The sequence below is a fragment of the Xiphophorus maculatus genome, chromosome 10, assembly GCF_002775205.1.
Source record: "Xiphophorus maculatus strain JP 163 A chromosome 10, X_maculatus-5.0-male, whole genome shotgun sequence".
Taxonomy (NCBI): domain Eukaryota; kingdom Metazoa; phylum Chordata; class Actinopteri; order Cyprinodontiformes; family Poeciliidae; genus Xiphophorus; species Xiphophorus maculatus.
This window is the reverse complement of record NC_036452.1, coordinates 22,294,291-22,536,697: the sequence shown is the minus strand read 5'-3', so window position 1 is coordinate 22,536,697 and position 242,407 is coordinate 22,294,291. Positions and strand designations below refer to the sequence as shown.

Below are 242,407 nucleotides of genomic sequence, written 5' to 3'. Positions count from 1 at the left end.
CCACATTTGTGAGAATTTACTGACCTCAAGTTGCTTTTCGAAATCTACATTTAAGATGAATTCAGTAATCAGTCAAATATTTGGAACCACTGTTCCAGAGTCTATGTCTCTCTTTTCTCAGTACATGCTATATCTTGGTTTGGGGAAAGTAACAACAATCATGGAATTGAAGGCAGTACAACCGATAAGAATTGGTCATTGGACCAGTTTCTTCTAATTTTTTCTGGATCGACCCTACAAAGTTAAAATTTTTGACCCAAAGATGAATCAAGCATTTGCATTGCAATATCTTTCCCCACATAATCCTGCAAATTGACCATAAAAAAACAACAACAAAACTTATTTTTAGCTTCACAGACATTTCCACTAAATCTTCCTGTAATACAGAAAGAGAAAAAAGTTCTTATTGGAGTATTTTAAAGAAAGAAATACAAAAGCATAAATGTACGCAAGAAAACAATATAACTTTTAATCAATTAAAAGACACTCTCGTTCTTTACTTCCAACCCATTTCTTTATATTAATATTTTCGTTACATTTCACCGACACGATTCTGCCAGGTGAGCAAATTCACTTGACGACTGGCTGAGGAGGAATTTGAGTCAATGAGGGAAAAAGTCATGACTCCATTTGAACACAAGGTGTCACTCTTCACCAAGCTACTGGTCGCATGTTCCGCCTCGAGAAAGTATTCTCACAGCTTGAAACCTTTGTGAGGTTTATGATGGCGCTTGAACGTACTGTACAGTAAAATGTTTAAAGCTTAGGTTCTTTTTTAAATTCACTTTGTTTTTTGTAGTTTGTTTTTTTCTCCATTGTTTTTAAAGGACAAAGGGGGGATTGTGTGACTAGCAAAGACCCTCATGCTAGCTGGTAGAGCTCCGTGTGTGGGGGACAGTACGTCTCTGGGATAGTAAGCATAAAATAATCCACTTTGGATAAAATTTAAAAAAAGCTTTTTTAATATATATATTATTCTTTACTTTTTAAATATTTTATTTGAAAATCTACCATAGGTGCTATCTTCAAACGGTAGCATGAAAAATTGTTACGTGTTTTCTTTTTCTTAGTAAGACCTCAATGTTTCAGTTTCCTCACCTTTCTTAAATTGAATCATTTTTCAACCTTACCTGGGCTGGCTCAGTGCAGTCATTATTGAACATGCTGGCAGTAACAACAACAACAAAAAGTTTTGCTCACTCTGAGGCTTCATCTTTTTATTTTTTCCTCTCCATAAAGTGCAAAGCGCTGTCACAACTTTTGCAAGAAAAATAAAGATGTAGAACAGCAGACTTCTGCAAAATCATTTTATATGATCACCTTTACATGACTGGCTGTTGTTTGTTTTTTTCATATATATATATATATATATATATATATATATATATATATATATATATATATATATATAGATAGATAGATATGTATGATATGTACTGTATATATACCGGTGTAATGAATCACAAATATTTTTCATTGTCAGATTTATCCTTTGTGAGTTTATGTAAGCTCAAACGGCCCAGAGTGTTTTAATACTATTCGACAATCATACGGTGACATTATGGCAGGCTTACTTTGACCTTTCCTTCTGCTGTTGGAATTAGAATGATACATTGGTGGTGAAACAGGAGCTCAGTTTGTCCATTAGAAAAGATTCACACAATCATGATAATGGTAACAGTGGCCTGCAGGAGGGTCAAAGATTCTCTCCTCCATCATGACTCATGAAAAAACAGAGTGAGTATCTGGAGGCAGAGCATGCAGAGCACTCACTCACTCTGCTTTGTTGGTACAGGTTGGTTGCTTTGACATGTAATATGCAGTCCTAACATTTAAAAGAAATGATGGCAGCAAAGTGATAATTAACATAATTTAATAGATTCTAAGAACTTCAACTGTAAGTAAAAATGGTGCGAATTGTGCTGCTCCGGTTCCTGGGGCGGAAGTGTATGGCAATTAAAACAAATCAGTTCCCATTGGGTGCAACTTATTGATTTGACCCATAAAATACAAATAAATTCTACTGTTTTATGAATCGGCTACAAGCATTTACTTTTTGAAAGTAATTTAATTGAGCTGTAGTTATTTTTGCATTAAAAATGGACACAATTTTCAGACAAACTAGTATAAGTACCCCACATTTTTATGCTGCAGATTTGAATTCCCTATTGAAGTTTGTGGCTGCAGCATCATAATGTTTAGCAGAATAAAGCTACTTATATATACATATATATTAAAAAAAATGAATAAAAAATGGTAATATAGTGATTTCATTTTCCCCTACCTTTCTAAGTAACTTAAAACTAGACAGAAATAAAATCAGATTATCGTATTTAAAATATTTTAAACTTTTCCACACCTGGTTGGCAGAGAGACTGCCCAAAAATAATTAGAGTTATAGTAGTGTTAAAAAAAAAGTGATTCTGCAGGAATGCACCAGATTTCTACTTTTATACAATAGGTTTGAATTCAGCATTGAAGTTTGCTGTTGTAGCATATTTAAGCGACATACTGTAAGCAACTTTGTAAAAAAAAACAAAGTTTTTTTAATGGTTATTTACAGACTTGTTTTCCTTTTTCTTTTCTTTTTTAATAGATTAGAACAAGACAAAAACTAAATCAGATTTCTATCTTTAAAATATTTGTAAACTTTTCCACACCTGGAAGATAAGATTAAGTCATTTCAAACTCTGACGATGTTGATGAAACTATTTCCTGCTGAGCCAAAAGGCAGAAAACTTTCTTCCAGGGTAAATGTTGTTACAGTAAGGACAACTAAAAATGCATTTTACAACACAAACAGAAACTGTCAGTGGATTTGAGTTCACTGGTGGATTTTAGGAAGCTAACAAAAAAATGCAAAATAAAATAATAAAAACCTGTGGGCTTTTCAGTGGGGACTTAGGCTCATGTTCTCGCCGTAAAAGGAAAACCAGAAGAGCGTGACGTTTGGTAATCTCACACATTCCCTGTTCACTATTGTTCTGCGTTCATCCACTACAAAGCTGTGTAATAACTGAGTTCTGGCATCCCCAAACTCAGAATTCACTGTAGATTGGCTGAAATCCTTGGAATGGGTCACCTTGGCAGACAATGCCCCTCCTGCGCCCTGGAGAGTTTTAGGGACGTTTTCCTTTGTCCTCAGCCTGCATGCAGCCACATGATGGAGCCATTTGAACAGCAGGTCCAGAGACGCTGCAGCATGACGTCAGTAGGTACCACCTCAGGCATCTGGGCTGTGGAGTCTACAGGAGTGAACAGAGTCGTGGTCAAATTAAATGGCCCTGGTTTAAATGTGGAACCAACGCGTCCTACATAGACAGAAACATCCTCACGCAGCGCAGGGGGTTGTGGGGGGAGATGAAGAATAAGGTTGGATAAATGTTTCATGGCAGCTACAGAACCTTGTGAGTGTCGCCAAGAGAAAATCAGGTTTGTAACGGAATCCTCGAGGGAGACGGATTGTAAAGTAATCTTCTAAATGACAAGAGGTCAGGCAAGGAAAGAGTGGGAAGCTGAGCCTGCAACTACATCTGGCTTAGCTGAATCAAAGTGAGGACGGACGCATCTCTGATACCGAACAGGGAGGAATGTTTCCGTCGCCACGTCAAAACTGATAAGACGCAGAGAAGATTTAACAGTACAAAGAAAACGCTGACATCAATGTTTTATCCTCCAGTGGTCACAAAGCGTTCAGTGCTGCAGCCTTTAATAGTTTAAAGTAGAAAATAATTTTTACTCCTTGAACAAAATGTTGGGTTTGGTCCCAGCTTGTTGTGTTATCGTTCATCCCAGTCGCACAACAACCTGACCAGACTTCACTGGACCTTTATTCACAGAATTAAAGACTTGCTGAGATTATAACTGATCCTTCAGTCATTAGCGACTGTAGCCCTGTTGCCCTGACATCCCACATCATGAAGGTCCTGGAAAGACTCATGTTGGCCCACCTGACTAAGCAGACAAGCTCATGTCAGGACCCCCTCCAGTTTGCTTATCACCATGGAGTTTGTTAAGGAACCAAGTAAAATAACCTTCGGGAGGTTTTAAAATAGCCTGGGGTAGGCTTTACGATTGGTGTGTGGTACACTTTAATATGATGCATTTTGTGGACCGGCGCCTTATTTTGATTCTTTCCCCCTCTGTCTCTTACGTTTGTCTGAAACCGTGTTTGTGTTCTCTGTATTTCTCTGTGTGTGCTTGCTGCCGTGGAAGTGCGCTGTTTGATCTGCAGAGCTCTGTGTGTGTCTGTGTGTGTGTGCGTGTGTGTGTCTGTGCGGAACGCTGTGTTTGAAAAGCGCTGTTTGTGTGAATTTGAGTTGCTTTTGCTGCGTTTTATTGTAAAGTTATTATGGACACTGACTTGCAAAACGTGCTATACACTACTTTTATCGCAGAGGATTCCGGGAAGATTAAAGAGGAAAGAGCCAAACGATTTGTCCAAAGTTAATGTTAAAATATCCTCTTTTTTAACAAGTTGAAGAGACCATCATGCACGTGCTTCAACAAACCCATTGTCATCTGGACAAAGAAGGCAGCGCTGTGAGCATCATGATCTTTGATTTCTTTATTTAACACAATTCAGTCTGATCTGCTCTGTGAGAAACTCCAGCAGACAGAGGTGGAGGCCTCAACAAACGCCTGGATCTATGACCACCTCACTAACAGACCACAGTTTGTGAGACTGAAGGACTGTGTGTCCAACCAGCTTGTCAGTAACACAGGAGCACCACAGGGCTCTGTACTCTCACTATTCCTTTTCACTGTCTACACTTCAGACTTCCAGCACAAGTCCGACTTCTGTCCTCTACAGAAATACTAAGATGACTCAGCAGTTGAATCAGAGATGGACAAGAGGCTGAGTTACAGTAAGTGAGTAACATTGAAAATATAGCAAAAGGTGTGCTAGGTGGGGCTAAGCTAACTGAGGCGTTGACCGGCTAATTAAAACAATTGTCAAACTCCCAGTGTTCCTCCAAGAAATTAAACGGCAAGAAGAAATAATAATCTGTATGATAAGCAGCACACTAACTAGCTTTATGACTCTATGATCGTGCTACTGTGATCAGACCATTCACAATATTTTCAAAGAGCCGTTACAAAAAACTACAACCTGATTCTTCAAATGGTGTCAAACGTTTGTGGGTTAGTCATCATTAGTGCAGCATAAGTTTTCATTTGTGAGTTGGAATATAAACGATCAAAGGTCAGCTGGTCCTCCTAACATTACCAATGTGCTCAAAAAAGTTATGTCTGTTGTTTTCGCTGGTTTGGACTGCAAGAGCTTTTCGTGTCACCAAAACCTTGGTAGCACAGAGGTTATCCAAAGTTCACGACTCATTGCCCACATTTCCCATGATCACAAACAAAATGTAAAACCAGTTTGAAACTCAAATCAGATCTTAGAGACGCAAAGTTCTTTCCACACTCTTGTAACATATGTAAAACCTAAGTTACAGTAAATTTACAAACAGTTTGTGAAGTCTCACCCAGTAAGCAGACTGCCTCAGAGCTTCTGAATGACCCATTTCTCCTGCGGTGTCACAAACTAAAAACTGGATCATTGAGGGGTGGGAGTAAATATAGCTGTTTAGAAATCCACCTGAGTGCCGTGTCATTATGGAAATGATGAATAGGCTTCAGTCTGGATCCATCTTGCAGCTCCTTTTAGCCCTTCACTCTGTGTGCATTATTTAGGGGTTTCAGAGACCCCCGAGGGAAATATGGTGGAGGGAACATTGAGGCAGCAGCATGGAGGGGAAAAAAAGGAAAGGGAAGGGGCAAAGAATAATGCAAGAGCTTCTTATGTTGTAATTAAGGAGCTGCAATGAGGTAATTAGATGCTTGTAATTGGGGGATCTCCTCGTCTTACCAGGTCAACCTTGTGCTCTAACACAGATGGGAGCGTCAGGTGTCCCGATGACCGTCATTAAAAAAAACACAAAGGTATTCAACATGGAAAGATGTCAATTTATTATTAGGAAACAATGAGTCTGTTTCCCTTCTCTTTATAGCTACACACTACTCTATGTTGGTCTGTCACATAAAATTATACTAGAATACATTAAAGAGAAAAAATTTAGAAAAAAGTTCAAACAGTCTGAAGCTTTTTTCAAGGCTATGGAGCAGCCTGCAGGCTTCCATCTTAAAGAGCTATCATTAACGAGAAATGATCACTTCACAAAAGCCGTCTGACAGTTTCTTGATATTCCAGCTTCAAGCGTTATCTTTAGAGCAACACAATAACAACAGAAAGTAGGATGAGACGGTCTATCATGACTAAGCGTCTAATTGCTCTTTTGTCCTGTCGAAAGACTTTTTGTCTCATCTCCGGCTCTCTACCTCGCTCCCGTCCCACTCGCTTTTTGTCTTCTCTCTGGGCCTTTTGTTTGGACTATACGTTTCACATTGTCTGAGCTCTCGGAGACGCCGCTGTGCGATCAGAGGAGGAGGACCGAGGCGAGCGTGGGCTGAGCCGAGCAGCGTGGCAGCAAGTCTCGCCGAACGTGTGCAGACGGATCGGAGTCACGTGGCTAAGCTCCGTCTACTGGGATGCTGCTTGGGATTACTGTGTGAAGGGTGAAGGCAAGTGCGCAAAAAAAAGAACAAAAAGAAGTTGACCTGAGGTCAGCAGGATGAGAATCCGATGAGAATGTCGGGGGTTTTTTTGAGTTCACTCCAGAAAAAGAGGCTGATGGTTTGCGACACTAGCCGTGTTTCCATTACAAATGTCTGCAAAACTTTGTCGATATGCTACTATTGTCGAAAACCCCCCCACAATTTTGCATTTGAGGTGTTTCCATTACATAAGAAACGCAATTAAAATCGCATGTCAATAAGCTTGTTCACATGATAAGTCATCAAAAAAACAACATGCTGCGCCGTCATCCTCCAACTACTTCCTGTTTTCTTTGTGGTTTGCACCAGTGGCAACATCCGGTTGATGATCGTGTGACATCATTTCTGTTGCAGTTTTGCGAAATGAACCGATTTCAATTTGGCTTAGGAAAACCACCTCAGTCCTAACGCCAAAACCTTTTTATCAAAAACCCTGACTTTTTTTTTCTTTCCAATGTTGTGAAGCATTCCCATGAAGCTCGTTTATTTTCAAAATGTGAAACTGCGCAGTGTATCCTCGACGGAAATGCATCTGGGAAGCGCAAACAGAAAGCGTCCAGAGTCTTGTCCTCAAGCGCAGGCTGCTTCTGTCCAGAGGCGTTTAACAATGACCCTCACTGCTGAGGTCCAACTCAAGGTTCCTGAGTAACTTGAAGAAGTCATCAAATATTTATCTGCCCTCCTTTTCTTGATCATGGTATGTAAACAAGCATATTATCTGTTTGATTGACACTCGATCTCCTAGCCTGGCACATCAGTGAAAGCCTAGACAGGACTACAGCGTCATAGAAGGAAAGACGGTCACAGACGAGGATTATTTGTCAAATTAATTTCAGTGAGATTCGATCAGACTGAAGGCCGGTTTACATTCTGCACAGTGAGCAAACAGTTTGATATAATTGTCTGAGTTTTAGTTTTTTTTTAGTTTTTTTTTAACAGAGTACCCTGATCAGTTGATTATTCTGTAAATAATCCACAACAATGAAACTTAAAAAAATAAATAAACATATTAAAAGACTTTGAATAATTAGACATTTTAAATTATGTTGTTAAGAAAAGATGATAAGAACGTGATAAGAATAAGTGAACAGAAATGTTCCTGGCGTGGCTATGGCCCCCTCTGGCTACCCCTTGGGGGCGCCACTGCAGAATGCACCTTGTTTTCAGTCATTTTTAGCCAGATTTTTCTTAATGGATAAGTAATTTCTTGGCTTTAACACATATATGTAAATAGATCTCATTGTGGCTTCCTTTCTTCCAACTTTGTTCACTCTTTCATGAAGGCCAGATTCGTGGAGCGATATTTGTCCTGTCAACAAATTCTCTGACTTTTATCTGTGGATCTCCACAGCTCCTACAGTTACAGCAAGGAATTTAATTATAATTCAAGATATACACATAACACTTTAATGAGATCAATTTAAAGTGATCAAACACAATAATGATTTTTTTTTCATTTGAGACAGACACCTGAAGGTGGATGGAAAACTCATTAAAGGAGCAAATGAATAATGAAAGAGGGTGTGTTGGCGTTGGACTAGCTTGGTTTACATCTTCACTTGATGGAGCACTGTTGTAGCTCCCCTGGGTGGAGGGGGCATGGAGGTGGGGTGGGAGGCTGAGGAGGCAGGATACACAACAGGTGAGATGGAAACACAATGCATGAGGGCAGGCGGACGGGGCAGCGCGCCAGGTTGTCTCAGCGCTGTGCAGTGAAAGTGAGGAGACAGCCCTGCTGAAAGGAGCGGCCAACGCCAGCCTCATCAGGCAAAAACGGAAAAAAAGTGAAGCGGCCAAACCGGACCCTGCAGGGAATGCAGCCATGTCAGCAAACACAACCTTCCTCATTGTATGGGGAGGGAAAAAAACCCGCCTGGGTGGGAATTGTTCCGTTGAGGCCTTGATAAGGTGCTTAATCATCCATTAGTAGAGCAGATTTTGAATTAGTAACTTGAAGCAGAACTGTAGGCATGTGAGTCTAACTGCAGGAATCAATTTAATTCATAATAAATATATGGTCACCTTCCTAAAATAATGGATAAGTCCTTTTTTTGTCAAAAGATTTCTCTTTTGACAAAAATCACTTTTGGCAAAAAAAAAAAAAATCACTTAGGTCAATATTTTAGGAAGTTGATGATATGTTCGCTAGATAATGAATTAATAAATAAAGCATGAATGAACAAAGTGTTTTAAATTTCTAAGTGAGAACGTATGGAAAAAGCTTCTTCACATCCTCATATAAACAGGTAGAGTGTGGATCTGCTGCGCTCTGTGGTGAAAGTGACAAATGATGCTGACTGCATGCAGGTGTCTCCACCTGACTGTGTTCAAGTGCACCGGTGTGGCATTGTAGGCATGGCAACCGGTGCCCATGCTAAAGTTCAAAATGAACAGGAGGAATTCTGGCATGTTTGTCGCAGGCAGGAAAACATGGAAAGCTGGACAAGCAGAACTCAAATCAGCACACACCTTTCTAAATGGCCGCTATGTTCAGAAGTCCTGGACTTAACGCGCAGCACCTCCTGCTGTAAAGTGTCAGCCGGAGTATGGAAGTGAAAATGAATAATCACAGGTCTTAAGGTGTGAGCTTCTGCTCCTTTTTTACGTCTAAAAAAGAGACGCAGCACCATGTGCTCCTGTAATTTTAGCCTATATCTCAACTGTTGGTGCTCAGTTGTTGAAGACAGATTCAAGGCAGAGGGATAGTTATTATTATTATTATTATTAGTATGTTAATTAGGTCAAAACAAAAATGATGCAGCAGAATAGACAGAACAACAGAATTTATTATTATTAAACCAACCATTCTGTCCTTTACTATACATTTTACCAAACAAGTTGTTCTGAATAGTGCACACTTGTTGGGGATTTAGTGTTCTGTTGCAACAGAATGGGGAGCAGTGGTCTAGTTTTCTAGTTGTATTACTTTTTTTTAACTAAATATCTCAGGATGAAGTCTCACTCTGATGAAGAAGTGACTCACACTTCATCAGTGCTAGGGCTGGGCGATTATTGTATTGATTATCATTTATCGTGAAAAACGTCCCATAAGCATTTCTGATTTAATGTTATGATAAATATCAGTTATGAATGGTAAGTTCAGAAAAACAATTCTGACAGTATTATTGGAAATGTTGTTTTTGCTATGTTCTCTACTGTTCCACGTTTGCAAAAACATATATGTCCATATCAAATTATTATTATAATTATAATTATAATTACTGTGTGTAGTTTAGTGACATACATGACCTACTTTAAAGTAAGTAGCGTCCTATTTCAAATGGGAATCTTTTTTTAAGTACAATGTTGCACCTACCTAAAAAATAAGTAGTAGGCTAAATAGTTTTTTTTTAAATCATGATCTTTATTGTTGTCACAACAATACCTCAAAATATCGTGATAAAATTCTAAGTCCACATTGCCCACCTCTAATCAGTGCAGACAGCATAGCATGACATTAGGTAATGTTACCTTTGGGTTTTTGGGAATTTTTCAACATGTTCAAAAAGTCTGTCACAACCTGGTTCAGCACACTATATTGTTAAATCCACATTCAACTGAGTGTGATTTTCTCCATGGCAACATGTTTTTCTTTGGCACTAAAATGACAACCAGCTATGCAGCAGTGTTATGGTGATAATCTTTTGACCGAGAAACTTTGATAACAGTGGCTATAAGCTTTGTGAACACAACATAGAAAACTCTAATAGCAAAAAAAAATATTTTTTAATCTGCCTATAATACTTAATGTGATGGACCGAGTAAAAAACAGAAGGAGTCACAGGATATATTAGAAATATATATATATATATATATATATATATATGTGTGTGTGTGTGTGTGTGTGTGTGTGTGTGTGTGTGTGTGTGTGTGTGTGTGTGTGTGTGGGTGTGTGTGTGTGTGTGTGTGTGTGTTATTTTAACCCAAAGATTATAAATGACAAAAGAAACTGAGCTCATAAAAGAGATCAAAGAAACAAAATTGAACTCAGGCAAAAATGTAAACAAACTGGCTGCACAAACAAACATAACTGACCTAACAAAGAAATGACACACAGAGGTTTATATACTGGATTTAGTGAGCAATTAAGACCAATTAAGACACATTAGGGGTAACTAAACAGAATACAGTTACAACACAAAAACAAATAACAGTACAGCTAAGCTTGGCCGAAGACCCAAAAATGAAAATCTAAAATATTAAACTTTAAATACTAATATTTACTTAGATACAAAATGTATCTAAACAAAGAAACTACAATTTCCCCCTGCCAGCAGGAACTATTGGTGGAGTCCAATCAGCATTTAAGCCTGCTGGGCCCTGGGCCCCATCTTTTGTCTGGCAGCTCCAAGGCAGGTAAGTACCAGCAGGAAAACATACAAAGAATTAGTCCTAAGCAAACAAAATTAACTTTAAGTTGATATCAACTAATAAATCAACTAATAAATGTTGTTATTGAAACTAAAGTGTTGTGTTTTGTGCATAAAAAGAGTTACCGACATAGGAGTGTGGCCATAGATTTGGTCATCACACTTAACACATGAGCAAAATCTCTAAACATGCCATAAAAAAATCCTTCAAGTCATTGTCTTACTTTTAAATATTAGCACATAAGCTTTAAATTCACTTATTCATCTAACATTAGCTATGCTGCAATGCTAATGTCAGCTTGTACGCAAACAGGAACAATAAGCAGAGATTCCCTTTCAGCTGTGGCGTTTTTCTATCCTCTCTGCTATTGTTAACGTTCTTATTATCTATAAAAATGCTCCACGTTCGTTCTGCCACTGTGCTCTGATTGTGTCTGTTCAAAGAAAAGCAGACGGTCATGTTGTTCGTCATCCATGGTTTAGCTCATTTAAACTGAAAGGAGGGTAATGAGTGCAAACTCAAAGAATTGCCGCAGAGATGAGTCTGGCTGGTGTTTGTTGTGATGTTGCACATGTTCCACCAGAGCATCTAACCTGGTCAGAAACGAAGTACTCGGAGTGGTGCATGATTCACTTTGAGAGGGATTACAGGAGAGCAGACAAAGAGAGCGTGGTCGAACAAAACACTCGGCATGAGTAGGAAGACTAACAATTTGCAGCTAAGCATTTAAACTGAAATCTGATTCATCTTTACTGCACATGTGTTGCTATGTGTAGGTTAATGTCCTCAAAAGTTGGTGGATGTGGTTTTAAATGTCAGTAGACAATGTTAATATAAACTGCACAGTGTTCAGTGCCTTATTGTGAACAGCCTTTTTTTTACTAAGCAAAGCTAAGGATCATGTTAGAGGCTCCAAATTAAAGAGAAATACATTTATGTGAAAGTTATTTCAGTTGTTTGGATATATTGAATATTTGAGCTATTGAGTTCTCAGAAGCAATGTGTGATCTCATGCTACTGTAGGAAGATGATTGAGGTGGACAGATACTACAGACTGAACGTGCAAGTGAAGGCATTCTGTTGTACTGATGATTAAGATGTATAACCCCATTAACTAAAAAAAAAAAAATGACATGGAAAAGTAATGGACCTTGTCTTGACGCAGCAGAACACTGTGAATTCCACCCCATTGTTCTCCATATGCAAACATTATGGTGAACCAGAGCGCATCAAAAACAGAATAAGATGTTCCACAAAGTTGCCTCCATTTCCTCACCTTTAGGTGGCTTTCAAAATGCCCGTTTACTTGCCAAGATTTAACACTTTTGACTCTTCGACCTACAGCCAAACAGAAAACTGGGGTTTTGGGCCCGAATACTGAGACATTTTTTGAAGAAATGACAAGAATAAGCCGTCTTATGATTCAATTCTCAAGCAGCCGTGAACATGCCAACACTTATTTGGAGATGATGCTAAAAAAAGATATCTAATTTCTGCCAGAAGCATAATGTTAAAGTGTCACTAATGTTTGTCTACTATAGCTATAAGCTGGGACTTTTTGTTAAGTAGTAATTCAGAAGTTAAACTTCTATAATAGGTGGAGTGATCTACACAGGTCAGAACAGGGTATTTCCTAGAAAATCGCATTGTGACTTCACCATGCTGAGTGAATTTTTGCTAAAAGTTTCTCAGCTGGATGTCTGCCTGTATGGGCGGGTCGGTGCTGATCGTTCCTGTCACTTCCCATCAGGCTTCAGTCTGCCTCGCAGCTCCTTCAAAACACATGACCTCTTCAAGGTCACTTCCACGGCCGAATGGCAGGAAGATTTTGTTCACGACCAAAAAGTCTTTTTCACTCATTACAGCAGCAGATACCAATTTCTACATCACTACATACACAATAATCGCAGAAAAACCTTTTTTTTTCTCCTTTTGGGTGAAATTTATGAACGTAAAACGTTCGCATTACAACACTATTATATCATTAAAAGCCAACAACAGCGGTTGGTATGCCACAACAAGAAATGTCATTAGCTGCGATTCCATTGGCCGTACAATTGTGTAATTTGGCATTTTGAGAATAAATTTGCTCAATAAAGCCATGCCAATTTAAAAAGAAAACAACTTCTTTTTTTATTTTAAAAAACATTTTGGCATTAGGATGAGGTGTATTGAAATTGGTTTATTTCACAAAGCTGCAATGGATTTTTTTTATTTTTTAAATGCTCCATCAACATTCAAAATGCAACATTACACTATAAACCCGACCTCTGTTTCATGTTTTCACATGGCATTTAGATTTTAAAAAATGTGCACAAAATTGTATAACATGGTCTTATTCTAATTTGATTAAATTAGCTGCTGAAATAATATAGCATGTTTATTACAGCAATATTCTACCATTTATTGTTATCTTGATTTATCTTGAGGCCAAGATGTTGAAAAATACTTGCACTTTAGTTTAAACCAACCAAATTTGTTTTTTTTCTAAAAAAAACAAACAAAAAAACAACAACAACAACAACAAAAAAGATTAAATTGTACCACTGATGTTTTCTCTGGTCTCTCAACAACTTTAAACTGCAGGCATACTATGATGGAAGATTGTAGAAGTTTTGGAACCATAACTGTATTACGTGTCAGTAAATTTATTCTGGCAATAACTTTATAAAAATGTTTAATTTCACATAAGATATACATTCTCCTCTTCCTGTAAGGTCCACTTCTATCTCCTGCTGTCCTGATTCTGCTTCCATCAAACCTCACATGTTCGCTGAAGAAGTGAAAAGCTGATAAGAAACAGTGTCAAAGAACTCGGGGAAAGTTTTCCAGTGTTTAACTAGCACTTCTTTAGCCATGCTCAGGGTTTTCTTCTTTGAACTTTTGGGTGTCATTAGTTTCGATATTAGAACTTGTGCAGCATAGGTGTTAAACACTTTTTGACTAGAATCCAAAACAAAATAGAAACTGTTAAAAAAAAAAAAGTGTCAGTTTTAAAATAATCAGTAGTGTAACCAGGGTGTCACAGCAGTTCAATAGCAGCTGAAAAAAAACAAAAAACCAAAACAACAATACAATGACCCTGCAAAATACTGAAAGCCCTGCTGTGCTTGGGGAATCTCACTTCTGTGACAGTGCTGCGGTTACTTTGCTGGACAGATGCCTGCTCAGCAGTGCTGAGGTCTATGAGAGCACAGAGCACTTTATCATTCCTCAGGGAGAGACGAGAACAAACACAAAGTGACACCATTTTTTTTTTTTTTTTTTAAATCGCAGCAAAGTGGGAGGGAGAATGACATCTGATTTCTGGGTGAAATTGGTCAAGTGCCTTTCCTCCAAACTTTTTTGGTTTCCTTATCGAGAACCAAATGATCTGGAAAAAACTGTTTCCAAATCATTTGTCCAATGGGGAAAACACAAAAAACTAAATTATATCAAGGTGAAAACTACAAATTAGTGGCAAAATGTTTTAAAACAAATCTCTAAAAATGTTCAAAGCGAGTATTTCAAGCATTCCACGCGGCAGTATGCTTTCACACAGGGTTTAGTTGCACTTTAAGACTCTCCCTAACATAATGTTGGTGTTTCACCAGGCTGTCTAATACAACACATGTGGCAATAGGGAAAAACACCGCTGCTTGTGTCAGTCGGTATCTCGGCTCAGGTGACCTCAATGCAAATGCAAACTTCCATAAGCGAGCAAATGGGCCAAAAATAAAACCGGTCCTCCAGAATGAGAGCGTTGAACATCAGCACCGGGGAACTTCCTGTCCTCTGCTGCTGTTGGCCTGCGCAGCTCCAACGCAGCACACTGAGTAACTCTGAGCCACTGGGACGATTCTGACATGCAGATTATCTTTGGGGCCCAAAATAAAAACTCGGTGAAGAAGACAAACTCATCTGCGGAGGCTGCAGGTTTGGACTAAGAGCTGCCTGTGGGTGGGGATTATTTTCAGAGATGTTGCAGCTGCATCCAAAATGTTGGACACTGACCAGGTCGGAAAAAAAGATGACAGGGTCTGAGTAGTTCTGACTAAATCTGAAATTGCAGTAAGTCCTCCACTAACCCTGTTCGCTCTTCGTTCCATCTTACCTGAATCGCCCTCGAGTGTTTTGTTTTTATTTTTATTTTTTCAAAGAGCTTAATTCTTTAATAGAGACGAGATGAAGTTACAGGTGAGATGACACCTCAGGAGGTGTTCTCTGTCTCTGATCTCCCCGCTGTGTGTATTATCAGGGTTAATAGCAGTGTAACAGAGACCAGTGCTGAGTTCCCAATTTGCACCTCTTCTTTCATGATGCTGCAGGTTCAGTCCCGGGGCCGACACACGCAGGGGGCTGACGGCTGAAACAGGAGCACAGCAGGAGGAAGCTCTGGCTGTTAACAGATCAACATGAGATGCTCTGAAGGAGCAAAACATGAAAAAAACATATTCTGTATTAACTATTCTTTATTCAAAGTCATTTAAGATTTAAAAATGTCATTAGTCCAGATCCCAGTGGTGATGCAGCATCATGCCATTCAGAGGCCATGGCATATATTTAGCTTTCAGAAATGTTTTTTTTTTCTTCTCACTAAAAAGAAACTTCTTTAGAAATGTAATTAGCTACATGTTACAAAGGTTGTTGTTGGAATCAAATATTTTAACCTCTTAACTGGCGGTATCCCATCCATGGGACAAATCTAGTTTGTTTGAATAGTTTGCCTTTTTTGCCGCCAGTTAAGGGGTTAAAAGAGGAAAGAAAATGCTGCTCTTCATGCAGCCATACAGTCATAGTTAACACACTAGGATATGCAGGCATGTTCGTCAGATTTTCAAAATAACAACCCTTATGTAGGTCAAGCATACTTTTCATTAAGCTCACATTTCTGTATTAAAAATGTCACTTTTTTTGTCGTTTAACTCCATCCATCTTCAGTCCACCTAGACCAGCATCCGCCATCCAGCTGTGTTCCCTCAGCATGATGCTGCCACCACCATGGGTGCAGGTGTGACGTGTCTGCAGCTAGTTTCGTTCCAACTAACCTCTTCCACGTGAAGCACCGCTTGCACTTTTTCTGCAAGTACTGTAAATTGTACAAATTTGATTTGAAAATGTTTAAAATGCAGCGTCTCGTTTAAAAAGCACGCAGTCCAAAGAGATAGCATCAAGAAACGAAAGCAAGGAAAAAATAAAATACGTACGAAACACACCGTGAGAAGCGAAAAAGGCAAAATGGAAAATCTATAAGAAAACTGTAATTTCAAAAATGTGTGATATAAGAAAATACGAATATATCTTTTGAGTGTTTTATATTTTTTATATATTTGTTGAAATTGTCACTCTGTCATGGCAGTATGAGACAGATGATCTGTAAAAAAAAAAATCAAGCTCCTCTGCCTTCATGCTAACTAGAAACAACCAATCAGAGCCAGGAGGCGGGTTTTAGCACTGTCAATCATCCCTCCGTATGGTGCTGCTCATTCCCCTCTCTCCCTTTCTCCCACAGCCCGCCAATTACTGCTAACTAGCTAGCATAGCCACCGATGATGGAGGATAAATGGTTGTTTCTCCACCATTAGCACATTTAGCAGCGAGTACATGAGTTTGATTGATAAAACTCCTCCTGGCTCTGATTGGTGGTTTTTGATTGATGCATTTCTTCAACCAGGTATAGTTTAAAAACAAAAGTTGAAAAAAAAAAACAAACATAAAAGTTACTGCACCTTCAAGATTTATTTGTCAGGATCTAAAATGGCAACAGTCACATTGGCTCACAGCTAAAATGTGATGCTGTTCTAAACCAAGAGCTTCACGTTTTACTAAATATTGGCACTGAAACCTGATCTGCATGCTAGAAGAACTGAAGTAGCAGTCGATACTGAGGTCCCTCAGTGTGTTTTTTTTTTTTGACAGACTGGTTTAAACTTAGCCAAACACGACGTGATTCCCACAAATCATTTAAGGGCTGATTTCAACCGTTTCACACAGCCTCAGTCTGTTTCTCACTTCTAACCCACACGCCCACGGTGAGAGCTGTTAGAGGGACAGTGGCGTAAAAAAAGAACCGTTCCACCCAGTTAGCTTACACTGGGTCAGCGACACCAAGTTACACACAGGTAGACACGGTTAGAATGCCACGGTGCCTCTGGGCACACGGACTGCTTAAAACCTACACTAAAGCCTTAGCATCACTGATCATTAAAAACTTGGCTTCCTTTAAAAGTAAAACATTTTTTATATTTACACCATAGAGTAAAAGAAATGTTCCAACTAAGTTTGATTTCACAAACAGTTTGTTTAGTAGAATTAACATTTCAGTTCAGCCAACAAACTGCATCGTTTATGATTGTCTAATTGTAAGTTAAGCTAAAACCTGAAAAAAAGACTGAAAAAAAATTTCTGATTATATTTTGACAAACACAGTAAGATGATTGCTCAGTAAGAAATAACTCATCACTGAATCTAGTTACAGCTCAGGTTTGGTCAGCTTTTTATATTTTGGATAAGACTGAAGCAAATTCAGCTCTGGCTCAATAAAACTAAAAGTTCACACAAGTCATTTAATCTCCATGGCAACCATTTAGCTGTGCAAAACACCTGGTTGGACCTAGCCCCAACTTCAGAGTAGCAGTTTCCTAGCTTCCTCGTCACGGAACAACCGTTCCCTGCGACTCCCCCACTCAGCTCCTTCAGACTAGCCAGGAGCAATTAGCAAACACCTGGAACTGAGCTTCTACTGAGCTCATTACAGGAATTACGTCTCAGTGTAACGCTGGTAAAAACCTTGTTAAAGGATTGATAGAGGAGCCATGTTGTGATGGCTTCCTGAAGGCGGAGTTTCAGAAAGAGCAGGAGTTCTTAAAGACACAGACGCTCAATTTCAAGGTGTTACATTACAAAGTCAAAATTCTTCTAAGTCATATTTGGTATATAGCATTTTCTATAGCAACTGATGGTAACAGTTACTTGATAATGCTATAAAATAGCGACTGGAAAACACATAATACTGCCCCTTTAAGTTCTATGGCCATCTGCAAAGAGAGTAATTTCTGAATTCAAAGCAAACACATGGGGCCCATTGGTACAATAATACTGAAGGGGTTTCAAGCTTGCAAATCTACATATAAACAAATGATTGACACAGGATTAAAGGCGTTGCTAAGTTATTGGCCGGAATAAAAGCCAACAGTGAATTTTACTCATTATTGAGGACAAGGTCAGCGATTACTAAAGTAATCTAATCTGCACTTCCTACAAAGAGAGACTGAGGTCAGATTTTGGAAATCAAAAGCACGAGCAGCACCTGGAGTCCACACAATGCATCTGCTTCTCTGTCAGGTTTATACAAACAATTGACAGAAAGTACAATCTAACATCCCCCCTTTAACCCACTATGCATACAGCAACAATCGACCCAAAAGGTTGCTGAACACCGTCCCTTGTCCTGGTCATCCCTTTAAACCCGATCTCTGCCGAGGGAACAAAGGCAGAAATGTTTGGCCCCTGGGTCTGACGAGCGGAGCCATTGAGAGCCTTTTGCTGGGATGGGATGAGGCGAATTAAAGCCTCAGCAGAGAATCCAGCTGACACGTAGAGAGTGCTGTGGCTCTGCTGCCAGCGGCTGCTGCGCATCATCCGTCTTAAAAAAAAAACTGAATCCGTTGTACTTTAATCAAGGGATAGTTGAAAGCAGATTGAGACAGATGCATTTAAAAGGCAGAGGAGCTAGAATCTGTTGACAGATTATCTGTCATATACCGTCACGAAATAATTACAATTTGAACAAATATCTACAAAGCATACATTTTTATAAAAGTTCGATGCTGCAGCTTTAAAAGAATTGTTTTTCAAGTCACAATCATTTTAAAAACACAAAAAGCTTTTTTTTTTTTGTCATTAATGAAGCACAAGCTTCTTGCATGTCCTGATTTTTATTTCTTTTTCCGTCTCTCATATAGACCAGCACCTCTCAGTTCAGTCTTATGAATGGCCTGTCTGCTTCCTCCAAAAGTCCCCGAGCTGAAGGGACAAGCGACATTTCGCCATACGCTTACAAAAAACCCTCCCTCCACCATATGCAACACTGATTAATTAATTTCTCCATGGCTGAAGGCCTGATTGTTTGCTTCTTATATGCCAGAAACCAACACTCAGGGAAAACTCGTCATGGCTTTTCCTTCAGCTGGTGGTATTTCTGACTTCCAAAAGCTCTCTGCCGTTTAGCATAAATGTACCATTTTCAGTCTATTCTCATGTCAGGACAGAGTGTAGAGGTGTGAAAGTGTGCTTTAGTGTGTGAAAGAGCATATGGAGAGTAAAGATAGTTCTTGATGGGTGTGTGTGCGTGTGTGTGTGTATGTGTGTGTGTGTGTGTGCGTGTGTGTGTGTGTGTGTGTGTGTGTGTGTGTGTGTGTGTGTGTGTGTGTGTGTGTGTGTGTGTGTGTGTGTGTGTGTGTGTGTGTGTGTGCACGCACAGCTATTTGTAGCAGGTCTGGTTCCCTGGGAACCCATCCTCCATCTGTCGGTTTCACACAGCCCAGTCCCGCCAAGCCCTAATTTTACCCTAAATTTACCAGCAGCTGACCCCTTTTTTTATTTCTTGGTGGCATCACTGATACCTTCTCCTTGCTCTCTCACTCACTCTCTCTCTGCTTTCTCCTCTTTCTGACCAACACACACACACACGTGCACAAACATGTTTGCATGGCTATCTTTGTGGGGACTTTCCATTGACTTCAATTCATTTCTACAGCCTAAACCTTACCGTTACCCTTGTCCTAACCCTACCTATTACATACCTAACCCTGACCCTAACCAAAACTCAATTCACACCTTAGTCCTAAATCTAACCCTTGACCCCAAAACAGTGTTTCCCCTTGTGGGGACAAGGCTTCGGCCCCCATGAGGAACAGTAGGTCCCCACAACGTAGTATGCTCCAGGAAAATGGTCCTCACAAGGTATTACATACAAACGCACACACACACTCTCCTGTGTGGATCATGCGATCATAAAAGAAGCTAGGAACAAGGAGACAAGTTGCAGCGCAGATGTGAGCCCGCCCACACGTCCCGGTGTGAACATGAGCACATGGATCGCTTCACAGTTTAAACACACAGCAGCTTTTATTACCTTTTTTTTCTGTTTCTTAATTCAGGAAGAGTTCTGGGTGAGGACGTCATGTTCATTCTACTTCGTGTCCTTGTGGAGCGTGACGCCACGTGTTCTTGTTTTCTGCCCTTTTCCTCACTTCCACTGAAGTCACATGTTCACACTTCAGTGATTGGCCACATTATTAGAAACCAAGTCAAAGACATAGAGACTGTTCCATGGCTGCTGCTCCGCCACCAAGGTTAGAAGAACAGGAGGATGAGGGAACACACATGGAAGTCACAATGTATTCAGAAGCAGCGTTTCTGTTACAAAGGTTTGTGAAACTTTGCTAATATTCTGCTAATGTCAGAAAAAAAAGACACAAATTTGCAATTGAAGTATTTCCAATGAGAAACTCAATTAATCACATGGGAATAAGTTTGTCCACATGATAAGTCATTACAGACATGTAGCACCATGACCCTCTAACTACTTCCTGTCTTCTTCTTCTTTGTGGTTTTTGCCAGTGACAACGTAAATTGATCATGTGACTGAAGGGGTGCGAAAAAAGTGTTTCCATTGCAGTTTTGTGAAATACACCAATTTCGATACAACCACAAAAAAAAAAAAACATCCTAATGCCAAAACTTTCTGCTGAGTGTTTTTCAAAATTGGCTTGTTTGCATTAAAGGAATTTATTTTCAAAATGTCAACTTGCACACAAAGATGGTTGATGCAATCACAGCTACTGACTCTTAAAGGGATCGTTTAAGAGTCACTTATAAGTAGATAACTACTTATACTTTAAAATTATAAGTAGTTATCTTGCTTGGGGTCAATAATTTTCTTGAAGTTTTCATAATTTTTTTTTTTTTTTAGTTGTGTGTGTCCTAAGAACATTATTCCAAAAGTTCAGGTCTCTCAGGAAAATTTTAGCCAGACTTTAATGTTTTTCTCAGAGCAAATGATTTGCTCTTTAGACACTTCCTGTCAAAGTTAAACTTGAGCAGTTTCCTCATGTTATCATCTGATTTATTGCACTTCGAACAAGAAAATTACTCTATAATTTACAGTCAAGTACTGGCTGATGGTTTGTCAACCACTTGCTGTAAAAATTACAGCAAAATTCAATTACAGTTTTAATGGAATTTATTAGTTTTACTGCAAATCTGTAACAATTTTACTGTAAATGCAACCATGGTTTTAATGTAATTTTGATTCTTTTCTAATAATTATACTGACAACATGCCCATGGATTGCTTTGAATGTCCTCCACTTTTTATGCTATGTTCCATATAGTGGAATGGTTGAATTGAAATTGTTTTTAGACTTTTATAAAAATCCCGTACCAGAGGCCTCAGAAAACTTGTACCTCACTCTGATATTCAGTCTCACCTCAGGATGCAGACTCTTTGATTATTGCCACTTCAAGTGGCAATAATTATGGGATATTTTGATATTTTCTTTTACAAGCGACTTTTCAGAAAGATATAGTAGCTTGTTTTAAGTCAGTAATTCCTTAATACTGATGAAAAGCTACTATTTCCCCTGGCAGATTATTTCAATTATTACATGTCATAACAGCAAGCACAGATATCTTGCTGAAAAGTTACTTCTAAGTTCTTATTTCCATTGTACTAAGATGTTTGCACAAGAAACTAGACTAAAAATACTTGGTAAGACTTTGTATTTTTGTAATGTACCTACATAAACTACCTGGCTTTTAGCTCACACACACAAAAACAGCCTGGGTAAATAACTTTTTTTTTTTTTTTTAAAGTTCAAGGAAAGTTAAATTTGTTGAAAGATTGTTCAGGAACCCAAAGTGTAAATGTGCATGCCGTTTGTTGTTCACCTGGCTCGGTGCCTCAGCGTTTAGCCGCGTCTCTTCACTGGACGGAGACAATGCTGGAGCTGTTCCTGTCACTCGCATCATTAACTCTCACTGCTCTCTTTTTGTCAGTCAGAACACCTGGAGTCGGGTTCTTATGGAGGTTTCTACCATTAAAAAGGACAGGTTAGCTTGTCGCTCAGCAGCGTCAAGCTAACTCAATCTCAAGGTAACGTGTCACAGTAGCTTGTTTTTTTTCTTCCCCCTAATTTTGTCACTTAGCTGTTTGGCATCGTCCACACAGAGCAGGCTTGATGTTTCCACGCCTAACTTGTTCCTATTGACTGGTTTCATGTTACAAATAGCTGTAATATAAATCCAGCTCACATGAACACACCTTAAGATCAGAGTTCAGGTGAGAACAGAGAAATGAATCCCACTGACTAAGCACATCCATGAAGACTTGATCATCAATTAGGAATATTTGCCATTTGAAATACGATGTAAATGTGTTAGAGAAAGTTTTTAAACGAAATGACTGATGAGTTAATATTCCTGATTAGTTCACCAATGATTCAGTTAGTATTCTGACAGAAGGTGAAGGTCGCCAGAGGAGGACACTGGACACTGAGCCGATTAATGTTTCACCCCCTGGATGTCGGTGCAGGAGCTGCAGAGAGGTGACCAAACGCATCCATGGACAGTCGGCCGACAACCCCTGGATTCTGTTACCAAGTGAAACAACTGTGGAAACGTAGAGGTTCAAGAATGAGGGACGGCGCATTTATAGTACCTCAGAAAATTGCTCTTTCTTTCAGATGTTTATTAAATTGACTGGGCTGACTTGTTCAGTTGTCTGAGAACAGTGCAGTATGCTACATCCTTTTCAGCATTCTGTGCCACAATGGCCCAGTGCAAATCTAAGCTAAAACCTGGACATAATCCGTAGCTAAACCTGAACCGGACGTTCAGAGGCGCTGCCCGGTCCAGTCTGACTTGGATTGAGCCGCTAAAAGTCTGTACCTTGATCTGCACCGCTAATCATCCAGAAGCTTTAAGCTAACCTTAAAACAGTTTGAAATCTGCGTATCCCACCTTACAATTAGGAGGTAAAAGTCTTTCAGTCAAAGTATTCATCATGTGAAAATCTATAAGGAGATGTTAAAATATACAATACGTACTTATGACCAGCAGCAAAGATGGAGCTGGTTGGTTGGATGAATATGATCAATGTGCTGACATTCATCATATGTTACATTTACCATCTAACAGTTAGTGGTATTTTAAGATGCCATAAATGATTCAATTATGAATCATTTATGGTAAGGTAATTTTGTTTACATAGTAGATTTTCAGCAACAAGGTAACTCAAAGTGCTTTATATAAATTGGAAGGAAATACAAACAAAACAACAAACCAAAAGAAAGACAAGAAGGTAAAAGTATAAAACTTGGTTCCCCATGTTCAATAACAACAAGTAGTCCATCATTTATAAACTAGTAGGGTTTTCTCTGGATTCTTGTTCTGATAAAACTAAATGTTGGTTCTCCTTGTCTGATTCTTGTTTTGTGTTGTTAAATAGATGGTTTATGAAAGTTTATGAATCAAATTCCAATTTAAACAATTATTAAACCACTTAGTATTCCTGAAAACAGTTTCATTTCAAACATTCATCGTGAGACAGATTGTGACTCAGCAGCTAATTCCACATCCAGACGATATGCCAGTTTATTTCCACCTACATCTGAGCTCCAGAGTTATTCTTAAATCTGTACAGAATTAGCTCTCTTAAGAACACATGGTTGTGAAAACATATTTGCCCCCTTTTGAAAAGTTTATATATATATATATATATATATATATATATATATATATATATATATATATATATATATATATATATACACTAACTGATTAACAGGGTTTATGGCCCAAAAGTCGTGTAAATTAGCAGTTAGTCCACTGACTTTGAGAAACGTTCAAGGACTGATAATAAGAGTGGAATATTTCCCCAAGAATAACTGACTTAAAATAGATTCACAAACCCAGTTTAAAGTTGTCAAAAAACTTTATCAGACCAAGAAATCCTGAAGGAGTTGGCAGGACGTTAGTTCTTTAATCCTGGGAATGTTCTCCAGGTGACAGAAGACCGACTTTGTAACTGTGTTTATGTGCCTCTGAGGGTTCAGCCCATCACTAAACCCAGACTTCAGGCCTGATCGCTGCTTTCCAGGTGTAATAACTGAAGCTGCATGCCGAGTCCAGATTGTTCAAGTCTGGGTCCAAAAATAATGACTTCAATTTTATTTTTATTCAGCTGAAGAACGTTATGATGCATCCATATATTTATGTAAGAGTGAAAATAAACTCAGTAAAGAGATCCAGAAGTCAAAATATGCAATTTATCAAATATATCTCCACTAAGCATAAATTGTTGCTTTGTGATTATACTCTGGGTGAGTTATTTTTATTTGTTTTATTTTTTATTTTTGGTGCAAGATGCTATTACTACTCGCTGGTTTCTTGCCACAGTAAACAACAACCAGCTGGACCTGAAAACACGAAGGCCTTTTCACAACTGCTTCAGTCAGTGGGAGTACAAGAATATCACATTTCTAATCCCTGCCGAACAGAAATGAAGTCGGATCAAACGGGCGTGTAACTGGGGCCACGGCTCTTCAGGTCCTCTGACCAATCTGAGGTATTGTTGTCAGACAAATAGTTGCTGAGACGAAAGGTCAAGGGTCAAAGGAGAAGTATTTATCAGAATCATGAAGAAGAGCTTGTGATTTCTTCTGTTTCTTTTTTTTTTAGCACACCGCCCTACGCCACATTCAAAACGCCTTCGTAAAACATTTCAGGGTACTGTATCAGATCATTTTAGGAATAGTGCAGAGAATCCCACTGATGACATCAATATTTTTCTACTACACAACGTTTTCTTCCTGAGACATCTGACCGGCGAACGGCCTGAACGTTCTCACATGCTCAGGAGTGACAGGTTCTGATTTGATCAGAGTTTTCTGGAAAAAATGAGCAAGACAACAAACTGACTGGGACCAATAAACTACAGGTGTGAAAATGCCTTAACACCACAATATAAATCAATCAGTCAATCAATCAGTCAAGTTTGTTTGTGTAGCACATCGTGGAAGTTCAAAGTTCTTTACATTGTGAAAACATTAAAAAAAAACATTATAAACACATCACAGTTTTACTAACTAACCTACATTACATTTTTGCAAAGTGCCATCGTCAAAATAAACCGTATCCATCACACATTGGTCAATGTTCCATTTATATTATGGTTCAAAAGCAACTAAAAACAGGTGGAGTTTTGAGCCTCGCTTTAAAGGAACTCGGTGTTTCACCTGTTTTGCAGTTTTCTGGAAGTCTTTCTCCAGAGTTGATACTTACCGACACCTGATTTCGTGTGCGAAACCTCAAACACTGACAAAGTGGAACTAATCTGTTCGGAGGCAAATACTTCCTCTCCCACCCCCCACCAACACTATGTCATTTTTTAGCACCGCTAGCTACGGACAGTGGATGTTCTCCTTTGTGTGGCAAAACCCTTTCCTTGATAGCTCTTGATTATGATGGAGAGAGATTGAGCTGTCAGCAGCAATAAGTCAACAGAGCTCCCATGCAGCGTCTCCCCGAGGCAAGTGCCATTGTAAAAGATGAAACGCCACCGTCACCATCACCAGAGAGATTATGAAAAGTTTATTCTTAGGACCCTCCTGATTAATGCAAATTACACCTTGCTGCTGAAGCAAGCGGCAGGAGTACAGTCCCGAGAACAAACGCAGGCCGCCGTTTCACCATGATGACTGCTGACATTCTCCATCATCGCTCATATTCGGATTCTTTAACCGAGCTGCACCCGTCGTCTGGCTTTTGCGGTCAGATTAACATGAAATGATACAAAATTGAAACTCAACAAGTGGCAAAACTAAAAGTATCCCGACTGGTGAGAGAACAATTCTAGGCAGTGGTAATCAGAGCGTACAAGCGCAGGATTTGATTTTTTTTCCCTCTCCCTCTCCCCCCCTTGTTCTAACATCTCCGCCAGCTCTTACTGGTTCTGAAAATAGTGAAAATGTGTTATAACTGTAGCCATGGAAGCAGCAGCGAGTCCCACTTAGCGGCGTCCCTGGGAGGCAAAGCCCTCCTCATTTAGACGCAGACATGCAAAGGATATCTGAGCAGCCACCTGTGATTATGCCGCCGTTACATAACAAGGGTTTACAGTCTGAATGCAACGTGTGAACCTTGTGATCCACCGTTCTCCCAGAGCTGAAGTCTCCCTTCATGCGGGGCCCGGCGTGGTACCTGTTGCCGACGCAGACCGAGAGGCGCCTGAAAAAGGAGCTCCATTTAGTCGACGTCCCTCAGCCGAACACAATGGCCCGGTGATGATCGCACACAAGCGACTGCAAATCACCTCTCACAACTCTGAAATCAGAGCCTGGATGGTGGGGAGAGAAAAGAAAGAAAGAAAAAAAAACCCAGAAAAGGAGCAGAGAAAGAGAAAAAAAGACACAGGGTTTCTGCACTGATGAATCATTAGTGATAAAGCTGGGGCCGAGCCAGTGAGGCTGGATTTAGAAACTTCTCACTCTTTCAGCCCCCTCCTTTACTAATTGTCATTTCTATTTTTTATTTTTTTGGACTTGACTGATGACTGGACCACTGGAACGATGTGAGAGAAGAGAAGTGGACCGCTGAGGATAATGTCACACTCGGTCTGTCAAGGGAAGCAGGCAGGAACTCAGCCTCTCAGAGCCGCAGCCCGTCCGTCCAGCAGCAGAACCAGCGGAGACGCCGGCAGATGCTGCTGGGTCAGTGTCACACCAAGGCGGGCCTTCAGTGAGAAGCAAGACAACACCAGGTGGTTTGTTCTCCTTCAGGATTAAGTGTGCGAAAGCATGGCCACTGTAGGCAGAAAGACAAAGGAGTACTTTTCCGCAAAACAATTTTGAGACCAATCTCAAAAATGTTCTAGAAACAAAGTAGAACATTTCCAAGCTTGAAAAGTCAAAAAAAAAAAAAAAAAAATTGCAAGCAAAAAAAATCCTCAAAATTTGAAATGTATCTCAGAAATTTTTGAGAAAAAATAGAGGCTATTTCTGAGTTTCCAAAGTCAAAAAGTTCTGAATTTTGGAGCTCAGAAATTTCTCAAGTGTTTTCTAGAAAATGTATCAGAGTTTATCTCAGTGTTTTCAGTGTGGACAAAGACTACACCTCTTGCTTAGGAGGAGTTGTCTGTTTTCCTTCAGGTAAAGGTGTGCACAATTATAATGACATATTAGGGCCGTTGTAGACAGAAAAAAACAGAAGGAGTCAATTTTCACCAAAAAACTCCACACATTTCTGGGATTGTTCTCAGAAATTTTCTAGAAGAAAAAACATGAGAATGTCTGAGCTAAAAATGTTAAAATCTGAAGAAGAAGGAAAAAAAACTGGCCTCGACTTCTGGAAATGTTAGTTTAAAGTTCAAAAATGTTCAAAATGTTGACATTCTGAACTTTCCAAGTCTTTTTTTCCCCCCAGAACATTTCTGACCATCTCAAAAAAAATGTCCTCACAAATTTTTGACTTCAGGAGCTCCAACTTTTCCTTGTTTCTTCTTCTTTTTTTTTTTTTTTACCAAAAAAATCCAGCGATTAATCTCAAAATGTCTGAGTTTTTTGACAAGAATGTACTCCTTTTCTTCCATCTACAATGGCACTAAAATGGCGTCATAAAAGCGAGCTAATGCGCGATTGGCAGCGCGTTAATAACTCTAATTCATCAAAACACGGGGGGTCCCAGCATGGAGGAAACTATCAGATACACATGAACACACAGACACATCACCAGGTCAAACTTGGTAGATTAGATGTTGTTGACAAATCTGCAATAAGACGCAGCGGCAGCCATTAGCCATTAGCCATTAGCCATTAGCGTAACGAGCTAACACAGGTCAAACAGACAGGTGAAGACTCAACCCGGTCACGCTGTGCAGCTGTACATCTCACCTTCCACCACAAAGACAAGGTCATTTTTTTCACACTGATGTGACAGACTTCATTAACTTTGCAGCAGGGTTAATGGCAGGATAAGTGGATGTAGGACAAACGGTAAAACTCAGGTTTAGTCACACAACTGGAGAGATACAAATTTTTCGATTGAGTTTTTTACTTTTTTTCGTTTGAGACCGACACCCAGGCATAAAAATCACCTTATAAATAACCTTACGTACAACGCTGCACCATTGAAATTATTTTCATATGACATGAAAAGTAAATTTCACATTGTTTCACATTGAAGCATACTGTATACACAGTCATTATAATCAGAAAAGTCTGGCTCACTGTTGTATTTATAGCCTCTGATTCAGTTTAATACATTTGGCTGCTATTGTAGCTGCAAGTCTGTTGGCAGAATTTCTCCACCAACTGGATACTGACATTTTTTCTCAAGGATTTTCAAGCCTTTTCTTCTCAGTAGACTTTAACTGGACCATTCTAATATGAAAACCACTCCACCATACGGTAACTCTGGCTGTGTATTTAAGGCTCATTGTCTTATTGCAGCTCATGTCAGGTTGTCCTTTAGGTTCGTCTTCTCTTTAGCTTCATTTATCTTCTGACAGGCTTTACCGTCCATGCTGAAGAAAATCATTTTCAAAACCGTGATGCGGCCACCGCCCATAAACACCTTGATGGCTGCAGAAGTTGCTGCATGCCTCTAGAGCGTTGGTTATCTAGAGTGTAAAATGGAAGTAGGACTGAATTCACCAACCTTTGGCAAAAAGTGTCATAACAGCCTGTCAGCACAAATATGTTCTCTGAACATTGTCTTGTGTGGAAACATCCTTACAGAATATTTTCAGCATTTCAGTTTAGTTCAGTTCATTAAATCCATGGTAAACAATACATGTTTTAAGTGAATATATAGTTATTTGTTTAAAAAAAAAAAAAGTTAACAGTACACACAACTCAGTGGTGTTTCTATCTTGTGGAATTTCCCTGTTTTGTTTTTCTTTTTACAGTTAAAACTTTAACTTCTATTGGTAGTAAAATAACATTATTTTACTGTTTATATGCAGTCCATGTCAGTTTATTTAAAGACACATGAAGTGACAAAACTCAAATCAATGCGTTACTGTCACCACTTGTTTTGGGGAAGGCAGCCATGTCAGATTTTAAGGTTGTTGTCAGAAACAAACTTTCAACATCCTAACTTAGAATTTTATTTTCATTGGGAATCTAGCTGGAGGCGGAGGGGTTCCTACTGCTGACTTCCACATACCAAGGTCATGCAGCACTGACTCCTAGCCCGAACAATTCACAAGAGTAGAAAAGTGACGGAACAGTTGAGCACAAAATCCGGCAAAACCTAAACTGCTAAACAACTTTTTTTGTGTGTGTAAATTATTGAGATGAAAATGCCACTAAATTTCTCATCTGACATTTTGGAAGCACTATTAGGTTCCTCACCATGACTTTGTCTGGTGAAGTAGGGAAAAATGAATGCCTAATGTAAAGGGGAGTGCTTTAAGCTTGACACTCAATTTTTGTAATTAGGAGTCTTATTTTTACGTAACAAAGAAAGTAGTCCTTGAACTACCCTGCTGTGTTGATAGAGTCGGTTTCTAAAGACTGTTTGACCGACGCTGCTTGGTAACAAAAGCACAGAAGAAGAAGCCAGCACCAGCTTTTACATGATTTGTCTAGCACCATTTTAAATGAAAACTTGATGGAAAAAAAACCCAATGGTAACAGAGTGACAGGCAGTGCATGTCAATATACGTAATGGCAGTGAGAATACCCTTAGTGGCTAGCAGCCAGCTGCTAACGATGCTAATGATGATTTGTTTTGTAGCTTCCTATCAACACAAAACAAACAAACAAACAAAAAGGAGTAATTTGGTTTGCCCTATATCAAAATTTAATAAGCTTACACTTATTGTGGGTAATTATGCGCTGAAAAAATTACATAAAGCCAATTTGTTCTGTGTGAAAACACAAAGTTAGCATAGTGAAGCTTATTTTTTTATTTGCATTAGACGATTCTAATATGAGACGAGCACAAAACCTTCAATAAACAGACATATTTCATATGGATCACAGTTTCTTTGAGGCACAGAAATCTTTTCCTCACCTCAACAGGAATGGCTTGTTAAAACTACTGCTTTTATGGACAATTATGGACACCGTAGTGTCCAACAACAAGTCCACGAGTAAAATCCAGTCCCGGTGTTTAGTCCAGATGTCCTTTAATTAGTAAATATAAAAAAATTTTGAAAGCCCTGTACAGTTGCACTAATAATTATTCTAACAACTGATCAATCAAGTGACTTCTGGAGACAACTGTTGCACTTGACTTTTTAGCGGTACAAGAGCATAGATGCACCTGTGCAGGGCTCTGCAGACATGCACTAGACGAGATGTGCTGTGACTCAGCCGCCCTTTTTTGTGTGCAACATCAACATGAAGCTCCTATTCTTCACGAGGATGCTTCACCTACTGTTCACGAAACACGGATGGAGCTCTGAAGGTCTGCTGGTGTTTTCTGAATGATGAGTTTGTGCATCAAGTTGCTGTCAACTGGTAGTGCCATGATGTGGGAGGGAGGGTGAGACACTGAGAGGAGGATAGAGGGAGGGGGAGGGAGAGAAAGAGGAGGGCGGCTGTGATGCCACACGAAGCAGGAAGAGAGAGAGAGCGGAGAGAGAGAACAGCCGTCCAGATAGATCAGATTGCTAAAGAGTGATAGAGAGAGCAGTTGGGGGACATTTACTGGTTTTTAGGATTTAAAAAAAAGGACAGAGTGAAGGATTAAAAGTAAGAAGGACCTGGTGAAACGACTGCCTCAAGGATGGAGATGCAAGAACCAGAATTGTCTTTTGGATAGCTCTGTTTAAAAAGCTTTGCACCCCACTTTGCAGGTCCAGGCAGAGAGCGAGTGGCAGCAGCGGGGGTCCCGAGGTTCAAGGGTGGCAGCTGCATTTCATCTGCACTGGAAAAGGATGATGAGACCCAAAGGTGCAGAGGATGACGGAGCGGCCCTCTTCTGTTTTTGAGTAGAAGGAGGAGGACAAGCTGCGGCTGCAGACGCGCAGAATGCCTCAGTTTGGTTAATGGGAGCACTGGGAGAGGACGCAGCGCCCCGCGGTTCTGGAGCCCCAGTCTCAGACAGGTGGGGATAGAGGTAAGACGAGGAAGTTTACCGCAAACTTTCAGTCCGTCTGTCACATCGACATCTGTCACTGTTTGGAGCAGTGGAGGTGCGTCCCAGTGGAACACGTCCTCAATCATTTCACTGTAAATACTAAAATCTCACAGGACATTTAAAAAAAGAGCTGTTCCCAAACGGGCCGGAAGTATCAGTTGAAATCAAGACAGCAAACTAAACCAGATGGAGTTATTTCAGCCATTTAGTTTGTCGGGGGGATGAAAACTTAAAAAAAAAAAAAACCTGATGGAAATGAAAATGGCAAAAATTAAACAACTTCAGAAATCAGATCAATTTGCAACCTAAACAATTGAATAGGTCTCATTTCTGCATTTTAATATAACGTTTTATTTATTTATTATTTTTATGCAAATACATACTCTGAGTTCCTCTCTCTTCTATTTGAACAATTGTCAAAATGTCCAAGATGCATTTTTTTAACTATAAAAAGACGAAGAAACCAATGATTTAGACACAATAATGTAATGTTTTTTAGGTTTGAAATATTCATACAATTTTAATTAATCACAAAATTATCAATATTCTAAAACAGAAACCCTATAAAATCAATTCCATTTTCACATTTATGAAAATAAAATAACTGGCAGTTTAAGAATTTAAAAACAAATTAGCTGCAACAGAAACAACCTAAAACAAGATGGCTGCTCTAATAAACAAACAGGCTACATGAAGTCTACTTATATCATCATTATCATGGCTATAATTAATAACAGTAGCAGCCGTAGTATTAACGTAGCTGATGAAATGTCCAAGTTTAGAATCTTGATATCAAATTTGGTAAATTACAATGCAAATTTCCAATTAGGTCTTGGAGAAATATGATAAAACCTTATATATTTTTTAAAAAATGGCTCAAGTTTGAGAAACAGTCATGAATCCTGTCAGTGTGAACAAACTATAAAGTCTGAATCAGCAGTTTTACATTTTGCCTCAGTGAGGAAGCAGTTAAGCACAAGAATCTGAGAACAGAAAGCTGACGTGTTACTGGGTGAACATGTTGCTTCAGGTGCTGCTCTCGCTTAAAACAATCACTGACGTGCAGGTTCCAAAAAAAAAAAAAACCCCACAAAAAGACGGGATGGAGGTTATGTAATGCAGATCTGCAGGTCATGTCTTCTTAAGACTATTTCGATTTCATTCACCTACTCACCAGGACGAAATGCGAGCATGAATATGTCATTTTCCAAAAGGAGAAAAAGCTTCAAATCGTTAGATTTTTTTTGTTTGTTTGTTTGTTCTTTTGCTTTTTAAGACTCGTCGTGGCTGTGGTGTGTTAGGTAACGGGCTGGAGCTGGTGTGTGTGCTCTAACTAACCAGTGTTGTTTAAAATTAGAAAATTACAGAGCGAAGGTGTGATGTGGGTGAGTCGGGCTTTGTGAAGTCGTACAAATAATAAAACAAGCTGCACCACCACAGCGCAGCACGGCCCAGGGAGGAAGCTGTGATGAGGGAACCGTCAGGTCGAGTCGTTTATTAGAACAGTGAAGCGGGGGGTGGGGGGGTCGGTTCTGTGGAGTTTCGTCGGTTTGCTGTAAGTTAGCATTTTTTTTTTTTTTTTGGGAAGAGCAGCCTGAATAATGCACAGGAAGTGGCCTAGATTCAGGAGCCTGCAGGGTCAGTCACCATCCAAAATCTGTTGGATTTCATCATGTTTGTGAGCAGCAGTTATAGAACTGGCAACCCTGATTATTTCATTAAATCTAACGCATTCAGACGGCATCTCTGCAGTCTGAAGATGCTACGTTACCTATTATGAGGAAGTGCTTTTAGGTCACTTGAGACCGGCTGAGTTCCACATGGTAAGCTATAGGAAAGTAAAGTGACACCTGAGCCTCTGAGCTTCCTTCACAATGGTCTCTGGGGGGGATAAAGGGGGAGATTGAGGCGGATCCTCAGCAGCTCAGTTTCCTGTGCGTCTTACTTGAGATGGACCCCCCTCTCCCAGCGGACTTCGTTGTTCTCTCCATTCCATCCCACTTATTTTTTATTGCATCGAGTTATTTATCAGCGTTCTGTTGGTCTCTTCTTTTAAATTCCATGAAAAAAAGAAAAGTATCGGAAAAAAGTTCTGGAAGAAATTCAAGATCGCTCTCTCTGGCACGTCTATGGACTGCCGAGATTAGATTACACAGATGGACTCGACCCACAGCCATCAGGCAACTTCTGGAGGCAACTTGTTGCACTCAGAGGAAAGGCAGCTGAATGCATTTGCACACCGCACTTTTCAGTTGTTTTAAAAAAACATTGACTCGTATCATTTTCTTTCTCTTTCACAGTTGTACACCACTTTGTGTTGGTCTTTCACATTAACGTCCAAAGAAATATATTTATGTTTGCGGTTGTAATGTGACAAAATATGGATGCAAAAGTTCAAGGGGTGTGAATACTTTTGGAATTTGAGTTGTTCCACTGATTGGTCCAGATGGGTGAAAAAAAGTGTTTATTTTATTTACAGTAAATTTGTTAAAATTAAGAACTCCCTGTTTGTTTTATCTATAGCAGAATCAGCATGCACTTTTTTCATTTTTATTTCTTTACATTATTATTACATTAGCAATGTTATCTCTTAGCCACTAGTCAAAATGGGAAAGACAACAGCTTGTAGCATTGATGCAAGCCGGGTCCTTGTTGATCTACACCAGTCAGGAAATGGTCACAAGAAAAAAATCTACTTGTCTCCTCATATTTGCAGTCAGAGCAAGAATTAAAACGTTTAGAACATCCAGACCTGTGAGAAAGTTAAGGAAGCAGCAGAGATTATTTAGCCACCACCTGCAGTGCGGAAGTTAATCTAAAGAAAGCAAGGACTTTGGTTTCACAGGAAAACAGCTAATCTTTGGGCTTTGTGGACGTTTTTACCTGGAGTGGCACTGATTGTTGAGGCACAATGTGGCCTACAAGGTAGAGTTTAGGATTTTCAGGCTCTTATCCACTGACTCCAAGGGCTCAGGAGGAATTTCTACTTTCATTCAATGAACCAGTTGGACACCCGACACTGTGTGGCTGCGGTAGGCTGTGGAGGCTCTGCACCGTACGGGGCTGCTCAGGTCAGGCCTGCTTTGGTGCGACGCGCCACGACAATGCTGGAGTTCTTGATTAGTTTCAGTTACATAACAGAGTCAGTGAAGTTGTCTGTCTGTAAAATACAAACCTCCCCAGCTGTTGCATTTGTATAAGAAGAAAAAAAAAAAAAAAGGTCCGACGTGTGTTTCAGGGTGTAATGAATTGAGCAAAACGAACCCTATTTTTAGCACCGACAGCTGTTGCTGTGATGAGCTGTGTCGTCAAAAGTACTAAAATAGCTCCGTTGGCTACAGTACGTTTTCCTGCGGAGGTCGTGTGTTTGACCCCGAGGGACGGAACGTGGAGATCCGGCCGCAGATCAGCAGAGCTTCCATGTGAGGGAGCGCACACGTAAAGCACCGGGGCTGTGGTGTGCGTGGCAGACGGCAAGGCACTCGGGATTTGGGAGCGCACATGAGTGAACTGTCGGGTCTTTGGGGTCCAAATCAGACAGGCAGACCCACAGAGCGGACGATGCAAAACAATGAGAGCTGTCTGACTTCAGTCCACCTCCCAGGAGGTAAACATCTTGACCCCAGGGCTCAGCACTCAGCGCTTTGGTAAGGTTATCTCGTGCCTGACAGAGGCAATGATATAAGAGATGTCCCAAAATCATCCCCGTTGCTCATTTTTTGTCCAGACTCTTTGGGACATCTAGTGCCTTTCAAAAGTATTCAATCCCTTAAACGGACAGTACTATGTAAAGTAAACTTTTTTGAGCTTTACATCATGTTACAATGTGATTCTCTCCTCAAACCATACCTGGAATTGATTCTTTGATTCTTTCATGCATGTATGAGAAATCCTTTAATCTCCCACGGCAACCATTCAGCTGTGCAAAATGCCTGGGTGGACCTAGGCAAGGACGCAGTTTCCAAGTTTCTACAATCACCAGCGACCCCCGCGACCCCCGTGACCCCCACTCAGTTCCTTCAGACTAGCCACAAGCAATTACCAGCCATCATATCTCATCATAGGAGCTGTTTCACAGTTTTCTGCTGGTAAAACATTGTTAAAGGGTTAATAGAGGAGCCATGTTGTGATGATTTTCTGAAGGAGAGTTTCAGAAAGAGCAGGAGCTTCTTAAAGAAACAGAGGCCAATTTCAAGGTGTTAAATTACAAAGTCAATCTTCTGTAATGTCATGTTTGATATACACATTTCACGCACACACACACACACACACACACATAGACAGACAGACAGAAAGAAAAATGTTTATACAAATGAAGGTAACATTTTTACTTTATACTATGTGGCTGGAAAACACACTGCCCCTTTAAAAATTTTTATAATTTTGGTCACGTTAAAACCACAATGTTTCATGTGCAACCGAACATTGCACATTTGTTCACATTTGTAGGGTGAAATGACCAGAATACCTAATTTTCAAAATTTTACATATAGAAATGTGAACAATTTGGAGTACATTTTTTGGCCTTCAAGCAAAAATGCATGTGTATATTAGTTTGTAGTCCTCCCCAAATAATAACGTTTGTGGTTGGAACATGACAGAATGTGAAAAAGTTCAAGGCCGAACATGTTTACGAAGCACTGAACATTGTTAGATCAGGTTCTAACTCTGTCACTGGCTTCTTCCTGGTTGGGATTTCTGCAATGGGTTTAATTACAGATGGTAAAGGCCAGGATTCTGGTGAGAAATCTGCTTTACTCTTGTAGGAAGCACCAAGGGAAGGGGAGCCTATTTCAGTGCATCCTCACTGCATGATTAATAACACTGCAAATTTTACAGAATGAGGTCAAATAAATAGAGTCCTTCGGTCTGCATCTCTGCAGCATCTGGAATTGCGTGACCAATGAATCAGTGGCCGACACACAAATCCCACAGGAGTTCCAGTACACACAACCCCCCGCCCCCAGTTCTCCCATAGTATAAATATTGTAAACGGAGGACAATGGTAAACTTAGGCCACAGGCGAACAAACAGGGGAGCACACCTTGTCTGTTAGATGTGTGATGACTGCACAGCATGTTGCTGGAAGACCAGAAATACAGCCAGGACATGCCGTCCTTATTTCTGATAAGCATACATTACGTACGACGCGCCTCTTCAATTAGCAAAACAATTTACAATCGTACAGTCGAACTGTCATCACGGCATTTTGCATTGAATTATTGTGGCTTCAATGGATCATTTCGACTTTCTGATATGAGGTTCTGTGATGTTATTGTCAGCCATAGTTCCCTCACCTATTGGAGCCAAATGTTATAGTACAGTGAGTTTATGAAACAGTGAAACTGTTAGCATGTTGCCATGTGTGGCAACATGCTAACAGCTAGCTTGTCTAGCCAATCGTTTCAGCTGACTTTGGCAATTCAAAACCTCTCAAAGGGAAAACGTTTATGGATATTAATTATCTGCACTTCCACAAGAAACTATAGTTTAGCTTCCTGCTGTCCAGCTATTGGCTGTTAAAATCTCTTGAATTTATCTGCAGTGGTCAACTATTTTGTTGTTTGAAGCTAATGGCTTGAAGCTAATGGCTAGTCTGAGAAAGAACAAACTTAAATTGACCATCTGCTCTACCGCCTTGACATCCAATCCAATCCTAAAAAACATAATGCTAACACTATTTTATGAACCTTTGAACTGCTGTCCCATTTGCTCTGGTTGGTTATTTATGAAGAAATAGCACATAAAATAGAGGTTGCAGGCTGTGTGCCACTGGTGATTTTCAGGTGTAAAGCAAAAATATTGCTTTATATAATCTGACAGTTCAGCAAATCCTCTTTTATTTTATTTTCTCACTGCCTTACCTGTCCTTTAGGGAGAGGTGGCAAAAGTATTCACATTATTTACTTCGGTAAAAGAACTGAAGTAAAAGGTGAGTTTACCATTCTTTCCTTACGTGAAAGTAAAATAAAGTACAAGTTTTAAATTATAGTAGAAAAGTTAAATGTAAAATAAATATAAATTCACCTTCAAACATACAAAATAATCCTTTATAAATCTACAAAAGAAAAAGTTGTCATCATTTGCTCATAATCTCCCTTAGAAACATGTTTACCTAAAAGTGTTTTGTTTTTTTTCTTCTGATTTGACAAAAAAACCCAAAACTTCTTAAAAGAATTGTTTTTTTTGGTCCGCAGAAAACACAGCTACGGATGGGCAATGCCTTGTAATCTGAATCTGTTTTGTCATTGTTTATAATGTTCACTGTCTTCATCCATGTTGCAGTTAATATTTTTCTCTGTTTGACAAAACGTGCTCCTACTGGATCACTTCTCTTTGCCCAATTCGTTTCCCTCTTTTCTTACAACTTTGTCATCATCGATAAACGTCGAAGCAACAAGCCAGTTTTGAGAATGTAGTCAGCAGAGAGGACAGTTATTTGTGTTCAACTGAAGGGAGTAAAGCATCATCAGAAAAATAAATAGAGCTGCTGAAGTACAGTAACAAAGTTTTAGCTCACTACTGGATGGAAATACTTTGGGAAGATCAGTTGTGGTGCACCGTCACCTCTATTTCCAGTATACATAATCTTTAGCTTCTACATAAATTAACAATTTTATCAAGTTTTCAAGGTTTATGAAACAGTTTCCTCATAAACCGTTTTAAATCTTTGAGACTGAAGTTGTCTTTAAACGGTAGAAGCCCGCTTTGTTCTTAGTTTGTCGTAGTTTCAGCCTCCACCTTCCGACTAATCTGGATCCAAGAGATGCTAACCAATTATAAGCCTCACACAGAACATGATTTATAAAATCCCAAACTATCCCTTTGATTAGCTGTCACTTCCAACTTTCTTAATAATTCTAAAGAAAAACACAGGAAAGGTAATTTGACATAAGTGGCGACCGTGTGAGGCCAGCCCTGCTCTTGTTCAGCTCACATCAAAAGGCAGGAAGACTCTTCTGGGAGCATTAATTGGATTTAATGTCATGATGATTAAAGAGGGCAGGAGGAAAAGAGGATAGTAACCACAGTAACTGGATGAGCTCTAACACTGAACACCCTGAACTGGGAATTACAGACAAACACTTCCTACTAGATGTGTAATTTTTCTCCTTAGGGCTTCATTCCTGTTTCCTTCTGGATTAACCAGCCAAAAAGAAATCTATAAAATAGTTATGATTCAATCCATACATACATGTATTTGGTAAATAGGGCACAAATAAAATATTCCATGGACTTTATATCCAACAAAAAAAATTAAGAAACAGGCACAGTTGCCAATGCCCTGCAGAAAACTCTTATTCGCAAATAAGTGGTTCTGTAATTTAAAAAGATAAAAACTTGTACTGTTTATTATTTGCCAACAGGTGTGCTGTTTTACATGACCTGACCATCATGTTACTCACACTACTCTCTCCTGACGCTCTCTACAGGAACTGGATTTATCCACTGAGCTCCCACTCTGCCCCCCAAATGACTCACTAAAATGCAGCTTAGCCAGTGATCAAGCTGCGAGGGGCCTTGATCACACACTTGGACTCCAGGCCTGCCCGTCTGACAAAAGCCCTGCAGCTGGAGACGACGTCAAGGAGCATGAGTGTGGGAAGAATCAACCGCTACAGCATTGTTTCGTCAGAGGAAGAGGGCCTCCGCCTCACTACCATGCATGGCATGAACGGCTTTGGGAATGGCAAGATCCACACACGCCGCAAGTGCCGCAACCGCTTTGTGAAAAAGAATGGCCAGTGCAACGTGCAGTTTGCCAACATGGACGACAAGTCACAGCGCTACATGGCCGACATCTTCACCACGTGTGTCGACATCCGCTGGCGATGGATGCTGATAGTCTTCACTCTTGTGTTTGTCATATCTTGGCTGGCCTTTGGGTTGGCCTTTTGGGTCATTGCTTTGCTGCACGGGGATTTGGACAACCCAGCTGGAGACGACAACTTCACTCCCTGCGTACTGCAGGTCAACGGATTTGTGGCCGCGTTTCTGTTCTCCATTGAAACACAGTCGACCATAGGGTATGGCTACCGCTGCGTGACCGAGGAATGCCCAGTGGCCGTCTTCATGGTCGTCTTCCAGTCGATAGTTGGCTGCATCATTGACTGCTTCATGATAGGCGCCATCATGGCTAAAATGGCGAGGCCTAAGAAGAGAGCGCAAACGCTCTTGTTTAGCCACAACGCGGTCATTGCCATGCGGGATGGAAAGCTGTCTCTTATGTGGAGAGTGGGAAACCTTCGCAAGAGTCACATTGTAGAAGCCCATGTCAGAGCACAGCTAATCAAACCTCGGATAACCGATGAAGGGGAATATATTCCGCTAGACCAGATAGACATTAATGTAGGGTTTGACAAAGGTTTGGACAGGATCTTCTTGGTTTCACCCATCACTATTCTCCATGAGATAGACGAGGAGAGCCCTCTGTTTGGAATCAGCAAGCAGGACCTGGAGACGGCAGACTTTGAGATCGTCGTCATCCTAGAGGGAATGGTCGAAGCGACCGCCATGACCACGCAGGCTCGCAGCTCCTACCTGGCCTCTGAGATTCTTTGGGGCCACAGGTTCGAACCTGTCCTGTTTGAGGAAAAGAACCTGTACAAGGTGGATTATTCACACTTTCACAAAACGTACGAGGTGCCGTCCACCCCTCGCTGCAGTGCCAAGGACATGGTGGAGAACAAGTTCCTCATGCCCAGCTCCAACACCTTCTGCTATGAAAACGAGCTGGCCTTCCTTAACCGCGACGAGGAGGAGGACGACGACTTAGGCGGCGGGAGCAGAGCACTGGCAAATCAGAGTCCGGACAGGAACAGCCGACATGAGTTTGAACGTTTACAGGCCACCAGGTCGTTGGATCAAAGATCATATCGTAGAGAGTCAGAAATTTGACGTTAACTCATTGACCAAGCAACAGATTCCTTTAACTTTATCCATGGAGTAAAAATGCAGAACAATGCAAAGTGCCATAGGTAGAGCTAAGAATTGTAAGAGAATTGAAAACAAATACAAAACCCTTGAACAGGGTTTTTTTTTGAAAATGCAAGTGTGTAGATGGCGATGGTTAGTAATGTCTACAATTAAGGAAAAGATAGACCCTCCTTCCTTCACCAAAACTTGAATGTTTTTTCATGCGGTCATTTTGAGTTAAGAACGCTATTTTTTTGGCATGACCTTATGATACATCTTAGGTGTAAATATATTTCCTAAATAAGCCGTTTTGTGTGCAGTACCAGATTCAAAAGCACCTTTAAAAGTAGAACGTGTTCTTGGCCACCTGTAGTAATGTTCTGGATCTTCTCTTCAGCTCGTCTAGCAATGCTGTAATTTGCTGGACAAGCATAAAGGAAGACATTAAGAATTCAGTCACAAAAGCAGAACATCATTTCGCAGCTTTGTTTTAAAAAACTCTCATTTCTACCGGAGAGCAGGAAACATTAAATGTGCTTTTAGTTTGACGAAGAATGTAACGATCAACTGAAATGAAACAGAAACAAACACTTTATGACTTACTACAACACTTGCGATGAATTCATACGTGTCATTCATGTCATGGTTTTAACATAAAAACCACAAAAGCAAAAAGTGGTGAAAAGCAACATTCACATGCTTTAAGGACATGCTGGAGCAATCCAGGCTTATCCTGATGAAGGTCACCCATGAAAAGCTGTTTATTGTAATCTGACAAAAAACAACAACCTAAAGGAACTACAACCATACTTGTGTATAGCATGTAAGCAACCAGGTCTTTTTTTTTTTGACTGGTATCCATAAACTCATATATATTCCATATGAAACTTAAGCAATAGTTTGCATTTTTGTTAAAATGTGGTTGTGTGGAGCAGTTACAAGGCATCAGTATCTTAGCAGGAATCTCAGTGTAGTAACTTCAGTCAGAGATCTCTCTGCCAAATCAACCAGTTAAAACAACTCAAATTCTAAATCCAAATGCTATATAAAGTATTTTGAGAGATTATAATTTTATCATGAGATTTTTTTTTATATCCAGAAAAGACCATGTGCTGATAAAAAAAAAACATCCTTCATCTAATCACTATCATTTAGCTCAGGCAAATATCCTTTAATCTCCTCAATATAAAGAACCATTTTAAAACTGAAGAAAAAGTTGACATAAATTTGATCAGGGAAATGTTTATTTAAAATGTCTGAGCAATATTTATGTCATTGTAACACCAAATTTAAAAACAAAACTCGGGCTGCCTTTAAAATGCGCACGGTTTTAACAAGTCGTAACACAGAAGACGATTGGTTGAGAAAATAGACAAAGCAGAATCAATTGTAATGCATCTTGTGAATTTGTCTTGATGTAAAAAATACCAACTGTAGCATTCCCTCAAAACACAAGGAATATTTTAAGCTTATGTTGTTCTGGATGCTGGATAACGGCTCTGAAACTGGCCCTGCACTGAGAAGCTGTTAGCTTGTATCTTCTGTGCGAACATCTCCAGTAATTTTTAGGTAAAACATTTACTGCTCGTAATCAATCCACACAACCTGTTTTCTGTTTAAAATGAATCTATGCATATTACCCAAATCAGGGGATAAACATCTAATCTGTATGTTAAACAATTGTGTGATGACATTGCTTTAACCAATATCCACTGTAGGAAATGAAAAATGGTGTGAAATCGGTTTCCATCGGTAGATGTTCCATCATGAAGAAAAAGGGAAATTCAAAGGTGAAGATAAGCTGGAAATGGAAAATGTCTGTTAAGAATGATTCAGTTTGCATCGGTTGTGATTAACAAAACACATTAACGTACAGTTAATGTGTTTTTGATTCTTTCAAAGGTGGGAAACACCGTGGCTGTTACAAGAATGAGAGATGTAAACGTTAGTTAGAAAATAGGAATGTGAACATAAAGGCAGCAAATGACCGACTTCATCTGATTGGTTAAAATCCCACTGTAGACAGACATTTAGCTGAGAAAAAAAGAGCCGAGTCAGCTTAGAGAGGCATAAATAACAGCAATAAACACTGAAGCACATCATTTTTCAGCCGATTTAATTAAATGTGTTACGATTTCCTCTTAGTGGAGCTTATAAATCCAAAGAAGTTTTTGAAGGGTGTAATGGAAATGGTCTTTTTTTGTTGTTTTTTCATTTCAACTATACCTGTATCACTATTAGTTTTTGTATATATTTGATACCAAAGTAACAAAGTGTTGCTTATAATTAAGTTAAAAACTGATGGTTCCCACAGCAACCATCCAAAGAAATTTAGGCTGACAGTTGTTGACAGAAATCATTGAAAAAAGAAAAAAAAAATCAAGTTTAAAGCAACATTGTCTCCCCCTGCCACGGACAATAGGAAATGTAATAGATCCCATACTGGATGCTTCATCAGAATTCATCACTAAGAATAATAATAACAATATCTCGCCTGAACCGATTTTTGTTGATGTTCACACTCATCTACAGAAGAGAGAAAATGGAATGTGGTGAAATATGACAACAGAAGGAGAACCATATAATGGTTGTTACGTTGGTCACAATGACTAATATTTTCTTAATAGTCATTTAAATGGTATGTCTGATGATAATATTTCTTAGTAATTTGCTAGATAATAGAAAAATGTGCAGTTGGGCAAAAATAAGTATTGAATTCATTTTGCAGGAAAAGAATCGACATATTGACTTGAGATTCAGACCAGATGTTGGTAACAACCTATACGATCCATAACTAGGAAATTATGAAAACAAATAAGTCCACATACTGTATGAAGTAATAATGTGGCATAAAGTGAGATGACAACAGCTATGAATGAATGAAAGCAGCGCAAAAAGGGACAGAAAGTTAAGAATTTTAAAATAGCCGGCCGAGAAGAAGGTTTCTCAACATGTCCTGGTGAGTAAGAGAAAACAGTTGCATTTCTAAACTTCCAATAGTTCCATTGGTGTCAACATCTAGAAATGGAAAGAGCACATTTTCATCACAAAGTGGTCATGGCCGAGCACCTTCCACGATTTTTGGCAGAGGAAGGAAAAGAATTATGAAAACAGCTGTCAAAGAGCCACGGACCAATCACTGAGAGCTTCAGATCAACTTCCATTAGCAGATTCCATATTGTTTCACGAAAACAATAAGTGCACTCAACCGCCACTGCCTCCATCAATGTCTGCAGCGCAAGACTCCACTGCTGAAGAAGAAGCATCAAATGTGGAGAAATGTGCAGAGATGTTCTTGATAAAAACCCAAAGATGAATTCAGCAAGGCGATGGTACCAAACACTCAGCCGAGGGGGATCTCGGTGCCTGTCAATAAAGCTGCTAGAACGCCCCAGTAGTCAATCAACCGATCTGTGGAAATCTATGGAAAAATTTGAAAATCTAAAGACGGTTTATGTTAACAAAGGGTCAAAACTCAAATTTGAGCAAAGCACATAACTCAGATCATAGTTATTAACAGCTTTTCTATTGAGTTTTTAATGAATTTCCTGTACTGTGTTAAATGCTTGCTCCCTGTGTCGTTTCACTTTGTAACACATCATTTATTGACTTTTTAAAAGTTAGATTTCTGTGGATATTCTGGTTGTTGCCAACATCTGCCAGGAAAGTCAAAGAAGGAGCTAAAAATGTTCACCACTTATTTTCCCTGCTGTTCATAGATATTTTTGTTGTTGTTTGATAAGCATTTTTTTTCCCAACCTTTACTATTTGTTATGCTCATTACCTTCTGGGAAGGTTGTGTATACTAAAGTATAATATTTCTGCACCTGATTACTAAATTGTAAAGGTAATAAACGTGAAGAGTCTACAACTTCTTCACTAGATCAATTTGTTTTTGATTTGTTTTCAAAAAGTTGTTTCAGCTTTAATATTGTTCCCACCAGCCCTTAAAGAGGAAGCAAACATGAAGGTTTTAATGAAATGTAAAGGTTTAACAAAACAATGTTACGATGAACATTGTCAGGCGGATTAAGCCTGCTTATTTTTATATAAGGTTCTTTTTTGATAGAAAAAGCAGCAATAAATATTTATCTGTTTTTACCAGAGTATTACAAATGAAATCACACCTGTAAGCTAAGAATCAGTATTCTTGTCTGAACCGTTTTTATTTTTCAACTCTCTATTTTCATGATTAAACCGTTTTATTTTCTTTTTTTCTTTTAAATGGATGAATGAGAGAAAGAAAGAAGAAAAAAAAACAAGGAAAAAAAACAAACTTTGACCTCTGTAGAAGTCTTCCTCTGTCCAGCAAAATGTCTACTGGACGTTTGATTTTCATTGAAAGAAATTCAAATTATTCAATTAAAAAAAAAAAAACAATTTCTGTGAAACAAAAAGACTACTGTTTTGTTTTGGTTTTTTAAATCTTGCAGTTAGAAACTCAGTGGCTCCCTGGTGGTGCGCCGTTCATTCGAGACGGCTCATCAGTTAATCACAGCAGCACATGAACAACTATTGGGCAGAGGGGCCTTTTGGCCCTTCTGGGGGGGGAAAAAATGTCAGAAGGGTTGCAGCTGATTTATGTATGAACACATGAGTGATCATGAACGCAACAGGAAGTCTTAAAGTTTCGGAAAACCTTCAAGTTGAAGACCTCGCCGAGGGATTGATGTGTTTTCAGTTCGCTCCACCGCATCACAGTTTGTCCTCGGTCGATTTTGGTGCATTTCTCGAAGCAATTCGTACAAACAGCAAAACACGGTGGAATACCTGCCTACAAAACACAGTTTCTTTCCCAAAATCAAATCTCAACTCCATGTTTCACTGTGTTAAATGATTAGTCGTGTCAATACAGCAGCGCACTTCGGAGGAAGTTTCTGTTATTAACTATGGAGGAAGTTTTTGAAGAGTGTTGTAAAGTGGAATTGTGAGCGTTCAATGGAAAGAGGCGGAGCAATATTAACGTTTGTGGTTTTACTGTAATCTGTCGTCATTTTCATTTAAAAAGGAAAAGACAAGAAAAAAACCAAACCGGAGCAGAAATGGGAACATGAGGCGATCTTAAGAAAAACTAGACATGCAGCGCTTCAGGATTTACGTTACTTTATCATTTCCATCTCAATGTGGAGGAAACGTCCTCAGTGGATGTCAAGTGTTTTATAACTTCATGGCTTCCAACACTTAATGACGCTTCAGGATTTCACTCTTTCATTTACATCGGCGAAGTGGTGAAAACCAACCAAACACACACAAAAATTCTAAACACACATTTTAGAGACATTTAGTTTAAATTGAATAATCTATCTTAATTGTCAATTCCATCAGTAACTTTAGACATGCATGTCTTTCACAATTTTAATCAAACAGATTTTTTCTTTTAATTCAAGGATTGTATCCTTGAGTCCTTCGTTTGTTTGAATCAAATCCTACATGAAGTCAAGCATCGTTCCAGATTAGATTAGATTTAAACTCTTTTTTTTTTCTCTCTCTCATTTTACCTAGATTAAATATTTCAGATATACATTTAAAAGAGTCAAACTTTAAAAACCAGCAGTGCAAACTGTTCCATAAATAAACGCTACATTTTTTTTACTCAAATATAAAACCAAAGCCAGACGACATTTTCAGCTACGTCCAGTGAAAGGTTTACCGGTGGTCCATAATAAATCTCAGTCCTTTTCCTGTGAGTTTGATCAGTTTGCCTTTGAAATGCTGCTTTGTGTCTGCCTTCCTCACCACAGCAATGTAAGGAGGACTTCCTGTAGGCGGAGTTTCAGAAAGAGCAGGAGGTTCTTAAAGAGACAGAGGCCCAATTTCAAGACGTTAAATTACAAAGTAACATTTTTCATGACTTGAAAAATAAAATATGCATTTTTTTAAACTACTGAGGTTAACATAGTTACTTGATTGTGCAATAAAATTAATTATTAAATTATGCAATGGTGCATTGTGCACATTACACATCACTTTCCATCACAATTCTATATCATTCCTGTGGTAGCATAGAGCATACAATCTCAGCAAAATACACTGCATTGCTTTTTCTTCAAAAACAAAAAAAAGTACAGAGATGATGGTAATTTTGCAGGTCAGTGTATAAAAATAACAGCATTGAGGAATTAGGGATGAACAGTGGTCAATGCATAAAAACATAGTAGATTTCTTAAACACACGGGTAGAATGCAGATTCAAACCCGACTCTCTAAATGAGCCGTCTGCAGATAGCTGTAACATCAAAGCGGAGAGCCGTACTGTGTGACTGGACGTCGGAACGCCGCGGCTGATTCAGTTTGGACGGGACGGGTGCAGCTAACCACAGCGGAAAGACTGTGACTTTAATTAGACTAATTCCTTCCAGCGAGTTAAATCCCTGCGCCTTCTTTGTTAAGTTATGTAATCAAGGGTGCTGTTCATAACTTAATATAGTAAGTTACAGAATCTGAAGCGTAAAACTGGTGTCTGTTGAAGCCTAAACGTGAGCTTCTCTCAGTCTGTCCCCTTGGGCCGAATAAACAGTGAAGGTTGTTACTGATGCACCAGACCCACGTCACACTCAAGGGTTCTGCAAGTAGAACCAATTAATTACCATATGGAGACCGTTGCCATGTAACCCGCTGGCCAAAGGAGACAAATAGATAGATAGAAAGAGAGAGATAGAGAGAGAGAGAGAGAGAGAGAGAGAGAGAGAGAGAGAGAGAGAGAGAGAGAGAGAGAGAGAGAGAGAGAGAGAGAGAGAGAGAGAGAGAGAGAGAGAGAGAGAGAGAGAGAGAGAGAGATAGAGAGATAGATAGATAGATAGATAGATAGATAGATAGATAGATAGATAGATAGATAGATAGATAGATAGATAGATAGATAGATAGATAGATAGATAGATAGATAGATAGATAGATAGATAGATAGATAGATAGATAGATAGATAGATAGATAGATAGATAGATAGATAGATAGATAGATAGATAGATAGATAGATAGATAGATAACTCCATTACACAACACCAGGGGCAAAAACCTCGGATCTCTTGGGAACGTCGCTTCTGTGATTCCCAGGGAATACTTGGTCACGCCAGCTGGGCTCTGCACTCATGCATTAGCTCACATGATTTAAAACAAAAAAAAAACTCTACACCTTTTAAATCAACAAAAGCGATAGTATGACATACCCTGCCCAGGCAATTGGTTGTCTAGAGTTAAAGGTGAAACAACCTCCCTGTGGATTGAATTGCTGCTGACGGTAAAACGAAGGGAAGCTGTCCAGAGAGGGTCCACATTAGTGTTTCTCAACGGGGGCGGTAACGCCCCCCCCAGGGTTACAAAGCATCAACAATAGTGATAGTAATATTAACAATAAAATAATATTCAGCACAAAGAAGCCTTACTACTGTAATTACTATCACTGTAATTAACATCAGCCTGTTTAGCAGCAATGCACTTACTGTAGCTCATGTGATGTAAATAATGGGAAGGAGTCAAGAATCTCAAACTGTATTTTCAAAGTAGAATTACATAATTCATGTTCAGTTTATGCATTTCAGATTTTGAACAAGAGATGATCAAACACTCATTAAAAAAAAGCTGTGAAAAAGCCTTCTGGTGCCACTAAGAAGCTCTGAAATAGACAGTAGCTAAAAGCTAGCTGCTAACAGCTAGCTGCCAAAGGTTTCTTCTTTGGCCTTGTAAGTGAGTGGTGCCATGTGACCCAACAAGAAATCTTTAACAGGTCATTTCTTCAGTGCAATGGGTCAACTAAAAAATGATTTCCTTTCCTTATCAAATTAAACACATACAACAATAACACACCTATGTTAATATTTCAAAAGATGAAAAATTAATTAGGTTATTTTATAATTTGTATTCTGATTAAGCTGGATTTTTGGCATGAGTCATAAACTTAAAGTTTAAATGACGTCAAAAAGTCGATGTTTTCCCCATTCCAAAGTGGGATAGTACATTAAATGTCTCAGAAATGTTTTGTTCCCCTAATGGAAGAAACAAAAACACAACAGCCTTGTCCTGCAGCCTACGCTTGTTGTCTGGTGCTCAGAGCCCACTTGTTAGCTGTGAACAGAGCCTAAGTGCACATGACTGGAGATTTAAAAAAATAAAAAATTTAAAAATAAATCACACCGACATTTCTTTCAGAGAGCACAGATGGATGCTAAAGGTTCACAGCTTCATTTCATCATTCTCAGACTCCTCCCCTCTCCAACCTCAGCCTATTTTTAGATTCTTTTTTTTTTTTGTAGATGTTTCCCAAAACAAAACGATATGTTCATGTTTTCAGTGAAGAACATTCACATGATTCAGTCTAGGATAAAAGGCAGTGTGTACAGCTTATTTAATTTACCATAGGTATTTTTTCATTTTCCTTGTTTTTTACTCCACCACTTGGGGTCGCACATTTGAAACCTTCAACATGTAAAACAGAATTTGCGTACAGAATTTTCTCTCCTGCGTGTTTGTGCACGTTATTCGATTAAAAACTGTTTGTCAGATAAGCTTGAAATATAAGAAATAGATAAATATCCAAGATAATTAGCTGCAACATTAATTCCCTAATCAATTCTGCCGGTTGGAGCTTTAAAAAAAAAAGTGCTCTAAGTTAAATGTGCTGACATATTGCGCGCCTCGTCTGCTACGAGCTGCAGCAGGTTCCTTCTGGTGTCTTCTGATTCACGGCAACATGAATAGGCTCCCTGAGAGGACTTGATGGGGCCACTTTCATTTCCTGCCTCTTCACTCTGGGTAATCATCTCTGTGTGCCTGAAGGCCCTTCAGTGTGTCTTTGAGAAAGAAGCAAAGCAGCAGAAGAAGAAAACAGAATTGCTCAACTGCAACAGATAGGCTATAAATAAATTGAAATATGAAACATTGATTATGTCTGCTTCTGTTATTTTAAGGTTATGCTATTCTGTCTCTCTTGACACTTGATCGTGTATCAACCAATAATGTTCTCAAACAAACCTCTGAGGCCTTCACAGAACGGCCGCATTAAAATGACATTATCACTACGCAACTTCTGAATCCATTTGCATTTTCTTTAGGGGTGTCCGAGGAAATAGGACTGAAAAGGATTTCTTCTTTTCTTTTTTTTTAAACTTTGAAAACCATGAATAATTTTTCTCTACTTAAAGTGGCAGAAAAAAAACTTGCTGCATTCTTGTTGGTTGTGCAGGAGGCGCCACTTCTGCTTTTCATGGATGTACGGTTGTATAATTACTGCAATACTTATAACAACTTTTTTTTTTCCCTCCAGGGGGTCTTTTGTGGGCTCTAGTGTCCCTTATATGACAGTAGGCTGACAGGAAACAGGGAAGAAGAGGGGGGAAGACATGCGGCAAATGTCGTCGGGTCCGGGACGGACGCGTTGAGGACTCAAGGCCTCCAAATACGGGTCGCGCTAACCCCTACGCCACCACGGCACGCCCAACAACTTTTTTATATCATTGAGAAAACTACATAGTTTCCACAATACCAAATTGAATTATTGACACAATGGTATTAAAATCTGAATAAAAATACATATGTTCAGCGTTTATTAATCTAATACTCCTTTGAAGTCGTTTGATCTTTTCTGAGATACCCAACTCATCAAAAACAAATATCTTGGTTGAATGAAAACAATTCCAAATATAAAAGGTATAAATAAATGTGGGCTTAGCTGTGATTATACTAGTCATCAGAATACTTAAATGGCTTAAAGGATAGTATTATTAATTATAAAAATAATTCATATTACTTTACAATTTACTGAACTGTAATAGAGTTTTTATTTTTCTTCAACTTGGTGAACTTTGCTAAATTCATCTATAAACGTCATACAACTTTTCCACTTAGGATAACTTTTTAAGTCTTTTGTCATTACTTTCCATATACCTGATTCTGTCTTTGGATCATTTTTGTACCAAATGTCAAGGTTCTCAGGTCTTTTCTCCTTGGGGTCTGGTTTTGTATTTGATGAGCTCACAGCAACATCCTGAGGCTCTGATGATGACGGCTCTTTTTCACAGGTTCCGAATGACCCTACTGCAGAGCAATACTGGCACCTGCTGGCCAAAACCCTATGTTTTGGCCAGCAGGTGTTTTTTTGTCCCACGTTTGGCACAAAAAAGACGAAGGACATTTCGTAGGACAGGGACGATTTGCTACATGCCAGACATTTTTTTAAAATTATTATTTTATCTATATTTTGACTTTAAAATGAACTTCCTTGAAGCAGAATTACAGTTTAAACTGTCTGACTTACATAGCACTTTAATTTAACTTAAACTCAGTTTTTACATTAGCGCCTCAGACACGTGAAAATGGCCACAAACGAGAAGGACCTCGCTGCAGCAAACAGAAAGGGGCGGGGACAGACCACTGTCAGTCTCATACCTTATATGGAAATGTGACTATTTCATTCCGGAAATGAAGGGGGCGCTAGTGACACTATTTCCTGTACCGACCGTGTTATAATAATTATACTAATAATAACGTATTTTATTTGCCAACGCCTTTTAAAACACCCAAGAAGACTTTCAACATTAAAAATACAAATTAAATAGTAAAGAAATGGCTACAAAACGTGATATGTCACGTTGTATGTCTGTCACGTGGTAAGTCACTTTTTTATTTTCAAATCTGTATTAAATCTTTATTTAAAATTATATTAGTAACAAACAATCTAGAATAAGCAACAATAAGGAAACATTATGGAGATGTATTTATCTATCCTTACACCCAATCTATCTCAAACAAAAGTAATAAAACATGAATCAAATCAATATTTTGGAGACAAATGTACATTACATTAAGAGCACATTTATCCATCCATTAATTATCATGAATTATCCCTATAGTTGGGTCATGAGGGCTGCTGACCCTGGACAGATCGCCTATTCATATTATTAGTTGAAAATGGTCTCAAAACAACATCATCATCAAATGTTAACTGTTAGGTTTATTGTTTAGGAAAACTGGCTTTATGGCTTTTCTTTTTGTTTCATAACTCGGCATGGTGACTTAAAGGTTTGTAGCTTCTGTCTTGGTTCTTTGTTGACCACTGTGTAGCGGTCAACAAAGAACCAGACTTAATCACTTTATGATTAAGTTTGGTTGTTTTTTGTTTTGTTTTTTTTTCGGGGGGGGGGCGGGGGGGGGTTCATATTTCTCAGTCGTTGCAAAAATATTTCAGCCAAACTCTTATTGTAATAGATTATTTTGCCAGTAATGTCCGTCTCATGTCTTCATGCCGGGCAGCTGGACGGTGTTGCTGGTGAAAGCCGTCCTGACTGGCGCCGTCTCTCTCTGCTCACTCCTCCTGTTTGTCACTCTGGTTCACAGCAACTGAAGAAGCAGCAGGCCGTAAAAAAAAAACCTTCCACAGTCTCGGCTCAAACTGGAGGAAAGGTTTTCATAAGTCAGAGCTGTGAAGCTTCAAAGGCGATCGGTGTTGGCTACTTGGAGTTGACCGACTTGATCCACCAACTGGTTCAGCTTCCAGTTCTTCCAGTTTGTTTCATTGGTTATGGGTCCATGAGGAAAAAGAGGGTTCTCTGGGTAACATTTCTATCTATTTCACTGAATTAGTTGAAGGTAAGGGTCGAAGGTCAACATCAGGAAACTTTTTCAGTGTGACTGGCTTGTGTTTGTTTTTAAGATGTGAATTTTGTATTTATGTAACTACAAATGAATTCACACTAAAAAACCATTTCTTTTAAACCTGTTCTCCAGTTTGTGCTTTGATCAGTTATGAAGTTCTATTAAAAATGTGGGCGTTCCTTTAATATATAACGTTTCCAAAAATGATTATGGTTAAAATAAAAAGACTCCAGAAATAACAGATTGAAAGAAGAACATTTTATTCAACTCAAGAGTTACAGCACTGATGAATTTTGTGTTATGGAGCATTAATAATGAAAACAATAACAAACAGAAAACAAATCTGCCTTCTAACTATTTATTCTGACGTTTTGTTTTGGCTCTTGAATAATCAGAATCTCGTCTCCAGCCAGGCACCAGAAACCTCGCTGTCCGCTTCTCGAGTCATTGATGTTGTAATTGACAGGAGAGTCCAGCTAAGGAAACAGAAGAACAAATTTGAGAAACGCAGAGTTCCAACGCACGTCATTAAATGCTGAAACTTTTCTGAGATGTCTCAGCAGCTTCAGTTTCTGCTCACCTACCTGTTACATCCAGAGTAATGGTGCCAGGTGAGGTCCATCTCCCCAGCGGTCGGTCTGCCTCAAACCTGTCACAACGGGGGGGAATTTAATGAGAATTGTTTACTGCACTGTATGTATAAAAGTGTTTTAGTGTTGCTCACTGTAAATAAACTTTTTGCACGTTAAAATTAGTTTATTTTTTTGCTTATATGATCTAACAGAAAGGAAAATCAAGGTTTCAATTCTTGAATAATTAAGAAAATAATCTCAACTATAGAATGGCTGAAAAGTTAAGGTTGTAAAAAATGTATTTAGTACCAACAGATGGTGTGTAAACCTGGGGCCACTGGATCGTCTGCCTTTTTTGGCAGGCAGAGTATTTTCGTTTTAGTCCTCAGTCCTCTCTGTCTTCTCTCGCCTGATTGGTCCAGTGATGCTGGCGAATCATCACATGATCAGACACACATTCCTTAATCTCTGTCTAAATCACGGATTATTGCAAGAGACTTTCTCATCAAAGTCATCATCATGTCCTCACCTTTCCCACAAGCTGTTACAACCAGTAGATCAGCAGGTGGAGCAGGTCTTCTTCTGCTTTAATTGTTGGTCAACTCCAGTCATGTGACATGAGTTCACAGAGAAATGAAATAAAGAGAGAAGATAAAGTTAAGGAGGAAAATATGCATGGACAGCAGACAGCAACAGTTTCTAACTGTCAGCTCAGCTCTCTGCAGCTATATTTGAAATGATTAGTCATGTTGCGTAGATAGAAATGTTCTTACTTTTTTTGTCAACTGGGTTCTTTTATCTTCCTCCACCTGACTGGTGGTGTTGAAGGTGGAGGATTACAGGCGGCGCTGGTCTTCTGCTTTAATTGTTGGTCAACTCATGTCATGTGACATGAGTTGATGTAGAAATGAAATCCAGAGAAAAGACAACAGGGTTAACAAATAGAATATAGGTTCACAGAAGGAAGAACAATTTTGAAATTTGAGCTCAATTTCATCCACATTTAAAATAAAAATAAGTTTTCTTACTTTTTTTGTCAACTGGGTTCTCTTATCTTCCTCCACCTGACTGGTGGTGCTGAAGGTGGAGGATTACAGGCGGAGGAGATCCAACCTGGGATGATCAGAGAGTCAGAAATCTGAGAAGTCTGAACTTGGGTCGGGTATTTTTTAAATGTCTATTCTTCTTTTGTGATCCTTCTGTGTTGTAACACATGAACATGCTATTGGCCATATAAACTATTTGTTTCATGAGATTAATAGTTTATCTACATAAAACTTTACTCCACATGCTCTCCATTTCCTTTCCTCTGATCCTGTTCTCTAGTGTCTCTCTGAATAAAAGCTCTTAATTAAATCCTTCAATCATAAATTCTGTCTATGTTCTCCTTTGTCTTCTAATTTCTTACTGTCCTGATGCTTTAATTTGGTTTCTGATACAACATATTGTCAGGCAAGCATTCCTTACTTAATGTAAATTTTAACTCTATGTGGTTGAGCACTTTGTAAATTACTAATAACTTCTATTTCTATTTTTATTTAGTAAAGCTGATGGTCCCCACCACCAGCAGGAGGCAAGCAGTGTCATGTGAATGTGGAAAAACTTACAAGCAGTGTGAAAAACAAGGGGTCCAGAAGGACAGGAACCACATGGACGACGACGAAAGGATCCAGCGATGAGCAGCTAAAACCTGAAAGATTAAAACCTTGGAGAGTGGATTAGTGGAGGAACAGAATAGAATAATTTACTATATCGGAGAGCACCGCTTGGGGAAGAACCGCTATTTCACCCTGAAACATGGGGAAGATGAGAGGAAGACACAAAGACGAAGAAAACTCCGGTGCAAGGCGCTACCTAAGGCTTCCTGAGTCCTGCCAGAATCCTCAACATCTAAAATGCTACATCTAGCAGCGGGATAAAGAAAAGCCCCGGTGCAAGGCGCTACCTAAGGCTTCCACAGGCTTGCTAGAAACCCATTGGCTTTAATAAAACAAAAAAAAAAAAAAACAGAGAAATGATGATATGTCCTAATGTGACTTCCCACATAGGTCCTCAGTTTTTACGGATCCCAATCTAATCAGAGTCACTTGAAACGTAGCGAGGTCTAAACCACACATGTCTGGAACTCACTCTTGCTGTAGTTCCACCAGATGTTGACGGTGTCGGTTCCTCTTCTATGTCCTTTTCAGTCTCCATCCGGAAACGGAAGTCAGGGGATGACAAAGTTGGATTTTCACGGTGTGTTGATGGTGAAGGACTGAAAACGCGGGGTGACAAAACGGGATCTTCACAGTGCGCCGATGGTGAGGGACTGACGTCAGGGGATGAGAGAAAAGGATCCTCATGCATCGTCCCTCGTAAGGGACTGAGGACAGGGGATGACAAAACAGGACGTTTACGTGGCATTCTATACGAGGGACTGAGGACGGGGGATGACAGACCAGGATCCCCACACGACGTCCTTGGTGAGGGACTGTGGATAGGGGATAACAACACAGGAAGTTTACGCGCCATGCTATACGAGGGACTGAGGACGGGGGAGGACAGACCAGGATCCCCACACGATGTCCTTGGTGAGGGACTGAGGACAGGGGATAACAGAATAGGATCTTCATGGTATGTCTTTCGGTATGGAATGAACAGAGGGGTTGACGGAATGGGCTCGTCCTCCCATTCTTTACCATATCTCCATGCCATCCTTCTGCCGATACTTTGAAGGACCTCGCCCCAAATGGGATCTTCACTGTGCCGTCTTGGCTGGGAGCTCCTCTTCAGCAACAGTGTCTCTAGTCCTCTTGGCTGGGGGCTCCTCTTCAGCAACACTGTCCCTGGTCCTCTTGGAGGGGAGCACATCTTCAGTTTGATTCTCCCTGGTCTTCTTGGCAGAGGGCTCCTGTCTATCATCATCACTATTCCTGGTCCTCTTGGCTGGGAGTTTCACTTCAGTAACACTGTCCCTGGTCTTCTTGGCAGGGAGCTCCTTTTCAGCAAGAGTGTCCTTACTCCTCTTGGCTGGGGGCTCCTCTTTAGCAACAGTGTCCCTGGTCCTCTTTCCTGGGGGCTGCTCTTCAGCATCACTGTCCTTTGTCCTCTTTCCGTTTATGCCAGTCACAGATGTCGCATGAGTCACGTCCTCTTTCGAACCTACCTGATCGCTAGGCTTTAATGGTGTGTCATCCTCCTTCGCAGCATCCACCTTCTTTGGAATTCTAATGGCGCGGCAAAAAGTCACTAAATTTCTCCAACCTGCCAGAGGTTGTGGCGAGGCACTGATAGGAATGGAGTCCTCTGGACGCAAAATGGGTTCTTCTGGTTTGTCAAGTCCAAATGTGAATTTAAAGCTGGAAGGAAGCACTGTACCAGAACTAAGCTTTAATGGTGGGTTGTCCTCCTTCGCAGCATCCACCTTCTGTGTAATGCTCCTGGCGTGGCCAGAAGTCAAAGAAGCCCCGTCCTCTTCCAAACCTACCTGATGGTGTTGCGAGGTACCAATAGGTCTGGAGTTCTCTGGACGCAAAATGGGCTCTTCCTCTTTGTCAAGTCCAGACGTGAATTCAAGTGAAGTACAAGGAGCCGTGTCTTCTTCAGGCTTCTCAGCTACCCCAATGTCTTTTATGTATTTGAAATTTGGGGGAAGAATCTCAAGAATCTCAGAGCGCAGCGACGCAGCAGTGCCACGGTCCACAGCGGAGCTCAGCTGATCAAGCTTCGAATTGAGATGTTTCAATGACTGTTCAAGCACTCCTATGCCCCACAGGAATTTAATGTTTGGTGCAAGGACCTGGACAACCCGAAGTCTGGAATTAAAATCATCCTGGTCTTCATTATTAGCCTCGTCTTCACTGGAGCTGGTAGTAGAGCTACCGCTGGAGCTAGTAGTAGAGCTACCACTGGAGCTAGTAGTAGAGCTACCACTGGAGCTAGTAGTAGAGCTACCACTGGAGCTAGTAGTAGAGCTACCACTGGAGCTGATAGTACAGACATTACCTACCTCATCTTCACTGGAGCTGGTAGTAGAGCTACCACTGGAGCTGGTAGCACAGTCCACAGACTGCGGAGGTGAACTACACCTCAACCCCTCTCCGTAGTCTTCAGAAACCATGTCGGTTTCATTTGACCACACCTTACCGTGTTCCTTACCATTGTCTGGAAGTCCCTCCAACTTTGGGGATCCATCTGCTGGAAGCGCCATGGTCTGAGCTGCAAAGGAAAAAACAAAGCAAAAAAAGCTATAATTCAGGATCTAGACCTTCACAAAAGTCCAAAGCAATGTTTTGAGGGAACTAAAATCCCAACAATACAATAACCCAGGTTTGTGAATGTGTTTGTTTTTCTTGAATATATTTAATTAACAATATTATTGCTATGCCATTGTATTTGATTATACAATAAAGACGGGAATTAAGAATCTAAATAAACAGGCCGACATAAGTGGCCTTTCCTCCGTTTCCAGGGGCTCCCTCCTACAAAAATAAAACTGTTTATTTGGTTTAGAAATCCATATCCAGTGTTAAAATGGCTATTATATTTTGTCTGGAGATAAGCCAGACAAAATAATTCAAATAATAATCTGCATCCCTTATGTGTGCATGATGCCTCAAAGTCTTATTATCACATGTTAATATTACTCCAAACGGCTCAGTTATGGTTGAAGGTAGTGTTATGAAATTCATTACATCAGTCTGAAGATCATGGCTGCACACAACCCAGCAAGAAACTCAGATGAATGTTCACACAATAATTTTTCTCCAAATGCTTCTTTCAATATTACCATCTCCATGGAGACAAAATACATCAACAATGGATTCTCTAAAAGTAATTCTCTCAAACTAAAATAAAATGTTTTCCAATCACCACACCACTATTAATATTGCTGACTCTTTCTGAAAACGTAATCAGCGTGAAAATATATTTCAGCTGCCAAATATGCAAAGAACCAACACAGCATTTCGTAAACCACTAATTATTCAAAACTCCTCTTTCTTAGAAAAATAAAATGAAACAATAATAAGTTTAAATCTAAACTACTTAGAAATAATCCAGGAGAAATACATATCTAAAAACTTTTCTAATATTCAAGTATTAAGATTTTATTTCAAGCAACGTATCCAAGGAGACCAAATGTGTTTTTGAGGCATTTTCTGAAACCTGGACCAGACACTGAGTCTTATTCCAAAGATCTGAATAAATCAAAAACAATCTTCTAAAACCAGAAGTAACTATTTAAACCAGATAAGCAGTGTTAAACCCCCACATTCTCACCAAAAAATGTTAACTAACGAATTAATCACAACCAGAGTAACTGAAACCGAGATCAATGTTTTTCTAATGAATTTTAACATTCAAGTAACTTCTGAAAATGATACGTCACTAAAATGCAATGGAGCAAAACACTGTTTTTCTGGTCTTGAGTAATTACAATAAACTAAATAATTGAGTTACTTTGTGAAATCAACAGGTACACATTGATTGTTCTTTAAAGATTTTTTCTAAGAATAAAGTTGTGTGTTATTTATTCAATGTATCCATGGAGACTACAAACATTTTTCAAAAAGCTGGTTCCAAAACTTTTTTCAAACCAAAACAACTCCAGTCAGCATTACTGACATTTTCCAGAATTTCAAATAACTAGCATATAAATCACAAAACAAATTCAATTAACTCACAAATAAGTTGCACCCCAAAAATGCAAATGATATTTTCCTAGACAGAGTTGTAATTTCCAAAAACTGAACACCAAAGTCATCAAAGCTGACTTTAACCAACTCAAATAATGTTTTTTTATTCTTTTAAAATCAGTTCACCCATGTAATAAAACTAAACGCATATGTTAAAGTCTATCATTAGATGGGAGGCACATGTTTGAAAAGTGTTTCTTAATTTTTTATTGAAGTCATTTTAAATAATATCACCAAGGTATCCATGGAAACTAAATGTTTTTCTGGGCTTTTTTTTTTTAAATGAACAAAGAACCATCCAGTTTACCAAAAATTGGACACCAAAGTCATCAAAGCTGATTTTTTTTTTTTTTTTTTTACAAAGAAATCATTATTTTCTTTGTTAAAATCAGCTTTAATTGATGATAACTACTGTATGTCTATACACGATTCATTGCCTACTAATGTTCTATCATTAACAAACACAAACACACACTTATAATGCTTATTACTGGGGCAACAGTGGTAGGAGTTTGCCCTGCAATGGTCCGCCTCTGTCGTTGTGTCCTTGAGCAAGACACTTTTCCCACCTTTAGCTGGAGTTTATTGCTGGCACGATATAACATCTGTGGCTACAATCCATTAGCTTAATATCATCAGTGTGTGAACGTGTGCATGAATGGAAATTTTATGTAAAGCGTCTTCGAGTGTCCTAATAAACCGCTAGTCTGATGTGATTACCATGGAAACCAAGTATGTTTGTCAGGGCATTTTTCAAAAACACAAAAAACAAAAGTAAAGGCCAAGAATTGGACAGAAATCTTATTGTTTGTTTTTCTTCAAACCAGCATAACAATTTTTCTCAAACACTAGTGTTCATATCCCAGACATTTATCCACAAATGTCAATAAGCTAACACATAAGTCACAAAACAATTTAAATTAACTCACAAATTTGTTTCACCCCACAAATGCAAAAGACCTATTAAAGCTATATGCTTTAAAGAAGTCATCAAAATTTCAAAGAATTGGACACCAAAGTCATCAAACCTGATACTCTTAGATTAAATATCATCATTTTTGTTTTTTCAAATCAATTCATGTTTCCTGGCTATGCTAAAAATAATAACAATAATAAAAAACAGATCAACATGTCCCTTTCTTGAAAAAATAATGAAATTAAACAATTACAGTATAGACTATTATAAAGGTAAATACTATTTTTTTGAATGTGTTTTAAAAATAATGTTAAATATTTAACGTATTTCACTTAGTGTATCCATGGAAACTGAGTGTTTGTCGTGGCATTTTTCAAAAAAATAACGGTCAAAACTTAATGTTAAATATTTAACGTATTTCACTTAGCGTATCCATGGAAACTGAGTGTTTGTCGTGGCATTTTTCAAAAAATAACGGTCAAAACTTAATGTTAAATATTTAACGTATTTCACTTAGCGTATCCATGGAAACTGAGTGTCATGGCATTTTTCAAAAAATAACGGTCAAAACCCATGCTAATTTTCCAGAAATTTTACGTTAATTTAACTAATTTGACTATAATTAAGTAAAATACATATATTTATTAAATCACTACACCACAGTTTAACATTCCTGACATTTCCAGCGAAATTCAGTTAAGAAAAAGCCTCATTAGTTAAGAACGATCTATGCTAGCAAAGAATGCTACTTGTCTTTTTTTTTCTACAGCAGTCAGTATTTCTTTAAAACACACACACACAAAATAAACTAAACAAGTCACTAATGTCTTAGTAATAACTTGCTTTCGTTTATTAAAAAATAAAAGAACGATTTTAACCTTCCAGCTGGTCACCCTGTTGGTGCTTCTCCTGGCCAGGAACCGTCTTTCGCAGGTTTCTTATCCACGGGCTTCTTCAGCAAGTGCGTATTTCAGCAAGCGCTTCTTTAACAAGTTTTGCACAGCAGACTTTTCAACAAGCTCAAACCTTCCGAGGCTGTAAAGGCTCCTTCAGGCGTCTCTCTCAAAAGTCCCGTCGCAAAGGGGAAAGAACTCAGAAGGTCAGCGTCATTTATAGGCTTGAGGACGCTAACGTCGTTTCCATGACTTTTATTGACGAATGCACGCACTGGTGCGTCAGAGAAATCGGACTACAAATAATGCAGGTGTCGCGTTGTCTTGTTCATCACTCCGTATACTGCCACCTACTGGCCAACCAGTCTAAGTTCACAATGACATTTTTGAAACTTACACGACTGATGTGACATTATATTTCTGTTTTCATTATTAACTGTCAGTTTCGGACCTTCAAATGGTGAAAACTTCTCTCTGTCGTAAAGCATGGTTTGGAAGAAAAATTCAAATTCAAAATTCAATTCAAAAATACTTTATTGATCCAAAACAGGGGTCACCAACACGGTGCCCGCGGGAACCCGGTTGCCCCAGGGGACAAAAAGGAGACATTTGGAAACTGCTACTTGGATGATTGTACAGCTTAAATACCTCTGAATATAGATTTGATTTAGATTTTTTTTTTTTTACTTATCTTTTAAGTCATTTTGTTCATAGTTTTAAGTCGTTGGCTATTTTGGAAGCAATGTTCTTGAAAGCGATGGATGACCCGGATATCCTTTTGAAGCGGACGCCGTTCAGGGAGAGACGGGGGAGCTTGCAGACCTCCATCTCCCACTGGACCAGGTTCTCGGCCCGCCCGTCGCCATGGACGCAGAGGAGCAGGAAACTCTCTTGCTGTTCGTAGTCGCAGTTGTTGGCGTCGAGCACCTTGCGGATCTCCCTCATGATGTCGCAGGGCTCCATGGAGCTGGTGGTTCTCATATTCCAAGTGAATCTGAGGGAGCGGGGCTTACCGTCTTTAATTTCCCCTTTCTGATCCCCAGGTACATGGCGACTGTGGGGAGAAAGACACGGAGGAGAGCTTGGCTTAGAGTAAATTAAAATCCTGCTGGGATTGTTTGCAACAAATCTTTCACAGAAGTAACTTTTTGTTTCTTTTAGGGGCGGAGGTGAATGAAACTATAAAGTCTAATAAAGCTGAAGTTTTTCTTACTGTGACCTGAGCCACTCTGAGCTCAGTTTATCTTTATGTCACATTTAGGTGGCAGCACAAAGCTGTGGAGCCTTTAACTAGACAAAATGTAGTCAACAGTCATTACAGCTTTTTTTATTTTTTGCTTGTGAAACCAACTTGTCTTTTATTCCAGTTTAACGGTAAAGTTAAATCTTGTTTTAATAATAATAAAAAACAGTTTTAAATAATCTATTACCATATTTACTCTCTCGTTACTTTTACTACATTTTGTCTGTGACTTCCAAACTGAGAAAGGGGAAGTAAAAGAAAGTAAAACAGACTAAAGCCATCTCTGAAAAACCCAGAATATCACTGCAACATTAAGATTTGATTCACTGTACATAAATAAATTTTAAAAAAGTTCTTTAACTGTCGATAAGATGTTTGAAACATAAACTAGTGATGGGTCCGGTAACACCGATGCGTCGGCGCATGTGTCAAGCTCATAGACCAAAATCAGCGTCGGTGCGCGTATTGTTTTCAGCAAGTCACGTGACCGATACAGGAACTGTTTCCAAATGACACTGGTGCGCCAAACTGTTTATATATGGAAGCCAATCTGTCAACGGGATGCATTTGCCAAAATAATTCTTGATCTTTTACGGTACAGCGTCAACTATGGAGCCTCAAGGCAAACGAAAGGTTTGGTAGTATGGGGCCATTTTAATCTTATGTCAGAAAATAAGGTATTGGTTCTCACTTCGTAGTTGTTTCATCCGGTTCTTTTCAGTTTCTACTTGATCTATCTGAATCCAAATTCAGCTGAAACCGACTCTTAGTTTACTTTCATATTATGTTCTGCAGGTTAAGTTTTGCATGTTTCTCCTTTGATATTATACATTTCATAATTTTATTCTTAAATTACCCTCCATAAATAAAAATCTTTAGGCAGAAAAAAGGGAAATAAAGACAATCCCGCTATAAATAAATACAAAAAAGACATTTCCAGCAAAACACATCCATAAAGATCTGCGTACAAAATATAAAAGAAAAAATGTAAGTTATGTGAACAATATACAGTGTCACTAAAATCTGTTTTATTTAAATAAATTGACCTCCTCAATGCTGAGGCATAGGGCATCAGAATGAAGTCACAGATACACCTGGATAAACTCAGGTATACAGCCAGTCTACAAATTACTCAGCTGCTTTTTATCAATTATTTCATATAAATGTATTGTTTACTTCATTTTTTCTACAGCAGGAGAAATTGTGTCAAAAAAACGGAACAGATTAAATTTCAAAATTTTAGAAAAACTTTTTTTTTTTAACCAAAAATTTGTGGGGAAAAAACAACAACAAAAAAACCCCAGTCCACAAGCATCCTCATTCCAAACACGATCGCTTTCATTTTCATCACTTGGTTCATGTTCACATTACTTATTGACTGTATCGAAGAATATCAAATATATTTTGATTTTAACTGAAGATATGACATTGTACAATATATAATATACGATGAAATTAAATGACTTAAATCTTATTGTACAGTCATGGCCAAATGTTTTGAGAATGATTCAAATGTTAATATTTACAAAGTCTACTGCTTCAGTTTTTATGACGGCAATTTGCATATACTCCAGAATGTTATAAAGAGTGATCAGCGTGACAGCAATTAATTGCAAAGTCAATATTTGCCTAGAAAATGAACTTTATCCCCCAAAACACATTTCAACTTCATTGCAGCCCTGCCTTAAAAGGACCAGCTAACATCGTTTCAGTGATTGCTCCATTAACACAGGTGTGGGTGGTGATGAGGACAGGGCTGGAGATCAATCTGTCATGATTAAGTAAGAATGACACCACTGGACACTTTAAAAAGAGGCTGGTGCTTGGCATCATTGTTTCTCTTCTGTGAACCATGGTTACCCCAAAAGAAACACGTGCAGTCATCATTGCACTGCACAAAAATGGCCTAACAGGAAAGAGAATCACAGCTAGAAAGATTGCACCTCAGTCAACAATCTATTGCATCATCAAGAACTTCAAGGAGAGTGGTTCCATTGTTGCCAAAAAGGCTCCAGGGCGCCCAAGAAAGACCAGCAAGCGCCAGGACCGTCTCTTAAAAGTGTTTCAGCTGCGGGATCGGGCTACGAGCAGTGCAGAGCTTGCTCAGGAATGGCAGCAGGCAGGTGTGAGTGCATCTGCACGCACTGTGAGGTAGAGACTCTTGGAGCAAGGCCTGGTCTCAAGGAGGGCAGCAAAGAAGCCACTTCTCTCCAGGAAAAACATCAGGGACAGACTGATATTCTGCAAAAGGTACAGGGAGTGGACTGCTGAGGACTGGGGTAAAGTCATTTTCTCTGATGAATCCCCTTTCCGATTGTTTGGGACATCTGGAAAACAGCTTGTTCGGAGAAGACAAGGTGAGCGCTACCACCAGTCTTGTCTCATGCCAACTGTAAAGCATCCTGAAACCATTCATGTGTGGGGTTGCTTCTCAGCCAAGGGAGTCGGCTCTCTCACAGTCTTACCTAAAAACACAGCCATGAATAAAGAATGGTACCAGAATGTCCTCCGAGAGCAACTTCTCCCAACCGTCCAAAAGCAGTTTGGTGATGAACAATGGCTTTTCCAGCATGATGGAGCACCTTGCCATAAAGCAAAGGTGATATCTAACTGGCTCAGGGAACAAAACATAGAGATTTTGGGTCCATGGCCTGGAAACTCCCCTGATCTTAATCCCATTGAAAACTTGTGGTCAATCATCAAGAGACGGGTGGACAAACGAAAACCTAGGAATTCTGACAAAATGCAAGCATTGATTGTGCAAGAATGGACTGCTATCAGTCAGGATTTGGTCCAGAAATTGATTGAGAGCATGCCGGGGAGAATTGCAGAGGTCCTGAAGAAGAGGGGTCAACACTGCAAATATTGACTTGCTGCATTAACTCATTCTAACTGTCATTAAAAGCTTTTGTTACTCATAATATGATTGCAATTGTATTTCTGTATGTGATGACAACATCTGACATACACACATGAAAACCAGAGGGCAGCAGATCATGTGAAAATATAATATTTGTGTCATTCTCAATACTTTTGGGCATGACTGTATAGACTAGGTCATCAAATCAGTCTGTGAACTGCGTTGCCTGTAGGGATTTTTAATGTCCAGCAGGTGTCAGTATTCAGTGACACAGTATTGACACGGTATCAATACAGTTTTGCTTTGGGTCAAAACGATACATGACGCCTCATTTACCCATCACTAAGATAAACATCTTCATACCTGACAATTGGAGATTAAAAACTTATTTCTGATAGGAAATGACAACAGCATCTCAAAAGATAATGTAAGAATTTCAAAGTAACTAAACTATTTATAACATTCCTCAATAATCAATAAAAAAAATATTGACTGACTTTAAAGCAGTCAAACTTTTTAAAATTTATTTTTATTTCTGATTAGCTCTTTCCATGTTTCCTCATGTAGCAGAAGCTCCACGTCTTCTTACTAATTTATAAGATCAAAGGGATTCCTACAAAACATGTATTTTACATAACAGTATAAAATCTTTTTGTAACTTCAGTATTCTAATGTATATTAGTTTTATTTGAAATAAATCTATTTTGTTTGTATTTTGTGTCATTTTGATTTGAAACCCCAGTAATTATTGGCTTAACATTTAAATCTATTTATTTAGTAAATAACACAAAGAAATTCTGGTCGTTTCTTCTTCTCTGGCTTTACAAACCAGAGAAGAAACAAGCAAAAAAAAAAAAAAAACATTTCTACTTTTCATATCCATTTTTCTTTTAAATTACCAAAATGTGACATTTTAAAATGGTTTTTACTAAAAAGCTCTCATAGATAGCTTTCATAGATCATGTAAAGGAATATTTTTGGAGAATCTCAACAGAAACCGGAGACATTTCAGCAGAATTAAAGCAGACTTTGAATCTTCAGCTAGCATGCAGCGTTAGCAGAGCGGCACGTCACACAGCCATGCAACCGCAGCAACAAAGCTGCAACAACACACTGCTGCAACTCCTACACACTCAGGGCAAAGCAGCGCGGGCCTGACGCTACATGGGAAGCGGTGTGTGTGTGTGTGTGTGTGTGTGTGTGCATGGTTGTTTGTCCTGTCTGTCTCTGTGTTGCCCTGCGACAGACTGGCGACCTGTCCAGGGTGACCCCGTCTCTCACCCAGAACGTTAGCTGGAGATAGACACCAGCACCTCCCAACCCCATTAGGGAGAAGGGTGTAAGAAAATGGGTGGATGGTTCTAATAATCCAGTCCATAACAGCAGAATGTGTTGCTCCTGCCTAAAATAAAAGCAAGTTTCCAAGCGGATAAAAGACGATACAGCATCCTGACTGCCTCTCTGCACAGGAGCAAAGGTGTAAAAGTCAGAAAAAGGCTTGAAATGGAAACAGAGTTTTAGATTTTGTGTCTTTTATGCAAAGGAAAAAAAACTGACAATTTCGTCTGACTTTTAAAATTTCCAACAAATCCCAGAGAATCGTGATAAACAGCTTTGAGAAGAAGCACACATTACAAAGAGATTATTAAAGCATTAGCTGAGTGCACTGCAGAGGTTTGAATTGAGTTAGATGATACCACTTTTTTGTTAGAGCAGTTATTTTCATTTAATTTAATTTTTTTCTTGATTTTTTTTTTAACATTTTTGTGATAACGGTCTTCATTCAACAGTAGATGAACATGAAGAAGACGTGCATCCTGGGAATCAAATAGGGGAACCACTGTGCTGAGGACCGCTGCCTCTATCTGCTCCATCACTCAGCCATGTGGGCCCCTTTATGTCTGTTTTTGCACATTAGTGTATAATTGTATTAGTTCCTCTTACTTGCCTCTAAATTGATAGACGCAATTTGCTAGAGGAACAAACTTGCACTAGTCCACATCTTCAACTGAAAGGAAAAACAATCCAACAATTTTTCCACAGTGACAATAATAGCTGTGTGTGTGTGTGTGTGTGTGTGTGTGTGTGTGTGTGTGTGTGTGTGTGTGTGTGTGTGTGTGTGTGTGTGTGTGTGTGTGTGTGTGTTGGGGGGCAGCAGGTACAAGCTCACCTTGAGCCCTCAAGTCTCCCGTTTCTCTCAAACTCGGTTGAGACTCTGAGGCGCCGTGAGAAAATTCACACGGGGAGTCAGAGGAGAAGAAAACAACAAAACAGATTGTGGATTGTGCACAACGCAAATCATTTCTCATCAATTTCAGTGAATGGAAGAGAAAAGAAAAGAGAAATAAAGTGTGTGACGGAATACGTTAGCGACGGTGTGAGCCACCACCAACACCAACACGTCACTGAGCAGTGAGCTCAGTGACGTCACTGAGCAGATGAAGCGGCCGGGTTTGCAGTCAGCGTTTGCTGCCTCAAGTTAACGTTAGCTTCCAAGTCTCAGTTTCTTACAATGTAATGTTATTTAATTGCATTTCACAAATTACTTCAGGAGCATAACGAGGTGCAAAGCGTTTGCTAGCATGAGCTATTTTCACAAAACCCTTCAAAGGTGAACGTTGAACGTGTTTGGAGATTTGAGGACATGAGCTAATTCAAGCGACACCGGTTTCCTTGACCGGTGGTTCCGTTTGGCAAGCAAAATAGCCGCTACAAACTCAACCCCTACCTTCTCCGAAGCTTGACTTTTTTGGTTCAAACTAGCTTCAACCAGTCTGCATTTATACGTCAAATAAATGCTGCTTTTAATCGAAGTGACAGCTACTGCGTTCATGGGCAACGCACGTGGTGTTGTTTTCACCGGAAGTGACGTGAAAAGGCCCGGATGATGATCACCCGGAAAGACCCCGGATGTAGTCAGTCGAGAACGGCGATGACGTCAAAATGCTAAGAGATATATTAATAGTAGCGCCATTCTATAGCGGGCTGCACAGTGGCTCAGTCCGTAAGGCTGTTGCCTTGCAGTCGGAAGGTTGTGGGTTCGCTTCCCAGCCTTTCTGCATGGAGTTTGCATGTTCTCCCTGTGCATGCGTGGGTTTCCTCCGGGTACTCCGGTTTCCTCCCACATTCCAAAAACATGACAACAAGGTAAGAGTTCATTGGTCACTCCAAATTCTCCCTAGGTGTGAGTGTGTTCCCCTTAGATAGAAATGGATGAATGGAAAATAAATTTTTTTTAATGATTTATGTTAATCGCCATATAGAGACGTAATAAATTCAGATGCTTTGACTCGCCAGTAAGCGCTTTGCTCTCCTCCCACAGAGCCTCCTTCCCAGTTTTTTGCCAGGTGACTGTTGAGGAGTTTGTCCATGGACAAACAGCAAATAGGAGCTTTGTTGGGGGGTTTTCTACGGCAAAATTAATAACAACGAATCAAAAGTTATTCAGTTCTTTTTGCTTGATTTGAAAAATATGCACAATTTGATGAATCGTTTTTTCCCATTGTGAAACCAACTTTTTTTTTAGCTAAGGCTAGGCTAACAGACATTAAGGGTGTGAGAAGCTTCTTACCACAAGAAGAATCGATCAGCGATTAGTGCGTCGTTAAGCGCATCATTCAAGAGCGCATTAGTACGCGGCTGGCGTGCAGCGCCAGCAAACAGCGAGGTGTGAACCGGAAGGAAAACATGATGTCTACCAGGTGAGGGCAGGTACACCCAAGTACACCTCGCTGCAGCAAGGACGTAGCAATACAACAAATGGCAAAGGGTAAATCTCCAGGCCTAGATGGGTTAACCACTGAATTTTATACTTTATTTTGGAAAGATTTACGAAAACTATTATTTGAGGCCCTGCTGGAATGCATTTCAAACAATAGTCTCTCTCCCACCATGAAACGAGGTCTGATTACTCTGATCCCCAAAGCCAACAAAGATCCTTTATCACTAAACAATTGGAGACCCATCACTCTTTTATGTACAGATTATAAAATTTTAGCTCTTGTTTATGCCAATCGCTTAAACAGTGGATTAGGAACGATTATTAATGTATGCCAATCAGCGTTTTTAAAGGGAAGAAATTATTTAAAACTGTTTTTTATTATTATTAAAACAAGATTTAACTTTACCGTTAAACTGGAATAAAAGACAGCGTCCGCTTCAAAAGGATATCCGGGTCATCCATCGCTTTCAAGAACATTGCTTCCAAAATAGCCAACGACTTAAAACTATGAACAAAATGACTTAAAAGATAAGTAAAAAAAAAAAATCTAAATCAAATCTATATTCAGAGGTATTTAAGCTGTACAATCATCCAAGTAGCAGTTTCCAAATGTCTCCTTTTTGTCCCCTGGGGCAACCGGGTTCCCGCGGGCACCGTGTTGGTGACCCCTGTTTTGGATCAATAAAGTATTTTTGAATTGAATTTTGAATTTGAATTTTTCTTCCAAACCATGCTTTACGACAGAGAGAAGTTTTCACCATTTGAAGGTCCGAAACTGACAGTTAATAATGAAAACAGAAATATAATGTCACATCAGTCGTGTAAGTTTCAAAAATGTCATTGTGAACTTAGACTGGTTGGCCAGTAGGTGGCAGTATACGGAGTGATGAACAAGACAACGCGACACCTGCATTATTTGTAGTCCGATTTCTCTGACGCACCAGTGCGTGCGTTCGTCAATGAAAGTCATGGAAACGACGTTAGCGTCCTCAAGCCTATAAATGACGCTGACCTTCTGAGTTCTTTCCCCTTTGCGACGGGACTTTTGAGAGAGACGCCTGAAGGAGCCTTTACAGCCTCGGAAGGTTTGAGCTTGTTGAAAAGTCTGCTGTGCAAAACTTGTTAAAGAAGCGCTTGCTGAAATACGCACTTGCTGAAGAAGCCCGTGGATAAGAAACCTGCGAAAGACGGTTCCTGGCCAGGAGAAGCACCAACAGGGTGACCAGCTGGAAGGTTAAAATCGTTCTTTTATTTTTTAATAAACGAAAGCAAGTTATTACTAAGACATTAGTGACTTGTTTAGTTTATTTTTTGTGTGTGTGTTTTAAAGAAATACTGACTGCTGTAGAAAAAAAAAGACAAGTAGCATTCTTTGCTAGCATAGATCGTTCTTAACTAATGAGGCTTTTTCTTAACTGAATTTCGCTGGAAATGTCAGGAATGTTAAACTGTGGTGTAGTGATTTAATAAATATATGTATTTTACTTAATTATAGTCAAATTAGTTAAATTAACGTAAAATTTCTGGAAAATTAGCATGGGTTTTGACCGTTATTTTTTGAAAAATGCCATGACACTCAGTTTCCATGGATACGCTAAGTGAAATACGTTAAATATTTAACATTAAGTTTTGACCGTTATTTTTTGAAAAATGCCACGACAAACACTCAGTTTTCATGGATACGCTAAGTGAAATACGTTAAATATTTAACATTAAGTTTTGACCGTTATTTTTTTGAAAAATGCCACGACAAACACTCAGTTTCCATGGATACACTAAGTGAAATACGTTAAATATTTAACATTATTTTTAAAACACATTCAAAAAAATAGTATTTATCTTTATAATAGTCTATACTGTAATTGTTTAATTTCATTATTTTTTCAAGAAAGGGACATGTTGATCTGTTTTTTATTATTGTTATTATTTTTAGCATAGCCAGGAAACATGAATTGATTTGAAAAAACAAAAATGATGATATTTAATCTAAGAGTATCAGGTTTGATGACTTTGGTGTCCAATTCTTTGAAATTTTGATGACTTCTTTAAAGCATATAGCTTTAATAGGTCTTTTGCATTTGTGGGGTGAAACAAATTTGTGAGTTAATTTAAATTGTTTTGTGACTTATGTGTTAGCTTATTGACATTTGTGGATAAATGTCTGGGATATGAACACTAGTGTTTGAGAAAAATTGTTATGCTGGTTTGAAGAAAAACAAACAATAAGATTTCTGTCCAATTCTTGGCCTTTACTTTTGTTTTTTGTGTTTTTGAAAAATGCCCTGACAAACATACTTGGTTTCCATGGTAATCACATCAGACTAGCGGTTTATTAGGACACTCGAAGACGCTTTACATAAAATTTCCATTCATGCACACGTTCACACACTGATGATATTAAGCTAATGGATTGTAGCCACAGATGTTATATCGTGCCAGCAATAAACTCCAGCTAAAGGTGGGAGAAGTGTCTTGCTCAAGGACACAACGACAGAGGCGGACCATTGCAGGGCAAACTCCTACCACTGTTGCCCCAGTAATAAGCATTATAAGTGTGTGTTTGTGTTTGTTAATGATAGAACATTAGTAGGCAATGAATCGTGTATAGACATACAGTAGTTATCATCAATTAAAGCTGATTTTAACAAAGAAAATAATGATTTCTTTGTAAAAAAAAAAAAAAAAAAATCAGCTTTGATGACTTTGGTGTCCAATTTTTGGTAAACTGGATGGTTCTTTGTTCATTTAAAAAAAAAAAGCCCAGAAAAACATTTAGTTTCCATGGATACCTTGGTGATATTATTTAAAATGACTTCAATAAAAAATTAAGAAACACTTTTCAAACATGTGCCTCCCATCTAATGATAGACTTTAATATATGCGTTTAGTTTTATTACATGGGTGAACTGATTTTAAAAGAATAAAAAAACATTATTTGAGTTGGTTAAAGTCAGCTTTGATGACTTTGGTGTTCAGTTTTTGGAAATTACAACTCTGTCTAGGAAAATATCATTTGCATTTTTGGGGTGCAACTTATTTGTGAGTTAATTGAATTTGTTTTGTGATTTATATGCTAGTTATTTGAAATTCTGGAAAATGTCAGTAATGCTGACTGGAGTTGTTTTGGTTTGAAAAAAGTTTTGGAACCAGCTTTTTGAAAAATGTTTGTAGTCTCCATGGATACATTGAATAAATAACACACAACTTTATTCTTAGAAAAACTCTTTAAAGAACAATCAATGTGTACCTGTTGATTTCACAAAGTAACTCAATTATTTAGTTTATTGTAATTACTCAAGACCAGAAAAACAGTGTTTTGCTCCATTGCATTTTAGTGACGTATCATTTTCAGAAGTTACTTGAATGTTAAAATTCATTAGAAAAACATTGATCTCGGTTTCAGTTACTCTGGTTGTGATTAATTCGTTAGTTAACATTTTTTGGTGAGAATGTGGGGGTTTAACACTGCTTATCTGGTTTAAATAGTTACTTCTGGTTTTAGAAGATTGTTTTTGATTTATTCAGATCTTTGGAATAAGACTCAGTGTCTGGTCCAGGTTTCAGAAAATGCCTCAAAAACACATTTGGTCTCCTTGGATACGTTGCTTGAAATAAAATCTTAATACTTGAATATTAGAAAAGTTTTTAGATATGTATTTCTCCTGGATTATTTCTAAGTAGTTTAGATTTAAACTTATTATTGTTTCATTTTATTTTTCTAAGAAAGAGGAGTTTTGAATAATTAGTGGTTTACGAAATGCTGTGTTGGTTCTTTGCATATTTGGCAGCTGAAATATATTTTCACGCTGATTACGTTTTCAGAAAGAGTCAGCAATATTAATAGTGGTGTGGTGATTGGAAAACATTTTATTTTAGTTTGAGAGAATTACTTTTAGAGAATCCATTGTTGATGTATTTTGTCTCCATGGAGATGGTAATATTGAAAGAAGCATTTGGAGAAAAATTATTGTGTGAACATTCATCTGAGTTTCTTGCTGGGTTGTGTGCAGCCATGATCTTCAGACTGATGTAATGAATTTCATAACACTACCTTCAACCATAACTGAGCCGTTTGGAGTAATATTAACATGTGATAATAAGACTTTGAGGCATCATGCACACATAAGGGATGCAGATTATTATTTGAATTATTTTGTCTGGCTTATCTCCAGACAAAATATAATAGCCATTTTAACACTGGATATGGATTTCTAAACCAAATAAACAGTTTTATTTTTGTAGGAGGGAGCCCCTGGAAACGGAGGAAAGGCCACTTATGTCGGCCTGTTTATTTAGATTCTTAATTCCCGTCTTTATTGTATAATCAAATACAATGGCATAGCAATAATATTGTTAATTAAATATATTCAAGAAAAACAAACACATTCACAAACCTGGGTTATTGTATTGTTGGGATTTTAGTTCCCTCAAAACATTGCTTTGGACTTTTGTGAAGGTCTAGATCCTGAATTATAGCTTTTTTTGCTTTGTTTTTTCCTTTGCAGCTCAGACCATGGCGCTTCCAGCAGATGGATCCCCAAAGTTGGAGGGACTTCCAGACAATGGTAAGGAACACGGTAAGGTGTGGTCAAATGAAACCGACATGGTTTCTGAAGACTACGGAGAGGGGTTGAGGTGTAGTTCACCTCCGCAGTCTGTGGACTGTGCTACCAGCTCCAGTGGTAGCTCTACTACCAGCTCCAGTGAAGATGAGGTAGGTAATGCCTGTACTATCAGCTCCAGTGGTAGCTCTACTACTAGCTCCAGTGGTAGCTCTACTACTAGCTCCAGTGGTAGCTCTACTACTAGCTCCAGCGGTAGCTCTACTACCAGCTCCAGTGAAGACGAGGCTAATAATGAAGACCAGGATGATTTTAATTCCAGACTTCGGGTTGTCCAGGTCCTTGCACCAAACATTAAATTCCTGTGGGGCATAGGAGTGCTTGAACAGTCATTGAAACATCTCAATTCGAAGCTTGATCAGCTGAGCTCCGCTGTGGACCGTGGCAGTGCTGCGTCGCTGCGCTCTGAGATTCTTGAGATTCTTCCCCCAAATTTCAAATACATAAAAGACATTGGGGTAGCTGAGAAGCCTGAAGAAGACACGGCTCCTTGTACTTCACTTGAATTCACGTCTGGACTTGACAAAGAGGAAGAGCCCATTTTGCGTCCAGAGAACTCCAGACCTATTGGTACCTCGCAACACCATCAGGTAGGTTTGGAAGAGGACGGGGCTTCTTTGACTTCTGGCCACGCCAGGAGCATTACACAGAAGGTGGATGCTGCGAAGGAGGACAACCCACCATTAAAGCTTAGTTCTGGTACAGTGCTTCCTTCCAGCTTTAAATTCACATTTGGACTTGACAAACCAGAAGAACCCATTTTGCGTCCAGAGGACTCCATTCCTATCAGTGCCTCGCCACAACCTCTGGCAGGTTGGAGAAATTTAGTGACTTTTTGCCGCGCCATTAGAATTCCAAAGAAGGTGGATGCTGCGAAGGAGGATGACACACCATTAAAGCCTAGCGATCAGGTAGGTTCGAAAGAGGACGTGACTCATGCGACATCTGTGACTGGCATAAACGGAAAGAGGACAAAGGACAGTGATGCTGAAGAGCAGCCCCCAGGAAAGAGGACCAGGGACACTGTTGCTAAAGAGGAGCCCCCAGCCAAGAGGAGTAAGGACACTCTTGCTGAAAAGGAGCTCCCTGCCAAGAAGACCAGGGACAGTGTTACTGAAGTGAAACTCCCAGCCAAGAGGACCAGGAATAGTGATGATGATAGACAGGAGCCCTCTGCCAAGAAGACCAGGGAGAATCAAACTGAAGATGTGCTCCCCTCCAAGAGGACCAGGGACAGTGTTGCTGAAGAGGAGCCCCCAGCCAAGAGGACTAGAGACACTGTTGCTGAAGAGGAGCTCCCAGCCAAGACGGCACAGTGAAGATCCCATTTGGGGCGAGGTCCTTCAAAGTATCGGCAGAAGGATGGCATGGAGATATGGTAAAGAATGGGAGGACGAGCCCATTCCGTCAACCCCTCTGTTCATTCCATACCGAAAGACATACCATGAAGATCCTATTCTGTTATCCCCTGTCCTCAGTCCCTCACCAAGGACATCGTGTGGGGATCCTGGTCTGTCCTCCCCCGTCCTCAGTCCCTCGTATAGCATGGCGCGTAAACTTCCTGTGTTGTTATCCCCTATCCACAGTCCCTCACCAAGGACGTCGTGTGGGGATCCTGGTCTGTCATCCCCCGTCCTCAGTCCCTCGTATAGAATGCCACGTAAACGTCCTGTTTTGTCATCCCCTGTCCTCAGTCCCTTACGAGGGACGATGCATGAGGATCCTTTTCTCTCATCCCCTGACGTCAGTCCCTCACCATCGGCGCACTGTGAAGATCCCGTTTTGTCACCCCGCGTTTTCAGTCCTTCACCATCAACACACCGTGAAAATCCAACTTTGTCATCCCCTGACTTCCGTTTCCGGATGGAGACTGAAAAGGACATAGAAGAGGAACCGACACCGTCAACATCTGGTGGAACTACAGCAAGAGTGAGTTCCAGACATGTGTGGTTTAGACCTCGCTACGTTTCAAGTGACTCTGATTAGATTGGGATCCGTAAAAACTGAGGACCTATGTGGGAAGTCACATTAGGACATATCATCATTTCTCTGTTTTTTTTTTTTTTGTTTTATTAAAGCCAATGGGTTTCTAGCAAGCCTGTGGAAGCCTTAGGTAGCGCCTTGCACCGGGGCTTTTCTTTATCCCGCTGCTAGATGTAGCATTTTAGATGTTGAGGATTCTGGCAGGACTCAGGAAGCCTTAGGTAGCGCCTTGCACCGGAGTTTTCTTCGTCTTTGTGTCTTCCTCTCATCTTCCCCATGTTTCAGGGTGAAATAGCGGTTCTTCCCCAAGCGGTGCTCTCCGATATAGTAAATTATTCTATTCTGTTCCTCCACTAATCCACTCTCCAAGGTTTTAATCTTTCAGGTTTTAGCTGCTCATCGCTGGATCCTTTCGTCGTCGTCCATGTGGTTCCTGTCCTTCTGGACCCCTTGTTTTTCACACTGCTTGTAAGTTTTTCCACATTCACATGACACTGCTTGCCTCCTGCTGGTGGTGGGGACCATCAGCTTTACTAAATAAAAATAGAAATAGAAGTTATTAGTAATTTACAAAGTGCTCAACCACATAGAGTTAAAATTTACATTAAGTAAGGAATGCTTGCCTGACAATATGTTGTATCAGAAACCAAATTAAAGCATCAGGACAGTAAGAAATTAGAAGACAAAGGAGAACATAGACAGAATTTATGATTGAAGGATTTAATTAAGAGCTTTTATTCAGAGAGACACTAGAGAACAGGATCAGAGGAAAGGAAATGGAGAGCATGTGGAGTAAAGTTTTATGTAGATAAACTATTAATCTCATGAAACAAATAGTTTATATGGCCAATAGCATGTTCATGTGTTACAACACAGAAGGATCACAAAAGAAGAATAGACATTTAAAAAATACCCGACCCAAGTTCAGACTTCTCAGATTTCTGACTCTCTGATCATCCCAGGTTGGATCTCCTCCGCCTGTAATCCTCCACCTTCAGCACCACCAGTCAGGTGGAGGAAGATAAGAGAACCCAGTTGACAAAAAAAGTAAGAAAACTTATTTTTATTTTAAATGTGGATGAAATTGAGCTCAAATTTCAAAATTGTTCTTCCTTCTGTGAACCTATATTCTATTTGTTAACCCTGTTGTCTTTTCTCTGGATTTCATTTCTACATCAACTCATGTCACATGACATGAGTTGACCAACAATTAAAGCAGAAGACCAGCGCCGCCTGTAATCCTCCACCTTCAACACCACCAGTCAGGTGGAGGAAGATAAAAGAACCCAGTTGACAAAAAAAGTAAGAACATTTCTATCTACGCAACATGACTAATCATTTCAAATATAGCTGCAGAGAGCTGAGCTGACAGTTAGAAACTGTTGCTGTCTGCTGTCCATGCATATTTTCCTCCTTAACTTTATCTTCTCTCTTTATTTCATTTCTCTGTGAACTCATGTCACATGACTGGAGTTGACCAACAATTAAAGCAGAAGAAGACCTGCTCCACCTGCTGATCTACTGGTTGTAACAGCTTGTGGGAAAGGTGAGGACATGATGATGACTTTGATGAGAAAGTCTCTTGCAATAATCCGTGATTTAGACAGAGATTAAGGAATGTGTGTCTGATCATGTGATGATTCGCCAGCATCACTGGACCAATCAGGCGAGAGAAGACAGAGAGGACTGAGGACTAAAACGAAAATACTCTGCCTGCCAAAAAAGGCAGACGATCCAGTGGCCCCAGGTTTACACACCATCTGTTGGTACTAAATACATTTTTTACAACCTTAACTTTTCAGCCATTCTATAGTTGAGATTATTTTCTTAATTATTCAAGAATTGAAACCTTGATTTTCCTTTCTGTTAGATCATATAAGCAAAAAAATAAACTAATTTTAACGTGCAAAAAGTTTATTTACAGTGAGCAACACTAAAACACTTTTATACATACAGTGCAGTAAACAATTCTCATTAAATTCCCCCCCGTTGTGACAGGTTTGAGGCAGACCGACCGCTGGGGAGATGGACCTCACCTGGCACCATTACTCTGGATGTAACAGGTAGGTGAGCAGAAACTGAAGCTGCTGAGACATCTCAGAAAAGTTTCAGCATTTAATGACGTGCGTTGGAACTCTGCGTTTCTCAAATTTGTTCTTCTGTTTCCTTAGCTGGACTCTCCTGTCAATTACAACATCAATGACTCGAGAAGCGGACAGCGAGGTTTCTGGTGCCTGGCTGGAGACGAGATTCTGATTATTCAAGAGCCAAAACAAAACGTCAGAATAAATAGTTAGAAGGCAGATTTGTTTTCTGTTTGTTATTGTTTTCATTATTAATGCTCCATAACACAAAATTCATCAGTGCTGTAACTCTTGAGTTGAATAAAATGTTCTTCTTTCAATCTGTTATTTCTGGAGTCTTTTTATTTTAACCATAATCATTTTTGGAAACGTTATATATTAAAGGAACGCCCACATTTTTAATAGAACTTCATAACTGATCAAAGCACAAACTGGAGAACAGGTTTAAAAGAAATGGTTTTTTAGTGTGAATTCATTTGTAGTTACATAAATACAAAATTCACATCTTAAAAACAAACACAAGCCAGTCACACTGAAAAAGTTTCCTGATGTTGACCTTCGACCCTTACCTTCAACTAATTCAGTGAAATAGATAGAAATGTTACCCAGAGAACCCTCTTTTTCCTCATGGACCCATAACCAATGAAACAAACTGGAAGAACTGGAAGCTGAACCAGTTGGTGGATCAAGTCGGTCAACTCCAAGTAGCCAACACCGATCGCCTTTGAAGCTTCACAGCTCTGACTTATGAAAACCTTTCCTCCAGTTTGAGCCGAGACTGTGGAAGGTTTTTTTTTTACGGCCTGCTGCTTCTTCAGTTGCTGTGAACCAGAGTGACAAACAGGAGGAGTGAGCAGAGAGAGACGGCGCCAGTCAGGACGGCTTTCACCAGCAACACCGTCCAGCTGCCCGGCATGAAGACATGAGACGGACATTACTGGCAAAATAATCTATTACAATAAGAGTTTGGCTGAAATATTTTTGCAACGACTGAGAAATATGAACCCCCCCCCCCGCCCCCCCCCCCGAAAAAAAAACAAAACAAAAAACAACCAAACTTAATCATAAAGTGATTAAGTCTGGTTCTTTGTTGACCGCTACACAGTGGTCAACAAAGAACCAAGACAGAAGCTACAAACCTTTAAGTCACCATGCCGAGTTATGAAACAAAAAGAAAAGCCATAAAGCCAGTTTTCCTCAACAATAAACCTAACAGTTAACATTTGATGATGATGTTGTTTTGAGACCATTTTCAACTAATAATATGAATAGGCGATCTGTCCAGGGTCAGCAGCCCTCATGACCCAACTATAGGGATAATTGATGATAATTAATGGATGGATAAATGTGCTCTTAATGTAATGTACATTTGTCTCCAAAATATTGATTTGATTCATGTTTTATTACTTTTGTTTGAGATAGATTGGGTGTAAGGATAGATAAATACATCTCCATAATGTTTCCTTATTGTTGCTTATTCTAGATTGTTTGTTACTAATATAATTTTAAATAAAGATTTAATACAGATTTGAAAATAAAAAAGTGACTTACCACGTGACAGACATACAACGTGACATATCACGTTTTGTAGCCATTTCTTTACTATTTAATTTGTATTTTTAATGTTGAAAGTCTTCTTGGGTGTTTTAAAAGGCGTTGGCAAATAAAATACGTTATTATTAGTATAATTATTATAACACGGTCGGTACAGGAAATAGTGTCACTAGCGCCCCCTTCATTTCCGGAATGAAATAGTCACATTTCCATATAAGGTATGAGACTGACAGTGGTCTGTCCCCGCCCCTTTCTGTTTGCTGCAGCGAGGTGTACTTGGCATAATGACCAATTTTATTTCAAAAATCTGACATTTTCTAATATATATATATATATATATATATATATATATATATATATATATATATATATATATATATATATATATATATATATATATATATATATATATATATATATATATACTGCATCTAGACTATCACATTAAGTTTACTACAATTCCCAGTAAATGTGCAGATAGTGTGGGTAATGTAACATGAGACACAGGACTAGCAGAGGCGTCATTTAGCACAGTGTTAGCTTATGGTAAATGACACATCATGTTCCTGCCGAACAACAATACAAAACGAGACGTCACTATGTACTTACATCTCCATCATCTGCAGATTTGTGAAGAACAGTCCAAGTCTTTTGGTAAATCCTACCTGGTTTTCCGGTAGTTGTCAGAGCAGAGGACACCTGACCTCCCTAGACTAGAGTGATTTGCAAAACAAAAACTTTCTCTGGCAACATCGCAGAGACATTGCCATCAAAACTAAAATGAAGCTACGCATCTCTGTTGCCAGCGACTGGGAGGAAATGCATGAGCTCCATGCTCTGTACTGCAGCACATCGCGAAACATTTTCATATTCCAGGAGCCATTGTGCAGCGGGAAGTGGGTGGAGCTCCACTTGGGTTGCCAGGTGAGGGGTTGGGCACGTCTGGGGTTGGTAGGCAACAAAATTGTGACGCAACAATTTAGAGGTTTTTGAAACGGGCCTTTTTGCGGACACCAGCAGAACATCTACTTATTCTGAAAAAACAGCTTTTTTTGTTGTTGTTGCTCTTGGGACTGTCTCTCGAAGCAGGAGATACAAATATGGTCGTACAGATACATGTAAAAAGTGAATTTTGCAAGTTGTGCATGCAAAATTATTTGTACAACGACGTCCTCTAGTGGACGGTAAAGGAACAGGATGGACAACTCGGTATGAAACAAACCTGTTTTCCCTGTAAGGCGCCTTGAGATCATGTTTGTTGTGAAGCGACAATATAAGGATAAAACTACAGAATATGTGCTTGAGTGTCTTGACGCTGACAGAGTACCTGGAAATATTGCTCAAACACACTTCTGTGTATGCAGCTGTAAGCTTTATTTAACGTTTAAACAAGAAACGACAAATATCACAGTGATCTGACAAAAAAAAAAATTAAAACAAATAAAAGTGCTCCAACAACACAATCAGACTTGTTTCTCTCCACAGTACAGACATCCAACAGATAAAGAGTGCCACTGTAATACTAGATCACTCTAAAAGTGAGAACTCCAGGAAGGATGAGAGATGAGACAACAGCTCCCTCTACAGGCGTCGCCTGGGTTACTGCATGATGAAACTGAATTAGCACATTCTCAACTAAACATACAACTCGTAAAGAACTTGGCGAAAGTCACCATCTTGGACATCATTCAGTTATTAAAAGTTAGGCAAAGATAAAGTAGAAATTAGAAAATCGTGTTGAGTTTTTTTCTCTTTTTTTTAAGATAACATGACAGTCGGAAGGAGATTTTAGCAGGGAAGGATCATCAGAGTGAGATGTGCAGCGTTTAAACAGCTTAAAATTACACAAAGACATAGAAATACAGTGTTTAATTGCTAAACCAATTTTTTTCATAGTTACAAATGAAAATAAATAAGTACATAAATAAGTTAAAAAAAAAATTGTACATCTGGAAGCTTTACCTGTGTTTTTATTGTCTGTTTCACAGTCTCCATATGACATAAGAAACTTCCACACAAAAAAAAAAAAACAGACAAGAAAAAAGTCTGGTGTTTATTATTTTAAGGTACAAACTAAAAATGTGTCTATTTTTTATTGTAACAATTAGAAAACGTAAGATGTACGTAATGCTGTAACAATGTCAGGAAATCAAGATTTTTAACATTTTTTTTATTAAAACCAGAACAGCTGTTTTCTTTCAGCAACAATGTGTCAGAATTAGTTCAGCAATTTGTGAAATATGCTTATTTGCTGACTTGGCAAGAACTAAACAAAAATAGCTGCTTTTACATTTTATATACGCTACATAAAGCAGCTAATTAACTTAGCAACACTACGCTGTTTGCTTTGTCAATTAAATATCAAACGCTATGCTCAGTTTGAGATTCCAAATGATATCTAAAAATACTATGTTTATATGTGGTAGATGATCAAAAATGACTTCTTTTCCTATTTGCTGTAGAACATGTGTAAATGGCTGGCTGCAGTTAGCTTAGCTTAGCATTATCTTCTAACAATAAAAGATTCAATGGTCAGTTTCTGGTTCAAAATGATACTGAGTTCTATGTGTTAATGTGTCTGATGTTCACAATACGCAACGGTTTGCTGTTGTGCGTAAAATATTCTGACTTCTGCTGCTAAACTCAGCTTAGCTGTTTTCTTCTACCAAGTTGAAAAAAATGACAATAAGACCTTTTTCTGCTTTATGATGACATTTTGTTTGTTTTTATTGAATGTGCCTAATGTTCAGAAAAGGCAAATATTTTCCATTTGAACTTTATATTGAATTTTATTTCCAGCTAGCTAGCTTAGCTTAATGTATTATTTTATTGATTAAAGATGAGACATTAAGCTAAGTTTCTGGTATTATTAATTCAAAATAATATTTTTAGAGTTTTAAATGTTATGTTAAACTAAGCTAACTAGCCATGGGCAACTTAAACTAGACATGGTTAGCTTAAACTAGACATAGGCAGCTTAGTAACTCACAGGTGTCAAACTCCAGGCCTGGAGGGCCGCTGTCCTGCAACTTTTACATGTGCCTCTGCTGCACCACCTGAATAGAATAATTAGGTCATGTTAAGGAAAAATGATTATTTTTAGTGCTTAATACCGTTAATCTTACGACATGTGTAAAAGTTATATTCAATACTCTTATTTGGAACAGGTTTTGTCTGAGATGCGGGATGGGGCCGAATGAGCAGGCATTCAGACAAGCAGGGGCCTCCCGCTGTCACACAGAGCCATAAAATTAGCATTCCGATGGGGCAGAAGTACGGGAGTTTGGGGGAAGAGACTTCAGAGGTATCTGCGAAATCTCATCTCAGGACCTTTCGGCGCCAGGGATCCGCCCGTACCAGACAGGGATTAGCACTAAGTGGTCCGCCCTTTTGCTTAGACAAAAACCAGACGGCCCTCCAATCTTTGCCGTAAATCAGGGAGGTTCTTAAGTTTCTCTGAGTCCCTACGGGAGTTTCTAATTGGTCGAAGAACGGAACGCCTTAATTGAATATATTAAATTGAAGAAACACCCACTCAGTATAAAATTTCGTGTCAGCGCTAAAAATCCAGAGAGCGGCCACTATTTTTTGCCTTTTTGTTTGTCTTTGTTTTGTGTTTGTCTGTCTTCCCCTTGTCTGTCTTTATTTTTATGAGAAAAATGCATATCTCTGTTCCTCTGCAGTTTTGTTGTTGATTGCTTTGTATGAGATTAAACTCTGTGATCTGTGACGTCAACACGCTTTGTTGTTTTCACTTTAGCAGCACGCCGCCACTCGCTGAGGATCCCGGGAAAATTAAAGAGGATAGAGCCAAACGTTTTGTCCAAAATTAACATTAAATTATCCTCTTTTTTAACAGTCATTAGCAAGGCTCTGCAGAACTGATCTACACAAGAAGGAGGTAATTAAGCCATTTTATTCCAGTGTTTTGTACCTGTGGCACATCTAAAAACTGCAGGACAGCGGCCCTGGAGGACTGGAGTTTGACACCCCTATAGCTGCTACAAAGCGACCTAGCAGCTAAGATAACTTCCTCCAACAAAACCGTATGTTTCTTCAAAATCTCAAACTATTTCTTTTCAGTTCACTTTCAGGTTGTGAGCAATGGTTTGCAATGTGCTGACTTGAAACTTTGTATTTCTTCCTTACATTCCCTAAATAGCTGCATCACTGCTCAATCCTTCACTTCATCTCCTACCCTTACCCAGGACCTGTTACCGTCGCCATGTTCCTCCCTCTAACCTAAACCCTCTGGCCTTGTTTTCCAGTGGCAGGCTAACATTATACCATCTCTACCACAGAAAACATGTGACCGTCATAGGACCTGGCTACAATGAAACTGGACCTACACCCTTATCTACTAACAGAAAGTGCTACAATACTGAACTAAACTGTCAAGCTCGACCCAGCTGCTGAGGCCAAAACGTCTTTAGAACAAACAGGATGTCTGTGAAACCAAACTGCTTGTGTGAGTACACTCAATTGGTGGTTTACCGGCATAAAGAACAACCTTGAAAAGGTTTTGACTTATGAATATGTTCTTGTAATGTTAGAAGAAAAAAAAAAAAGCATCCGTGAAAACAACTAGTTTTTTCTCCCTACAACATGCAGTCTGTAAACAGAAAAAACAGAAGGGTAAATATATTGTGTGTGTTTAATTTATTTTTTTAGATTTGGCAGCACAGTGTGCGCCAGTTTCCAGCATGAAAGTAAAAGAAAATAGCTCTAGCAAGCTGGTCCCTTGAATTTGTAAGTCACATGGTTCCCACTGGCAGTCAATGAGCCAAAACCGTTTCCCGTTTGATCTGAGCTCGTTTTGGCCTCTTTCACACGTCCCAAATAAACCGAGACATCACATCCTCAAAACCAACTAACACACGTCCTATCGAGGTGAAATGAGTAACATTTGCGGTGTTACTTTCCGAACTCGAGGCTTTGACGTAAAAGACGTAAATCCTACAGACGACCCCATAAACCTTCACTAGAAAAACATTCAGATACATTCAATGCTTAACTTCAAGCCTAACGGCGCACTTTGCCCTCCGTACCAAAACATCTGTGGCCCCGCTTGTACCTCTCCGAAAGCTCAGATTGCCCTATCTGCCACACCACAAAAACATAAAGCCTAAAATTAAAAAAACCCTAATCCTCCGTTACGTTCTCGCCGTGACGCCCGAAGCGCTCGTCTAGGAGCTGATGATCTGACCCGACCAGGTCTCGTGCTTGGTGCCCGGGTTCAGGTGGGTGATGACCACTTCCACAGCCTGGACTTTCTGGTTCTTGGGCGGGATCGGACACACCTTGTATGTGACCTCGTCTCCTTCCATAGGCACGTACTCCCCGTCAATGCTGTCCAGAGGGGAGAAATTACGATAAAATAAGACCTGCATAAAAGTCAAAGGCACAGCTTGAATAGACCTTTTCACCTGAGAATGGATCTGAAGCTGTGCGATTACAAATTAGAGAACATCCCCAAGCTCACTTTGAGAGACCTGTTACTCTTAAATTATATATAATGTTGCTTACTCTCATCTCCCACCAAGTTGATCAGGTCTGTTCATTTTAAAAGCAAAAATATTTACAATACTTAGTTTTGAGTAGAGCTGAAACGATTCCTCGAGTGATTCGAGTACCTCGATTATTAAAATTCCTCGAGGAAAATGTATCTGCCTCGAAGCCTCGTTAAATTATGTTTTATTATTTAGCGCGCCGTGTTCCGGCCGGGTCATTATTTTTGGTGGGCAGCGCAGTCACTTCCGCCTATGAGTTGTTGCTAAGTGCTAGCAACATGACGCTGAATTGCCTGGCGTTTTCAGAGGTTTTGGGAAGAAATAAGCATTCTTAAATTGTGTGGGGCGATGTTTGGCGTACGACAGTTTTTCAGCTCTCGGGACCGCGTCCTCAGTGTTTTGGAGCGAACGGTAGGAAGAGCGCTGCGGGTGTACGAGAGAGAGAAAAAGAGAGGGGAGAGAGAGAGATCTGATTACGCGATTAATCGTAAAAATATTCTATAGAGTACTCGATTACTAAAATTTTTTTTTACAACAGCCCTAGTTTTGAGCACAATGGTAATGGAAAGCAGCTACTGGAATCGCAGAAAAAGTACAGCGCACAATATTTCCCCAAAGTCCGTTGAAAACCATGAAAGTAAATAGGTGACAAAGATAGATTCACTCTCTGAATTTTACATTTTCTTGTAAAATTTAAGAAAATGAATTTCCAGGATTATGAAGCAACTGGAATGTTACCGCAAGGAAAATGACAATCTAGCGCTGAGAAACGAGGACACGACATAGTTTGCCCCAAAGCGACGGCCACTAGCTCTAGAGGAGTCAGCAGAGATTGCTTAAAATGAAGGACGGTGTGCTTGGTGAGGAAGACTCACTCAGAAATGTGAACGAAGATGTCCTCTCCTCCATGCGTAGGACGGATGAATCCATGACCCTGAGATCTGGAAAAGTTTTTACACACGCCCTTAAATACAGGACCTGATCTGGCTCGTACTGTCCTGCAGAGAGAGAAAGACGCAGACATGGACAGGCTGATTTAATACGATGGTCGTTTGAAGCTCTTTCTTAAGAGAACCAAGAGAAAAACACAAAAGACAAACTCGTGCACTGTGTTTTTACTCACGCTGAGTATGTGCGTGTGCGTTTTGTTGGCAGTGGGCTGGGTAGCTCTCCAGGCTGAGGTGGTTTCCTCTCCCTCTCCCAAACACGGCTGCCTTCCCTCAGGAAAGGAAAAGAAAGCTGCAGGGGAGTGCGGGGGGACGTCAAAGGCAGCTGGGGGTCTGTCGGCAATGACGGGTCGGTGCCCGACATCTTGGCTTGGCTTAGGGTTTCCGTGGCACACAAAGAAGAAAAGGGTGGAGGGTTACACCTCCCGCATGGCACGAGGGTTTCTGACGGGGAGAGGAAGCCCAGAGAGGAGCTTTTCCAGGTGGACGGATGAAGCTACGACACCCTGGAGCAGAGAAGACAAAAATAAATGGTGGAACGTTTGTTGAAAAGTCAGGCAGCGTGAAAAAGGGTTCAATGAGACCGAGGTCAGGAATGCAGGACATTCCTTCCTCTCTGCTCCAAATTCTGGACATAGTCTGACAAACCCTGCTCTGTGGAACAGAGAGTTTGGTCACTTTACGTTGAGATGCCACCCACAACATCATGCTGCCTCCACCAAAGGTCTGGCGATGACAAAACCAGTGACATCACAAACCAACATTAACAAGAAACCCTGTTGAGGCCCCTCATGTACATTTGTTTTGTCTGTAGGACCTAAAGGGTTGTGAAGGATGACAGATTTTTCTGAGTTGTTTTAGAATTGTATGGTCTGCCTGTAGTTTCATAAACAGCACCAAAGGAAGTGAATGAAGGCGTTCTGTCCGTGTTGGACAAATATTGAATTAACATTTAGAGCCATCTTGTTTGGATCGGTTCTTCTCCCTTTACGGCGGAGGATGGTTGATTACAGCGCAGGTCATTTCCAATAAGCTTCATAGCGTTGAACTGGAATGGTACACGCGTACGTCAAGGGCAAATGTTAGCAATTGGGTGACATTTAGAACCTCAAGGAAGCCTACAGAAAGCAATCATTTTTCCATAGCGGAGGGTCCAGACCGTCTGAACAAAGCGAAGCGTAGAGCAAGGTATGTACAATGTATTTTTTGATCAATTAGTACCTGGACAGGAAGAAAGACATGAAATAAGATTATTATTTTTTTGCTTCATATTCTGATTTAGCTCTCAGTTATCAATCCACATTGGTGAATGGAAATGAAATCAGTTATGAGGACTTTGAGCTTTGCTCGCTCTTTTAAACACACTAGTATCATGTCTGAAGTTCTCAGCCCACCATTTGAGACCAGAAGAGACACACTGCTGCTGTTATGAAATGAGTCATCATCGTTTGGCATGAATCAGACATGTGGATAATAGCACATGAAAAAGTTTTATCATTAGGCACTGTCATGAATCAAGTAAAAGTAGTACAACTTCCAGCAAAAAGAAATTCAAAAAAGGTCATCCTTTTTGCAGCTTATCTTTTTTTGTCTTTTTCAGTTTTTATTTTCCCCAATCTGTCATCATAAAGCGTACATCACCACTAAAGGGTTTTAAAGTTGTGTTTCCAGTAGAGGAGTGACTGCACATTTTGGCATCAATCCAATAACAAGTAAATACAGGGCCAATACTGATACCGATACTTTTTTGTAGTCAAAGTTTGACATATCATCAAACTTCTGACCTTTTGTAGTTTTTCCTTTTGATTACTTGGTGCCACATTAACGTGACAAACAGTAACAATAGAAAAAAAGTTTATGTGCATTGTTCTTCTGCAAAAAATTCATTCGAGAGCAAATCAAACCAAAGTCATCTTTGATGTAGAGTTGAGTGAAACAAAAAGCATTGATCTTACCACGCTAGTATCAATCCGATACCGACTTGGTATCGATATTATTGATCTTTTGGATTGATGCCTCTGGCTGGTTTGTGGAAATAAAGCCAAGTCTGTCATAGCTTGTGGCAGCTAAAAAGACCCCGATATGAAATATAACGTGAAAACAATCCCCTTCAGGATCCTCTGATCAGACATTATTAGATAAAAAGCATTACTTCCACAACACTAACATTAATTGCGGTTTATTCAAAGATGAGCTGCTCATTGGATCGTTTCATAACAGCCGTTCCTGAGCACAAATGAGCTCAGTCACCCACTTGACACAAACCAAATTATCCCGTCACAACAGGGAGAATTGATCTGTATCGTTAGTCGGCTCATTATTATGACAATCTGTGCACACACTGATAACTGCAGGGCATCGTCGAACAAAGGTTCAGCGCTCACACCGAAACCTTGTTTGTAATGAAAACACAGCTGCGGGTGGAAGAGTCTCCGGCTTCATCAGAGGCCGTATACAGGCAGGCTGAAAGCCTGAGAAAGACTCATGAGGTAAGTGTGTGTGTGTGTGTGTGTGTGTGTGTGTGTGTGTGTGTGTGTGTGTGTGTGTGTGTGTGTGTGTGTGTGTGTGTGTGTGTGTGTGTGTGTGTGTGTGTGTGTGTGTGTGTGTGTGTGTGTGTGAGAGAGTGATTCCCGAAGGCTCCAAGCAGCACACTTTGTGCCTCTTCCCATCAGTCTATATATAGTTCAGTGTGGTTGGATTGGGGCCATTACTGAGGTGGACTAGAATGTCCAGGCAGGAGACCTGAAGTCTTACTCACGCATTCCTTAGATTAGAAATGAAGTGTTTCAGCTTCAAATCTGAGGTAGATTACGAGACATCTGAGCAAAATAACTGATGTTGTGTTTCATGAAAGACGCGTGTTTGAGCAGAGGTTTTGCAGATTTCTTCTGCCTCGTTTTCCCTTTTTAAATTTAAGTATTTTTGGCTCATCGAACACAATTCGGTATCTATAATGGCTTCTTGGGAGGGTCGTTGTAGGAGTAACAACCCTGAAGTTTGGAAATTAATCTCATACATTTTGTAGAAAAAAAAAACTTGGAAATTACTCAGCTCCAAACGTCAAATTTCTTTCAATTTTTGAAATTTAGGACATTTTGAAAAAGCAAAAGAAAAAAAAAGTGGACCTTTGAAACTCAGAAATTTAACTTTTTCTAGAAAAATATTGAGGTTTGTCTAAAATTTCCTACTCTTTTCAAGCAAATTTTTGACATTGTAAACCTTTTAGATTGAATGTTTCAAGCAGAAATGTACTCCTCCTTTTCTTTCTTCTATCTGCAATGGTCCTAATATACCAGAGGAAGAAAAACAATTTTAAAGTGATCATTTTTATTTCATCTTTAAGGGAAAAAAAGTCAGCTGAAGTATAAAACTAACTAAGCATATTTGCATTACCACAACCTGCCTTGTTTAACAGATAAAAACTAATTAGCTGTACACACACATGCATGTACACACGGTTCATTTTGTCCTTTTTTTTTGTTTCCCCTAAACTTGATATTTATGCTCATTATCTATAACCTGTGTTTGAAACTAAAGTCAGACTTCTTTCATTGCCACAAAAATTTGGTCAATAAAGCGAGAAAAACGTAGTTATTCCAAAATATGTCAATAACAATATATACAGTAATAGACACGTGATCAATAATAATATAGTCATCAATTTCACTGAACGCTGATTCAGAACTGCACAGCATTGTGGGGGATGTAGGCAGAGGAAAGACTTTAGCCGCTCAACCTCTAGCGGCCAGCCAAGCAAGGTGGGCGGCATCCAAATTCTTTTATCATTTTCTACATATTTATTTTAAAATAATAATAGTTAGCAGAGACTTTGTCAAGTTGGCGGTAGGGATGGATCCGATTTCTTTCTGCTCCTCTTGCTCCCATGCTCAGCCACTTATGTGTGCGTCTGTGCATTAGTGTCAAAATGCCAAGAAATAAATGTCATCAACAATCCTACAGCCATGAAAAAAAAAATTATAAACCATTTAAGCTGTAGCAAGGTAATGGCTTTGTGAGCGTTAACTTGAAATAAAAAAAAAATGACAGTGTTGATTTCAGCAATTCCAGTTGTTTTCTACGAAAAACTGTCAGAGCCCATTTAAAGCTCAATCTGCTCTGATTGGTTTAGAATGTGAGAACATGATCTTATCTTGTACTTTGTACAAGATTTGTGCACAATTAATACATTTCTAAACTAATAGCCAAAGCCTTTGTGAAGTTTTAATATCCATAAAGGTTTTAGGTCCGCCCTGTCACAATTTGGTTCCCTGGTTTTCCAGGAAAGAAGGCGAGATTTCTATGGCTGGATGTTTTGTACTGACCATCTGCCCATTTGTACCAACCAAAAATTATTTTAGAAACTCAAAACCGGGGGTCTCTAGAGTAATTTTGAGTTATGGTTCATGTCTGAAACAGCTCTTTAGTTTTAACTTTAAGAGCCCTTTAATTGACAGACTGCTGCGTCCTAAACGGACAAAGACGCGTCTTCACAGATCCTTCCTCCCAGCTGCTGCTAGACTTTATAACCATCACTGCTCCAAACAAAATCAAACACAATAATTGTTTACATTCTTGCTGTTGTTTGCAGTATTTCCATTTCTTGTAAATAGTCTGTTGTTTTTTTATGCACAAATATACAAGCACATTTTGTAAATTTCTTTAAGATCACGCTCCTCAGTTGAACAATTATTTTAATCTCTAGCATTCTGGTTGTTTTTTTATATATAACATGGTGTTATCTTATTGTGCTGTAAATTTCCCCTTACTGTTCATTTTTGTTCTGTTTTTAATATATATGTTTTAACCTTTGTGTGAATTTGTATGCTTCTATTTGTCTTTCACTTTGCTGCCGAGGCACCTGGACTTTTCGCACTGAGAGACAGTAAAGAAAATTTCTATGTTTTGTTTTGGGGGGGGGGGTTTCCCTGCTCCAGTCCGTGTAAATTAAAGATGGCTGACGTTTGCAGGTGGTGCAGATGCAGTGATGGAGAACACGTACTGGAGTCACAGAGGAAAGGACGGATCTGAGGACTGCTGGAGGAAATCGGGCAATAAATAATTCACAAACTTGACTGGCTGAGTTAGCCCACTTGTAAGACTGCCAGCAGGCCAGGAGTTGGACTTGAACGAGTCTGCAGTGAATGTTTCACACTTCTCGCTAAAACACGTCATTAAAAGGGGTTTCATTTGCAGATTTCAGTACTGAAGGGGGAATAAAGAGGGCCAAACGCACCACCCAAGTGGAACCAGGACACAGTGGCCATCTGCATCAGTATGAGGGACACGTCAACTCCTCTAAACACACACACACACACTCACTCACTGTCTTTAAACTTTAAATTGGCCGTTTTAAGGGACAAGTGGCCCGTTTTTGTGGTCTAATCTGACGGAGACTGAGATTAGCAGGACTAAATGATTTAATAGGCAACACCAACCCTTCAGGCGGACTGTTTCCAGAACATTCTCTCACTGTGGAAGCGGGAGACAAGAAGGGAAGAGGATGCCTGTGGACAAAAACCTCATTTCTGCCGTAAAAGGACGTTCTCTCACGTGGAACAAATATCACTATTTGTATTGTCATGTCGGAATTTTAACCAGCTGCCATCATGTTCAGACAAGTGACCGGTTGAAAGGATAAAGAACAAACAAAACATGGGGAGGGAGGGAGACAGATGGACGATTACTCACCGTTAAAAACGTCGCGCGGACGTCAAAAAGGTTTCTTCTTCTTCTTCTTAAATAAGGCAGTTATGTAACTAGATCCGGCGAAAAGGTGCGGGAACATGAGCTGAATGAGTGCGGGGATTTTGGTATGGATGCCTCTGACACACACACACTCACACACACACGCACACACACACACGGAGAGAAAGGCAGCGAATGAAAGAGGAGGCAGCAGAGACGGGGCGCGGGGAGGGGAGGGAGAGCTCCAAACAACAGCCGGCTTCACGATACCACAGTCAATTCTTTGTTGTCAGAATGGATGGAAACAATCAGCGGGGCTTTAAGGACAACACTGTTTACGACATGACTGCTTCATGTGATCATATGTGTCTTAATATTTAACTTAAAAAAAAAAAAAAGAGTCACAGCTGTTTGGTACGACGGCGTAGGTATTATGGCCACTGTAGATAGAGGGAAAAATGGAAGAGTACATTTCCGCCAAAGAACTCCGATATTTTTAGATTAGTCTCAGAAATAAAAAAAAATAAAAATAAACCAAAGTCATTTCTGGACTTAAAAATACCAAAATTTACTAGGCAACACCTCAGAAATTTTGTCTAAAATAAATTCGGAAAAAAAAAAAAAACCTTGCAGATTGACGTTTTTAATAACCTGTTTGAAACAAATAAATAAATGGCAATAAAAATTCAAAAAAATCGACATTTTAAATTTTTGGAGTTTGAAAAAGTCGAAAATGTTCCGAGTTTTGAATCACTTCTTTCCACGGCGTTATTTATTTATTTTTTTTACAGAGATGTCAATCTCATTTTCATCTCGGGCCATCAAGATCATAAATGTCATCAAAGAGCCGGTTGTGGCAAAACGTATTGATAAGACAACAAACTGTTAAAAATGATGTTAAACAGCTGCAGGTGCATTTGATGAGTACTTTTTAAAGTTAAGTAATATTTAACATTTCACACTGGTGTAATTTGAAAGTATCCAGATGATAAGCACACAGTCTTTATCTTGAGGTTCTATGTAAGCACACTTCTAGAGAAAACGGGCCACATTACAGGACGCCAACAGTAGTTTTGGCCTTTTTTTTAGTTCATCATCTGAAAATTAAAAGAGAATCACTATTTAGATGCAGAGACCAGAACTGACCCGAGTCCAAATTGCTCAAAGAAATTATACATGCACACTGGGAAATATTGATTTATGATCCTGAATCCAGATTACCAAGATAATCGTGGAGAATCATTTGAATTTACTGGTTCCTGGTTAGACCTTCCTCTTGATACATTTCTACAATTTCAATATGGAGAAGTTCTTGAGACCGTGCGACTGCATGCTGTGTACACGTTTGAGTTTGCTGTGTAAGAAAAAAACAGTCAGCAGGAGCAATGCACTTTCTGTACTTTGCTGTGCTGGAGAAAAACTAAACTTCTTACATTTTTTTTTCAGATTATATAGATTTTTAACACTGTTCAACAAACAGCCACAATACCAGCTGAAGAAATGATATCAGTGAGTTTTTATTTTACAATCTGCTGAAATTTCTGTAATACAGAAAAAGATCATCTGGGAGCCAAACAAACACAGAACTGCACACAGAGTCGGGCACTTTACATGGAGTGGTTACAAGGAAGAGCTTTCGTCTGAATGGCAGAATAAATCAAAAAATGTGATTTTTTTTTTCTGATTTGACCGACTGACCCCCAACATTCCCCAAATTTAGGTTTTGCTGGGAATTATCCTTATATATAAACAAAAGCTCAGAACAAGAACAGTTTTATGAGTTTCTTAAAATTCTCATTGCTCAAAAAAATCTGTTAAATTATTTCAGCGGGGCTAAAAAAAAAAAAACATATCTATATATATATATATATATATGAAAGCTGCACATAAAGAGACCACCGAAAAATACAAGCTGCAAGGTTACCCTGTGAGTGAACTGACGACGGCCTGGAGCTGCTGCAGAAAAATTATTATAAATACATAACAGCAGAAGAGAAAACATCATGCGCTTGACCTCATTAGAAGTGATCATGAGAGCAGTGGAAGCATCGGGGAAGAGTTACAACAGTTTGACAGCGTATTAAAGCAAATGAAGTGTTGCTGTGCTGTGTTGAAAATCAACTCTAACACATAAATATAAAAACGATCCCTACTGGTCTAACTCTGTTAGATATACAGCAATCTGACGCTCAGTACGTCTCACGAGTCATCTTTATGTTCCTTTCGTATACATACAACAGGTCTGCCTGCTGCAGCTACGATGCTCTGCAGTACCGCCTTTGGGCCACCAGAGGGCAGAAAAACGAGCATTAAGTGTAAGAGTTTATTTTAGGTCCGTGTGATGTAACCCAGGTTTGTACCGAACCCGTAGCAGGACATTCAAGGACAAAAGAAAAACGAAACTTTCTCGAGCGCACCGGATACTATCTCATGCGCACCAATTAATGTCTCATTATCGCCAGATAATATGTGGCGCACGTGACATGGCGTGGCGCGCGTACCGCATACTATCTCGTGAGAAGCAGATAATATTTGGTGTGCTCGAGATGGTATGCAGCGTCTCGAGCGCAGGAGATGCCATCTGTTGCGCACGAGAAAGTATCTGGTCTCGGACGAGAAAGTTTATTTTTTTCCTTTAACGTTCTGCTACGTTTCCGTAGGTGTGCTAACCGAGTCCAGAAATAGAAGAAACCATTGCAAAGATGAGCCCAAAAGCAGCAGAGTGACTGTGTTCAGCAGACCGAGCAGCTACTCAACATTGTGCTAACTTGTTTGCACAACTGCAATAGCGACCAGGGGTCAACGTTTACTATGTCCCGGGTCAGGTCACAGCTTATTGTGTCAAGAGTGTGTGAGGGTCTATAACCGGTACTCTCTGCTCGATGAACACACAGTAGCCTCGCATCATTTCAAAAATATGCTTAATGTTGATGAATGAGGATTAAAAGATAAAAATTACAGGACCAAGTTCAACTGTTCCATCAAAAATCATTAGCTTGACATTTAAAAGTATTCCTGCTTGGTTGGGTAATTGTACTTCAGTGAAAGCTGCAAGCTAATCCTGATGATGAAACAATTATTTGACATTCTGTTTCCTCCCTTAAGCTGTACCACCCTGTTTCCCTCCCTCCACGGCTCAGTGCTGCAGCTCCTTCATCCTGTTCAGGGCCGAGCCTGCCTGGAACCACTCGATCTGGGTCTCGTTGAAGCTGTGGTTGAGCTCCAGCGTCTCCTGGCTGCCGTCGCTGTGCGTCACGACCGCTGTCAGGGGCTGAGAACGATGAGACGCGAGAAAAGACCCTCAGAGGAGATGTTTCTTTAAAATCTATTTCTGAACAGCTAAAGTATATCGGATGTTAGATCTTACCTTTCCTGGTGCAAAGGATTTCAGTCCCTTGATGGAGATCTTGTCGTCGGGGCGGATTTTGTCGTAGTCGGATGGGTTGCTAAAGGTGAGGGGAAGCAGGCCCTGCTTCTTCAGGTTTGTTTCTGAGAGATGGAGAATAAACTGTTCAGTTCAGATGAAAATCAACCAGACTAAATGACACAATTTTAATGTTCTTCACTTTATTCAATGCTGCCATTCTCCATTTATGTCATTTGTAATTACTGCTGCCACCAACTTCCTGTTTTCTTTTTTCATAGAATCTACACTTAACCATTTGCTTTTTTGCACTTGCTACATGCTTGCTAACAAGAACAGATAGCCGTGACTTGATGGAGTTGACTGATTTTTATAAAGACAACATTTTACCAATTGGCAAATACATCATCCAACTGTATTTGTGTTACATTATATGTCATGTATTATATGATTATATTTTATGTAGGATTCTATATTTCATAGAAACTAAACTCCTTTGTGTTGTTAAAGGACACTTGTTAAAAAATTGGGCTATTTAAATAAACCTGACCCAGCTGGCTTCATGTTCATATAGCTATTTGCAGCATGAACTGTGTGGCTCACCGTGGATTCTGGCAAAGCTCTTGACAATAATGGCTCTTCCACCCAGATGCCTGGGCTCCAGAGCTGCATGTTCTCTGCTGGAGCCCTCGCCGTAGTTATCATCTCCAACCACGACCCACGACACGCCGTTGGCCTGCAGAGGAGAAGCAATAAAAACAGTTTCACTGAGTTTCAATTCAAGATTTTACAGCTTATTATGAAAGACAAATGCTTTTGAAACCAGCATAGAAATTCTATAGAAATGAACTGTAATTTTTTAAATAACATTTTAAAGATGATTACATAAAGGGGTGAATCGTTTTGCAATTTCCTGGCCGATCACCAGACTTTAAAGAGCCTGACCTGCTGATTCCCATTTTGGCCAATGCAATTTTCTTTGTTTAAAAAGTTGCTAAATGTAGCTACAAATTTGCTAATGGGCTCGACACGTGGAGTGACGAACGACTCAAGGTGAACCCAACACATGGGACGCGATAGCGATAACAGCAATAGTGATAGCAGTGTTAGCAACGGCAACAAAAGTTGAACGTTTTTCAACTTTTCTAGTGTCGCTACGTGTGCACGCCTACATGTTCTGGCTTGGTTCTATACGATATGAATGGTGAGGGAGTGATGTTGCCTCCTGTGTGTCAAAAACCTTAAGTTGGAAAAAGTCGGGTAATTTGCTGTAAACTGGTGGGAGTCTACCAGTCTGCCCTTTCTCATGCCAAAGTAACAGGAGGCAGCAGATTTTTTTTCAAGCCTTTGCAGAGGTAGATAAGATCAGGTTCACATGTAAGTAATTATCGGTTTATCACAAATCATCAAAAATTAAGGAGATGGATGTGTATTAATCAGCTGGCTGATGAATCAGTGAAAACCTATTGAACAGTCACATCTTGAACTCTCACCTTGTAGTGTCGGGCCACATCAGGGACTCCTCCGTACTCTCCCGTCAGGTGGTTCTTGATCTTGTTGATGCCGTCGTTCTCGCTGTTGACGGCACCGATCAGCATGTTGTTGGAGATGTTATCCAGGTGGCCGCGGAACTTCAGCCAGGGTCCTGCAGCGCTGATGTGGTCTGTGGTGCATTTCCCCTTTACCTACAGAGAGACGGGTGAGAGTTACCCTCCGACGCCAGCAGCCGTGAGAGCGTTCCCATCTAGACTGGCGTGCGCCCACCTTGATGAGGACCACCATGTTTTCCAGATCACTTCCGCTCCACTTGTCAAAAGGCTCCAGCAGCTGCAGCCGGTTACTCTGAGGACTGACGTCCACCGTGAGGCTGGTGCCGTCGCTGGGAGGGTGCTGATAGGTATCCTGCCCTGGGTCGAAGTCCCTGGCCGGTAATTCGTCTCCGGTGGGGGGCACCAGCTTGAACTTCTCTCCCGTGGGGGTTGTGAGGTAATCTGTCTCTGGGTTGAAGTCCAGCGTCCCAGCGATGGCGAGGGCAGTGACGATCTGAGGGAGGTAGGCAGGAGGAAGGATGGTAGGTACGGAATGGGAACCTGTGTGTGCTGGGAGGTGTGGACCGGTCTGGGTTTACCTCAGGAGAGGTGACAAACGCATGAGTTGCAGGGTTGGCGTCGTTCCTGGCGGTGAAGTTCCTGTTGAAGGACGTAACGATGGTGTTCTTCTCTCCCTTCTTCACATCCCGCCTGCACATAAACAAATATACAGAATATCAATACAAACTTTGATCAAGCTGATTTATTACAACAGGAAGTGACAACAGAACCAGACCCGTACGATTTTATATAATAAACTTGGGGTCAACGACCTCAACAATTTTAATAGCCAGGTTTGCCTTCAGTCCAGCTGAACAGCATTTGTTTAGCAACATGACTCACTGAGACAAATAGCTCATTTTTAATAATACCTACTATGGAAAATTTGTTCAGATTTTTTATTTTTAGTTTCAGGTCTCATTAATTTTGTTTTGGGGTTTAACACATTTCCTTCAATGAGATGTTCAATTATTGTAACCTCTAGGACCTTGGTACAAAAACACACCCTTACTAATAAAAACTTCACTAAACAGGGCAGTGTTATGTATTTTCAGCTACATATTATCATTTTATATGTGGCTGAAGGTAACTGGGTTACCTTCAGTTGTATTAGATCATGGTAATAAGCTAATAAAAAGTCAGTCTGACCTAAATATGCAACTCTTTAGTAAAAAAAAAGAATAGTCCTAACACTATTAACATTATTTTTTGGGAAGATGCTCTGCATATATTGTATAAAAACACCTATGAAAAACTTCTGAAGCTAACATTCTTAGCATAATTACCTTTACATTTTAAAATATTGATAAATTCTTCAGCAGATTGGGCCAAACTTGTGAAGGGCCACACCAGAGGGCCTAAAGAGCTGTATGTGGCTCTGGAGCCGCAGACCCCTGTGATAGACCAACCCAAAGTAGCACAGAGTTGGACGGTACACGTCTAAAAGACCCAACAGCTTTTTCTTTTTCAATAATCAGTGTTAAAAATCTTTTTTTCTCATAAGCATGAAAAAAACCATCACCTGATGTCAACTTAAAACTAATTACCTGTCCCACTGTCCAATGCAGGGTCCACATGCATTGGCAAGAACTACACCTCCAACATCGCTGAGGATCTTTGACTAAAAGATAACAAAACACAAAACAACAACAACAAAGAATAGTGATAATTTTACCACTTCAGAATGAGAAGTTATGTGCAGTCTGTTTGAGCCAGCATTTACATATCCGTCTCTTTCGATGGTGGCCCGGATCTGCTCGGAGCCAGGGGTGACGGTGAACTGAGCTTTGCACTTCAGGCCTTTGTCCAGGGCCTGTTTGGCCAGGGAGGCGGCCCGGCCCATGTCCTCGTAGCTGGAGTTGGTGCAGCTGCCGATCAGACCTTTAAAGCGAAGCAGGGAAGAAATCCTCAACAAAAGTCAAGCCTGGATACAAGAAGAGCAGCACATCTCCGTCTGTCCTCACCGACTTTGACCTCCAGCGGCCAGCCGTTCTTCTTGGCCACGGCGCCGACCTCGGAGACGGGGTGCGCCAGGTCAGGGGTGAACGGTCCGTTGATGTGAGGCCTGAGCTGGAAAGAAACAGCAAGAAAACACACAAGTTAGGAAGAAAAACATCTAATGTGTGATGAATTGTTAGGACATTCTAACAGGTATAATGACAAAAGGAAATGACTGCAGGTGAGAAAGCATCATTTTATTATTAAACTGAACACATGAGATACCAGGCCTTCAGTCTATAACTATGTTTCATTATGCAGCAGAACTGCTTGTTTTCAAAGTGGAAAATGGATGAAGTTTAAAACCAGAAGTTTGTGTTTAATGTGGTCATTATTTAGCTAAATATCTGATGAATTCCTGTCGCAGTAAGCAATGAATGAATTAATTGGATAAAAACAAAAATTAAACAAAACTCAATAGTTTCCATTTACCTGATTTATTGTTTTCCTCTTTCTCTCTTTCTACCAAAAACTGGAGGATAAAAGCCTTTTTTTGAAGGACAGTTTTGTTCACAGAGACTTTATAATTCTTTTTATTTGTTGTTTCTTTTGTTTTATTCATTTTGAATATGTAAAATGTCTTCCAGTTCCAGTGTTAGATATTTATTAGAGTTCAATTTTTAAAACCCAGCTCAATTTAAGAATCAGGTTGGCAGCAAAAACTATTTAGTTTTTCCACATATATACGGTAAATAAATAAATTCAGACAGTAAGACGTTAAGACCAACCTCGTCCAAATTGAGTTCGATGATCTGGTCGTACTCGCAGCCTTCATCTGGTACCAACAAGTCCTTGTACTGATCAGCCACAGCAGCGATCTCTGAGCAAAAACACACACATTTGATCGTCGCTCTGCAGATTCAGTGACGGATCACACTCTCTCTCTTTTATTACAGTTATATCATAAAGACACAAACTGGAAGCCCACCTCCTCGGCCGGTTTTCTCCAGGTAGGTCCTCATGCGGTGGTTGTATGGAAACACGGAGGTTGTTGCTCCAATTTCTGCTCCCATGTTGCAAATGGTGGCCATTCCTAAACAAGACCAGCAGAAGATTCTGCAGTTGTGCTTTCTGAGTCATAATGTTCATAGGTTTAGACGATTTCTTCATTGTGCTGACCAGTGCAGGAAATGGAGTCGACTCCCGGTCCGTGGTACTCCACGATGGCGCCGGTGCCTCCCTTGACTGTCAGGATGCCCGCCACCTTCAGGATGACGTCTTTGGGAGACGTCCAGCCGGACAGGGTGCCGGTCAGCCGCACGCCGATCACCTGGAAGGGTGAAAACAGGGGAATGCATTAAAATAAGAAGAGACGGAAATCACAACAACTACCTGTAAGGAATCCATCCATCCATTTTCTAACACCCTTATGCCCCAAAGGTCGGGAGGGGTGCTGGTGTCTATCTCCAGCTGTCAACGGGCGAGAGGCGGGGTCACCCAGGTCGCCAGTCCATCGCCGGGGAACACAGAGACAGGCAGGACAAACAACCATGCACACACTAAGGAGAATTTAGAGAAACCAATTAACCTAACAGTCATGTTTTTGGACTGTGGGAGGAAGCCGGAGTACCCGGAGAGAATCCACTATGCACAGGGAGAACATGCAGAAAGACCCTGAGCGGGGAATCGAACCCAGGACCTTCTTGCTGCAAGGCTAGCTGTAAGGAATGAGAAAGAAGAAAAAAAAAAAGGAATCGGCCCAACCTTGGGACATTTGAGTTCCCAGGGGATTCCAGCCATGACGTCTACAGCGTCGGCTCCGCCCACTCCAATGCAGATGGCGCCAAGCCCGCCACCGTTTGGCGTGTGGGAATCTGTGCCGATAAGCATCACTCCTGGGTAGGCGTAGTTCTCCAGGATGATCTGTGGAGATGCAGATCGTCTTGTTGGGGGAAATTAACACTGCAACTAATGCTTATTTTAGCAATCGATTATTCTATAAATTATTCTGACAATTAATCAATTAGTTGGATGAAAAAAATTTGAAATACATTGAGAGATGCAAATAAATTGATTTTTTTTTTTTTAAATAAGAAAATTAGCTTTCTATTGCCTGAAATGCAATAACCCAGCATTCCTTAAGTGAACACTGGATCATTTGAAGCAAAGGCTGCATCTGCAGATAAAACAATCCTTCTAACATCAACATGTCAGAGGCTCAGCTCTGGCTGCTGGACCCAACATCAATAGTGTAAGGCTGATCTGGTGATTATTTTTTGGATTAACCGATTAATAACTGAAGAATAAAAGGTGCTTAATATTAAGATTTTTTTAACAGAATTTTAACCAGGTGAAACTAAAACTATCCAACAAATTTACATGGAAAGGGTTTTTTTTTAAATCTGAAATGCAAATTATAGAGAACTGTGTTGTTTCTTCACTGAATGTTTTTTTTTTAGACTGTATCACCAAGTATCATTAATTGATGACTAAATTAATGGACAAATATTTCAATAATCGATTCTTCACAACTAATTTCAGTCCCTACGGAAATATAGAGTTACATCTTTAGTAGATTGAACCACCGTCATACTTAGAGCAGATTGGTCTCAAAGTTCCTGTTTCACTGTACCTGATGGATGATTCCGGAGCCAGGTTTCCAAAAGCCCACTCCATATTTTGCTCCAGCACTGGACAGGAAGTTGTAGACTTCGTGGTTCACTTCCTATGGGAACAAACAGACCTGTGGCTCAATTGTGGGTTACAAATTACAAGCAAGGCTGGATTGACAAAGATGGGGGCCCCTTGGCTGGAAACCATTTTGGTGCCTCGTCCACTAAAAAGTTCTTTGACAAACATAAATTACAGTATGTTAATATGTAGTCCTATACATAAACACAGTACAAACTAATAATGGTAGGTTTAATGCATCTCTTGGCCAGCAGCTACATGTTGTTTTATCACAATATTTTGTGTAACTATTTTGAGAATAAAAAATATTTGCTACTTCTTTTTTTAGGTAACTTTATGGCTCTCACTGGATGGCACAGAAATCACAAACCACAAACTCAAATACTGCTCTTGAAATACATTGTAATACGTTTCTCTAGGACAACAGTCACATAAAGAAGTATGATTTGCATCAATAAGCTGCATGTAGTAACTGCATTTATTCATATTTTCAAATTAACTGAGAATCCCAACAATATGGACCATTTGGGGCCTTCTAAACATCATTAATTGGAATTTATTGTGACAACAATAAATTAAACTTCTTATCACAATATTAATAATACAATAAATGCCCATCCCTAACTTGAACACCGTTTATGAAAATAAAAATCCCAAAATATCATTACAGCTCACCTGATATGGGTCTATAACTCTTATATGAACTACAGTGTTTGTAAAATATACATTTATTACAATAAACAAATACATAATTAAAAGATAAAAATTAGTGGACATCCCCCACCCAAAAAAAAAGTTTTTTGCCCTGGGCTACTTCCTCTGTAAACCCTTTCTAAAATCTGGGCCAGTTCACAAGACCTGGCAAAAGATATTACGGTGGTAGACCAACACAAATAATCCACAGCAGAACAAGCAGAACTTCCTGTTTCGATCGTCACGGTTTCACGTCCTCCACTAGATGCTTCCTCACCTTTGCCCTGGCCAAATCCTTGACTCCGCCGGTCTGGGCCTCGATCAGGTGATCGCAGTGGATGGTGGAGGGCACGGCCACCCTCGGCAGGCCGCTGCTGATGAACTGCAGCATGGCCATCTGGGCCGTGGCGTCCTGCATGGCCACGCGGTCGGGACGCAGCCGCAGGTAGGTGCGACCGCGGTCGATCTCCTGGTGGTGGGGGTCGTCCAGGTGGCCGTACACGATCTTCTCTGACAGAGTGAGAGGACGGTTGAGCCTGCAGACAGAGAACACTTTGAGGAATATACATCAACACAGATGAGGCAGAGCTGGAGGAAACCCAGAGCAATAGGCACTGACCTTTTTCGGACAATTTCAACGTTGCTATGGAGCTTGTCATAGTTGATAAAGGAAGTGGGCTCAAAGCGGCTCATGGCCACTTTGGCCTTGGCTCTGTAAGCAGCCGATACATGCAGGCGCCGTGCACCATGACCCAGGACCAGCTGGAGACACACACACACACACATCGCAAACATCAAAAGATGAGTCCAAACACACAGCTGGAAATCTATTGAGGTCGCCACTAACAAACGATTTGTTATTATGGATCTCAACTTTAGCTGATAATACTGATATTAAGTATCGCCTGTTACTGATCCAATACAGAAAAACAGTGCAGAATTGACTAAAAAATATGGATATATTTTTTAAACATGGACATAAATGTACTCAATTACAAATTTATTTGATCACTTCAATACACCAACAGCTTGGTCAAACATGTAAAAACCGCACAACTTTTATTTGTTTAGTCAGTGCAACTACGAGTCAACAGCCAATGACAAAAAAAAATGAAGAAACTGAAACTGACTATAAACAGCAGGTTTTGGTCAAACATGTAAAAAATTAATAAACTGCATAACATGTTTATAACATGACATTTCTGTCTAACAATAGTAATTATTTTTATTAGTCATAAGTTATATTGTATTTTGGAGTTTTCATTTAACATCGAGTGGGGTCGTAATAATACACTCGTTTGCAGAGATCCAACTGTTTGTTGTTTTGTACGTCAAATTTAAGGATGTATTTCCTGATTGCTTGTGTTCTTTGATTTATGGGCTTTTGGTTACCTGAGCAGAATATTCTGTAGAAAATTAACTGCTTTGCAGCACAGAAATCTGGAGCCTTTTAAAGGCAAAATAAACAGAAGACAGTCCGCTAACTTCAAATAAAGCAAAAAGATTTGAGTAACCATTTTTGAAAACCACAGCTTGTGTGTTTAAAGGACCCACTGAGCGGTCTAACCTTGCTGTTAACCTTGCTAGTCGCGACCAAACCCGAGCGTTAGAACCAAAGCAACCGTAGCCGTTTGAAGGCTTTGGGTCTCTACTATACCATCTGATAATAATAGTGAATGACAGTGATTTGCGGAGTCGGTTAGTTTTGAAGCAGCTGTCGTCAGCTAGATAACGTTCAGAGAGGCTCGGGACACGATGACCTGAGCAGCTTCTTCGCTCCCAGCCACATTTCTCTGACCTCCAGCGGGCTCGCTAACGCCTGCGACCAGGTTTGTCCGCTCGGAGACAACAGCTGACCCCGCTCTGCTGTCGGCTGAGGGGATTTAAGCTGAGTTTCGAGTCTTACCTGGAGCCGGGCCACAGTTAGACAGTAGGTTGCCATTTTGTTCACTGACAAAGATGTGAGGGTCGAGTGTGACGTCACGCGATTGTAAAGTCTTTTCTTCTTCTTTTGTGGTTGGGAGGAGTTGGCGCTTTCAATGTGCCGCCAACTTGTGGAGAAAGTCAGTTACTACAAATTAGTAGTAGTGGACTTCATGAAGCAAAATCATTAACTGTACCTGGTGGTGGGGAGTGTAGACAAATTTTGTATTCTAGTACGAGTAGCACTTCTACAACATATTTTTACTCAAGTAAAAGTAAAAAGAAGTAGCTTTCCAAGAAATTACTCAAGTATTTGGTAAAATAAAATAATATGATATGATTTAATATTTTAAAATGATTTCATCACACATAAAACATAAGGTTATGTGAAAATTCTGACATTTTAAAGACAAATATAAATAAACACTACAAGAAATAAATTCAAATTCAGGCAGAAAAACACTTTTTCATATCAATTTTTTCAAAATCAAAATTTACATGTAGGTAGTGTGTATATTATAACTGGGTAACATACTTCCAAGGACAATATGTAGTGTTTGCTGTATTTTACAAATGGTTAAAAAAAAAAAAAGGTAAAACAGGCTCAGCAGATAGAAAATAACATAAGAACTACAAAGCTGGTGAGCTTGCTCTCTTTTCATTGAAGTTATTTGTATTGGATAGAGTATGCAAACATTTTACTCAACTAAGACTTATAATATTACTTGAGTAATATTATTAAAGTAAAAGATAAAAAGCAATAAAAAGCAAAAGGCACAGTGCAGTAAATCTACTCCTAGAAGTATTTTCCCCCAAAAAAGTTATTCAAGTAAATGTAAGTGAGTAAATGTACCTAGTTCCTACCGTCATTTGATTGTAACTGACACTACCATTGGTCAAACTTGTTTTTCATCAATAATAATATTATTCATACCCTGTTTCAACAAAATATTATTTCTGTACATTCAGCTGCTTTCAATTGGGAAAACTTTTATTTGGTAAAATTCCATGTTCACGGGTCTAAATTTTTATCATCTTAACCTTTTTGTCTAGTTTTGCTTTTTTTTTTTAAATCAAATTATATTATATACTATTTCTAAAAGTACAAACAAAAAATCTGGAAATACATAGGAATGCTGTAGGTCAACGAATATATTTCATTTATCATTGTGTCCACTTTTTATTTAATGTATTTATTGCAGAAGCCCGGTATTTTTTGTGGATATTTCTCTTACTTAACATTCATTCACGTGACTATTTCACTTCTTGTGTCATTTCATTATTTGGACAAATAATGATGTACTGATTTAATTCCTAGCAATGATTTCCAAAGTTGTATTTCCTCATTGGAGCCGCTAGGTGGCGGTAATGTGGTAACAGAAACGCAGGACTCGGGTGAAAGGTTGAAGTTGAAACACACTCGGTGGACGTTAGCCTAAAATGGCCAAGCATCATCCAGATTTGATTTTTTGTCGAAAACAAGCCGGTGTCGGTAGGTCTGACTTAGTTCGTTTATAAATAACATACCAAGCAGCTCTACATCACCAGAGGCCTATCTCTATTACACTCTTACACTAGATAGCATTAGCCGCTAAGCTAACTGTTTTAGCATGGATTTCAATGAAGATGTTAGCCGTGATGTTAGCCTTTACGTTTCTTCGTGCACGTTTTCTCCCCTGACACACTTATCAGTTATTTTTATTATGGTTTGTTTAACGAGCAGAAAATAATGCAATTATGAAATGTGAGTTTTAATAAATGTTATAGTTTGACTGACTAGCCTCTTTGTTTCAATCCCGCAGCTATCGGGAGACTTTGCGAGAAATGTAAGTGTTGTCATCTACACTTAGCTAACACACCAACAACCCTGTTTCAGGAATTGTAACGAATATCTACTGTAGCTGGTTTCACTGCAGTACTACTTTGATTTCTTGGTTAAATGTACAAATTAAATATGGAGTCGCCTGTAAGCTACTGTTCAGCAGAATCATTTTGTTGGAGGGGAAACATAACAGATTCAGGCGGAGTGTGTTGAGTTAGTTATACTTACCTAATAAAACAAGCCCAAAAAAACTCATTCACTGTTCAACATTGTAGCTTTGTAAACTATATATCTTTTAAAAAATCAAATAACGTAGTTATAGAATGACACGTGTATTAAAAAAAACTAATTGTGTGTGTTCCCCAACTACAATTTAAAAGCCGACAGAAATTTGTCCTGCCAGCACAGGTGGTTGAAACACATGGAGACATTTTGTTTGTTATTAGAGCAGAATTACGACAAATCAATTAAAATTTCATATTGGAATATGTTTGATGTAATAGAAAATGTTCATCTTTTAATTACCATGCTTTTTGCATTCTCAATTGCATAGTATTTATTTGGTGACTTTTACTCAAAAGCAGTCTTGCCACTACCACTGTAGAAATATCTTCCTTAAAATGACCATGAATCTTAAATTTGTACCTTACGTTTTACTTTTGGGCATAACTGGAGTGAGTATTTTGAGGAAAACCTGGCATTCTGACATGAGAAACGTCTAGGAACAACATGAAGTGTAAACTACAGTTAAAAGTTCCCCTTTCTGTCCCTTCCCTGTCCCTCGGTTCTTCACCTGGCTCTCTCTTTTCCTGTTTTTTCCAGGTGATGGGAAGTGTGTGATCTGTGATTCCTACGTGAGGCCGTGCACGCTTGTGCGTATTTGTGACGAGTGTAACTACGGCTCCTACCAGGGCCGCTGCGTGATCTGCGGAGGCCCTGGCGTGTCTGACGCTTACTACTGCAAAGAGTGCACCATCCAGGAGAAAGACGTGAGTCTCCTCTGCTGTGATTTCTGTCTGCTGTGTGGTTCTCCAAACTCTTCCTAAACTTTTTTTTTTTTTTGATTCTGTGTGCAGCGAGATGGCTGTCCTAAGATTGTGAACTTGGGCAGCTCTAAAACAGATCTGTTTTATGAAAGGAAGAAGTACGGCTTCAAGAAGAGGTGAAGAAACCAAAGTCTGGGCTTTTAGTTTTGCAGTTTTTCTAAAGAAACATTGTTTTTCCTAAATAAAGCTTTTCTGTTCTGTTTCTGTGCATTTTATTTATTTTTGCTTGTGTGTTGGTGCCTGTAGAAGTCCCTTCCCAAACTTAGTCTAAAATTCAACAGACTGATTTTCAGACTGCTGAAGTTCAATATGCTACATGTTCAAAATCTTGTCAGAAACATTAGTTATTTCAAAGCCACATAATTAATATATACAGAATATAGCAGAGACTAGGACCCAGGATATATCGGCATTAACATCGGTGGCAGCTGATGTTTATTTCCTTCTTGTGTTCCTGAAGGGGGAGGGGCTTGGTCATGTGACCGTGATGGTGATGCAGCAGAGTATTGTGGAGTGTTTAACTGAAGCAGAGAAGCAATGTCTGTTTTTTCAGTGTTGTTGGGAAAGATGTACATCTCTAAACATTGGTTATCAGCAGAAGTAAAATTGGATACATATCGAATCAAATTGTCACACTGGTGCATCCCTAGTAAAGACAAATATTAATAGTAGTGGCTTTAAATTACGTTGGAGTGATTATTAAAGGTTAAACTGATTATACAAAGATCTTGTATAGATAATTTATTGGCAACCCTGCTAAAGATATGGTTAAAAGAAATTTAAATCACTCTGTTACTATAGTAACATTACTTCATGCTGGAAAAGCAGCACTAAGCTAAAATTAATCTTAGTTTTGCCTTCCTTGTGTTACAATTCCAGTTTCAAACATTTCAGGTCAGATGAATTCATGATATGAATAATATGAGCAAAACTGTAACACTGGAACACAAACCATGTTCTGGAGTGGAACCATTTGACGTGGACCCCCTCGCCCTTCATAAATGTAAAAGTTGGTTATTCATTCATACATTAACAAATTAAAAAAAAAAAAAAAAGTAATTTAACTGAACCTACACACTGCTTTTGCATACTAAAAATGAATGCCTAAAATGGGAGTTGAAAGTTGTAATTAAATATTTTTTTATATCTCAAAAGATTTGATTTTAAAATAAAATCATTTTCATGACATGGTTAAAAAAAAATCTCCACAAACTTTTTACATATTTTCATAAAGGGGTGCCCCAACCTGTAGGGGGCAGTGTACACTTTACTTTAGCGCAAAACCATTTCGAGGATTATTTTTTTCATCCGATGTTCGTTAGTTGGAATGAAAGAAAAAGGGGAAAAAAGTCCAAACTTGTGTCAACAAGACTTTAATTTTTCATACAATATATACAAGACAGAGTCACTCAAAATGTCATATGTTTAAAAAACAGAAAAGAAAAGGGGGGAAAAAAGAGTAACCAGTAAGTTAAGAATTTGACCTGTTTTAAAGAAAAGGCAGACTCGGCCAAGGCAATTAATAAAAAGCCAAACACTTTTTTTTTTTTACCCACAAAAAACCTGATTTGGAAAATATAAATCATTGTGTGACTGAAAATAATGAAGCTTTTAGTTGAATAAATCTAGAATATTCCTCCAGTAATGACTTGTCCGTCATAAATGTACAAATGCTGTAACATTTTTTTTAAGTGATTCTATTCCTCACATTTCAAACCCCTCTTCAAATTAAAAGGACATAGTATTGAACTTATCTGATCAAAACGGTAAAGAATGGAAGCACAAGAGCTAAATGAGAAAAGCTCCTTTCCCTTTTATTGTCAGAGCTGGAAAGTTAGAAAACCTGAGGGTAGGTCAGAACTGGGACTGTAAACTGGGAGACTGCAAGCTGCATTGAAATTTAGACGAAGGAGACGCTTTAGATTTAGAGATTCCTTATCTGCGGAAAAGAGGCCCCATCACAGTATGTATCAGAAAACACCAGTGATGCAGAACAGATGCTTTTCGCTTACGGGCTGCAGTAAAAATACGTTTGGAAATAGCTAGCTTGATAGATGAACTTATGTTGCCATGTGTTAGAGGTTATTTGCTCTAACTTGCATGAAACAACTGTAAATATGAACATTAAAATATCTGCAATATGATACATATATATATATATATTTGTTTTCCCTAAAAGGGCTTCATATTTTTTCTCAGCCCTCCCGCAGTCCTAAGAGGCATTGAATGGACCTCACGTGAGCTTTCTACTGTCCCCACATGCACTTTTATCTGATTTTCTTTTGTTTGTTCGTTTTCCTCGTGGTTTTGGGAACTGACAGAACACCCCCCTTCATTCCCCGCTGTCTGACCGTGACATCTGCTGCACTCTTCCTAAGCTAAGTCGAGCGGAAACTGCGGGAGCGTTAAACCTGCCAGCTACGCTTACAGAGTCAACACAACATCTGAAGCTGACTAAAATGGATGAGTTGAAGCAGCAGACATCCAGTAGGGATGAAAGCAGGAGTCCAGTCTGGTGAGAAAGTGCTAGACAGACAGACGACAGACATCAAAGCAGGGTGTTAGAAAGCAGCTCGCCTCTGGAGTGGTAATGAAAACATAAAAAGAAGTGAGCACAGCTAGCTTTTCTTTTTGCCGTGCCACTGAAATCCCCTGAAGAAGCTTAAGTCACTGGAAGAGTCACAGTCAGACGTTCTAGTGGGCAAAGGCAGGCCCAGCTCTTCAACGCAATTTGGTATGAGAGCAGTATGAAAAATAAAACTGCAAACCAAATTACCTGAACTAATCTAAAACCACGGCATGGACTGCCTAAACATCACCGGACAGGACTTAAAAACTTGGGATTTCTCCTAAAACAACTCATGGATGTGATCTCTTTCAGGCTACAAAGAGCCTGAAAGCCTTTAAGGTGCACAAAACAGAAAGTGCACCAAACGAACAAGGCGTGCTGAAGAAGCACTTGCATTCACCTCATTCAGAAAGGTAGTAATACAAAGAATTAAAAAAAACACAAAAACAACAACAGATGATATCTTGATATTTTACATCTCCATGGTAATGTCACATCCCGCCTTCACAAGCTCTTCCACTCCGCCTTGACGTCATCAGGGCGGTTCTTGCGTACCCTCGCCAACGGCTTGATTTATTTATCCATCAGAGAAAATAAATGAATAAATCAACTGATGTCTACTCGTCATCTGGTGGTGCACTTGAAAGAGAAGAGAACAGGGATGAATGCAGGTGCCACAACTGATGCAGAAAGAATAATTTTCTTTGTCCATCAATAGTAAATCTAACAGGAGAATTGGCGTTTAGTTTACCGCCTCACTCAGAGAACGTCGGTGTGTCTCATCAACAGGTTGGTCAGCTCTCCTTTGACCAGATTATGAGACCAACATAAGAAAGCTTATTTCACACATGCACCACTGAGCTGTCACTTCATTTTACTGTCTAATTTCAAGACGGATGACATAGCCCAATTAGCAGTTTTCACTCACTGTACAATAATTTAAAAAACATCTTGTTTTTTGGGGTGCACCGAATGATAGTTTTCTGACCAATTACCAACTTTGGTTGAAACCAATTTTTTTCCCCTTTCTATAACCAGCATGTGGTTATAGAACATTCCAATCTTATTTTATTGAAAAATATGAAACAAGCAAAACGATACAAATTTGCTTTGCCAGAAATTCAGTAAGGCTCTCAAATTAAAAAGTTGAGAGTACTGCTGTTCAAACTACTAAGTTGACAGAAAAAAAAACTCAGTTCCTTTAATTTTTTTTTTTTTCCACATTTCTACGTTCTCTTTCACAGCAAAGCAAAAGGAGACAGCAACTGATTTTCATTTAACATCTGTAGATAAAATCGGTTTGGCATGCAAGAAGTCGATCGATCGGTGCACCCCGACTCATTTTGATATTTCAACTAAAAGCACTTCAAGCACACCAAGAAGACATTCAGGCTATCTGCGAGGCTAGCCTGCAGTCGGCTGCTTACTGACTGTAGCTCTAAAACAGGACAGTTCACCAGGTGAGGCTGGGTTTGTACCAATTAACTACAAATCAGAAATTCATCCAGGTCACCCTCTCCACTGTCACAGACATCCTTCATGCTTAACCCAATAAAAATCATGAAGAAAAAGGGTTTTTTTGTTTTTTTTTAGCAGAACAGATGATTTGGTATCTGCTACTGACAACCGGGACTCTGCGGTACTGAGATGGGACACTGCACCATCAACTGTGAATGTGTCCCACTGACGCGTTCAAACATGTCTCCTCCTGATCCCTTACATTGCTCCGTATTTGGATTCGTAGCGACCCACGACGTTCTTGTATCGGCTGCAGTCCTTCCGCAGCTCGGCCACCTCCTGCCGCAGCGCCGCGTTCTCGCGCTCCAGGAACGCCGCTCGGACCGTGATCTGGTTCTCCTTCAGTCTGCGGGCGTCTCGCGAACGTTTGGCGGCCATGTTGTTCTTCTTCCTCCTCTGCCAGTACTTCTCGTCCTGGGAGTAAGAGATAGCAGAGAGCGGATTTAGACCCGAGTCCAGGGGCGTTATCGGAACACATCCGTTTGAATCTGATTCTGCCTTTAAGCAAGATGGCAGACAGCCAGTCTCCTTTGTGTTTACAAGCAAAGCTGTGTTCTGGGACGAGCCTGGAGACTGAGAGCGGAAATGTCAATTTCAGGAAACCGCTGAGTCACTGTGAGTTGCAAGAAGCACTGATGCTGCAGTCTATTCATTCAAAACCACTTCAGCAATAACAACTCTAACTTTCTCTTAATGAATCATTGGAACACAAAGGCCAAAATTTAATCCAGTGAACTGTTGAAATTTGTTGGATAAAATAATATTCCTCCTTCACATCTCAGAAAATCAAAACCACACTCATCTTTTTTTCCCTTTCACATCTTTTTCTAAGAGGTAGTTTTAGTACTGAAAACCATGTGTTTGGTGTAGTTTCTAATTATCCACCGTAAAAGACATTAAGCTAAGAAATTTACACAAAAATCAATTTTTCAAATATGTTTCATAATAAAAGTTGTTCAAATCAGAGTTCAGTTTGTAGTTTTTCATTATAATAAGGAAAGCATGACTACAATAAGTGACAGCTATTTAATCCAATCCTCAGTGACACACCCGGTTAAATGGTTGACAACATTGAAGATTCAAATTTTGGCCAATACCAGTTTTTCTTTTTGTCTGAAAAGTTGCAAAATATAGCAATAAAGTTCCCATCTACAGTGGGGTGACTGTTTTTAATAGAACTAATTATTACACCGTCTGCTTTCTAAGAAGGCTAAAGAAATAAATACCGAGTTCTGTTTTTACAAATATTCAAGAGAAATCTGAATCCACTACAATCTGCTGTGTTCCAGTCAAACCCACCAGACACTTCTTGTCCTTTACATACACAATACAGAAAACAATTTGTAAAAATCACAAGGACTGACATGCATATTCATGTCTTCCTCTCGGCTACATCTTACCTTCTGTTCTTCAGGGACAAACACCTTCTTGGCCTTTTTGATCATGGGCTGCGGCTTGAGTTCCTCCTCACTGAACTTGTGTTTGCGCGGGTCGAACAGTTCACCTCCGGGAACGCTCGACAGGACCAGGTCTGTGGGGTCCGGCTCGTAGTTGACGTTCACTTCGATTTCTTCTGGGTCGATGGGCTCCGGAGTCGCCCTGTCCTGCGAGGTGGTCACCTCTAAGCAGCCGAGCAAAATGAAAACAGATATCAGACAGCTGCAGGGATAAAATACAAATAACCTAAACTGACCCAGATTTTTTTTTCTTATATATATATATATATTTATTTTAATCCTTCTATGTTCCTGTTCCTATTGTGTGCTATACTGGCGTCCATGTATACAGTCTGTAGATAATACTGCAGTAAACTCTACCCTCTCCACTATGCAGCCAAAACTATTTTCACTCCTGGTTTGTTTCAATGCAGTGTCACACTCAGGTCACAGCATATCATGTTTCTTAGCCATCTATAACCACCAGACCACCTAAATATTAAAGATTTTCATTTTAACATATCTGATGTGTACATAAAAAAAAACAGAACCCCCCCCCCCCCCTAAAAAAAAAATGAAAAAGCTAAGTTATTACCAAGTTAAAATACAAAATGGGAGGAAACATCCGAAATTAACCCGTAAATGGTGAAGTACTTGGCATAGACTGATGATGTGCATAAGATTTTTTAAATATTATTTCTGAATTCTACAATTATATTATTATAACAGCAATTTTTATTTAAATAGACAATATTAAAAAGATGCATTAAGGGGGGGGGAAAGTTGGTTAATATCAGGATATTAAATAGAAATTATTAGTTTCAGCAAGTAGAAAAGTACAAAAATATTTCTGCTGTATTTACATAGAAACATTGCGTTTTTACAAGTGAGACCACTTCTCTGTTTGGTGATCAAATACTGAGATATCATCAAAACTGATCTGAAAATAATCAAATTGTGAATTTGCCCAATGCATTTTATTTCCAGAATTTCTGAATCGTAATTTGAACAACAACCAAACTGGGTAACACTGCCTCGATTTACCGAAAAATGCGATTCCCTGCTTTCTGCGCAGGTTTCCCCACTCACCTGTGCTGACGTCGCAGGTAATGTCCGAATCACTCTTTGTGATGATCACCACTTCCTCCTCGCACCTGTCCAGCTCCGTAATGGGCAGCAGGGTCACAGGCTTGCTCTTTACTTTCTCAGTTGCAGCCACGCTCACTTCTGGTTCTCCCTTTAAAGTGGCGCTGTCGGGCGACGTCGGGATGCCGTTCTCCATGAGGAATTCCTCCAGGTCCATGTACTCCAGGTGGAAGCTCTCGCCGTCGTAGGGAATGGTTTTATCCCAGATAGCAGGGGTCAGCGCGGCCGAAGGCCCCATGTCGCTTCCCCCTCCGGCCAGGTCGGCACAGCCTTCCAGATCCAACTTCTCTTTATCCGTGTCTGAAAGAGGCAACAGCCGGTTACGATTGCACTTCTTTATGAAAAAAGGTGTCTTAAAAAAAGAAAGAAAACAAAGGAAGTTTCTTCCAACATGAAAACAATTCCTGAGCGGATCAAAAACGTGTGAAAGACGGGGAAAGTGAACAGCGGGGTTGTGGCTTGACATGCAAGAGGAGGCGACAAGTATGCTGAGTCACAGACAGAAGCACAGCCCACTTTAAATATACATTTAGACCTGCAACAGGAGTTAACATGTCTCTCCTTCAGTGAAACAAACGGGCCACTTCACGTTTTGTCTCAAAGGCAAAACGAGAAGTTTGATCACCTATAGATAGAAAATCACTCAGGTTAACCATTTGACTGCCAACTCAAATTTGTGGTGCGAATAATAAAAATGTGTTTTTTTTGTAAGTCGAAAAATATAAAAATAACAACAGTTGTTTTTCATTAAGTGGAGTGGGAGGAGCTGTGCGAAGCGCCCACGGCCGACCCTTTGATGCTTGAACCAATCAGTAGAGGAATGTTAAAACCTGACATTTTTAAACCAGTTCATCCCTGATCAATTCAACACAATCCACCAGATTTTGACATCCGATTCAGCAACAAGGCCAATCCAGGCAACTGAAATCAATAAGTATAGTCACTCATGCTCACTTTAAAAGCAATAAATAAATAAATAAATAAACAAGTGTTATTGAGTGTAGCATATTAGTACAATAGCATACTAGGGCTATTGTAGATAGAAAAAAAACCCTTTTTGCTTTGAAGCCATTAAAAACAACTTATCAAGTTAGGCCTGTCACAATAAATCAATTAGTTGCGTGATAAATTAGAACGAGCTCAATCATTTTCATTTGCCTGATTTATCATTTTCTCTCTTTGTGCCAAAAACTGAATAATGAAAGTCTTCAGTCTGGTGCTTTGGTCTCAATCAGCCCTTTTTTTTTGAAGGACAATTTTGTTTACAGGCACTTCATAATTTATTTTATCTGTTGTTCTACCTGTCTTCCATTTTCCAGTGTCAAAAATGTGTTAGAAATGAAAGTTTATTGATTGTTGAGAACGTGTTCTTGCAATATTATGCCATTACCATTATATTAGTTGAAAATGGTCTCAAAATAACAATATTTTTAACTTCTGGGACAATTTATCGCTCAGCAAAATTTGTTATTGGCCTATATTAAATAGCCAACAAAAAATTTGTTCACATAAGGACATCCAAAGTGCTAGTGGCGCCCCCTAGGTCATGGCACCCTGGGTAGTGACCTACTCTAAAAAATAATATCTGAGTGCAGTGAGTGGCAAACTATTTGAAAATAGGACGGAGAACAGAGTCCAAAGCTTTACTGGGACTTTTACACTTTAGCTTACAGCACCATCGAGCATCCGGATAGCATCGTCACCCTAACCCACGCAACCCCCTCCTGCCTGAACCCAGTACAGGACGTCCTAGTTCTTCATCCCCATGCATAAACCAGCAGCTATGGTTTTATGCATACCTGTGTTATTGTAGAAAACCTACAATAACACCATGTTTTTGCTAGCCTACAATGTTTTGCCTGAACACCGTGTGCTCTCTGTCCTCAATCGCTCTGCAGGTGGCATTTAACAAGATCTCGCGGGAAGCTACACTTGCACCAAATACAGTAGATACAAATCTAGAACCTAAATTAAATATTTAATGCAAGACGCTAAATAAAACGTCAGCGTCACCGAAGCTATGTTCAAAACACGGGGCGTGTCTAGAAACATCTAGACCGAGCAGAGGCCACCGTGTAAAGAGGCCACCGTGTAAAGAAGCCACCGTGTAAAGAAGCCACGCTTACATAGACTCTGCTATTGTGCTCATGTCTGTCTAAGTCACTCGTGTTGAAAACCCCGTTGTAGTAAACGGCGTTTCTCGCGCTTTCCCCTCCGTTTTTAAAGGCTTGAGAAGTCCGTTTTTACAGGTCCACTATCTCTGCTCCGCCAATGTTGTCCTCTTACCGTCGTCCCCGTCCAGAATATTCGGTGGGGGCATTTCCATTATTTTCTTCAGAACCACCGGGAACGAGCTGGGAGGCTCTCCGGCTGTTTCCAGCTTTACGTGAATCGGCTCCACCGACATGTTTCCCCTCTTCTCTTGTTGTCGTTGTTCACGGCGAAAGAAGCAGACTGCGCTGTTTTCCACTGCGATGTTATTTATTCCTCCGTGACATAAGACGGTTTATTACCTCGAAAACACACTGAAAAGTTGCCCGACCCTCAAAGCATCGCAATAAGTTCGCTTCTCTAAACCCACTTCCTCTGAAACAAAAATGGCATTCAGGTTTTGGAGTGCGGGGGAAACCACGCCTCCTTATTAACACGTCTGCTCTGCATCGCTTTGATTGGCTCACTGGACCGCAACTCATTAATATTAATTGACTTGCATGTGTTAGGCGGAGCTCTGGGGTAGGAGCCGCACTTTTATTGGTTAACCGAGTTACATATGTTTCACGGAGTTGTGAAAAAACCCTTAAAAAAAGACCTGTCACACGGATAAACGTATTCAGTTTTGGTTAAAACACCATACATTATACCTATTGAACCAGCTGTTGCAACTTATTTCTGTCAAACAAGCACCAAACTTATACGTTTTAGTGTAACTTTTGCTTAGGGGTGGCTTGTATGATACGTCAGTTGCTTATTTCACCTCAAATTAACCCAATTCCCAAACTGGCAGCAAAAGTGTAAACTAGAACCACGGAGGAGATGTAAACAAACTCACGACGACGCCGCTCACGTGGGGACACACGTGCTACTTGCCGCGCTTACATATCTGCAAGTATCTGCTGGCTCCTTCCAGCCCCGCGGCTCTGCATCAAGCAAGGGTTTGCAAAAAAAGGGCGGCCGCGGTGGAGAACTCGTAATTATGCCTGTCTGACACCTTCAGGTGTCAATTTCTCCTGCAGCCTAGCCGAGCAGACACACCGAGGGCAAGGAATCTGTACGTCTTGTCCAGAAGACATAGCAAGACAGAATTAGCATGACCATGTTAGTCATGGGTAACAAAAAGGGGGGATTGTGATCATAATGTACATTCAAACACTTGTACCCATGTGTTTGCATATCTTGCCAAGGAAACCACTGCAAACTGGAGACGATCTAGTACCAGCAATCTGCATATCCTGTCAAGTTTTTTTGTTTTTTTCCCTTTTTGCCACCAAAATATTTCATATCGAATCGTTTTCGAACAATGATCTCATTTATCAGGTGGGGGAAAAAAGCTTTCCGGACCAAACAGAACCTGTCTGACAACACGAAGTACGCAAAAATATCTAAAAACCTCCCCCCAAAAAAACAACACACTCTGCTCCGAAATTAAAAAATGAAGGGAAGATTAGATCCATCGGTATGAAAAAGAGCTTTAGGCTTTGAGGATTAAAGCAAATATCAGATTCACCACAGTTGCCCGGCCTACGAAACTCACTCTACATGTATTGACGACTCACGCAGGTTGACGAAAAACCAAGAAAGCTTTTCAGATCTCTCTTGCCTCAGATTTTAAAAAGGCCACTCTCACCCCAGACACCAAACTCTTAATGGCAGTTGTTGCTGCCTGAGGTGAAACAACCAGTTTTTTTGGCTTAGGGTGCATTTACCTTTTCACACGGCACCAAATTGTTCACTAGACTTTTCCCTTAAATAAAATGATGGTTTTAAAAAATATACATTTTGTGTCTTTGTCCAAATTAAAAAAAACAACAGAAAAAAACAGAAGAAATCTGCAAACGCAGATACTTTTCCACAACACTGCAGCAGACAGGAGTTATTTGGTATGCGTATGTACAGTATGTACGGTTCGTATATATTTGGCCAGCATTGCGAGTTACTACAACAAGCACACAACCCTAGAGCTATAAAAGATTTTTATGGCGGTAGTAGAAGGGGCCCCAACTATTCTTTATGTAAAAAGGAAACACGTGTGACTTCTTTTAGGTACTGTTTGTGCTGACAAACTGTTGAAGTCATGAGTTGCTCAAGGTTATTTATGCACTATATGTCTTTTTTTTGTTAGCTGCTCTAAAAAAAACAAGTGATTGAGACATGCTTCGTGTTCTGATGCTTATCTAAAGGCAATTCCTGTGGTGCCATTCTTGATCATGAGACTTTGAATTTTGAGGCGACTTCTTCATCGCAATTCAGAACATTCCTTCTCACTTCCTGGTCATTTTTGTCTTTCTCGCTAGAATTTCCCAATTTAGTTTCACTACTGTGGTCAGCTTAAGGCATCCTACGACACAACAACAGCTTCAAAAGTGGAATTTAGCATTGATTTGTTACGGCTAATCTCCTGATACAAAGGCATCATGGGATACAGTGAAAGAAAGAACCGAGCTGGTGGCCAAGATGGGACATAAAATTAAGCCTAGAGAGAAGGTATTTTGCCTTTTTTTTTTTTACCTCTCCTACATTTCCTCTTGCTTATTTTTTGTACTTGAAAACCAAATTAACAAACTCATACAGGATAAATTATTTGGCCTTTCCTGCTTCATAACCCAGGTTTCTGAAGCAGGAAAGGCCGACCATTTTGGGAAATCTGCTAAAAGAAATTGTGACCGAGTGTGCTTCTTCTCCCACACTGTTAATCGTCACAGAATCAGTTCGACTAATTGTTGACTGGAAAAATGTCTTCAGCCTTTGATTATGGCAAATAAGACCTAATTAGACGAATGGAATCAAGGAACAGCTGCAAACAGAAAACACCAACATCTATCTGAGACAACATTATTGTGTTACGTCCTGTTGTAGAATGGCAGACAGTGGCCACCTTTTTTTTGGGGGGGGGGGGGGGGGGGGGGGTTCTGTTGAGTCTTAAGTTGTTCAAACTTTGGTTTAACATGATCAAAATGGGGGTGGGTTTAAAGATCGCAGTATTTTTTGAAGTTAGCTAAAACTAGTTATCTAACCAACTAGCAACTACATTACCACCTATACTTTATTGTGCATATGTGTTATTTGTGTGTCTGTGTGTGTCTGACACCCTGGATGAGAAAACTAAGAGAGAGAGAGAGTGTTGAATGACATGCAAAACCTGTTGATCAATGTGTTCAAGGTTCTTTCTTTTATTATCTCAATAAAAAAAAAATCATAGCTATATAAACAAATCCATAAATAAATGAGCTGGAAAAGAATAGAGTGCCTTCTCCGTGTCGGGGAGAATGTTAAGAGGAACCAGTTGAGGTGCCTCGGGCATCTGGTCAGGATGCCTCCTGGACGCCTCCCTGGCGAGGTGTTCCAGGCACGTCCCACCGGGAGGAGGCCCTGAGGAAGACCCAGGACACGCTGGAGGGACTATGTTTCCCAGGTGGCCTGGAAACGCCTTAAGATTCCCCCGGGGGAGTTGGAACAAGTGGCTGGGGAGAACAAACTGTGGGCCTCCTTACTTAGGCTGCTGACCCCACAACCCAACCCCGGATAAGGGAGGGAGGGATAAATGCACACACACACATACACTCACATGTGTGATACACATAGCATCATAGAATACAAACAGTAATGTCAGCTAGCTTGATTGGCTAGCTAGCTTCAGGAAACGTGCTCTTTCGCACCCCCTCCCCATGCCCACACACACACACACACACACACACACACACACACACACACACACACACACACACACACACACACACACACACACATAATGGATGTTGACATTGTCCATTATTGACGTTTCATCATTGCTGTTGTAAAATTGCTGTTGTCGTCATTTTGTTTCTAAAAAATGTTTTCTACAAATTGTCACAAATGTTCTGCAAATTGTTCTAAAAACATTTTAAAAAGTGAAAAATGAAAAAGATTTCAAACATGAAATAATTCTTGTGCGAAATAAAACACAGTAGAAAGTATTATACAAAACATTATTTTGAATCAAAATGACAAAAGCAGCATAAAAACACACTGATTGTAACCCGGGTCAAACAAAGACCCAGTCACGGAAGACTGTATAATCAGTCACTCACGCATCAGAGGGCTAAGTAACTCTAAAAAAAAAATCATATTTATCACAGCAAATCATTTTTGGCCACCAAACTGACAGCATTAAATGGATTCAACTGTAACTTACTAATGATTAAATGAATCCCAATGCACTGAAACACTCTCCTCCACGGGAATTACACAATCGCAAAGTGGTGACCATGTCCGATTTCCATGTAAAAGCCACTCGATCTCCGTATTAAAAAGATGTACCACACCTTGGATTGTTCATGTGAACCAAATGTGCCCCCCTCCCTCCCCTCTGTGCTGAAACTTCAAACCTTCGGACTCCTTTCAGGAGCCAGGAGTTCAGATTCCTGCAGCCCGGCTGACACGAAATTACACAACAAACACATGGTGACTCAAAAATGTTTGCAATTTCTCACTATGACCTCAGATGTGATCCGAATTCCAAGCAGAAACAAACCGAGCAACGTTTCACCCGAGCTAAATCATTGCTCAAATGTGCAACTTGACTTACCATTATCGTCAAAGTTCGGGAGAGTGAAGGGGTGCTCAAGGAGAGCCCGGAATATCTCGGGGATTTCTGTACTCATGTTTTTTTCCCTCTCCTTTAAACTGGAATTAAATAATAATAATAATAATAATAAATAAAACGTTTCAGGGTGACAACTTAAGCTTGTAGGGTATTAAAATGAAAGCGAGGAGACAGCTCGGAGTCCCGCAGCCACACGGACTAACCCGCAGTCTGTTGGGATTGTAACTTTAACGGGTCCCTCGCTGTGAACTCTGGATAACAAGTTACTTAACGAAGTCCCGCCTCCGTGTGCCACCGTGAGCCAATCAGCAACGCGCGTTACCTGGGAAATAAGCGGAGCGAACACCGACTGGCTCGCGGTGTTGTTCATCGCGACTTTAACAGCCAATCACGAGACGCAGTTACATTACTTAAGAGTAAAAAAAAAAAACGTGTTAACTCCAATTGCTGCACAGTGTGATATAAATCTTTTGACCTATAAATTAGGTCAGAAGGAGACGTAATATACCACCCAGGTATCCACAGAATTTCTCAACGAGTTTTAAAACAATCTTATAATTCTACTAGTGAATTCAGCTAAGTGTGATGGGACACTATAAATGTAGGCCAACGTTACCTGAGCTGTAACTTTAAACAAATACGTGGCTTTGGTGCAAATTGAGGCAAATATAAATGATAAGACTAACATTTTGTTGATCAGAGTATCCACTTGGATTCTGCTGATTAAAACAGTCATAAAAGTTCTGGGGTTCGCTATGTTTTTTGATCGAAAACACACTGCAGGCAAAAATTATACCTGTATCTTGCAGAGCAGGTTCAGTGGACTCAGGCCTACACGTGCAGAAATGCTTGGTAGGATGTTCTTCAGACACGTGCGAAAAAGCTCAACATTTTTCTCATAGCTACTGCATTTGGTGTCAGAGCAGATGTCACCCTAAACAAGACAAACTAAGTCACATTACAAATGTATGCAGTGGAAGTATATGACTCTTAATGTTTTAAATAATCTGATAAGTGTGGCTTTCTTTTCAGCCATCTTTACAGCAATATCCCTGAATACAATCCAATGTAACCAATTGTTTTACAGTAGCCCCCAAAGAGGGTAAATGAATTGCCAAAAGCCACGACAAAATAAACACCGCCATGGAATGCTAGCAAGTTTATCAGAAATTCCATGCTAGCATAAAACGGAATAAAGATATAACGGAACTTATGCTAAAATATAAAACAGAATTTATGCTCAGAAGTTATGCTAGCAAGTTTGGAATATATAACCTAATTATGTTAAAACGGACTTTATTCAAAATTAGGAATTAATGCTAAAGTCCTACCTATGCTAGTAAGTTTATGGTATTGAGGCTTTTACATTTTATTAGCCCTTGTGGGCCACCATAGGTTTTCTAAAGTCAACCAAATAGCAAATAGTGTACATGTAAGTAAAGTACTCTCAGCACAAATCCAGGTGTTCTGTGAATGCCTCTGAGGTTTGTCAGACAACGTTAGTGAACAAACATCGTGAATTAGAGAACACACCAGACGAGTCAGGATAAAATTGTGGGACAGCAGGGTTGGGTTATAAAACAATATCCAAGGATTTACATGTCTCAGGAAGCACTACTGTAATTTAAACATGGCACAACGAGCTAGACAAGATGCAGCCAAGAGCTCCCCCAGGTATCTCTGGATGAGCTGCAGAGAACCACTGCTCAGGAAGACTGTCAACAGCAACCTCAGACTCCAAAGATTTCTACAAAATAAGTTCAAAATTATGTATCTCACTTTTCACCGTCACAAAATCTGAATTAGACACAAACATTGCAATTCCAAAGTGACTAAATGAAGTTCCAAAGGTATGAATAGTTTTGCATAAGAAGAAGGAAAAAAAAGCACAGTCATGTTTTTTTTTCTAAAACATTTTATTGAACGCTTTCAAAAGATTTTGGTCCACTTGTGTGATCATGAATTTTCAACAAGGGAGGAGGAAAGGAAGATTTGAGGAAACAGCCGAACACATAAAACTGTAACAAAAAACAAAACGTGAAAACAAAACCAGTACAAAAACAGGCCTTCCTTCCCCTTCCTACATCCCTGTCGTCTTCAGTGAAGTTCCAGAAAACAACGTCAATATGCTGATGACCAGTTGATGGTGAACTTCTTTAGCAGCTGCATTCAACCAAAGGAGGGAAAACAGGCCATGATGAGTCACATGAACGTTTCCAGAGAAGACCGTTTGTTAGCTGAGCACCGTGTCATTTCACTGCAACGCGGCGCCATGAACTTCAGGAGCATCAGAATGAAAGCTCTCTTTGCTAAAACAGACCTTCAAATTATTTAGGGAAAATTTAGCCCAAAGAGTATATATTAATTTAATGATCTAACTTTTATAAAGAATGTTTTTTTTGTTTTTTTTTTTACATATTTGTTAAAACTATCACCATGTTGTGATGGTATATGAGACAGAAAATCTGTGAAAATGTTGATCTCCTCCACCTCCTCTCTGAGCTACTTTTGCAGTCTGAAGAAATGCACCAAAAACAACCAATCAGAGCCCGGGGGAGGGTCTTAGCGCTGTCAATTAACCCTGTGAACTCGCTGTGAAATACTAACTCTGTTCCCGGAAAAATGTGCACCATCATCGGTGGCCATGCTAACTAGTCTTAGCATTCACGGGGAAAAGCTGTACAGCGCACACAAAGGCAAGATTGACAGCGCAAAGACCCGCCTCCTGGCTCTGATTGGTTGTTTCGAGTTTGCACTGGGTGAGGCACGGGAGCTAGATTTTTTTTCACAGATTAACCATCTCACACTATACTGTCACAACATAGTAACTGTTTCAACAAATGCGTAAAAAAATTTTTTTATAAAGGTAAGTAGCAGCATGTCAGTGGTATTTGGAATTACATGGAAATCGAACAACAGTCCTTAAAAAGGTTTTGTCATGATTCACATCCCTTCTAGTCGACACACAGTGAGCAGAACTGACGTCTGTCATGAGTTACATAATCTTTTCTGGGCTCTTGCTAACACTAAAGAGAACGCTCACCTTTAATCCTTTTTTATTATCATTATTATTGTTTATGTTTTAGCTTTTAAAAAGAGGCTTGAAGTCACACATATGTCAAAAAAAAAAAAAAAAAAAAGAATCCTGTAACCGTCACGCTTTATATTTAAACCGCTGGTATTTTCAAAATGACTGACATGTTCCTGCTCACCGCTCTGGTTGGGACTCATGTTGAAACGGATGTGTGTCGAGCTGAAGTTAAAGATAAAGAGCGTTAAGAGTGCGGCTCTGCAGCTTTTTATCTTCGAAAGATAAAACAGATTTTCTGATCACAGCACTTTTCACAGCCACAGAAAAAAAAAAGAAGAAAAAAAAGGATACAGGCCACCGTTTCTTATCTAAAACATCTTATAAAGGATGTCTAAGTATTATCATAGGTTATCAGGTATCATATACTGTATATAGTAAGTAGGATTATACAATAGGGATATGTATGTATCTTATAGGTGTAGTATAACGAATAAGGCGCTATATGGGAGTATACAAGCCTCTTTGCGCTCCTTTTGTCCAGATCTGTCCTTGACTGATCAAACTGTAGAGACAGAGCTGTCTGCAGCGGCGCAGAGGCGTAATTACTGTCAATTATTATATTCGTACATAGATACATATATAAAGAGAAAGGTATACATTGCAATTAACATACATATATCAATAGCATATAGAAGAGAAATAGGAATAGCAATAATTATAGTCATCATATTCATCATAATACTAGGAGTGATAGTAATACGATCCCCTCAAGGAAGCTAATACCTGGGCTGTTCCAGACGGAGGCGGGATTACGGAAAGCAGTCGAGTCACGTTATCTGCAGCTGTGCGAGTCCGTTGTGTGTTTATTTTTTTGTCTGTTTTTGTTTTACATAATCACATTCCACTCTACGGTTTTCATGCATCATCTTCCTTAAACCCGCGAAATAAAGCTCCACAGAGTTTCAGCTGATAATTAGACGTAAACATCTTCAATTATCAAAGCTGCTTTTACCGTACTGATATATTCATAAGGTCGCCTCATCTCTGGCTCTCGATTATCAGTGTAGACCATCTTCACCTTTATTTTCAATTAACTAGCCCCGTCTGGAACAACCCACAGTTAAGGAAAAACATTTTTCTCAAAATAAAACAAAAAAACAAAAACACTGTAGTCATCTATTTCGGCGATACAAGAAGTTTATCTATGTAATCAATACAAGTTTTCCAGGTTACATATTTATTAAGCTTAACTGCTAAGTTATCATTTATTATTAGTAGTATGTATATTATATGTATGTATAATATGCGTGTAGCTGAATAAAGACATACTCTCATCATGTCTACATTAAAAGGCTAGAATAAGATGGCAACACATTTCCTGCCTGTTTTCGTGTGCGTTTTATGTGTGTGTGTGTGTGTGTGTCGCGTGTTTTTAGGCACGGTATGCGGCATGAATCCTCTCCATGTCTCAGGCCCTCTCTGACCAAATGGGGAGAAAATACTTGGGGCTTTTGGGGATCAGACGACAAACATTAGGTTTCCAAACTGAAGGCTGCAGGAGTTTCCAACTGAACACTTGAACCAGGAAGTCATAGAAAACATTTATGCTATCTTTATTTGGAAAAACGGGTCAGCGATCGGATGCTTAATATGCTTAAAACTGGATCAAGTTTTCTGTGTTCCTCCTACAACCAACTTCAGTCAACTTATAGGAACGAAGTTTCTTCTTCTTTACCTTTCGTTGCCAAAAATTCATTTTAATCCCTCTTGCCTATATCTGAGGGGAACTTGAATCTCTGTGCGATCCAACGCAGGGAGCAGCCGATGTGAAACTGAAACGTTCTGGGCGTGTGCGCACATACATCCTACAACATTAACATCCTAAGCGACTCGCTTTCCTTGTTTTTGAAGGCCTGTGCAGGCGTTACATTCAGACTTTTCCACCAATATGGCAGATATTAACAAGGAAGCGCAACTCCCAGTGGGAAAGAAAACAGCTAAAAAAATTTTTTAAAAAAATCTAAATTTAGTTTGATCTCTCCATTTAGATTCCTGTAGAGGAAAGAGAGCAGGATTTGGTCATTTAAGTTTAGACAGGCGTGTCCACATGATATCTCTCTTTGCCAGTGGTTTACAGTTTCAACTCGCATTAGGAAGCACTGGGAGTTTCAGCGTTAAAAACAAAGAAGATTGACGGACTGCGACCAGCGCAGCCGAATGTGAATCGTTTCAGTGCTAAGAAGAAGAAAAGAGTTGCCAGGGGGACACAAACTCTAAATATTAGGGAAGTAGACTGTGTTAGAGGAAAACTAGGCTGTGGAATTCCTGCAGAAAGACAAAAAAACAAAAACAAAAAAAAACCAAACGTTAAAGCCCGACTTTTAGGTCTCGCTTCGGAAGCCTTCTCTTCGTGATAACTGGTGCCTGTGGGTTTGTGTGTTGCGTGTAAATGTCTGAGTGCGTGAATATGTGGTCATGGGGTTCGAACGTGGTGTGCGCCCGCCCGGCCGCCGTCTCACAGGTGGTTCGACTGGCAGGGTGACGGGCGGTTCGGCCGCGCCTGGTCGTGGCCGGCTCGCCTCCGTCTCCGTCTGCGGCTCAGCGATGATCAGATGCGTTTCCAAAACGAGCGACCATCAGAGGTCATCGCCGTCTGACAGATGCTGGCCTCCCTACAAATGATGCAAAAAAAAATAAAAAATTTATAAAAATTAAATAAATCATCTCTTTGATAAACCAAAAATTAAACCAAGAGAAGCTAGCAGGTTTAGCAGCTTGTAATATTAATACTAAAGCTCACTGTATTTATTACTATCCACTACTATGCAATAAAATCTATTTATTCTCTTATATAAAGGAAACAATTTTGTTAATTTCTCTTGACAACAAAATTAGAGTGAAAAGTAGGTAGATAAAACAAAAAATTCAAAGCAATATAAATTAATGCAACAAAGTACATCATGTGAACAGCAGTATGGTATGGTGGTTTTGCTTGATAAAACTTTATTTTATTTTATTTTTTTACTTTGTTCTAAAACCTTAAAAAAGAAATGTAATGTTGGTTCTGTAATTAAAAAAAAAAGATGAAATAAGCTAGAAAATTTCTGAAGAGATGTAAAAGGGACCTGCTAAAGTGTCAGACATTCTGATGCTAAAAATTAGCATCTATGCTAAGGTTAGCTAAAATGTAGTAACTCGCATTTGGGGAATCACTAACATGTTGACTAACATGGACTTACTCCATTCAGTATACAAGGAATATTGTGTAAGCTAAAATTTGCTAAAACGCTAAGGTTAGCTTAAATGCTGTTACTAGTATATGGATTTACATTAACTTACTCCTATTAAGATATTTGCTAGCTAAACATAGCCAATATCTGAAAAAAAAAGCAAAAAGTCTTTTTTAGCTGTAAGGCTAACATTAGCGTGAGGGCTATTCACTAGCATGTAAAGTGTCTAGCATGTTGACACTAGGGGTAGGATGCACAGGAGAGAAATGCATTGCTCTCTAATGAATTGTCATGACAGGCACCAATTAGCATCGGCTGTTATTTTTAAAATCAGAAATAAAATTAAAAAACTGATAGCAGCATTTCTAGTTCTGGGGGGTCTTTACCCACTTACCAGGTTTTCTGTGTAATCCGCTGTTATGGTGACCTGCTTGTCGTCGGGGGGCGGAGTTACAGCGGAGTTCTCCGTCCGTCTGTTCTGATTGGTGAGCTGCAGCCACAGTTCGTACATCTGTTGCATGTCTCTCACTGGAAAAAAAGGAAGACGAAAACGAGCAATAACTTCAAAAACAAAGAAAGGTTTAAGCTCATCTTTATTTTAAAGAACCTGAAGAGCAACCTTCAGGTAAAAAAATGACAACTCTGATAGCAAAGAAACAGATCTGAAGTAAAGGTAAGATCATCGGCTAAAGGGAGACTTTTCGTTCATCCCAGATCAGCTCCAGGACTGAGTTTGTGTATTACAGATTCATATCGATTCGATGCCGTTTTATATCATAAATCTATGGCTTTAATAATGAAAAATGATCAATTTTATCTTAAAAATGTACCACTGCCCTTTGAAATATTCAGTTTTTTTGGCAGAAATTTACTCCTCTGTGGCCATGGTATTTTTGTAAATATTTTTTAATCTTACGGCTTTAATACTCTGTCATTCTTCATAGCTTACCTTTCTTGATCACAGAGTGTAAAGAGGAAGTGGGAACTCACAGTTGTTGTTCTTCATGTACGTCCACACGTCCCTCTCCTCCAGGCTGTGTGCGAAGGAGCAGTTCCCAATATAGTGGCACTTCTTCTGCTTCATCACATGCACACACATCTGCTCCACACAGACAACACGTCACTTAAATCAACAGGACTGCAATTACTTTCTAAAAGCTTTCTTTTTTTTTTTTTTTGTTCAGTTTTACAGATCGCCCGGTTGCCTTCGTGCGAATGCTGTTCTTTTTTTTTCATGGACCGTGGAAGGACTCACGTCGTATTGCTGTGGGTACGAGCGCGAGAAGGGCAGAGGTCGCACAACAACCCACTTCTTCTTCTCGAAGGATTTCACCAGCAGGACTCTGCGTTCCTTCGTCCAGCTGCAGACGAGCGGAAGACGAGGTCAGAAGACAACGCGGGTCAGGAAGCGGACGGGTCTGGACTCCAGATCCTACCTGTGCCGGGCTTTGGCTGTGCAGTACTTGAGGTTCTTGTCGGGCTCGTTGACCTGACCTTCTCGCCAGCACTGGCCACAGACGAACTTCATTTTCAGGTTGAGGGGGCGGCCCCTTCCTGCCCCTCCGACCAGCCCCCCCACTCCAACACCTCCTACTGGACCCACTCCGCCCGCTACCACGCCCTCCCCACCCCCGAGGCCCGCCATGCCCCCTGCTGGTAGGCTGCTGCCCGGATGGGATATGTGGATTGGCTGAAAGAGGCGGAGAGGTTTCATACTTTTACTACAGACAAGAGTCCTTACACATCTTACAGACCTGATCCACTCAACACTTATTAGAATGTTGTCCAAGTTTAACAAGCCTAAACATTCAACCATCCTCAAATTATTTTTTTTCCTCCACACTTAACTGGAGTTGGAACATGTTTAAAAATCATCGCTATCTGAAACTAAACCACACCTTGTGCTGCTTCTGTGAGTTCTGCTCCAGCCTCTGCCAGTGTCGTTTGGACTCCTGCACCATCTCTTCATGGGTAATACCTGAAGACAAACACCACACACAGTGAAAGAAATAAAAACACAACATTATTTAACAGGATGGCATGCTAGAACAAAGAGTTAATACACATTTTTCATGACAAATAAAGAGAGAGGAAGAAAGAAAAAGTTTTAAAAAAAAGACAAGAGAAAAGGGAAAAAAGAAAGGACAAAGAGAAAGAAAAAGGACAAGATGAAAGAGAAAGGAAAAGGAAAAAATAACAGATAGTAAAAAAGAAGAGATAAAGGAAATAGAAAGAAAAAGGAGGAAGAAAGAAAAACAGAAAGGAAAGAAGGCAAAAAAGACAGAGCAAAAAGGAAAAGTAAGAAAGACAATCAGAAGAAACAAAAAAAAGAAAAAAGAGGAAAAGATGAAAAAGAAAAAAGACGAAATGAAAGAAAGGAATAAAAAAACAAAGAAAGAAAACGGAATCAAAGAAAAGAGACAAATGAAAGCGAGGAAGAAAAAGCTGGACGGATGAAGCGAGAGCAAGATAGAAAGAGAGAGAGAGGAAGGTGTGGATAGAGCAAGAAAGAGTGAGATGGATGGATGATGGATGGATGGATGATGGATGGGCTGACGTCTTCCTGTGTGCTGCGTACCAGTGTCCTGCTGCAGAACCCAGCATTTGAGCTCGATGACAGAGTGAGCGAAGGAGCAGCTGTCCTCGCGCTGGCAGCCGTAGCGAACCTCGTGGCGACAGATGTCGAACTGGCAGAGCGGGTGCAGAGGCCGAACCTTACTGTAACGCACGTTGGCTGACCTCACCACATGGACCAGGCACCTGCAGGTCCCATTCACAGTCATTCAGAGCAATACACTCCAAAAAAACTATTTTTAATTGCTTATTTTTTTCCGATTATTTGAAGTTGTTTCAAGGAAAACGTAGATTTATACGAAGCGCAGACGTTCACTCACTTGTTATCGTCAAATGGGTGCCGTGCTGTGAGGTTTGAGCAGACCGCCAAGTTCTCTTTGCTGCGTTTACTGATGATCCGAGGCTTACTGTCGAAACATTCCTGCACAAGAGAAAATAAAACTGATATATTAAGGCAGTGCTCGTCAAAGTGGGGGCCGCCAGGGGGCGCTGTGTTGGAGGGGAGATGAGAAAAAAATATATACAAATATAAAAAAACATTTAATCCCATAATTTTTTCATTATCTTTTTTTAATATTTTTTATATAAAATATAAGATAAAATAAGATGTTATTTCCAATGCCAGTTCAATTCATCAAGCTGTCTTGCTCTTTCTAGCTTAGCAAGCAAGAAATGGAAAAGTTTCTGACAAGAGAAAGAACGAAGGAACCAACTGTGGAGGACGCTACTTCAAAAAAAAACAAAAAAACAACAACAACAAAAACCACAAGAACTGTGGGAATAACATTAAATGTGATGTGATTAATATCAAACGTGAAATATTATCCAGTAATATGTCATAATATTACCAGATAATAAATGTTTCACCACAGAGTTCATGGCCATCCAAAGTCAGGCAGTACGAGGCAGCATTTATGCTAAATAAATATAATTATTATGGAATAATGAAAAAACAAAAACATTCTAAAAGTTGATGTTTCTTTAATTTGTACTTAAGAAAATACAAGATAAATACATATTTAAGAAGTCAATGTTTCATAATTTGTAGCATTGTCTGTGGGTCTCCAAAGGGGGTCCCTGACCAGAAGTCAATGCTCTTTGCGGGGGTCGTGGCATGAAAAAGTTTGGGGACCCCTGTATTAAAAAGTAAAAGTCTGATATAAACAAGAGATATAGATGTCACACTAAGCCCCGCCTCTTCCCACCTTGCCCCGCCCCTCCTCACCTCACAGAGGAACATGAACATGCCCATGTGCAGCTGCAGCAGCCTGGTGACGCTGAGCGCGCGCCTCTCCGTGCTGCCCAGCGGGTCGAACAGCAACTCTCGGCTCAGCGCTCCCTTCCTCTCCTGCGTCCACACGTCGATTTCTTCCTGGCAGTACGCGAACGTGCAGTTCTCTCCGTACTGGCACTCCTGGCGCTCCTGCACCTCTGTCGGACGCGGTAGAAGTTGAAGATTCCCCTCCACGGCCCAAAGCCGTAAAGTTATGTGGAATTTTACAGTCGATTTGAAAGGCAGATTTAGATACCTTTGCAGAGAACAAACGCCCCCAGGAAGTTATTGCGAGCGGGCCTGGGGCGGATCCTCTTCCAGGTGGGGTCGTCTGTGTTTCTGAGGCGACACAGCAGCACGTCCCTCTTGCAGCGGTGAGCTGCCTCCGGCTGGTACTTGTAGTCCATCACTCGAGGACCTGGAAATTATGTAATTATGCTACTTAAATGAAACATTTTGGTCTTTAAAATACCAAAAATTCCACATAACTTTAGATTTTGGTCCAGCTGATGAGGTCATTTTTACATATTAAATGATCGATATTTTGATCCGTTACTCAGCACTTTAGTTACCTTTTTACCAAATACCTTTTTACTCTCGAGTCATTTTTTTTGGACCTATTTTTTTACTTTAGCTTGAGTAAAAATATGTTGTAGTAGTGCTACTCTTACTTGAGTACGACTTTTGGGTCCTCTGCCCACGTCTGGTTATAAACAGAGAGTAAAGTATCCAAACCCGAGTTTAAACCGGTGATATTTAAGGATCCCACCTATTCGGCTGTAGCAGGCATGACAAGCCTGGCGAAACTCGTGAGTGGCAGCCAGAGGATTCCTGGAGAGAAGAGAGAGGTTGGTTCCTCCCGGTCCATTCTGAAGGAGAAACGGGTGACCAAAGAGTTAGACGTACTTATAATCACAACTAAAACCCTAAAGTAAGATTTTAAAAAACGGAGCGTTTTACTCACCGTGTGCCCAGCGCTGTGGTTGCGCATTCCAGGGATGAAGCTGTGACACACTCGTCCCCCTGAAGACGGAAACAAGGACACTGATATCAGACGGTATGTTGCAGCGATGCTGACTCACCTCTGATGACAGCAGCAGGTCGACATAAAACACTGCGACCAATCAAATTCATCCGTGCGTGGGTGCAACTGGGAGCATCACTCGCTTCTCGACGTCTTGTCAAAGTGCGGCAGTCGCCTAAACTTCTGCACATTTTTGTCACATTATTTAATTTTTGTTTATTTATCTCAAACAGGTTTATAAAAAAAACTTAAAAAATAGAGCAAGTAACCAGCAGGACAAGAGATGACGTGCATACAGAATCAAAGACTAAATAATTAGCCTACCACTTCTTTCCTGTTTAAAGAGCAGTCGGAAGAAGTGAACCCGTATTTAATCCTGCTCCTTATCTCATATTAATAAAATGCATCACTCACCGACTCAGTAATGATCAAAGATTTGTAATTCAAAAACATGATGTGGTATTCATACGCCTGTTCAATTTACTGTGCTAAAAATACAAATGCATAACATGTCTTTATTTGGGTAATGTAACAAGTTTAATTGAGGATTGGTACGTCTTTATTTTGATAACTGTATAGCACATTTCAGTAACAAGGAGGTTCAAAATGCCTCATAAAATAACATAATTAGCACGAAAATGAAAAATGAAAGTATTCCGACGCAGAGTTGACCTGAATTCAAAGTCCAAACAAATAGAAGTCGTAAAACAAAATGGCGGCCTTGGGCACACTGACATCTCTCTGAACTATGGAGAACCAAGGGGTCCGTCCATTGGTGTGACAGAAAACCCACACAGAATTTCCTAAAATAAAATCTTGAAAACCCAAGAATTTGATTAATGAATCAAATGGATTTACCACCCAGCCCCATAAAGACCCGTAGGGCTCACCAGGCAGCGTGTACTCAGACAGCGAGTCCAGCCCACCAGCAGCGACTCCTTTCCCTTCGCCATCTGCGGCCCCTGTAGAAAAGCTTCCCAGTGCGTCCTGCGCTTGGGTGGAGCCCTGGTCCCGCACTGGAGGGTACGGCTCCAAGGGGGGCATGTCGCTGATGGGGGAGCTGAAGAAGGCCGGGGGAAGCTGGGGCGATGGAGCCGGGAGGCTGGGCGAGTACGGAGGCCGAAGACCGACGGCCGTGTTGGGAAGGTTGGTGGGGATGGCACCTTGAACCGGACTCTGGGGGGACGGAGACGTACGTAAGCAACAAAACTGATGACCTCATGAGCTAAAAAGAAGGGAGCTGATGATCTCAACATTCGCTTATTGTGGCATTAAAAGGTGTATTATAAGCCTGGCGGGCCACCAGGCTTTACCGCCAGGCTAATGATGCGTTCACATCAAAAGTGTCAGCCGCGTCAAAGGGGCGTCCGACACTTAAAAGTTTGACGCGCGTTGCACTTTGAATGCAGACGCTTGACATTTTGCTCTACACAAGCGCTTCTCAATTCCAGTCCTCAGTCCAGCCTGCTCTGCATGTTTTAGGCGAGCCTCGATTTCAGAACAGCTGATCCAAATCATCCAGTTACCTTTTCTGCCGCCGTCAAGTGCTCCAGGAGCCTGTTAAATCATCCACAGATTCAACCCAGGCGTGTGGCAGAAGGGAAACACCAAAAACACTGCTCTACACCTAGCGTTTTGTGTGTCTGGTTTAGATCCAAAATCTATGTGGAGGCGCGTGGAGGGCGCATCAGATCTAGCCGTTGTTTTCTGTTGGATGTGCTCGACGCTCCAAACGGTTCAAATCTCGCCACACTAGACGCTCGAAATGCGCTGCAAAGGCCCTCGATGCGTCTCCACATAGACTTTGAATGTAAACCTGACGCAGTGTGAACGCACCATAAGCATTGTGTTTTTTTTATTATACCTTTTTATTTTTATACACCAGAACCAGTGATGGCAAAGGTGGATTAAATTGCTTCTCTGTGAAATCCATTGTGCTTCCACAATACCTGAATCAGATCATAACATGGTCAGTGTGTGACCACATAGGGAGTCTGAGGTCAGGTGTCTTTTTTTTATTTTTCATTCATAACCACTTCCTGTCTTTACCGCTCTACACACCAACAACTTCAGCAAATAAAGTGACAAGTCGAGAATAAAGGATTTAAAGATTTTGGACACTTTAAATAGAATGAAACAACTTAAGTGTAAGAATTTATGTTTATTTTAATTGTATTTTTTTCTCAACTCAAAAACATGAATGACTGACTGGGCTTAGCAGGTTTTCTGGGGGGGGGGAATCCTGATAAAATGTCACCAGCACTCGAGGACGGTTTGGTGTTCTTTGCGTCCTCACCTCACTAACTTTTTTTGTCATGCAGTCCAAGATGCTGTCCAGCCCGTCCTTCATGACGCTGCTGCACTCGTCCATGTGCTCCGACACCGGGACGGAGTATGGCATGGGCGGCAGCGTCTGGCTGCTGGGGCTCTCCGACAGCTCCATGCACGAGGTCACCACCGCGGTCGTGGGGTCGTCGCTCACCGGAATGGGCGTGGCCAGAGGGGCGGGGATGCACTGCGCGTTGGACAGGTCCGCTGAGTCCGGAGACAAGGGAAAGCGTTTAACGGGAACGTTGGGAGCAGGACTCGGATCGACTCGGCGCATCATACCTTGTCCCATGTCGCCCAGGGACTCCAGCCCGTTGGAGGACATCTAAAGAGCGGGAAAACGTCGGGTTTAAGTCGCCGCGCGACAGATGTGGGGTTTTGGGAGCGAGTAGCACCTACTTCTCCAGTGGGCGGGGAAGTCTCCCCGAGACTCTCCCCTTCTGTGGCGGCTGACTCGGTCTGGGGGCTGATGTAGGCTTTACGGCCCTTCAAACCCAGCTTGCAGGCCAGATCCTGGGCCAGGTCGATGACCAGCACATCCTGCAGCAGCAGGCAGAAAGATACTGTTTGGAACGAGTGTCGACGTTTTCTACTAGGAGAACATAAAGCTGATATGTTCAAACTTTTTGGTAGGGTGGCCAAAAATAATCAAATTCTTTTTATTTATAATAAAACCTACTTTATGATTTTATTTACCTGTCAAGCAAACTAAAGCACACAATATTCTAAAAAGTAATAAGTAAAGCAGTCAGATTTCTGTGGACCATATCCTGACATTTTCAGGTTTATCATCTTTTCTAGATTTCTTTTGTGTCTTTTTAGCAACAACTGCAGGATTTTACTCACTCTTGCTTTTATTTTGTAAAGCTTATTCAGCTTCTGTACGCCACAAATCTGGAACAAACTTCCAGAAAACGGCAGAGCAGACGGAAAAGAGAATTCCTTTAAGTCAAGGCTAAAAACACGCCTGTTTAGATTTGCTCTGGTACCATAAGAAATGGAACACTGACCAACATATTGATGATTTTGATCAGCAGACGGCATTATCAAACTGGTTTCTCAATTGGTGCCTGTATGTTGTTTTTTATGACTTTTTATTTTTGTGTTTTTATGATGTAAAATACTTTGCACTGCTTTATTGCTGAAACGTGCTACACAAATGAACTTGATTGATTAAATGTTTGCATTTCAGCAAAAGAAACTGGATGCTTTTGGTAAGCCTGCCGCAACAAGAAACTAATCGATTAATTGCACAATAAATTAAAATGAGCTCGATCATTTCTATTCTGACGACTGAGGTTCTTTTTTGAAGGGCAAATTTGTTTACAGAGACGTCATAACTCATTTTCTGTCTGTGTTTTGTTGTGTGTGGTTTCTATTTCCCACTTGTTGTTTTTTGGTTGTCATGTTTTATTTTGGATAGTAAGAATATCTTCCAGTTCCAGTGTTAAGTGTTCTTAAAAAAACCCAAAATTAAGTTTATTGATCTTTGAGAGAACAAACTTGTACTGTCATGCTATAATCAATATATTACTGGAAAGTTGTCTCAAAGTAACAATCATTTATCGCAGTAATTACGGGGACAATTACATTTTTTATCGCGACAGACAGGTCTATTTCTTTGGCCTCTATTACTAATAAATCAAATTAAATTAAAAGGAAAAACCTGGATGAATACTTTGTGTTGCACCTCACATTTTCAGATTTTAATTTAGTCTTTTTTCAGGGAAAATTTCACCCTAACATTGATTTTACATGTGCAACTGCATCAGCTGCCCGAACTGGGAAAAGAATTTAAGACATTCTTGAACTGTGATCAAACTCGGTATGAGGGAACGTCACCCGGGCCGCCCTCCTTTGGACACCCTGCCATAAAGTCTTGAAATAAATCAGCAATGCTTAGGCTGCAGAGAAAAAGGGGCCAATACTCTATCGGTCGATCACTGATCTCCCAAAATTAAGGAAATCCGGGCAGATTTATCGGTGCGCCCTTACCGAATACATTTGCCGGAAACCGTAATAAAATATCGAATACATACATGTGGCGCTGTAAGCAGACATTTGGTTCCACTCTCGTACGCCTCTCTGAGCCGCCCCAACTCCCTGAAGCAGAGCGCCTTTCGGTACAAAGCCCTGCGGCTGCCCTCCGACACACACAGGGCGCTCTCACAGTCCTGAATGCCCCGCTCATACTCCCTCTGAAAAGATAAAAAAGAAAGGAACAGACCATCAAGATTTTCACATTCAGAATAAATTTTTGTAGATAATCCACTCTGCCCGTTCATATTCGACTTCACCATCTGGTAGAAGGCGGCGGCTCGATTGACGTAGAGGCTCTCCAGCAGCTCATGCGGGATGATGACGGCTTCGGCCTGCGCGTAGCGGGCAACGCTGACCCCCTCCCCGTACTGCTGAGCCGCCTGACGCCAGTCGCCGTCTCGAAAGCAGCAGTTCCCCTCGTCGAGCAAGTTGCACACCAACTGCATCAGGAAGGCCTAACGGGAAAGTAGGTAAAGAACAAAAGTGCAATAAATATTAAATAGACCAAGGTGGGCGTGAAAAACAAGGATAAGTCAAGTCTGACCTCGTAACTCTCTGGTTCAGGAAAGGGCAACGACGACCTGGTGGACGGGAAAGTGAAAGCACATTAGGATTTCGATGCATTTAGCGTGCGGTTTGGCTATGGTGTGAAACTTTGGGTCGTTTTATGCCTCCTACTGGATAAAGCTCATTGCCCTCTGGATCTCTTCTCGTCGCCTCTGTCGTTCCGGATCCATCATCTGAGGATAGAAACACGACTGACTCCAAACGGCTGAAAACTCCACAAAATGTGCACAGTCTTTTCAGTTTTGACACAAATGTGATTTGGAAACCTTTATTCTGAGATGATGGAAGGCCTGCAAATAGATAGACTAACTAATCCTAGTACCTGTCTTCAACTAATTATGATGTTAATTAGCTTAGCTGCATTAACCATATGAATCACCATATGTATACTACTAGTTCTTTACAAATATATACAACAACTGAAGGCAGATGATTTTAAATGGCAGCATTTTAGCAACATTTGCTAATGTAAGCCAGCACATTACACACATACACGTTATCTGCTAACTTACATTTTACGCTGACTATAAATAAACAATATGAGTTGAGAAAGTAGCTAATTCAGTTACCATAAGCACCCCCACCTGAGTTTACCTGGCGGGGGTTGTTAGCCAGATAATGCTAATTGCTAATTTTGGCTAACTCAGATTTAGCTTTAATGAAGAAAGCTGTAAAGGCCATTTATCGCGTTCAGCTCCAGCCGCACCGTAACGAGTGTATTATCTAACACAGCTGAAGAGTTATCCCGCGGGATTTAACTAGCGTTCAAGTAAGTTAGTTGGCTAAATTAGCCAAAGCCCTTACAGAGCATAGCATGGCAACTCACCGAGAAGTTACTGCGCTTTTCAGATCAGGGTTAGCTCCCCCGATGCGTTGGAGACAAAGGTTGGGGAATCTGGGCAACCGAATATCAGTCAATAACCAGGCGCATTTTTGTACGGTGAGTATCCGTGTCATTGGAGAGTGGACCTAACACCAGTTTCTCTGCTTCAGCTACAAACTGGACTGGCTTCCTCACGTAGCTAGCGGCTAGCAGCTTCAGCCAGTGGTTAAATCGCAACAAGTTTCCAGATCCGGTTGCTACCAGAAGATGGCAGCAAAACCTCTCAAAGTTTTAAAAATCTGGTTTCTCCAGGTTGTTTAAACTGATTTATGTGGAGGGTCAAGCCAGAGTACAGGAAAACCAAGTTTAAAGGATATATTATTTCAGTTAAACAAAGTTGAAGGAAAAAAAATGATTTTTCGTTTCTTGATTGATACTGGTCGTATTATGAGGCTTTTGAAAATATGCAGCAGAAGTGTGATGAATGTCTTATCCTGAAGATGGTGACAATGCAACAAATCCCAGACCAAGTTCCCTTAAACCTCCAAAGAAGAAGTTGGAGAAAGCACCTGCGACTGAAGAAAACCATGCCGCAGTTTTACAGAAGAGCCAGCAGATGGCGCAAACGTACCTGTTGTTTGAGCTGCTTGACAACGACGCCGACGAAAACGCCGAACTGGGGCGGCGTGACGTCAGAAGGTTTAGCAACTGGCGCGCCGCGCGGAAGCAGCGCGTGTGTTTCTATATTCAACTTAATTGATAAGTCTTTAAAAGGTGAGTTTAATCAGTGGTGTTGTTCACAAGTCTTCTGACGGGAGTTTATATTATTGTTAACGCTGAGACAGAAAAACCGACTTCGGCAAGTCTGTCCAAATGGCTTTTTTTTTTTTTTTTTTTTGAAGCTGCGCACTTACCGGTAGTTAGCACCGGTAAAGCTATTACAGCTAGCTTCTAGACTTACTCTGGGTCCAGTTTCACCATCGACTAACTGATCAATGTTAGCATCACCTGAGGCGGTTTTACGTAGCTGGAACTTCTCTTCACTCCCCCTCCTTCATGTTTGACTTTTCAGCAGGTAGAGAACATGGCCTCAGATGACATCGCTCAGCTGGCTGATGCTCTCTCGAAAACTCACGTTGGTGATGGAGAGTTGAGCTTTAAAGGTCTGGGACTGAAGCTCGACGACTCAGAGTCAGGTCAGAAGACGTAACCTTTTCTTTCTTTTTTTTGTGTGGAACCGTTCGATTTCTGCTTCACCTCCTCTGATCTGACGAGCTGCTGTCTGTGTTTTATTTTTATTTTTTATAACTAACTGTCTGTGTTTTCAGCGGCAGAGCTGCTCCGTAAGATAGAGCAGTACCCGGGTCTGAGAGCCCTGCGCCTGGAGGGCAACACTGTGGGAGTGGAAGCTGCCAAAGCCATTGCTAAAGCTCTTGAAAGCAAAGACCAGCTTCAGGTACGCATCGCGTCATATTTCACTGTCAAAGGAAAGTACACAACAGATTTCACTTGGATTTGTCTGTAGGTTTGCCAAACACCAAGACTCTAATTTTAAAAAGACTGTAAAGAGATTTATTTCTTTAACTGTGACAGTTACCTAACATTTGTAATGTTGAAAGCGCAAAAGGCTTTTACGCCTCACTGTAAAATAGTCATATTTTTAAAAAAAAAAGAAGTTTTTTGTTTGTTTTTTTCTCTGACAAGATTTTAAACACCTCATTTAATCTGGACAACTTCAAGTCATGTTTTAATAGCAACTTCTTTACAAAAGAGTGTTGGTGTCAGTGTGAAATGGTAGTGATGTGTTCACAGATTGGGGGGGAAGGGGAGGGACAATAAATGTTAAGTTTTTTACCAAGCGATCATGGCCTGTCAAACAAAACTCGTCCAGCTGACTTTTTGTTGTCTTCCTGTTCGTAACGTGTTTCACTCATTATCCCAAAGAGGCGCTTTCTTCCTGATTAGACCCAGACTTCTGTTGATTTTGTCAATCATTGTCTCTTTTCAGAGATGCTACTGGAGTGACATGTTCACAGGAAGGCTCCGCTCTGAAATCCCCACCGCTCTGGTGAGAATAGCTTCACCCTTCCTTTACTCCTCCTCTCCTCCATCACTTAAAGCTCCTGCGTTTATTTTATAATCCGAACGTGCGTTTATCAGATGTGTTTGAGCGGTGCACTGATGAGCGCTGGTGCCCGGCTGACTGAGTTGGACCTGAGCGATAACGCCTTCGGGCCTGACGGCGTCAAAGGCATCGAGCAGCTGCTGAAGAGTCCCTCCTGCCACACGCTGAGGGAACTGAGACTCAACAACTGTGGCATGGGAATAGGAGGGGGGAAGGTGAATCCGCGCAAACGACAGCGTCTTTCAACAACCAAACAGAAACTAAAGGTTTTTTTTTCTTATTTTTATACCAACAGATCCTGGCTGAAGCGCTTATTGAGTGCCACAAGAAGTCAACAGCCGTCGGATCCACTCTGAGGCTGAAAGTGTTGGTTGCAGGGAGAAACCGTCTGGAGAACGATGGGGCGAGTGCCCTGGCCAAGGCCTTCCAGGTAGACTAACTGAGCTTTCCATCTGCGTTTCCTTGTTTCCTTATAATAGTCACATTGATGTTTTACATGTTTTTCACATTTACTGCTAACATTTTAAATACATTATTTATAAGCATGTCACAATAAGCAATACATTAGTTAATGGCATAATTAATTAAAATGAACATGATCATTTCCATTTGGACAACAGCCAGTGAAGAAATGCTCCCCTTTAATATCGCAGAAAAGCCGCCATTTTGAGAAATGCTGCAAAGATTTGACACTCAGCACAAAGTAGTTAGGTTGCACTTCCTGCCACTTCTGCCTGTTTTCTCTGTCTGAGCGGAATGATTGTTGTTTTTTTTTAAATACAATTTTGTTTAACAAAATTTCATAGTCCATTTTAATTATTGTTGTTGTATTATTTAGTTAGTTTGGATTTTTAAAATACTTTCCAGTTAAAATGCGATTTTAATTATTGCTGTTTTTGTTTGTTTTATTTTGTATATTTAAATGCTGTCCAGTTTAGGTGTTGAATGTTGTTTTAGAAGTGAAAGTTGTTTTCCCTATGAGTGGATATGCTACAAAAACCAAATAATAAGCCGTTATTATTATCATTATTGTTGTATTTGTTGAAAATGGTCTCAAAATAACAAGATTATCATTTATCACAATTTCTGGGGCAATTTATCATTCAGGAAAATATTTGATTGTGACAGGCCTGGTTGTTTATTACAGGATATACCAAGTAAAAAATCTTACTATGCTAATGAGGCTGCGGGTTTAATTTTGCCAATGCTAATAGCCGTGCTATGGTTTATAATATATATTTTTTAATCTAAGCTGATGGGCAGCCTAGAGGAGATCCACATGCCTCAGAATGGAATTAACTACGCCGGTGTGATGGCGTTGGCTTCAGCCATCCGTCACAACCCCGAGCTCCGAGTCCTCAACTTCAACGACAACACCTTCACCAAGAGGGGAACGCTGGCCATGGCCCAAGTGAGAAAAAAACCCAAAAAAAACTCCCCATCAGAGGAATCCATTTTGTACCCCGTGTGTTTAAGCCACGCCCACCATGCTGACTCTGCAGGCTCTGAGGCACCTCAGGAACATCCAGGTGATCAACTTTGGCGACTGTCTGGTCCGGTCTGAAGGAGCCATCGCTCTCGCTGCAGTGTTGACAGAAGGACTGCCGGTCCTGAAGGTGAGCGAAACGTCTGGCTCCTCTGTGCCAGAACTGTTCATGGCGCTTCATGGCGCTCTTGTGTGTCTTCAGGAACTCAACTTGTCATTTGGCGAGATCACAGCGGGGGCGGCTCTTGTGGTCGCTCAGGCCGTCTTGGACAAACCTCATATGGAGAAAGTCAATCTGAACGGTACGAGTACACACCAGTGGACTGCACTACCTGTGGCTATGCCACATGGTAACATTTTAGATAGAACTTATTTATGTCTTCATATTTATGACTATAAAGCTTTTAAATTTGTATGGAACCGGACAGGTTAATATGAATAAAGGTTAAAATTGCATTTTAACAGGTAACTGTCTGGGTGAGGACGGCTGTGATGTCCTGAGAGAAGTTCTGGACAATGTGGACAAAGGAGACATGCTGGCCTCACTCAGGTAACGCGTCTGTCCAACACTTGGTTGTCATTGGGAATGATGCTACTCTTGCTGCTGTAGCTTTACATCCAAGAGCAAGTGAATAGTAGAATTAAATGTCATAAAGTAAATGTCATGTTCAATCAGATTAATTGCGATGAATCAGTTATTGAAGTAATCTTTAATTTAATTATTGATTTATTGTTAAAAGGAGGATACCGACTCAAAAAGGCCCATTGGTGGAAGAACGTCCTCAAAGTAGTAATTACACCAAAACTGTACAGTGATGTATACATTTAGCATCTAAACCTAAAACAAAAAAAGAACTATGACTGTAAATCTGTACTATGTGGTGTTGCCCAAGTGAAGATTTAGCTCCACTTGGTTCAAATTCTGTAAAAAACATAAATAAATCAAAAAAATTTCCTGTTAAGCATCTTTTGCTTAACTGGAAAGTTAAATGAAAAATCTGAAGAATGTGCCAGTTCTTTTACTCATTGGAATAATTAATAGGATAATCCATTCGTCTATTTTTTTTTTTTTTACTAAATGAGGAATCGCTGTCGTCTTTATTCCTCTACAGTGAGGATGAGGGTGAGCCTGATGATGAGGAAGATGAAGACAGCGATGCCGGCGATAGCGATGGAAGTGATGAATGTTATGAGACCGGCGAGTGTGAGGAAATTGTGAAAGAAAACGGAATGAACGGAGGAGAAAGCCCAGAAAAATCTCAGAGCCAAGTAAGCAAGTCACAAGCATATCCAATATGTCCAATATTAGGATGCCACAGTTTCTTTTTTTTATTAAATCATTTTGGACGTCTTGAGTTACAAGCGTTTATTTTTCCAAACCCTCAGGCAGAAATCCTGTCATTCCTCAGTCACCCCTCAGCAGAAAAGTTGTCTCATATGAAGATGAACCTTCAGCAAGAGGCGAGTTTATTTTCCTTCTCCTCTTTAAAGTCTTCACTCTTTATTTATGCATAAGGTGTTGGTAAAATCAGTTTTTAAATGTCCATCTCTGTTCTCTCTTCTCTAGGTTAATGTGTCTGAACCAAACAAAGCTGCAGAACTCTTTCTGAAGATTGGCTCCCTGCACAGCCAGGACGCTCAGGCTAACGCAGCTGTTTTTGAAGTCATTGGTAAAAACACTTGAAGCTGAAACCTGCATGAAAAGACATCTTTGTTTTTGCCTCCAAACAGAATTTTTCCTGTTTCAGCTCTTTTGGGATCAGCAAAATTCCGTATTTGCTAAATATTATCAGTAACACTTTATTTGATGGGGTGTGCATAAGAATGGTGTGCATAAGAATGGGCTGGGAAATGGGCTGCATAGTGGCGCAGTTGGTAGCACTGTTGCCTTGCAGCAAGAAGGTCCTGGGTTCGATTCCCGGCCCGGGGTCTTTCTGCATGGACTCCGGCTTCCTCCCACAGTTAAAACATGTCATGTTCAATCAGATTAATTGCGATGAATCAGTTATTGAAGTAATCTTTAATTTAATTATTGATTTATTGTTAAAAGGAGGATACCGACTCAAAAAGGCCCATTGGTGGAAGAACGTCATCAGAGCAGTAATTACACCAAAACTGTACTGTCAGGTTAATTGGTCTCTCTAAATTCTCCCTAGGTGTGAGTGTGTGTGATGGATGGATGGTGCATAAGAATGACATGACACTGTCATAAACATGCATTATTTTGTAAATAATGACATTTTAATGCAAAGTCCATTAAAAGTGGACTTTCGAGGCAACTTTTAGAGTAACTTTGCATTAAAAGTGTAATTATTTACCGAATAACACTTCATGACAACAGTCATAAACATTCATAAAGACTCCTTCACGTTCATGACAGATATTATGTCATGTTTATGACAGGGTCATGTCAGTCTTATGCACACCCCGTCAAATAAAGTCTTACCATATTTCCTTAATATTTTGTTTCTATTGCCTTTTTAAAATGTATGATTTGGGTCAAATATTTGTTTACACTAGCTACACCCAACAGTATCATGCTAGTGATAGGTTTCATGCTAACATTAGCCTTATAAGTAAAATAAGCATTTTGGCACATTTTTGATTTAACAGCTATGTTTATCATACTGAATGGAGTAAGTCGACATGCTGGGTTTCAGCCCCACATGCTACTGACTAAGATAACCTTAGCATTTTGGTTAATTTTAACAAATAATAATATTTGCATGCTGAGTTTAGTAAGTTAAAGTTAGTCAACATGCTAGTGATAACCCACATCCCACAACTAGTCTCTACATGCTAGTGGTAGCTCACTTGCTAGCATCAGCGTTCCAGCTAAAATAAGCATTTTAACTCATTTTTGACCAAATTTAGCTACTGAATGGAGTAAATCAATGGAAATCAACATGCTGGCTAAACCCCACTTGCTATTGACACCAATTAAGCTCAGCTTTGCATTGTTGCTATTTTTTAGCATCAGAATGTTGGATTCCAACTGATCGCACACTTTAGACATGTGCGTTTTAAACGCACACAATTTAAAACACTTTTTAAATTTTAAATTTTTTACACTTTAGACAATGTGGAGAAATAGGGTATATCTTTTCATGAAGCATTTAGAAATACCTGGTTTAACTGGAAATAATGGGATTTTAACTGCAGAGTGAAGCTCTTTTCCGATTTTTCTATGTTGCTTGAAACCATCATTACTTTTTTAACAGACGGCGTTTTGAAGAAGGTTCTTTTTGCTTCGGCCCTCCAGTCACACTGCTTCCTCACCACCCTGCTGGTCCTGATGGGAGTCCTGAAGGTGCAGTGCAGCTCAACAACCTTTAGGCTCCTATGTCTCTGAAGGATTGCAAAAAAAACCCAAACAAAAACCCTCATTATACAAAAGCACTGCTATCGCCAATCGGTAGATAGATTATCCAAAGAAAAATGCTAATTATTAAGCCATCAAAATCAAAATTTGTCCGTGTTCTACTTTGTATTTTAAAAATTGTGTTTTTTTTAAATCAAATAGAGATTTTCACACAACAGCAAATCAGGGCCAGGACAATTATATATATATATATATATATATATATATATATATATATATATATATATATATATATATATATATATATATATATATATTTTTTTTTTTTTTTTTTTTGGCTATAATTATAGTATTACAAAAATAGTCTTAATATAACAGAGAATAGAGTAAAATTATAATAAAGTGACAAAGTCCTAACCAAGTAAGAAAGATGCAAAAGTGACATTAAAGTTGTATAATACAGTGACAACTAAGTGGTAATTTTACCAGAATAAAGTTGTAATAATGCATAGGATAATGTTGTATTTTAGGACAATAAAACTGTATTATATATATATATATTTTTTTTTTTTTATGATTTCTCCTTGAAGACTAATTAAAAGTAAAATGAGGAATGTTGATCATCTTGTGACTTTGAGCTTTGGTATCGGTTTTACAAATAAGGAAATTCATAATCTTTTAACACATCAGCATCAGATTATTATCAGCAGCAAACGACTGAGTTTATTTCAAAAGAACCACAGAATCGCATCAGATTTTTATCTCATTAAAATAACTTTTTTCTCAGAATTTAAGAAATTTCTTTTGGTAATATCACTATTGTTATTTTACTAATATTATGACTTTATTCTCCTAATTTAATAAAATAAAATCTTGGTCTATCTCCAATACCACATAATTTTTGTTTTAGGGAGAGGGCAAAGTGAAGAAGGTGCCACTGGTCCCAGGTCAGCTGCTGTGTTTGGAACATGCTGTCCAGCAGGAGTATTTCACTCAGGACCACGCCTCTGTTTTGCACACTCTGCTGTCCAGGTAATCTTCTACCACCACCAGCCTGTTTTGGCTAAACTAAGAAGGCATTCCAGTCTGCTTGCTTTCTGCTCCCTGAGAAATCGTGCAGAAATCGGTGGAGTTCTATTTACAGCCTAATTCTAATCTGACTCATTTGTCTCAATGGATGCGCTCGGTGAAGAAGTGGGACTTTAGTCTCATACTGTGTTTTTGTCTCTGCAGAAACGGTGATGCTCTGAAGTCCTGCAGCAGCGCCAGAGACAGGCTGAGCTCTGCTCTGGAGAAGAAAAGCCACAAGTACCACTGATTAAAGCCAGTACCAACACTGGGACATAAACACACACTGTTCTTTATTACTCTGGATATGTAACCAACAGGGATACTTCCTACTTGAACAAAGGGACAAGTAAAGCCACTATTTATGCCTCCTGATTTGTATATTTTATAAGTTGCAATGTCTTAATCTCTATTTTTCTACTTTTTGATTGTGACATATATATTTTTTATAAATAAAACGTCCAAATTCAAACCACACATAGGCAGATGAAGTAGACGACATGATGTCAAGTAGGAAAGCAAATGCTAGAAAGATGATAAATTAACTGCAAGGTGGCAGACATGTTTTATTGATGTAAAATAAATAAACAAAAAAAAAAACTTAGTGCCACAAAGTGTGAATCAAGGATGTCAAAAAAGCTTTGATTTGTCAAAATCAGGTTACATTGTTTTGCTTAAACGTGCAATGCTCTGCAAAAGTATTCACGTCTCTTCGCAATCAAACCACGGCGTATTTTATGGACCAATATAAAGTGGCGCATAATCGTGACGCCGAAGGAAAAGGGCACATTGTCAAAATATTCTTGGCGCCCTCAGATAAAGAATCTCAAAGGGTATAAATACTTTTGCCAAAAATTTTTGTCAAGATTAGAGGAAGCCTAATTTGTTGGCCAATATTTGTCATTTATTTGGGCGCTGCAACTGGCCAATAATCAATGAAGCAGCTCATTTTTACCATATCTACTTTTGTCGTCGTAATTTTGACGACAAAAACATTCCCACCACCAGATCCATAGAGGCAAAGAATAAGAAAGCTACTTCATGTACAAAGAAAATATCACTTTTCTGACTGTAAATTATAAAGAAAATGCAAACATTATTTCATATCTGCCATATAAAGCAGCATATCGGTCTTTGTAATGTGGTCAATATCCTGCTGCGTCAAGCGTCCAGATGGATCTGTTCATCAAACATATAGGTCATGTGACCAGCATGAATGTGCAATGTTGTCCTTCCAACAAACACCATATCACATATCCTTATCACTTAGTGCTGCGCATATTTGATTATCCTGTCTTACCTCATAGATGTCTCTTCTTGTTGACTAGATGGATCTCTGCTGTGAAAAGGGAAGAGAATATAATGTTATATATAATTTTGTACACCAATCTATAGAAATGGGGGGGAAAAAATACAACTTTTCTGTCAAGATAGTTTTGTTTACCTGGTGTTCATTTATATTGAATACAATAAATATATGGAACATTTGAACAAACTGGAACCTGTGTGTTTGCTGTTATTTTTGTCTGCTACCCAAGTATCATAGAAGCTTGTTTGTTGTTGCACTTGTTTAAATTATGAAGGCGGTGTAGCAACAGTTTGGTGGAAAAGACTTCCCCTCGGAGTGGGAGGTGGCCGGCGGGTCGGATAAGCAGAGTTGGTTTTGGACGAGGCACAGCCGGGTAAAGAGAAGTGGAGTCTTAGCGAGCTGCAGCGAAGTAGAGGTTAGTGTACCGAAAATATGCTTGATGAAAATCATCTGTGGATTTAAAAACTTTCTCTAATTTTTTTTATTGGTAACAATTGACGACGCAAAAGCTGTGCTTCATTAGCCTGTGATGTATGCTTTATTTTCTTCAGTTTGTTTTTGTCCTAGTTTTGCTGGCATGCGTTAAGATGAGCCAGTAAATGGATACATTAACGCATGGGAATGTCTAAAATCAGTGTAAAATAGTTTTCACACCCTGCTAGATGAAAGGACTCTCTTTTTTTTCCCTTTTTTTTGTTTGTTTTTGCAGAGGGAATACATTTTTGGCATGACATCGGCAGGAATAGACACTGCGTCTTTGTACGCAGCTTCCTCTCTGCAGTTTGGACCCCAGTAAGGGTCCGAGCAAACATTCCTCCGTCTCCAGTTTCTGAGTCCCTCCGTGTTTTCCCTTTACTTTAAGGGACAAAGCAATAACATTTTTAACAGTGCTTCATTTAGACAAATAGCCAACTTTTAAACAGGATTTTCTTTTCTAACCAAGTTTTTAGATATTAAAAACTATTCTACATTTATGTCTTTGCTGTTTGGTTTTTTTTTACGGTCCTGCTGGTGTAAGATTGAGGCACAAGCTAATGTTTTAGTTCTCCAAATCTCTGAACATGAAACTGTTAAGCTTTTGGTCTCTGCTCCTGTGGATCAAGGCTGTTGATCCAACATGGGAATGTGGCTTCAGGGCATTCCAGTGGAGACCAGAGCAGGGGCAAGTGGCATAAAGGTAGGAATTATAAAGCATTTCCATATTTAAAAGCTCAGACTAATTAAGGTTTTCACTACTTTTCATCTTCACTAGAGAGGAGGGTTGGGGCCTCTTTTGTAAAAATCTGACGTTTTTTCCTCAGAATCCATATTTCTCAGAATTCTGACTTGATCTCTGCAGATTAAAATCAGACTTTTGAGGACAATGTCTCTCTTTTCTTTTTTTTTTTGTATCAGTGGCTCTAATCCTCTTCTGTACCTCTCAAATTAGAGACTTGCAAAAGTATTTGTACAACTCAAAATTGCTGGCATTGTGTTCCACAAGCAATAAATCCATCCGTTTTCTTACACCTTTGTCCCCAGCGGGGCCGGAAGGGGTGCTGGTGCCTATCTCCAGCTAGACATTTTGGGTGAGAGGCGGGGTTACACCCTGGAGAGGTCGCCAGTCCATCACAGGGCAACACAGACCAAAAACAATCCGTCCGTCATTTATTGGGATTTTATGTCAGACCGACATAAACAAATGCAGAATCATAAAATGGAAGGAACATGCTTTTCAAAAGCAGAGGAGATGACACTCTCCTCGACAGACTTACAGAAGAGCTGCATCATTTTACTGCACCGACACTAAAGGACCCAAGCTTCTTCAAGAAGCACTGGACGTCTGAGGTGTACCCAGTGAAAAGGAATGGTGAGAGAACAGCCCCCTGTGGTACACCTGTGCTGGTTAGAGACTCAATCCTTCCATCTCACAAACTGTGGTCTGTTTGTCAGGGAGTCATTGATCAAGGCGAATGGTGACCCCTCCACCTGTGCCTTCTAGAGTTTATGACAAAACACCTCAGTTTCTCTTAAACTGCTCTGTATTTATCCTATCAGGTTCCCTGCCCCTACTGAAGGAAATCAACCACCACGTTTCACTGTGGGGAAGGTGTTTTAACTATGGTGCTTTGTCAGTTTTCCTCTTCACTGCGTTTTTCAAATAGGGCAAAGATTTCAGTTTTGATGTGATCACAGTTTTCACACATTTTCATGCTTAAAAGTGAGTTGTTCCTGCATATTGAAGTAATCCTCTTATAAATTCTCTTTCTTTACAGATGCCTGTTCTGGACTTGCCGAACCCTTTCTGGGCTCTGTTGCTCAGCTTGTTGCTCCTTTGCATCCCTCCGAGTCACACAGCAAAATGTCCACAGCAGTGCATTTGTGACCAGATCCAACTCAAAGTGGCCTGTGTGAACAAAAACCTGACCCAAGTTCCTTCCACTGTTGATGAGGTTTCTCCTCACACACACAGACACACACACTCATCAGGGTTTCTACACATACAGTTTGTCACTGAGCTGTAAGGCTACAGCTGCGATGTGTTTTGCTCTAGATAACCGTGAAGCTGGATCTCCGAGGCAGTGACATCCAAGAACTTCCCTCAGGAGCTTTTAAACACACTCCCTATCTGACTCACCTTTGGCTGCCGAGGTGTAACATCCGGAGAGTTAAGGAGGGGGCTTTCCGTGGCCTTGGCCGCCTGGTCTTCCTTAACCTGGCCTACAACAACATAGAGATCCTCTACCAGGTGATCAGAAAGTCACAGATACAGCTATAAGCTATGCTGTCCCAATTTCTCCCTTTTGAGTTGCTGCCATTCTTCATGCCATAAATTCACCACCATTCTTCAACAAATGCCATTGATTAGACAAGTCCAATTTAGATCCACTTTCAAAAAAAAAATCCAGTTCACTTCAAATGAAACCAGTTGATCAATAGTCAGATCAGATTCAAAATAATACTTATGTTTTTAGGGCAAAGTGGGTAAAACTATGGTTTATGTCCTTTGAGTCTAGGAATCTTTTGATGGCCTTTCCTCGCTGAAGGAGCTGTTCATCGACCATAACCGTGTGGAAGAGATAAAGCCTGGAGCGTTCTCTCAGCTGGGCTTCCTCAACCTTCTCTCTGTCACCCACAACCAGCTGGTCTACATGCCCCACCTGGCCTTCCAGGTACACAATCACAAAAATTTCCCGAAAGGGAAAACTGCGCACACACCAATCAGAAAATTGACTACAAGCGCATTTGATACAAGCAAATGTTCATCCTTCAAGGGCTTGCAGAACATCAAGTGGCTTCGTCTCAGTCACAATTCTCTGAATTACCTGGACACTGAGGCGTTCGCTGGCTTGTTCACGCTCAACCGACTCAGCCTTGACCACAACGAGCTGCAGTTTTTTCCAACTGAAACCATGACAAGGTAAGGATGCTCGGAGAGATGACCTCTGCTTTCAGTGGGGAGGGAGCTTAGACAATTCTCCAAAGGAGATACCAGACAGCAGATCCACTGCAGTAACATACATGTTTTAATCCTGATGTTTCCCTCTTCTTCTCCACATCTCTTCCTTCCTGTGTCCAGGCTGCCAGAGGTGACTCGTCTGGACCTTAGCTATAACCCCATGACATATCTGGGAGAGAACGCAGTGTCCATGGCAAAGCTGACACACCTCTTCCTGGACCACATGTCCCTGCAGGACCTGGTCAACACGGCTGTATCGAAATCTCCCAACCTTGTACACCTGGACATCAGCCATAACCAGCTGCGTGTCCTTCAGCCCTTTTCTGAAGGCTCACCCAAGCTGGCACGTCTCAGCCTGGCTGGGAACCCCATCAACTGCAACTGCTACTTGCGTCCACTCAGGTGCAGCGAAACTCACTGGCTGGTTTTTAATCGACCACAGGGATGTTTATTTCTTTATTTTTGACCATCTTGCAGAGAGTGGGCAATCTATCGCAAAGTGAAGCTGCTGGGGACGTGTGGAGGACCGGCCCATCTTTCAGGGGAGAGCCTGGAGGCTGTCTACCCTAAAGAGCTGCGCTGCCAGAGCCAGGAAGCCATGCTGAAGGCAGAGTTTGAGGAAGCAACCAGGATCACTCCACCACCCACCCAAGAGCCAGAAAACAAGATCAAATGTCCTGCCAACTGTGTCTGTGAGGTGACTGGGTTACTTAAGGGGATTGGATGGATTAATGAGAGGTTTCAAGTTTTGCTTTGTTTTTTTTTTTTCTTTTTCAAATTTGTCTTGCCCTCTCTTGTGATTCAGTATACCAGAGAGCAAGTACAGGTTATGCAGAAAAAGAATGCACATTCTTATATTTCTAAGGTTTTTATGAAAACTAGATCATCGGGACCTTGAACCAAGTTCAGCAGCAATACCTTAAAACCATTGTCCTGTCTTACTTGGTTGTGGACTTCTTCGAGGTGTCGTCAGTTATTAAGGCCTCGATAAACACCTTCAGTTGTTTATGTTTCAGTCACTTCAGTTGCACTTTGGCTACATTGATGTGATTTAGGTGTAGAACTTAGGGTGTCCCTCATGTTTGGGCAAACCTCTAACTATCAGACAGATGGCTTCACATTTGACTCTACAACAATTTGATTTATGTACAGAGTTCGTGGCAAACTCCATGCTTGTTTGTTTCCCAGATCAGGAGGGCTTCAAAATGAGTCAAAAGCATCATCCCTTCACCACCTTGGTGGACTTCTGGCTTGAGGCATTTACGCTTAGTTTTGCGTAAACTGGTAACCTACCCTACCTGTCATGAGACCAACAGAAAATCAGCTTATGGATAGATTAAACTAGTAGTTGTGTTTGTCTGTGTGGGTCCTTGAGTCTTTACCAATAATACTTCTGAAACTGTTTGCCAGCAGGCAGAGACACACCACTCTTCATGCGAGAACCGCGGCCACACCAAAGTGCCTCGAGGTTTCTCTCCCGAGACACGTCTTCTTGACATGCGAGGCAATAACTTCCACTACATTCCCAGCAACAGTTTCCCTGGTGTGGCCCAGGTGGTATCGCTGCACTTGCAGCGCTGCAAGATTGTGGATGTGGAGGTCGGGGCTTTCAGCGGTATGAAGGGACTGATATACCTCTACCTGTCTGAGAACGACCTCACGTCCCTCAGTCCTGAAGCCTTTAAAGGTGCTTTTTATGAGGAAAAGAATCTATAAGGTTTATTCTTTCAATAATTACAAGCTTGGTTAATCTTCTGAATCCACAGGTCTGCCGCAGCTGACTTACCTCCACCTGGAGAAGAATCGCTTTGCTGATTTTCCCAAAGGAGCCTTTAAATTGGTGCCTAGTCTGCTAGCACTTCACTTGGAGAACAATGCCATCACCAAGTTGGAGGCTGGTATTCTGACTGGAGCTTTGGGTCTCAGAGCTCTTTACCTCACTGGAAACAACATTGGGAACATTTCACCCAGGGCTTTGGATCAGGCCAGTGGTCTAGAAAAGCTCCACCTGGGGGGAAACAAGCTGAAGGAGGTGCCCACCGAGGCACTGAGCAAGGCAAGGAACATCGAGGACCTCAGGCTGTCCAGTAATTTGATCCGCTGGGTGGGCCCGAACGCTTTTAAACCGCTGGAGGGATCTCTGAAGGACCTGTATCTGGATAAGATGGGGCTGGAGAAGGTGAGCTTCTCCCCTAAAGAGCTTAACCAAGTGCACAAAAATGCTTTCTGATGATGTTTTCCAAACCGCAGATGTCTGAGAACTCCCTAGTTGGTGTGGGTCCAGGGTTAAGGAGTCTGTTTCTGGAAGGTAATAAGTTGGAAGAGGTGCCCGATTTCCATCAACTTGCATCCCTGGAAGTCATCAACCTGGCCGACAACCCTCTGATGTGCGACTGCCCTCTACTGCCGCTACGCCTGTAAGCAGCTCTTTTGACTTAAAGATATCCCATTGGCAGACATTTTGGCATTGCTAATGGAGAACTTGGACATTATCTGTTCCTCTCTTTCATCTAGGTGGATTGAGAAGGTTAATCTCAAGGTGAGAGCCACTTGCGCTAATCCCCCTGAGGTGAAGGGCCGAAAGGTCAAAGATGTCTACGTGTTCAAGGCATGTTCGGGTGGAGAAAGTCTTCCACATAAGGCCACTGGCACGGAAAAGCAGCACAAGAGGTTATCCAGGGCCCCTGTCAGTGTTATTTGTCGCCATGGTAGACGAAGGGCCAGGGCATGCGCAAACCAGAAGTTGCGCTAGACTTTTTTGTTGTCGTACATTTGAACTGACTGCGTCAAAAGTATTCTGTCGTATTCTATTTAAATGACATCGACGTGGGTTACTCTGTCGCATCTAATTTTTATGCAGTTTAATTAATATTCAACAAGTTGAACAGACAATCCAGATCCCATCACACATAAAAAGAAACCCCAAAATACACCACCATGGTGGACATCCGATAATGAGGATTAAGTTAATAGTAAAATCACAAGCTATGCTCCACCGTTGCCATCTATAGACGTGTGTATGTCTATGTTCTCTACTGCGCATGCAGGGACACTTTTAGGCGGTTTGCAACAAGCACATTTAATTGAAAATAACTTAGCAGGTGTTGATGCTGCATTTTTGTCTCTGTCTGTACATTAAAAAATAAAGTGTTCTAGATGACGCAACATATTACTTTAGTACTTACATTGCACCGTCTACTTGCTGTGTTGGTTTTCGTTCTGTTTTTTTCTATAACTGTGTAGAACTTTGCCAAAGACATATTTCCCTTTGGAGACAAAGTATATTCTAATCCACAGGTCTCAAACTCCAGTCCTCAAGGGCCGCTGTCCTGCAGTTTTTAGATGTGCCACACGTACAAAACACTGGAATAAAATGGCTTAATTACCTCCTCCTTGTGTAGATCAGTTCTCCAGAGCCTTAATGACCTAATTATTCTATTCAGGTGGTGCAGCAGAGGCACATCTAAAAGTTGCAGGACAGCGGCCCTCCAGGACTGGAGTTTGAGACCCCTGTTCTAATCTATTCAATTTTACAGTACTGTATTTTCTGTTTTAAATATAAGCAATATGGTTGATCTAAACGTTTTTGTTGGAAATTTGGTGCTAAAATCAAACCACATGCATTTTTAATCCAGTTTCTCACAAGTTGAAAATCCCCCACTTATGTCAGACAGTTGTTTCAAAATAAAATTCTGTATTAATATCCTGACAAAGGTTTGAAACTTTTAACTAATTGTCATTAAACTCTAATCTAATATGCTCAATAGCTTAGCTTGTTTCTGTCTGGATAAGCTAAATGACTCCATCTTGGCTTTGTGGCTTTTGCTCCAGACCCATAAACACAAACTTATCTGGTATTACTTCCACAAAAGACGACAGCAAATCAGCTGGTTTATTTGTAACTGATAGGAAATTTAGACAAAAGTGATCTGCAGAAGACAAAGTAAAACAGAAGTAAATAAAAAAGAACTATCATTACAGCCAAAGTTATCCATCATGCTTTTAACATGGTCAAAGGGAGGTAGTTCCTAAACTCTACACGATGCGATTGACATTGACATATTTATCAAAACTAATATTTTGTTCTAAACTTGTGAGGTTTTCATTGTCTGTGAAAGCCTCTCCCTCTCATACGTCTATGTCTTCAGTTTCTCCGGCCCGGTCCTGCTCAGTGTTGCTCTCCCACATCTCATTCTGATTGCTGTCGTTTTCTCGACTCCCGGCCTTCAAGCCTTCTTGATCTGTGTTTTTGTTTTCACTCTGAACGGTAGTTTCTCTGAAGTCTTCCTTCGGAGATCCATCCTCCTCTCGGCCGGGCCGCATCGACTCCGTCTGCTGCTCCGTCTTCTCCTGCTTTACGGGTCTCAGTGAGGCTTGCCGAGTCTTGTGAGGATTCTCGATAGGAGTCTCCATCTCCTCCACTTTCACCTGGACCGGGGCGACTGCAGAGACAAACCTCGTTCAGCCGGTTGTTTGAAATGTAGAAGTGACGGATCTGAGAGCCGGTCACTCACTCTCTTGTTCCTCTGCTTCAGTTTTGATGGCTGGGATCTCCGGCTGACTACTCTGAGAACTTTCTGGCAGCTCGTTAGAGGCGTCGCTCGCTTGTTCCTGGATCATCCGCTTCCTACCGTACTTTCTTCCTGAAGCAGGGAATAGAATAAAAAAATAAAGGAAAATAAAGCAGATGAATCTGTAATTTGTGAGGAAATGTAAATATTTTATAAAACACAAAGCAAAAACACACGCTGGAGCAGAATTATGGATTTTTGTTAGCCGAAAAGTCAACCTGCGTCTAATTTATGGTCAACAATAAATTCAATTCAAAAATACTTTATTGATCCCAAACAGAATATTTTTGTAACTCCCACGATCACAAGAACATGATTAGACCTTTTTGAATTCTGCACAAAAAAATTTTAATGCAAAAAAAAAAAAAAAAATACTACTAAGTCTAATAAAAACTAAGCAACATTTAACTAATAATAACTAGAAAACACACTATTAGATTTATTGATGGGGTAATTAATAAATCTAATGAAAAAAAATCCAAAACTATTGTGACCCTGGCGTGTAGTGGGGAAACGTTTCACGTACTCTTTCTGCCGTGCACGATGGGTTTGGGCTTCTTGTACTGCGCCGAGTGGTTTTCAGTCAAATGTGCTGGAAAACAAAAACAAAATCATTCCATTATCCAACACACCGCTGAGATGGGGTTAAAAATAAAAGCTAAAAACTAAAAAGAAAAAAAAGAAAAGCTCTCCAGATGTTTTCACCGAGTCCTGGAGGCGGCTGCAGCTGGTAGCCCACCAGCTCGCACCATCCGACGGGGTAGATGTCCGGAGACTGGTGGTCTACCCACTGGTCGAACTCGTCCTCCCAGCCGTCGAAGTGGATCAGCAGGAGGCGGCCCACGCAGCGCTTCACCGTGGCGACGCACACCAGCCGCGGCTCCATCAGGTCCACGGCCTCCAGCTTCATGTTGGGGGAGAAACCGTGGCCTGGGTTGTCCTGAGGAAAAACAACCAGAAACAAACAACAAAAAACACCACAAGGTGTGATGGTTTATAGCAGGGGTGGGCACTCCTGGTCCTCGAGGGCCGGTGTCCTGCAACTTTTAGATGCATCTCTACTTCAACACACCTGAGTCAAATAATGAGGTCGTTAACAGGACTCTGGAGAACTTGACTGCACTTAGGAGGAGATTCAGCTGTTGGATTCAGGTGTGTTGGACCAGGGAGACATCTAAGAGTTGCAGGACACCGGCCCTCGAGGACCAGGATTGCCCACCCCTGGTTTATAGTATTTTACACCAGTAAAACTTTTCCTCAAACTTATTGGAATTTAAAGTGACGAATTATCAAATGGAAAGAAAAACGATGACTTGTTTACATTTTTATTCTGCCCCCAGTTACTCTGACACCCCGAAATAAAGTCCAGCACAACAAACTGGATTCAGAAGTGGCCTAACAAGAAAACGGAGCTACCAGGATCTGCAGCCTAAATAGGACAAAAAATTTTTAAAACAACTTCATAATCCTTCTCATTACTGACGACAACTGTTCAACTGTTATTGAATCTAAGCTGCACCTCTGGTAAAACACAGTGGTGGCAGCATAAGGCTGTGGGGACATTTTTCTTCAGTAGAGAAACTGGGCAGAGGATTTTTATTTAGCTCCTCTTAGCATTTTGCTGCAGTATCAGCTCCGAATCGTTACGAGGCATATCTCTAGTAACTGAACGTTTTAGCCGTCCTGATTCAACAAGCCTCATTACAATTGCTGGCTGATAAACAGGCTTTCACTAAACTGTAGTCATCTGAATCAGGTGTGTTAAAAAGGCAGTATTATGTATTTTCTAGGCCTATTTTATAGCACAATCATGTAACTACTGTATATTATCTGTTGTTATAAAGATGTTGCATGTCAAACATAACCCAGAAGAAATCTGACTTTGTATTTTAGCACCTTGAAATTGGGTCTCTGTCTCTTTAAGAAGCTCCTGCTCCTTCTGAAACTCTGCCTTCAGGAAGTCATCACAACATGGCTCCTCTATTGACCCTTTGACAACGTTTTTACCAGCGTTGCACTGAGAAGTAGCTCCTATAATGAGCTCAGCAGATGAGCAGTTCCACCAGGTGTTTGCTAATTGCTGCTGGCTAGTCTGAAGGAGCTGAGTGAGGGACAAACAGGGGAGGGGCTGCTCTGTGAGGCAGAAACTTGGAAACTGCAGCTCAGAGAAGGTGGGGCTAGGTCCAACCAGGACTTTTGCACAGATTAATGGTTGCCATGGAGTTGAAAGGATTTCTCAAACATGCATGAAAGAGTCTAGGCAACACTCCAGGTATGTTTCTGATGAGGGAATAACATAGCATGATATAAAGTTAAAAAAAGAAAAGAAAAGAAAAAATGTCAATTTTACATAATACCGCCTGTTTAAAACAGTGAACCATGTAAAACCTGCAATAAACTGAAGTTTCCAAGGTAGTTTGTAATCCTGGGTGGTTTAGTCCATCTCTGTTCAAACCGTCATATAACAAGAACCAAATTCAGACTTCTGCCTCCCAAAGCAGAACTCACAGTGTTAAACAGTCGTGCTGGTGCAGCCGTTGCTTTTCTCTCCTGCAGATATTTGTCCCAGGTGAAAGTCTGAGGATCAGAACCTGCCAGGACACAGACACGGATCACGTTTCTTGATAAAACCACAAGCTGATGAATCACAATCCGCAGGAGAACGACTCGTTTGGAGCGCTGATGAGGCAGCAGACCATCACCTCGGGGCACGGTGAGGGTGATGTCGTTCCTTTTACAGAAGTTGATGGGCAGTATGGCGTGGGAGGAGGCGTGGTAGCAGAACCAGTCGGCGCCGTTGTTCAGCTCCGTCCCGTCGATGCCCACCATGAGGTAACCGTCCAGCAGCACCTGCAGATGACCAGGTACAAGGCAGAGGTATCGATTCTGATGAAGGCAGAGCTGACCAATCAGACGTGAGCGCCACCCCCAAACAAAAAAACTAATAAAGCTTTGTTACCTTGTGAACAGTGGCGACACAGATGTTTCCCAGATTCAGAGGATCAATGGCTTCCAGCTTCATTCCCTCCTCAAAGAATCCCTCCCCCATGTAGACGATCCTGGGCTGCAGGTCACACGAAAACATTTTCAATTCATACAAACAGGAATTTAATTTTCTTTTACATCTAACAATTTGAAACTAGAACAGCTGAAATCATCCAAGCAAGCAAGTAAACCTTTAGAAGACACAAGTTTATGGGGGGGGGGGACCTACAAAACCTAACCAAAGGCAGGAAAACACCGCCAACTAGTGGTGAGTTCAAGCAGCACAAACATTTTAAAGTGGGAATCTCCAAGTTTCCCCAGCCCAGCTGGTTGAGTCAGATATTTTATTAATAATTAGGGCAAAATTGTTACACACAAGTTTTAACTTTCTTACAATGGGAAACAAAAAGAACACAACGTGTCGGTCCTTAAATAAAGAATGCTTTCAGAGTTCGCTTTAATCTTAAAAGGATCACATTTATCTAATGAATTTTACTCCAAAGCAGACTTTGTTGCACTCAAATCTGCTTTTGATTTATCATAAGTGCTTTCAAAACTCATTTCTGAAAATATGCAAAACTTTTATTTTTTTCTTTAATTTAGCATAAATAAAGAATGTGTTGCAAACTGAATTTTACTAAAGCACACCGGCTTTTCAAGTTAAACATCTGCTATGCTTTAGACAGCCGATAACCTTATTTGTTTTAATAAAATATTTACCGGATCCATGATGAGTTTAACAGGTAAATATTATTCACAATATATTTTCTTGTGATGCTTGGTTATAGTATTTTTCTTATTTATTTATTTTTTCCAAAGTTGGAATGCCACCTCTTTACAGAATGTGAGACAGGAGTCAAACATTTTTGCATTAGAGATACAGCTTACCTTTTTAAAGAGGCCCTGGAACATATTTTCACTGTTTCCCTTTGGGTTGCTTGAAGCTTCCATGTTGCTTCCTATAAACAAGACAACTGAGTAACTGACAGTAAAAAGAAAAAAAAACCTTCACTATTGTAAGCTATTATCCACAAGTCAAATGAACAGTTTTTTTTATGTTTCCATGACTGAGTTGTTTCTAACTTTACACGCAATACACAACAAAGTGGAAATAAGAAATGGCAATCTTAGCGGAAACCGCCACAGCAGTGCAGTGATATGCCATTATGGTCTGTTAAGATCTCCATTGTGACAAGAATTCATTAATATGCAGCGATAACAATAATAATAATCCAAATGCAGCTCCCCATGAACATGTAAAAAGAACGAAAAGAAAACTTTCAAACACATGACGTTTAAAGATAAAGCTCAACACTCAGTATGAAAAATAAATAAATAAATAATCCGATGTTTTTCCCCGCTTTTGAACTCACCATATGCTTTAATGGTGTGACCCACGGTCTTGGACCACCCCAGCGGGTGGACAAGAGGACTCCACATGTGGCACCAGAAGTCGAAGACCACGTTGTCGGGGACGTCGCTCTGGTCGGCGTACACCAGCCGGAGACGGCCGCCGACGACGGCGTCGACGACTGCCAGGCGGGTGCGGCTCACGTGTTTGGGGTCCACCACCTCCACGCGTGTGCCGACCCTGAACGAGGGCTTCATGCTCTCCGCCAGCTGACGAAGCCAAAAACAAACAGTTCGGCTCCAGTTTCGTCTTCCGGGAAGAGGAAGCGCGTCAAAAACAGCAAAACGTCTACCTTCACGTAGAAGTCGACGGGCAGAGTGGTGGAGCCCACCAGCTTCTTCATCAGATACAATTTCCAATCGGAGATATTCTTCGCATCTGTAAAACGGACGAGTTTTTGTTTGTTTGTTTGTTTTTTCCGGTAGGGAATGTGGTTTTCTCGCGCGTCGTTTTACGGTTAGCCAAGATTCAAATCTGGGAAAAGGGGAAAAAAGCAGGAGCTCACCTTGCGGCGGCACCAGCAGCTTGCTGGTCATGGAGCACCACCCGATCGGGTTCAGCTCCCCCGACACTACGCTGCACCAGAAGTCATGGCTGCTGTCGTGTTCGTAGCCTTCGTATCGAAGTAGAGCTTTGTAGCCTGCAGACAGGCGAGCAGAGGACGGAGTTAAAAGCACAAAACCATTACAGAGCAGCTCGGGATGCGGCGTGAAGGTTTTCATATTCCGTCTCGCTACAACCCCAAATTTCCGTGGCTTTCATAAGAGAACTGTCACAATAACAAATTTTGCTAGGCGATGCATTGAGACCATTTTCTTCAAGTAGCAGCCTGCACTGATAATGCAGACCAATAAACTTTTAATTTCTAAAAGAACACTTTGCACTGGATCTGGAAGATATTTTAAATATTCAAACAACCAAAAACTAAATAAAACGTAAATAAAATCCAAACAACCAAAAGCACAAATAAATTGCAAGGGGCAGTATTATGTTTTTCCAGGTACCCGGTGCCATTTTATAGCACAATCAAGTAACTATGTTTACTTCAGTTGTTAAAAAAAATCCAAGATATATCAAAAATGAAAGGAAATCTGACTTTGCAATTTAACGCCTTAAAATTGGGCATCTGTCTCTTTAAGAAACTCCTGCTCTTTCTGAACCTAATCATAGTATGGCTCCTCTATTAACCCTCTCACGACATTGTTACCAGTGTTTCACTGAGAAGCAGCTCCTATAATGAGCTCCACTGATGAGCAGATCCACCAGGTATTTGCTAATTGCTGTTGGCTAGTCTGAAGGAGCAGAGTGGAGGAGGAGCAGCACTTTTCAGTTTGTTATAAACAATGTTTTGAGTCACGTTTACTTTTCTTACTAATTACACAATTGTGCGCCCCTTTGTGTTGGTCTTTCCTATAAAGTTCCACTGAAATATATTCATGTTTGTGGTTGTAATGTGTCAAAATATGGAAAAGTGCAAAGGGTGTGAATACTTTTTGCATACAAGTGTATATTGGTTATACAGAGATGATAAATGTATGAAGTTTCATCATCATCATCATCATCTACACCAAATTTTAGAATTGACAAAAACACATTTGTTAGCAGGTATTAAAAAGTACAACTCTCGTGGTTTGACGGCACATTAATTGAAAAATAAGCAGAAAACCTTTACAAACCTGCGACCTGAAGAACAGTAGCAATCCAGTAGACTTTATTGGACAGGACAGCGTTGGTGTTGAGGACCTCCACCTTCATCCCGACGACCACATCATCCCAGTCAGAGCTGAGTGGAGCCTGCAGAGGGGAAGATCGTGAGCCGCCTTCTACATGCGCAACACGAGCTCACAACTACCCATAATCCATTTCTGGTCACTTTTCTCTTCTCTGCAGCAACACGTAGTCTGAGCAGCATTTTCAACCTGAAGACGTTCTCTATATTTAACCAATCGGTTCTTAAAAGCAACACAGGACATAATGTGTGTAACTTGCAGGACGTGGTAAGGTAGACTCACGTGCGCGAAGCCGGAGACGGGAGCAGCCAGCGCTCCTTCAGTCGTCAGGTAGGAGCCCCAGTCAAACACTGAATGTGCTGCAGAGTGAGCAGAGCAGAAAGCTACGTGCATGCCTGAGTTATCAAGAGAAAAGTTTCATCCTGTTGTAAATGGGAATATTGTTCAAGAATTGTTCTGTGGCACAATGAATGCTGTGCCATGCAGTCACAGCCATACAGTTATCTAACGGATCACAGAGAGAACGCTGATGCCCTAAACAGGCTGGAACAGACAAGGCATATACGCGTATATTTACAATACGGTCCATATTGTCTCTGCAAAAAAGACTCGTTATATAATCTTGAGGATTTACCCGGCGTTGAGGTGGTCGACATAAACCAACTATCTGGTGCTGCAGACTTCATATTATACGATGAGCCAAAAGCAAGTTTACAAAAGCCTGGAAGCATGCAGTTATTAAGTTTCAACCATTTAGGATCAAAAGAATCCAAAATGGTTGCTCTAACCTGATCAAAGAAATCCTCGAGATTATATGACAAGTCTCTTTATTTTCCCCCAGACAATATGGATCATATCCTAAATATACGTGTATGTTTTCCAAGATGCCTCGTCTGCGTCAGCCCATGCGGGGCATTAGATACTCGCTGTGATTAATCTTGCTCTGTTTTGAACTGGAGAAATAAACTTCCTGACCCCCGTCTGAATTTCACATGTTATTCTGCAACCCAGCAATAGCACCAAAAAATATCACAATAAAACTCTTTAAGTCCACATTGCAGGATCAAAAGTAACATTATATCTATGATAATCTAACCAAGAACTTCTAATTATTATATTTGTATCACTAAAACTGCATTTCATTGCAAGTTGTTAGTTTTGACACCTTATAGCCAGAGGTGTGTGTGTGTGTGTGTGTGAGCGCGCGCCCGCACCATTACCTTCTACTCCTGCAGTAGGGGAGGTTTTGTTCATTCTGTTCAGAACTGTAGCTTTCTTTGAGGGTGGTCGCCCCTAAAGAGAGGAAAGTGCATTACATATAAAGTTAGATCAGTTTCTCTGCTCTCACTACTGTAAACTACAGAAGAAGAAAATTTATTGTCTATTTACGCAACAATTTTCTGTTGTATTCTTACGTCTACCTCCAATAAAAGAATCAGTAAGTCTTTGTTTTTCCCTCTTTAATGTTTTGTTATGCTTGGATTCAAAATTAGAATCAGTCAAACCCAAAGTCAGCAGGTCAGACCTGAAAGAGAACCAGAAATCAGCACTGGCTCAAAAACAGACAGACTGCTGCATTTCTGCCAACATGAAGTTAATGTCCATCGAAAGCAAATATGAACTTAAATAGGTGTTGTCAAAAACTCCAAGTTCTTTTAATACACTGATCTCCTTTTAGAAGATGAAATCAGGTATGATGTCAGGAAATGGAAAACTGTTTCCAGTCAAATGTATTTTTGCACAGTTCTCCCAACTCGCAGAATGACATAGAAAAGTAATACTTTTCCAAACTTCTTAGGACTGAATAGATATTTGAATTCAAACATAAACATCTGAATTCTCCTCAGATATCTACGTCCCCATCAAACGGTGGACCGACGCCGGCTCAGTGTGAGGTCGCTGTTTTCCAGCATCCCGTCCACCGTGGTGACCGCGGGAACTCACCACCTTGCGCCTGAATGGAACGCCGAACAGGTCGTCGACGCAGTCGGTCGGGACCGCGGTGATTTTGAGCAAGGGGCCTCGGCGTCTCACACAGGAGTCCGTTTCTAGGTAATCGTCCGGCTGGAAGTGTTTCTGGCACACGAAGATCTTGCTGACGACGTGGACCGGGGTGTTCGGGTCCATGCCCAGCGTAAACAGCCATTGTCTCAGTCGCTCCGGGTCGCTGACAGGAAACCGATGGTAGACGAAGTCAGACCGCCTGCTCAAGCAGGAGTCCACGCAACAGGTTTTGGGCATTTCCGTGAGGAACAGGACGGAGCTGAGCCCCACACACGCTGGCTCACATCAACAACAGTAGCATTTAAAATCTAGCGCGGTCTTCTTTTTCTTCTTTATTTATTCCCCCCCGGGGTTGGAAGCCGTAAAGTAGTTGAGTGCTGCCACCTACTGGTCACTGTAACAATAAGACTCAAAAACTAGGAGTGTTGAAAAGTTGGTGACGGATTTCCGATGGACGTTTAGGGCCGTTGTGGATAAAAAATAATAATAACGAACGAACGAAGTAGTACATTTCTGCCGAAAAAAAGATTGACATTTCTAGATTAACTTCACACATTTGGAAAAAAAAGAATATTCCTGTATATTAAAGAGTAGAAACCAATTGCTAATTTTCAATGAGTAAATATAATTTACTATATTTTCACTAGTAAACTAGTATATTCTTGACCGTTGTAAAGTCTTAAAATTTGCATGAAAGAAAAAAAAAAGAACTCGGAAAATTCCTGAGAGGATAAAAACAGATATTTGCGGAAAACATAAAAATACCAGAAGTTGTCAAGGATTTTAGTGGGAAATTCAGGAGATTCACATCGGGATATTTTCTAAAGTGTTAGTACATCCGGGCTATTTTCCTGTATCAGAATGACATTTCCTGGGTGGACAAAATTAAGAGTTTTGTTTCCTTACTAATTTCTACTTTTTCAATGTAAAAATTGTTAATTTATGCCTTCAATTGTGGAAAATTTTACCTGTTTCTCATAAATGTATTACTCTTTGACATTAGAGAATATTCCATTTCTCTTCCAATTTACTCAAGAAATACCCATTTTTTATTTATTTTATTTTAACAAATGACTCTTTCAGATCAAAACCTTTGAGCTGATTAGATGGGCCACTAGTGCTGACTATATCGGAAACATGTCTAACAAAACACCAGAAACAACTTTTTAATTTGACAAAACGATTTGAATGGATCAATACCAAGGTATCAAGCCGAATCTCAAACCCTGCTGGAAGACACTCAGATTGAGTCTAAAGCAGGAATTTGCAAAGGCATAATACATAATGTGTACCACAGTGTGCATTAAGAACTTTAAATGTTCTCTGAAGTTTGGCAATTCGTTAAAACAGAATTGAAAAGAAGACCCTACCTAAAACATGGCACATGCCGACAGGATGGATTTCATTCTAACCTGCAGACGTGCCAGTATGGACGACCTCTTGGAGTTGGATGAATAAGAGCGTGAACAGGATAAGCTGCAAAAACGCTTTGATTTTGAAAAGAAGGTGCTGAAAGTGCCGGTTGTTCCACACATCTCACAAATCACTGCGAAGTGGAGAATGTAATCAGAGCCTGGTTTGTTTGGGGTTGTTTTTGCAAAAACATCTACAATTATTATTTTCAAATATCTGTTCCTCACATGGTCCATCACTTCTTGCTTTTTCCCTCCTGATCACCCGTACTTTTGGCACACATTCTTCTTTGCGAATGTTCTTATCGTCATCCTCCTTTCCTTTGTGTTCTCCCTGTGAAGAAATGGAGCTGAGGTTTATGTCGAACCACCGAGAAAACCCCACAAATCGATCGGCTTGCTTACATTATTCTTGCGCTCTGCTGTTTCTGCTGCGGAGGCGCGGCGCTGGATGGAAGGCAGGCACTGTTTGCAGCCCACTCCCCCGCAGGAGGAGCAGTGCGGTCGGACGAACACTGTGGGAGCTGCTCCCGGCCTCAGCTTCAGTGTCCCTGAAGGCATCTTGTCCTCAAAGTACTCTTTGCCAAAGTGCTCGCTGCAGAGGTGAGAGAAGCTTGTGGCCACCCACTTCACGCGGGTCCTCTGAACCTGCTTCTCCCACTTGCGGAACTCATCTGGATCCTTTGGGAACCTAAACAAAGTCACCCCATCTTCGACAGTTTTGCCACATCCGTAGGCCACGCAGTGGTAGGGCATCTTAAAAACGGGACCATCCGCTTCTCAGAGCTTCACGCACAGGCCTGGGTTCAGTGGTGGGTTTCTGGGTTTTTTCCAATGAACGAAAATCCATGCTACAAAAATCACATTTCAAACCCAAGGGGTCCTATGTCCTGTAATATCAGAGCGAACATTTTATTTTACAGACAAAGCATTAAGGAATTGGTTTTCTGAACACTGTAACCTAAGCTTTCATAAATAAATACTAAAACAAAGAAGTATCTTAGCTTTAACAGCTTTCTACAGGCTCTTCACTCACATCGAACCAAAATGTGACAGACTGTAAATCAAAGCTAGCTGCTAACCGTATGAACACTTCCTCATCTGTCCGTCAATAATACAACACGTATACAATACATATTACCTTCAATTACTACTTCCTGTGTCTAGTGATGTCCAAACATTTGGTTTAAAGATGTGTAAAACTGTAACATGTTCACACATGAGCTGTTCGACATCTTTGGAAGCACAATAAATGTACAGTAGTGACAGCTTCTTCTTCTTCTTGTGACAATTATTGGCGGTTGGTAAACAACTTAATGGTGCATTACTGCCACCAGCTGGTAAGGAGTGTATAGCAGAATTCTGACATTACACAAAATTAAAAAATTAAAAAAAAAAAACTTAAATGAAAATAATAATTTATTAAATCATTCTAAACGTGTTAGTACACCGAAGAAACTGCAATATAAGTAAATAGCATTTCTTTCCCCCTTCAACGCTTCTGATAATTTAACTAAACTTAACTAAACAGTTATTAGTGGTCGAGAAAAACGGCAGATGTCTCAATACTGCCACCTGCTGTTACTGAAAGCTTTTTAGTGAATAAATGTGAAGTGGCAGAAAAGGATGCAACTAAAAATCCGAACAGTGGTACGTGAATTTGTATTTTTTATTTTTTTATTTTATCTTACCGGTTCTTTAATGGGTAGTTTTATTAATATATGCTATCATATATATTAGTATGGCAGAATATTAATATATTCTGCAGATGCAGTATATTCTTTCTCACTAGAAGTCTTACGCTGTATCAGTCAGCCATGCCCCTCACTGCCACTAATATCAATGTGGGATGATTGTGGTAATGTTAGTAGGAGTACACCCTCTAATCGGTAGGTTGCCGGTTTGATTCTGTTGATGTGTCTTTTACCACTTACCATCAGTTGGCAACAATGAGTCTAAATTATCTTTTCAGTCAAGACATATGGTTGTAACTACAATCATGTGAATATTGATCGTTGACTAATGAACCTAGGTGTCTTGTGACGCAACAGTGAAGCGGTCTAGAAGAAAGTATGGAGCAGACTGTACTTTTTGAGGATGCTTTGCTCCTTCAGTGTTTGGACCACAATGCTGCATATCTTCCATAAATCCATTGCTCATCATCCGTTGGGGTAGCAGCATCAGAGCCAGGGACTTGAAAAGGCTCAACAAGCTGACAAAGATGGGTGGTTCTGTTCTGGGGACAACCGTCAACCTTCTTGAGATGATGCAGAGAAGGATTATTAATAATATGAAGAAGATTACGGACAACCCTGAGCGTCCTCTTTATGAGATTATATGACAACAGAGTGTCTTCGGTCAGAGACTGCTTCATCGTCGCTGAGACACTGACTGCTTTAGGAGATCCCTCCACAGCCATCACCATCTCCGATAACTCTTAGAGGAAACTTGGCTAATGCAAGTTACAAAATCACTTAATTCCCCTTTGGGGTTAATAAAACATTTTAAATTTGAAGTTTGAAACTATGGGCCTGTCTGACATTGTGAACAAACAAGGATGTTCAATGTCAAAATATCATTCTGGTTCTTATTGAGCAGCTCTCTTGTCCATATCACATCAAGTTACAGCACCATCACCTATGTGGTTGCTGATATTCCCATAGGAATGTACATGTACATACGAGATTCTAAAAAATATTCCCACACATGAAAAAATACCTGTTTAGTGGATGAAATGTACCGGCTGTTTCTCAAACTTACTTTGAATGGATAGTATTGATCAAATTTGATTACACGGGCAAAAATATGAAAAGTGTGGCAATTTGATTTCATATATTTTTAATAAGTGCTCTTAAATATGCATTTATTTTTTTTAACATTATCTTGCAAACACAGCAAAAGTTGAATTTTATTATCATCATAACACATAACACACTCACATTCTGTTTTGGTGAAATGTGAGACAGTATTCTCATAACATCGTGTTTTATTTGATGTTGTGAATCATTATACTGTAAACATATCCCTGTTGTAAAATATAGCTGAGTGGGGCAATAAAGGCTATGAGATCAAGAGTAACTCGTAGATATGTGGAATAATAACTGCTGCTTGAATTTAGAGTTTGAAATTTCAACTTTAAGAGTTGTTTTTTTTTTTTTTAAATGCATAGACAATTCTTGACATCACTTATGGGTTGGTTCAATTTTATTTTGGAAGTTATGGCACCTATAAAACAAGAAAAGAAAATATTACCGAGGACCATGCATGAAAGGTTTTAAGATACATCTTTAAAATAAATTATACATGAAATGCTTTACAAAAATATTCACACTCGTGGAATTCCTTCACATTTTGTCATGTTATAATCCCAAACTTTTACTGGGATTTTATGTGACAGACCAACATAACTATTAATTCTAACTTAGTTAGAATCAATGAGAAGATATATGGAGTCAAATTCCAGACAACAGAAAAATAGCATTAAGATGTCTCAAAGAACTTTAGATTTTTGCTGTATGTTTGCTTTTCTACGACAAATGAATAGTTTAAATCCAAGTATATACATTTTTTAGAATGGCCCAGTCAAAGTTTAGTCTTAGTGTGCATCCCAAACAACTTTCAACAGTAATTGTGGTAAAAGGTGGTTGCAGAATGAATTAATCAGGGGTAAATACAAATGTAAATTTGTATTAAAAACCTGAAATCATATGAGCAGACAATGGTTTTCAGAGGGTTTTTTATTGTGAAAAAGAAAAGTATCACTTTTCTTCCCAGTATAATCATAGGCTACTTTGTGTTGCTGTATTTTATAAAATTCCACCTAAAAACATTCAAATTGGTTGGAACAAAAATGTGACTAAGTTCAGTGGGTGTGAATACTTTGTAAGGAACTGTGGACTATAGATTTGTAGAGTTGAACCATCATCTCTGGTGTTGTGGGCACAAAGTTTGCTTGATTCCAGTAATAAAAACAACAACAACAACAACAAAACATTAAACCAGTGAGCTTCTGTCAAAGATAACTGTTGACTGGAATAATTCAAATCTCTTTGCATATGGTCACTTAAAAACGAGGATATGCAAGTTTGTTTCTGCATTAATAGAGTTTTTTTTTAATTTACCTGTAACAACTATGGCGAACATATTAATGAAAATACTTTTGTCCATTTTTGCTGCACATTTGTCAGTTTTATACATTTGATTTGCATCCCATCATCCTCACCCGCTGCCACCAGCAGCACCACCACCGTCACTTCGCAGCCAAGCGAGCCTTTCTGCCCGACATTATCTTCATCCTGACTCCGCAGGAAAGGAGGCTGAAATGACGGATGCAACCATGGAGGCGACACCCGGGGACGGTTTATTTACACCAGAAGAGCCGCTTTAAGTTTACTAGAGGGAAGCAGATGCGTGTGTCCCCCTCTTTACTTTCACGGACCCCCTCCTCCTCCGCTGGCAGAAATTTATAAAGAACAAAAAATCCGACGAGGGAGGGGAGGGGGGTTGATATGCGCCGAGGCTGAAATCGAGAGGCGAACCCAGGGAAAGCGGAGTAATTTGTACACGGGACTTTCCCCCTCTTAGTACCCCAAACGGAGGGGGAAAAGTCGCAATATTGGCAACGAGAAGGAATGGGCTTCTAAAGGCGTGAAAACGTCTGCAATTGTGGATACTTTATATATTTTTATTTCGAAAAAATATGGCCGAGAACGTTCTGGACTCTGGCCCGCCTTCAGCCAAGAGGCCTAAACTCTCCTCTCCGGCACTTTCCGCCTCCGCCAGCGATGGAAATGGTAAGTTTTGATTTAACCTATCCACCGCTGCCGTGATATTGGTTTACATAAATGTTTTTCGGCGGCGTTTGGGACTGAAGGAGGACGGCGAGGCGGTATTATTTGGCTGTTTTTGTCGCGGCTCGCTAACGTTAGCTTGCTATGAGAGTGTGTGTGTCGGACGTGAGGAAGGGCTCCCCTGTTAGCTCCCGTGCTAACAGCCATTTTAGCCGGAGGAAGCTGCGTTAGCCACGGGGCTAACTCCAAGCGCTATACGGCTCCACAGCTGACGATGTCGTGCCTAATAGCTACTTCGCCTTGGTTGATTAAAAGCTCTGTCCCAGGGGAACTTGTGCTAAAGTTTGGGGAGCTTTATCATTGTGTCACATAGGCACTTGTCTGGATAGGCTGATATATTATACAAGGCATTATTAAAGGCTCTGCTCTCTGTCTCACCTATGATGAGATGTCGTTGAAAATGTTAGAATGTGAAAGCAGAGTGTTTAAAATGGGACTTCTCGGTGTATGAGATGTAAATTTGGGCTTCAGTTGTTGTTAAGCTAAAATTGTCATTTTTACCCTGCTTTTTTTATTATTACTAATTGGTTGGTGGTTTGTGGGAACAACTGGAATAATGGCCTAGGAGAAATCTAGTTCGCCATGCTTCAAACATTGCTCCAATTCAAGAATAGTTGTTAACAATAAACAGCTCGTGATTAATTTTTTTTTTTTACTTCAGCCCTTTCTAACATGATCAGGCACAATTGTCACCAACTTGTCATCAGATTGACAGGTTATCCATCCAGAATGCTTCACACATGTCACGTAGCTCTCTGGTATTTTGTGAAGGAACTGCAGAGTCTTCAAGAAAACCTTAAGGTTGCAAGGATGCAACGTATTGTCCCAGCTGTATGTGACAGTGGCATGAAGTACAGTGGCTTGCAAAAGTCAACCTACAACTTTACACTTTTTACGGGAAAGACCAACAACAGAGTAGCAAATAGTGGTGAAATGGAAAGCAAACAGTGCATTACCTATGTTTTATTTCATATATTAAGCTGGAGAGTGTGGCCATCTTTACCCGAAAACCCCAGTATAAAATCCAGTGCACCTGGTTTCCTTTACACAAAACAGGGTAAGCTAAATTCACGACAATCCTTGGAGAAAACTAAGGATGCACTGATCTACTTTTTTTTTTTTTGTTCCGATACCAATACCGATATCTGAGGTTTAGTATTGACCGATACCGATTTGATTCGGGAAAAACAGTACTGAATTGATTTAAAATGTTTATTCCTTCTTAAAACACAGACACAAATTTACTTAATTACACATTTATTTGATAATTCTGCGTCATTACATCACACTTAAACCCACCAGCATCTTCACAAGCTTGGTCAAACATCCTAAAACAACTTTAATTTGTTCATTCAGTGCAGTTAGGATACAGCCAGAGTTCCGATGTAATGATTTAGATCATAACATAACTTTGCTCTAAAACGTCCCAGTCAAAGTTCAGACCTAAAATCAGTTGAGAATATACTTGGAAAAAGTGCAGTTCAGACACTGATCTGAGAACTGTTCTGGGGTGGATTTTTTTTTTTTTTTTTTACCTGTCTATTATCACACTGACTTTATTCTTACAGACCGAGCTGTGACGAAATGATTTGGATTAAAATGTATTAATGTATTAGAATGGCCCAGTCAAAGCACAACTGAGAATTTGTGGCAAGACTTGGAAGGAATGCTTGAGGAGACGGTCTCAGTCCTTTCTGACTCAGCTTGAGTCTATTTTGCAAGGAAGAATGGTGAAAAGTTTCTGTCTGATGTGAAAAAGTGGTGGAGCCAAACCCCAAAACATTAGCATCTGCAACTGCAGATGACTGCAAATGCCTGCCACACTTTTCTGATTTTTATTTTTTAAAAGTCACGAAGCTATTATTTTCTTTCTCTCTTAGAATTGTGCACTAATGCGTTGTTTAAAATAAATCTCACCAAACGTATGTTGCTATTTGTGGATCTAACGTAACAAAATATGTAGACTGAACACTTTTGCAATAACTACATTGAAGTGTGCAGTCTGGAGCTAAAATGTGCAACATGTAAATTGCAAAAAATAAAAACAAATTTTACATCTAAATTTCACTTTGATTTTTGATTTCTTTCCTGGAAGGTGAGGTGTGCTGTCATGGTTACGTGGCCTTTTACATTTGCGGAAATCATGAACAAAATTCAGAAAATCCTTTAAATAAAAACACAAATTTATTGTCATCAGTTGTTTTTTTGACAAAATTGTTTTTTTTTGTTAAGATAAAATAAATAAATAAAAAAAACGTGACAAAAGGCTGGTTAAAAATCACCACAATTTTTCTTTTCAAAAGATGTTTAGTCCAAAAATAAACTTTTGTCAAAATGACTTCGGACATTATTTGACATGTGGTTGCCGCTGACGACATGTGGTTTTAGTTTATCTTCTTAACAAAAATATTACAAAATTGAGTTTTGTGTAGAAATTGGTGTTGCACGTCATTCTTGGCTTCTAGAAACTTGACGGGTGTTAAGAAACAGCAAGGAGCTGGATTCGCAAAGACTCCCATCAGTTTTCATATGTTTTCACTCTCTGTGAGAACTCATTTAAAATCTCTACAGTAATGAAAATAAAATGCATTTTCATTTCCTATGATTCTTGTTTTGTTTTGAGAAAAAGTGGGTTTGTGCATCTGTCCATTGGGCATCTGATGGTAATGATGGGTGTTTAACTGAAGCAAAGAAACGATGTCAGCGGTGTTTCTATTTTTTGTACAGTGTTGAAAGAGTATAGAAATATATATAACATCTATAAATATTGATAACAGCGATATTTATATCAATAGCTGCCAAAATGTATGTTTCGATGCTAGACCTGCTATACAGTAAATTGTCTAGTAATTGCGCTAAACTATAATATTGTTTTGAAATCGTTTTTAAGCAATATAATAATGTTCATGACATGATGCAAAAACACAATCTCAAATAATAAACTTTAAATTCTAATGTACATTTAGCACTGGAAACTGGAAGACGTTTTAAATATCCAAAATAAATAAACAAATCAGAAATGAGAAATAAAATGAATTATAGTCTCTTTAAATAGTTCCTCTAAAAAGGGCTGATTGACACCGAAGCACCAGACTGAAGACTTTTATCATCCAGTTTCTATTAGAATCACGCAAATGGAATTTATTTTGTTTGAATTTATTGTGTGGTTAATTTTTTGCTTATTGCAACAGGCCTAATCGGTGCATCAGTAGTCGTTGCGTTTGTATGTGTGCCGGAATGACTATGATTTATTAATTTGGTCTTAATGGTTTACTGCATTTTTCACTTAATCCTTCTGGAAATTGGACTATTTTTAAATCATTTTTAAATCATGACTGTGGTGATTTAAAAAAAAAAAAAAAAATCATTTTTGTGTTTTAATAATGTCACCCAAAGTTTCCCTGAGAAATCTTGCTAAGCCCGGTGGTTGAGTGTTAGGGCAGTCATTCGTCCAGCAGCCCGTCTTCTTTTGAGTTAAAAAATGTTTAAAGTTGACAGGAAATTTGAAAATACCACTTGATAATTATGTGTTATAAAACTTTAAAAATGCAGACATTTTAAAACGACTAAAATGAATAAGTAATGCTTAGCCTGGTGAAGATACTAATAAAGCCTGTCTTATAATACACCAGGGGAAACCCTCTCACCTCTTCTAATCTTTGATTATTATTTTTTTTGTTGTTCTTCCTTTTTTCAGATTTCGGGACGCTGTTGGACTTGGAGCACGATCTCCCGGATGAGCTGATCATCCCCAGCGAACCGGTTCTTGTCAACGATGGGGACCTGAACCAGCTGAACAGCAGCTTGGGAAGAGGACCCGCAGGTGGAACAGCAGGGGGAATGGGGCTGGGCTTTGGCCCCGGTCCCGGGGGGGAACCCGGCGGGGTTGGGGGGGGCCAAGACGCAGTGGCCAAGCACAAGCAACTGTCAGAGCTTTTGCGTACAACCACCTCCAGTCAACAAGGGCATCCGGGAGCCATGGGTGGCCCCGGAGGCCCCGGAGTGATGGGGCAGCACCTAGCCAACATAAAGGTATCCTCAGGACAGGGGCCTCAGCAGATGATGGGGGGGCAGCAGCAGCATCTCTCGCAGCAGCAGGCCAACATGATGCAGCAGCAGCCGGGGATGATGGGTAACAGGGGCATGATGGGCGTGCAGCAGAAAGCCAATAACGGCCAGCAGCAGCAGCCGGGCATGATGGGAAGCCAGGTGATGAACGGCTCCCCCAGGATGGGCTTCGGGAACCAGGGGATGGCCGGCAGCGGCAACATGTTGGCCGACACGCTGCAGCAGCAGGGAGCCGCGGGGCCGGGAGTCATGAGGGGCCAACAGCATGGAGCCATGAACAAGGTAGGGGCCCTGAGCCTGTTCACATGGAGAGCTGATGGAGTTCAGTCACATCCAGATGAAGATGCTCATGTTACATGTGGAAACCAACACATTACTGTGTTTGGTTAAAGGGAAAAATAAAGTCATTTTTTCGGTTCTAATTAAATTATTAGCCAACGTTGTAGGCAATTTTATAGTTGATCAGCCTGAAACATGAACTTATTTATAGAGTTATATTTTATTATACCTCAACAAAAATCACATTTCTTACCAACAGACATGCATTCATGTTGTGGGGGGGGAAACCTGGAGTTTGGTTGCAGAGGCAACTAATCAGTCTACAGATAGAAAATGTTTCTTAATATTAGGAAAACATTAGTCTTACAATATTTGATATGCTATTCAATCAAGTGATGTTACAAGGAAGCTTTTTGGATCATTTAAGTCAGGGGTCCCCAAACTTTCTCCTGTGAGGGCCACATAACTTGTCCCTTCTCTGATGGGGGGCCGGGGTCAGTTTGTAACAGAAAAAGTGTGACGATTGTAAGAGTGCTAAACATAAAAATGTATTGTTTTTCAGAAAGCACAATCAAATAACCTTTTCTGGATTCTTCAGAGAACAAAAGTCAGGAAATAACACTATTTATGAAATAAATAATAACCAAATAACACTGGGTTCTCCACATAAAAAAAAGGGTTAGGGTCAATTATATGCATGTATAAAATAGTTACTAACTAGTAGTTAATAATAAATAAAGTTCATTACTAAGGAACATTTATTTTATTGCAAAAGTCCAACTTATCAAATAAAAATGCACATATATGAAAATACTCTGGTATTGTTCAGGGGGCTGGACCAAATGTGGAGGCGGGCCGCATCTGGCCCGCGGGCCGTAGTTTGGGGACCACTGATTTAAGTACTTTGCATGAAAGCCACAAGGGTCTGAACATGAATCCTTTGATGTACATTTACTGTTGAGACGGATCTACATCAAGTAGAACGACTGCGTAGTGAGCCATGCTACATGAAAATATGTAAGAGGAGCCGCAGTAAAAGTTCATGAAATACAATACAATAGACTATTATTATTATTATTGGTAATGCACCTGTCAGTATTTGTCCATTGATCAGCTCTGATTGGTGATCAGCAGCCTTAAGTAAATGCATCAAAACAAAGAATTGCCACCATTTTAAAAACACATAAACCAAGTTTTAAACATTATTTTAAAAACAATTTTTTGGAATAATTATACAAAACCTGGCAAATGAGATTGTTTTATTAAAAGAAATTGTGCTAAATGAAAAAACGAGCCTTAAAAAAACAAGCATTATAAACTTTAAAAGCACAAATGACGGCTGTTGTTGGACTTGCTATGTTTGTTACTTTCTGTTTTTCTGATTCTTTATTTTCTGGTTTCTAATCATTTTAACTTCATAGTAAAATAGTTTGAAAAAAAAAATCACCATGGACACTGGTGGGCCATATCTTTACATATAGCACGAACAAAAAATATCATCAAAATTGTAAATGCTTTCAAACCTCAATGGTTGATTATTTGGTTGAGATGGATTTATCAGAATCAATTAGATTCATTAACAATTAGAGACCATGTCTGATTAAATAAACTTGATCACATATTTTCTGTTCATATGGTTATTATACATAATTTGAGTTAATTTAATAGTCTGATCTTACTCATATGTGCTACTGCTATTGTAGTTGGTTAACATGGGTATAATTTTTTGTAGAAATCAGATTTTTTTAAAACATTTTCATCATTGGTCAATTAGTTAATAATTTTCTAAATTTATTGGAGGTTTTCATTATTTTGGTTAATATGTACAGTAAAAAGCAACAACAGCTCTGAATTTCAAATGATTCTAAAGTTAATTTCTTTTTGCTAGTTGTCCTGCCAAACAAAATAACCCCTTTTCAATTCATTACAAAACAAACTATTGTTTCTCTGATTCAATTACATAATTGGTCAAATAACTTGTTAAAAACCTTAAATGGAAACTTTAGGACTTGCACTACAATGACTTGGTCCCACCTCTGTTTCTGTAACTTTGGTTTCTAAGCGTCTAGTCTGCAAGCAGTGAAACATTTGTCTCAAAAAAGACTGTTTTTGCAATACATTCACCAAACTATTGTGATTAAAACTTCAAATTCATACTTCCCACGCCTGACCCAAATTGTATTTAGCATCTTAAGCTTGTTTGGAGATTTATCCCAAGGAATCAGTTTCCTTTATCCCTGACTGGGATATTACAGCTGGAAGACATTTAAGTCTAAATCTTCACAAATGGTTCATATGCAACTATTGCATCGTATAGAGTTTACATGGTTGAGGAGAGATAAGCAAGTTTACTTATTTATAAAGCAGTAATTACACACAACGCTCTGTACTGGACTATAAGGGAAAGACTAGAAAGAAAGAAAAGCATGAAATGGAAGTTGTTTGGATTATTTCTGACAACTTAATTGCAAAATATTATAACAAGATTCTTCTGTAGCTACAGTTGTAAGTCTGTACAATTTTAGTGATGATAACAATCCCAAAAACTCCACATCTTACAAAGTACTTTTGGTCTAGTTTCTAGTTCAGATATCTTGGTAGACTTGAAATAAGACTTACAAGTAACTTTTCAGCATGGCATAAGTTCTTGTTGAAGTCAATAATTATTAATGAAAAGGCTGTAGTTCACAGACAGATAATTTCACTCTTTTTCTTTTGATGCATTCTGTTGCAGCCGGGCATGATGGGAAACCCAGGCGGCTCGTTTGGAGGTCCATATCAAGGAGGTCAGGGTTTGGGAGCTGCAGGGCTGGGCCCTCAGCTCCAGAACAAAGGGCCCATGGCCAACAACCTGGGCCAGTTCAATGTGGACAAGAAGACCCAGTCAATGCAAGGAATGGGTGCCATGGTAAGGCATGCACTCAGATTTAATTATGACGAGCCAAACACAGGCATTGTTTTTACCGCTTCTTCAGAATACTTTTCATGACAAGCAACTTTTTTTTTTGCCCCCGTCTTCTGCTGCTTTCCCTTTTTGGGCCACCAAGCAGCCGCAGCCGGGTGTGGGCGGTCCAACGGGTGCACCGGTGGGAGGAGCACCAGGGATGGTCCCCAGCGCGCAGGCGGGCCTGGCAGGATACAACACGCAGGCCTCCGCAGCGTCCGCTGCGGCCGGAGCGCCACCCACAGCAGACCCCGAGAAGCGCAAGCTGATCCAGCAGCAGCTGGTCCTCCTGCTTCACGCGCACAAGTGCCAGCGGCGGGAGCAGGCCAACGGAGAGGTCCGGCAGTGCAACCTGCCCCACTGTCGCACCATGAAGAACGTCCTGAACCACATGACCCACTGCCAGGCCGGCAAGTCCTGTCAAGGTGAGAGTTACAGCGCTGTAAACTTGTTACCTTATGTCAGACAGATCTAATATGATGACTGCGTTTCTCTGGAAGTATGTTTGACTCTGCTGAAGTTCAGCTTTTATAGCTGCAGTATATGACTTTGTAAAAAAAAAAAAAAATCTGTTTTTAACATATTTGGTTAAACTGACATTATATCCTGACAGTGTGGTATGAGACCCCCTGAACTGCTATTGCTGTCAGAGTCAGGAGGAGGGGCTTAGAGCTGCCAATAAACCTTGTATATGCACTACTAAATGTGCTAATGGCAGAGAAACAACTTGCCATTCCAGGAAATGCTAACTAACATTAGCATTCATGGCAGACTCTGCTATTGAAATTCAGCTTTAGCGTAGCAGAGAGAAAGGTGGGATGATGTGAGTAGCGTGTACATGTGCATGATTGACAGCGCTAAGACGCTGGGTGCTAACAAATCGGTTCTGATTTTCTTAATGGGTGATCGGCTGATATTTACATAAGTTTCTGATCTTATCTACATCTGCAAAGGTCTGAGAATCAGCCACTGCTCCCTTTTGGTCTGCTGTGGGAGAGGACTGACAGACAGAGAGGTTATGTCTTCACATTAATGGTTTACTGAAATCAGGGCCTTGTTGTCAACTTAGAGAATTTTAGACAAAATATCAGTATTGGTCAATATCAGACTGGGCAGCTCAGGTTTTTTTAAAGATCGATGATTGGTCAGAAAACTGAAATCAGTTCATCGATAATTTTACCGTTCTTCATGTGCTCATATTTCATTTTCACATTTTGTACTTTGTGTCTCCCCCATCTCCTCTTTCCCTTTGCAGTGGCTCACTGTGCCTCCTCCAGACAGATCATCTCCCACTGGAAGAACTGCACGCGCCACGACTGTCCTGTTTGTCTGCCACTGAAGAACGCCGGGGACAAGAGGAACCCGCAGTGTGAGTGTCTGTATCTGACCAAACCGACACATCTACACTGTTTCTTATTTTGTTCCCAAATACTGTACATCTGCTTTTTTTCTATAATTTTATTAGCTTTGACTACTCCAGTAGCTTGTAGACATTTTAATTCTAAGATTAAGCTTTGCTTGGTAATGGATTAGAACCAACAACCTCATTTTCACCTCACTTGTAAACTCTGCTCTTTTAGAAGCTTTTGCATAGACGTTTTAAATGTATTTGTTGAAATCACTGTTGTTGATGCTTTTGAGCAGAGGAGCTAAATAATCACTGATCCAATATTATTCTTGCTGTCCTCACAGCTCTGCTGAGTGCAGCAGGTTCAGGACTGGGAAGCTCGCTGGGTTCGGTCCCCGGTGGTCAGCCCAGTACTCCCAACATCAACCCTCCCAGCCAGATTGACCCCAGTTCAATAGAGAGAGCCTACGCCGCCCTGGGTCTCACCTACCAGGGAAACCAGATCCAGGGTCAGACTGGTCCACCCAACGTGGCCAGCCAAGGTCAGGCCGGCATGAGGCCTCTGAACCCAATGAGTAAGTTAAACAAAACAAGCTAAGCTAACAGAAAACATCCAAGTAATTCCAGAATAATCTGTTCTCTACCTGGTTTCAGGGCTGGGCAATTATCGCATCGTTCATAATTTATTGTGATAAATTTATTAGAAGAATTTAAATGTATGGTTATGATAAATTCCAATTAATGACGTTTAACACCCCCCCACCCACCCCCCCAAACTGTCACTTTTGTCAGTTTTACTATTTTCTCCACTGAAATGAAAACGTCAATAAATATCAGTAAATTTGAAAATAATGTGTAATACAAATCACACTTTGTTATGTCACTGAAAAACATGCCACACCATCATCCTCAAACTACTTGCTGTCGTCTTCTTCGTGGTTTGCACCAACATCTGGTTGTTGATCATGTGACTCGTGAAGAAAGTGTTTCTGTCACAGTTCAACAAAATAAACCACTTTTTTTTTCTTTTTTTTTACCCCTCCAGGGGGTCTTTTGTGGGCTCTAGTGTCCCTTATATGACAGTAGGCTGACAGGAAACAGGGAAGGAGAGGGGGGAAGACATGCGGCAAATGTCGTCGGGTCCGGGAGTCGAACCTGCGACGGCCGCGTCGAGGACTCAAGGCCTCCAAATACGGGTCACGCTACGGCACGCCCAAAATAAACCACTTTTAATACAGCCAGAAACACCCCCTCACCCTAACGCCAAGACGTTTTATGAAAAACCAAAATATTTTCCAAATTTCTATTAAGCAAATTTATTTTTGAAATGTCAAATTGTGCAATTATATGTTCAATGAAAATACACTTAATGTCATACAGTTACCTAAAAGTGAGGAAATAAATACTTAATATCGTCACTTTTATCGTTATCGCAATAGTACGGCAAAATATTGTGATAAAACCTTTAAGTCCGTATTGCCCACCCCAACCTGGGTAATGCCTTATTGCCAAAATCCTCCAGAAAATTTAGATGAAACTGAATTATTTATAGTGAAACTGCAGACAAAAGTCACCCAATAAGTGAGCGTTCTGTTAGGAAAGAAGAAATGACATCAGAGTTGTATAAAGCCAGTCTCTTATTTGTGTAGGTGTGAATCCGATCGGGGTCAATGGCGGCGTGGGCGGCCCCCCTCAGAGTCAACAAGCCAGTTTACTACAGGACACCATGATGCATCTTAATGTGAATAACCAAAGGTAAGAAATGGCACCACGATGTGTGATAAATATCAAGAAATCAGTTTAATGATACTCCATTTTGTTTTTTTTAAATATTATTTCCAGTTTGATGAATGATGCTGTGGGAGTCGGATCCATGCCCACAGCAGCCCCTCCCTCCGCCACAGGGATAAAGAAAGGCTGGCATGAAGACATCACACAGGACCTCCGGAACCACTTGGTGCACAAGCTGTAAGAGTCACCAGCAAAACACAACACACTTCGACTTGTGTCACCACTTCGAAAACCCTTTGAGATTTTCTACGTTTTGTCACGTTAAAAGCACAAACATCAACTTATTTTATTAGGATTTCATGTAAATACTCCAAATTAAAGTGGCGCATCACTGTGGAGTGGATTGGAAATGACGTCTGATTTTTCTGAGATGTTTGGCAAGAAAAGTCTGATAAGTGTGGCGTTTATTTGCATCCAACTCCCTGAGTCAACACTTTGTGGAAGCGCCTTTCAGTGTCTCCAGCAGCTCTGCACGCTATAGTTTTATTTCATTTATTTATTTTTTGCTCTTTTTAGTGTCTGAGTAACTTTCTATTAAAAGCCTTTCCACAGTTTCTTATCTGGATTCAGGTTTGGACTTTGACTAGGATATTTAAACACATGATTGTGCTGTAATCTAAACCATTACATTGTAGCTTAAACTACTTTTCCTAGTATTTAACTCCATCCGTTTGAGTACTGTAGCCAACTTGCACGTTTCTACCAAAGGGAAAAAAACAGCATCTTCATGATGCTGCCACCCCCTTCCATTTTGAGATGATTGATTGAACCGTTCTAGCTTCAATTTAAACTTTATTTCTAACTCGTCTGTGTTCCTTCGTCGTGTTGATGCGGTGTGAGTTACTCACAGGTGGATTTTATTCACTAATTTTATAACTTCTGAAATCAATTGATTGCACTACATTTTATTCAGGGATACTACAGTTTAGGGCTTGAATACAAATGCATGCCACACTGTAAATTCAGAATTTTAATTCTGAACCTTTGAAACCCATGCATCAGTTTCCTTCCACATGACAACTATCCACAGCTTTCTGGTAGTCAGTCACAGACTCTGCTGTTCCCTCGTCCATTAACCTCTTCTCGTCTGCTTGTTCGCTCACAGTGTCCAGGCCATCTTTCCGACTCCGGATCCTGCCGCGCTGAAAGACCGTCGGATGGAGAACCTGGTGGCCTACGCCCGGAAGGTAGAGGGAGACATGTACGAGTCGGCCAACAGCAGAGTAAGCTGCTCTCTTCTCAACCTCACCAATTACACAAAAATAAAATATAAATGGAATATACAGACTTCAATCTTCTTCATTGGTGGTTCTGCCGTTCTGATTTTTTCTTCTTTTTAATTTTTTTCCCAGGCTGAGTACTATCACTTGCTGGCGGAGAAGATCTATAAGATCCAGAAGGAGCTGGAGGAGAAAAGACGGACTCGGCTGCAGAAACAGGGCACAGCCGGGCCCGGCATGGGTCAGTCACCAACCGGGCTGCCTCAGAGTAAGTGGACATCTAGATTCTCATGCCAGTGCCTAACCTTTTATTTCTGTTTTTACTCCGATGCGTTGCATAGAAATCTTGGGTTTGGAGTATAAATAACTGGTCGTCACAGCTGTTTTCATTTTTCTAACTTCTGCAACCTGCGCCTCAGTAAATCAACTCTGCAGTTCTACTTTCTCCCATTTTGCACTCATGGGTGTCGCTGTCTACCTCCTTTCTGCAGACGGCCCTCTCTCTGATCCATCCATGGTGCGGCCGCCTGTACCCAATCAGATCAACAGGATGCAAAACCCAGGTAGGGAACTTCCTCGAAGGATTGTTTTATCTGTTCAGATAAGATTTAATTGCACAAAAAAAGTCAATTTTCCACTAAACAATTTTTTATTCCTAACATTATGTGGGTGTTTTTGTCAGGTATGAACCAGTTCAATCAGATGGGGATGCCAGCTATGGGTCAGAGGTCAACACCACCTCTTCCTATGGGAGCATCTGGCAACCAGGTCAGCGCTTTGCTCTATTTTGTTTTAAGCTACAGCTAGTAGAGCCATTTATTGTTTCTTGGACATCTCCATAGAGATGACTTTTTAATTAAAGACAATTAAAAAAAAAAAAATTGTTTTTTTTTTTTTTTTACGCATTTACTCATTTAGCTTGGAATGGTTGGGCCCAGAGTGGGACAGCCCAACGTCAACACAATGCCGACCCAGTATCTGTCTCATGGACAGTTTCCTGGGTCAGGACCTGGAGTTGGAGCACCTCAGCCTGGACTGGCCCAGCCTGGAGCCCAGGGCGGGATGGTACAGGTAGGAAGACTCACATTCCTTTAATTCTTCCCTGTCGGCCATGTTTATTTACTCCGAACTCATGTTTGGTCTTGACATTATTGAGAGGTTTTGTGACATTCTCTATCTGAAATCTGAATGGTGGTGAGTGAAATCAGTTCACAGGTGTGTTACTCCTGTCTTGTGGCTCGGCGCCAAACACTGTACAAGCAAACCTGCAATAGCTAAGATTTTTTTTTTTATCATGTTCGTGGTTTCTTAGGTTTTTAAAATCAGGCGCTTGAACCAGACATTAGCTTTTCTTTAATTGAGTATATGCTGAGAATATGACAAACATTTTCAATAATCTCTTCATTAAAAAATAAAAAGAGAAAAGAAATCACCACCTCCCAAAGATGTTTTAGGAAAAAAAAAACTTTTGGGAAAAAAATGACTTGTACTACATGTAGTTTATTTTTTTCGCAAGACTTTTCTGTCAGGCAAAATTTTGAGTCGCATTCAGACATCTTCATCCTGTTCTGTAACTTGAGCCGACCGAGGCTACCGCTAGTTAGCTTGTTTGCTTCCATCGTGGGTGCAGATTATCGGCAAGTTTGTCTTCGCCATTGGTTCACTTCTGTTGCCAGCCCATATGATGTTTCATTGACACTATAGTATAAAATATGTTATTGTCTTTTGTACATCACAGCTCTTAGATTTAATTCATTGTGGTCTTAAAAGATCTTTAAAAGTTTTAAATATGAGCTGGTGAACCCTGTCCTCCTCATTCTCCCTGTAGGCCCAGATGGGAACTCCTCCGTCTCTCTCCGTGGCCAGTCCTCTGGCACAGCCCGGTTCAGTGGGCGGTCCCAGTGGGGTCCCCACTGTGGGGCCCATGGGTCCCCAGAGCGTGGGAGGCGGCGGTCCCAACGCATCTCTTGGCACCCCCGCTCCATCCGTAACCTCATCTAACTCCAACCAGCAAGCCAACTCCATGCCCCACCTGGGACCCATGCGTGGCAGCTCACCCTCCCCGGCACACAGTCGCTCCCCAACGCCCCACCAGACGCCCCCCAGACTAGCGGGCTCCCAGACGCCGCAGCCACACACCCCCAACGCTCCTCAGCTGGCGGGGCCCCCGCTGGCCCTTCAGCAGAATCAACTCAGCCAGGGGCCTGGCTCCAACAAGCCCCTCCAGCAGCAACACATGGGACCCTCGGGTTCAACCACTCCGTCTCATCCCGGACTAGCCCCCAGCTCCACGCCGCATGCCGCTCAGCTGCCCCGCACTCCGGTTAGTTAGAGCTGCAGCTCCTCCTGTTCTAAAGGAAATAATTAAATCTTATTAGTTTAAGTTTTATTTGCAAGACGTTGCTCTTTTTATTTCAAGTATAAATCTATTCAGTCCAATCATAAAGCAGGGCTGGGTCATAAATCGATTTCATCGATTCATTGAGATTTTGGCTATTGTAGATTACATTTTTTGAAAATCAGGATTTTTTTTTCATTGAAAAAATCTAGTTTCTGTAGTACAGTCTCAGTCTGTCACAACAAGCAATAAATCTATTAATTGCATGATAAATTAAATGAGCTCCATATTTTCCATTCTGATGAATATTTTTTAAAGGGCAATTTTGTTTACAGAAACATAATAATTAATTATTTTTTTTATGGTTTTGGTCATGTGTGGTTTTTATTTCCACTTTATTTATTGTTCTTTGTTGTTATATTTTGTTTTGGATATTTAAAATATTTTCCAGTTTCAGTGTTAAGTGTTCTGTACAAAATTACAACAAAAGTTAGTTGATCTCCGAGAGGATGAACTTGCATTATTTTGCCGTTATTATATCAGTTAATCTCAAAATGACAATATTATCATTTATCTCAGTAATTTCTAGGACAATCTATTAGGGCTGTTGTAAACGGATATTTTAGTAATCGAGTAATCTATCGATTATTCTTACGATTAATTGAGTAATTGGATAAAAAAGAGCTAAAATAAAACATTGGTAAATCTAACATAACAGCAGTTTTACTATTGAATATCAACATCAGTACAATTTTACACATTTGAGCTTCCCTAACAATGACTTTTCTGTAGCTTAGAAAATTAACCTGTAACAATAATAGCTCACTTTCTAAGTTAACATGAAGAAAAGTTATACAAGAATCTGAAATTATATTCAATTTAATAATAAAGAGGCAGGCTCACAAATATGCTAATGAAGAAATGTCTATACTCCAGCTTTTAGTTTATGTTTTCATCTTCAATCAATTTAATAGATGAACTCTCATCTTGCCCAGACATTTATAGTTTTTGTGTTCATGTTGGCGACGGGATTGAACACCTTCGTTCGTCACACACAGAAACATCTACCAGTTACGTTGAGACTCCCTGTTGAGATCGGGATGATATGAAAAAATTTTTCCGGTTCATCCGTAAAGCTACACTTACGTTAATCATCTAATGTGCAGCCGCCCACAGCGTTCAGTCTATCGGCTCACCTGTATAAATACACCTGCAGCGCTGCACCCAGCTGTTCGCTCTGAACCAGCAGCTCCAGGAGGAGAAAAGCTGCCGTACTCCAGGCATCGCTCCCGTCATTTTAAAGATGCTTATTGGTCCCCCGAAAAATGACAAAAACCCGGACATTATCATCAATCAGTAAAATCTTTCCAGGCCGAACGTGAAAACTGGACGTTATGCTGCTAACACTTAGCTTTTGTTGCCAACTCAGGCGGAAGTGAGAATTCTGCACAGCGCTAATAATAACCCAGCCGGAACACGGTGCATTAAATAACGAAGCTTCAAGGCAGATAAATCTTCCTCGAGGAATTTTAATAATCGAGGTACTGTAATCGTTCGAGGAATCGTTTCAGCCCTACAATCTATCATCCTAGAGTTTATGACGGTCGTAAACTCGCCCAGGGCGGCCATCTTGTGTTATAAGTGTGTTTCACAGCAGTAGCAGTAGAGTTGACCTTTGAATTCAGGTCAACTCTACATGAGAATATCAGGTCCAGGCTAAGACTTTACAAAAGTAAAGTTGTAATATCAAGAAAACTAACTAATAATTTTATAAGCATTTTATTAGTAACTCCTACACAAAAAAAATGAAATGAGGAATGTTGATAAACTTGTAAAGTTGTTGCTTGGTAACAAATTTTCAGATATGCTAAAAGATGACGTATTTTCATTTCAGCATCAGATTATTAGCAGCAACAGAACTTTAAAACGATTGAGGAAACGACCGGGTTCATTTAGAAGAAATAATCAAATGGTCATAATAGATCTTAGTAGCTGTAGAAGCTGTTTTTCTTATTAAAACAACTTTTTCTTCCTTATAATTTTAAGACGTTCTGGTAAAATTCCGTCTTTATTCTGCCAATATTTTAGCTATAGTCCCATAAGTCAAACAAAAATCCTCAGAACCAGCCCTCATACTTTGTCGCCACTTTTTGTAAATATTTTCTGTTAATTTAATCCAATTAACTGGAGTCTGTCTGTAATGGTCCCTGCAGCTGTCCCAGAAGGGCTCGTTCCCAGCAGACAGCCAGGCCATGACGCCGGCCTCCGTCGGCAGTCTGGACGCCGCGTCCCAGCAGCCGCCGCTGGACGCCTCCGCCACCAAGATGGAGCCCAAGGCAGAAGTGAAGCACGAGGATGAGGAGGAGGAGAGCGACTCGGGCAGTTGCTCCAAAGGGGGGAAGCTGAGCAACCACAAAGCGGAGGAAAAACCCATCAAACTAGAACCTAAGAAGGAGGAGTGTTCCGGAGACGGAGGGAAAGGAGTCCCCATGGACACGTCCAAGCCGTCAGCGGCCATGAAGACCGAAGTGAAGAAGCTAGAGGAGAGTTCGGAGGCAGCTGCTCCACAGGCTCCTGTGAAGAAGAAGAGTAAGGCGTTGTTTTACACAGCTGAAAATACTACGTCACAGACTAGTTGAGTTAAATTTCACTTTTTTCCCTCGCCATAATTTCATAGTCTTCAAGCCAGAGGAGCTTCGTCAGGCCCTCATGCCCACGCTGGAGTCTCTCTACCGACAAGACCCAGAATCCCTCCCGTTCAGAATGCCTGTGGACCCAAAGCTGCTCTGCATACCTGTACGTATTCTGAGTGAGAACGATGTCCAATGTCCTCAACCTGTTCTCTCTCATAACTACCAGTTCCATGTTCCTACTATAGCTGCGTTTCCTCTAAAGGTGGGCGGATCCATCCAAAATATCAGTAACATCAATACCAAGTCGGTATTAGCATTAGCGTGCTAAGATTGATAGTTAGTTTAAAATTCCATCTTGAAATTTTATTTAGGTTTGTATTCTCAACTCTACCTCAGAAATAATTTTGTTTGTTGTTTTGTTTCTTGGCTTTCTCTCAAATGATAATTTTTCCACTTTGTTTAGGAAAAATGCACAAAAATCATGTTAATATGTGATTAAATTATTTTGTAGATGCATATATAGACTTTGTCCAAATTCTGTCCCAGAATTTATTATCCGAATTATTTGAACAAAATAATTCAAAGAAAATAGGAACAATAAAAACGCCAGTAGTTTGATTATATATCAATATCCAACTTGAATAAAAGGTATCGGTATCAGCGATACAGGCCCTGTTTTTACTTGATATTGGATTGATATCTAAATATACAGTATTGCACATCTTTTTTTCCCCATTAACCACACAGCTGCACTAATTGGAATCACAAGAATTCATTTGCTTAATAGAAACAGCCGTTTCGAAAAGAGTCAAACGTTTTTCCGTTACCGTGAGTTTTTTTTGCCGCATCAAAGCTACAATAGAAAGACTTTTTTCGCAGCACAAGTCAAAAACCGGATTTCACTGCTGGTCAAGAAGACAAAACAGCAATAAGTAGTTGGAAGGTCATGTTTCTTAATGACTTGTCACACAAACAAATTTATTCATTGATTTCAATTGTGTTTCTTATTCAATGGAAACACAGCGTATCACCACAGTGTATTTTTGAAATTAGTGGAATATCGACAAAGTTTTGCAAACGTTTGTAATGGAAACAAAGCTTCTGTCTGGACTGTGTCAGCATGTGTCTAATGACATTTCCTCTGAAACATTTGGACAGGACTACTTTGACATAGTGAAGAACCCGATGGACCTGTCCACTATCAAGAGAAAGTTAGATACAGGTGAGTGTCTGTCTGTCTGTCTGTCTGCTGGAATACATAACTTATCAGAGTATTTCTACACCTTGAACCATAACCATATTTACCAGCCCAAGGAGTACCTGATTACAGTGTGAATAGAAAAATAGATGGACCATATCGATGAGTAGAGGTCAACATTTCCTGCTATTCTGTATCACAAATGAAACAAAATGTTGTGGTTTTACAAGCTGCTAAAGAGTTTCCCCTTTATTTTTTCCTATTTTGATCATTATGAGCAAAACTAAGAATCTTGTTCTTAAAGTAAAAGAGAATATCCCTTATTAAAATACTTTAGAGTTGATCAGAATGCTTAAAAACCCAAAACAGTAAATAGTAAGAGCTCATGCCCTGAAGAACAGGACCTTTTGTTCATTTTTATTTCTTCCATCTCCAGTGAAGTGATGACTGCCAGCGTTTTGACGCTTAGCTTCCACGTTCGCATCCACTGAACATGAATATTGTGGATTCCATTTTGTTTACTTAATTCTGCCTGCGTTTTCCACACCGTGAAAAAATTATACACATCTCTATTTTACTTGGATTTGAAGTGATAAACCGATGAAAGTTGCCTCGGAGAACTGTGACGTAAGACGGAAAATCTGATCCTCCTTTTAAAATATTCGACAACTTTCACCCCCCTCTGCTCTGGTCCCCCTAAATAAAGTTTTGTGTAGTCAGATGTTGGTCAGTAAATGGAGCTCCCGACTGGTGGATGGTGACCAGAGCATACAGTTAATGCCCATAGGAATGGTTTGGAACAAAGCATTGTCAAGTGTTAGAATGGCCTAATTAAAGTCCAGAGCTAAATCAGGTGGACTGAAAACTAATCCATACCACATTTATTTGTTGATATTTTAGAGAAAAAAAAATAAAACTGCTGTTGAGATATTTTTTATGAGATATTTTGTGTTGGTCTGTCACATAAAATACACTAAAGTTTGAGGCTGTAATGTGACAGACGGTGGAAAAAATTCATGACTAATGCACGACTCAGCATGTCCCATCAAGTGACGGCAAAACGTCAAAGTTACTTAACCAATAAGTGAGACCCTCCCTTTATATTTTAATGTAAAGTTCTTCTACTAACCAGAGAGTCATTTAAACCTCTGGATCTATCAGTGATCAGGCACTAACTGACCAGCCGGGGTTTGGCTCCGTCTTCGTGGCGTTTTGTGTCGCTGCAGGTCAGTACCAGGACCCGTGGCAGTACGTGGACGACATCTGGCTGATGTTCAACAACGCCTGGCTGTACAACCGCAAAACGTCCCGCGTCTACAAGTACTGCTCCAAACTGGCCGAGGTGTTCGAGCAGGAGATCGACCCCGTCATGCAGGGCCTGGGCTACTGCTGCGGCAGGAAGGTGTGTAGGCACACAGTTCTTCTTTCAGCAGGAAATATTGCAAAGTATTTGTCTTTTATCAAACACTTTTTGCTTTCTCTTTGATTCCATAGTTAGTTAGGCCAGACCTGTCAACTGACGTTTAGTTAGAAAAAAGGTTTTAGAGAACGAAAACCTTCTTTTTATTCATTGATTATACCTGGATTGATAAAAGTGGGACCCAAACTCTGCTTTTATTGCCGAGGATTAGCTGAATTTATTCTTTTATGTTTTGTCCAAGCCCAAAAGAATTTTCAAACTGGAAGCTTTTCTTTCAATAATGTGCAAAATCCCTTTTAAGGTTTGGATCTACAGTGATTTAAACAAAACAAGACAAACAACAAAAAAACAGACTTCTTGTTTCTTTAAAATTCTTGTATTCTCAGTTTGTTGTTGAGCCTGTTCAATAAAAAGATATATGTATATATATATATATATATATATACTATGTTTGTTTTGTCGTTTTAGTTCTTTTTAAAAAAAGTAATTTTTTGGCTCAGAAATCACATGTCCCATGTGACAAAAGGTTTAGACTGTTTGGTCACACAAAAGCAAAAGGAGACAAAGTTTGGACAAACAAACAATAAAAACGGCAGGAAATAAGCAGAATAAAATGAAATACCCAGTCAAACCTCGGTGACACCAACCAGTTCTTACATATACAAAACATTGTTTAATTTAACCATTCATCCATTTCTTTATATCCTTTGAGTTTTCTAATTGTTTTAGAAGCTTTTGTTTTCTGTGAATCTGTGGACAAGTCGTTTCCTCCGCTAATGAAACCTGATCCGGCTCTCAAATGCAAAAATGAAGTCTGCTTCGCCTGTGACGTTGGTTCATAACTAATTTTAGTCAGGGCCATACTACTGCAGTATCATGTTTCACTTTTTATTGGGGGTTCTATTTTTGTTTTTAAAGACAAATAGCTAAACTTAGTGTGTGTATGAGGAAAGCCTGGATGAATGGTCTACATTTAATGACTTAATATTAGACATGTTGGCACTAATGGCAGACTTTTCAAAGTTGATGTTTGGATTAGTCTTCTTCCTATTTTACTTATTATTACTGAGTGCATTCGCTGAATGCTTCTTAAAATGACAGCATTTTTAGTTGAAGGTGTCTTCTTGATCCCCGACGACGTTAACCTTTAAACTTCAAGTTGTAGAGAGCCATCAGATTGACATGTCCCTTGTCCCCTTGTCTTGTGTCCATCAGCTGGAGTTTTCTCCGCAGACACTGTGCTGCTACGGGAAGCAGCTGTGCACCATTCCCAGAGATGCCGTTTACTTCAGCTACCAAAACAGGTATGTAGAGGAGATGATTATTGAATAACACAGGGTCGGGTTTCACCTAGGTATTTTGACTGGTAAAATTACTACTAGTAATCAACTACATGTATTTACATGAGTGTTCTATGTATAAGTTGATTTGATTTATGGTTTCCCTGAACATTTCACTTTATGTTCTCCATTTCTATTAACCTCCCTGTGATTTTTGACGCACTGGCATTTTAACAGTCAGTCCTACGATCACATTCTTTATGATTTTCTAAAAACTCAAAGAATAATTGTTAATTAATAATTAATTAACAACGATAACCAGCAGAAAGGAGTTGTGGGATAAACAATAATATTGTTGTTTTGAGACCATTTTCAAGTGATGTGATGGTAACGGCACAATAATGCAAGAATACGCTGTCAAAGAGCAATAAACTTTTAATTTTAATGAACATTTAACACCGGAACTGTAAGGCATTTTAAATATACAAAATAAATAAACAAAACAACACAAACCAATAAATAAAATGAATTATCAGGTGTCTGTAAACAAAATAGTTCTTCCAAAAATAAAGGACAAGTTGAGACCAAAGCAGATCATCCAATTTTTGGTAGAAAGAGAGAAAAATGATAAATCATGCAAATGGAAATAGTTGAGCAATTCATTGATTTATTGCTTATTGAAGCAGGCCAAAACACAGCTACTGTTTACCAATGTGAAGCAGCAAAGTGGAGAAAATTTGTAATTTTTCTGCTGCTATTTATACTTTATACAGTGTCAACAGTCTGCAGTTTAATGCAGCTAGCTTGGCTAGCATCACTAAAACAGTGATCAGAGTTTGTATTCAAATGTAAATCTTTCCTCTTACTTTGAAATTTACAAAAAACATGTTATTGAACTTGGTAGATTTCACAGTGTTGGCAGAATTTGAAAGTTAAAGAAAATAAAACAGAATCTTGCTGAATTCCGTTAATTTTTCTGTTATGAACTGAAAGTCCTGTTCCCTTATGAGCAAAACATGTCGCAAAACAAACTCTTCAGTTTAAATAACATCTCTATTTCTTCTGACATCATTACATACAGAAACTAGCCGACTTTGAGCCCTCCTTCAGTAGCCACATCCCCACTGAAGAGTGTCATTAACACAATCTGGTAGCAATTAGGTGGTACTTTCAGTAAACACTAAAAGATTGGATTTTTGAGTTTTGACGTGTTCATTGCCAGTCGAGAGAGGAAATGATGCAGTTTAAAGCTATTATTTGAACATCTTGGCCTCTACCTTCATTTTCATCCTTCACCTTTGACCTTTGCTAACCAAAGTAAACCAGTTCACTGTAAAAGCACCGACTTTAAGAGGAGCTGCTTGAATGAAGAGCTGAGCCGTCTCCTGTGCTTCCCCTGTTGTTCTGTGTAATCTACATGTCCCCCCGCCCACACCTTCCCCTTGTACAGCGGCTGTTAACTCTGCTCCTGCTTCGTTAGCTGCGATGCTACCTGTTGCTCATCCTCTCATGTCCAAATTGCTAATTTGTGCTTTGCCTCGCCTCTCTGCTGTCCTTGGTGTTCGTCTCGTCCTGTTCCGTCTCGTTGTCCTGTCCTCTCTCCCACTCACTGTGACATCAACACTGGCTTGTCCTCCCCCAATCCCTCCCCTCACCCGTCTCTCCTCCCCGTTGAAATCATGCCTGGCTATGTTGACGACGACTCCCCCGCCGTCCTGCTGTCCTCCTCCCCGCCTTGTTCGGTGGCCGCCCCCCTCCCATGCGCTGTCTGTGGTTGACTGTGCTGTGGGGGAATGGTGTAGTTCACCAAAATTTGGGCTTGTTGCTGACAGGTACCACTACTGCGAGAAGTGCTTCAACGAGATCCAGGGAGAGACCGTTTCCCTGGGCGACGACCCCACCCAGCCGCAAACGTGAGTATTTCTGTTTTTCTTGCTAACATTCCGGAGCATCTCTGCTGCATCTTAATCAGTTCCGACTCCATAGCTGAGGTTTCAACCTGTCGCACTGCTCTCATTTCAGGTCCATAAACAAGGATCAGTTTGAAAAAAAGAAAAACGACACACTGGACCCTGAGCTGTAAGTCTGGAGCCATTAGACTCCACGGCGCTATGGCGACCTGAACCTAACATGTCTGTCTCTCTGTCCAGGCTAGTTGAATGTATGGACTGCGGACGCAGGATGCATCAGATCTGCGTTTTGCACAATGAAACAATCTGGCCAGCAGGGTAAGCAACATAGTTTTCTTATGGAATAGCTAATTAGTTTATGAATTGCTTCTTTTATTGATTTTTACCTGACCTGGGTTTTTTTTTTGCTTGCTCTGTGCTTCGTAGTTTTGTTTGTGACGGCTGTTTAAAGAAGACAAACAAGACGAGGAAAGAGAACAAGTATTCTGCCAAACGTGAGTAATGCATGGTGTTGTTGCTCCTGTTGTGATGCATTCATGGTGAACCAACTCTCTGTACAAATTTATGGTGAGGCAGAAGTGAACTCGGTTCAGTTCATTTATACACCATCAATTCACAAGAAATGACGTCCTGTGGGACTTTACAAAAAATAATTTCAGTTCAATCATACATACATGTATTCCAATTAGTCCTAATTATCAAACAGCGCATTAAGCTCATTTAATTATTAATTAATTAGACTTTATTATTAAGTACAGAGTTTCTTTACATCTTACAGAAGTCTGGAATTTAAGTATCTTCAAAGTCTGAATAGCTGAAAGAATATAAATAATATTTCTATTTCCAAACTTGATTCCATAACTAATTGTCTCAAGGTCCATTCATCCATCATTTTGTCCATCTATCTGTCCATCATTCATCCCTTCATTCTTACAACATTTTGTCTTGTAGCTCATCAATTTTTGCTTCCTTTTGCCCATTGGTCCTTCTGCCTGTCCATCCATTTGTTCGTCATGAAGTCATCTTTTTCAATCCTGATGATGGTTATCAATCATATTTCAATCCATCTATCCATTCACCATCGCTTCATTCATCCTTTTTTTTGTCTGTGTGCCCTTCCATTTCCTGCTCCAGATTTCCAAATTCCATGTTTAAAGCTGGATCATTCTAAAAATATCTCCATAAATTTGTAGCAAAGCTTATTTATTTATTTAAATTATGACTAAAAGGGACCAGGGCAATAAATCTGAGTGGGAAAACATGAAATTTTGACATGAAAAATGTGTTGGGACCTTGCTGTAACAACAACAATAATAATAGATGGACTCCAGATTGCGGTTTTTCTCTTACATTCTTACCTTCCAGCCAACTGGTGATGCATATTGGGTAACAGTCTACATACACATGATGAATGAGAGGAGAATTGTCCTTTAGTGTCATCGTAGTTAGAAGTGATGGCGCTTCTCTTTACCGTTCTCTGCTGTTTGCCCATCAGGGTTGCCCCAGACGAAGCTGGGAACCTTCCTGGAGTCGAGAGTGAACGACTTCCTGAAGCGCCAGGCCTATCCTGAATCTGGAGAGGTCTTCATCCGGGTCGTCCATGTCTCTGACAAAGTGGTGGAAGTCAAACCAGGGATGAAGTCCAGGTAAAAAAAAAACAACAAAAAGACTTGTGAACATGGGTTTGTCATCTACAAGTACTGTAGGGCGTTTTACAGTGATTGCTAAAACGAAGAAGTTAACCTTCAGATTCCTGAAGTGTTTCTAAGCTAAAAGATGTCGCCTTAAATGCAAATACATGGATGTTGCTCAATGTTTCTTAACCTTTGGTGCTTTTTTACCTCAGAATGCGTTGGTTTATGTGTCACAGTCATAATTTCCTGATGTTTTTGCTCTCAGGTTTGTGGACAGTGGAGAGATGTCCGAGTCGTTCCCTTACAGGACCAAAGCTCTTTTTGCCTTTGAGGACATCGACGGTGTGGACGTCTGCTTCTTTGGTATGCATGTTCAGGAGTACGGCTCCGACTGCCCTCAGCCCAACCAGAGGTACAGAAACCCACCTTGCCGCACCTTTTCCACCTCCTGTGATTTTAACCCGACTTAAAATCAGGTGAATGAGTTTGAATCGAGTCTTCGTCATGGTTTCCTCCCAGGCGAGTCTACATCTCCTACCTGGACAGTGTTCACTTCTTTCGGCCTCGCTGCCTAAGAACAGCAGTTTACCATGAAATCCTCATCAGCTACTTGGAGTACGTCAAGAAGTTAGGGTGAGTGCCGCAAAGTAGAACTTCTTTATGAGTTCTTGGATGTCCTTTTCTTTGAACGCAAACGTTGTTGGTACACAGAGTTTAAAGAATACAATGTAAGTTGATCACTTTTTGTCATTTCTTTCCAACCTGAAAGATAAAAAGTTCTAAATTTCAGTTTCATTGATTGTTTAGGTTTGTGAGTTTATTGGTATAAAACACACAGATAAACACCAAGTCATTAAAAAACAAACAGCCTTGACTTTTTAAACTCTCTTTTTGCCTCTAATCACTTCACTTCAGTTCAGTTCAGATTTTCTAAATCAGCATCAATAGATTTTGATTCAGTCAGAATCTTTTTTTTTTCCCTTCCAATATCAAAAACGTTCTTAAATCTAAAGTTTTAAGTGTGTCACAGCGTGGAATCTTGACGTGAGTAAGGAGCCACTGGTTTTGACCCATGTTGGGTTTCTGTTTTGCCCAGTTACACCACCGGTCACATCTGGGCTTGCCCGCCTAGCGAGGGCGACGACTACATCTTCCACTGCCATCCTCTGGATCAGAAGATCCCAAAGCCCAAGCGACTGCAGGAGTGGTACAAGAAGATGCTCGACAAAGCCGTAGCAGAGCGCATAGTACACGACTACAAGGTACACACCAATAAAACCTGTTTTAGTTTCTATTTTTCTTTTCCTCTAAGTTTTACCGGACAATGTTTAGCATGTCAGATTAAAATCAATTTTGCAGAACATTAACTTTGCTTTGTTTCTTGTGTCAAAGGATATTTTCAAGCAGGCGACGGAGGATCGTTTAACCAGTGCCAAGGAACTGCCTTATTTTGAGGGCGACTTTTGGCCCAACGTGTTGGAGGAGAGTATCAAGGAGCTGGAGCAGGAGGAGGAGGAGAGGAAGAAGGAGGAGAGCAGTACCTCTAATGAGAGCATTGATGTAAGGCTGAGTCACTTCTCTCTGCTCTTTGATTCAGATTGTGTTTCTGGGAAGAGGAGTCATGAACTGGTTCCAGAACGCGTCGATGAAACAATCACGGTTTTCTCCTTTTTCTTTCTTCTTTGTGCAGGATGCAAAAGGCGACAGCAAAAACGCAAAGAAGAAGAACAACAAAAAGACGAGTAAGAACAAAAGCAGCTTGAGTCGCTCAAATAAGAAGAAACCAGGGATGCCCAACGTTTCCAACGATCTGTCACAGAAACTTTACGCCACGATGGAGAAACACAAAGAGGTATGGAGGCAAACGCAGCGCGGCCCATCGTACCTGTTGATCACTGTTAAATATTAGACCAGTCTGGCGTTTGTGGTCCAATTCTCAATGAGAAAATCAGAAAAAAAAATATTATTGGCGCTTTAAGTGAACTCCTTTGTTAGTCTTGCTTTTTTAAAGACTACTAATCATCCATCCCTCATCTCTTCCTGCTGCCAGGTGTTCTTTGTGATCCGACTGATCGCGGGTCCCATGGCGAACGCCTTGCCCCCCATCGTGGACCCGGATCCCCTGATGGCATGTGACCTGATGGACGGTCGGGATGCGTTTCTGACACTGGCCCGGGACAAACACCTTGAATTCAGCTCATTGAGGAGGGCCAAGTGGAGCTCCATGTGCATGCTGGTGGAGTTGCACAACCAAAGCCAGGACCGCTTTGTTTACACGTGCAACGAGTGCAAGCACCATGTGGAGACCCGCTTCCACTGCACCGTCTGTGAGGTGAGTGTCAGGGTGGAGGGTCGGACCTGTTGAAGTTGGAAGGTATACTGGACAAGTGTGGACATAGATTTCTGTTTCCAGACTTTATCTCTTACCCCATAGTTTAAATGTCACCTATTCTTTACATTTTATATCCGAGTCTGGGAACGCATTAAATATCTCCATAAAAAAATGTCGATAAATTCTAACTTTCCCATTCTACAACACCATTCTACATCTTAATTGTTCTGTCTGTGGCGTTTGCTACAGGATTACGACCTGTGCATCACCTGCTACAACACTAAGGGCCACGAGCACAAGATGGAGAAGCTAGGCTTGGGCTTGGACGATGAGAGCAGCAACCAGGCCGCTGCCACCACCCAGAGCCCGGGAGACTCGCGCCGCCTCAGCATCCAGCGTTGCATCCAGTCCCTGGTCCACGCCTGCCAGTGTCGCAACGCCAACTGCTCCCTGCCGTCCTGCCAGAAGATGAAACGGGTCGTCCAACACACGAAAGGCTGCAAGAGGAAAACCAACGGCGGCTGCCCCATCTGCAAGCAGCTCATTGCATTGTGCTGCTACCACGCCAAGCACTGTCAGGAGAACAAGTGTCCAGTGCCATTCTGCCTGAACATCAAGCACAAGCTGCGGCAGCAGCAGCTACAGCACCGGCTGCAGCAAGCCCAGATGCTGAGGAGGAGAATGGCCAGCATGCAGAGGGTCGGCCAGGCCCCTCCGGGCGGCCCACCTGGGGGGAGTGGGCTGCCGTCTCCCAGTGGCAACAACGGAGCAACCGGTCCGGCCACCCCGACATCAGTTGGTACGCAACCTCCGACCCCACAGACCCCCACCCCGGGCAGCATGCCCCCGCTTCCTCAGCCACCAGGAGTTCAGATGGGCGGGATGGTCACTCCGGGTCAGCAGCCAGGCGGTGCGATGACTCCTCAGCATCACCACCAACAGTTCCAGGCAGAAGGGATGATGATGTCTCCTCAGCAGCAGATGGTGAATCAGCAGCAGCAGGGGCCCAACGTGCAGCAGCTGCAGCACCCTGGAGGTTTACCTCCGTACAACCCCAGACCACCAGGGCCGGTGTCTCTCCATCAGTCGCTAGGGAAACCTGGGTTGGGTCCAGCCACCCCACCCTTGCAACAGCAGCAGCCCAACCAGGGGCAGGGGTCCATGTCTGTACAGAGCCAGCCGCAGGGGCCTCCACTAGCCGCAGTAGAGACAGCCCTAAAGATCCAACGACTAGCAGAGACCCAGAGTCGGATGGCTCAGGCCCAGGCGCAGATTCGTGGCTTGGGGCAGGGCGGCATGATCCCACAACACCCCCACCACCAGAACAGCCCGGCACAGATGGTAATGCCCCACATTGGGGCCCAGGGCATGGCCCCCCAGACTCAGGGAGTGGTTGGCAGGACTATGTTGGAATCGCAGCAACACGGGATGGTAGCTGGCACACAATCCCAGCTGACCTCTCAAATTCAACAACCACTTCAGCCAACAAACCAGCAGTGGGGGGGCCCCAGAGGGCCGACCATGAACCCACAAACAAGGACAGCTATGATGGGGTCTATGCCCCCCCAGCAGCAGGCTGCCATCACTCAGCAGCAGCAGCCACCAATGAATACGCAGCAGACCCAAGCAGGAAACCGAGGTTTGATGCAGGTGTTGGGTGTGTCAGAAGGGGCAGCAGGGGCCCCTGGGCTGATGCAAGGAGGGGGAACGGGTAACTTGCCCCAGGGAGCAGTGCAGGAGCTTCTGCGTACCCTCCGCTCCCCAACCTCACCCCAGCAGCAGCAACAAGTCCTCAACATCCTGCGCTCCAACCCAACTCTGATGGCTGCCTTCATTCGCCAGAGAACGGCTCGGTACCAGGGTTCTCAGGGAGGCCCTGGGGGGCCGCCAGCAGGGGCTCCTGGAGGTGTAAGGTTCCCAGGCTCTGCTGGAGGCTTGCCCAATGTAGGGGGACCTGGAGCCAACCCGCTTGGCAACTTGGATGGGCAACAACAGGTTAACGTTAACCAGATGGGGATGAATATCGCTCAGGGTGGAGCCGGGGGAGGCAACATGCCCACCATGGCTCAGTTGCAGCAGTTGCAGCAACAACAGCAACAGCAGCAGCAGCGTCCCATGTTGCAACAGCAGATGGCTGCTCTGCAACAGCAGCAACAGGGAGCAATGCAAGCTGGACAACAAGGCAACCTGGCAAATATGAATCCTCAGTTCAGAGAGTTGATAATGAGGAGACAGCTACAACAGCAGCAGCTACAGCAACAGCAGCAGCTACAGCAACAGCAGCAGCTACAGCAACAGCAGCAGCAACAACAGCTGCAGCAACAGCAGCTGCAGCAGCAGCAGCTACAGCAGCAACAGCAGCAGCAAATGGCGAACCATGGGCCGTTCCAGCAACAGCAGCAAGTGCAGCAGAGCTTCATGCAACCTGGACAAGGACAGGCAGGGATGCCTCCGTCCTCTCAGCCACAGCCTGCAGGGGGGGCTGTGGGGGTCCAGCAGCAGCAACAAGGACCACAGGGGGGACAGCAAGGGTACCCCATGTCACAAGTAGCTGCTGCACTGCAGCAGAGGCTGCATCAGGTGCAGATGCAGCAGAACTCCATGGGTGGTCACCAAGGACCTGACCTGAGTGGGGGGGGCTCTGGCCCCCCCCTGCAGCCCGGACAGGGTACCTCAGGGCCGGGGCAGCAGCAGGGTGGAGTCGGAGTGCCACAGCTGTCCCAAGGCATGGTTCACCAGAACTTCCAGCAGAGGCTGCTGCAGCCATCACACCTGGGGGCCGGCTCGCCTGCCCAGCACAGCAGCCCCATGAGCCCCCAGATGGCCCAGTCCCCCCACATCCCGGGCCAAGGTGGCCTCGGCCCGGCAGGCTCACTGGGCAGCCAGGTCCGCTCCCCTCAGCCTTCCCCCCGGCCGCAGTCACAGCCGCCACACTCCAGCCCGTCCCCGCGCATGCAGCCCTCCTCCCAGCCGCAGCCCTCGCCTCACCGCATCTCCCCGCAGACCCAGAGCGGGTCACCGCACCCGGGCCACCTCGCCCAGCACCATCCCAGCATGGCTCCGCCCCAACCGCCACAGGTCCAACAGCCAGCGTTGTCCCAGCAGCCACCAGGGGGCTCCGTGGATCCCAGTCAGTTCAGTGACCAGAACTCCATCATGTCCCAGCTGAGCGGGATGGCAGGGATTCACGGAGGGCAAGGCACGCAGCCGGACATGCTGGGGGGAAACAATAACAACGGCAGCAGCAACAGCCAGGAGCTCAACCACAATCTCATGTAGCCTCGCCTCCACTTTTTGCTCTGACTTGTTGCCCCAGACGACAAACTGCCATACAGCGAGCCGGGGCTTTTAGAAGTTTTTATTTTTTATTTAAACATTTTTGTGATGTATAAATATGAACTAAAGCTTCCTTCCTATGGGAGATGCGACTTTAATCTTAGAAATCAATAAATGAATAAATTAAAAACAATGGTAAGTTATTGCTGTTAATATATATATATATATCTATATATTTTTGCCAACTGTGTACAAAAAGGCAGAAGGGTAGAGTTTCTGGTGGAGATATTTCTTCCTTAAATATGACAATATTTTCGGGGACTGAGTATTTTGCCTTTTTAAGAAGATTTTTAAGATTTCAAATGTGGTTATAAAAAAGTTAAAGTGAGTGATGTACCTTTTTTATAAATATACATATATATATATATATATATATTGTTTTCCCCTGAAGCACCCTGTCATGATTGTATTTTCCAGTCTGATTATTTTGTATTTTCGTTCCGTCGATGAATCGTGAAAGGAACACGAACATATCTTCCGTTACAGCGGTCTTCTTCAGAACGGTGAACACAGCTTTGTACGTGACTGCAGCAAATTCCAGATATTTATTTACTTTGAGCAGGTGGGAGGAAATCTGTGTGTGTGCGCGCGAGTTTCATTTTGTAGGTATGTGTGTGTGAGAGAGAATCAGGGGTTTCTATTACAGGTTTTTGTTAAACATTTCCCGTGTTTTGGCAGATTTTGGCCACATGTACCTGACGGATTGCACCCCCTTCTCAGCCTTTTGTGAATATGCATCCCTCCAGTCCCTTTTACCGATCCCCTACAAAATGTGGAGGAATAAAAAGGCATATTGCCGTTTTTCTTTTGTTCTTTTTTTTTCTTTTCCTCAATAAGGTTGTAAATATTTTCCAGCGCTGTTTTTCTGTGACATATGAAAGATTGAGCAAGTTCCGCCTTCGCCCTCTACCTTAACGGTTTTCCTTTCAATTATTTTGCCTCTTTTGTTTCCCATTTGCAGCAGCAAGGTTTGATTTGTTAGTACTGTAAAAATAGGAAATTGTGGACTTTGATACATTTTCTTGTTTTTCTTTGTAAAGAAATGTCTAAAAACAAGTGTACATATTTAAAAACAAATCTGTGCAAACGACATGTTTTTGCCCCTTTTCTTCCCCCCCTTCTTCATGGAATATGTGCTGTCTGGAACAAAAAGACAAATGATCCTAAGCTACTGTACAGTATTAATCTTTTTCTTTTTTCTAAAGTGTACAGTATGGGTTGTTGTAGGTCACAAGCACCAATGCGCCTTTTTTTTTAGTGTATTTTTTGACAAGGTTTTGGAGAGGTAGGGGCTATCGCACCCACGTTATTATAGACAAAAAAAAACAAAAAAAAAAACACACACACAAAAAACAAAAACTTCCGCGGTAAACCTGCACAAAACGGAGCCAAAACAAGGGATCGATCTGAAAGACCGAACATTTGGTTGTTTAGCTTTTTACAGAGAGGACTGAAGACACAATATTCACACGCTTACTATTTGTTTTTCTCTGAAAGTCGGGCTTGTTGGGTATGGGGGAAGGAACACATCAAAACCAGGTTGCAATATATCTCGAGACTTATTTTATAGATAAGAAGAAAAAAAAAAACATGGATGAACTGTCTTTTATATATAGATATATTATTTAATTTAATTTTTTTGGAAATAAAACTTGAAGCTACAGGAATTATTAGATAAAAAAAAGGTTTTGTTTTCTATTAAAGGTGTTATGGTGATGAAAAAGACACTGCAGACAGTTATTGGATTTGCCCTGGAGAGGCTGTGGAGTTCATTCTACCATCCTTTTGATGAGATGTTTTATGTACATGAATAAAGTTGTATACATATTGAATCACTGTACAAACAAATGGCAACTGAACAAATTTTTGTCAATTTCTTTTCCTAAAAAGAGACTGGAAATAAGATATTTAAATTTGTTTAGTATTTAAATGGAATCGCTGACCACTTTTTTTTTTTCTCCTTTTCTTCCTCTTAACAATTTTGGTGCTTGCTGAGAGAAAGCAAAAATAACTGTTGCTCAATTTTTTTTAAGTTATTTTGGTGGTCTGATTGTTTTTTTGCCAATAAATTAATTGTACAATAAAGTATGTTTGTACTATTGGAAAAAAAATTGCTTTCTTCTTTGCCACATCTATCAAATCGGTTTGTCAGGTAGATAAGTAATTTATGTAGAAATCCATAAATACGATGTAAAGTGCAAATATAGAAAAACATGATCTAGAATAGTTTCCTGTTTCCTTTACGGTCTGACCATTTTGTTTCTTAAATGTTTCTTTAAAAAGCTGAAGCAGTTTTGATTTAAGTGAAAAGTACAGAAATTGACATTTTTCAAGTTAATGCATCAACTGTGTGAAAGTTAGGAAACTTTTAAGGGACGTTTCAACCTCAGACTCTTAGTTTGGAGCTCCTCACTACGGTGGCCGACAGGTGCAAATGCGCAGCAAAAGAGAAAACATGCAAACAAAAAAGAAGACACCCCCGAATGAAATGCAGCAAACAAAAAGAGAGACGCAAACACCCCCGAATAAAATGCAGCAAACAAAAAGTGTTGAAAACGGAAGTGCTCCAGACCACTAGGGGGAGTCAAAGAAAATAGTATTCATTTCTATGGGACCAGATGCAAGATTCAGAGAAAGAAATTTGAAAGAAAGTAAAGGTATCTCTTTGAATCTTGCATCTGGAAAGTGTGATTATTGTGAGAAGTCTGAAACAATAGAGCATGTTATTTTAGAGTGTTGTAAGTATGAAGAAGAGAGAAGATGCATGCTGAGAGAGTGTGTAGGTATTAAAGAAAGGTTTAATTTAATAGAATTTTTGAGGAGAGATTTCGGGAGTAGACATATTCAAATAATTATTCGGTATCTTAAAAAAACAAAGCTATTTCATAGGATATGAGTAGAGCAAGTTGGGTGTGAATGTGTAAAGAATATCAAAGAGGGGTATATAAAGTTATAAGCAAGTTGGATAATATAAGCAGGTGTGTATGTGTGGGGGTATGTTTAATCAGGAGTTAATGGAGGGAAAAGGTAGAAAGTGAAAGTTTATAGACCATCTCGAACCACACTCCATACTGGTAAGTGGCGGTAATGCTACTGTAAGTTTGTTGCCAACCGCCAATAAATACCAAGAAGAAGAAGAATCTTGCATCTGGTCCCATAGAAATGAATACTATTTTCTTTGACTCCCCCTAGTGGTCTGGAGCACTTCCGTTTTCAACACTTTTTATTTGCTGCATTTCATTCGGGGGTGTTTGCGTCTCTCTTTTTATTTGCTGCATTTCATTCGGGGGTGTTTGCGTCTCTCTTTTTGTTTGCTGCATTTCATTCGGGGGTGTCTTCTTTTTTGTTTGCATGTTTTCTCTTTTGCTGCGCATTTGCACCTGTCGGCCACCGTACTACGGTCACCGTACCTCACTGTGGAAGTGAAGATGACACCAAAGAGCTGTTCAATTCAACAGAGTATTTGTGGCGGAAAAAAGTACATTTTTGCCAAAAAAAAAAAAACACAAGGAAATTTTGAGATTAATCTCAGAAATGTTCTAGAAAAAAAAGTAGGAAATTTCTAAGCTTGACGAGTAGAAATATTTTGTATTTGTACCTGAAATTTCCAAAACAATTTCTTGTTGCTTTTCTTTTTGAGAAACACAAAGATCATTTTTGCTGCTTACTGATAAGTAAATAACTTCCCAATAAATTCATAAATGAACTCTGATAAGTTATTTATTTATCAGTGGGTCTCATGACTGCATGTACCTATAACTCCTCGCTGGTTAAAACGTACTCGAAAGTGCATCAAAGAACATGCAGTGGATTTTTCCATTTTGGTATTTCAGTTCACGTATAGCTGCTCACTCGCTCCACCTCGATAAAAGATGGCCGCCAAAGTCATAGTAAACATGTGCATCATTTATTTTCATGTTACCCAACAAGCAGTCGAAACACGACAGCACTTGATAGACTGGAGCAGGTAATGTGCGGATTCACATCGCGGTACAGTGCTTAGCTTCTGCGCTCGGTGGTGGACATGCGGCGCAAGCGACAACAGGAGGCAACATGACGCCCTGTAGGGGGCGCTTGTTCTATCACATCAGTACAGCTACTCTGTAAATGGAATCTTGGTTATAACAAACTGAAGAAAACAATCATGTGCAGTTATATGCAGGACCCATACATAATCAATATACATTCAGGTCACAGTAGAAAAATGACTAGAAAAATGTGTTTCTTCTTACGGTCCAACCAGGCGGTCTCCAGGCAACAGTTTCTATCTTACATCAGTGGAGAGGAGAAAAATAAATAAATAGTCATGTGGAGAGATATTATTCTTAAAAGCGCCACGGTTACATCGAAACAAACAGTGCAGCAGTAGGCACTTTCATTTTCACTGATGAAAAGTCCATCATCATCATCATCATCAGGACATGGCCTCAGATCTTGTTCACAGAGTCTGGCTAAAGCTACTGGGTCGTTAAATGTGCAGCGCCTCACAACCCTGGAACTCTATAACACTTTGTCACATTACACTCATAGATTGTTCTGGAACAAATCTTGTGAAGCTGAGTTCATGCAGAGATTTCCACATATGCATGATTCTGTGAACTCAAAGTGCCTTCTGAATTTATTTATAGGTAGCAAAGTAAGTGGGGCTGATTTCAAATGCACACAGTTCCGTAGGACTGAAGCGATTAATCGGTAACAATTGTCAACTAATTTATTAATTGATTAATTGTTAACTAGAGCATACAGACTCGAGCAGAGGCCAATTGCTGAAAGAACAACATATTCAGAGCAGTAATTAAGCTAAAAAAATATATACATTTTACATTTAAGATAGAAAATGTTTCTGTCTATAAATATGTTCTACACAGAACTCCTCCAGTAGCGTAGTCTTAGCTTTGTCTGATCCAAGTGTTTTGAAATCAAATCCATTGAGCACATTTTAAGCAATCATTTAATCCAAAAACTTGTCAACAGATCAGCTTTACACTGTATTGATATTAAGGGAAGCAGAAATGGCTGAGCTTTTCACATGTTAATGTTAGAAATATTGTTCTGCTGCAGATGCATCCAAATGATGTAAAAGAATGCATTTTAAGCAATCAAACTTTTAACTTCTCATTTAGAAATGGAACTGAATTATTTGTTTATTTGCATCTTTCAATGCATTTTTGATATTGTAGAAAAAAATCCTTAAATGGTTAATGTAGCGATGGTTTAGTCAGACTAATCGATCAATCATCAGAATAATCAATAACTAAAGTGATAGTTATTCGCAGCCCCACCATTCTGTGTCGGTCTGGCACATAAACCCCTCAGTAGAACACGGTGGAGATCGTGGTTGTGACATGACAAAACGTGAAAAACCTCAAGGGATGCGAATACTTTTGCACGTTTTTTTATTTATTTTTGTTTGTAGAATAAAGGTCAGAATTGTTTCTGTTTGTGTTTTTTTTTTTTAATCTAAACCTGCAAACAGCAGATAAAATCAAATAAATCAGCCTGGTAACATTACACAATCGTTGTAACGTTGAGATTCTGAAACTCTTGAAACTGTAATGAAACTTCTGGTCAAGCTCTGATGGACACACACCAGTCTGACTGTGTTAACACACCACCATAATACATTCTGCCATGTGGTTTCAGAGTTTGGTCCGTTTGTGGCTTCTGCTTTATGGTTTCATGACGCAGAGCTGGGTGGTGGAGAGAAACTATGCTGTGCGTCTTTGCACTAGAGGAGAGAGGAGAGAGGCATGCGGGTGGATCCAATCATCTCTCAGTAGACTTTGAAACGCTACAAACCCAGACTAGGTAGTTTGGAGTATGTACAACATGTCTGGGTCCAGGATAACGCCTGGTTACATTAGGGTGGAAGAGAGGAACCGGTGGCTGTGTTGACATGTGCAGAGGACTCCTCTACTTCACCCAGATCCCTTCTAGTTAGTCACCAGAGCTCCAATTCATTCTGATATGTTAGAAAGTGCATTTCCTCGTCTTATATATAATATAGCTGCATTTTATGCTAATATTTTGCTATAAATTACACAATTTCAAGTGAGAAAATATTCTTTCAAAATAAGGTTGATTGGATATTAAATGTTCAATTAATCAAGTATGTTGAAAAGAAATGTAAAGAAATACAAATATGGCACCTAGCTAGCTGTTAAAACGTTAGCTAGGTGCTGGCTGATGAGTTTTCCTCCTCATCAGCTCCACTTTAGCATCAGATAGCTAATGGGTCCTTGAGGTTGTTGTGGTGTTAAATTTGACACACTTTACTGTAAGAGTGAGTCAGAATCTGAAACCATGGTGTGGGAAAGAAAAACTAACACAAGTCTGTAGTTGGGTTACATTTAGACCCTGCAGGTCCTCAGTTCACTGGAGATACAAAAACATTGTTTTAAAATTCCCTCTTCTGACTACATATTTCTGTCAAAAGCTGATTCTTCCTCCACGTTCTAGGTAACTTGGTTAACTCAACCAGCATGACGGTAACAGTTTTATCTGCATTGCTTAGTGGATGTGGGAGAACGCTCCCTACGATGGACTGGCGTCCTGTCCAGGGTGTTGACAGCTGGAGATAGGCATCAGCACCCCTCCTGACCCCGACGGGATAAAGAAAAGGATGGATGGATAGGTGGATGGATGGATGGATGGATTGAGAATCCTCCATGACAGAAAGAAAATGTCACAAGCTAAATGAAGCAACCCTTTTGGAAACCAATGTTTTCTGGATTGAGCAAAAACAATAAAACTATTTCATCTGGTCAAGAAGTCTGTATGTTTTCATCAGTAAAGAGGTTTTATTGCTGGAAATAACTGTCTACCAGCCTAAACAGAAAAGTGTTATTTAAAATGTTTTTTTTTTAATGTATGTTATGATTCACTGGAATGAAGAAAACCTTTAAGCCAATCACCAGCTGCTCTCAGCTGTCTGCGCTTATGTCATTTCCTTCCTGTCAGCTACAAGTACTTGATGGGTTTGAACTCCGATGTATTCCACTTAAAGTGACCAGATCAACCATACATTGCAAAAATATTCATACATTTTGAAGATTTCCAGCTTTTGGTCATGTTTAAACCGTAACTCTTGTGCTTTGTTGCCATTTTACAGGAGAGACCAACACAGAGTGGAGCATAATTGAGAAGGGAAAAGTAAATCACGGTTTCAACACTCTTACTTGTCAAAATCTGAAAAGTGTTTTCTACCAGAACCGATATCACATATTATGACGTGATGTTACGTTTCATAATAAATGAACTGACAAAATGAGAGCGAGGACCCAGCATTTCTATACGTTTAGTGCTTTTCTGCTACACACTGACAGCTACAGTATATTTACAGAGTTTTCCTCTGAACATTTCTAAAAACCTGCCAAATGTTGCGCGAAGCAGCTGAGACTTTAACAGCCCCCCACAAGCTGCTCTATCCAGCCCCAAAAAAGGAAACTCGTCTAATCTGGCAACACTGTTAGAGCTGTTGTAGGGAATTCAAAATGGATGCCACACTTAAATTTAGACTTTTAATTGTAAAAAATGTTGACAACCAGACCTCATTCTCTTTTGATTTTCTATATCTACCCTGTGTGTTGGTCTGTCTCATTAAATCCACATATTACACAGCGACGTCTACGGTTGTGACATGACGAAAAGTGGACAAGTGCAAGGGGTGTGAATACTTTTGTAAGGCACTGCTGACTCTGTGCGTATAAACCGAGCAGCTCCAGTAGCGTGTCAGAGTCAGTGCCTCCAGCAGCTCTGAGGGGCCCCATCACCCACCTGCTCCCACACCTCCAGGCCCCAGTCCCGGAAGAATCCTCTGGCCGCTCTGGACTCCCTGAAGGTCACTGTGAGGGCATTGAGGGTGACGTCTGTGACCGTCACCTCTCCTGGGGCCACCATGGGTCGCCACAGTTTGTCTGAGCCGCCGGACCCCACTGCTGTGCTCCAGTTATCTGGGCCCCTGTGTCCTAAAGGAAAGGTGAAGGGTCAATGAAGAGGAACGAAACTCGTTTCTTTGTATCATTTGTAGTTAACATGTAGCATATGATAACAGTGAAAGCTACGCAACGTGAGGAAATCTCATAAATGAAGGTTTTTATTTGAATGCGAATAGAAAAACGTGCCTTGAAAGCAGCAGTATGTAATTTTTATGAAATAATCTTTTTTACATACTTGTCGAAACTGTCACTGTGTCGTGACAGAAAATCTGTGGGAAAAAATGGAGCTCCTCTGCCTTTTCCCAGCGCTAACTAGAAATAACCAATCAGAGTCAGGAGGCGGGATTTAGCGCTGTCAATCTAACAAAGCCTGTTAGGAATGCTATGGCTAGACAGCATGACGGTGGATAAACTGTTTTGCTGAAATGATGAGATGTTTCTCCACCAGTAGCACATTTAGCAGCAAGGTTGATTGACAGCATTAAGCCCCTCCTCCTGGCTGTGATTGGTTGTTTTTGGTTGGGAGCGGTGAATTTCTTCAGACAGCAATAACAGCTTTGTGAGGAGGAGATCGTTCTTTTCACAGATTATCTGCCTCATATTACTCTGCCAAAATATGCTGACAGTTTTAACATATATATTTTTATAAAAGTTACATCTTGCAGCTTTAATGGGCCTCTGGAGGATTGGTTCTATAATCAGCTCAGGATGACGGAAGGCGTTGGCCGTATGCCCAGAAAACAAGCCAAACTGGGACAAGACTGGTTGGATTAAACTCTCTGACCAAGTGACACACATACCGTTAAAAACACCTTCTCCCATCTCAGCCTCCTCTTCCTCTCTGTGTTCACTATCCTCTGCACTGTTCTCCTCCTCTTCCTCCTCTTCCTCCTCCTCCCAGGCCTCTTGTGAGGGACCCTGGAGGTTTAAGCTAAGTCGTCTGCTCTGCTTGCTCTTTCGATGCGTTCGAGAAGGAACGCAGGCGCCATCCTCATCCTCCTCGTCGTCAGGAACCAGGGAGCGCGTCAGAGAGAGACGCAGGCGAGGAGGAGGCTTGGCAGGAATCTTGTGAGCGCTGCGGAGATCCATGGTGTAAACGGTGTTCTGAAATGATAAAATGAGCTAGAAAAGGTTTGGCAGCATCATAATGTGGCGAGGTTTTTCTACAAAAGCAACAGGGAAGCTGCAAAGCTGATGGAAACTTATAGAAAGGAACAGGAGTGTCCAAAGTTTGGGGGTCATGTGGACTGATTTCATGTGGAAAAAAAGGAAACGCCTTGAAAGGTTTTTGGAGATTTCTAGATGTGTTGATCACATTACCTGCAGCAGGAGTCGTTTTGACTTGGATCCTTTCCTCCTGTGGCCAATGACTCTGTCTTTCTCTTCTCTGGGAAAGTGAACAAAAAAAGGAATGGGTTAGCTGAATTTCGATTCTCTGGATGTGGTTTTGCTGTGTCGTCCCTCGTGTTGTAAATGAATGTCAGCAAAGCTACGCGCTGGCATGCCTGCATCCTAAGTGCACTAAGGAGCGTTAACATAGATCCTTCCCCCCAGAAGCTGTTAGCCTCCAGAACCATCGCTGCTCCCAACAAAATCAAGAAGTGTTTACACCCCTGCTGTTCATTTGAGCAATTTTACCCATTTCAAGCCACGTTTCTGCTGTATTCACACAGGTTTTTTTCTGTTTTCATAAATTGTAAATAGTCTGTTTAATGTCCATTATGTACATTTTTTAAATAGATCCTTATCAGTTGCACATTGATTGGATCAAAGTATTCTATTTCTGATAACTACACAGGAGGTTTAATTTATAATCTTGTCCTTAATGTACAGTGTGTTATTTATTTTTTACACTTTTGCATTTCAAAACATTAAAAGAAACCAAAACACACAAAAAACAGACAGGAACAGATAGCTATAAATGAATAGTTGCACCACAAGACGCTTCAGTCTAGGTAATTCACACCGTTACGTTGCGGACATACATACAACCTCATGTCTATAGTGTAATATTCGGAAATTTGTTGGGGGGTTTTTTGTTGTTGGGTTTTTTTTTTTAAATACTTTTTCTTTTGGTGTGAACCTACATCTGAATTTCCCACTGTGAAGAGCTCAGTGAGAAATGATAAATGCTAAAAACCTGACAACACCAGAGCAATGTCAGACTGGCTCATGTTGTTTGTGTTCCGTTTGAAGGAGGGTCTTACTTGTCCTCGAACGCCTGCACCAGGCGCCGGTCCAGGATGTGCTCCTCAGGTTCCCAGGTGCTGTACCTGTGAGCCATTGTAAGAGAAGAGATATTCATTTTTCCATAAACTCCATTTCTCTTTGTCTTTTTCATCTAATTGGCAAATGAAGCGACTCCAACTTCATCAAAGCACATCCCATTAAAACAAAGACTGAAAAAAACAAACTAAGCTAATCTCAGCTCCATCTTCTTGAGCCAAAGGAGAAGTTTTTTTTTTGGATTTTTTTCTCCAAAGAGTTTTCGCGGCGCTAGTGGCTCGTATTTTCTCTACAGTAGGCAGACAGGAAGGAGGGTGAGGAAGACATGCGGTAAAGGTCGTCGGGACCAGGAGTCGAACCCGCGACATCCGTGTCGAGGACTAAGGCCTCCAAGCGTGGGGCGTGTTAACCCCCTGTGCCACCACAGCACACCCCTAAAGGAGAAGTTTTGATTGAAAGACAACTTAGTCAAAAAATGAAAAGGAGTTTGCTTCTTTAAACTATTTTAAAAGTCATGGAATTTATTTTCATTTTTCATACTGTACAAAGAAAACAAACCCTGAAATCCAAACATGTTAAATCTTAAAACCGAACAGAATATGTCTGAATTTGATGTGAGCTGCGCCGCCGTTTGAGAGAGTAGCTCATCTAAAGTATTGTTTTGGAAATCCTTCACAGAAGCCTCTGAATGCATGCATAATTGATTGGAGCGAACTTCCATATCAGCTTAATGTTTGATCAGGCTGAGCTTCCGACCGCAAATGAAATAAACAGGGGATAATAGAACATCTGGTGAGTTAGAACAGCAATAAATTCAACTGGAAATATCAATTTATGCCATATCTTTAAATCGGTGAGGATGTTATTATTTTTATTCAGCATCTCTGGAGCATCTCCCATTTTCACCGTATTAAAATTTAACAAGCTGATATTAAATTTTTTCTAGAGAAAAAAACCCCCTACTCTTTAGTATCATTGCAAAACTCTTGGAACCACAGGAACATTTTCATAATTTGACAATTTTGAGGGGGGGGGAGGAGGGAGAAATTTATGAAATGGCTTTCAAACTCCAAACTCCAACTTCAATTCAAGTCTGAATAAAGCTGTTGTGTTGCAGAACAATGAATCGCAGGATAAATTAAATTGAGCCAGATCACTTTCATTCTGATGATTAATATTTTTTGAAGGTCAATTTTGTTAATGGAGACATCATGATCCATTTTATTTATGGTTTCTGTTGTGTTTTATTTATTGTTCTTGGTCTTCCAGTTCCAGTGTTATTTTTTTAAAAAGTAAATTAGAGTTTATTGGTCTTTGAGAAGGGGGGAGTATGCATTATTATGCCATTATTGATATATTACTTGAAAATGGTATCAAAGCAACATTGTTATTGTCAGTTGCTATAACTTCTGGGAACAAACTCAGCGTTTACACCTTGTTGTTATTTGCAATGGTCTTTTAAATCTTCTGTAAAACGTCTGTTGCTGCTTTCTATGCACATCTTACACATTTTTTCAAAATTACCCTCCTCAGTTGCAATTTTTAACCTCCTGAGACCCTGCATCCTCATATGAGGACATTACATTTTTGTAAACACAGATGTAAATAATAACATTGATTGAATGGTCTTATCGTCACACAGATAGACCCAATGTCCTCATCTGAGGACATTGGGTTTTGAGATAACCACTTATTGTAGAAAGCTAAATTTTAATTTTTAGGCTAATTGGGTCCTGACAAGGAGAAAATGTATATGCAAAAACAGACCCATTGTCCTCATATGAGGGCATTGGTTTTGACATAGTTCAAGAGCACATAGAAAGCTAAAATTTAATTTCAACTAAAGTTAGGTCATACTAATCCCAAATAGTAAGGAGACATAAAAAATGCACATCACACAAAAGCCCGGGTCTCAGGAGGTTAAAATCATTTTGCCATTTTTTGTAATTTTACAGTATTATTTTTCTTATTTTGTAAAGTGTACACTTTAGTATTTTTCCACCTGTCTCATTTAACCTTAACATGCTGCCCACTGTGGAACTAGATAGGATATTTTTATTCTATCCTATGTAGTTGTGGTACTTTATTGCACATGTGCACATGATTAGATTTTTTTAGATAAAGCTGAGGCTCTCTTTAGATGAAATATTCCATGTCTACATACTCACTTTGGAGGCCATCCTTTCCACTTCAGCAGGTACTCCACATTACCCTGTGGAGAAAAGGTTCCAGACCAGCATCAAAGGAGCAGGAAATAACACAGCTTTTAAAGCTGCCTTGTTTTTATGATAATTCTTTGGTAGCTCTGCATCATTGCTTTGCAGTTCATGAAACATGTTAAAGACCGAGTGAAAGGTGCCAGCAAGCTTAGTGAAATACAGCCGGTTTACTTCTGATCAGAATATTCCACCCAACTTTCACTTTTAAGATTCTTCCTGTGGCAACGTGAAATGTCTTATTTTTGATCTTCTGTTGGATCCACATTGAGATGACGCTCTTTCGTCACATGACGCGTAACGTAATAATATTAATATACCAACCGAAGCACTCAGAGTCCGTCATCTCTTGGTGAAGTCATCCTGCTGTGACCTCTCGGCTCTTAAAAGTATTCTCAGTGGATGAAGTCACCACTTTCCCAAACTTCATCTGGATCCCATGAGGATATGAAGGTGCATTATAATCATTATAATTTGGTCTCATAAATCCATCTCAATATTTAACTTTAACCTAAGTAGAAAATTGAGTATATAAAAAAAACATGTTTATATTGTAAACTTGTGTAATATCACATGATATTGAGCACATCGGTAAATAAGTTTAACGTAGCTCTTACTCATCAAGATGCCATCTGAAACTCTGTTGTGTTTGCTGTTTGGTTACTGTATGAAACCACCAAGAACATCAGCGGTTCTATATTTAAACAACAGAGTGTGAATGATGTCTGTAAATCGAAACACAGACCATTGGCTCTTGTGAACTCCTAAAATTTACAACCAGCTAAATATATTTATGCAAAAACATACACCAATTGACTGCTAATAAATCTTAATAAAATATTTTTGCTCATTATTTTTTCCAGATTTGCCTTAAACTGGCTAGACTTGCTAAAATGACCATTCAATTACAGTCACAATTTCAGCTCTTTAAATGTGATGTTTGAAGTGTCTGGCATTTCTTACAAAAACTCCCCAAAACATGAATTAGAATTCATAAAATAAGTAGTAGAGGTTTTGGTGGATAAGCGACAACACGGATTTTATTGCAATATTACTTTAATGTGGTGCCAGCAACTCCCTCTTAACCTTGATGTGGCCAGAAATGCCCAAAGACTCACATTGAATCTGCATTGTTTTGATCTCAGGCATTACCAGTGAAGCCAGAGAAATCTCTGCGCATTTAGGATCTCTTTATACAGACTTTAAACTGCTGTAATTGTTCGGCAGATCATTTTTTACAGCTTTAAAACTGTAACTTTTTAATAGGGTGGAGTAAAATTTTGTTTAAAGTCCAGTGTTAGTCATAACAAGCAGATAAATTTTAAAAAAAAAAATTGTGCTCAATTTAAATCTGTGCTCACATTTAAGCTTACCTCTACATCCAGTACAATGCTCAGAAATAAAGCAGAAATCAGAGTCTCTCAGGTTCCTCTTTTGTGCTCCAGAGTCCTTAAGTTCTAGGTACGCACCTGTTAATGTCAACAACATGGCACGAGACCCACTCAGCAGGCAGACAGGCCCATAATAACAGTTTGCCTGAATGTTTCCTCGTAGGGCTTAATGAGTCAAACAGCTTACGCCAGAAGATGCTGCGCAGTTACAACTGTTAGATTCAGGGGACACCTGACCCCCTTAAAAAGCCTCTTAATTAGCCGACCAGGTTAAAAGACAACTGTGCTACTAATATCTCAGGCATTAAGTGGCATCCTCCCTCCCAAAATAAACACATGACACCGCAACGCACGCTGACATTACCCCGCTGCTAAACACGTCATTAATAATTTACGTCCCACTTTTGAACCCTTACCTTTCGGAGTCTTTTCTTCAGAATTGATTCCACGGCAAACACTTGCTCTCCAATGGCAGAGAGCTCCATCTCTCGCGCGCACCAATCCTCCGTGGGGATTTAACTGTCAAACTAACGTCCGTCTTTCTCCCTCACAAACTAAGCTAACGGTAACTGCTATTGAGGGCGCGTGCCTCGGCTCGCTCTTCTCTGTCGCCGCTTCGGTTTGCTGCCACTTTCAGAGGCCGGTGTATCTGGAGCGACTTCCCCAGGACTCAGTGACTTTACAAAATCTGCGACACATCTGCACACCGCTTCGCGCGCGCTCGTGCCTTGAAAGCGCGTTCCCCGAGAAGGATGAGTCGGCGCGCGCCACCGGCTGCCTCATCATCCTCGTTATTTACTGGATACCAAACGGCCGTAGTACTCTCATCCTTTGGCTCCCTTAAAGCAGCAGAGCATCAATATGCTAACATTTATCAATGGGTACTTGTAAAAGTATTCACACCCATTGAGAATTTTTCACGCCATTGAACAACCACAAACTCAATTTTTTAAAAAAGAAGAAAAAAGCAGTGGATCCATACAGCTCTGCAATTTTCTGTTCCTTTAAAAGCACCACAAATCCTAATAGGTGAAATAAATGTACAGATTTTCCCTTTATTACCATTTTAAACACAACAACACATGAAATGTCAAATATGAGGATTTTATTTATTTTTTTCTTATGAAAAAATAAAGTACACTGATAACCAGGATTCCTCCAGGGGGAAGGACTTAATGGATTGTCATGGCAATAAAGCAAAGGCATATGAATGCAAATGTGCAACACAGGTCGCTGTGTCCGTGTTCAGTTAATAAAAATATCTTGACAGTTCAACGCAGTTTCTCATGGATACAATGTGACATCACAGGTTTACAGACAGGCCTCGAACATGAGGATGTTGCTTCAAATTTGAAATAAAACATGCACAACTTATATATTTGGATTGCTTATTTTTAAAAAAAGAAAAAAAGAAGTGTAACAAATTCCTTGGCAACAAAAAGTGAAAACTCATCATGGGAGTAGTTGCTCCGCAAAAATGGAAGGGCATCTCCCAAATATAACAAACTGCTCCTTTGGATTTTTTGATATGGCGCCAAACTCCAAAATCTACATACTTTTTATGTAAACGAGTTAAGGCCAATTCAATCACTAACATTTATAATACGAAGAGTTTAACTATTGGAGACGTGAACTTTTAATCGCCTCACAAACTACCAAAAAATCTTTCTTTCTTTAGACACGACACCAGATCGCCAACAACTTTCACTTTTCATCCAACCTTCGAATACCTGCAAAAACTTTTTTTTTTGCTCTCCAGGGGCCTCATGCATAAAAGAGTGCGCAGTTTTCACACTAAAACTTGGACGGAAAAATTTAGAAAAGTGCGGCGCACAAAAATATCGGATGCATAAAGCCGTGCGCACGCACGTGGCCGCGCACCTTTCCTTTATAAATCCTAATTTGCGGGAAACGGAGCGCAGCTGCTGGTCCGCCCTGTCGCCGCCCATAAATACATATGTAAATTAGTATAAACACCCGGAAGTCTGCCACCACGTGAAGCAATAACCATGGCAACGTTCTTGTTCGAAGCGTTATAAGTATTTATAATAATAATATATTTTATTTAAAAGGTTCTTTGAGGACACATAATATCATCTCACAAAAATAAAAATGCATTTTAAAGAAAAAAAAAAATCCAAATTAAAAAAATAGAAAGATCCTGCAAATGCCTGTTTGAACAGTAACGCGGTCAGCCGGGATTTAAAGACAGCGTGTCAGAGAGTCATTGAGTGGGAATGTGGACGTTTATTCTAAATAGTAGATGCTTTATGTACATAAGGCGCATTCACAAAGCGGGCGACTTGACTGAAGGAAAACTGCAGCTGGACCGGTACCGGTACCGCCCGGCTCTTTTGCTCAGAGCTCCAGGATGATCAGTCTGAGTAATCTAAACGCTCATAAACCATCATCAACATTTCCCAGCAGATCAATATGATCTTTGATCAATCGCTCCCTCTGAATCCTTCCATTGACGATGTTCTCCATCAGAGCCAAAGCTCCACAATTACGCGGCTCACCTTTACGCAGCTACTTATATACGTGTGTTTGCATACACACCTTGATCAAACCTGTTGATTATTTTTAATCAGCAGATTTGACTTAATCTGCTGATCCAACCCTGTTTTCTTCTTTTAGTGAGAATGAAATGACCCCACAGATGCATTTCATGCGATTCGGCGCACGGACCAATGCGTTACATCTTTATGAGACAAAAACGGAGAAAAAGCACTATTTATATTCGAGCGAGGTTTTCACAAACTTTTATTTTCTTTATTTTGTGTGCCTGTTAGCTTATTGTTTGAGGATAAATGCGGTTCAGTTCCATCGTTTACGTTTAAACAATAAAATATTAAAATCATCAAAAACAGCTTCGTGGTCTAGATAACACCGAATGTCGTCAGATTTCAGTGGATTTAGGTGAGTTTTGACGCTTTGTAGTTTGATATTGTCCACAGAAAAAGTTTGCGTGGCTCCCGCACATTTTCACGCCAGCGAAAAAAGTGTGCGTATATTTACGCAAACACGCCGACTTGTGCGTCAAATATGGCGCCGCAAAGTTTTTGTGCGCACGCACGTTTTATGCATGATTCACCAGGTCCTTTCAGGTTTACAAGCAAATAACTTTCTTCGCTCAACTACTCTTTAAGAACAACTTCCTTTGACCGAGATTCCTCAGATTAGAGTCAATAACTTGCTGGGACAGTCAGTGATTTCCTTTTAAAGCTGTGTTTGGCAAAAGAAACAAACTACAGGAAGATGAGGAAAAGCCCTTTATCTGCTGAGTTCCTGTGCTACAGAGGGCTGCTGTGACTGGGACCCTTTGGAAAAGTCACTGAGGCAAAAACCTAAAAACAAAACTCTGGCAACAACTAATCAGGACAAAGGGATACATTTCAGTGGTAAGGAGCTAAGCGTCTAAACTTTAGTGTAAAGTCGTGATTTTTACCGTTGATCCTTCCGTCAGTAGGGGTAAATAAATTCACTCAGTAAAATGTTTTGCACGTAAACTTTAAATCTGAAGTCAGCATGACTCACAGCATGAAAGTTATCCTCCTGAATTAGTGGATGCATTTTGCTGCATTTGATCCGAAGAGGAAGAGAGTTTAGCATCAAACCCAAAATATATATTTCTTTACTGACGGGCGATGTTTGTGTGTAGTGCAATACGTCTTAAACAAATAACATATTTCTTTCCTTTACAGAGGCGTCTATACAGCGAGAAGAAATTCAAAAACACATGACTAGATGATCATCGATACAAGCAAGCTGGAGCAAATATCCACTAGAGGGAGTACTTGGCCTGAGTGTTGCATTGCTTTGTTGCCATAATATAAAAAGTGTTGCATTGGCAAAGATTCTACAGTAAAGGGTGAGTCGGTGCCAGAAGTGTAGGGAATTGCTGAAATACACACACAGTTGGCGATGTGGTAAACCTCTCACTCTGAGCTGGGATTCGATGAGATCGAGATGAGGGGGAATGGAAGCGAGGGTGAACTTTGGTGAGAAAGGTGGGAAAATATGGAGTAAAATAAAACATAAAAAAAAAAGAGGAGGAAAAAAATAGTAAACATAAAAATCTGCATTTTTCTTAGGTCCAAAACTCACAACTTTAGAAATTTGAGAAAATAAAAAGGGAAAGACAGAAAAAATAAGCATCAATATATATATATATATATATATCTATATATATATATTTAAAAAAAAAAAAACCTCATCGGCAGGAACAGAATAGTCTCAGTTGTGATTCTTTGATTCGCTCTGTAAAGTGTTTGCCTTCTTCATTACTTTGTGTCTCAGATCAGCTAAGTGTTCAGCAACGGCCGTGTAAACAAAACCCCCCCAAAAAAAGAAGAAGAAGAAGAAAAAAAAGAGGCGTGGTGGGGAGAAAGTACAACTGCAAGGGTGCATCGATGCAATTGGCGGCGCACAACGCTACTTCGGCTCCAGTTCGTCCTGCGACAGGCCCGTTTGGCTGATGGGATTGGCTGGTTGAACCCTCAGCCGTCGGAGCGCCACGTTTGGTGGGTCTCCACCTCTTCTGAGACAACCAGCAGGAGTTCACAGTTCTTCCCTCGCAGCTGCTGACGGAGAAACTTCCTGAGTTTGTGATGAAGAAAACAAAACAGTCAATTGTGATCATTTAAAAATAAAAATAAATGAGCATCAAGTTTTCAAGAGGCTAAGTAAAACTGAGCTGAACAGAAGTATGTTTTTGGAGAGTGTAGGGAAACATCTCAAATCTACAATTGGTGTATTGGGGCCAGAAAAGGACAGACAAGGAGGAGGGAATTTTTGCCAAAAATGTCAGACATTTTTTTTGGCAACATTTTGAGACTGCCTTCTGAAGCTGCTACCCCCGCGACCCGACCTCGGATAAGCGGAAGAAGATGGATGGATGGATGGATGGATGGAACATTTTGAGATTAATCTTAGAAATTTTCTAGACAAAACTAGCACATTTCTGAGTTTGAAAAGTTGTAAATCTGCTAGAAGAAACCGACTAATCCCACAAATTTCAGCTTTTTTTCTAGAAAATTACTGAGATCAATCTGAAGATTTCTGAGATTTTCTAGCAAATGAAACTGACATGAATATGCTTTTGAGGAATGAACTATTCATTTTGAGCAAGTGATGCTCTTTTGTCAAATCAAGTCACGTTTATTGATATAGCACATTTCAGAAACAAGGGACTTAAAAGTGTTTTATATCATAAAAACATAATACAATAACCAATTTAAAACCTACTTAATTTTTCCAGGAATGCAAGTAGGTTTTGCAGTTTGTACTAATTATTTTGAGAAACGCACCAGCTGTTGTGAAAAATGTAAATAGTGACGCCATTTGTTTATGCATCTTTGTTGCATTTCATGCGCTTCACATTAGTTAAAAGCAGTTTAATGTTGCTTCAGTAGTGAATAACTGCATGTAAGATAATGCTTTCTTACGTTTTCTGTCTACAACAGTAAAAAAATAATAATTACTGCGTTCTTCCTGCTCGTCTGAGAGAGGGACACACAGGAGAGTCCTCTTTCTTTTAGGAAAATATGTTACTTTTGTATCGCTAAATTGATGTAATCTATTAATATGCTTTGTACATTATTATTTCAAATATGAAATTATTATGGTCGCAATAATTACAATGGTTGAGCCGGATTTCTTTTTGTAGTGCGTGATCGGCGTGGCGGGATGTTGTTAAGAACACATTCTCAGAACTCCTCGCCTCTTACCTGAGCTCATCAGGACTGCCAATAGGCTGAGGGTTGCGTAGCTTAGAATCCAGGTTATAGTAGGCACCTCCCACCTCCCTGACTCCAATCCAGTGCTGGCGTTTAAGTGGCAGCCGGAGGGGCCCCCAGCGCAGATTGGACGGCACGTTCAGGATAAAGCCCTCCACGTTGGACAGCTCAATGCTGCCTACATCCCTGGGGGAAGAAAAAAAAAAAAGCAATTTAAGCAAAGAACATCATAAAACAAAATGGACAACAAACCATTTGGATGCTGTGCTGTGGTGTCTTACTTGATGAAGTCATTTTAAATTCTGTACAACAGCAATGGAGATCTTCTTGAAGTTTAAAACGTTACGACATTTCCCGTCGCAAAGATTTTACAACTTCAAAGGGTTTTTTTTTTTTTTAATGAGAACCGAGATTTTAACTCTGGCCAAAGATCATTTTTCCAGTCCAAGTCTAAGTCAGGTTTTAAGTTTCTTTCCCCAACTCAAGCCTCAAATCTTTCGCCTCGAGTCTCGTCTTTCACTCGTCTCCAAGTTGAGTCTCTGATGATTAGGATGATGTTTTCTGATTTAAAAAGTGTGCAATCTAGTCCACCTATAATGCTGCAAGTTCAAAATTCAAATCCTGTCTTTTTATCTTTAGGCGTATTTTCACAAAGGAACAAAACTGTCTTTTAATCGGTTACCATTTAACTCAACAAGCAAAAAACGTTATGACCTGCTTTAAATGACTTTGAAAACTAAAATTAATTCATGAAATCTTTATTTAATTTCCGTTAATCCTTTAATCAGCAACAGGTGGTTCCACAAAGTATCGACTCACGGGGGCTAAATACTTTTGCACACCACAAAAAATGTTTTGAATCATGTAGAATTTTCTTTCTACTTCACAATTGTGCACCACTTTGTGTTGGTCTTTCACATTAAATTCCAAATAAATATATTTATGTTTATGGCGGTAACGTGACAAAATACGGAAAATTTTCACGAGGGTGAACATTTTGTAAGCTGCTGTAAATCAATGTGCTGAGCTCAGCTGGAGCAGAGCGTTCAGTAAACATATCGATTTTTGGATTCTTCCCAATATTCAAAATCCTCTTCAAAGATTTTTAGTGGTGCTTACATCCCCTCATTTAAATCCGTCTTTTTCAACTCTGCGTAAAACTGAAAGTACAACAAATACGCAAACAAGATTTGTGCTGCATGAAAAAGTAACAGAAAGAGAGTCGCATTTATGTTGTCAATTGATTAATGGCAGTGATTATGTTAAGGTTTTAGCACAGGCTAGAAAGGCAGGAACTCATTTTCACAGAAAAAGGCAGAGGCTCCTGATGCCATTAGCAATCCTGAGAGACTGATAATGAAGAAAGCACAAATACTGATAATAAAAAAAGGCTAACTGATGGATCTCTGAAGACTCGGCTGATGAAGTCGATGTAGTTTTAGCGGAGGAAGCAGAGCCTCTGTGAAGGGCAGACCTCCTGTTTACATTTAGGATTTTAGTGAAGAATGCAGATGTTTGAGTTGGTTGAGGAGTTTCCTGTTTTCACGAGTCAAGATTAGAAACACATATGAGAAAAAAAAAACAAAACCAAACATGTGGACCCGAGTAAAAGTGTTTATGTTTTGGCTCTGTGGCCTCTGCCCAACCCCCTCATGGATCATTCTGGGAAATAAACTAAGACAACAGCGGAACATGCACTACAAATACACACAAAAAAAATTCTCAATTACAGAGTGATGCAGTTTCACCACTGGATCTAAAATAGGACTCAAACAGAGATAAGAGTTTGTGTTGGTTTAGTTTTAGACAGCGATGTCAATCCAAGAAACAATGCATTTGATGCATGTATCCACATCCTGCTGCGATGACTGAAGGTGCATTCAAAACAAACTGGAGTTACTGGAGAGAGACCAGAAGAGACCAGTGTTCATGCCACTGGTCAAGATCGTCATGTGTGGCGCAGCACATATTTATAGCTTGTGAATTTTTGGGGGCTTGACTATTTTATTATTCATGTCAATGTTTGACTTATGTTCAACAAACCAGTTAGATTTATTTGGTTTGGTGCAGCAGGATATTTATAATTCGAAGGGAAACACGCAACTGGTGTTTCGCCAACAGCTCAGAAAGTGAACCGTCAACCAACACAAGTGGCCTCTTTGGAAATTTTCCCCCGAAAATAACTATCGTAGAGTTCCAAAAGATTCATTCTGGTCGTCGTTCTAGATTATTCAGAAGTAGAATCACAAAAGGGCTGAAACGATTATTCAGATGAGTTACTGAAATAATCGCCAACCGTTTCAGTCATCGATAAATCGCATGCAGACTCAAAAAGAGCCAGTTTGTTGTAAACACAGTCAGAGCAGTAATTAATGCAAAACTGTGGGAAAAATATAAATATTTTGCATTTAAGATAAAAAAAAAAAAGATATACATTTGTCTGTTAATCTGTTCTACCCAGAACTTCTCAAGTGGGTGTTTTGGCTTCACCTGGTTCAAATTCTGTAAAAAAAAAAAAAAAATTCATCTTCACCAACTAGTTATTCCAAAAATAATCAACAGATCAGTCTTACACTGTGCTGATGGGTTAGGGTTAGGCTTGAGTTTTTCACATGCTGATTTTAAAAGTTTTTTATTTTTTAGCTACAGCTGAAATAGAATTGAATTCATTCTTTATTTGTATTTTTAATGCATTTTGTTGTAAAAAAAAAAAAAAAAAAAGGTTCTAGATTGTTGAAAAAATTCTGCAGGATGTGCCATTCTTTAAAAATGAACCATCCGAATAATTGACAAAATAATCGATTACTAAAATAATTGTTAGTAATGCTAAAAATAAAATTCCTTTTCAATGTGAGAAGCTCTCTTTATGAAACGATTAATCATTTGTGAAACAATTAATCTGAGACAGGACTTTCACTCTCTTAATGGAGAAAAATACATATTTATATATACTGTTGAAATCAATATTCAGAAGGACAAAAACATTTGTCGTGTACTGGCGCTATATAAATCAACTGAAAAGTAATTTTTTTTAGATTTACTGAGCTGACTGAGCAAAAACCAAGTGAGAAGCATAAAAATATTAACAAGAGTTATTCAATTATTTATCAATTGATATATCTGTGAATGTTTTTTCTAATTTCTGTTGCTTCTGTGGCAATTAAACTTAAGACACTGTACTTATAAATCCTATAATTTAGACTGGACAACAAGAGGCCCCTGGTGTGTTTTGCAATACTTTCCACTTAGTGCGTCTGGGTCCTAGTCCATAGAGTCTCGTGTCATCTGATCTATTCTGACCTCGTGTCATCTGATCTATTTTATATTTATAAAGATATTTTATATAAATATAAAATATCTCCTTCTGTGAGTTTTAATAATATCTGAGCCGCAGAGAAACTCGTCCCGTTCGTGTCTGAGATTAATCAGCCGATGTACCGACAGTGTTTGGTTCTTCACAGAGAGCCAGAAAGTGGCTTATCCAACATACTAGAGCCTGGAAACAAGACCTGCATATCCATTCCTCACACGACTTGTTTCAACGACAAACTCGTATGCAAACCTGGACTGTATCAGAACTAATGTCCAACTATTCCTAGAGAAACATGACATCCCTTGAAAGGTTTTGACAAACATCAGAAATGAAAGCAGAAAGTGTCTGTGACTGTTCATACCATCGTGGCTCTGTCGTCGTTTGATAAATAATTGCATATTTGGAATGTGCAGCGTTTTGTACACTTGGACTTAGATTTAAATGACTTACATACCTTCTTTTATCCCACCAGACTGCCTCAAACCCTCGGGTCTGCAATGCCGCCATGATGACGTTTACATCATAGTTCCCGTTTCCCAGCATGCTCTTTTTGTGAGGCGTCACCATAGTGCTGGGACATAGCCTGCAACGTGTTGAAAATGAGAAATCAACCACAGTCTCTCATGTTTACTTGCTAACATCGATGGTTTCTATTGGGATTTTATGCCACCAACACAAAGTTGTGCCTAACTAAGAAGACATGGCTTTCAAATTTTTACTAATTATGAGTGTGTAAAGTGTAATATGCATTTGTAATGAGCCCTTTTTTCTGAAAATACACCTTTAACATGACTTATTGAAGAGTAAAACCAAGACTCTAAACCAGCTTCATTTGGTCGTCGTGAGTCCACAGCGGCTCTTTAGGTTGTAAAGGTTGCAACGCCCTGCTCTAGATATGATATGCTCACAAGATATGTCAGATATGACAAGAGATATAAAAAAAATCCTTTGTATGAAAGCACAGTCAAATACCAGAAACATAACCAGCTGAGAACCAATGTAAGCCTTAGAACACTGTTTTAACCCAAAGAAGAAACGGTAAACCTCTGTCAAGTCTGGATACAAGCATAAAACTTTGTTTGCTCAACCCTCAGGTTGTATGTTTGTCATGTTTCCCGTTAGCCACTTAGGTTTCAGGATGACAGTCATTTTTTGAAATTTTTCTGCTTTTTAAACCAGTTATTCGCATAAAATGTTACCCATTTTCATGACTCGGATGAACTCTATGTCACATCATGTGTTTTCAACGTTGGTCATCCTAACCATAAAACTCACTAATAACAGATGATAATCAGATGCCAAAACTGAAACTGAGGTTTCTGCTGTTCCTGTAACAGCAGAAACGACAGTCCTTGACGACAGTCTTCTTGTCGTCAAGGAAGGACAAGAAGACTGGACTGACAGTCATCTTAATGGTTCTTCTTGGCTTCCGCTAATTTTTTTTTATTGTTTAGCGGTTTAGTATTAGCTTCCGTTAATGTTTTCATTTCTTTATCAGTTCAATTTATATTTTTATATTTTCATTTGTTTAGCATTAGCTTTGGCTAATACTTTTATATGTTTAGCGATAACTTCTGGTAATGTTTTTATGTCTTTAGAGGTTTAGTGTTAGTTTCTCCTTATATTTTCATATGTTTAGCAATAGCCTATATTGCTTATATTTCTATTTGTTTAGCGGTTTAGTTTAGTTTCTTCAAATATCTTTCTGTGTTTAGCAGTTTTTCCATCTCAAAAAAATTGCCCCCTTCAATTTTTCAGTGGCCAACGTTTTTGGTTTTTTCTTTCAAAATACATAGCAAGACCATGGGAACATCTGTGCCAAGTAGGGTCTTTGTATCCACATGTTAAAGATTTTGCTGAAATATTCAACGCATTCAGCTATACCTCAAAGACTTCGCAGCTCTAATTGCAGAGGCAGGGAGAGCGGGGAAGTATTGACTCAGGGGGGCTGGATGCAATTCCATCCCACACTTTCATCACCCATATTATTGTGTTGTGAGCATAATTTCTAAAATCATGTATCATTTTCCTTTCACCTCACAATTACATGGTACCTTGTGTGGGTGTACCTCATCCAACCCAGAGGAGAAAGGTAGAAAAGTTCGAGAAGTACAAATACTTTTGCAAGACAAACGTGATTCCTGGTGCATTTTAGTAACCCAGCTCTCTCACCTTTGGTAGATCTCCTGCAGGGTGTCCCGACTAAAGGCCGTCCCATCCTGGAAGACGTTGTTGAGCGCATGCAATGCGCACAGCTCCCTCCGCTGCTTCTCGTGATATATGGCCGGAGTTGTCGGAGAAGTCTGCTGGGGAGCCGGCGGGGAGAGGGAGGACGACGACGACGAGAGATCCTGCTGCAGCTGACCGTCCCTCGGATCCTTGCTCCTCCTCTCCACTGCTCCTGAAACCGCTTCCCCCCCTCCTCCGGCAGCTTTCTGCTTGCTGACCTTCCAGGGCATGCAGCCCAGCTCCTGCAGCCCGCCTCGGCCCTTCTCCTTCCACTCACTGGCTGGATGCGGAGTACTGCCCATCCCTGGACGTTCACCACCGCCGCCGCCACCACCACCGCCACGTCCTCCTCCTCCAGCTCCACCACTACTGCCCTTAGGACGCTACATTGAAGGCAGGACAGCCGTTCCCATGGCAGCCCCCTCGACCTCCGGGAAGAGAGGAGTCTGTGTTGCTATGTAGGCTCTCAGAGGAAGGTGGAAGGTAAATAAACACCACCTCTCTCAACAGGAGAGGACGTAGAAAGTGGAATTCAGGACAGAATTTAGACAGGGGTGGAAAAATAAAAAGTATGAAGAAAATGGGATCCTTCGATAAAAATCATAAATCAAGTTGTCATCCCTCTCTTGTGTGTTTCCACTTCCTCCATCCTGTGAGTGTTTGTGTGCGTTGACCGTTGTGTCCCTCCAGTCAGCAGGCGTGCTGTTTTGCAGGACTTTCCATCACCAGAAAGCTGAACACGAAGCTTCTCTGGCGTTGCTCTGGAAACAGATGTTACGACCAGTTCAGAATATTGAACGCAATTTCAAGTACTCCTCTTTATTGAGCTACAATGATTGTGATCTAATCTCTTTTTTCCGTTTTTGTCACCCTTAAAGAGGTCTGGATTAAACACATTTTTAGGGGTGCACCGATTGCAGTTTTTTGTCCGATTACCGACCGTTAAAAAGTTGATTTTTTTTTTTGTCTGAAAAGTTGCTAAGTAGAGCGACGGAGTTCTACATTACCAAAAGTGGGGTGACTCTCTCATGTCAGAGCAAAATGACATGAGAGACAGCGCAAACGTCTGAATTTCAGACGTTTGCGCAAGTAGATAAGATCGGCTTCACATGCAAGTACAAGCCGATCACAGAAAATTAAGGAAATTTGGACCGATTTATAAACGCACCCCAATAAAGTTTTTACTGTCAAAGAACCAGAAAAAGCACGACGACTTTTGAAGTTATGCTATGATTTAAAAAGGTCCAATTCTGATGATGTCATCCAGGACATAATTTTGTGGAACACTGTCTTTGCTGTTAGCATGTCATGATGGTCACAAGACCAACAGTCTTCAGTCAGAAGCCTCTTCAAATTTGTTGCGAGACGGACTGCTACTGCAGATTCTTCCTGCTCACAGCATCACTGTCCACAACCGTTCTTTGAAGATACTTGGATCATATGATTGCAACATTTCATTTGCTTTTGGGATAATGAAATATTTTTAATTGAATTTGTATCAAAGCTGTCGTTACCCCAAAGGGTCGTTGTTTTCATATAGGGCCATGTTAGCTTGGACAGCTTTTCTTCCCCATAATAAATGTCCTCCTTCTTATATTTGGCAAATATTGATATACCTTTATTGATCTGAAACATTCAGGTGAGATATAAAGCTAAAGAGAAGATATTTGTAGGGGACAAATAATTTTTTTCACAGCAGTGCACAACTGCTAAAATGTTAAAAACGAAGAAAGTGGGAACAAATTATTGTCAGCTACGAACAATGTTCTTTAAAGCTATGCCGAATACATTGAAGGTGTATGCAGATGGTTAAAATACAACAATAATAGGCTTTACTCTTCTTTTCGGCCAGCGGACCTCAAAATAGGCAGAAAGTAAACATTTCCAGCAGCTAGTTCTGAATAGAGGAAGCAAGCTGTTCGGAGAGAACTAGCTAAATGTGTCAGCAGCCAAACACAGGTCACAGCAATAAGAAAGCAAACACTCACACTAACCAAGGACAGCCGCTCTTAGGCACTAAAAACACACTCATACTGTAGTACTGAATCCATGTTGGCAGCTTTTTTTTTTTTTTTTTGCAGTTAGTCCTGTGGATGTTTTCTACGTAACTCCGTCTCTACAGCCAACACAAACACAACGCCTTCCTCTAACTTCATTATTTCACAACGAACACTTACCCGTCCGGTTCCGGCCGGTGGTGAGACAGCCGAACCTCTACAAAGCGGTCTAAAAAAAACTAACTGAGCTGGTTTTTGCTTTCCCTAAAGGCTGTCCGGTCCTTTGTCTTTAACACTTTTTTTTTTCCTGTTGTGAGGTCTGTTTCGCCGTCCGTGAAGATAACGCGCATGCGCAGAAGCGCTTTCCTGGCTGCGTCAGAAAGCGCAGGAGCAGTTCCTCCCCTGAGAATAAAACCCTTAAAATGTTCCACTTTAAGTCTGGTCCGTGAGGAGGCACACCCTGGGTTCTGTTTACGGTGATTAAAATTAAAATTATACAGGTAAGAAATGTTTTAATGCCACAGGAACAGTGGCGGATGTTCCTTTTCTGGCGCCCTGGGCGAGGCTTTTTCTGCCCCCACCATATACAACCTATCAAACCTTTGTCTGCAAATGGATAATTTACGTTTTTTTTTTTATTGGGCATCTGTTAAAAGGATATAAGCAGTTGGGTTTTTTTTTTTTTTTTACCTGTGGTGTCACCTCTTTGGCCTCTTAATATGAATCCAGATATGGGTCAGCAAGTTGTATTGATTATTTTTGAGAACTTAAAACTAGGAACCCCCTCTTCATACAGTGCTTTTTAATAACAAACTGTGCTCGGATGCAACAATAATCACTAGAAGAATTATTTAATCCAGGTTTGACCAGTGACTATATTATATATTTTTTGCTTCTCTAATTCTAATACCAAGAAAGCCCTGATTCTTTTTCTAAATAGAAAAAAAATATATTTTTATTAATCTTGTGCTTTGAAGAGTCAGTTTTTCGGTTAAAGTCTAAGAAGTCCAAATATATATACAGTAGACCTGGAGATCATAATTACATGCAGTACAGACTTAAAAGAAAAGACCAAAATAGCCCTTTAATTTGGCATAACCCTAAATTGGAAATGTGTTGTCACAGTGTTAACACAATGCACACCACAGGGGGGCGCCCCATTTCTCTTTTGTTGTCAACTAACATTTACCCTATGGGGATTAATTAAGCTATGTATTACCTTAATTGAACAAGAAAAATCCTCAGGGGCACAAATGACTTTTGTGTATGTGTGTGTTTTGTTTGTTTTCTTGTTGTGATACTCCTCCAGCCCAGATAAAAAAAAATATATCATACATCTCAAGAAAAATGTGATATTTTGTTATGATTCCATCTCGTAATATTGCTTTTGGCTTTGAGTTTCATTGTGTCAGATATCAGCTGACTTGATATAGATGTTCCTCTTATTAAAAAAGACATAAACATATATGCTTCCAAGCATGTGATTTTTGCAGCTCTAAGCTGGTAGAGTACATCTCTCCTTCAGTGGTTAATTAATGTGTTGTACATTGCCCCCATTTTAAATAAAGTCATTTATTCATGTAAAACCTATTCATTTCATTTGTTGGTGATGTGAAAGCCCTAAATCACATGTGCAGGCCATGTGCAACCCATAACTTACAAAAAGAGTCCAAATGGAATATGGGGTTGAAAATGTGACAAACCCAATGAAGCCGTTTCTGGTGTTTGCTCGAGAAAATATTGAATAATTCAGCCTGTGGACCAAGTTTGACTTCAGTTTATCTTCTCTGAATGTATTTCCCTTCTATAAATGATGAAATATGTAGGAAAGCAAAACACTGGAGCAGAGAGTGAAAATACAATCCACAGCGAAACAGGAGAAAAAAGAGACAGGTAAATTTATTATAAATGTAAATTGTATATATATTACACATTTTGACACTAGGAAAATTATCCCCAACAGAAAACATCAGAGTCCAGTTTAGACATATAACTATGAAATTTGACATTTTGAAAATAAATTTGCTTAAAACTGCAGTATGTAACTTTTGTAAAAATATATATTTTACATATTTGCTGAAACTGTCACTATGTCATGAAAGTTTGGTATGATAATACGAAAAAGAAAAAAAAAAAAGGCTCCTTTGCTTTCGCCCAGTGGCAACTAGAAACCACCAATCAGAGCCAGGACCCGCCTCCTGCCTCTGATTGGTTAGTTTTGGTTGGGAGTGGTGCATTTCTGCAGATGCCATAGCAGCTCAAGGAAACACTTTATAAAAATTACAGTACAGCTTTAAAGGAAACGCTGCAATTAATAAATGTAAAGTTTTTTGATAAAAAAAGTTTTAGCGCGATGGAAATGAAGACATTTTCCTGGCATCACTGGAGTCACATGATCAACAACCGGATGTTACCACAGGCGCAAACCACGAAGAAGACAACGACGACAGGTAGTTGGAGGATGTTTTTTAATAACTTATTGTGTGTACAAACTCATTTTCATGTGTTTATAACAGCATTTGCTATTTCATGTAAACACCGCTATTACAAATGTGTTTTTTCAACAATATCAGAATACCGACAAAGTTTTGCACACATTTTCAATGGAAACGCAGCTACTGACAAAACCGCAGGGCAAATGGAAAAAAAAATATATATATGTTTGTTTGTTATATATATATATATATATATATATATATATATATATATATATATATATATATATATATACATTTTTTTCTTTCTTTGGCCCAGGCTAACAAACACTCCAACACCTCTCACTGTGTAGTTCCCCTATCTACCTGTGGCCCAGTTGTTGAGCCAGTGCAGAGGACATGTCATCCAGCAGCTTCTCCCTCAGCTCGTCCTCCCTCTTGTACACCTCATGGACAAAATGGCCCCTGCTCTCCTTCACATCCAACACACGCTCAACCAGATCTCTGTAAGCACAGTCTTTAGACCTTCTACTTGAATACTTCCCTTTAGGTGGAATGTATGCGCTGATGTCCACAAGCTCTGGACTCTGACCACATAAATTGCAGGCCTTTTCCAGCCCCTCTAGCAGCTCCTCCACGGTGAAGCTTTGTCTGCCGCCTACATACGAGATCACCGGGATAATGTATCCCGTGACTCCCTCTCCAAACAGCTCAAGCGCTCCTCGAACGGCTCGGGTGAGGTCCTGGCCGACCGACTCGCCGGAGCCTTGAGCCTTGATTACCAGCAGAAAGGCATGCGGACCGGGAGTAGTGAGCTGGAGGCTCCTTAGGGCCTCCCTGGCGCGGCTGGCGTTCCCCATCGACGACGATAAAAAATCGGGGGTGTTGATTACTGTGATCTCTCTGCCGTCCAGTACTGTGGTCTGCTTGATGCCATTCTTCGCCACATCGCTGAATGGCCTCGTCTTGTTGCTACCTAATGCTAACAAATCGTCTGCTACGACGTATCGGTCCGCTACGTTTGGCCCCAGGAAGATCAACCTCAAATCTGACTTCCTTGAAGCTCCACTGATTTGTGGTCCATCTTCAGACGATCCTGCAGACGTGAGAAGTTTTAGTGTAAATGCTTAAACAATGTTGTTTGAAAACTCTTAAAACATTTTTTTTGTGTGAATTAAATATTTGGTTAAAAAAAGGCAGCAAATATTAAAAACCTTAGAGAAATCTTTGTAAATACTAAAGCTTTGGGTAGGTGCGGTGTCGGGGGCAGAAGGAAGAGTTCACCCAGGGTCACATTCATGCAAGAGCCACCACTGTTAGTAGATCCTATAAGTAGAGCTTTTCAGGAAATGAAAGGGCTGGAGGTGCGATTGCAAATACACTCACTGACGTAAAACATTTTCTTAAGTTTATATATTTGCAATGATGGAAGTAATTACTGTCAATCCGGTTGGAAGCGTGAATAGTATTCTGACAAAGTTTGCTATTTTGGAACGACACATTTCTGTTTTCTGTCAGTAAATTGGCAACGCGTCATCGGAAATTTAAATACTTTTTAAAAAACATTAAAGTAGATTTACTTTTCAAAGTAAATCTACTTTGTGTTCCCCCTAAATGAGGAGGATTGTCGGAGGTAAGGAGAACCCTTGGGAAATGACCACACAATTTAAAACAATAAAGAAGAGTATAATGACCTGTGATGGCTCTGATGATGGGAACCATCCACTTGAATTTGGAGGAAAATGCTGAGGTCGCATCACATTAAGACGTTAGTCTAAGTTGTAATTACAGTCTTGTGTTTCTGTTGCTGGAATAGCTGCAGGACATTTTGATTTGAATTTATGAAACACTGAAATATCACCCTACGGAAAAGGAAGAGGCGCTCACCGACTAGAAACCGCCAAACCCGAGAAACCCATTTCAACAGGTTCTTGATTCCTGAGACAAAAAGGAGAAAAGTAAAAGAGTTTTATTAAGGCTGCTTTAAATCCTCGTCACTGGATGTGAGACTGAGGATTCGTACCGCGGAAGGTTCCAACCAGGCGGCCCACCCAGCCCCAAAGAGCTGACAGACCTGAGGCAGGACCAACAAAACATTTGCCTTGTGATTTCGGTTCCGGCCAAACTTCGTGGTGAAGCGTCAAGATGTCAGGGGGGGATAAAAATTTTTTAAAACTCACCGGTTATGTAGCAGAAGAAACGGATCGGCCAACGGATCAGCGCTGGGAGAGCTGCAGGAAAAGCAAACAGCTTAAAACGTCTGGATAAAAATGACTCACACCGTCACAGAATTCCATATAATAGTCACATTAGTCCGTCGTCTTAATATATTATCAATCTTTGTATCATAAAATAGAAAATAAGGGGAATTGTGACAGTACTTAAAAGTGTTTGAAGTTTTGTCACATTTGGTGACGTTACAATCACAAACCTCAATGTGTTTTATTGGGATTTTACTGTATTTTTGTTAAATGAAATGATACATTTGATGGTAAAGGCCGTAACAGGCAAATATGCTTTAATTAAAACTTTAAACGTCTACTAAGTTTTTTGTTTTTAACCATATTTAGTATGTGTAAGGTCGTGTCGAAACCTCTTGATATGATTTAAATTTGGACATTGATCAGACCGCTACACGCACAGGCACTGTGTCCAAGCTCCATGCTTCAGTGAAAGACACATTAGCAGAACAATGCTCTGAGTATTTTATTTATTTATTTTTCTTTAAGATGAGATTGTGAATATGCGAGATCGTCGTGGCGACTGACTTTGTGAAAATCTGTACAGAAAGTAGCCCACCACAGCGAAGGCCCCCATCTGGACGTTGCTGCCTCCCATGAACCAGCCTAAAGAAAATAAAGAAGGATTATTAGCACAGCACTGCAATTTCCCACTTATTATGTAGGTGTGTGTGTGTGTGTCTTCACATGTACCACGAGTCACACAGCATTCCAAAATTAGATTGATTGCAGCATCTTTTATATGAAAGGCCTTCTGAGGTCAAATCAATTTCTACATTGTCACTTTTAACACAAATAATGGCTTCTTTTTTTTTTCTTATAAACTTTAAAGTTTCCTACCAGCAGGGGCAGCCTCTGCGTTGTTTTCACACTGACACTCCATTTCAGCATCAATCTTTATAAAAAAAACAGCACACACACACACACACACATCAGAAACCTCAAACCTTTATTTTTAAAACAATCCGGAAACGTATGGTTTCAATAAGCAAAGATCAATCGAGCACAAAGTCCATGTTTGACTTTCTGAACAGTAAAACGGATCTGAAGAGTCGTTACCTTTTGAGTGTGTGTGTGTGTGTGTGTTGGAGTAAACCTTCCTGAGGAACGTCGTCTGGTTCGGACACAGCTCACACGCGGGACGTTTTCCTCCTGCTGAGGTCAGAGACGCTCCCTCAACACGATCAGCGCTTCCGTTTTATGGACCCGGTCGGAGACGCCAGAACGCCTCCAGGTGTGTGTCTGACGGGCCTCCCTTTGGAAGGGCGCGCCTTCTTTTCCGGCAGAACTGGAAATGCTGAATGAGAACTACGACCTCTTCCAGTTTGACTGGCAGCCATTTGTATCTTACGTAGAAAACATTTCAGCAGATAAATTTATGTAAGGGTCAAATGTTTGCCCTTTCATTTACGCACAAACCTGTGCTCTGCATTGACTGATGTATGAATAAAAGGTGGATACATGTTGGGGCAGCAGATCCGGCACAGGAAGGGGGGTGAAGGATTTCTGTTGTGTCTTTGTCAGTGTTTTTTGTGGTTTATGTAAAAAATAATAAAAAGACTTTGATAAAAAAAAAAAATCTCTTTCAGTTTGAAATAATACAAAAATAAGATTCGCTTTTATGAAGAAACGTTTTAATGCAACACGTTACCAATAATAATCACTTGTTGTTTGTTTAATTAAAGGCGTGTGCCAATGATTCCGCCTGGAAAAGAAGATCTGGGATTTCCACAATACAAGTGAAGACGTTCAGCTTATTCTTCCACTTAACTTTCACTACTTCTCTAATCCGGCGCATAAAAAAACCCCTCCCTGAACGTCTGAAAACGTCCTCATGAACCCAGTCGCTCGCTCAGAGCGTCTATCAGATCCTGCTTCTTGGTCCCGGTGGTTTTGATTCCAAACTGCTTGCAGGCCTCCTTCAGCACCGGCACGGTCAGCTTTCCCAGAGTGCCGCTCTGCATGTGGGCCTTCAGCTCGTCCGCCGTCGCCCCCACTTTGGGCTTCTTCTCGGCCCCGGCTCCGGCGTCGGCTGCATGCAAACAGAAAGACACGATCAGGCTTGAAACGGCGTCTGATCTGAAGTACGGTGGCAGAAAACCGCATCCAGAGTCTGACCCGTTTTCCGTTTGGGAGCTGGTTTGCTCTCTGGGTTGTACCCGGCAGGGTAGACCAGATCCTTAAACTCATCTGCCAGAGGGCCGAGTCGCTGGTCAATCTGGTCCACTTTTGGCACTGAGGTGTGGGAAAAGAAAAGAAAAAAAAGCACATGAAGAAGAAAGGTTAGAGAGTGGAGACAGAAGTACTGAATGTGGGGTACAGAAAGTAAAGTAATCGGCTTCTTACTGATGAGATCCTCGATGTCCTCTGGGGCCATCATGTCCAGAGCCAGGGCCTCCAGGTTCCTGAAGTGCTGCTGGAGGACTGGGTTCTCGAAAGCATCACTCCTGCATGACATGGTGGAGGAAGGAAGCAGCTTACAGAGAGGATTACAATAAATAATGTGACGTCATCACATCAATACGACGGCGTGTCGAGGGCAGTGCAAACAGACCTAAATAAATAAATAAATGAAATCCCCCCCGCCAAAAGCGCAATCAATAAAAACAAATAATTATTTATTTATTATATAAATTTGAAAATTTTGAACTTCTGAAACTCAAAAAACCCAACAAAACACACTGGTGACATGATTACCAGCAGCTCCCTCCCTCTGTATACTCCAAGCTTCCGAAGAAGACTAGAGTTTGGCAAAACGTTTGCTAACAGCAAAAGTGTAAGAAATATATTTTACAACTGGGGATTTTTTCTAAAATCTGTGTCTTCGTAAACTGACCTGTATTTGAAGCGGAGCTTCTGGACGATCTCCTTCATCTTGTTAACCTGTGTTTGTGAGGCCGGCGGACATCTAGGAGGATCGAGAGTTCGCAGGTCGTCGGCATACGGCAGGTAGATGACATTGAAACCTAATGAAGGGAGCAGAGAGTAGATCTACATACATCCATCATAGAGAAAAAACAAAACAAACCTTCATATGAACACTAGCTGCAACAGAGACTCCGTTTATGACTTCAACTTCCTGATCTAGGTTTAATCTTTTGGCTTCTTGCGACGCTAAAACCAGCAAGAGTCACAGCAAACACGAGAGCCCCAACAGTTGTTTACCTGGAGGTGTGATCTGGACCTTCCCTTCGTCCACCGCTTCCATCTGAGGCACCAAGGCAACAAACCTGGGTGGGTAGTTTCGGCGGAAGACAGAGCGACACAGAGCAAACACGTTTCTCTCGATGCACTTCTTCAACAGGGCAGAGAACAGACAGGCACTTCCTGGTGCAGCGAAACAACAACAAGCACACAAAAAAAGAAAACAAAACAGTTTTAAAGGGGCAGTGTTATGTATATTCAAGACACAGTGGCATTTTAAAACACAATCAACTTCAGTTGTTATAAAAATGCAGAATTTAGTATATATGACTAATGAAACTGGAGTTTATAATTTAACGTCTTGAAATTGAGCCTCTGTCTCTTTAAGAAGCTCCTGTTCTCCTGAAACTCTGCCTACAGGAAGTCATCAAAACATGGCTCCTCTATTGAATCTTTAACATCATTTTTACCAGCGTTTCACTGAGAAGCAGCTCCTACAATGAACTCAGTTGATGAGCAGTTCCACCAGGTGTTTGCTAATTGCTGCTGGTTAGTCTGAAGGAGCCAATTCTACTCCCTTACAAGCAGCCAGAAGATAAGAAGAGCTTTTAAACTACGTAAAATATCAGAATGGTACACACAGTTCTACCTTTCACTTCGTCCTCCTCGGGGTAGATGAAGACAGAAGGTCGGATGTGATGATGCAGTTTGAGTTTTTCCATCGGCTTAAATCCGATCAGGAACAGTCCGGGGTCGTGAAACTTCTTGATGGCATCCACTTCATCCTTCTCCATCACTATTTGTTTCCTACCGTACACCTACAACACACACAAGTTAGTATTTTTACCCGTATTAGGACTCTGTATTTACTTCCATTTATGCCTTGCCCGGACATTTACCCTAACCATTAACCAAAACTTAACTCACGCCATACCTCTAAACCTGTGTCTCTCAAACTGAGGTCAACTGACGCCACCTAGTGGTCCGTCACTTGCCTTGATGTGAGCTCAAAGTGTGAAGCGTGCATTTAGCTTACCAAAGGATTGTGTAAAAGTGGTTTAAAAGAAGATGAAGATACCGACGAGAAGAAAACATGGAAAGGAACTGATGTCTGCAGGAACGTTTCTCAGTTTCTTAGGGTGAGTTGTAGAACTTTTGTTTTTAGAACACAATTAAAGACACATAGCACGCCACTATGCCACCTGAGCTGAGTTCGATACAAAGGTGACTAAGCAGTGAGCAGCGCCACGCCCCACGCTGACTAACTGCATCTTTACCCCTAAAATAAGATAATTATTTATATCGGGTTTTCTTCGGGCTGAAACTAAATTTTACTTTTTGCCATAGCTTTGTTTCTTTTATTATTATTCTAAATTACAAATAGCTCGAAAATGTTACTAATGCACACAACATGTGAAGCAAAGAACAACGTATTTTTTTGGTACCAGGCTTTGGTCCCCCATAGGGCCCATCAGGCTTCAGAAATGGTCCTAAGCATTACAGCTAAACAATGCTAATAATTTCAATTTAAAAAAGTTCATTTATATTTAAACCCAGCTGCCGTGTACCTGGGCCTTCTTTATCTCGCTGGGCAGCAGCAGGCTGCCGGTCTGAGTGTGGAAGATGCGGGTTTTGCTGCGCACCGGTTCGTTGGTTTCCCGGTACAGTCTGACGGAGGCGGGTTTCCGAGCCGTCACCGCGGTTGCGTACACGCCCACCGCTACGTTTAGACCCTCACCGAGAGTCAAGCTTAACCTGAACACGACACAGCACAGGGACGGGCAGGGGGTGAACACACAGCTTAACAGCACGAAGCACAAGGCCAATAAACAAGAGGAGAAATGGACTTTGACTAGGTTGAATGGAAATATTTGTTTTGTCGTATTGGGAAATTCTGGCTTTGTGATACGATTTGATTCCATGCAGTTAAAACCGGATGTTTACATACCAAAATTTATTTTACCAATCGATTAAAAGAAGCAAATAAATAATTCAATTTATTTTTTAAATAAGAAAAACATTTTATTGCTTAAAAAAAAAAAAGACCAAAAAACCCCCAAAAACTTCCAACTTCTAATCAACATGTTAAAAGCTCAGGCCTTTCTGCTCGACTTATCAATACAATGTATTGACCTGTTGATTATTTTTCGGATTAATCAGTTAATAATTGGACAGCAAATGGTGTTAAATAAATGTCTTTGTGTTTGTTTGTTTTTTATACATATGTCAACAGGTAAATACAAAAAGTTTGTCTTTTGTTGTTTTTTTTTACAGTGTCTGTAAATATCTGGTTCGAACTGCAGATTATGAACTTCTGACTAATACAACATAGTAGCCAGTCTGCTACTATTTGATCTAGTACAAGTAAATGGCAAAATGGAAACAGAAAAAAACGTTGTTTTTTTTCCTGTTACCTGGCCAAGGCTCTCTTTTTGGTCTCTCTGGCCCGGACCCGTTTCTGAAGGTCCTCCAGTTTGTCGCACGGCTCCAGCTGCAGGCCGAGCTCGCCGTCGTCGTCGGGCGGGCTCACGATGTCCCGGAAGAAGAGCGACACGTCGAAGCCGCCCGGTTTTGTCAGGTGCATTAAATCGATAAGGACACCTGAGGACACCCGGAGGAGTCGGGACAGATCAGACACAGGTTGATCAAACAAGAAGCTGAAAACCGTTTGCGTGTCGGACGCTGCTGCGAAGTTAGAAAACTGCTTTGATTTACAAGCTGCATGTGCTTATGTGGGTTTTCCTAACATATTTAGACACCTAGATGCTATAAATTTGAATCTACCATGAATTCTACCAGGGGATCGTCGGAGGGACCTGCAATGTGACAGTAAGTCAAAATACACGTGAAAATTCAAGTTGATTTGGGATTTATACCTGTAAGTAAACCAATTTCTGTCAGAAGAGGAACATAAAATAAAAGTTAGGCATCGATTTGATGGACATGTGATTATTTCCTTTAAAGGAAGCAGGTGACCTAATGTACATTCTTGACAGAAGACATTTTTTTTAACCACATAAACAGAGGCAGCTTTTTCTCCAAACTGACCCGTCTCCTTCAGGTCGCTGGCTTTAGTGCGGGCCTGTCGGTCCCTGGCGCCGTCGCCCCCGTGTGGATCATCCCTGCAGGTGAAGATCATGAGGCGTTTGTGCGAGAGGCGCAGCTTGATGTCGCTGTAGAGGTTGGCGCAGCACCACAGGGCGTCGCCCAGAGACGTCTCCCCGCTCCCCAGGGCCTCCGCTGCGAGCTGCGCGCCTTTCTCGCCCCGCAGAGCATCCGCGTCCTGGACCCGCTTCGCACCTGAAGGGGCAAAGGTTTTCACTCTCCGCGCCGTGACTTTCCCCTTTCGTCGCGGCGCGGCCTCTGACCTGGTTCGTCGAGGTCGTGGTACACGTAAACGTGTTTGAACGAGTTCCTGGGGTTCTTGCTCTGCTCTGTGCCGTAGAACACCAGGGCCACCAGGTCCCGGTGGCTGCTGATGATCTTGCTGGTGTACACACTCCGCACGACCTGCGAGCAACACGAGATGCGGGTGAATTCATCCCAGCAACGTGAAGATTTAAAAAGATTTCAAGAATGTTTCACTGAAAACACATAAAGATGAGAGGTTTTGTTTTGGTTGTTTTAATGGAATACAGAAGTAAGAGAATGTCAACAGGATTAAACAAAAAACAACAACTGAACTTCTTACCTGCATGGTCATGTCAAAGTTAGAGGGTTGTCCATCTTCGCCTTTGATGAACATTTCCTTGGAGGCGTCGACCAAGAAGACCAGGCTGTCTCTGCCCGAGACTTTGTAATCTCCTGTCAAAGACAGAGACACTTGCTTTGGTTCACAATGTTTTACCTTCAACTTTTCTGAACTCCAGGATGCTGTCATTCTAAAATAAACACCTTAAAAAGAGGAACTTCATAACAAAGCTAAACGCTAGATTGATTAGTGGCTTTTTGTGATGTTGTGATGACACCATGACCTTGTGATTGTGGAAACTTATTTTCCACAGAGGGATTGAAGGAAATATGGAAAGTGCGTGCCTGCATGAAAGACTGCACTTTAAGTTAGAGCTAGATGTTGGGGGATGTCAAATATGCTACCGTATGGCACAGCACACATATGACCAGTCTGGAGGTATATAAAAGAATAACCGTTTGTCACAAGCAAGGTGTACAGAATATCATCTCTCTAAAACTAAATATGGACTACAGCAGCAGAAGAGAACACTGGGTGTCTCTCCGTCAGCTAAAGAGATGAAATTCACAACAACTTACCAATATTTGAGAATAACAAAATTGGAATAATGTCTGGTCTATTGAGTCTCGACTTCAGCTGCAACATTCAAATCAGAATTTGACGTAAGTGATGGTGTAATGGTGCAGTACCCAGATACCTTAGGAATTATTGCAGAACTTTATGACCTTAATATTGACCCATTTTCTGACGACCATTTCCACCATATTGCCGTATGTCAATCTGGTTGTTTTTGTTTTGTTTTTTATCAAGCCGATGAGTTCACTGTACTCAGGTATGGACCCGGACATATCATGGTGATGGCAGGCAGCTGGTTCAGACATGGACGTGACCCGGATTTACCTCCAGACAGCTCCGCTTCCTCTTGCTCTTGCTCCTCGTCCTCATTCTGGTAGTAAGCGTTCCACTCCGCCATCTGGCCGGTTTTCAGCTCTGCACCGGGATGCAGTCATTTCAACAAGACGCCTTGGACTTTATGCCTCCATGCTTCGTACGTAAGCAACGTCGCTTACGCAGAAACTTCGTATTCACAAATCCATTCCAATGCGTCAACTGTTGTGCAGCAAACTGTTAAGCGAAGCTCTCAAATACGCACGTTGAAACTACACGCAAGTTAGAAATCGGCTAAGATTTACTTAGCGCCATTATTACCACTAAAATAAAACCAACGTAAGTCTAACAATAACGCTAGCTAGCTAGCTTAACGTAACCACTCTATGTTAATAAACTGATAACTTCCTACTGCTTTAATGACGCTTCCGTCTCCCTAGTGATGCGTATAAACTAAAATAAACACAAGAATAAGAGATACTCAGTGGTACTCATCACTTACCGCGCTCCACAACTTACCAGTCCAGGCCAGTTTCAATTCAATGGGAGCTCAGGTACGTGAACGCGCCAGTATGGAAGCGGGGTGGTGCCAAAACATCTTCTTGGATTTTTTTTTTTTTTTTTTGGCGGGTGGCTATGATGTATTAGAAATGTAATAAATACTTTCTTTATCTTTTTATGTTTTACCAATGCCACATTCATCCTTAATGTTTCTTTAATTCTTGTTTTAAATTGCTATGTTGTTCACATTAAATTTCATGTTTTACTGTCTCCATGTCCATACCACATTTTCCTATTGAATGATTACCCTCCATGTTGGCTACAACCTTACATGTTGTAGCTGTAACTTGGTCATCGCTGCTTGTTCTTTTCAATTTCCTTCAATTGTTTCTATCCTCCCTACTTTCTGCTGTCTTCGTAGCAGAAAGTAGGGAGAAACAAATGTTAATCTAAAGATCAAACAAATGTTGATCTTTGGTTCCCTCCTCCCAAAGCCGCTGTCATCCAGATTTAACTCGGTACTTGATAATAAATTTAATTTCAGATTTACTAAAGGCAATTTCCATCATTCTAACTTCTTCCAAAGACAATTTATCTAGATGATCTGCTCATCATTCCCCTCAATGCCTTTATTAGCTAAATGATCAGATGTTCTTTACTTTATAAAGAACATCTTTACTTTACTTTACTTTATAAAGAACATCTGAATTCAGGAATAACTTAAGCAAATGCTGTTTTAGCTGAATCTAAATCCTTTGAGCTATATAATATAACAAGACAGGATGTACATAAACTCTTAATTCTGTTACTTAGTAAATCTACCCTGTTACAATCTTTATTTATGGTATCTTTATGGATATCTAAAATCTGCACTCACATTGGGAAGCAAACAAAGAGGAGATGCCAACTTGTCCTCTTGGGTTTTTCCTTTTAATTTCAAACGTTAGCACATTTTCTTGCACATTGTTTTTTGGTACAATATTTTTATGTAAATTACAGATTAGTAAATAAAGTAGTAATTAGTATTAGTATATAGGGGTATTAATAACTGACATGTTCTAGTTCACATGTAGCTTTTTTACACGTAAAAAATAAATCTTTATGTTAAAATATTTGTACATATACAGTACACAGGGTCAGACTGAAATCATTGTCATCAGGGCTGGTCCAGGGTTAAATGGGGCTGGAGGGTATCATGTTTTGGCACTGTCAGCCTTCCATTCACGTTAAAGAAGACTCGGTTCTCATTGGCATCTCTGCTGAGGAGTCAATATATTGACCAATCACAATGAAGGGGGCGGAGTTTATCGTACAGAATGCGGAGGCACTTTTTGACAGTCATGTTATGATTACATTAAGACAGTGACACAGCTCTAACTGTCTTCGCCCATCAACCTCAGGCTGGACTTGACTGAATTTTCCTTTTTTTTTCTTTTTTCAAAGATAAGTCTTTACCTCGTCGTTATTTCTATAACACTGTTTCCACTTTTTGTTTTCTGTTGCTAGCTAGCTAGCCGTAGTTCAACTTTTGTCGAGTCAGTCAGGCAACTTCGCCGTTGGTTTCCGTTGGAAAAGACTCCTTGTCCCACCATGGCCCAAAACAACCCTTCATTCCCGGTGCAACTGTACGTTTACGACATGTCCAGGGGAATGGCTCGCCAGCTGAGTTCTGTTTTCCTAGGTACGTTTGTGACTTTCTTCCTCGTTCTGAAATACGCTGAAAGCTATCGAGAATGAGCCTAAAGCTATAACCTTATATATTGCTGACATACTGTATGTGTTCATCTTCACAGGAAGACAGGTAGACGGCATATGGTGAGTATATTTCTTGAATGACAGCTTGTTATCCAGCTTTTATTTTGGTAACAAGACGTTTTTTTTTTGCCTCTTCTCCCCCCCAGGCACACAGGTGTTGTTGTCCACGGAAAAGAGTTTTTCTTTGGTGGAGGAGGAATCGCCCACTGCCCACCTGTAAGAATCATCTCCATATTTTCAGTAGTGGTTCGAGCAACTTGTGTTCGTTTCCCAGCACGGCGTCCACTAAACGTTTGAAATGTGTTTTCTCTTTTCTCCCAGTGTGGCACCGTACTGGGCCGGCCGAACAAAGTAGTGGATTTGGGTTACACCGAGGTGAATGAAGATTTGTTTTTGGAGTATCTGGACTCGCTGGCTGAGTCAGAGTACAGGTAAAGACGTAGCGGCAGACATTTAAGTACACAGTGGACCTCAATCTGGTTGAAATAGGAAAACGACATAGAAAAAACCCGTGATAACCTGATTGGCCGCCCTTTAATCCATCTTGTTGAAGCAGCTTTCTTAGTTTACATCTGCCAGACTGTTCACAAATCTTCTCATTTGAATCTGTTAGCCAAAGCCACAAATTTCAGAGGTATCAGTCAGGAGAAGGGTACAAAATGACTCCATGGCATTATCTGCATTATCACACCATGGCAGAGTGAAGGCAGAAGAAAATAGGGGACAAAAGAAATAATTTCTCCAACCTTGATGAAAAGACGAGACTGAATGTGATAAAGCGGCTAAACGCTGCGTTGAAGAAGCTGCAGGAATAATAATAATCTGCTGGATTCTCCATTAATCTGGACTTAATAAGGGTTGCATATTTCCTTCCTCTCAAAGAAAACATCCAGACTTACCTGAAATCTCATGAAACCTCGCGCGAGAATGTATTTTTGATCTGAAGTGACGAAGCCGGACGTTTTAGGCCAAGATTCCAAATGCTGCGTTTTTCACAAAACAACCCCGCCAGTCACCAAAGGGAACCCGGTGGGACATCATCGTGCTCTGGGCTTTCATGAGCCTAGGGGTGCACCAATTGCAGTTTCTTGGCCGATTATCAATCTTTACAGAAACTCTACCGTGTAACATATTTATTAAGAGACGTGTATTCTAATAGGACGCCACTGTTTTGGACAAGTAAGTAATTTTACTGGATGACTTTTAGTAAAGCTGTTCTGAAAAATATTTTTTGTGTTAATTTATTAATTAAATGATTCATTTTTACTTCTCGTTACAATTTCCCCAAAATACGAAACTCGTTTCTCCTCTTCATTCTCCCGCTGCGAAGAGGTGACAAGTACAACCTGTTTGAGCACAACTGCAACACCTTCAGCAACGACGTGGCTCAGTTCCTCACCGGCAAAACGATCCCGTCGTACATCACAGACCTTCCATCTGAAATACTCTCCACGTAAGTTTTCACCTCCACCTCTCTGGGTAAACCTTGTCTAATTTTGTCAGAGATTGCTGTCGCAACTTAGCATTCCTTGCCGTTGGCGAGCGTCTGTGAACGTTAAGCTTTTGAATCTTGTCACAGATGCTGAATCAGATTTGGGTTTGGACTTTGGGCCGTTCTATCACATGAACACACTGTGATATAAAGAGCAAAATGAAAGTAGGCGATTAAAGTAGTGAAGTGGTGATTTCCTCATCTCAAACAATGTGCTGAAGCAAAAGCCAACAACAGTGGAACTTCTGGTCCTTCTTTTAACAAACTTTTAACTTTAAACGGATTGTTCTACCCGAGCTGTGCGTCTCTTTACCTCCTCCAGAGCTATCGTGGACTTATTGTCCCAGAAAATCCCAGTAAAATACATTAAAGTTTGCATTTTGTGAAATGAAAAAAATCAAGAGGCACTGTATATTTCTCTAAGCGAATGATTTGTTGATACGTTTTGACTTCAGTGTCCCTCTCCCTGCGTTCATTTTGCAGTCCGTTTGGCCAGGACCTCCGCCCGCTCTTGGACTCATTGGCCATAAATCCAGGAGGAAACATCACTGGACAGCGATAAATAAAGCCATGCATACAGAAGAATGCACTTGGTAACCTTTGTGCCAGCAACCTCTGCTACCAGTCACATTTACAGCTAAGCTGCCATCATTGGGGCCCTTTACTCTTACGTTTTTTAAAAATCACCATCAAGGTTGGTTTCTGCATGTAAATGCATTGCAAGGAATACCAGCAAACTAAGCTTGTGGACAAAAAAAATAATCACTCTAAGTTAGCTTTTGTTCATAAACTTACTTCCACTTGCTCAGCCAAAAATCTGTTTTCTGCTGTAGAATAGTTTTGAAATCGTCCCATTAAAGATGAGACTTGTCGAGCATTTCCTTAAGGTGCTTTGTTAGATAGAGGTTTTAACATCAAAAACTATTAACGGTGCGACGATTTTATAAAACAAATTCTTGCCATGTACTGAACTTAATCTGTAAACGGGATTTATCTTTCAAGTACAGTACAAAGCTTCTGTTCTTACTAAATGTTGGTCTTTTTCTGTCCGTCTCTAAATGGGTGACAGCTGACAACTGTCTGCAACATAGATGTCTAGCTAAAATAAAATGTTAAAAAAACCTAGCTAGCATAGCTACACAACTATGTAGCTGATGTCATCTAGCTACATAGCTAGCTAGATACGTAGCTTAAACACATTGCGAAGAAACATTTTTAAAAAATCTACTTTATCTAAAGGTTTCCCTTTAGAGTTTATGGGGACAGTTTGTTTTTTTAGCTGCTGATAAGTATAAATTAAAAATCTATGAAGCTCTGTACTTATTTTATTTAAATTTTATTAATAAAAAGCTCAAATGCAAGGTTTGCGCTCACTGGGGAAAATAGCTTAGTCAAAACTGTTCTGTTGGCTTTTTATGACGTTGTCTAGGAAACCCGTTTTTACCAATTTTAAGGTATCTTTAAAATGTATTTAAAAAGCACTTTAAAAAAACAAACCTATTTGAACCTCATGTCATTTAGTAACATCGTTTTTGTTTTTTCTGAAAACTCCTGGACCAATCAGCTACATACCTCTGATTTGCTACATTTGGATTTTTATTACTGGCACAGACTGTTTTTATGCACTAAGTACCAGAAGTAGGTGTTTGTACAAAGAGGCCTTATCAATGGTGTTGAGACATCAAGTTCATCTGAAGTAGTTTTTTCCTTTGGACTCTTGTTTAGATCCTAATCATTAGATTTAAATTTTCGATTATGACTATAAATTGTGTGCAGGTCACTGTAAATGAAAAAAAAAAAAAAGATTAAAGATTAAGTATACAATACCTACAGAAGGATGTAAGGGCAAAGAAAAAAAAAAACTGGCTTTAATTTACATGTTTTACCTTATTTAAATGTCGTTATTAATCCCAATTTTAAGTGTGAAGTTGTGTAAGTGAAACATATTAGTCTAAAATGATCCTAAGTTCCTCTCTCACAATATGGGTTTTGTTAAATGTTTGAAAATGAAGCTCTGATTCTGAACTATTAAAGTCTCTGCTAAAAGCTCTCTGTCTTCCTTTTATGTTGTTGAGAAAAACATTCAGTTTCACTGCATTACGTGAATTTTGTGTCCATGTAGTACGAAGAACAACCACAAGATGGCTCCACATAGTCAAATTTAAAATGTAGGAACGCGTTGACTTGCATCAGGGATTATATTGTAAATGCGTATTTCAGTGCATCATGGTACATAATACAATAGAAAGCACGATATTAACGAGTTATAACCTCTCACCAAAACCTTTTTAAAACATTTAACATAAAAATAAAGTAGACAAAGCCTCACACATGTTATACAGTCTTTACTATTTCATCTTTAAAAGTGGCATCCATTTCTAAACAAAGTCTTATAAAGAACATTTTGGGTATAAATTAGTTGTAAGAAGTACAGATGAATACAACATATATACACCCTTTTC

General features: G+C 40.4%; 16 protein-coding genes and 2 long non-coding RNA genes across 30 annotated transcripts; 7 read left to right on the top strand and 11 right to left on the bottom strand.

The window, feature by feature from the left end:
• Positions 1–30,643: 30,643 nt before the first annotated feature.
• On the top strand, positions 30,644–44,388 carry LOC102218060 (ATP-sensitive inward rectifier potassium channel 12). 2 transcript variants are annotated; one of them, XM_023340488.1, is made up of 3 exons: positions 30,644–30,730; positions 30,835–31,097; positions 38,552–44,388. In XM_023340488.1, the coding sequence occupies exon 3, from the start codon at positions 38,712–38,714 to the stop codon at positions 40,014–40,016; it is 1,305 nt and encodes a 434-aa protein (XP_023196256.1). In that variant the 5' UTR covers positions 30,644–30,730; positions 30,835–31,097; positions 38,552–38,711; the 3' UTR covers positions 40,017–44,388. The 2 variants fall into 2 exon arrangements, with proteins under 2 accessions (XP_023196256.1, XP_023196255.1); XM_023340487.1 differs by having other exon boundaries at positions 30,667–31,097.
• A 7,756-nt stretch (positions 44,389–52,144) lies between these two features.
• Positions 52,145–52,797, bottom strand: LOC111609815. Its single transcript, XR_002753343.1, has 3 exons — positions 52,719–52,797; positions 52,499–52,616; positions 52,145–52,266 (listed from the first exon to the last, which is right to left on the bottom strand). It is a non-coding gene; the product is annotated as an uncharacterized LOC111609815 (long non-coding RNA).
• A 7,457-nt stretch (positions 52,798–60,254) lies between these two features.
• LOC111609928 (MAP/microtubule affinity-regulating kinase 3-like) lies at positions 60,255–66,058 on the bottom strand. The gene is made up of 2 exons (XM_023341381.1): positions 65,950–66,058; positions 60,255–60,730 (listed from the first exon to the last, which is right to left on the bottom strand). The coding sequence occupies exon 2, from the start codon at positions 60,655–60,657 to the stop codon at positions 60,385–60,387; it is 273 nt and encodes a 90-aa protein (XP_023197149.1). The 5' UTR covers positions 60,658–60,730; positions 65,950–66,058; the 3' UTR covers positions 60,255–60,384.
• A 9,561-nt stretch (positions 66,059–75,619) lies between these two features.
• On the top strand, positions 75,620–76,225 carry LOC111609816. Its single transcript, XR_002753344.1, has 3 exons — positions 75,620–75,651; positions 75,754–75,871; positions 76,104–76,225. It is a non-coding gene; the product is annotated as an uncharacterized LOC111609816 (long non-coding RNA).
• Positions 76,226–81,661: 5,436 nt separating this feature from the next.
• LOC102235694 (cold shock domain-containing protein C2-like) lies at positions 81,662–90,104 on the bottom strand. Its single transcript, XM_005814398.2, has 4 exons — positions 89,889–90,104; positions 84,377–84,706; positions 84,129–84,251; positions 81,662–83,092 (listed from the first exon to the last, which is right to left on the bottom strand). The coding sequence occupies exons 2-4, from the start codon at positions 84,562–84,564 to the stop codon at positions 82,930–82,932; spliced, it is 474 nt and encodes a 157-aa protein (XP_005814455.1). The 5' UTR covers positions 84,565–84,706; positions 89,889–90,104; the 3' UTR covers positions 81,662–82,929.
• A 1,278-nt stretch (positions 90,105–91,382) lies between these two features.
• LOC102235446 (aconitate hydratase, mitochondrial) lies at positions 91,383–102,174 on the bottom strand. Its single transcript, XM_005814397.2, has 17 exons — positions 102,067–102,174; positions 100,780–100,922; positions 100,438–100,696; positions 99,409–99,501; positions 98,541–98,699; positions 97,956–98,106; positions 97,765–97,869; positions 97,565–97,656; positions 96,803–96,908; positions 96,562–96,719; positions 96,386–96,459; positions 95,378–95,489; positions 95,014–95,292; positions 94,743–94,934; positions 93,853–93,985; positions 93,253–93,374; positions 91,383–93,156 (listed from the first exon to the last, which is right to left on the bottom strand). The coding sequence occupies exons 1-17, from the start codon at positions 102,100–102,102 to the stop codon at positions 93,022–93,024; spliced, it is 2,349 nt and encodes a 782-aa protein (XP_005814454.1). The 5' UTR covers positions 102,103–102,174; the 3' UTR covers positions 91,383–93,021.
• A 1,279-nt stretch (positions 102,175–103,453) lies between these two features.
• phf5a (PHD finger protein 5A) lies at positions 103,454–105,153 on the top strand. The gene is made up of 4 exons (XM_005814396.3): positions 103,454–103,575; positions 103,886–103,909; positions 104,728–104,894; positions 104,982–105,153. The coding sequence occupies exons 1-4, from the start codon at positions 103,524–103,526 to the stop codon at positions 105,069–105,071; spliced, it is 333 nt and encodes a 110-aa protein (XP_005814453.1). The 5' UTR covers positions 103,454–103,523; the 3' UTR covers positions 105,072–105,153.
• A 1,155-nt stretch (positions 105,154–106,308) lies between these two features.
• Positions 106,309–118,635, bottom strand: LOC102234573 (thyrotroph embryonic factor). 2 transcript variants are annotated; one of them, XM_005814395.3, is made up of 5 exons: positions 118,402–118,635; positions 111,564–111,920; positions 110,439–110,659; positions 109,241–109,452; positions 106,309–108,159 (listed from the first exon to the last, which is right to left on the bottom strand). In XM_005814395.3, the coding sequence occupies exons 1-5, from the start codon at positions 118,475–118,477 to the stop codon at positions 108,138–108,140; spliced, it is 888 nt and encodes a 295-aa protein (XP_005814452.1). In that variant the 5' UTR covers positions 118,478–118,635; the 3' UTR covers positions 106,309–108,137. The 2 variants fall into 2 exon arrangements, with proteins under 2 accessions (XP_005814452.1, XP_005814450.1); XM_005814393.3 differs by lacking the exon at positions 118,402–118,635 and adding an exon at positions 113,907–114,239.
• Positions 118,636–120,316: 1,681 nt separating this feature from the next.
• LOC102234320 (zinc finger CCCH domain-containing protein 7B) lies at positions 120,317–135,551 on the bottom strand. The gene is made up of 21 exons (XM_014474677.2): positions 135,313–135,551; positions 134,598–134,659; positions 134,464–134,500; positions 134,177–134,374; positions 133,919–134,077; positions 132,279–132,419; positions 132,162–132,204; positions 131,848–132,086; positions 130,442–130,727; positions 129,492–129,550; positions 129,297–129,396; positions 128,784–128,945; positions 128,480–128,685; positions 127,575–127,675; positions 127,259–127,440; positions 126,579–126,658; positions 126,117–126,370; positions 125,936–126,041; positions 125,671–125,779; positions 125,075–125,208; positions 120,317–124,122 (listed from the first exon to the last, which is right to left on the bottom strand). The coding sequence occupies exons 2-21, from the start codon at positions 134,657–134,659 to the stop codon at positions 124,087–124,089; spliced, it is 2,694 nt and encodes an 897-aa protein (XP_014330163.1). The 5' UTR covers positions 135,313–135,551; the 3' UTR covers positions 120,317–124,086.
• A 441-nt stretch (positions 135,552–135,992) lies between these two features.
• Positions 135,993–144,811, top strand: LOC102234062 (ran GTPase-activating protein 1-like). Of its 2 annotated transcripts, none has more exons than XM_023340342.1 (16): positions 135,993–136,083; positions 136,382–136,505; positions 136,638–136,765; positions 137,318–137,377; positions 137,470–137,649; positions 137,730–137,864; positions 138,687–138,845; positions 138,937–139,050; positions 139,123–139,222; positions 139,386–139,470; positions 140,033–140,189; positions 140,307–140,381; positions 140,488–140,590; positions 142,142–142,230; positions 143,153–143,274; positions 143,476–144,811. In XM_023340342.1, the coding sequence occupies exons 2-16, from the start codon at positions 136,394–136,396 to the stop codon at positions 143,558–143,560; spliced, it is 1,704 nt and encodes a 567-aa protein (XP_023196110.1). In that variant the 5' UTR covers positions 135,993–136,083; positions 136,382–136,393; the 3' UTR covers positions 143,561–144,811. The 2 variants fall into 2 exon arrangements, with proteins under 2 accessions (XP_023196110.1, XP_014330164.1); XM_014474678.2 differs by having other exon boundaries at positions 136,005–136,083; positions 136,385–136,505.
• A 165-nt stretch (positions 144,812–144,976) lies between these two features.
• LOC102236203 (chondroadherin-like protein) lies at positions 144,977–151,256 on the top strand. Of its 3 annotated transcripts, none has more exons than XM_023340427.1 (12): positions 144,977–145,034; positions 145,723–145,796; positions 146,875–147,051; positions 147,153–147,347; positions 147,616–147,771; positions 147,874–148,019; positions 148,179–148,460; positions 148,536–148,755; positions 149,469–149,745; positions 149,825–150,237; positions 150,309–150,475; positions 150,573–151,256. In XM_023340427.1, the coding sequence occupies exons 2-12, from the start codon at positions 145,737–145,739 to the stop codon at positions 150,808–150,810; spliced, it is 2,331 nt and encodes a 776-aa protein (XP_023196195.1). In that variant the 5' UTR covers positions 144,977–145,034; positions 145,723–145,736; the 3' UTR covers positions 150,811–151,256. The 3 variants fall into 3 exon arrangements, with proteins under 3 accessions (XP_023196195.1, XP_023196196.1, XP_005814457.1); XM_023340428.1 differs by having other exon boundaries at positions 145,019–145,034; positions 145,329–145,796; XM_005814400.2 differs by lacking the exon at positions 144,977–145,034 and having other exon boundaries at positions 145,049–145,796; positions 149,472–149,745.
• A 657-nt stretch (positions 151,257–151,913) lies between these two features.
• Positions 151,914–163,448, bottom strand: LOC102226333 (lethal(3)malignant brain tumor-like protein 2). Of its 2 annotated transcripts, XM_023341440.1 has the most exons (18): positions 163,313–163,448; positions 162,577–163,061; positions 162,400–162,505; positions 162,172–162,305; positions 159,976–160,048; positions 159,038–159,114; positions 158,702–158,819; positions 157,531–157,665; positions 157,318–157,403; positions 156,988–157,234; positions 156,503–156,573; positions 155,589–155,693; positions 155,332–155,479; positions 155,138–155,220; positions 153,335–153,569; positions 153,156–153,221; positions 152,573–152,701; positions 151,914–152,500 (listed from the first exon to the last, which is right to left on the bottom strand). In XM_023341440.1, exons 2-18 carry the CDS (start codon positions 162,925–162,927, stop codon positions 152,187–152,189), a joined length of 2,478 nt encoding a protein of 825 aa, XP_023197208.1. In that variant the 5' UTR covers positions 162,928–163,061; positions 163,313–163,448; the 3' UTR covers positions 151,914–152,186. The 2 variants fall into 2 exon arrangements, with proteins under 2 accessions (XP_023197208.1, XP_023197209.1); XM_023341441.1 differs by lacking the exons at positions 162,172–162,305; positions 162,400–162,505; positions 162,577–163,061; positions 163,313–163,448 and adding an exon at positions 160,700–162,165.
• Positions 163,449–166,452: 3,004 nt separating this feature from the next.
• On the top strand, positions 166,453–198,428 carry LOC102226082 (histone acetyltransferase p300-like). Of its 3 annotated transcripts, none has more exons than XM_023340681.1 (31): positions 166,453–166,964; positions 170,719–171,371; positions 174,103–174,276; positions 174,419–174,737; positions 175,568–175,687; positions 176,005–176,235; positions 177,310–177,415; positions 177,503–177,628; positions 178,557–178,674; positions 178,804–178,939; positions 179,163–179,234; positions 179,354–179,439; positions 179,590–179,742; positions 180,500–180,994; positions 183,223–183,598; positions 183,687–183,805; positions 184,801–184,864; positions 186,067–186,242; positions 187,476–187,564; positions 189,373–189,453; positions 189,563–189,619; positions 189,691–189,768; positions 189,877–189,944; positions 190,946–191,096; positions 191,350–191,496; positions 191,604–191,717; positions 192,181–192,346; positions 192,477–192,644; positions 192,775–192,936; positions 193,135–193,416; positions 193,666–198,428. In XM_023340681.1, exons 1-31 carry the CDS (start codon positions 166,871–166,873, stop codon positions 196,693–196,695), a joined length of 8,211 nt encoding a protein of 2,736 aa, XP_023196449.1. In that variant the 5' UTR covers positions 166,453–166,870; the 3' UTR covers positions 196,696–198,428. The 3 variants fall into 3 exon arrangements, with proteins under 3 accessions (XP_023196449.1, XP_023196451.1, XP_023196448.1); XM_023340683.1 differs by having other exon boundaries at positions 174,416–174,737; positions 175,568–175,681; XM_023340680.1 differs by having other exon boundaries at positions 174,416–174,737.
• A 2,215-nt stretch (positions 198,429–200,643) lies between these two features.
• On the bottom strand, positions 200,644–211,282 carry LOC102225821 (chromobox protein homolog 7). The gene is made up of 6 exons (XM_005809684.2): positions 210,939–211,282; positions 209,084–209,127; positions 206,897–206,962; positions 206,010–206,076; positions 205,490–205,793; positions 200,644–204,719 (listed from the first exon to the last, which is right to left on the bottom strand). The coding sequence occupies exons 1-6, from the start codon at positions 211,005–211,007 to the stop codon at positions 204,490–204,492; spliced, it is 780 nt and encodes a 259-aa protein (XP_005809741.1). The 5' UTR covers positions 211,008–211,282; the 3' UTR covers positions 200,644–204,489.
• A 2,734-nt stretch (positions 211,283–214,016) lies between these two features.
• Positions 214,017–224,145, bottom strand: josd1 (Josephin domain containing 1). Its single transcript, XM_005809674.2, has 5 exons — positions 223,980–224,145; positions 221,746–222,563; positions 220,028–220,156; positions 216,252–216,446; positions 214,017–215,121 (listed from the first exon to the last, which is right to left on the bottom strand). Exons 2-5 carry the CDS (start codon positions 222,102–222,104, stop codon positions 215,022–215,024), a joined length of 783 nt encoding a protein of 260 aa, XP_005809731.1. The 5' UTR covers positions 222,105–222,563; positions 223,980–224,145; the 3' UTR covers positions 214,017–215,021.
• A 2,378-nt stretch (positions 224,146–226,523) lies between these two features.
• Positions 226,524–229,959, bottom strand: LOC111609835 (GTPase IMAP family member 4-like). 3 transcript variants are annotated; one of them, XM_023340481.1, is made up of 8 exons: positions 229,534–229,959; positions 229,315–229,369; positions 229,003–229,080; positions 228,415–228,465; positions 228,258–228,320; positions 228,122–228,172; positions 227,929–227,979; positions 226,524–227,330 (listed from the first exon to the last, which is right to left on the bottom strand). In XM_023340481.1, exons 2-8 carry the CDS (start codon positions 229,355–229,357, stop codon positions 226,597–226,599), a joined length of 1,071 nt encoding a protein of 356 aa, XP_023196249.1. In that variant the 5' UTR covers positions 229,358–229,369; positions 229,534–229,959; the 3' UTR covers positions 226,524–226,596. The 3 variants fall into 3 exon arrangements, with proteins under 3 accessions (XP_023196249.1, XP_023196250.1, XP_023196251.1); XM_023340482.1 differs by having other exon boundaries at positions 228,258–228,308; positions 229,534–229,957; XM_023340483.1 differs by lacking the exon at positions 227,929–227,979.
• A 127-nt stretch (positions 229,960–230,086) lies between these two features.
• Positions 230,087–236,767, bottom strand: xrcc6 (X-ray repair cross complementing 6). 3 transcript variants are annotated; one of them, XM_023340333.1, is made up of 13 exons: positions 236,717–236,767; positions 236,210–236,299; positions 235,310–235,422; positions 234,987–235,128; positions 234,667–234,918; positions 234,033–234,219; positions 233,187–233,373; positions 232,268–232,436; positions 231,640–231,801; positions 231,311–231,440; positions 230,821–230,921; positions 230,593–230,709; positions 230,087–230,506 (listed from the first exon to the last, which is right to left on the bottom strand). In XM_023340333.1, exons 2-13 carry the CDS (start codon positions 236,280–236,282, stop codon positions 230,307–230,309), a joined length of 1,833 nt encoding a protein of 610 aa, XP_023196101.1. In that variant the 5' UTR covers positions 236,283–236,299; positions 236,717–236,767; the 3' UTR covers positions 230,087–230,306. The 3 variants fall into 3 exon arrangements, with proteins under 3 accessions (XP_023196101.1, XP_023196100.1, XP_023196099.1); XM_023340332.1 differs by having other exon boundaries at positions 236,700–236,758; XM_023340331.1 differs by having other exon boundaries at positions 236,210–236,739.
• Positions 236,768–238,001: 1,234 nt separating this feature from the next.
• On the top strand, positions 238,002–241,994 carry LOC102222720 (desumoylating isopeptidase 1-like). Its single transcript, XM_023341526.1, has 6 exons — positions 238,002–238,379; positions 238,492–238,513; positions 238,600–238,669; positions 238,775–238,884; positions 239,784–239,906; positions 240,429–241,994. The coding sequence occupies exons 1-6, from the start codon at positions 238,289–238,291 to the stop codon at positions 240,505–240,507; spliced, it is 495 nt and encodes a 164-aa protein (XP_023197294.1). The 5' UTR covers positions 238,002–238,288; the 3' UTR covers positions 240,508–241,994.
• The last annotated feature ends 413 nt before the right edge of the window (positions 241,995–242,407 follow it).

What these genes read in the sequence shown, in the direction of transcription:
- LOC102218060 (XM_023340488.1), top strand. Translation starts at nt 38,712, where the DNA reads ATGAGTGTGGGAAGAATCAACCGCTACAGCATTGTTTCGTCAGAGGAA.
- LOC111609928 (XM_023341381.1), bottom strand. Translation starts at nt 60,657, where the DNA reads ATGAGAACCACCAGCTCCATGGAGCCCTGCGACATCATGAGGGAGATC.
- LOC102235694 (XM_005814398.2), bottom strand. Translation starts at nt 84,564, where the DNA reads ATGTCGGGCACCGACCCGTCATTGCCGACAGACCCCCAGCTGCCTTTG. An exon ending in CGCACACGCACATACTCAGC is followed by an intron (nt 84,252 to 84,376) that starts GTGAGTAAAAAC and finishes CTCTCTCTGCAG; the next exon opens with GACAGTACGAGCCAGATCAG. An exon ending in ATCTTCGTTCACATTTCTGA is followed by an intron (nt 83,093 to 84,128) that starts GTGAGTCTTCCT and finishes CCCTCTGGACAG; the next exon opens with CATTGACGGGGAGTACGTGC.
- LOC102235446 (XM_005814397.2), bottom strand. Translation starts at nt 102,102, where the DNA reads ATGGCAACCTACTGTCTAACTGTGGCCCGGCTCCAG. An exon ending in CGACTCCATTTCCTGCACTG is followed by an intron (nt 97,870 to 97,955) that starts GTCAGCACAATG and finishes GGTCTTGTTTAG; the next exon opens with GAATGGCCACCATTTGCAAC. An exon ending in GAGCTTTGCCAGAATCCACG is followed by an intron (nt 93,375 to 93,852) that starts GTGAGCCACACA and finishes TCCATCTCTCAG; the next exon opens with AAACAAACCTGAAGAAGCAG.
- phf5a (XM_005814396.3), top strand. Translation starts at nt 103,524, where the DNA reads ATGGCCAAGCATCATCCAGATTTGATTTTTTGTCGAAAACAAGCCGGT. An exon ending in TCGAAAACAAGCCGGTGTCG is followed by an intron (nt 103,576 to 103,885) that starts GTAGGTCTGACT and finishes TCAATCCCGCAG; the next exon opens with CTATCGGGAGACTTTGCGAG. An exon ending in GCACCATCCAGGAGAAAGAC is followed by an intron (nt 104,895 to 104,981) that starts GTGAGTCTCCTC and finishes TTCTGTGTGCAG; the next exon opens with CGAGATGGCTGTCCTAAGAT.
- LOC102234573 (XM_005814393.3), bottom strand. Translation starts at nt 114,027, where the DNA reads ATGTCGGTGGAGCCGATTCACGTAAAGCTGGAAACAGCCGGAGAGCCT. An exon ending in TATTCTGGACGGGGACGACG is followed by an intron (nt 111,921 to 113,906) that starts GTAAGAGGACAA and finishes TGCCTCTTTCAG; the next exon opens with ACACGGATAAAGAGAAGTTG. An exon ending in TTGTCCCTGAAGAACAGAAG is followed by an intron (nt 109,453 to 110,438) that starts GTAAGATGTAGC and finishes TCTTACTCCCAG; the next exon opens with GACGAGAAGTACTGGCAGAG.
- LOC102234320 (XM_014474677.2), bottom strand. Translation starts at nt 134,659, where the DNA reads ATGATGGATCCGGAACGACAGAGGCGACGAGAAGAGATCCAGAGGGCA. An exon ending in CCGCCGCCTTCTACCAGATG is followed by an intron (nt 134,078 to 134,176) that starts GTGAAGTCGAAT and finishes TTATCTTTTCAG; the next exon opens with AGGGAGTATGAGCGGGGCAT. An exon ending in GTCTGCTTACAGCGCCACAT is followed by an intron (nt 132,420 to 133,918) that starts GTATGTATTCGA and finishes CTGCTGCTGCAG; the next exon opens with GATGTGCTGGTCATCGACCT.
- LOC102234062 (XM_023340342.1), top strand. Translation starts at nt 136,394, where the DNA reads ATGGCCTCAGATGACATCGCTCAGCTGGCTGATGCTCTCTCGAAAACT. An exon ending in TGGGAATAGGAGGGGGGAAG is followed by an intron (nt 137,650 to 137,729) that starts GTGAATCCGCGC and finishes TTATACCAACAG; the next exon opens with ATCCTGGCTGAAGCGCTTAT. An exon ending in GACATGCTGGCCTCACTCAG is followed by an intron (nt 139,471 to 140,032) that starts GTAACGCGTCTG and finishes ATTCCTCTACAG; the next exon opens with TGAGGATGAGGGTGAGCCTG.
- LOC102236203 (XM_023340427.1), top strand. Translation starts at nt 145,737, where the DNA reads ATGGGAATGTGGCTTCAGGGCATTCCAGTGGAGACCAGAGCAGGGGCA. An exon ending in CAGGGGCAAGTGGCATAAAG is followed by an intron (nt 145,797 to 146,874) that starts GTAGGAATTATA and finishes CTTTCTTTACAG; the next exon opens with ATGCCTGTTCTGGACTTGCC. An exon ending in CTGCCAACTGTGTCTGTGAG is followed by an intron (nt 148,756 to 149,468) that starts GTGACTGGGTTA and finishes ACTGTTTGCCAG; the next exon opens with CAGGCAGAGACACACCACTC.
- LOC102226333 (XM_023341440.1), bottom strand. Translation starts at nt 162,927, where the DNA reads ATGCCCTACCACTGCGTGGCCTACGGATGTGGCAAAACTGTCGAAGAT. An exon ending in TCACACCATTAAAGCATATG is followed by an intron (nt 156,574 to 156,987) that starts GTGAGTTCAAAA and finishes TCTTGTTTATAG; the next exon opens with GAAGCAACATGGAAGCTTCA. An exon ending in TGAAGCAGAGGAACAAGAGA is followed by an intron (nt 152,501 to 152,572) that starts GTGAGTGACCGG and finishes TTGTCTCTGCAG; the next exon opens with TCGCCCCGGTCCAGGTGAAA.
- LOC102226082 (XM_023340680.1), top strand. Translation starts at nt 166,871, where the DNA reads ATGGCCGAGAACGTTCTGGACTCTGGCCCGCCTTCAGCCAAGAGGCCT. An exon ending in TGCCCTCAGCCCAACCAGAG is followed by an intron (nt 191,497 to 191,603) that starts GTACAGAAACCC and finishes GTTTCCTCCCAG; the next exon opens with GCGAGTCTACATCTCCTACC. An exon ending in CCTCTAATGAGAGCATTGAT is followed by an intron (nt 192,645 to 192,774) that starts GTAAGGCTGAGT and finishes TTCTTTGTGCAG; the next exon opens with GATGCAAAAGGCGACAGCAA.
- LOC102225821 (XM_005809684.2), bottom strand. Translation starts at nt 211,007, where the DNA reads ATGGAGCTCTCTGCCATTGGAGAGCAAGTGTTTGCCGTGGAATCAATT. An exon ending in TGGAAAGGATGGCCTCCAAA is followed by an intron (nt 206,963 to 209,083) that starts GTGAGTATGTAG and finishes AATGGCTCACAG; the next exon opens with GTACAGCACCTGGGAACCTG. An exon ending in CAAAACGACTCCTGCTGCAG is followed by an intron (nt 205,794 to 206,009) that starts GTAATGTGATCA and finishes TTATCATTTCAG; the next exon opens with AACACCGTTTACACCATGGA.
- josd1 (XM_005809674.2), bottom strand. Translation starts at nt 222,104, where the DNA reads ATGGGCAGTACTCCGCATCCAGCCAGTGAGTGGAAGGAGAAGGGCCGA. An exon ending in CTGCAGGAGATCTACCAAAG is followed by an intron (nt 220,157 to 221,745) that starts GTGAGAGAGCTG and finishes AACACGTTGCAG; the next exon opens with GCTATGTCCCAGCACTATGG. An exon ending in GTCTGGTGGGATAAAAGAAG is followed by an intron (nt 216,447 to 220,027) that starts GTATGTAAGTCA and finishes TTCTTCCCCCAG; the next exon opens with GGATGTAGGCAGCATTGAGC.
- LOC111609835 (XM_023340481.1), bottom strand. Translation starts at nt 229,357, where the DNA reads ATGGAGTGTCAGTGTGAAAACAACGCAGAGGCTGCCCCTGCTG. An exon ending in GGTTTGGCGGTTTCTAGTCG is followed by an intron (nt 227,980 to 228,121) that starts GTGAGCGCCTCT and finishes ATGCGACCTCAG; the next exon opens with CATTTTCCTCCAAATTCAAG. An exon ending in CATCATCAGAGCCATCACAG is followed by an intron (nt 227,331 to 227,928) that starts GTCATTATACTC and finishes TCACGTCTGCAG; the next exon opens with GATCGTCTGAAGATGGACCA.
- xrcc6 (XM_023340333.1), bottom strand. Translation starts at nt 236,282, where the DNA reads ATGGCGGAGTGGAACGCTTACTACCAGAATGAGGACGAGGAGCAAGAG. An exon ending in CCACGACCTCGACGAACCAG is followed by an intron (nt 234,919 to 234,986) that starts GTCAGAGGCCGC and finishes TTGCCCCTTCAG; the next exon opens with GTGCGAAGCGGGTCCAGGAC. An exon ending in GCGAGATAAAGAAGGCCCAG is followed by an intron (nt 232,437 to 233,186) that starts GTACACGGCAGC and finishes TGTGTGTTGTAG; the next exon opens with GTGTACGGTAGGAAACAAAT.
- LOC102222720 (XM_023341526.1), top strand. Translation starts at nt 238,289, where the DNA reads ATGGCCCAAAACAACCCTTCATTCCCGGTGCAACTGTACGTTTACGAC. An exon ending in GCTGAGTTCTGTTTTCCTAG is followed by an intron (nt 238,380 to 238,491) that starts GTACGTTTGTGA and finishes TCATCTTCACAG; the next exon opens with GAAGACAGGTAGACGGCATA. An exon ending in CTGGCTGAGTCAGAGTACAG is followed by an intron (nt 238,885 to 239,783) that starts GTAAAGACGTAG and finishes CCCGCTGCGAAG; the next exon opens with AGGTGACAAGTACAACCTGT.